The following is a 288,358-nucleotide window of genomic DNA, read 5'->3' as shown; positions in this document are numbered from 1 at the left end:
GTTGGGGTTGTCAGGGGGTTCATAATGACGTTCCTTTGATGTCAATTTCCTCTTCCCCCTCTTCTGAAATTCCTGAGTTTTTGTCAGATTTCCAGGATGTATTCGATGAGCCCAAGTCCAGTTCCCTTCCACCGCATAGGGACTGTGATTGTGCTATTGACTTGATTCCAGGCTGTAAGTTCCCTAAGGGCCGACTTTTCAACCTGTCTGTGCCAGAACATACCGCCATGCAGAGTTATGTTAAGGAGTCTTTGGAGAAAGGGCATATTTGGCCATCTTCTTCACCATTGGGAGCGGGTTTTTTTTTTTGTTGCCAAGAAGGATGGCTCCTTGAGACCCTGTATTGATTATCACCTCTTGAATAAGATCACGGTCAAATTCCAATACCCTTTGTGTTGTGAAATTGGATTCTGGGCTCCCCCGGTGGCCACTTGTGGAATTGTACTTGTGTGCATCATCCCCTCTGTTCACCTGCTCCTATCAGGATGTGGGAGTCGCTATATAACCTTGCTCCTCTGTCAGTTTCATGCCGATCAACAATGTAATCAGAAGCCTTTCTGTGCATGTTCCTGCTACTAGACAACTCCCAGCTAAGTTGGACTTTTGTCCTTGTGTGTTTTTGCATTTTGTTCCTGTTCACAGCTGCTGTTTCGTTACTGTGTCTGGAAAGCTCTTGTGAGCGGAAATTGCCACTCTGGTGTTATGAGTTAATGCTAGAGTCTTAAAGTAATTTCTGGATGGTGTTTTGATAGAGTTTTCTGCTGACCATGAAAGTGCCCTTTCTGTTTTCTTGCTATCTAGTAAGCGGACCTCGATTTTTGCTAAACCTATTTTCATACTACATTTGTCATTTCATCTAAAATCACCGCCAATATATGTGGGGGCCTCTGTCTGCCTTTTGGGAAAATTTCTCTAGAGGTGAGCCAGGACTGTCTTTTCCTCTGCTAGGATTAGGTAGTTCTCCGGCTGGCGCTGGGCATCTAGGGATAAAAAACGTAGGCATGCTACCCGGCCACTTCTAGTTGTGCGGCAGGTTTAGTTCATGGTCAGTATAGTTTCCATCTTCCAAGAGCTAGTTCTCATATATGCTGGGCTATGTTCTCTCGCCATTGAGAATCATGACAGTTTGACCGGCCAAAAAAAAAGGGTTAAATTACTGGCTGAGAAAGGAGAGAAAAAAGAAGTCTGCTACAATTTTTTTTTTTTTTTTTTTTTTTCCTCTAGTTCTGAGTGTGCTCTTAATTGAATCACTTGCTAGTCTGCCTATACTGCAGCCTTCCTCTCTTTCTCTCCTTCTACTCCTTGAATGGCTCTGTGTTCACCTGTTTCAAATGGATCTTCAGAGTGTAGCTACAGGTTTGAATAATCTCGCCACAAAGGTACAAAATTTGCAAGATTTTGTTGTTCATGCACCTATGTCTGAGCCTAGAATTCCTTTGCCTGAATTCTTCTCGGGGAATAGATCTCACTTTCAAAATTTTAAAAATAATTGCAAATTGTTTTTGTCCCTGAAGTCTCGCTCTGCCGGAGACCCTGCACAGCAGGTCAGGATTGTAATTTCCTTGCTCCGGGGCGACCCTCAAGACTGGGCTTTTGCATTGGCACCAGGGGATCCTGCGTTGCTCAATGTGGATGCGTTTTTTCTGGCCTTGGGGTTGCTTTATGAGGAACCTCATTTAGAGCTTCAGGCGGAAAAGGCCTTGATGTCCTTGTCTCAGGGGCAAGATGAAGCTGAAATATACTGCCAAAAATTCCGCAAATGGTCTGTGCTTACTCAGTGGAATGAGTGCGCCCTGGCGGCGATTTTCAGAGAAGGTCTCTCTGATGCCATTAAGGATGTTATGGTGGGGTTCCCTGTGCCTGCGAGTCTGAATGAGTCCATGACGATGGCTATTCAGATCGATAGGCGTCTGCGGGAGCGCAAACCTGTGCACCATTTGGCGGTGTCTACTGAGAAAACGCCAGAAAATATGCAATGTGATAGAATTCTGTCCAGAAGCGAGCGGCAGAATTTTAGACGAAAAAATGGGTTGTGCTTCTATTGTGGTGATTCAACTCATGTTATATCAGCATGCTTTAAGCGTACTAAGAAGCCTGACAAGTCTGTTTCAATTAGCACTTTACAGTCTAAGTTTATTCTATCTGTGACCCTGATTTGTTCTTTGTCATCTATTACCGCGGACGCCTATGTCGACTCTGGCGCTGCTTTGAGTCTTATGGATTGGTCCTTTGCCAAACGCTGTGGGTATGATTTGGAGCCATTGGAGGCTCCGATACCTCTGAAAGGGATTGACTCCACCCCATTGGCTAGTAATAAACCACAATACTGGACACAAGTGACTATGCGTGTTAATCCGGATCACCAGGAGGTTATTCGCTTTCTGGTGCTGTATAATCTACATGATGTTTTGGTGCTGGGATTGCCATGGCTGCAATCTCATAACCCAGTCCTCGACTGGAGAGCTATGTCTGTGTTAAGCTGGGGATGTAAAGGAACTCATGGGGACGTACCTTTGGTTTCCATTTCATCATCTATTCCCTCTGAGATTCCTGAATTCTTGTCTGACTTTCGTGACGTTTTTGAAGAACCCAAGGTTGGTTCACTACCTCCGCACCGGGAGTGCGATTGTGCCATAGACTTGATCCCGGGTAGTAAATACCCTAAGGGTCGTTTATTTAATCTGTCTGTGCCTGAACACGCGGCTATGCGAGAATATATAAAGGAGTCCTTGGAAAAGGGACATATTCGTCCTTCGTCATCTCCCTTAGGAGCCGGTTTTTTCTTTGTGTCTAAGAAAGACGGCTCTTTGAGGCCGTGTATTGATTATCGACTTTTGAATAAAATCACGGTTAAATATCAATATCCGTTACCACTGCTTACTGATTTGTTTGCTCGTATAAAGGGGGCCAAGTGGTTTTCTAAGATTGATCTCCGTGGGGCGTATAATTTGGTGCGAATCATGCAGGGGGATGAGTGGAAAACCGCATTTAATACGCCCGAGGGCCATTTTGAGTATTTGGTGATGCCTTTTGGTCTTTCTAATGCCCCTTCAGTCTTCCAGTCCTTTATGCATGACATTTTCCGCGATTATTTGGATAAATTTATGATTGTGTATCTGGATGATATTCTGATTTTTTCGGATGACTGGGACTCTCATGTCCAGCAGGTCAGGAGGGTTTTTCAGGTTTTGCGGTCTAATTCCTTGTGTGTGAAGGGTTCTAAGTGTGTTTTTGGGGTTCAAAAGATTTCCTTCTTGGGATACATTTTTTCCCCCTCTTCCATCGAGATGGATCCTGTCAAGGTTCAGGCTATTGGTGATTGGACGCAACCCTCTTCTCTTAAGAGTCTTCAGAAATTTTTGGGCTTTGCTAACTTTTATCGTCGATTTATTGCTGGTTTTTCTGATGTTGTAAAACCATTGACTGATTTGACTAAGAAGGGTGCTGATGTTGCTGATTGGTCCCCTGATGCTGTGGAGGCCTTTCGGGAGCTCAAGCGCCGCTTTTCTTCCGCCCCAGTGTTGCGTCAGCCTGATGTTGCTCTTCCTTTTCAGGTTGAGGTCGACGCTTCTGAAATCGGAGCTGGGGCGGTGTTGTCGCAGAGAAGTTCCGACTGCTCCGTGATGAGACCTTGTGCTTTTTTTTTCCCGTAAATTTTCGCCCGCCGAGCGGAATTATGATATTGGGAATCGGGAGCTTTTGGCCATGAAGTGGGCTTTTGAGGAGTGGCGTCACTGGCTTGAGGGGGCCAGACATCAGGTGGTGGTATTGACTGACCACAAAAATTTAATTTACCTTGAGTCTGCCAGGCGCCTGAATCCTAGACAGGCGCGCTGGTCGTTGTTTTTCTCTCGGTTTAATTTTGTGGTGTCTTACCTACCGGGTTCTAAGAATGTTAAGGCGGATGCCCTTTCTAGGAGTTTTGAGCCTGACTCCCCTGGTAATTCTGAGCCCACAGGTATCCTTAAAGATGGAGTGATATTGTCTGCCGTTTCTCCAGACCTGCGGCGAGCCTTGCAGGAGTTTCAGGCGGATAGACCTGATCGTTGCCCACCTGGTAGACTGTTTGTTCCTGATGATTGGACCAGTAGAGTCATCTCTGAGGTTCATTCTTCTGCGTTGGCAGGTCATCCTGGAATCTTTGGTACCAGGGATTTGGTGGCAAGGTCCTTCTGGTGGCCTTCCCTGTCACGGGATGTGCGAGGCTTTGTGCAGTCTTGTGACGTTTATGCTCGGGCCAAGCCTTGTTGTTCTCGGGCTAGTGGATTGTTGTTACCCTTGCCTATCCCAAAGAGGCCTTGGACGCACATCTCGATGGATTTTATTTCGGATCTGCCTGTTTCTCATAAGATGTCTGTCATCTGGGTGGTGTGTGACCGTTTCTCTAAGATGGTCCATCTGGTTCCCTTGCCTAAGTTGCCTTCTTCTTCCGAGTTGGTTCCTCTGTTTTTTCAAAATGTTGTTCGTTTGCATGGTATTCCGGAGAATATCGTTTCTGACAGAGGGACCCAATTCGTGTCTAGATTTTGGCGGGCATTCTGTGCTAGGATGGGCATAGATTTGTCTTTTTCGTCTGCTTTCCATCCTCAGACTAATGGCCAGACCGAGCGGACTAATCAGACCTTGGAGACATATTTGAGGTGTTTTGTGTCTGCGGATCAGGATGATTGGGTTGCTTTTTTGCCTTTGGCGGAGTTCGCCCTCAATAATCGGGCCAGCTCTGCCACCTTGGTGTCCCCGTTTTTCTGTAATTCGGGGTTTCATCCTCGATTTTCCTCCGGTCAAGTGGAATCTTCGGATTGTCCTGGAGTGGATGCTGTGGTGGAGAGGTTGCATCAGATTTGGGGGCAGGTGGTGGACAATTTGAAGTTGTCCCAGGAGAAGACTCAGCTTTTTGCCAACCGCCGTCGTCGTGTTGGTCCTCGGCTTTGTGTTGGGGACTTGGTGTGGTTGTCTTCTCGTTTTGTCCCTATGAGGGTTTCTTCTCCTAAGTTTAAGCCTCGGTTCATCGGCCCGTACAAGATATTGGAGATTCTTAACCCTGTGTCCTTCCGTTTGGACCTCCCTGCATCCTTTTCGATTCATAATGTTTTTCATCGGTCATTGTTGCGCAGGTATGAGGTACCGGCTGTGCCTTCCGTTGAGCCTCCTGCTCCGGTGTTGGTTGAGGGTGAGTTGGAGTACGTTGTGGAAAAAATCTTGGACTCTCGTGTTTCCAGACGGAAACTCCAGTATCTGGTCAAATGGAAGGGATACGGTCAGGAGGATAATTCTTGGGTCACTGCCTCTGATGTTCATGCCTCCGATCTTGTCCGTGCCTTTCATAGGGCTCATCCTGATCGCCCTGGTGGTTCTGGTGAGGGTTCGGTGCCCCCTCCTTGAGGGGGGGGTACTGTTGTGAAATTGGATTCTGGGCTCCCCCGGTGGCCACTTGTGGAATTGTACTTGTGTGCATCATCCCCTCTGTTCACCTGCTCCTATCAGGATGTGCGAGTCGCTATATAACCTTGCTCCTCTGTCAGTTTCATGCCGGTCAACAATGTAATCAGAAGCCTTTCTGTGCATGTTCCTGCTACTAGACAACTCCCAGCTAAGTTGGACTTTTGTCCTTGTGTGTTTTTGCATTTTGTTCCTGTTCACAGCTGCTGTTTCGTTACTGTGTCTGGAAAGCTCTTGTGAGCGGAAATTGCCACTCTGGTGTTATGAGTTAATGCTAGAGTCTTAAAGTAATTTCTGGATGGTGTTTTGATAGAGTTTTCTGCTGACCATGAAAGTGCCCTTTCTGTTTTCTTGCTATCTAGTAAGCGGACCTCGATTTTTGCTAAACCTATTTTCATACTACGTTTGTCATTTCATCTAAAATCACCGCCAATATATGTGGGGGCCTCTGTCTGCCTTTTGGGAAAATTTCTCTAGAGGTGAGCCAGGACTGTCTTTTCCTCTGCTAGGATTAGGTAGTTCTCCGGCTGGCGCTGGGCATCTAGGGATAAAAAACGTAGGCATGCTACCCGGCCACTTCTAGTTGTGCGGCAGGTTTAGTTCATGGTCAGTATAGTTTCCATCTTCCAAGAGCTAGTTCTCATATATGCTGGGCTATGTTCTCTCGCCATTGAGAATCATGACACCTTTGCCTTTGCTTTCTGATTTGTTTGCTAGGATTAAGGGGGCTAGTGTTGTGAATTAGACTTTTTGGCTCCCTCTTGTGGTTACTAGTGATATTACTCTGGGATTGTCTTTCCTCAGTTTGGCACCCACCTGGGTCGTTAGTCCAGGGGAGTTGCTATATAAGCTTCCTGGATCCTTAGTCCAGTGCCTGGCATCGTTGTAATCAGATCCTTTCTGTTTGCTCCTGTCTGCTGGTCCGGGTTCGTGCAAAATTAAGCTAAGTCCTGCTTCTTTGTTTTTTGGTTATTTGCTTGCACTCATTTTTGTCCAGCTTGTACTAAATGTTATTCCTGACCTTGCTGGAAGCTCTAGGGGGCTGGTGTTCTCCCCCCGGGCCGTTAGACGGTTCGGGGGTTCTTGAATATCCAGTGTGGATATTTTGATAGGGATTTGCTGACCATATAAGTCATCTTACTATATTCTGCTATTAGCTAGTGGGCTAAATAGCTCTCTTTGCTAAATACCTAGCTCATTCTTACATTTGTCTTTTCCTCTTACCTCACCGTTATTATTTGTTGGGGGCTTGTATCCAACTTTTGGGGTCTTTTCTCTGGAGGCAAGAAAGGTCTTTCTTTTCCCTTCTAGGGTTAGTTAGTTCTCCGGCTGGCGCGAGACGTCTAGAACCAACGTAGGCACGTTCCCCGGCTGCTGCAATTTGTGGTGCTAGGATTAGATATATGGTCAGCTCAGTTACCACTGCCCTATGAGCTGTTTTTTTGTGTTTGCAGACTTAGTAATTATTTCTGAGACCCTCTGCCATTGGGGTCATAACAGTATGCCAGGCCAACATTGAATGTTTAATGCATTGCTGAAGTGGGATTATAAGAAAGGAAATTCTAAGGTTTTTTTTTTTTTTTCTCTCTTCCTCCCCTTTACCTCTGAGTGGCTTGTGCTTGCTGCAGACATGAATGTCCAGACCTTGATTACAAGTGTAGACCAGCTTGCTGCTCGTGTGCAGGGCATACAAGATTTTGTTACCAGTAGTCCAATGTCTGAACCTAAAATACCTATTCCTGAACTGTTTTCTGGAGACCGATTTAAGTTTAAGAATTTCAGGAATAATTGTAAATTGTTTCTATCTCTGAGACCCCGTTCATCTGGAGATTCAGCTCAGCAAGTTAAAATTGTTATCTCTTTTTTACGGGGCGACCCTCAGGATTGGGCTTTCTCGCTAGCGCCAGGAGATCCGGCATTGGCAAATATTGATGCGTTTTTTCTGGCGCTCTGATTGCTTTACGAGGAACCCAATCTTGAAGTTCAGGCAGAAAAAGCCTTGCTGGCTATTTCTCAGGGCCAGGATGAAGCTGAAGTGTATTGCCAGAAATTTCGGAAATGGTCCGTGCTTACTCAGTGGAATGAGTGTGCTCTGGCCGCAAATTTCAGAAATGGCCTTTCTGAAGCCATTAAGAATGTGATGGTGGGTTTCCCCATTCCTACAAGTCTGAATGATTCCATGGCGCTGGCTATTCAAATTGACCGGCGTTTGCGGGAGCGCAAAACCGCTAATCCTCTGGTGGTGTTGTCTGAACAAACACCTGATTTAATGCAATGTGATAGAATTCAGACTAGAAATGAGCGGAAAAATCATAGACGTCAGAATGGGTTGTGTTTTTACTGTGGTGATTCTACACATGTTATATCAGCATGCTCTAAACGCCTAACAAGGGTTGTTAGTCCTGTCGCCATTGGTAATTTGCAACCTAAATTTATTTTGTCTGTGACTTTAATTTGCTCATTGTCTTCTTACCCTGTTATGGCGTTTGTGGATTCAGGTGCTGCCCTGAGTCTTATGGATCTGTCATTTGCCAAGCGCTGTGGTTTTGTTCTTGAACCGTTGGTAAATCCTATTCCTCTTAGAGGTATTGATGCTACGCCATTGGCAGAAAATAAACCGCAGTTTTGGACGCAGGTAACCATGTGCATGACTCCTGAACATCGGGAGGTGATTTGTTTTCTTGTTCTGCATAAAATGCATGATTTGGTCGTTTTGGGTCTGCCATGGTTACAGACCCACAATCCAGTCTTGGATTGGAAGGCAATGTCTGTGTCAAGTTGGGGCTGTCAGGGAATTCATGGTGATTCCCCGCCGGTGTCTATTGCTTCCTCTACTCCTTCGGAAGTTCCTGAGTATTTGTCTGATTATCAGGATGTATTCAGCGAGTCCAGGTCCAGTGCTCTGCCTCCTCATAGGGACTGTGACTGCGCCATAAATTTGATTCCAGGTAGTAAATTTCCTAAGGGAAGACTATTTAATCTGTCTGTACCTGAGCATGCCGCAATGCGTTCGTATATCAAGGAGTCTCTGGAGAAGGGGCATATCTGTCCATCCTCTTCCCCTCTTGGTGCGGGATTCTTTTTTGTGGCCAAGAAGGATGGATCTTTGAGACCTTGTATTGACTATCGGCTTCTGAATAAAATCACTGTTAAATTTCAGTATCCTTTGCCTCTGTTGTCGGACTTGTTTGCCCGGATTAAAGGTGCCAAGTGGTTCACCAAGATAGATCTTCGTGGTGCGTACAACCTTGTGCGCATTAAGCAAGGAGATGAATGGAAGACAGCATTTAATACGCCCGAAGGTCATTTTGAGTACTTGGTGATGCCTTTTGGGCTCTCTAATGCTCCCTCAGTGTTTCAGTCCTTTATGCATGATATTTTCCGGAAGTATCTGGATAAATTTATGATTGTTTATCTGGATGATATTCTGGTTTTCTCTGAAGATTGGGACTCACATGTGGAGCAGGTCAGGATGGTGTTTCAGGTTTTGCGTGAGAATGCTTTGTTTGTTAAGGGCTCAAAGTGTCTCTTTGGAGTACAGAAGGTTCCCTTTTTGGGGTTTATTTTTTCCCCTTCTGCTGTGGAGATGGACCCAGTCAAGGTCCGAGCTATTCATGATTGGACTCAACCCACGTCAGTTAAGAGTCTTCAGAAGTTCTTGGGTTTTGCTAACTTCTACCGTCGTTTTATCGCTAATTTTTCTAGCGTTGTTAAACCTTTGACGGATATGACCAAGAAAGGTTCTGATGTTGCTAACTGGGCTCCTGCAGCCGTGGAGGCGTTCCAAGAGTTGAAGCGCCGGTTTACTTCGGCGCCTGTTTTGTGCCAGCCTGATGTCTCACTTCCCTTTCAGGTCGAAGTGGATGCTTCTGAGATTGGGGCAGGGGCCGTTTTGTCGCAGAGAGGCCCTGGTTGCTCGGTAATGAGACCATGTGCTTTCTTCTCTAGGAAGTTTTCGCCTGCTGAGCGGAATTATGATGTTGGCAATCGGGAGTTGCTGGCCATGAAGTGGGCATTTGAGGAGTGGCGTCATTGGCTCGAGGGTGCTAAGCATCGTGTGGTGGTCTTGACTGATCACAAAAATTTGATGTATCTCGAGTCTGCTAAACGCCTGAATCCTATACAGGCCCACTGGTCATTGTTTTTCTCCCGTTTTGACTTTGTGGTCTCGTATTTACCAGGTTCAAAGAATGTGAAGGCTGATGCTCTTTCAAGGAGCTTTGTGCCTGACTCTCCTGGAGTCACAGAACCAGTTGGTATTCTTAAAGAGGGAGTTATCTTGTCAGCCATTTCTCCTGATTTGCGACGTGTGTTGCAGAGATTTCAGGCTGGTAGACCTGACTCTTGTCCACCTGACAGACTGTTTGTTCCTGATAAGTGGACCAGCAGAGTCATTTCCGAGGTTCATTCCTCGGTGTTGGCAGGGCATCCGGGAATTTTTGGCACCAGAGATCTGGTGGCTAGGTCCTTTTGGTGGCCTTCCTTGTCACGGGATGTGTGGTCATTTGTGCAGTCCTGTGGGACTTGTGCTCGAGCTAAGCCTTGCTGTTCTAGTGCCAGCGGGTTGCTCTTGCCCTTGCCTGTCCCGAAGAGGCCTTGGACACACATTTCCATGGATTTCATTTCTGATCTCCCGGTGTCTCAGGGCATGTCTGTCATCTGGGTGGTGTGTGATCGCTTTTCTAAAATGGTCCATTTGGTGCCTTTGCCTAAGCTGCCTTCCTCTTCCGATCTGGTTCCTGTGTTCTTTCAGAATGTGGTTCGTTTACATGGCATTCCTGAGAATATTGTGTCTGACAGAGGATCCCAGTTTGTTTCCAGGTTCTGGCGATCCTTTTGTGCTAGGATGGGCATTGATTTGTCGTTTTCGTCTGCCTTTCATCCTCAGACTAATGGACAGACGGAGCGAACTAATCAGACTCTGGAGGCTTATTTGAGGTGTTTTGTTTCGGCAGATCAGGATGATTGGGTGACCTTCTTGCCGTTGGCTGAGTTTGCCCTTAATAATCGGGCTAGTTCCGCTACTTTGGTTTCGCCATTTTTCTGCAACTCTGGTTTCCACCCTCGTTTTTCCTCAGGACATGTGGAGCCTTCTGACTGTCCTGGGGTAGATTCTGTGGTGGATAGGTTGCAGCAGATCTGGAATCATGTGGTGGACAACTTAAAGTTGTCACAGGAGAAGGCTCAGCGTTTTGCCAACCGCCGCCGCGGTGTGGGTCCCCGACTTCGTGTTGGGGATTTGGTATGGCTGTCTTCTCGATTTGTTCCGATGAAGGTCTCCTCTCCTAAATTTAAGCCTCGCTTCATCGGTCCTTACAAGATATTGGAAATCCTTAATCCTGTGTCCTTTCGCTTGGATCTTCCGGTGTCGTTTGCCATTCACAACGTGTTCCATAGGTCTTTGTTGCGGCAGTACGTTGTACCTGTAGTTCCTTCTGTTGAGCCTCCTGCTCCGGTGTTGGTTGAGGGCGAGTTGGAGTACGTGGTGGAGAAGATCTTGGATTCTCATCTCTCCAGACGGAGGCTTCAGTATCTGGTCAAGTGGAAGGGCTATGGTCAGGAGGATAATTCCTGGGTAGTTGCCTCTGATGTGCATGCGGCCGATTTAGTTCGTGCCTTTCACGCTGCTCATCCTGATCGCCCTGGTGGTCTTGGTGAGGGTTCGGTGACCCCTCCTTAAGGGGGGGGTACTGTTGTGAATTAGACTTTTTGGCTCCCTCTTGTGGTTACTAGTGATATTACTCTGGGATTGTCTTTCCTCAGTTTGGCACCCACCTGGGTCGTTAGTCCAGGGGAGTTGCTATATAAGCTTCCTGGATCCTTAGTCCAGTGCCTGGCATCGTTGTAATCAGATCCTTTCTGTTTGCTCCTGTCTGCTGGTCCGGGTTCGTGCAAAATTAAGCTAAGTCCTGCTTCTTTGTATTTTGGTTATTTGCTTGCTCTCATTTTTGTCCAGCTTGTACTAAATGTTATTCTGACCTTGCTGGAAGCTCTAGGGGGCTGGTGTTCTCCCCCCGGGCCGTTAGACGGTTCGGGGGTTCTTGAATATCCAGTGTGGATATTTTGATAGGGTTTTTGCTGACCATATAAGTCATCTTACTATATTCTGCTATTAGCTAGTGGGCCTCTCTTTGCTAAATACCTAGCTCATTCTTACATTTGTCTTTTCCTCTTACCTCACCGTTATTATTTGTTGGGGGCTTGTATCCAACTTTTGGGGTCTTTTCTCTGGAGGCAAGAAAGGTCTTTCTTTTCCCTTCTAGGGTTAGTTAGTTCTCCGGCTGGCACGAGACGTCTAGAACCAACGTAGGCACGTTCCCCGGCTGCTGCTATTTGTGGTGCTAGGATTAGATATATGGTCAGCTCAGTTACCACTGCCCTATGAGCTGGTTTTTTGTGTTTGCAGACTTAGTAATTATTTCTGAGACCCTCTGCCATTGGGGTCTAAACAGCTAGTTGGTTTACTAAGATTGACCTTCGAGGGGCATATAATCCTGTTCGTATTAAGCAGGGTGACGAATGGAAAACTGCGTTTAATACACCCGAAGGCCATTTTGAATACCTTGTGATGCCATTAGGGCTCTCTAATGCTCCATCTGTGTTACAGTCCTTCATGCATGATATCTTCCGGAATTATCTTGATAAATTCATGATTGTATATTTGGATGATATTTTGATTTTTTCCGATGATTGGGAGTCTCATGTGAAACAGGTCAGGATGGTATTTCAGATCCTTCGTGATAATGCTTTATTTGTGAAGGGGTCTAAGTGCCTCTTTGGATAGCAGAAGGTTTCTTTTTTGGGTTTCATTTTTTCTCCCTCATCTATAGAAATGGATCCGGTTAAGGTTCAGGCCATTCATGATTGGATTCAGCCCACATCCGTGAAGAGCCTGCAGAAATTTTTGGGCTTTGCTAATTTTTATCGCCGTTTCATAGCCAACTTCTCCAGTGTGGTTAAACCCCTGACCGATTTGAGGAAGAAAGGCGCTGATGTGACGAATTGGCCCTCTGTGGCTGTTTCTGCCTTTCAGGAGCTTAAACGCCGGTTTACTTCTGCCCCTGTGTTGCATCAGCCGGATGTTTCTCTTCCATTTCAGGTTGAGGTTGACGCTTCTGAGATTGGGGCAGGGGCCGTTTTGTCTCAGAGGAATTCTGATGGTTTCTTGATGAAACCGTGTGCCTTCTTTTCTCGAAAGTTTTCACCTGTGGAACGCAATTATGATGTCGGCAATTGGGAGTTGTTGGCTATGAAGTGGGCATTTGAGGAGTGGCGACATTGGCTTGAGGGGAACAAGCACCGTATTGTGGTCTTGACCGATCATAAGAATCTGATTTATCTCGAGTCTGCCAAACGGCTGAATCCTAGACAGGCTCGATGGTCCCTGCTTTTCTCCCGTTTTGATTTTGTGGTCTCGTATCTTCCCGGTTCAAAGAATGTTAACCCCTTCACCCCCGGAGCTTTTTCCGTTTTTCCGTTTTCGTTTTTCGCTCCCCTCCTTCCCAGAGCCATAACTTTTTTATTTTTCTGTCAATTTGGCCATGTGAGGGCTTATTTTTTGCGGGACGAGTTGTACTTTTGAACGACATCATTGGTTTTACCATGTCATGTACTAGAAAACGGGAAAAAAATTCCAAGTGCAGTGAAATTGCAAAAAAAGTGCAATCCCACACTTGTTTTTTGCTTGCCTATTTTGCTAGGTTCACTAAATGCTAAAACTGACCTGCCATTATGATTCTCCAGGTCAGTACGAGTTCATACACACCTAACATGACTAGGTTATTTTTCACCTAAGTGGTGAAACAAAATTCCAAACTTTGCAAAAAACAAAACAAAACAAAATTGCGCCATTTTCCGATACTCGTAGCGTCTCCATTTTTCGTGATCTGGGGTCATGTGAGGGCTTATTTTTTGCATGCCGAGCTGGCATTTTTAATGATAGCATTTTGGTGCAGATATGTTCTTTTGATCGCCCGTTATTGCATTTTAATGCAATGTCGTGGCGACCAAAAAAACGTAAATCTGGCGTTTCAATTTTTTTTCTCATTACGCCGTTTAGCGATCAGGTTAATGCTTTTTTTTATTGATAGATCAGGCGATTCTGAACGCGGCGATACCAAATATGTGTAGGTTGGGGTTTTTTTTTATTGATTTATTTTGATTGGGGCGAAAGGGGGGTGATTTAAACTTTTATATTTTTTTTATTTTTTTCACATTTTTTTTTACTTTTTTTTTTACTTTTGCCATGCTTCTATAGCCTCCATGGGAGGCTAGAAGCAGGCACAACGCGATAGGCTCTGCTATGCAGCAGCGATCATAAGATCGCTGCTACACAGCAGAAATGCCGGTGTGCTGTGAGCGCCGACCACAGGGTGGCGCTCACAGCCACCGGCGATCAGTAACCATAGAGGTCTCCAGGACCTCTATGGTTACAATGTACAAGCATCGCCGACCCCCGATCATGTGACGGGGGTCGGCGATGCGCTCATATCCGGCCGCACGGCCGGATGCGGTAGTTAAATGCCGCTGTCTGCGTTTGACAGCGGCATTTAACTAGTTAATAGCGGCGGGTGATCGCGATTTCACCCGCCGCTATTGCGCGCACATGTCAGCTGTAAAAAACAGCTGACATGTCGCGACTTTGATGTGCGCTCACCGCCGGAGCGCACATCAAAGCAGGGGACCCGACATCTGACGTACTATAACGTCAGATGTCGGGAAGGGGTTAAGGCTGATACCCTCTCTAGGAGCTTTTTGCCTGATTCTCCTGGGGTCCTTGAGCCGGTCGGCATTCTGAAGGAAGGGGTGATTCTTTCTGCCATCTCCCCTGATTTACGACGGGTTCTTCAGGAATTTCAGGCTCATAAACCTGACCGCTGTCCAGTGGGGAAACTGTTTGTTCCTGATAGATGGACTAGTAAGGTGATTTCTGAGGTTCATTGTTCTGTGTTGGCTGGCCATCCTGGGATTTTTGGTACCAGAGATTTGGTTGGTAGGTCCTTTTGGTGGCCTTCTTTGTCACGGGATGTGCATTCTTTTGTGCAGTCCTGTGGGACTTGTGCGCGGGCCAAGCCTTGCTAGTGGGTTGCTTTTGCCTTTGCCGGTCCCGGAGAGGCCTTGGACGCATATTTCTATGGATTTTATTTCAGATCTTCCGGTTTCCCAGAGGATGTCGGTTATCTGGGTGGTTTGTGATCGGTATTCTAAGATGGTTCATTTGGTACCTCTTCTGATTTGGTTTCGTTGTTTTTTCAGCATGTGGTTCGTTTGCATGGCATTCCGGAGAATGTTGTGTCCGACAGAGGTTCCCAGTTTGTTTCTAGGTTTTGGCGGGCCTTTTGTGCTAGGCTGGGCATTGATTTATCTTTTTCTTCCGCATTTCATCTTCAGACAAATGGCCAAACCGAGCGAACTAATCAGACTTTGGAAACTTATTTGAGATGCTTTGTGTCTGCTGATCAGGATGATTGGGTGGCTTTCTTGCCATTGGCCGAGTTTGCCCTTAATAATCGGGCTAGTTCTGCTACCTTGGTTTCGCCCTTCTTTTGTAATTTTGGTTTTCATCCTCGTTTTTCTTCGGGGCAGGTTGAGCCTTCTGACTGTCCTGGTGTGGATTCTGTGGTTGACAGGTTGCAGCAAATTTGGGCTCATGTGGTGGCCAATTTGGTGTTGTCTCAGGAGGAGGCTCAGTGTTTTGCTAACCGTCGTCGGTGTGTTGGTTCCCGGCTTCGGGTTCGGGATTTGGTCTGGTTGTCTTCCCGTCATGTTCCTATGAAGGTTTCTTCCCCTAAGTTCAAGCCTCGGTTTATTGGTCCTTATAGGATTTCTGAGATTATCAATCCAGTGTCTTTTCGTTTGGCCCTTCCAGCCCCTTTTTCCATCCATAATGTTTTCCATAGATCTTTGTTGTGGAAATATGTGGTGCCCGTTGTTCCCTCTGTTGATCCTCCTGCCCCGGTGTTGGTTGAGGGGGAGTTGGAGTATGTGGTTGAGAAGATTTTGGATTCTCGTTTTTCGAGGCGGAAGCTTCAGTATCTTGTCAAGTGGAAGGGTTATGGCCAGGAGGATAATTCTTGGGTTGTTGCCTCCGATGTTCATGCTGACGATTTGGTTCGTGCTTTTCATTTGGCTCGTCCTGGTTGGCCTGGGGGCTCTGGTGAGGGTTCGGTGACCCCTCCTCAAGGGGGGGTACTGTTGTGAATTCTGCTCTTGGGCTCCCTCCGGTGGTTATAAGTGGTACTGCTGCTGTCTTTGGATCGCAGCATTCATCAGGTGTGTCCACTTAATGCAATTCTGACTGGGCTATTTAGTCTGGCTGGATCCTTTAGTTAGTGACAGTTGTCCATTGTTTTTGGAGGATTCACATCTCTGCCTGGTTTCTCCTGCTATGCTGTCCAAATCAACAAAGATAAGTTCTGGCTTTGTTTTTGCAGTCCACATGCTGTGGGCCTTATAGTTCAGTGCATTTCTATGTTTTTTCTTGTCCAGCTTTGTCTGTGTAAGGATTTATTCAGCCAAGCTGGAATCTCTGGAGATGCAGGAATACCCTCCATATCTTTAGTTAGAGGTGGAGATTTTGTATTTTCTGTGGTGGATATTTTCTAGTGTTTTAATACTGACCGCATAGTACTCTGTCCTGTCCTTTCTATTTAGCTAGAGTGGCCTCCTTTGCTAAATCCTGTTTTCAGTCTGCATATGTTATTTCCCTCTCCTCTCACAGTCAATATTCGTGGGGGGCTGTCTATCCTTTGGGGATTTTCTCTGAGGCAAGATAGTTTTCCCGTTTCTATCTTTAGGGGTATTTAGTCCTCCGGCTGTGTCGAGGTGTCTAGGCCATGTTAGGTACATCCCACGGCTACTTCTAGTTGCGGTGTTAAGTTCAGGGTCTGCGGTCAGTACAGGTACCACCTTCTCCAGAGTATGTCTCATGCTGCTCCTAGGCCACCAGTTCATAACAGAAGCCTAAATAGCAAACATAAAACCACATTTCATTAATGTTCAATATGTTGCTGCTAAGGATGAGCGAATCTCTGCGTATGTGGCTGTGTACCTTCCCCTTCGACATGAGCAACCTATGCTAGAGACTGGGGGAGGGGTTACAGCCACAAAGTTTGTTGATTGGCTGCCCTGCACTGAGTCTTTCAACAAACTTTATTGTCCAAGACACAAGCTGGGACAGTGACTGGAGCATGCGCAGTAGCACATACTCGCCCTCTACTCCATTCACTTCCAGTGCGGGTTGGACAGCGACCAAAACTGAATACACAGTGATTCGCTCATCCATAGTTGCTGCAAATAACCCTAATATTGCTAATCAATACTTGCAAATTACTATTATACTTTAAAGTAAGTGAATTTCAGGAAAATTTTTTATTAGACATTAAAAGACACATTAGTGGTATAGGCTGCTGCACAAATATTTAGAGATTAGACTTACCTAAAACAGTGAATAATACTGAATGTTGTTTGTATTCTGTCAAGTTCACTTTGAAACAGGAAATATAAACTAATAATAATATTAAATATTATTTACAAATTACAAATAAGTAAATTGGATAGAGTTTTTCTAGGAGAGCTGGAGCCCTTATTGCTGCTCTATATTAAAACTACTCAAACTCTATTTTAACTGCTATTAAGTTTTCAAGGGCTGGCATTGAGACACCTTTTAAAAACAACCAAAAGAAACAATTTTTAAAAAGATATTACAGATCATTATGTGTAACAATTATAGGGGGTGAGATTTGAATAAAATTAATCTTTATTTTTCTATAGAATGCATTGTCACCCTATTGTATATATATCACATAACAGTTACAGAGACTGCTGTGTATACATCACATAGACTGAGACTGTTGTATACATCACATTTGAGACACAAAAATTGTGCTGTATACAGTGCCTTGCGAAAGTATTCGGCCCCCTGGAACCTTTCAACCTTTTCCCACATTTCATTCTTCAAACATAAAGATACCAAATGTAAATTTTTGGTGAAGAATCAACAACAAGTGGAACACAATTGTGAAGTTGAATTAAATTTATTGGTTATTTTAAATTTTTGTGGCAATTCGAAAACTGAATAGTTGGGCGTGCAATATTATTTGGTCCCTTTAACTTAATACTTTTTTGCGCCACCTTTCGCTGCGATTACAGCTGCAAGTCACTTGGGGTATGTCTCTATCAGTTTTGTACATCGAGAGACTGAAATTCTTGCCTATTCTTCCTTGGCAAACAGCTTGTGCTCAGTGAGGTTTGATGGAGATCGTTTGTGAACAGCAGGTTTCAGCTCTTTCCACAGATTCTCGATTGGATTGAGGTCTGGACTTTGACTTGGCCATTCTAACACCTGCATATGTTTATTTGTGAACCATTCCATTGTAGATTTTGCTTTATGTTTGGGATCATTGTCTTGTTGGAAGACAAATCGCCATCCCAGTCTCAGGTCTTTTGCAGAATCCAACAGGTTTTCTTCAAGAATGGTCCTGTATTTGGCTCCATCCATCTTCCCATCAATTTTAACCATCTTCCCTGTCCCTGCTGAAGAAAAGCAGGCCCAAACCATGATGCTGCCACCACCATGTTTGACAGTGGGGATGGTGTGTTCAGGGTGATGAGCTGTGTTGCCTTTACGCCAAACATATCGTTTGGTATTGTTGCCAAAAAGTTCGATTTTGGTTTCATCTGACCAAAGCACCTTCTTCCACATGTTTGGTGTGTCTCCCTGGTGGCTTGTTGCAAACTTTAAATGACACTTTTTATGGATATCTTTGAGAAATGGCTTTCTTCTTGCCACTCTTCTATAAAGGCCAGATTTGTGCAGTGTACGACTGATTTTTGTCCTATAGACAGACTGTCCCACCTCAGCTGTAGATCTCTGCACTTCATCCAGAGTGATCATGGGCCTCTTGGCTGCATCTCTGACCAGTCTTCTCCTTGTTTGAGATGAAAGTTTAGAGGGACGGCCGGGTCTTGGTAGATTTGCAGTGGTATGATACTTCTTCCATTTCAATATGATCGCTTGCACAGTGCTCCTTGGGATGTTGAAAGTTTTGGAAATCATTTTGTATCCAAATCCGGCTTTAAACTTCTCTACAACAGTATCACCGACCTGCCTGTTGTGTTCCTTGGTCTTCATGATGTTCTATGTGCTTCAAACAGAACCCTGAGACTATCACAGAGCAGGTGCATTTATACGGAGACTTGATTACACACAGGTGGATTATATTTATCATCATTAGGCATTTAGGACAACATTGGATCATTCAGAGATCCACAATGAACTTCTGGAGTGAGTTTGCTGCACTGAAAGTAAAGGGGCCGAATAATATTGCATGCCCCACTTTTCAGTTTTTCAATTTCCACAAAAATTTAAAATAACCAATAAATTTAATTCAACTTCACAATTGTGTTCCACTTGTTGTTGATTCTTCACCAAAAATTTACATCTGGTATCTTTATGTTTGAAGCATGATATGTGGGAAAAGGTTGAAAAGTTCCAGGGGGCTGAATACTTTTGCAAAGTAACACACAAAATACATTTGAACTGCTATATACATTACATACTTACTGTGATTGCTGCTGCCCATACAGTACATCAAACAGGAGATACTGTGACTGCCATATATAAATCTTGTAGGAGACATTGCAACTGCGGTATAATCATCACATAGGTGACACTGCGACTACTGTCTATACATCATGTAGGAGATACTGTGGCTGATGCATTGGTGGCAGGAGTTTGAAAGGAGCACAGCACTAACTCTGCAAACCAGTGAATGTCCGGACATTGTAATCTTGCTTTGCATACAGCACAGCAGCATTCATTATGGAATGGTGCATGTGAATGCGCTTAACAGAAAAGTTAAAGATCACCATCTAGAAAAACAGGCCCAGTGGCCTAAGCACTAAAGCCCACAAGGGACCTGGCTGAGGTCCAGACCAGATGATATCATAAGCTGTAAGCTCTAAAGAGCCAGCAGGTCAAAGTTCCTCCATCCCTGCTGTAGTTAAATGGAACAGCAGTCTTAATTTGCATAGCAGTAAGAACTGATAAACAGAAAAGGGACTCAACCAACAGTAACAGTAATGATCTAAAAATCAATTGCTTGGTGTAAACAGATCATTATTCTAATATTCCTTGATAAAAATGTATACTCAGCAGTGTAGATGGGCACCTTGTACCAATTTTGTGCAGTTAACGACCGCAGATATGCCTTTTTAATGGCGGCAGTGAAGGGTATTTATTCATCAGTGCCACTTTTTAACAGTGCTGAGAAGTAAGTGTATAGCGCCCCCCCCCCCAGCATAGGAATTTCTCTGGGGTCTCAGCTACCGGGGGAGAAATTACCCAACAAATTTTGTGGTCCATTTTCTCCTGATACCCTTATGAAAATATTGAAAAAATTTGGTTCCAAATTGAATTTTTTGTGAAAAAAGTTAAATGTTAATTTTTTCATTCCACATTACTTTACTTCTTGTGAAGCACCTGAAGAATTAATAAGCTTCTTGAATGTGGTATGGTAAACCTTGAGGGGTGCAGTTTTTAGAATGTTGTCACTTTTGGATATTTTCTGTTATATTGATCCCCAAAACTCACTTCAAATGTGAGGTGGTCCCTAAAAATATGGTTTTATAAATTTTGTTGGAAAAATGAGAAATCGCTGGTCAACTTTTAACCCATATTACGTCCTAGCAAAAAAAAGTATGCTGATGTAAAGTTGACATGTGGGAAATGCTATTTATTAACTATTTTGTGTGACACCACTCTCTAATTTAAGGGTACAAAAATTAAAATTTTGAACATTGAAAAATGTTCAAAATTTTGGACAAATTTCCATTTTTTCATAAATAAACGCAACTTATATCAAAGAAATTTTACCACTAACATAAATTACAATATGTCATGAAAAAACATTCTCAGAATCAGTGGGATACATTGAAGCATTCCAGAGCTATAACCACATAAATTGACAGTGGTCTGAATTGTAAAAATTGGCTTGGTCATTAAGTACCAAATTGGCTCTGTCACGAAGGGGTTAATCAATCAAGTGAATGAGTACAGATTTTTCGGCAAGACACAATGCTCTGCTTTTCATCGCTGAACCTGTATAAAATAACTTCCACAATTAGTTCTGTATAAGATGCATGTTACACAAGAAGGAGTGTGGTTTTTTGCATATTGCATTTTAGAAGCAAGATAGCAAATTTTTGTATAGTTTTTACTTCATTTTTTTCAGGAAAAAAAGTTTATTTCAATCCTTTTGATGTGCCTTTTTTGTTTGTTTTTTATTCCTAGATGCAGAATGCCCTAGTTGCGACCTTTTACAAAAAAAGAGCAATTGTGATGTAAGCCTTAATTCATTGTTCAATGATTAAATATAATTATTTTTGCAAAGCAGAGTCAGTTTTTCCAACCTGTTATATTCCAAGTTTCCAGCTGAGGAACTATTTTTCCCCACTGTAAGTAAAGGAAACAGTGCGCTCATTTTACATTTTACAAAGCATGACTGGTTAACTGTACTCATCAATTGCATGAGGAGCTGGACAAAAATAGGACACATCTTCACAGCAGGGGAATGTTCATAGTGTGTAATGCTAAAAATATCATTACAAATGTGGTAGCAAATTTTTCAGAATCAAGTCAAGCTATTTAACCCTTTCCCGCTGAAAAGAGTTTTCACCTCCATAAACAGGCTAATTTTTTAAAAAATCTTACATATGTCACTTCATGAGGCAATAACACTAGAATTCCTTCACATTTCCCAGTGATTTTGTGACTTTTTTTCATGACACGTAGTACTTTATGTTTGTGGTAAATTTAGGTTGAACACCCACAAATGTGAATAATCGTGAAGTGTTCAAAACTGCATTTTAAAACTTTTTTTTAACTCTTTAGGTGCTTCAAAGGAATTAACACAAAGTGAAATGAAAAAAATGAAAAAAATTACATTTTTTTTCCACAAAAATGTTACTGTTATGACAAATTTTTCAATTTCGCAAAGGTAATACAAGAAAATGGATACTACAATATTTTCTGCAATTTTTCCTAAATACATTGATACCCCATATGTGGTTGGAAAGTAATGCATGTGTAACAAGGTGGCACGGGGTGGTAGTCCCAGCCGAGTTACTTAAAGCTACAGTCCACAAACAGAGTCCATTGAGCATACAGTCAGCGAGCACCCCGGCCCGTTGCACATGAAACAGACAGGACGGATATAACCCAGATGAATTACCTCCTCTCCACAGTCGTTACAGCACAGGCAAACAGAATTCAGGGACTCAGTTAAAATCCAGCAGGGATAATTTTTTATTGAATACATAGAGGAGGTAGTAATAAGTAGAAGAAGGAAGAAAAATGTAGTTGCAGCAAATCAATCAACCTTCCTGCTCTCTCCCTAACGACGTTCACGACCGTACCCACAGCAGCCACGGCGGCCGAAAGAGGAGTTACTCTGTTGTGAATTCTGCTCTTGGGCTCCCTCCGGTGGTTGTAGGTGGTAATGCAGTTGTCCCTGAGTTGCAGTCCTGGTCAGGTGTATCTGCTGATTGCAGTTCTGACTGGGGTATTTAGGCGTGCAGGATTCATTAGTCCTTGCCAGTTGTCCATGGTTGTTGGGAGGTTTTGGTCCTGGTTTGTGTTGTGATCCGCTTTTTGGGCTCCCCTAGTGGTGGCTGGTGGTACTGGAGACTTGTGTGTTCTTTTCTGCCTCAGCTCACCTGCTTCCATCAGTTTTGGGAGTTCCCTATTTAGCCTTGCTCTCCAGTCACTTCCTTGCCAGTCATCATTGTAACCTGAGTCTTTCAGTTGCATGTTCCTGCTACCAGTCTGCTGATCAGCTAAGTGGACTCTTGTCCTTTTTGTTTTGTATTTTTTGTCCAGTTTACAGTTTGTCATTTCCTGTTACTGGAAGCTCTTGTGGACTGAAATTGCCACTCCTGTGTCATGAGTTGACACAGGAGTCTTAAAGTAATTTCAGGATGGGTTTTTGAAAGGGTTTTTCAGCTGACCGTGAAGTCCTCTTTTGTATCCTTCCTCTATCTAGTAAGTGGACCTCGCTTTGCTAAATCTACCTTCATACTGTGTATGTCTTTTCCTCTGAACTCACCGTTAATATATGTGGGGGCTACTATCATCTTTGGGGAATTTCACTAGAGGTAAGCCAGGTCTGTTCCTTCCTCTTCCAGGCGTAGTTAGTTCTCCGGCTGGCGCATGGCATCTAGGCAGCCGTAGGAATGCTTCCTGGCTACTGTTAGTTGTGTGGTAGATTTAGGTCACGGTCAGCTTGAGTTTCCATCACCCGTGGGCCGTGTTGGGGATATTTTTGAAGAGCCTAAAATTGGTTCTCTCCCTCCCCACAGAGAGTGTGATTGCGCCATAGATCTGATTCCAGGCAGTAAATTTCCAAAGGGTCGTTTGTTTAACCTATCTGTACCTGAGCATGCTGCCATGCGAGAGTATGTTAAGGAGTCCCTGGAAAAGGGACATATTCGTCCTTCTTCATCACCTTTAGGAGCTGGGTTTTTCTTTGTCTCTAAAAAGGATGGCTCGCTGAGGCCTTGTATTGATTATCGACTCCTGAATAAAATTACTGTCAAATATCAGTATCCGTTGCCGCTGCTTACTGATTTGTTTGCTCGCATAAGGGGGGCTAAGTGGTTCTCCAAGATTTATCTCCGTGGGGCGTATAATTTGGTGCGAATTAAGCAAGGGGATGAGTGGAAAACCGCATTTAATACGCCTGAGGGCCACTTTGAGTATTTAGTAATGCCTTTCGGCCTTTCTAATGCACCTTCAGTTTTTCAGTCCTTTATGCATGATATTTTCCGTGAATATCTGGATAAATTTATGATTGTGTATTTGGACGATATTTTGATTTTTTCTGAGGACTGGGAGTCTCATGTTCAGCAGGTCAGGAGGGTTTTTCAGGTCTTGCGGGAGAATTCTCTGTGTGTAAAGGGTTCTAAGTGTGTTTTTGGGGTTCAAAAGATTTCCTTTTTGGGGTACATTTTTTTCCCCTTCTTCTGTTGAGATGGACCCTGTCAAGGTTAGGGCTATTTGTGACTGGACGCAGCCTACTTCTCTAAAGGGTCTTCAGAAGTTCTTGGGCTTTGCTAATTTTTATCGTCGATTTATAACTGGTTTTTCTGGTGTTGCTAAGCCTCTTACGGATTTGACTAAGAAGGGTGCTGATGTTGCCAATTGGTCCTCTGCCGCTGTGGAGGCCTTTCGGGAACTTAAGCGCCGCTTTTCGTCTGCCCCTGTGTTGCGCCAGCCTGATGTCTCTCTCCCCTTTCAGGTTGAGGTCGGTGCTTCCGAGATCGGAGCGGGGGCGGTTTTGTCGCAGAAAAGTTCCGATTGCTCAGTGATGAGACCTTGTGCGTTCTTTTCTCGAAAATTTTCTGCCGCCGAAAGAAATTATGATGTCGGTAATCGGGAGCTTTTGGCCATGAAGTGGGCATTTGAGGAGTGGCGTCATTGGCTTGAGGGTGCTAGACATCAGGTGGTGGTTTTGACTGATCACAAGAATCTGATTTATCTTGAGTCTGCCAGGCGCCTGAATCCTAGACAGGCGCGCTGGTCGTTGTTTTTCTCTCGGTTTAATTTTGTGGTCTCATATCTACCAGGTTCTAAGAATGTGAAGGCAGATGCCCTTTCTAGGAGTTTTGAGCCTGATTCCCCTGGTGATTCGGAACCTACAGGTATCCTTAAGGATGGGGTGATATTATCCGCTATTTCCCCAGATCTGCGACGTGCTTTGCAAGAGTTTCAGGCGGATAGACCTGATCGCTGTCCACCTGGTAGACTGTTTGTTCCTGATGATTGGACCAGTAGAGTCATCTCGGAGGTTCATTCTTCTACGCTGGCGGGTCATCCTGGAATTTTTGGTACCAGGGATTTGGTGGCTAGATCCTTCTGGTGGCCATCTCTGTCTCGAGATGTGCGTGTTTTTGTGCAGTCTTGTGATGTGTGTGCTCGGGCCAAGCCTTGTTGTTCTAGGGCTAGCGGGTTGTTGTTGCCCTTGCCTATTCCGAAGAGGCCTTGGACGCACATCTCGATGGACTTTATTTCTGATCTTATTGTCTCTCAGAGGATATCTGGGTGGTGTGTGACCGTTTTTCTAAGATGGTTCATTTGGTGCCATTGCCGAAGTTGCCTTCCTCGTCTGAGTTGGTTCCTTTGTTTTTTCAAAATGTGGTTCGCTTGCATGGTATTCCTGAAAATATCGTTTCTGATAGGGGTACCCAGTTCGTTTCTAGATTTTGGCGGGCATTCTGTGCCAGGTTGGGCATTGATTTGTCTTTTTCGTCTGCCTTCCATCCTCAGACTAATGGCCAGACGGAGCGAACTAATCAGACTTTGGAGACGTATTTGAGGTGTTTTGTGTCTGCGGATCAGGATGATTGGGTTGCCTTTTTGCCGTTGGCGGAGTTTGCTCTTAATAATCGGGCTAGTTCGGCCACTTTGGTTTCCCCTTTCTTTTGCAATTCGGGGTTTCATCCCCGTTTTTCTTCTGGTCAGGCGGAGTCTTCGGATTGTCCTGGAGTAGATGCTGTGGTGGATCGGTTGTATCGGATTTGGGAACAAGTGGTGGACAATTTGAATTTGTCCCAGGAGAGGACTCAGCGGTTTGCTAACCGCCAGCGTCACAGTTTGTCATTTCCTGTTACTGGAAGCTCTTGTGGACTGAAATTGCCACTCCTGTGTCATGAGTTGACACAGGAGTCTTAAAGTAATTTCAGGATGGGTTTTTGAAAGGGTTTTTCAGCTGACCGTGAAGTCCTCTTTTGTATCCTTCCTCTATCTAGTAAGTGGACCTCGCTTTGCTAAATCTACCTTCATACTGTGTATGTCTTTTCCTCTGAACTCACCGTTAATATATGTGGGGGCTACTATCATCTTTGGGGAATTTCACTAGAGGTAAGCCAGGTCTGTTCCTTCCTCTTCCAGGCGTAGTTAGTTCTCCGGCTGGCGCATGGCATCTAGGCAGCCGTAGGAATGCTTCCTGGCTAGTGTTGAGCGATACTTTCCGATATCGGAAAGTATCGGTATCGGAAAGTATCGGCCGATACCGTCACAGTATCGGAATCCAATCCGATACCGATACCCGATCCCAATGCAAGTCAATGGGACGAAAATATCGGAATTAAAATAAACCCTTTCTTTCCTTGTAGGTTAATTCTACATGAAGGAAAACAACTAAGAATAATGTAGGATGTATTGGGGGAGGTGGCGGAGACATTAAAGGCACAGGGGTTTATCCCAATCAAATAGAATAGCAGTATTTTTAATTTTTTTATGACGTTCGGCGTTAGAAAGAATTTGACTATGTTAATTTTTTATTTATTTTGTCAGATATTGATGTTTCACTACTTCCACGCCCTTCACCCTATTTTTTACTTCTCCCACACTTTCTTCTTCATTATCCTCATCATCAGCTTCTGTGACATCAACTTCTTCACCTTATTCATCTTCTTCTTTTCTACGTATATATATTTTTTTTTTTTACATTGTTCATATTCTTTTTATTTAACTATTATCTTTTTTATATTCAACTTCTTCATCATATTCTTATTTGTGACAGGCATTCCCGTAGTTGTTATCTATAAAAGTTTGAAGATTACACCTTCCGTTCTGCCTGTCACAAAACAGTTACATTTGTCCGCGTTCAGTTTGGCCTGCAGCATCAGGCTTTATCCAGGGGCACCACGAGGAGGAACGGACTCACCCCCATACACTGCTTAGTCTTCTTCTGCTTATAATTTAGATAATATCTTTTGCTCTGATATTTAGTCTTATGCTTAATGTTCTTCTGCTCTTTGTTCTGCAGCCTCTTGTTCTTCTGCTTCTCGGTCTTCCAGGTTGTCGTCGTCATCTCCAGGGTCGTCATCTCCAGGGTCGTCGTCATCGGGGTCGTCGTCATCGGGGTCGTCATCATCGGGGTCGTCTTCAGGGTCATCGTCTCCAGGGTCGTCGTCATCTCGGTGGTTGTCGTCTCTGGTGTCGTCATCATCTTAGGGGTGGTCTTCCGGGTCATCGTCTTTCGGGTCTTGAACTTGGAAATGTAGCAGAAGGTACAAGAAGGCTGAGAAAATGCCGAGAAACAGCTGATGGAACTGGAACTCGGATGGCTACCCGAAGGTCCAAGAGCCAATGGAACTACCGAGGACCAGCTGACGTTACTGGAACCCGGTTACTAAGCAGGAGGTACCCGTGCCTGAAAGCACTACCAAGGACCACCTGACGTTGGTGGAACTCGGATACCCAGAGGGAGGCACCTAAGCCAAAGGCTCTGCCCGGAACCAGCTGACGGTACTGGAACCAGGATGGGGAGCAGAAGGTACAAGAGCAAAAGACACTGCTGAGAACCAGCTGACGGTACTGGAACCCGGATGGGTAGCCGAAGGTAAAAGAGCCAATGGAACTACCGAGGACCAGCTGACGTTACTGGAACCCGGTTACTAAGCAGGAGGTACCCGTGCCTGAAAGCACTACCAAGGACCACCTGACGTTGGTGGAACTCGGATACCCAGAGGGAGGCACCTAAGCCAAAGGCTCTGCCCGGAACCAGCTGACGGTACTGGAACCAGGATGGGGAGCAGAAGGTACAAGAGCAAAAGACACTGCCGAGAACCAGCTGACGGTACTGGAACCCGGATGGGGACCTATTCAAGCTTGTCTTCCTAGGGCCCCAACTGGCGGTGTGTTAGAGCCCAGGGACAGCAGGAGGAGGAGCAGGGGGAGGGGAGTGTAGGCCGAAGCCTGCACTGGCGGCAGCTTTGGGTGTGTTGTGTCTGCGTGGCTTTTGCAGGACACGTTGCCGGCTACACAGCAGGGGAACAGCTGGCGGTGCTGGACCCCACTGACACATTGGCGAGGTGTTTGGCTCTGTGCAGCCAGCACTTCCGGACACCAACTAGCGTTGTTGGAGCCCGGGCTCTGCAGGTGGAGCAGAGTGTAGGCCGAAGCCTAATTGAACCGATTTCAAAAGTCACCTTTAACCCCCCCTCAGGGGTTACAAAGTAGAAGAGCCACAGCTTATGCAGCAGCAGTGCTGCGCAAGTCAAAGGTTGCTCTTGTAATTTTTCTCCTTGCACACGCTGAATGGAACACGTATAACATTTAGCCCTTTATACAGTCAAACTGTGTAATGGAGGCGAGAGTTCCCTTTGTAATGAGACGCAGCACAGGTGTCAAGAATCCCACCTTGGTGCTGGGTGCAGCCTCCCGAGCGTTGTTATTTGCTGTACAGGAGTCTGCGCTGTCGTGTTATCCCCTGGCCTAGCGCCGTTAGCGCTGCCCATCTTCTGGCATCATGTAATGTCGGCCGGTGCGGTTCGCGATGCCCATGAATCCCAGCCCCGCAGTGTCTTAACATTGTTAAAACACTGCGGGGCTGGGATTCAGGGCCTGGCGCAGCACATATGTTCGCCTCTCACACTCGGGTCCTTACACCCGCTTCAGACTGTGCGGCGTCATCTGATCCCTTATCGCATGCCACGGCCATGAAGCCGCACAGTCCGAAGAAGGCGGAAGGAGAGGAGGGACAGGCGAACTGATGCACTGATCCTGCCCATGAATCACACCCTCGCAGTCCAAATAAATAAGACACCGAGGGGCGTTGTGTGGGTCAGGGCGGCCGCAGAGGCGCAGCCAGCCAAACAATGATGCCAGAAGACGGGCAGCGCTACCAAGGGGGTTGCAGCGTGTCATTACAAAGGAAAGTCACACCACCGGGACGGTTAAATGGTCACACAGAGGACACATTTCAGACGTGTTTTCAGTTCCACATGTGCGAGGAGAATACGTTTCTGAGCCACCTTGCACACATGCAGCATTACCGCTGTACAAGGTGGCTGGATAACGTAAAAACGCCTGGGGGAGGGGGGACAGGTTCCCTTCAATTTCAGTTCTTGTGTCTGCGTGGCTTTTGCAGGACACGTTGCCGGCTGCACAGCAGGGGAACAGCTGGCGGTGCTGGACCCCACTGACACATTGGCTGGTGTTTTTCTCTGTGCAGCTAGCACATCTGGGCCCCAACTGGCGGTGTGTTAGAGCCCAGGGACAGCAGGAGGAGGAGCAGGAGGAGGAGGAGCAGGGGGAGGGGAGTGTAGGCCGAAGCCTGCACAGGCGGCAGCTTTGGGTGTGTTGTGTCTGCGTGGCTTTTGCAGGACACGTTGCCGGCTACACAGCAGGGGAACAGCTGGCGGTGCTGGACCCCACTGACACATTGGCGAGGTGTTTGGCTCTGTGCAGCCAGCACTTCCGGACAGCAACTAGCGTTGTTGGAGCCCGGGCTCTGCAGGTGGAGCAGAGTGTAGGCCGAAGCCTAATTGAACCGATTTCAAAAGTCACCTTTAACCCCCCCTCAGGGGTTACAAAGTAGAAGAGCCACAGCTTATGCAGCAGCAGTGCTGCGCAAGTCAAAGGTTGCTCTTGTAATTTTTCTCCTTGCACACGCTGAATGGAACACGTATAACATTTAGCCCTTTATACAGTCAAACTGTGTAATGGAGGCGAGAGTTCCCTTTGTAATGAGACGCAGCACAGGTGTCAAGAATCCCACCTTGGTGCTGGGTGCAGCCTCCCGAGCGTTGTTATTTGCTGTACAGGAGTCTGCGCTGTCGTGTTATCCCCTGGCCTAGCGCCGTTAGCGCTGCCCATCTTCTGGCATCATGTAATGTCGGCCGGTGCGGTTCGCGATGCCCATGAATCCCAGCCCCGCAGTGTCTTAACATTGTTAAAACACTGCGGGGCTGGGATTCAGGGCCTGGCGCAGCACATATGTTCGCCTCTCACACTCGGGTCCTTACACCCGCTTCAGACTGTGCGGCGTCATCTGATCCCTTATCGCATGCCACGGCCATGAAGCCGCACAGTCCGAAGAAGGCGGAAGGAGAGGAGGGACAGGCGAACTGATGCACTGATCCTGCCCATGAATCACACCCTCGCAGTCCAAATAAATAAGACACCGAGGGGCGTTGTGTGGGTCAGGGCGGCCGCAGAGGCGCAGCCAGCCAAACAATGATGCCAGAAGACGGGCAGCGCTACCAAGGGGGTTGCAGCGTGTCATTACAAAGGAAAGTCACACCACCGGGACGGTTAAATGGTCACACAGAGGACACATTTCAGACGTGTTTTCAGTTCCACATGTGCGAGGAGAATACGTTTCTGAGCCACCTTGCACACATGCAGCATTACCGCTGTACAAGGTGGCTGGATAACGTAAAAACGCCTGGGGGAGGGGGGACAGGTTCCCTTCAATTTCAGTTCTTGTGTCTGCGTGGCTTTTGCAGGACACGTTGCCGGCTGCACAGCAGGGGAACAGCTGGCGGTGCTGGACCCCACTGACACATTGGCTGGTGTTTTTCTCTGTGCAGCTAGCACATCTGGGCCCCAACTGGCGGTGTGTTAGAGCCCAGGGACAGCAGGAGGAGGAGCAGGAGGAGGAGGAGCAGGGGGAGGGGAGTGTAGGCCGAAGCCTGCACAGGCGGCAGCTTTGGGTGTGTTGTGTCTGCGTGGCTTTTGCAGGACACGTTGCCGGCTACACAGCAGGGGAACAGCTGGCGGTGCTGGACCCCACTGACACATTGGCGAGGTGTTTGGCTCTGTGCAGCCAGCACTTCCGGACAGCAACTAGCGTTGTTGGAGCCCGGGCTCTGCAGGTGGAGCAGAGTGTAGGCCGAAGCCTAATTGAACCGATTTCAAAAGTCACCTTTAACCCCCCCTCAGGGGTTACAAAGTAGAAGAGCCACAGCTTATGCAGCAGCAGTGCTGCGCAAGTCAAAGGTTGCTCTTGTAATTTTTCTCCTTGCACACGCTGAATGGAACACGTATAACATTTAGCCCTTTATACAGTCAAACTGTGTAATGGAGGCGAGAGTTCCCTTTGTAATGAGACGCAGCACAGGTGTCAAGAATCCCACCTTGGTGCTGGGTGCAGCCTCCCGAGCGTTGTTATTTGCTGTACAGGAGTCTGCGCTGTCGTGTTATCCCCTGGCCTAGCGCCGTTAGCGCTGCCCATCTTCTGGCATCATGTAATGTCGGCCGGTGCGGTTCGCGATGCCCATGAATCCCAGCCCCGCAGTGTCTTAACATTGTTAAAACACTGCGGGGCTGGGATTCAGGGCCTGGCGCAGCACATATGTTCGCCTCTCACACTCGGGTCCTTACACCCGCTTCAGACTGTGCGGCGTCATCTGATCCCTTATCGCATGCCACGGCCATGAAGCCGCACAGTCCGAAGAAGGCGGAAGGAGAGGAGGGACAGGCGAACTGATGCACTGATCCTGCCCATGAATCACACCCTCGCAGTCCAAATAAATAAGACACCGAGGGGCGTTGTGTGGGTCAGGGCGGCCGCAGAGGCGCAGCCAGCCAAACAATGATGCCAGAAGACGGGCAGCGCTACCAAGGGGGTTGCAGCGTGTCATTACAAAGGAAAGTCACACCACCGGGACGGTTAAATGGTCACACAGAGGACACATTTCAGACGTGTTTTCAGTTCCACATGTGCGAGGAGAATACGTTTCTGAGCCACCTTGCACACATGCAGCATTACCGCTGTACAAGGTGGCTGGATAACGTAAAAACGCCTGGGGGAGGGGGGACAGGTTCCCTTCAATTTCAGTTCTTGTGTCTGCGTGGCTTTTGCAGGACACGTTGCCGGCTGCACAGCAGGGGAACAGCTGGCGGTGCTGGACCCCACTGACACATTGGCTGGTGTTTTTCTCTGTGCAGCTAGCACATCTGGGCCCCAACTGGCGGTGTGTTAGAGCCCAGGGACAGCAGGAGGAGGAGCAGGAGGAGGAGGAGCAGGGGGAGGGGAGTGTAGGCCGAAGCCTGCACAGGCGGCAGCTTTGGGTGTGTTGTGTCTGCGTGGCTTTTGCAGGACACGTTGCCGGCTACACAGCAGGGGAACAGCTGGCGGTGCTGGACCCCACTGACACATTGGCGAGGTGTTTGGCTCTGTGCAGCCAGCACTTCCGGACAGCAACTAGCGTTGTTGGAGCCCGGGCTCTGCAGGTGGAGCAGAGTGTAGGCCGAAGCCTAATTGAACCGATTTCAAAAGTCACCTTTAACCCCCCCTCAGGGGTTACAAAGTAGAAGAGCCACAGCTTATGCAGCAGCAGTGCTGCGCAAGTCAAAGGTTGCTCTTGTAATTTTTCTCCTTGCACACGCTGAATGGAACACGTATAACATTTAGCCCTTTATACAGTCAAACTGTGTAATGGAGGCGAGAGTTCCCTTTGTAATGAGACGCAGCACAGGTGTCAAGAATCCCACCTTGGTGCTGGGTGCAGCCTCCCGAGCGTTGTTATTTGCTGTACAGGAGTCTGCGCTGTCGTGTTATCCCCTGGCCTAGCGCCGTTAGCGCTGCCCATCTTCTGGCATCATGTAATGTCGGCCGGTGCGGTTCGCGATGCCCATGAATCCCAGCCCCGCAGTGTCTTAACATTGTTAAAACACTGCGGGGCTGGGATTCAGGGCCTGGCGCAGCACATATGTTCGCCTCTCACACTCGGGTCCTTACACCCGCTTCAGACTGTGCGGCGTCATCTGATCCCTTATCGCATGCCACGGCCATGAAGCCGCACAGTCCGAAGAAGGCGGAAGGAGAGGAGGGACAGGCGAACTGATGCACTGATCCTGCCCATGAATCACACCCTCGCAGTCCAAATAAATAAGACACCGAGGGGCGTTGTGTGGGTCAGGGCGGCCGCAGAGGCGCAGCCAGCCAAACAATGATGCCAGAAGACGGGCAGCGCTACCAAGGGGGTTGCAGCGTGTCATTACAAAGGAAAGTCACACCACCGGGACGGTTAAATGGTCACACAGAGGACACATTTCAGACGTGTTTTCAGTTCCACATGTGCGAGGAGAATACGTTTCTGAGCCACCTTGCACACATGCAGCATTACCGCTGTACAAGGTGGCTGGATAACGTAAAAACGCCTGGGGGAGGGGGGACAGGTTCCCTTCAATTTCAGTTCTTGTGTCTGCGTGGCTTTTGCAGGACACGTTGCCGGCTGCACAGCAGGGGAACAGCTGGCGGTGCTGGACCCCACTGACACATTGGCTGGTGTTTTTCTCTGTGCAGCTAGCACATCTGGGCCCCAACTGGCGGTGTGTTAGAGCCCAGGGACAGCAGGAGGAGGAGCAGGAGGAGGAGGAGCAGGGGGAGGGGAGTGTAGGCCGAAGCCTGCACAGGCGGCAGCTTTGGGTGTGTTGTGTCTGCGTGGCTTTTGCAGGACATGTTGCCGGCTACACAGCAGGGGAACAGCTGGCGGTGCTGGACCCCACTGACACATTGGCGAGGTGTTTGGCTCTGTGCAGCCAGCACTTCCGGACAGCAACTAGCGTTGTTGGAGCCCGGGCTCTGCAGGTGGAGCAGAGTGTAGGCCGAAGCCTAATTGAACCGATTTCAAAAGTCACCTTTAACCCCCCCTCAGGGGTTACAAAGTAGAAGAGCCACAGCTTATGCAGCAGCAGTGCTGCGCAAGTCAAAGGTTGCTCTTGTAATTTTTCTCCTTGCACACGCTGAATGGAACACGTATAACATTTAGCCCTTTATACAGTCAAACTGTGTAATGGAGGCGAGAGTTCCCTTTGTAATGAGACGCAGCACAGGTGTCAAGAATCCCACCTTGGTGCTGGGTGCAGCCTCCCGCGCGTTGTTATTTGCTGTACAGGAGTCTGCGCTGTCGTGTTATCCCCTGGCCTAGCGCCGTTAGCGCTGCCCATCTTCTGGCATCATGTAATGTCGGCCGGTGCGGTTCGCGATGCCCATGAATCCCAGCCCCGCAGTGTCTTAACATTGTTAAAACACTGCGGGGCTGGGATTCAGGGCCTGGCGCAGCACATATGTTCGCCTCTCACACTCGGGTCCTTACACCCGCTTCAGACTGTGCGGCGTCATCTGATCCCTTATCGCATGCCACGGCCATGAAGCCGCACAGTCCGAAGAAGGCGGAAGGAGAGGAGGGACAGGCGAACTGATGCACTGATCCTGCCCATCAATCACACCCTCGCAGTCCCATTAAATAAGACAACGAGGGCTGTTGTGTGGGTCAGGGCGGCCGCAGAGGCGCAGCCAGCCAAACAATGATGCCAGAAGACGGGCAGCGTTACCAAGGAGCTTGTTGCGTGTGTCAATACAAAGTCAAATCACACCTGAGGGACGTTTTAATGGTCACAGAGGACACATTTTAGACGTGTTCACTTCAACATGGGCAAGGAGAATAAGTTTCTGAGCCACCTTGAACACATGCAGCATTACTGCTGTTCAAGGTAGCTGTAAAACATAGAAACACCTGGGGGAGGGGGGACAGGTTCCCTTCAATTTCAGTTCTTGTGTCTGCGTGGCGGTCGCAGGACACGTTGCCGGCTACACAGCAGGGGAACAGCTGGCGGTGCTGAACCCCACTGACACATTGGCTGGTGTTTTTCTCTGTGCAGCTAGCACATCTGGGCAAAAACTGGCGGTGTTAGAGCCCAGGGTCAGCAGGAGGAGCAGGGGGAGCGGAGTGTAGGCCGAAGCCTGCACTCGAGCAAGTTGAAAGGAAACCTTTAACCCCCCCCCCCCCCCAGGCGTTTGTAGCTGAAAGAGCCATTGTGTACAGCACTAATGCTGGAAAAGGTAAACTTAGCTCTTTTAATTATGGTCCTTGTACATGCGGAACCTAACATTTATGAAATGTGTCTCCTCACAGCGTTAAACCGTCCGGTAGGTGGAACTTTCCTTTGTCGTGTGACGCAGCACAGCCATCATTTTTACCCCCTTGGCGCCGTGCGCCGCCTCCTCAGCGTTGTTTGAATCTGTCCCGGAGCCTGCGCTGTTAGGTTAGCCCTTGGCCATGCACACATGTTGCGCTGCCCGTCTTCTGACCTCATTTGGTGTCAGGCTGGCTGCGCCTGTGCGGGTGCGCTGGCCGAGATCCCGCCTCGCAGTGTCGTCTAATGTAATCCCACCGCGGGCCTGTGATCCGTGCCCGTGCGCAGTGCATATCCTCTCCTCTCACTCCCCTCCCTACGGCTTTTTCAGACTGTGCGGTGTCACGGCCGTGGCATGCTATTAGGGACCAGCTGACATCGCACAGTCTGAAGAAGCCGTAGGGAGGGGAGTGAGAGGAGAGGATATGCACTGCGCACGGGCACGGATCACAGGCCCGCGGTGGGATTACATTAGACGACACTGCGAGGCGGGATCTCGGCCAGCGCACCCGCACAGGCGCAGCCAGCCTGACACCAAATGAGGTCAGAAGACGGGCAGCGCAACATGTGTGCATGGCCAAGGGCTAACCTAACAGCGCAGGCTCCGGGACAGATTCAAACAACGCTGAGGAGGGGGCGCACGGCGCCAAGGGGGTAAAAATGATGGCTGTGCTGCGTCACACGACAAAGGAAAGTTCCACCTACCGGACGGTTTAACGCTGTGTGGGGACACATTTCATAAGTGTTTGGTTCAGCATGTGCAAGGAGCATCACGAAAAGAGGCACTTTTTCCCTTTGCATCATTACTGCTGCACAAGGTGGCTCCTTCAGTAACAAACGCCTGGGGGGGGGGGGGTCAGGTTCCCTTACATTTAACTTGTTGTGCCTGCGTGGCGGTCGCAGTACACGTTGCCGTATACACAGCAGGGGAACAGCTGGCGGTGCTGAACCCCAATAACAGAGGAGGGACTGTTGACTGTGCGTACAGCACTTCTGGACGGCAACTGGCGGTGTTGGAGCCCAGGGACAGGTGGAGGAGGAGGAGGTTGGAGGAGGTTGGAGGAGGTAGGAGGGATTGCCACACACACAGCAGGGGAACAGCTGACGTTACTGAACCCCAATAACAGAGGAGGGACTGTTGACTGTGCGTACAGCACTTCTGGACGGCAACTGGCGGTGTTGGAGCCCAGGGACAGGTGGAGGAGGAGGAGGTTGGAGGAGGTAGGAGGGATTGCCACACACACAGCAGGGGAACAGCTGACGTTACTGAACCCCAATAACAGAGGAGGGACTGTTGACTGTGCGTACAGCACTTCTGGACGGCAACTGGCGGTGTTGGAGCCCAGGGACAGGTGGAGGAGGAGGAGGTTGGAGGAGGTTGGAGGAGGTAGGAGGGATTGCCACACACACAGCAGGGGAACAGCTGACGTTACTGAACCCCAATAACAGAGGAGGGACTGTTGACTGTGCGTACAGCACTTCTGGACGGCAACTGGCGGTGTTGGAGCCCAGGGACAGGTGGAGGAGGAGGAGGTTGGAGGAGGTAGGAGGGATTGCCACACACACAGCAGGGGAACAGCTGACGTTACTGAACCCCAATAACAGAGGAGGGACTGTTGACTGTGCGTACAGCACTTCTGGATGGCAACTGGCGGTGTTGGAGCCCAGGGACAGGTGGAGGAGGAGGAGGTTGGAGGAGGTTGGAGGAGGTAGGAGGGATTGCCACACACACAGCAGGGGAACAGCTGACGTTACTGAACCCCAATAACAGAGGAGGGACTGTTGACTGTGCGTACAGCACTTCTGGACGGCAACTGGCGGTGTTGGAGCCCAGGGACAGGTGGAGGAGGAGGAGGTTGGAGGAGGTAGGAGGGATTGCCACACACACAGCAGGGGAACAGCTGACGTTACTGAACCCCAATAACAGAGGAGGGACTGTTGACTGTGCGTACAGCACTTCTGGACGGCAACTGGCGGTGTTGGAGCCCAGGGACAGGTGGAGGAGGAGGAGGTTGGAGGAGGTTGGAGGAGGTAGGAGGGATTGCCACACACACAGCAGGGGAACAGCTGACGTTACTGAACCCCAATAACAGAGGAGGGACTGTTGACTGTGCGTACAGCACTTCTGGACGGCAACTGGCGGTGTTGGAGCCCAGGGACAGGTGGAGGAGGAGGAGGTTGGAGGAGGTAGGAGGGATTGCCACACACACAGCAGGGGAACAGCTGACGTTACTGAACCCCAATAACAGAGGAGGGACTGTTGACTGTGCGTACAGCACTTCTGGACGGCAACTGGCGGTGTTGGAGCCCAGGGACAGGTGGAGGAGGAGGAGGTTGGAGGAGGTAGGAGGGATTGCCACACACACAGCAGGGGAACAGCTGACGTTACTGAACCCCAATAACAGAGGAGGGACTGTTGACTGTGCGTACAGCACTTCTGGACGGCAACTGGCGGTGTTGGAGCCCAGGGACAGGTGGAGGAGGAGGAGGTTGGAGGAGGTAGGAGGGATTGCCACACACACAGCAGGGGAACAGCTGACGTTACTGAACCCCAATAACAGAGGAGGGACTGTTGACTGTGCGTACAGCACTTCTGGACGGCAACTGGCGGTGTTGGAGCCCAGGGACAGGTGGAGGAGGAGGAGGTTGGAGGAGGTTGGAGGAGGTAGGAGGGATTGCCACACACACAGCAGGGGAACAGCTGACGTTACTGAACCCCAATAACAGAGGAGGGACTGTTGACTGTGCGTACAGCACTTCTGGACGGCAACTGGCGGTGTTGGAGCCCAGGGACAGGTGGAGGAGGAGGAGGTTGGAGGAGGTAGGAGGGATTGCCACACACACAGCAGGGGAACAGCTGACGTTACTGAACCCCAATAACAGAGGAGGGACTGTTGACTGTGCGTACAGCACTTCTGGACGGCAACTGGCGGTGTTGGAGCCCAGGGACAGGTGGAGGAGGAGGAGGTTGGAGGAGGTAGGAGGGATTGCCACACACACAGCAGGGGAACAGCTGACGTTACTGAACCCCAATAACAGAGCAGGGACTGTTGACTGTGCGTACAGCACTTCTGGACGGCAACTGGCGGTGTTGGAGCCCAGGGACAGGTGGAGGAGGAGGAGGTTGGAGGAGGTAGGAGGGATTGCCACACACACAGCAGGGGAACAGCTAACGTTACTGAACCCCAATAACAGAGGAGGGACTGTTGACTGTGCGTACAGCACTTCTGGACGGCAACTGGCGGTGTTGGAGCCCAGGGACAGGTGGAGGAGGAGGAGGTTGGAGGAGGTTGGAGGAGGTAGGAGGGATTGCCACACACACAGCAGGGGAACAGCTGACGTTACTGAACCCCAATAACAGAGGAGGGACTGTTGACTGTGCGTACAGCACTTCTGGACGGCAACTGGCGGTGTTGGAGCCCAGGGACAGGTGGAGGAGGAGGAGGTTGGAGGAGGTAGGAGGGATTGCCACACACACAGCAGGGGAACAGCTGACGTTACTGAACCCCAATAACAGAGGAGGGACTGTTGACTGTGCGTACAGCACTTCTGGACGGCAACTGGCGGTGTTGGAGCCCAGGGACAGGTGGAGGAGGAGGAGGTTGGAGGAGGTAGGAGGGATTGCCACACACACAGCAGGGGAACAGCTGACGTTACTGAACCCCAATAACAGAGCAGGGACTGTTGACTGTGCGTACAGCACTTCTGGACGGCAACTGGCGGTGTTGGAGCCCAGGGACAGGTGGAGGAGGAGGAGGTTGGAGGAGGTAGGAGGGATTGCCACACACACAGCAGGGGAACAGCTGACGTTACTGAACCCCAATAACAGAGGAGGGACTGTTGACTGTGCGTACAGCACTTCTGGACGGCAACTGGCGGTGTTGGAGCCCAGGGACAGGTGGAGGAGGAGGAGGTTGGAGGAGGTAGGAGGGATTGCCACACACACAGCAGGGGAACAGCTGACGTTACTGAACCCCAATAACAGAGGAGGGACTGTTGACTGTGCGTACAGCACTTCTGGACGGCAACTGGCGGTGTTGGAGCCCAGGGACAGGTGGAGGAGGAGGAGGTTGGAGGAGGTTGGAGGAGGTAGGAGGGATTGCCACACACACAGCAGGGGAACAGCTGACGTTACTGAACCCCAATAACAGAGGAGGGACTGTTGACTGTGCGTACAGCACTTCTGGATGGCAACTGGCGGTGTTGGAGCCCAGGGACAGGTGGAGGAGGAGGAGGTTGGAAGAGGTAGGAGGGATTGCCACACACACAGCAGGGGAACAGCTGACGTTACTGAACCCCAATAACAGAGGAGGGACTGTTGACTGTGCGTACAGCACTTCTGGACGGCAACTGGCGGTGTTGGAGCCCAGGGACAGGTGGAGGAGGAGGAGGTTGGAGGAGGTAGGAGGGATTGCCACACACACAGCAGGGGAACAGCTGACGTTACTGAACCCCAATAACAGAGGAGGGACTGTTGACTGTGCGTACAGCACTTCTGGACGGCAACTGGCGGTGTTGGAGCCCAGGGACAGGTGGAGGAGGAGGAGGTTGGAGGAGGTAGGAGGGATTGCCACACACACAGCAGGGGAACAGCTGACGTTACTGAACCCCAATAACAGAGGAGGGACTGTTGACTGTGCGTACAGCACTTCTGGACGGCAACTGGCGGTGTTGGAGCCCAGGGACAGGTGGAGGAGGAGGAGGTTGGAGGAGGTTGGAGGAGGTAGGAGGGATTGCCACACACACAGCAGGGGAACAGCTGATGTTACTGAACCCCAATAACAGAGGAGGGACTGTTGACTGTGCGTACAGCACTTCTGGACGGCAACTGGCGGTGTTGGAGCCCAGGGACAGGTGGAGGAGGAGGAGGTTGGAGGAGGTAGGAGGGATTGCCACACACACAGCAGGGGAACAGCTGACGTTACTGAACCCCAATAACAGAGGAGGGGCTGTTGACTGTGCGTACAGCACTTCTGGACGGCAACTGGCGGTGTTGGAGCCCAGGGACAGGTGGAGGAGGAGGAGGTTGGAGGAGGTTGGAGGAGGTAGGAGGGATTGCCACACACACAGCAGGGGAACAGCTGACGTTACTGAACCCCAATAACAGAGGAGGGACTGTTGACTGTGCGTACAGCACTTCTGGACGGCAACTGGCGGTGTTGGAGCCCAGGGACAGGTGGAGGAGGAGGAGGTTGGAGGAGGTAGGAGGGATTGCCACACACACAGCAGGGGAACAGCTGACGTTACTGAACCCCAATAACAGAGGAGGGACTGTTGACTGTGCGTACAGCACTTCTGGACGGCAACTGGCGGTGTTGGAGCCCAGGGACAGGTGGAGGAGGAGGAGGTTGGAGGAGGTAGGAGGGATTGCCACACACACAGCAGGGGAACAGCTGACGTTACTGAACCCCAATAACAGAGGAGGGACTGTTGACTGTGCGTACAGCACTTCTGGACGGCAACTGGCGGTGTTGGAGCCCAGGGACAGGTGGAGGAGGAGGAGGTTGGAGGAGGTAGGAGGGATTGCCATACACACAGCAGGGGAACAGCTGACGTTACTGAACCCCAATAACAGAGGAGGGACTGTTGACTGTGCGTACAGCACTTCTGGACGGCAACTGGCGGTGTTGGAGCCCAGGGACAGGTGGAGGAGGAGGAGGTTGGAGGAGGTAGGAGGGATTGCCACACACACAGCAGGGGAACAGCTGACGTTACTGAACCCCAATAACAGAGGAGGGACTGTTGACTGTGCGTACAGCACTTCTGGACGGCAACTGGCGGTGTTGGAGCCCAGGGACAGGTGGAGGAGGAGGAGGTTGGAGGAGGTAGGAGGGATTGCCACACACACAGCAGGGGAACAGCTGACGTTACTGAACCCCAATAACAGAGGAGGGACTGTTGACTGTGCGTACAGCACTTCTGGACGGCAACTGGCGGTGTTGGAGCCCAGGGACAGGTGGAGGAGGAGGAGGTTGGAGGAGGTAGGAGGGATTGCCACACACACAGCAGGGGAACAGCTGACGTTACTGAACCCCAATAACAGAGGAGGGACTGTTGACTGTGCGTACAGCACTTCTGGACGGCAACTGGCGGTGTTGGAGCCCAGGGACAGGTGGAGGAGGAGGAGGTTGGAGGAGGTTGGAGGAGGTAGGAGGGATTGCCACACACACAGCAGGGGAACAGCTGACGTTACTGAACCCCAATAACAGAGGAGGGACTGTTGACTGTGCGTACAGCACTTCTGGACGGCAACTGGCGGTGTTGGAGCCCAGGGACAGGTGGAGGAGGAGGAGGTTGGAGGAGGTAGGAGGGATTGCCACACACACAGCAGGGGAACAGCTGACGTTACTGAACCCCAATAACAGAGGAGGGACTGTTGACTGTGCGTACAGCACTTCTGGACGGCAACTGGCGGTGTTGGAGCCCAGGGACAGGTGGAGGAGGAGGAGGTTGGAGGAGGTAGGAGGGATTGCCACACACACAGCAGGGGAACAGCTGACGTTACTGAACCCCAATAACAGAGGAGGGACTGTTGACTGTGCGTACAGCACTTCTGGACGGCAACTGGCGGTGTTGGAGCCCAGGGACAGGTGGAGGAGGAGGAGGTTGGAGGAGGTAGGAGGGATTGCCATACACACAGCAGGGGAACAGCTGACGTTACTGAACCCCAATAACAGAGGAGGGACTGTTGACTGTGCGTACAGCACTTCTGGACGGCAACTGGCGGTGTTGGAGCCCAGGGACAGGTGGAGGAGGAGGAGGTTGGAGGAGGTAGGAGGGATTGCCACACACACAGCAGGGGAACAGCTGACGTTACTGAACCCCAATAACAGAGGAGGGACTGTTGACTGTGCGTACAGCACTTCTGGATGGCAACTGGCGGTGTTGGAGCCCAGGGACAGGTGGAGGAGGAGGAGGTTGGAGGAGGTAGGAGGGATTGCCACACACACAGCAGGGGAACAGCTGACGTTACTGAACCCCAATAACAGAGGAGGGACTGTTGACTGTGCGTACAGCACTTCTGGACGGCAACTGGCGGTGTTGGAGCCCAGGGACAGGTGGAGGAGGAGGAGGTTGGAGGAGGTTGGAGGAGGTAGGAGGGATTGCCACACACACAGCAGGGGAACAGCTGACGTTACTGAACCCCAATAACAGAGGAGGGACTGTTGACTGTGCGTACAGCACTTCTGGACGGCAACTGGCGGTGTTGGAGCCCAGGGACAGGTGGAGGAGGAGGAGGTTGGAGGAGGTAGGAGGGATTGCCACACACACAGCAGGGGAACAGCTGACGTTACTGAACCCCAATAACAGAGGAGGGACTGTTGACTGTGCGTACAGCACTTCTGGACGGCAACTGGCGGTGTTGGAGCCCAGGGACAGGTGGAGGAGGAGGAGGTTGGAGGAGGTTGGAGGAGGTAGGAGGGATTGCCACACACACAGCAGGGGAACAGCTGACGTTACTGAACCCCAATAACAGAGGAGGGACTGTTGACTGTGCGTACAGCACTTCTGGACGGCAACTGGCGGTGTTGGAGCCCAGGGACAGGTGGAGGAGGAGGAGGTTGGAGGAGGTAGGAGGGATTGCCACACACACAGCAGGGGAACAGCTGACGTTACTGAACCCCAATAACAGAGGAGGGACTGTTGACTGTGCGTACAGCACTTCTGGACGGCAACTGGCGGTGTTGGAGCCCAGGGACAGGTGGAGGAGGAGGAGGTTGGAGGAGGTTGGAGGAGGTAGGAGGGATTGCCACACACACAGCAGGGGAACAGCTGACGTTACTGAACCCCAATAACAGAGGAGGGACTGTTGACTGTGCGTACAGCACTTCTGGACGGCAACTGGCGGTGTTGGAGCCCAGGGACAGGTGGAGGAGGAGGAGGTTGGAGGAGGTTGGAGGAGGTAGGAGGGATTGCCACACACACAGCAGGGGAACAGCTGACGTTACTGAACCCCAATAACAGAGGAGGGACTGTTGACTGTGCGTACAGCACTTCTGGACGGCAACTGGCGGTGTTGGAGCCCAGGGACAGGTGGAGGAGGAGGAGGTTGGAGGAGGTAGGAGGGATTGCCACACACACAGCAGGGGAACAGCTGACGTTACTGAACCCCAATAACAGAGGAGGGACTGTTGACTGTGCGTACAGCACTTCTGGACGGCAACTGGCGGTGTTGGAGCCCAGGGACAGGTGGAGGAGGAGGAGGTTGGAGGAGGTTGGAGGAGGTAGGAGGGATTGCCACACACACAGCAGGGGAACAGCTGACGTTACTGAACCCCAATAACAGAGGAGGGACTGTTGACTGTGCGTACAGCACTTCTGGACGGCAACTAGCGGTGTTGGAGCCCAGGGGCAGGTGGAAAAGCAGAGGAACACAATGTAGGCCGAAGCCTGAGAAAGTCGAAAGGGAACCTTTAACCCCCCCCCCAAGGCGTTTGTAGCTGAAAGAGCCAGCTTGTGCAGCACAAAAGATGCAAAAGGAAAAGGTGGCTCTTTTCATCATGCTCCTTGCAAACACAGAACTAAACACTTTTAAAATGTGTCCCCTGAAGCCGTGAAACCGTCCCGGAGGTGGGACTTTCCTTCGTAATATGACGCAGCACAGCCATCATTACTACCCCCCCGCCGCCGTGCCCCGGCTCCTCAGCGTTGTTTGATTCCGTCCCGGAGCCTGCGCTGTTATGTTATCCCGTGGCCAGGCACACTTAGCGCTGCCCATCTTCTGACATCATTTGGTGTCAGGCTGGCTGCGCCTGTGCGGCCGCGCTGGCCGAGAGCCCGCCTCGCAGTGTCTTCTGATGTAATCCCACTGGGGGCCTGGGATCCATGGCCATGCGCAGTGCATATCCTCGCCTCTCACTCCCCTCCCTACGGCTTCTTTTTCAGACTGTGCGGTGTCACGGCCGTGGCATGCTATTAGGGACCAGCTGACACCGAACAGTCTGAAGAAGCCATAGGGAGATGAGTGAGAGGTGGAGGTTCAGATATGCACTGCGCATGTCCATAGATCCCAGGCCCCCAGTGGGATTAAATCAGAAGACACTGCGAGGCGGGCTCTCGGCCAGCGTGGCCGCACAGGCGCAGCCAGCCTGACACCAAATGATGCCAGAAGACGGGCAGCGCTAAGTGTGCCTGGCCACGGGATAACATAACAGCGCAGGCTCCGGGACGGAATCAAACAACGCTGAGGAGCCGGGGCGCGGCGCCGGGGGGGTAGGAATGACGGCTGTGCTGCGTCATATTACGAAGGAAAGTCCCACCTCCGGGACGGTTTTACGGTATCAGTGGACACATTTTATAAGTGTTAAGTTTTGCGTGTGCAAGGAGCAAAACCAAAATAGCTACCTTTTTCCTTGTGCAGCATTACTGCTGCACAAGGTGGCTCTTTCAGTAACAAACGCCTTGGGGGGGGGGACAGATTCCCTTACATTTCAGTTGTTGTGTCAGCGTGGCGGTCGCATGACACATTGCCGGCTACACAGCTGGGGATCAGCTGACATTACTGAAACCCAATAACACTGGGTCGTATGTTTTGACTGTGCAGACGGCACATCTGAGCCTCAACTGGCGGTGTTGGAGCCCAGGAATTTAAGTTCAGGTGGTAGAAAGATGAACACAACAGGAGACCTGGATAACGTATACAGTGACCTAATTATTTAATCAGGAGGAGGAGTGGCAAATTCCTGCGAGATCCAGGCCTTGTTCATTTTCAGGAAAGTAAGCCGGTCAACGTTATCGGAGGATAGTCGCATGCGACGGTCAGTTAGTACACCACCTGCAGCACTAAAGACACGTTCCGATAATACACTGGCCGCAGGGCAAGACAGCACCTCCAATGCATACTGGCTTAGCTCTGGCCATGTATCCAGCTTTGAGACCCAAAACTTGAAAGGGGAAGAGCCGTCTGGGAGTACAGCAAGAGGGCAAGACATGTAGTCTGTCACCATCTGACGGAACCGTTGCCTCCTGCTGACTGGAGCCGTCTGTGATGGTGTAGACTTTTGTGGCGGGCACAGAAAACTGTGCCACAGTTCGGCCATACTGGTCTTGCCTTGGGCAGAGGCACTGCTTCTGCTCCCTCTTTGTGCAGAGCCTCCACCACTGCCTGGACGCACTGAGCTGCTTTGGAATGCACTAGCAGCACTTCTCTCAGTTGGAATGGAGAAGATGATGGAACTGACCAGTGTGTCTTGGTACTCCCGCATTTTTCGCTCCCGGTTCAACGGTGTGATGAGGCTTTCTACGTTGTCCCGGTAGCGAGGATCGAGGAGGGTGAACACCCAATAATCAGACATGTTGAGAATGTGGTCGATGCGGCGGTCGTTTCTCAGGCACTGCAGCATGTAATCCACCATGTGCTGCAGACTGCCAACTGCCCAAGAAACGCTGTCCCCAGCTGGAGGCGTGATCTCTGCCCGCTCGTTATCACCCCACCCTCGCTGTACACACTGAGTACTGGACAATTCGGGAACTCCCTCCTCTGGACGGATGTCTTCCTCCTCCATTGACTCCTCCTCATCCTCCTCACAAACTGTCCCCTGCCTACGCGTTTGTGAGGAACCACGTGGCGCTGACTGTCCAGAAGATGATGGAAGTGGTGAATCCTCATCCTCCACCTCTTCCACAACATCATCCCTTAGCGCTTGCAGTGATTTTTCAAGCAGGCAGATAAGGGGGACAGTCATGCTGACTAGTGCATCATCTGCACTCGCCATCCGCGTGGAATAATCAAAGGGACGCAAAACCTGGCAGACATCCTTCATAGTGGCCCACTCTGTGGTTGTGAAGTCTGTACGGCGCTGACTGCGACTTTTTTGCGCCTGATACAGCTGGTACTCCATTACAGCTTGCTGCTGCTCACACAACCGCTCCAACATATGTAACGTGGAATTCCACCTGGTAGGTAGGTCACATATGATGCGATGTTCCGGCAGGCGGTGTCGGCGCTGCAGAGCCGCAATGCGCGCTTTTGCCGTGCTGGAACGCCGCAAGTGAGCACACTCTAGGCGGACCTTGTGCAGCAGTGCATCAAGATCCGGATAGTCCCTCAAAAAACTCTGCACGACCAAATTGAGCACATGTGCCAGACATGGGATGTGAGTGAGGTTGCCGAGGCCCAGGGCTGCCACCAGATTTCGGCCATTATCACACACTACCATGCCTGGCTGGAGATTCGCTGGCTCAAACCACACATCGCTCTCCTGCTTGATGGCATTCCAGAGCTCCTGCGCTGTGTGGCTACGATTCCCCAAAAAAATTAATTTCAAGACGGCCTGTTGACGTTTGGCCACGGCTGTGCTCATGTCGGTCGTAACAGGTACACGTTCATCACGGGTTCATGTGGAGGTGGACTGTGACGGCTCCTGCAGCGATGATTCTGAGGAACTGGTGTAAGAGGAGGAGTCAATGCGTACAGAATGGATTCCTGCAATCCTTGGAGTGGGCAGGACACGTCCTGCGCCACTCGCACGGTCTGTACCCGGCTCAACGACATTAACCCAATGGGCAGTGAGGGAAAGGTATCGCCCCTGTCCATGTTGACTGGTCCACGCATCGGTGGTGAGGTGGACCTTGCTACTGACGGCGTTCAGTAGCGCGTGTTTTATGTGTCCCTCCACATGCTTGTGCAGGGCAGGGACGGCTTGCCTGCTGAAGTAAAAGCGGCTGGGCACACTGTACTGTGGGACTGCCAATGACATCAAGTCACGGAAGCTGTCAGTCTCCACCAGCCTGAATGACAGCATTTCCAGTGACAGAAGTTTGGCAATGCCTGCAGTCAGAGCCTGTGCTCGTGGGTGGTTTGACAAGAAAGGCCGCCTTTTCTCCCATGCCTGTACTACCGATGGCTGTAGACTGGGCTGGGAGTGTGTGGTTGACTGGGAAAGTGGTGCTGCGGGTGGAATGACAGCGGGTCTCTGGACAACAGGGCCAGAGGTTCTTCCACGGCGATCCTGGGAGGAAGCCGAACCAGCTGCGTGTGAGCTAGAGGAAGAGGCAACACGAGCTGAAGAGGTGGTAGCTGCCGCTGTTGGTTGGCCTAGCTCTTCAGTGTGTTTGTCTAACTCCGCCGGGTGCCTGTTGCGCACATGTTTCCACATGTTGGAGGTATTGAGGTTGGCGACTTTTTGACCTCTTTTGATTTTTTGATGACACACCTTGCATCTGACATAGCAAATGTCATCTGCAACTGTGTCAAAAAAGGACCAGGCACTGCAAGTCTTGGGAGCCCCCCTTTTGACTTTTGGAAGAGACATGCTCCTTACGGGTGCCAAAGCGGAGGCTGCAGGATCCGCAGTCTTCCCCCTCCCTCTCCCTCTTTGGGCCGTACGGGGAATCTCTTCCTCAGAGCTGCTCCCACCACCTTCCTGTCCCTGACGCCAAGATGGGACAAGGACCTCATCATCTACACTACCCTATGCCCCCAACTGCTCCTCCTGGGTAGTCTCAGCAGCAGAGCACGCACCAGTAAGTGGCACCTGAGTGTCATCATCAGCTGATGCGGCCTGCGAGGTGGTGACCGGAGCCACTGGCCTACCCGCCTCTTCAGAGGAAGACAGAAAAAGCTGTTGGGCATCACTGCACCCTGCCTCTTCTTCCATTTCTCCAATGCTGCTTGGCTGGCCCCCTGTTTCCAAGCCAAGAGATGATTCAGAGAACAGAAGTAGAGACTGCTCCTGTCCTGGGATCTCTGTCTGCCTGGGCAATTTTGCAGGTGGTGAAGAGACAGATGGCTGCTCTCCAGTGCTCTGTGTCTGAGAGGATGTGGCACTAATGGAAGTTGATGCATTAGCTGCCATCCATCCCACAACGGCTTCAATTTGGTCTTCACGCAGCAGCGGTGTACGGCGCTCGGCGACAAAGCTGCGCATGAACGACTGTTCCCTTGTGAAAGTGGGTGCTGATGACTCACCGGTGCCCGCAGCAGGCACAGAATCCCCACGTCCCCTCCCTGCTCCGCGCCCACGCCCACGCCCACGTGCCTTACTCACTGCCTTCTTCATCTTGGTTGACTGATAAAGATAAGCAGAAAAGTACTAACGGCTTTGTGTGCTTATTCCTGAGCAACTCCTCCTAACAGGTATAAGACACACTAATTTTCTAAAGTGTGGACTAGACTTGAATATGAGCTAATGTGGCCTACACAAATGTAAAGTGGTGTAACTGGTGTGTTTGGTGAACTTTATTATTTATTTATTTTTTTGGGGCTGAACTGACAACGGATAGAGCTGCAATCACACGGAGACCGTGCAGACAGCCGTAAACGGCGCTGCAAGGCCCAAAAACCCTCCTCTACTTTATCCTATCTAGTGTTTTTCCACAAATTAGCTGGAGACGGGTGGAAAGACACTAATAGGATTTTTTAAAATAAATTAGCAGCAGACTACACTACTTTGAAAAAAAAGAAAATTGATTTGGCGGTATGACGCAGTGAAAAACCCTGAGCTGCAGACAACCAGGCTACGGCTGCTCACAGACTACAGGGCGAGCTGCAGTCACACGGAGACCGTGCAGACAGCCGTAAACGGCGCTGCAAGGCCCAAAAACCCTCCTCTACTTTATCCTATGTAGTGTTTTTCCACAAATTAGCTGGAGACGGGTGGAAAGACACTAATAGGATTTTTTAAAATAAATTAGCAGCAGACTACACTACTTTGAAAAAAAAGAAAATTGATTTGGCGGTATGACGCAGTGAAAAACCCTGAGCTGGAGACAACCAGGCTATAGCTGCTCACAGATTACAGGGCGAGCTGCAGTCACACGGAGACCGTGCAGACAGCCGTAAACGGCGCTGCAAGGCCCAAAAACCCTCCTCTACTTTATCCTATGTAGTGTTTTTCCACAAATTAGCTGGAGACGGGTGGAAAGACACTAATAGGAATTTTTGGAAAAAATGTGCAGCAGCCTGCACTACTTCAAAAAAAAAAAAAAAAAGGACAGTATGAGGCAATGAACCACCCTCCCTGAACTGAATACAACCAGCTATGGATGGCCTATGTGGCTGCACTCAGACTAGAGAGTGGGCTGCACTCACACACACACACAGAGAGACCTTGCAGATCGCTGTGAAAACAGCGCTACAAGGCAAAAGGAAGGTGAATAGTAGGTGAACACAGCGGTTGCTAAATTAGCCTTTGGAAAGCACAAAGAAGCAAATCGCTATCTCTAAACTGTCCCTCAGTCAGCAAACAGCGTCCTGTCACTAACTGAATTCACAGCAGAGTGATCGCAAAATGGCGCCAGCGACTTTTAAACTGCATCATGACATCATTTCAGCAGCCAATCACAGCCTTGCCAGTAGTTTCATGCCCTCCATGCTAAACAGGATGTGCCCACACTTGGAATCTTTCTCATTGGCTGAATTTCTGAATTTTGAATCATTGAACTTCCGATTCCGGTATCCGATACGCGCCAAGTATCGGAATCCCGGTATCGGAATTCCGATACCGCTAGTATCGGCCGATACCCGATACTTGCGGTATCGGAATGCTCAACACTATTCCTGGCTACTGTTAGTTGTGTGGTAGATTTAGGTCACGGTCAGCTTGAGTTTCCATCACCCGAGGGCTAGTCTGTTATTTTGTGTTTCTGATGTTCCCATGCCATTGGGGAATCATGACAGGTTTGGTTCCATCTGCCTTCTGCCAAATCAGCAAAGATAAGTGTCTGGTTTTGTTTCTGTGGCACACATGCTGTGTGCTTAATAATTCTGTGCTATTCAGTGCTATTTTTTGTCCAGCTTAGATTGTCAGTATTTTCTCAGTCTTGTTGGATTCTCTGGAGTGGCAGATATACATTCCATGTCTTTAGTTAGATTGTGGAACTTTTTGTATTATCTGCTGTGGATATTTTTGGAAGGGTTTTAATACTGACCGCTTAGTATTCTGTCCTATCTTTCCCTATTTAGCTAGAGTGGCCTCTTTTGCTGAATCCTGTTTTCTGCCTGCGTGTGTCTTTCCTCTCCTACTCACAGTCAATATTCGTGGGGGGCTGCCTATCCTTTGGGGTTCTGCTCTGAGGCAAGGTAGTATTCCTATTTCCATCTATAGGGGTATTTAGTCCTCCGGCTGTGTCGAGGTGTCTAGGGTTTGTTAGGCACAACCCACGGCTACTTCTAGTTGTGGTGTTAGTTTAGGTTTTGCGGTCAGTACAGTTTCCACCTTCTCCAGAGAAAGTTCATGCGGCTCCAAAGTCACCGGATCATAACAGTACAACTGGCCCACTATGAGTTAAATGCATCTCAGAAGAAGGGAAGAAAGGTGTTGAGTCATTTTTTTCTTTCTCTCTGTAGTTTGCTTTGCCTTTTCTTCCCTCTTTTTCTCTGGGTGGCTAAGGAGTCTTGTGTTAGCATGGATGTTCAGGAATTAGCTTCTCATGTAGACCAGCTTGCTGCTAGGGTACAGGGAATTTCTGATTATATTGTTCAGACTCCTGTTTTAGAGCCGAAGATTCCTACTCCTGATTTGTTTTTTGGTGACAGGTCCAAATTTTTGAGTTTTAAAAACAACTGTAAACTGTTTTTTGCTTTGAGACCTCGATCCTCTGGGGATTCTATTCAGCAGGTTAAAATCGTCATTTCCCTGCTGCGTGGTGATCCACAGGATTGGGCATTTTCCCTGGAATCTGGGAACCCAGCTTTGCTTAATGTAGATTCCTTTTTTCAGGCTTTAGGACTATTATATGATGAACCTAATTCTGTCGATCAAGCGGAGAAGACCTTGTTGACCCTATCTCAGGGTCAAGAGGCGGCAGAATTGTATTGTCAGAAATTTAGAAAATGGTCTGTGTTGACTAAATGGAATGATGATGCTTTGGCTGCAATTTTCAGAAAGGGTCTTTCTGAATCCATTAAAGATGTTATGGTGGGGTTTCCCACGCCTGTCGGTCTGAGTGATTCTATGTCTTTGGCCATTCAGATTGATCGGCGCTTGCGGGAGCGCAGAACTGTGCGCGCTGTGGCGTTGTCCTCAGAGCAGAGTCCTGAGCTAATGCAGTGTGATAGGATTCTGTCTAGGACAGAACGACAAGGACTCAGACGTCAGAATAGGTTGTGTTATTATTGTGGCGACGCTTCTCATGTCATTTCAGTCTGCCCTAAACGGACAAAGAGGATCGCTAGTTCATTTACCATCAGTACTGTACAACCTAAATTTCTGTTATCGGTGTGCTTGATCTGCTCATTGTCATCATTTTCTGTCTTGGCGTTTGTGGATTCAGGCACCGCTTTAAACTTAATGGACCTTGAGTTTGCCAGGCATTGTGGTTTCCCCTTGCAGCCTTTGCAGAACCTTATTCCTTTAAGGGGCATTGATGCTACACCTTTGTTGTGAATTTGCTTTTTGCTCCCTCTAGTGGTTACTAGTTTTTTGACTCTGGTTTTTCTGTCATTCCTTTTATCCGCACCTGGGTCGTTAGTTAGGGGTGTTGCTATATAAGCTCCCTGGACCTTCAGTTCTATGCCTGGCAACGTAGTTATCAGAGCTAGTCTGCTGTGCTCTTGTCTACTTATCCTGGTTCCAGTTATATCAGCTAAGTCTGCCTTTTGCTTTTTGCTATTTGTTTTGGTTTTGTATTTTTGTCCAGCTTGTTACAAATCCATATCCTGACCTTTGCTGGAAGCTCTAGGGGGGCTGGTGTTCTCCCCCCGGACCGTTAGACGGTTCGGGGGTTCTTGAATTTCCAGTGTGGATTTTGATAGGGTTTTTGTTGACCATATAAGTTACCTTTCTTTATTCTGCTATCAGTAAGCGGGCCTCTCTGTGCTAAACCTGGTTCATTTCTGTGTTTGTCATTTCCTCTTACCTCACCGTCATTATTTGTGGGTGGCTTCTATCCAGCTTTGGGGTCCCCTTCTCTGGAGGCAAGAAAGGTCTTTGTTTTCCTCTACTAGGGGTAGCTAGATTCTCCGGCTGGCGCGTGTCATCTAGAATCAACGTAGGAATGATTCCCGGCTACTTCTAGTGTTGGCGTTAGGAGTAGATATATGGTCAACCCAGTTACCACTACCCTATGAGCTGGATTTTTGTATTCTGCAGACTTCCACGTTCCTCTGAGACCCTCGCCATTGGGGTCATAACAGTTTGCCAGGCCAATATTAAATGTTTAATGCATTGCAGAAGAGGGATTATAAGAAAGAAGATTCTGAGTTTTTTTTTTCTTTTTCCCCTTTACCTCAGAGTGGCTATGCTTGCTGCAGACATGAATGTCCAGACCTTGATTACAAGTGTGGACCAGCTGGCTACTCGTGTGCAGGGCATACAAGACTATGTTATCAGAAATCCTAGGTCAGAACCTAAACTACCGATTCCTGAACTGTTTTCCGGAGACAGGTTTAAGTTTAGGAATTTCGTGAATAATTGTAAATTGTTTTTGTCCCTGAGACCCTGTTCATCTGGAGATTCTGCTCAGCAAGTAAAAATTGTTATTTCGTTCTTACGGGGCGACCCTCAGGATTGGGCTTTTTCGCTGGCGCCAGGAGATCCGGCATTGGCTGATCTTGATGCGTTTTTTCTGGCGCTCGGTTTACTTTATGAGGAACCCAATCTTGAGATTCAGGCAGAAAAGGCCTTGCTGGCTATGTCTCAGGGGCAGGACGAGGCTGAAGTGTATTGCCAAAAATTTCGGAAATGGTCCGTGCTGACACATTGGAACGAGTGTGCACTGGCCGCTAATTTTAGAAATGGCCTTTCTGAAGCCATTAAGAATGTTATGGTGGGTTTTCCCATTCCCACAGGTCTGAATGATACTATGGCACTGGCTATTCAAATTGACCGGCGGTTGCGGGAGCGCAAAACCGCAAATTCCCTCATGGTGTTGTCTGAACAGACACCTGATTTAATTCAATGTGATAGAATCCTGACTAGAAATGAGCGGAAAATTCATAGACGCCGGAATGGCTTGTGCTACTACTGTGGTGATTCTACACATGTTATCTCAGCATGCTCTAAACGTATAGCTAAGGTTGTTAGTCCTGTCACCGTTGGTAATTTGCAACCTAAATTTATTCTGTCTGTAACTTTGATTTGCTCACTGTCATCTTATCCTGTCATGGCGTTTGTAGATTCAGGTGCTGCCCTGAGTCTCATGGATCTCTCATTTGCTAAGCGCTGTGGTTTTACTCTTGAACCATTAGAAAATCCTATACCTCTTAGGGGTATTGATGCTACACCATTGGCAGCTAATAAACCGCAGTATTGGACACAGGTTACCATGTGCATGACTCCTGAACACCGCGAGGTGATACGTTTCCTGGTTTTACATAAAATGCATGATTTGGTTGTTTTAGGGCTGCCATGGTTACAGACCCATAATCCAGTCCTGGACTGGAAGGCTATGTCAGTCTCAAGTTGGGGCTGTCGTGGTATTCATGGGGATTCCCTGCCTGTGTCTATTGCTTCTTCTACGCCTTCGGAAGTTCCGGAGTATTTTTCTGATTATCAGGATGTCTTCAGTGAGTCTGAGTCCAGTGCACTGCCTCCTCATAGGGACTGTGACTGTGCTATAGATTTGATCCCAGGCAGTAAATTTCCTAAGGGAAGACTGTTTAATCTGTCGGTACCTGAACATACCGCTATGCGTTCATATATCAAGGAGTCTCTGGAGAAAGGACATATTCGTCCGTCTTCTTCCCCTCTTGGTGCGGGATTCTTTTTTGTGGCAAAAAAGGACGGATCTTTGAGACCTTGTATTGATTATCGGCTTTTAAATAAGATCACTGTCAAATTTCAGTATCCTTTACCGCTGTTGTCTGACTTGTTTGCCCGGATTAAGGGTGCCAAGTGGTTCACCAAGATAGACCTTCGTGGTGCGTACAACCTTGTGCGCATTAAGCAGGGTGATGAATGGAAAACCGCATTCAATACGCCCGAAGGTCATTTTGAGTACTTGGTGATGCCTTTTGGGCTCTCCAATGCGCCTTCAGTTTTTCAGTCCTTTATGCATGACATTTTCCGGAAGTATCTGGATAAATTTTTGATTGTTTATCTGGATGATATTTTGGTTTTTTCTGATAATTGGGATTCGCATGTGGAGCAGGTCAGGTTGGTCTTTAAAATTTTGCGTGAAAATTCTTTGTTTGTCAAGGGCTCAAAGTGTCTCTTTGGTGTACAGAAGGTTCCCTTTTTGGGATTCATTTTTTCCCCTTCTGCTGTGGAGATGGACCCAGTCAAGGTCCGAGCTATTCTTGATTGGACTCAGCCCTCGTCAGTTAAGAGTCTTCAGAAGTTCTTGGGCTTCGCTAACTTCTACCGTCGTTTTATCGCTAACTTTTCTAGCATTGTGAAACCTTTGACGGATATGACCAAGAAGGGCTCCGATGTAGCTAACTGGGCTCCTGCTGCCGTGGAGGCTTTCCAGGAGTTGAAACGCCGGTTTACTTCGGCGCCTGTTTTGTGCCAGCCTGACGTCTCACTTCCCTTTCAGGTTGAGGTGGATGCTTCGGAGATTGGGGCAGGGGCCGTTTTGTCGCAGAGAGGCCCTGGTTGCTCTGTTATGAAGCCTTGTGCCTTTTTCTCTAGGAAGTTTTCGCCTGCCGAGCGAAATTATGATGTGGGCAATCGGGAGTTGTTGGCCATGAAATGGGCATTTGAGGAGTGGCGTCATTGGCTCGAGGGTGCTAAGCATCGTGTGGTGGTCTTGACTGATCACAAAAATCTGATGTATCTCGAGTCTGCTAAACGCCTTAATCCGAGACAGGCCCGCTGGTCATTGTTTTTCTCCCGCTTTGATTTTGTTGTCTCGTATTTACCAGGTTCAAAGAATGTGAAGGCCGATGCTCTTTCTAGGAGCTTTGTGCCTGATGCTCCTGGAGTCACTGATCCTGTTGGTATTCTTAAAGATGGAGTTATCTTGTCAGCTATTTCTCCGGATCTGCGACGTGTGTTGCAGAGATTTCAGGCTGATAGGCCTGAGTCTTGTCCACCTGACAGACTTTTTGTCCCGGATAAGTGGACCAGCAGAGTCATTTCCGAGGTTCATTCCTCGGTGTTGGCAGGTCACCCGGGAATTTTTGGCACCAGAGATCTGGTGGCCAGGTCCTTTTGGTGGCCTTCCTTGTCAAGGGATGTGCGGTCATTTGTGCAGTCCTGTGGGACTTGTGCTCGAGCTAAGCCTTGCTGTTCTCGTGCCAGCGGTTTGCTCTTGCCCTTGCCTGTCCCGAAGAGACCTTGGACACATATCTCCATGGATTTCATTTCTGATCTTCCGCTATCTCAGGGCATGTCCGTTATCTGGGTGATATGTGATCGCTTCTCCAAGATGGTCCATTTGGTTCCTTTGCCTAAGCTGCCTTCCCCTTCCGATCTGGTTCCTGTGTTTTTCCAGAACGTGGTTCGTTTGCACGGCATCCCTGAGAATATTGTGTCAGACAGAGGATCCCAGTTCGTTTCCAGGTTCTGGCGATCCTTTTGTAGTAGGATGGGCATTGATTTGTCGTTTTCGTCTGCTTTCCATCCTCAGACTAATGGACAGACGGAGCGAACCAATCAGACTTTGGAGGCTTATTTGAGGTGTTTTGTCTCTGCTGATCAGGACGATTGGGTGACATTCTTGCCGTTGGCTGAGTTTGCCCTTAATAATCGGGCTAGTTCCGCCACCTTGGTTTCGCCTTTTTTCTGCAACTCTGGTTTCCATCCTCGCTTTTCTTCGGGTCATGTGGAGCCTTCTGACTGTCCTGGGGTGGATTCTGTGGTGGATAGGTTGCAGCAGATCTGGAATCATGTGGTGGACAACTTGAAGTTGTCACAGGAGAAGGCTCAGCGCTTTGCCAACCGCCGCCGCGGTGTGGGTCCCCGACTACGCGTTGGGGATTTGGTATGGCTTTCTTCCCGCTTTGTTCCTATGAAGGTCTCCTCTCCCAAATTTAAACCTCGTTTTATTGGGCCTTACAAGATATTGGAAATCCTTAATCCTGTATCTTTTCGTCTGGATCTTCCTGTGTCGTTTGCTATTCACAATGTATTTCATAGGTCCTTGTTGCGGCGGTACATTGTGCCTGTAGTTCCTTCTGCTGAGCCTCCTGCTCCGGTGTTGGTTGAGGGCGAGTTGGAGTACGTGGTGGAGAAGATCTTGGATTCTCGCCTCTCCAGGCGGAGGCTTCAGTACCTGGTCAAGTGGAAGGGCTATGGTCAGGAGGATAATTCCTGGGTGGTCGCCTCTGATGTTCATGCGGCCGATTTAGTTCGTGCCTTTCATGCCGCTCATCCTGATCGCCCTGGTGGTCGTGGTGAGGGTTCGGTGACCCCTCACTAAGGGGGGGGTACTGTTGTGAATTTGCTTTTTGCTCCCTCTAGTGGTTACTAGTTTTTTGACTCTGGTTTTTCTGTCATTCCTTTTATCCGCACCTGGGTCGTTAGTTAGGGGTGTTGCTATATAAGCTCCCTGGACCTTCAGTTCTATGCCTGGCAACGTAGTTATCAGAGCTAGTCTGCTGTGCTCTTGTCTACTTATCCTGGTTCCAGTTATATCAGCTAAGTCTGCCTTTTGCTTTTTGCTATTTGTTTTGGTTTTGTATTTTTGTCCAGCTTGTTACAAATCCATATCCTGACCTTTGCTGGAAGCTCTAGGGGGGCTGGTGTTCTCCCCCCGGACCGTTAGACGGTTCGGGGGTTCTTGAATTTCCAGTGTGGATTTTGATAGGGTTTTTGTTGACCATATAAGTTACCTTTCTTTATTCTGCTATCAGTAAGCGGGCCTCTCTGTGCTAAACCTGGTTCATTTCTGTGTTTGTCATTTCCTCTTACCTCACCGTCATTATTTGTGGGTGGCTTCTATCCAGCTTTGGGGTCCCCTTCTCTGGAGGCAAGAAAGGTCTTTGTTTTCCTCTACTAGGGGTAGCTAGATTCTCCGGCTGGCGCGTGTCATCTAGAATCAACGTAGGAATGATCCCCGGCTACTTCTAGTGTTGGCATTAGGAGTAGATATATGGTCAACCCAGTTACCACTACCCTATGAGCTGGATTTTTGTATTCTGCAGACTTCCACGTTCCTCTGAGACCCTCGCCATTGGGGTCATAACACACCTTTGACTAAAAATAAGACCCAGTTTTGGACACAGGTGACCATGCGCATGGCGCCAGCCCATCAGGAAGATTGTCGATTTCTGGTATTGCATAATTTACATGATGCTATCGTGTTGGGTTTTCCGTGGTTACAGGTACATAATCCTGTGTTGGATTGGAAGTCTATGTCTGTGACTAGTTGGGGTTGTCAGGGGGTTCATAATGATGTTCCTTTAATGTCCATCTCCTCTTCTTCCTCTTCTGAAATTCCAGAGTTTTTGTCTGATTTTCAGGATGTATTCGATGAGCCCAAGTCCAGTTCTCTTCCACCGCACAGGGACTGTGATTGTGCTATTGATTTGATTCCAGGCTGTAAGTTTCCTAAGGGCCGACTCTTCAACCTGCCTGTGCCTGAACATACCGCTATGTGGAGTTATGTTAAGGAGTCTTTGGAGAAAGGGCATATTCGGCCATCTTCTTCACCGATGGGAGCGGGATTTTTTTTTGTTGCTAAGAAGGATGGCTCCTTGAGACCCTGTGTGGATTATCGCCTCTTGAATAAGATCACGGTCAAGTTTCAATACCCTTTACCTTTGCTTTCCGATTTGTTTGCTAGGATTAAGGGGGCTAGTTGGTTTATGAAGATTGACCTTCGGGGGGCGTATAATCTTGTTTGTATTAAGCAGGGTGATGAATGGAAAACTGCGTTCAATACGCCCGAAGGCCATTTTGAATACCTTGTGATGCCGTTCGGGCTCACTAATGCTCCATCTGTTTTTCAATCTTTCATGCATGATATCTTCCGGACTTATATTGATAAATTCTTGATTGTATATTTGGACGATACTTTGATTTTTTCTGATGATTGGGAGTCTCATGTGGAACAGGTCAGGATGGTATTTCAGATCCTTCGTGACAATGCTTTGTTTGTGAAGGGGTCTAAGTGTCTCTTTGGGGTGCAGAAGGTTTCTTTTTTGGGTTTTATTTTTTCTCCTTCATCTATTGAAATGGATCCGGTTAAGGTTCAGGCCATTCATGATTGGATTCAACCCACGTCCGTAAAGAGCCTTCAGAAATTTTTGGGTTTTGCAAATTTTTATCACCGTTTCATTGCTAACTTTTCCAGCGTGGTTAAACCCTTGACCGATTTGACGAAGAAAGGCGCTGATGTGGCGAATTGGTCCTCTGCGGCTGTTTCTGCCTTTCTGGAGCTTAAATGTCGATTTACTTCTGCTCTGGTGTTGCGCCAACCGGATGTTTCTCTTCCGTTTCAGGTTGAGATTGACGCTTCTGAGATTGGCGCAGGGGGCGTTTTGTCCCAGAGGGATCATGTTGGTTCCTTGATGAAACCGTGTGCATTCTTTTCCCGTAAATTTTTGCCTGCTGAACGCAATTATGATGTCGGCAATCGGGAGTTGTTGGCTATGAAGTGGGCATTTGAGGAGTGGCGACATTGGCTTGAGGGAGCTAAGCACCGTATTGTGGTCTTGACCGATCATAAGAATTTGATTTACCTCGAGTCTGCCAAGCGGCTGAATCCTAGACAGGCTCGATGGTCCTTGTTTTTTTCCCGTTTTGATTTTGTGGTCTCGTATCTTCCGGGTTCCAAGAATATTAAGGCTGATGCCCTTTCTAGGAGTTTTTTGCCTGATTCTCCTGAGGTCCTTGAACCGGTCGGCATTTTGAAAGAAGGGGTGGTTCTTTCTGCTATTTCCCCTGATTTACGACGGGTTCTTCAGGAATTTCAGGCTGACAGACCTGATCGTTGTCCAGTGGGGAAACTGTTTGTTCCTGACAGATGGACTAGTAGAGTGATTTCTGAGGTTCACTGTTCTGTGTTGGCTGGTCATCCTGGTATTTTTGGTACCAGAGACTTGGTTGGTAGTTCCTTTTGGTGGCCTTCTTTATCACGTGATGTGCGTTCTTTTGTGCAGTCCTGTGGGACTTGTGCGCGGGCCAAGCCTTGTTGTTCCCGTGCTAGTGGGTTGCTTTTGCCATTGCCGGTCCCTGAGAGGCCCTGGACGCATATTTCTATGGATTTTATTTCTGATCTTCCTGTTTCCCAGAGGATGTCGGTTATCTGGGTTGTTTGTGACCGGTTTTCTCAGATGGTTCATTTGGTGCCTTTGCCTAAATTGCCTTCCTCTTCAGATTTAGTTTCGTTGTTTTTTCAGCATGTGGTTCGTTTGCATGGTATTCCGGAGAATATTGTGTCTGACAGAGGTTCCCAGTTTGTTTCTAGGTTTTGGCGGGCCTTTTGTGCTAGGCTGGGCATTGATTTATCTTTTTCCTCGGCATTTCATCCTCAGACAAATGGCCAAACCGAGCTAACTAATCAGACCTTGGAGACTTATTTGAGATGCTTTGTGTCTGCTGATCAGGATGATTGGGTGGCCTTTTTGCCATTGGCCGAATTTGCCCTTAATAATCGGGCTAGTTCGGCTACTTTGGTTTCGCCTTTTTTTTGTAATTTTGGTTTTCATCCTCGTTTTTCTTCTGGGCAGGTTGAGCCTTCTGACTGTCCTGGTGTGGATTCGGTGGTCGACAGGTTGCAGCAGATTTGGGCTCATGTGGTGGACAATTTAGTGTTGTCTCAGGAGGAGGCTCAACGTTTTGCTAACCGTCGTCGGTGTGTTGGTTCCCGGCTTCAGGTTGGGGATCTGGTCTGGTTGTCTTCCCGTCATGTTCCTATGAAGGTTTCTTCTCCTAAGTTTAAGCCTCGGTTTATTGGTCCTTATAGGATTTCTGGGATGATTAATCCGGTGTCTTTTCGATTGGCGCTTCCGGCCTCTTTTGCTATCCATAATGTCTTCCATAGATCTTTATTGCGGAAATATGTGGTACCCGTTGTTCCCTCTGTTGATCCTCCGGCCCCTGTGTTGGTTGATGGGGAGTTGGAGTATGTGGTTGAGAAGATTTTGGATTCTCGTTTTTCGAGGCGGAGGCTTCAGTATCTTGTCAAATGGAAGGGTTATGGCCAGGAGGATAATTCTTGGGTTTTTGCCTCTGATGTCCATGCTGCTGATTTGGTTCATGCTTTTCATCTGGCTCGTCCTGATCGGCCTGGGGGCTCTGGTGAGGGTTCGGTGACCCCTATTCAAGGGGGGGGTACTGTTGTGAATTCTGCTTTTGGGCTCCCTCCGGTGGTTGTAGGTGGTAAGTGGTAGGTGAGTTGCAGTCCTGGTCAGGTGCATCTGCTGATTGCAGTTCTGACTGGGGTATTTAGGCGTGCAGGATTCATTAGTCCTTGCCAGTTGTCCATGTTTGTTGGGAGGTTTTGGTCCTGGTTTGGTTCCATCTGCCTTCTGCCAAATCCGCAAAGATAAGCGTCTGGTTTTGTTTCTGTGGCACACATGCTGTGTGCTTAATAATTCTGTGCTATTCAGTGTTTTTTTGTCCAGCTTAGATTGTCAGTATTTTCTCAGTCTTGTTGGATTCTCTGGAGTGGCAGATATACATTCCATGTCTTTAGTAAGATTGTGGAACTTTTTGTATTATCTGCTGTGGATATTTTTGGAAGGGTTTTAATACTGACCTCTTAGTATTCTGTCCTATCTTTCCCTATTTAGCTAGAGTGGCCTCTTTTGCTGAATCCTGTTTTCTGCCTGTGTGTGTCTTTCCTCTCCTACTCACAGTCAATATTCGTGGGGGGCTGCCTATCCTTTGGGGTTCTGCTCTGAGGCAAGGTAGTATTCCTATTTCCATCTATAGGGGTATTTAGTCCTCTGGCTGTGTCGAGGTGTCTAGGGTTTGTTAGGCACACCCCACGGCTACTTCTAGTTGCGGTGTTAGTTTAGGTTTTGCGGTCAGTACAGTTTCCACCTTCTCCAGAGAAAGTTCATGCGGCTCCAAAGTCACCGGATCATAACATTACTCCATATGCCAGAATCTGGTCTCTTAAAGTTCCTCAGCGGAGCACCACACGGTCCCGATGCCTGTTTCACTGCCCATGGTCCTGGGCAGCAGTTTCTACCCCCTCCTGGGGTTTTGCCAGCTCCCAGCAGGGGAGCTCATCCTGCCATCAGCCAGCCTGTCTTGGCTCCATCTGAGAAGCAGGAACTTCCTGCTGTTAACCCAACCCCCTGGGCTAACCCCTTCTGCATCCTGTAGTGATCACTGTCATGATCTCAATGGCAAGAGAACATAGCATAAGCATATATAGGAACTAGCTCTTGGAAGATGGGAACTGAGCTGACCATGAACTAAACCTAACGCACAACTAGCAGTGGCCGGGTAGCATGCCTACGTTGATTCTAGATGCCCAGCCCAGCCGGAGGACTAAATAAAGCTAGCAGAGGAAAATATTAGTCCTAGCTCACCTCTAGAGAAATACCCCGAAAGGAGACAGAGGCCCCCCACATGTATTGGCGGTGAGTTGAGATGAAATAACAAACGTAGTATGAAAATAGGTTTAGCAAATTTGAGGTCCACTTACTACATAGCAGAAGACAGAAAGGACACTTTCATGGTCAGCTGAAAACCCTATCAAAAACACCATCCAGAAATTACTTTAAAACTCTGGCATTAACTCATAACACCAGAGTGGCAATTCCCGTTCACAAGAGCTTTCCAGACACAGTAACGAAACTACAGCTGTGAACTGGAACAAAATGCAAAAACAAACATGGACAAGAGTCCAACTTATCTAGTAGTTGTCTAGGAGCAGGAACAAGCACAGAGAGGCTTCTGATAACATTGTTGACCGGCAAGCAACTAACAGAGCAGCAAGGTTATATAGCGACTCCCACAACTTGATGGGAACAGGTGAACAGAGAAGATGAAGACACCAGTTCAATTCCACCAGTAGCCACCGGGGGAGCCCAGAATCCAAATTCACAACAGTACCCCCCCCTCAAGGAGGGGACACCGAACCCTCACCAGAACCACCAGGGCGATCAGGATGGGCCCCATGAAAGGCACGAACCAGATCGGAGGCATGAACATCAGATGCATTCACCCAAGAATTATCCTCCTGGCCGTATCCCTTCCACTTGACCAGATACTGGAGTCTCCGTCTGGAAACACGAGAGTCCAAGATTTTCTCCACAACGTACTCCAACTCACCCTCAACCAACACCGGAGCAGGAGGCTCAACGGAAGGCACAACCGGTACCTCATACCTGCGCAATAATGACCGATGAAAAACGTTATGAATAGAAAAGGATGCAGGGAGGTCCAAACGGAAGGAAACAGGGTTAAGAATCTCCAATATCTTATACGGGCCGATAAACCGAGGCTTAAACTTAGGAGAAGAGACCCTCATAGGGACAAAACGAGAAGACAACCACACCAAATCCCCAACAGAAAGCCGAGGACCAACACGACGGTGGCGGTTGGCAAAAAGCTGAGTCTTCTCCTGGGACAACCTCAAATTGTCCACCACCTGCCCCCAGATCTGATGCAATCTCTCCACCACAGCATCCACTCCAGGACAATCCGAAGATTCCACCTGACCAGAGGAAAATCGAGGATGAAACCCCGAATTACAGAAAAACGGGGACACCAAAGTGGCAGAGCTGGCCCGATTATTGAGAGCGAACTCCGCCAATGGCAAAAAAGCAACCCAATCATCCTGGTCAGCAGACACAAAACACCTCAGATATGTCTCCAGGGTCTGATTAATCCGCTCGGTCTGGCCATTCGTCTGAGGATGGAAAGCGGACGAAAAAGATAAATCTATGCCCATCCTAGCACAGAATGCCCGCCAAAATCTAGACACGAATTGGGTCCCTCTGTCAGAAACGATATTCTCAGGAATACCATGCAAACGAACAACATTTTGAAAAAACAGAGGAACCAACTCGGAAGAAGAAGGCAACTTGGGCAGAGGAACCAAATGGACCATCTTAGAAAAACGGTCACACACCACCCAGATGACAGACATCTTCTGAGAAACAGGCAGATCTGAAATAAAATCCATCGAGATGTGCGTCCAAGGCCTCTTAGGAATAGGCAAGGGCAACAATAATCCACTAGCCCGAGAACAACAAGGCTTGGCCCGAGCACAAACGTCACAAGACTGCACAAAGCCTCGCACATCTCGTGACAGGGAAGGCCACCAGAAGGACCTTGCCACCAAATCCCTGGTACCAAAAATGCCAGGATGACCTGCCAACGCAGAAGAATGAACCTCAGAGATGACTCTACTGGTCCAATCATCAGGAACAAACAGTTTATCAGGTGGGCAACGATCAGGTCTCTCCGCCTGAAACTCCTGCAAGGCCCGCCGCAGGTCTGGAGAAACGGCTGACAATACCACTCCATCCTTAAGGATACCTGTGGGCTCAGAGTTACCAGGCGAGTCAGGCTCAAAACTCCTAGAAAGGGCATCCGCCTTAACATTCTTAGAACCCGGTAGGTATGACACCACAAAATTAAACCGAGAGAAAAATAATGACCAGCGCGCCTGTCTAGGATTCAGGCGCCTGGCAGTCTCAAGATAAATCAAATTTTTGTGGTCAGTCAATACCACCACCTGATGTCTGGCCCCCTCAAGCCAATGGCGCCACCCCTCAAAAGCCCACTTCATGGCCAAAAGCTCCCGATTCCCAACATCATAATTCCGCTCAGCGGGCGAAAATTTACGGGAAAAGAAGGCACAAGGCCTCATCACGGAGCAGTCAGAACTTTTCTGCGACAACACTGCCCCAGCTCCGATCTCAGAAGCGTCGACCTCAACCTGAAAAGGTAGAGCAACATCAGGCTGACGCAACACAGGGGCAGAGGAAAAACGGCGCTTAAGCTCCCGAAAGGCCTCCACAGCATCAGGGGACCAATCAGCAACATCAGCACCCTTCTTAGTCAAATCGGTCAATGGCTTAGCAATATCCGAAAAACCAGCAATAAATCGACGATAAAAGTTAGCAAAGCCCAAAAATTTCTGAAGACTCTTAAGAGAAGAGGGCTGCGTCCAATCACAAATAGCTTGAACCTTGACAGGATCCATTTCAATGGAAGAGGGGGAAAAAATATATCCCAAAAAGGAAATCCTCTGTACCCCAAAAACACACTTAGAACCCTTCACACACAAAGAATTAGACCGCAAAACCTGAAAAACCCTCCTGACTTGCTGGACATGAGAGTCCCAGTCATCCGAAAAAATCAGAATATCATCCAGATACACAATCATAAATTTATCCAAATAATCGCGAAAAATATCATGCATAAAGGACTGGAAAACTGACGGAGCATTAGAAAGACCAAAAGGCATCACTAAATACTCAAAGTGGCCCTCGGGCGTATTAAATGCGGTTTTCCACTCATCCCCCTGCCTGATTCGCACCAAATTATACGCCCCACGAAGGTCAATCTTAGAGAACCACTTGGCCCCCTTTATGCGAGCAAACAAATCAGTCAGCAACGGCAATGGGTATTGATATTTAACAGTGATTTTATTCAAAAGCCGATAATCAATACATGGTCTCAAAGAGCCGTCTTTTTTTGACACAAAGAAAAAACCGGCTCCTAAGGGAGATGACGATGGACGAATATGTCCCTTTTCCAAGGACTCCTTTATATATTCTCGCATAGCAGCATGTTCAGGCACAGACAGATTAAATAAACGACCCTTTGGGTATTTACTACCCGGGATTAAATCTATGGCACAATCGCACTCTCGGTGCGGAGGTAACGAACCAAGCTTGGATTCTTCAAAGACGTCACGATAGTCAGACAGGAACTCAGGAATTTCAGAGGGAATGGATGATGAAATGGAAACCACAGGTACATCCCCATGAGCCCCCTTACATCCCCAGCTCAACACAGACATAGCTCTCCAGTCGAGGACTGGGTTGTGAGATTGCAGCCAAGGCAATCCTAGCACCAAATCATCATGTAGATTATACAGCACCAGAAAGCGAATAATCTCCTGGTGATCCGGATTAATACGCATAGTTACTTGTGTCCAGTATTGTGGTTTATTATTAGCCAATGGGGTGGAGTCAATCCCCTTCAGAGGAATAGGAGTCTCCAAAGGCTCTAAATCATACCCACAGCGTTTGGCAAAGGACCAATCCATAAGACTCAAAGCGGCGCCAGAGTCGACATAGGCGTCCGTGGTAATAGATGACAAAGAGCAAATCAGGGTCACAGATAGAATAAATTTAGACGGTAAGGTGCAAATGGAAACAGATTTACCAAGCTTTTTAGTGCGCTTAGAGCATGCTGATATAACATGAGTAGAATCACCACAATAGAAACACAACCCATTTTTCCGTCTAAAATTCTGCCGCTCGCTTCGGGACAGAATTCTATCACACTGCATACTCTCTGGCGACTTCTCAGTGGACACCGCCAGATGGTGCACTGGTTTGCGCTCCCGCAAACGCCTATCGATCTGAATAGCCATTGTCATGGACTCATTCAGACCCGCAGGCACAGGGAACCCCACCATAACATCCCTAATGGCATCAGAGAGACCCTCTCTGAAAGTCGCCGCCAGGGCGCACTCATTCCACTGAGTAAGCACAGACCATTTACGGAATCTTTGGCAGTAAATTTCCGCTTCATCTTGCCCCTGAGATAGGGACATCAAAGTTTTTTCTGCCTGAAGCTCCAAATGAGGTTCGTCATAAAGCAACCCCAAGGCCAGAAAAAACGCATCCACATTGAGCAACGCAGGATCCCCTGGTGTCAATGAAAAAGCCCAGTCTTGAGGGTCGCCCCGGAGCAAGGAAATCACAATCCTGACCTGCTGTGCAGGGTCTCCGGCAGAGCGAGATTTCAGAGACAAAAATAATTTGCAATTATTTCGAAAATTCTGAAACCCGGATCTATTTCCCGAGAAAAATTCCGGCAAAGGAATTCTCGGCTCAGATACAGGTGCATGACAAACAAAATCTTGCAAATTTTGTACCTTCGTGGCGAGATTATTCAAACCTGCAGTTACACTCTGAAGATCCATTACAAACAGGTGGACACAGAGCCATTCAAGGGTTAAGAGGAGGTAAGAAGCAGCTAGACAGCAATTAAGGGCTAGGCAGCAAAACTCTGAGGGGAAAAAAAAAAAAAATTTCCCTTCAACACTTCTTTTTCTCCTGCTTCAGCCCAAACAATTAACACTTTGCGGGCCGGTCAAACTGTCATGATCTCAATGGCAAGAGAACATAGCATAAGCATATATAGGAACTAGCTCTTGGAAGATGGGAACTGAGCTGACCATGAACTAAACCTAACGCACAACTAGCAGTGGCCGGGTAGCATGCCTACGTTGATTCTAGATGCCCAGCCCAGCCGGAGGACTAAATAAAGCTAGCAGAGGAAAATATTAGTCCTAGCTCACCTCTAGAGAAATACCCCGAAAGGAGACAGAGGCCCCCCACATGTATTGGCGGTGAGTTGAGATGAAATAACAAACGTAGTATGAAAATAGGTTTAGCAAATTTGAGGTCCACTTACTACATAGCAGAAGACAGAAAGGACACTTTCATGGTCAGCTGAAAACCCTATCAAAAACACCATCCAGAAATTACTTTAAAACTCTGGCATTAACTCATAACACCAGAGTGGCAATTCCCGTTCACAAGAGCTTTCCAGACACAGTAACGAAACTACAGCTGTGAACTGGAACAAAATGCAAAAACAAACATGGACAAGAGTCCAACTTATCTAGTAGTTGTCTAGGAGCAGGAACAAGCACAGAGAGGCTTCTGATAACATTGTTGACCGGCAAGCAACTAACAGAGCAGCAAGGTTATATAGCGACTCCCACAACTTGATGGGAACAGGTGAACAGAGAAGATGAAGACACCAGTTCAATTCCACCAGTAGCCACCGGGGGAGCCCAGAATCCAAATTCACAACAGATCTCTAAGGCCTGGTTGCAGCCAGAATTCCCAGCCTAGAGTGAACAGGCTGGGAGATATGGATCATCAAAGGTGAAAGAAGAGGCAGTTATTTGCTGCACTCAGGCCCATAAAAAATTGATGCAGCGGAGATCAGACATCCGACCTGTTGCTCTATTTTGTAATCTGGATAAAAGTGCCCCATTGGACATAAAAATTTCCCATTTTGATAACCAGTGCAAATCGATTCACACAAAGTCTATTTCTAATAGATAAACAGATAACATTATAATAACATTATAATAATCAAAAATGCTGACAATATTAAAACTTCTGCTGCATCGGTTGAGTAATGGGGTGAAATGGCAGAGACATGAGCTGAGTGTCTAGTACAACGAATATCTTTTTACATGAGTTTAATCCCTTCTTGACAGAGCCATTTTTCATTTTTGCCATTTTTGCTGGTTCCTCCCCTTCTTTGATGAGACATACCTTTTTCATTTTTACAGCTACAAAGCCTTAAGAGGGTTTGCTGTAATTTTGAAAGACACCATTCATTTATCATTTTATAAAATGAAAAAGCAAAAATATTTAATATGAGATTAAATGGCAAAAAATTGCAATTTTGACATTGTGTATTGGGGTTTTGTTTCCACAATGTTAATTGTGCAGCTAAAATAACTATTCATGTCAATTTGATTACAGCAATACCAGACTTGCATAGTTTTTTAGTATTTTAATTTTTTTTATTATACTTATTTAAGAAAGGTGAGAAGGTGGAGTCAGGCAACTACCATCGGGTAAGTCTGACATCAGTGTTGTGCATACTTTTTGAAGACATTATAAGAGATGACCTGCGAAAATATATTGCAGAGGATAATGTAATAACTGACAACCAGCATAGATTCATGAAAGATAAGTCATGTCTGACCAACATGTTGGATTTCTATAAGGTTTTAAGGGCAAATCTGGATGTTGATTGTTAGAACAGCGCTGGCATCCCAGCACGAGTCCCCTTCATCCTCTCAGGAGTGACACCGGTGTGTTCACTTAGTCACTCTGCTCCCATGGCATCTGTTTCCTCCTAGGACCTGCTCATGGCAGGCAGGTCTCCTGGGAGTTGGCTTAGGGAGCACGCGTGTGCACTCCCTGCCTCTCAAAAAGGCAGAGTACGTGATTCTGAAAACATCCTCAGCCAATAGCTGGAAGATGCCTGATATTTAAGGCACCCTCCCCTATTGGGAGGTGCCTTAGAAACCTTAATATCAGTGTGTATACTGTTACCTAGCTGTAAGGTCCCTGTACCTGCAATCCCTGAATTTCATCCTGTCCGTCCTGTCTACATGATTCTGTTCACACGGACTGATCTTGATACTGCCCATTCTGCTGTAACCTGCTCCTGTGCCATTCTGCTTATACTTTGTTCTAAGTCTGATCTGTCTTATAAGCACCAATACTGCTACCATCAACAGTCCAGTCTGAACCTGCAAATGGTGTGAAGGGGCAGTGGTGTGTCATCTTGGTTGGTATTGAGCTATTATAATGTACTTTTCTGACTGGATTTTATAATTTTATAATGTTGTACTGCTGCCTACATAGGTGGTAACGGTATTATTGTACTATGCACTTTTTTGGCGATCAATATGAATTTCTATTATAAATTTACTTTTCTGACCATCAAATATTTAAGTTGTATATCTGCCTTATATTTATGTACATTTTCATATATTTATCATATACTCTTTACATTATTTCAGCCACATTGGTATTGACATCAATTATAAAGTAAACCAGTGACTGGAGGTAAACTTTATACCTCCAATCACAGCTGTGCGCTCACGCTGTCAGCGTAGGAACCACGGCTCTCTGCCCATTGGGGATGATTTCACCGCTGATCTGAAGCGGTGTTTGCCGCGCTGTCATACCCAAACTTTTTGTAACTGTTCGGCCGAACCCGCCGGACCTGAACATCCAGGTGTCTGCCCATCTCCAGTCAGCACAATAGCTGTACTATGCCTAAAGAGAGAAACTCCAGCACATATATGTGCACATAAACCAGCGGGATAAAGAGGGTAAAGAGAGGGGGTAGAGAAACAGATGTATAGTAAATACTTAGCACAAATCAAGCAGTAAAGTTGCCCCACATGCAAGCAGACAAGCTATGTAAGGTATATGGACCCACGCATATTGACACTTAACGTGTCTTCCTCAAGGTAACTGTTACGCCCACAGGGCATGGGGAAGTATAGTGGACTCACTAGACCACTGATGGAGCAGTGGTAGCTGTATACCCGGTACACAAGAGACAGGAGAATGAGCTTCCAAAAAGCAAAGGTATTTATCTAAAAGAAGCTTTAACAAACAGAACGAGATGCCTGAGAGAAGAACCCTCTGGACCACAACACTGAACCACGTAGTGGAGCACCGGGCAAGGTGTACCCCTATAGAGGGATTCCCCCGTCACAACACCAGATGGCCTAAATGCCGCAGTACCTGGACCAGAGGGACGACCCGTACAGACCGTATTAACAAGACGATGGAATTCAGGCTCTGTCAGTGGAGAGAATCCTGGGGCATGCCTCCTAAGAGCATTTCCAGGAGACCTGCCAAGAGGATGCAGGTTCTTAGCAGAGAAAGGAGCCACTGATTGTCTGGAGCCACGGACAGGGTGAGTAGTACCAGTGGAGCTGCATGCAAGGTGTCAGTCTCCCTTCACTGCGGAGACCGGGCCTGCAGCTGAGGGCATTACAGTACCCTCCCCCTTATGCCCCCCCCTTTCCTCAAACCTGCCAGGAACTTTCTAAGAAGGATCGGGGCATTAATGTTTTCCTCAGGCTCCCAGGATCTCTCCTCAGGACCATATCCCTTCCAATCAACCAGAAAGAGTGACCTGCCCCCTCTTTTCTTCATGGCCAATATGTCCTTCACCTCATAGACATCGTTGGAACAGACAGGAGGAGAAAAATTACCTGGATCCTGTGTAAAGCGACTGAGAACAACTGGCTTCAGCAGGGAGACATAGGAGTTATGGATCCGTAAGGAAGCAGGCAACTTCAAACGATTGCACACATCATTGATCCGGTGGAGCACTTCAAAGGGACCGATGAAACGAGGGGCCAGCTTATAAGAAGGGACCTTAAGACGGATGTGCCTGGAAGACAGCCATACCTTATCTCCGGGTTGAAAAGGTGGTGGATCCAGATGTCTTTTATCCGCATGCTCCTTGGTTTGAACCGATGCCTGCTCCAGTGAGGTCCTGGTCCCTGTCCTGACCTTTGTGAAGTCCTTGGCCTGGGAGTCAGCCACAGGATTGCTGGAGGCAAGAAGCAATGGAGTCGGGATCCTAGGATGCTGTCCATAAACAATGAAAAATGGGGGATCAGAGGAAGACTCAACAACATGATTGTTGTTGGAAAACTCCGCCCACGGAAGCAGGTCGACCCAGTCGCTATGGTGACCATTCACAAAGTGTCGCAAATAGTGGGTGAGGACTAGATTCAGTCTCTCCACTTGGCTGTTAGATTGTGGGTGATAGGCCGAGGAGAAGTCTAGGTTGACATCCAACAGCTTACAGAGGGACCACCAGAATCAGGGGACGAATTGTACTCCTCTGTCACAGACTATGTGGAGTAGAAGTCCGTGAAGCCAAAGGACATGCAGAATGAAGAGCCCTGCAAGTTTAGGAGCAGAAGGGAGACCAGATAGCGGAGTGAAGTGTCCCATTTTGGAGAACCGGTCCACAACAACCCATATTACTGTACAACCGGATGATACTGGCAGATCTGTGATGAAGTCCATGGCAATGTGTTGCCAGGAAGCAGACAGAATCGGTAGCGGGAGGAGGCAACCAGCTGGCAGTTTCTTGGGTGTTTTATTATGAGCACAGGTGGGACAGGCTGCAACGAAATCCAAAACATCTTGGCGCAAGGTAGGCCACCAGTAGTGTCGAGATATTAGTTGTAAGGTCTTCTTTTGACCGGCGTGTCCGGCAAGCTTAGAAGAATGACTCCAGTGTAGAACGTTCTTCTTATCTCTTTCAGTTACAAGGGTCTTGCCAGGAGGGAGCTGCGACAGCCTGACTGGAGCTACAGTGATCAATTTGGATGGATCAATGATAGGCTAAGGCTCCTCTTCAAGGTCGTCTGACAGGAAGGATCTGGAAAGCGCATCAGCTTTGATATTCTTCTCTGCAGGATGGAAATGGAGAGAGAAATTGAACCGAGCAAAGAATAAAGACCAACGAGCCTGGCGAGAGTTGAGTCTTAGGCCATGTGCACACGTTCAGTATTTTTCGCGGTTTTTTCGCTATAAAAACGTGATAAAAACGCGAAAAAAACGCTAACATATGCCTCCCATTATTTTCAGTGTATTCCGCATTTTTTGTGCAAATGTAGCCTTTTTTTCCGCGAAAAAATCGCATCGCGGAAAAAAAAGCAACATGTTCATTAAAATGCGGAATTGCAGGGGATTCCGCACACCTAGGAGTGCATTGATCTGCTTACTTCCCACACGGGGCTGTGCACACCATGCGGGAAGTAAGCAGATTATGTGCGGTTGGTACCCAGGGTGGAGGAGAGGAGACTCTCCTCCACGGACTGGGCACCATATAATTGGTCAAAAAAAAAGAATTTAAATAAAAAATAGTCATATACTCACCTTCGATGTCTTCCCGCCTCTCAGCTACATACTGCCGCTTCGGTTTCTATAGCTGGTGTGCGGTGAAGGACCTGCGATGATATCACGGTCTTGTGATTGGTCGAGACCGGTCATGTGACCGCTCACGTGACCGCGACATCATGGAAGGTCCTGAACCACACCGGCATTTATAGGAACGGACGCCTGCAGGTGAGTATAACCATTTTTTTTATCTTTTTTATTATTTTTAAACATTCTATCTTTTACTATAGAAGCTGCATAGGCAGCATCTATAGTAAAAAGATGGTCACACTTGTCAAACGCTATGTTTGACAAGTGTGACCAACCTGTCAGTCAGTTTTCCAAGCGATGCTACAGATCGCTTGGAAAACTTTAGCATTCTGCAAGCTAATTACGCTTGCAGAATGCTAAAAAAACGCGAAAAAAACGGAAAAAAAACGCAAAAAAAAAAATGCGGATTTGTTGCAGAAAATTTCCGGTTTTCTTCAGGAAATTTCTGCAAGAAATCCGGATGTGTGCACATACCCTTATAGCAGACTGAAGATAGGACAGATTTTTATGATCAGTGTAGATGATGACTGGATGAACTGCGCCTTCAAGCAGATATCGCCATTCCTCTAAGGCGAGCTTAATTGCCAGCAACTCTCTATCCCCAATTGAGTAGTTACATTCACAGGGCGAGAATGCCTTAGATAAGAAACCACAGGTCACCATCTTACCGGTAGGCAGTTTTTGTGTGAGGACCGCTCCGGCACCAGATGACGAAGCGTCCACTTCAAGGAAAAAATGTTTGTTGATCATTGGTCTGTGCAGGGCCAGTGCGGTTGAGAAAGCTTGTTTGAGGGAGGTGAAAGCTGATTCGGCCTCAGGAGTCCAATCTTTCGGTTTGGCACTTTTACAAGTCAAGGCAGTGAGTGGACTTACCAAAGAGGAGAAGTGGGGCATGAATTGCCGATAATAGTTGGCGAATCCCAGGAACCGCTGAATGGCCTTGATTCCCTCAGGTCAGGGCCACTTAAGCACGGCGGAGATCTTCTCTGGATCCAGCTCAAGACCTGTATCGAAAATTATGTAGCCAAGAAAGGGTAAAGACCTCTGTTCAAACAGACATTTCTCAAACTTCAATCAAGTAGAGGAAGACGATAAATGCAAATGTATATTAAAACATAATAAGTTTTATTCAATATATTAAAAACTATTATATTAATAAAAATGCAGAATCAAGCTGCTAGGACCACAAAAAACAAGAACACACTGAAATTAAATTCCAGGTATGATACAAAAAAGGGTTTCAGAAATTACATAAATTTATGTAATTTCTGAAACCCTTTTTTGTATCATACCTGGAATTTAATATGTGATTGGCACTGACCATGTGTCCTCTCTTCAGTGTGTACTTGTTTTTTGTGGTCCTAGCAGCTTGATTCTGCATTTTTATTAATATAATAGTTTTTAATATATTGAATAAAACTTATCATGTTTTAATATACATTTGCATTTATCGTCTTCCTCCACTTGATTGAAGTGGGAGTGTGTAGTAAAGTGTTGTTTTGACTCCTTTTGCAAAAAAAATCTTTTTTGAGACTGTGTTCAATATTTCTCAAACAAACTTCACATAGAGACGATTCTCCCTCAATCGTTGAAGAACAAGGCGAACATTCCTCCTGTGACTTGGTAAGTTGGGAGAAAACACCAGGATGTCGTCCAGATACACCACCACACAAACATAGAGCAGGTCGCGGAATGCATCATTGACAAACTCTTGGAAGACGGCGGGAGCATTGCTTAACCCGAAGGGCATCACCTGAAATTCATAGTGACCATCTTGCGTGTTGAAGGTGGTTTTCCACTCATCCCCAGATCGTATCCTGATGAGGTTGTAAGCCCCACGGAGATCCAACTTGGTGAAAATCCGGGAACCTCGATGGCGATCAAAAAGCTCTGGAATTAAGGGAAGAGGGTATCTGTTCTTTACAGTTATTAGGTTGAGACCACAATAGTCAATGCACTGGGCGAAGAGATCCATCTTTCTTTTTGATGAAGAAGAACCCAGCTCCAGCCGGAGAGGAGGACTTCTGGATAAACCCTCGAGCCAAATTCTCCTTGATGTAATCAGTCATGGCTTGAGTCTCAGTGGGAGAAAGAGGGTAGATCCTACCTTGAGGCGGAGTAGATCCAGGAATAAGATCGATGGGACAATCGTAAAATACCTGCAGATCAGACACAATGGGATCATTCTGCTCCATTAGGGGGTTAAATCAGGCTAAAGCCTCTCCCTCCAGGTGAGAGGCAAGGAAAGCCACTTTGGCCATGTCAGTTGTGTAATGCAGAGGCAATAAACGAAAATGCAACAAGCATTGGTTGAGAAATCCTCTGCAGAACTTGGGGTCACCATTGTAACGAGGAGACATGCAGTGACGAGGACAGGGTCCCGTAGTAGGCACAATCATTGGATATTGTATCTTACTTAACCGGTCATCCACGGAGGTCAAGTAGTCCAACAAGCGGGTCTGCGTCTCACATTGGCAAAAAAATTCCTTATGAAGCTCGGCTAGCTAGGTCGCATCGGTGGGTTCGACAGCCTGTAGAGTAGATAGGCGGGTATCCAAGGTTTGCATGAAGGACACTAACCGATCTTGGCTCTGACAAAACATAGCCAGCTCTCTATGGACAGTGTATCAGGTATCAGCAGAGTCCATGGCCTGGGCAAACTTTTACACCCACAGGGCGTGGGGAAGTATAGTGGACTCACTAGACCACTGATGGAGCAGTGGTAGCTGTATACCTGGTACACAAGAGAAAGGAGAATGAGCTTCCAAAAAGCAAAGTTATTTATTTAAAAGAAGCTTTAACAAACAGAAAGAAATGTCTGAGAGAAGTACCTGGACCAGAGGGACGACCCATACAGACAATATTAACAAGACGATGGAATTCAGGCTCTGTCAGTGGAGAGAATCCTGGAAGCTCTGTGTAGTCCCGGAAAGGCTGATCCAGCCAGCAGCAATATCTGGTTGGTTCTGAGAGGAGCAGCTTAGTCAGCCTGGAGTGGAAACCAGAGAGTCCAGAAGGATCCAGAATAGGGAACTGCCAGCAGAGGATTCTGAGGAGACAGAGGAATTAGAAAACCGAAAGTAATAAACTTCAGTTTGCAGAGCACAGCCGAGTGTGGCCTGAGCAGAAGGCCATGAACAACAGAATGAACACATTGCCCAGGCACCTCCCACAAGGGGAGGATGCCTTTTATGCACAGAGCATCAAAGCTCAGAGAGCCCTAATAGAGAACAGGTGCTCTGCTGTTTTAAGTATGTGCAGGAAGCAGGGCGCGCCTCCTAAGAGCATTTCCAGGAGACCTGCCAAGAGGATGCATTTTCTTAGCAGAGAAAGGAGCCGCTGATTGTCTGGAGCCACAGACAGGGTGAGTAGTACCAGTGGAGCTGCGTGAAAGGTGCCAGTCTCCCTTCGCAGTGGAGACCAGGCCTGCAGCTGAGGGCATGACAGTAACTTACCAAACAAATTTAACACAAGTAAACAAAAAATACAGGTTCCAGTATGAAAAAGTGATTGCTACTGTCATGCCCTCAGCCGCAGGTCCAGTCTCCGCTGTGCAGGGAGACCGGCACCTATCACACAGCCTTACTCACCCTGTCCGTGGCTCCAGACGATCAGCAGCTTCTTTCTCTGCTAGGAACCTGCATCCTCTTGGCAGGTCTCCTGGAAATGCTCTTAGGAGCCGCGCCCTGCTTCCTGCACATACTTGAAACAGCAGGACACCTGTTCGTTATTAGGGCTGTCTGTGTTGTGATGCTCTGTGTATAAAAAGCACCCTCCCCTTAAGGGAGGTGCTTGGGTAATGTGTTCATTCCATTGTTTGTGGCCTTCTGCTCAGGCCACACTCTGCTGTGCTCTGCTCTGCTAAGTATAGCTTTAATTTTGGTTGCTAATCCCTCTGTCTCCTCAGTATCCTCCGCTGGCAGTTCTCTATTCTGGATCCTCCTGGACTCTCCGGTTTCCACTCCAGGCTGGCTAAGCTGCTCCTCACTGAACCATCCTGATTTGGCTGCCAGCTGGATCAGCCTTTCCAAAAACTTCACAGAGCTTCCAGGATCCTCTTCATTGACTGAGCCTGAGTTCCACCATCTTGTTTATACGGTCTGTACGGGTCGTCCCTCTGGTCCGGGTACTGCGGCATTTTGGCCATCTGGTGTTGTGACGGAGGAATCCCTGTATAGGGGTACACCTTGCCCGGTGCTCCACTACATGGTTCTGTGTTGTGGTCCAGAGGGTTCTTCTCTCAGGCAGCTCTTTCTGTTTGTTTTTCATTTAAATAAATACCTTTGCTTTTTGGAAGCACATTCTCCTGTCTCTTGTGTACCGGGTATACAGCTACCACTGCTCCATCAGTGGTCTAGTGAGTCCACTATATTTCCCCACGCCCTGTGGGCGTTACAGTTTGCCCAAGCCATGGACTCCGCTGATACCCGATACTCAGTCCAGAGAGAGCTGGCTACGCTTTGTCAGAGTCAGGATCAGCTAATTGCATTCATGCAAACTCTGGATACCCGCTTATCTACCCTACAGGCTGCCGAGTCCACCAATGTGACCCAGCTAGCAGAGCTTTGTCTGGAAGTCAATCGCCAACATGAGATGCACACCCGCTTGTTGGACTTCATGACCTCTGTGGATGACCGGTTAACTAAGGTACAGCATCCGACGGTTGAGCCCACCATGAGACCCTGTCCTCGTCTCTGCAAGCCTCCTCGTTACTATGGTGACCCCAAGTTGTGCAGAGGATTTCTCAACTTATGCTTGCTGCATTTTCATTTTTTGCCTCAGCATTTTCAGACAGACATGGCCAAGGTGGCTTTCCTTGCCTCTCATCTGGAGGGAGAGGCTTTAGCTTGGTTCAACCCCCTAATGGAGCGGAATGATCCCATCGTGTCTAATCTGCAGGTATTCTTGGTCACGTTCCGCAAGATATTCAATGAGCCTGGTCGTGCCACATCTGCCATGGAGTCTCTCTTCGATTTGCAACAGGGCTCTCTCTCTGTCGGTCAGTATGCCATCCGTTTCCGCACCTTGGCTTCGGAGCTCCAGTGGACCAATGAGCCCCTGGTCGGAGTCTTCCGGCGAGGGTTATCTGGAAGAATCAGGGATGAATTGGCAGGCAGGGACCTACCCGAAACCCTGAATGATCTCATATCCCTTGCCATTCGGATTGACCTGCGTCTTCAGCAGCGCTCCAGAGAGAGGCTTCTCGAGAAGCAATTTCCTCATCCAGCATCTTCTTCACCGAAACCTCGGTTTCTGCCTTGTCCTGCTCCGGTCTTTAAGGATGAGCCCGTGGAGCTTGACCGCGTAAAGGTGAAGAGGAATCAGCAGGAGGAGATTCCCTCCAGGAATCCATGTCGTTACAGTGGACGCTCCACTGCCGGTCAATGCAGTGGAACTGAGAGGTCAGAAAAACTCGTCCGCCTAGGACAGGTAAGGGAGACCTCCCTAGATGAGAATGACTCTTCTCTCCCGCTAACCATATCCATACAGGTGGTCTTCGGGAAGGTGCGTTTCTCCGAGACGGCCTATCTGGACTCTGAATCTGGTGGAAATTTCATCCAGCAAGCTGTGGCCAGGCAGTTCAGGATTCCAATTGTTCCACTGCAGCGGTCCTGGCGCATCGCCTCCGTAGATGGTAGACCCCTGAAAGATGCCATTATCGGTATCACCGAAGAAGTGGAGCTTCTAATCGGGGCACTCCACAGGGAGAAAATTACCTTCTATGTGTTACCGAATCTTTCTCCACCATTCCTTCTAGCTCTTTCGTGGCTGCGCCTCCATGAACCTGTCCTGGATTGGCGGTCTGGAGATATCCTTCGATGGGGTCAGTCTTGTCACGAACACTGCCTCAAATCAGTACGGCCTGGTTCTACCCCACGGCCTCCGGCAGCTTTACCCGGGTTACCGTCTGCCTACTGGTCCTTCGCAGATGTATTCAACAAGAGGGAAGCCGAGACACTTCCACCGCACAGGCCTTACGATTGCCCCATCGATCTAATCCCTGGATCTACTCCGCCTCGAGGTAGGATCTACCCTCTTTCTCCTACTGAGACTCAAGCCATGTCCGATTACATCAAGGAGAATTTGGCTCGAGGGTTTATCCAGAAATCCTCCTCCCCAGCTGGAGCTGGGTTCTTCTTCGTCAAGAAGAAAGATGGGTCTCTTCGCCCATGCATCGACTACCGTGGTCTCAACCTAATTACGGTAAAAAAAAGATACCCTCTTCCCTTAATTCCAGAGCTCTTTGATCGGCTTCGAGGTTCCAGGATCTTCACCAAGTTGGATCTCCGTGGGGCTTACAATCTCATCAGGATACGATCCGGGGATGAGTGGAAAACCGCCTTCAACACACGTGATGGTCACTACGAATATCTGGTCATGCCTTTCGGGTTAAGCAATGCACCCGCCGTCTTCCAGGAGTTTGTCAATGATGTATTCCGTGACCTGCTCTATGTTTGTGTGGTGGTCTACCTGGATGACATCCTGGTGTTTTCTCCTGACTTACCAACTCACAGGAGGAATGTTCGTCTCGTTCTTCAAAGATTGAGGGAGAATCGTCTCTACGCAAAGTTTGAGAAATGTCTGTTTGAATGGAGGTCTTTACCCTTTCTTGGCTATATTATTTCCAATACAGGTCTCGAGATGGATCCAGAGAAGGTCTCTGCCGTTTTAAAGTGGCCAAAACCTGAGGGAATCAAGGCCATTCAGCGGTTCCTTGGATTCGCCAACTACTATCGGCAATTCATTCCCCAATTCTCCTCTCTGGTAAGACCACTCACTGCCCTGACTTGTAAAGGTGCCAAACCTAAGGATTGGCCTCCTGAGGCCGAATCAGCTTTCGCCTCTCTCAAAGAAGCCTTCTCAACCGCACCAGCTCTTCATCGGCCTATGGTCAACAAACAGTTTTTTCTTGAAGTGGACGCCTCGGCATCTGGAGCCGGAGCAGTCCTCACACAAAAACTGCCTACCGGTAAGATGGTGACCTGTAGTTTCTTCTCCAAGGCATTTTCACCCTGTGAGCGTAACTACTCAATTGGCGATAGAGAGTTACTGGCAATTAAGCTAGCTTTAGAGGAATGGCGATATCTGCTTGAAGGCGCAGTTCATCCAGTCATCATTTGCACTGATCATAAGAATCTGTCCTATCTTCAGTCTGCTCAAAGGCTCAATCCTCGCCAGGCTCGTTGGTCATTATTCTTTGCTCGGTTCAATTTCTCTCTCCATTTCCGTCCTGCAGAGAAGAATATCAAAGCAGATGCGCTTTCCAGGTCCTTCAAGGACGACCTTGAAGAGGAGCTTCAACATATCATTGAACCGTCCAAGATGATCACGGTGGCTCCAGTCAGGCTGTTTCAGCTCCCTCCCGGTAAGACCCTTGTAACTGAAAGAGACAAGAAGCGAGTTCTACGCTGGGGTCATTCTTCTAAGCTTGCCGGACACGCTGGTCAAAAGAAGACGTTACAACTAATTTCTCGACACTACTGGTGGTCCATCTTGCGCCAAGATGTTCTGAACTTTGTTGCAGCCTGTCCCTCCTGTGCTCGTAATAAAACACCCAAGAAACTGCCAGCCGGTCACCTCCTTCCGCTCCCGATTCCATCTGCTCCCTGGCAACACATTGCCATGGATTTCATCACAGATCTGCCAGCATCATCTGGTTGTACAGTAATCTGGTTGTTATAGACCGGTTCTCCAAGATGGGACATTTCACTCCACTGTCTGGTCTTCCTTCCGCTCCTAAACTCGCAGAGCTCTTCATTCAGCATGTCCTTCGTCTTCACGGACTTCCACTTCACATTGTTTCCGATAGAGGAGTCCAATTCATTTCCCGATTCTGGCGATCCCTCTGTAAACTGTTGGATGTCACCCTGGACTTCTCCTCGGCCTATCACCCACAATCTAATGGCCAAGTGGAGAGAGTGAATCAAGTCCTCACCAACTATCTGCGACACTTCGTGAATGGTCACCACAGCGACTGGGCCGACCTGCTGCCATGGGCTGAGTTTTCCTACAATAATCATGTCGGTGAGTCCTCCTCTAACTCCCCATTTTTCATTGTTTATGGACAGCATCCTAAGATCCCGACTCCACTGCCTTTTGCTTCCGGCAATCCTGCAGCTGAGTCCCTGGCCAAGGACTTCACAAAAGTCTGGACTGAGACGAGGACCTCGCTGGAGCAGGCATCGGTTCGAACCAAGGAACATGCGGATAAGAGACGTCTGGATCCTCCACCTTTCCATCCCGGAGATAAGGTATGGCTGTCTTCCAGGCACATCCGACTTAAAGTCCCTTCTTATAAGCTGGCTCCTCGTTTCATTGGTCCTTTTGAAGTACTCCACCAAATCAACGATGTGTGCTATAGTTTGAAATTGCCTGCCTCCTTACGGATCCATAACTCTTTCCATGTTTCCCTGCTAAAACCAGTTGTTCTCAGCTGCTTCACCCAGGATCCAGGTAATTTTCCTTCTCCTGTCAGTTCCGAGGATGTTTATGAAGTGAAGGACATCCTGGCCATGAAGAAAAGAGGGGGCAGGTCACTCTTTCTGGTTGACTGGAAGGGATACGGTCCTGAGGAGAGATCCTGGGAGCCTGAGGAGAACATTAATGCCCCAGTTCTTCTTAGAAGGTTCCTGACAGGTTTGAAGAAGGGGGGGCATAAGAGGGGGGTGTACTGTCAAGCCCTCAGCCGCAGGTCCAGTCTCCGCTGTGCAGGGAGACCGGCGCCTATCACACAGCCTTACTCACCCTGTCCGTGGCTCCAGACGATCAGCGGCTTCTTTCTCTGCTAGGAACCTGCATCCTCTTGGCAGGTCTCCTGGAAATGCTCTTAGGAGCCGCGCCCTGCTTCCTGCACATTCTTGAAACAGCAGGACACCTGTTCATTATTAGGGCTGTCTGTGTTGTGATGCTCTGTGTATAAAAAGAACCCTCCCCTTAAGGGAGGTGCTTGGGCAATGTGTTCATTCCATTGTTTGTGGCCTTCTGCTCAGGCCACACTCTGCTGTGCTCTGCTCTGCTAAGTATAGTTTTAATTTTGGTTGCTAATCCCTCTGTCTCCTCAGTATCCTCCGCTGGCAGTTCTCTATTCTGGATCCTCCTGGACTCTCCGGTTTCCACTCCAGGCTGGCTAAGCTGCTCCTCACTGAACCATCCTGATTTGGCTGCAGGCTGGATCAGCCTTTCCAAAAACTTCACAGAGCTTCCAGGATCCTCTTCATTGACTGAGCCTGAGTTCCACCATCTTGTTTATACGGTCTGTACGGGTCGTCCCTCTGGTCCGGGTACTGCGGCATTTTGGCCATCTGGTGTTGTGACGGGGGAATCCCTGTATAGGGGTACACCTTGCCCGGTGCTCCACTACATGGTTCTGTGTTGTGGTCCAGAGGGTTCTTCTCTCAGGCAGCTCTTTCTGTTTGTTTTTTATTTAAATAAATACCTTTGCTTTTTGGAAGCACATTCTCCTGTCTCTTGTGTGCCGGGTATACAGCTACCACTGCTCCATCAGTGGTCTAGTGAGTCCACTATATTTCCCCACGCCCTGTGGGCGTTACAGCTACTAAGGGTGGCCAAACCAGTTATTAGATTTGGGCTAAGTGCACACGTGTCAGAATTGCTGCGGAAATTTCCATGGCAATTCCGCATCTCATGCTGTGGGTATATCACATGCAGAATTGGCATGCGTATTCCCACTAAACACTAGAGTTTTGCAAGTGTTTTTAGCTTGCAGAATGCTAGTGTTTTCCAAGCGATCTGTAGCATCGCTTGGAAAACTGATTGACAGGTTGGTCACACTTGTCAAACATAGTGTTTGACAAGTGTGACCAACTTTTTACTATTGATGCTGCCTATGAACATGCTGCGTTTTTTCCGGAATGCGATTCCGCCGCAGAAAAAAACGCAACATGTGCACAAAAATTGCAGATGGCATTCTAATAATAGGATGCTTAATGTATGCGTTTTTATAGCAAACAAACCGTGAAAAAAACGCGAAAAATCACTTTTTCACACAGGGCCCTGTAAGTTTGGATTTCTTTTTCCCTTAATATTAAGGACCTTCAATTAAGAACTGTATTTTGTGTTTACTTGTGTTATCCTTGTCTAATATTTACTGTATATGCTCTTGTATAAGCCGAGTTTTTCAGCACCTTTTTTTGCTGAAAAGACCCTCTTCGGCTTATCCACGAGTCACGGTCCCACTTACCTGTTCTCCGATGCAGTGCGGAAGTCCCCGTTGTCTCCGGATCATCTGCGCACTCCCCTGCAGCCTCGGTAAGTATTCCAGTGGCTGCTGACAGGGCTGGCGGTCGGCGTTGGCACCAGGACAAGTGCTGGGGTCCTGAGCAGGTGGGGACACCAGCACACTATGGGGGCCAGGTGTCTGACCCGCCGCTTGCTCAGGCCCCCAGCACTTGCAATATTTACTTGTTCCTGTTCCATCATCGCGCTGTGTCTTCCGCGTCCTCTGGCTGTGACGTTCAGGTCAGAGGGCACGATGACATAACTAGTGTGCACTCCCTGCCTGAACAGTCACTGCAGAGAGCCGGCGATGCTGAGGAGCACCGGCCAGCGACGAGAGGTGAGTATGTCATTATTTTTATTGCAGCAGCAGCAGCAATATAGGTTTTTTTTTCCCAGAAAAAAAGGCCGTATAATTATAGCTCAACCATAAATCTAACAGTATCAACCAAAAAACAAATATGGACTGCAGAGCAATAAATTAAAACTTTTATTGAAAGATATTAATAACATGAGTTAAAAAGCTGAAAAATAGTATAAAAGGTAAGTAAGTATAAAGGGTAGTGACACCTTAGTGCCACATCCAAGGGCGGTTGGTTATGTGTATCAGAAAGGCACAGTCAGGTTTACAAAGCAATGCACACATAATGTTGTCTCCATCATTGATAAAACAATAGAAAACAGCATGTCAAATACTGAAAATAGCAATGATAAGGCAGTAAAAGGTGTAGATACTCATAAAGACTCTAATTGAGATATATAAAGTGACAAGTGCAAGTGCAATACAAAGTTATACATAAAATTAAAGCTAATCTCAAAGAAATCCAAAAAAACACTGCCATTACAAAAAAGCCTGACATATCATGGCTGCTGTAAGGTCATAATCAATGGGGGACACACAGGTTGGTCCTTTTTTGAGGTTGGTTTATTAACGGTGTTCTGACTTCACCATCTTTATCGGTAATACCTGTGTGTCCCTGAACCTGTTCTCTTTACAGCGTCAAGGTAGGCTTCTGGGGGAAAGCAGCAGGCTGATTATAATTTATTGAAGGCTTGGTTGCTTTTCTGAGTCATTTTCAAGCCACTCACAGAATGAAAGTTCCACATCTCTCCTTAGTCATCTCTACCTCTTGATATATTCCCATACAGAAGTGCTGTTTTTTCAGATCCTTTTTTTCTTGTGAGTACATAAGCATAAACATGTTCCTTATCATTGAGAGAGAGACAGACTGTATGTGCTTCAGGACAGGCCTATGGGCAGGTCTCTTCTTGGTTTCTCTGGCTTAGGGTATGTGCACACGTTCAGGATTTCTTGCAGAAATTTCCTGAAGAAAACGTTTTTTTTCCGTTTTTTTCGCGTTTTTTTAGCATTCTGCAAGCGTAATTAGCTTGCAGAATGCTAAAGTTTTCCAAGCGATCTGTAGCATCGCTTGGAAAACTGACTGACAGGTTGGTCACACTTGTCAAACATAGCGTTTGACAAGTGTGACCAACTTTTTACTATAGATGCAGCTTATGCCGCATCTATAGTAAAAGATAGAATGTTTAAAAATAATAAAAAAAATAAAAAAATGCTTATACTCACCCAGACATCTCCTCACCGGCGTCCGGCTCCTCTTCCTATAGCTGGTCTGTGCGCACAGGACCTTCCGTGACGTCACGGTCATGTGAGCGGTCACATGACCGCTCACGACCAATCACAGGACAGTGACGTCATCGGCAGGTCTTTCGCCGCACACCAGCTACAGGAACCGAACGGCAGCGTGCAGTGGAGGCGGGAAGACATCGAGGGTGAGTATAGGACTGTTTTTTATTTTAATTCTTATTTTTTGACCACTTATATGGTGCCCAGTGCGTGGAGGAGAGTCTCCTCTCCTCCACCCTGGGTACCAACCGCACATAATCTGCTTACTTCCCGCATCGTGGGCACAGCCCCGTGCGGGAAGTAAGCAGATCAATGGACCCCTAGGTGTGCGGAATCCCCTGCAATTCCGCATTTTAATGAACATGTTGCTTTTTTTTCCGCGATGCGATTTTTTCGCGGAAAAAAAGGCTACATTTGCACAAAAAATGCGGAATACACTTAAAATAATAGGAGGCATATGTAAGCGTTTTTTCGCGTTTTTATCACGTTTTTATAGCGAAAAAACGCGAAAAAAACACGAAAAATACTGAACGTGTGCACATGGCCTTAGAGCAGGAAGATAAGACTCTGCCTTCAGTCCCACCCCAGAGAACAGGCATATCATTAACTGAAAACTTCTAACACTGATTACATAAGAACTACAAGACAGACTTCTATACCCCAGTTATCATTTTAATCAGTGAAACAGTGTCAACATGACAATACCTGTAGTTTACTTAGCAAGATTCTACTGACAGGTTTGCTTTAATAATTCCACAGCTGACATTGTATGAGAACAACAGGTAAATACAAACAAATTGTTTTCAGGAACATGCAAAAAATTCTGCAGGCTGAGAAACCCTGGGCAAGTTTATCTTTTGTTCACTATTGTCATTTATTTGTAGAATTAGTTTGCCTATAAATATAAGCCAAGAGTGCTGTAACTGTATGGACCATGTTATATTATCCTTCATGTATTTTCCTACAATATTCATGCCTATGGCAAAAATAATAGCACAAAATTCTGAACTTGACCCTATCCCTGGTATATCATATAGCTTCTCTTTAACTTTACTCTGCTTCATATTCAATAACAAATGCTGAAAATAACTCATGATGAAAGTGAAGCATGTGGGATTGTGAAGTCCATTGACATACTGATTTATTAGGTCTGAGCGTCCACAGTATCTCAGTCAACATGTGTGATGCAGTTATATATGCAAGTTTTGCATATCCAACAAATTGCTTTTAATAGTTGCTGGCCAAGACAGACAAATATAAATATTTCAGTTCACCTATGATGATAAGTGTATGTAGTGGCCAAGTGGGGTTTTTTGTAGGCAATATATAGTTTATGTTTTTTCTTCCATATGTTTGCCAAATTGTTCCCAACTGTATACTGGCATGACATGAAGTTACTATGGAAATGCTATAGTCTAGGCTATATATATATTAGATTGCCAGCAGCATTGGTGCAGTTTTTATTGGTTATTGGGCAATATTAGGTCACTGAGCAATGATGTGGTACAGAGTTTGCCAGTTGCACTAGTCTTGTGGTAGCACGGAGCTTGATAGTTACACTAAATTGCAGAGCCACATAGGTTTTCGGTTATGGCAATTAACAAGAACAATCTCTTACATGTAAGATGTATTTAACCGCTTGGACAGAGGGCAAATATCAAGGCACACCTGGCAGTGTTTCACACGCTCTCAGGAACAGTCAGGGTGCATACAGGGAAGGGCACTAGAAAAGGTGCTATTACATTACCTAATCATATGCTTTCAGCATTACACAAAAATGTTATTCAGTGACTAAAACTCTTTTTATTGACCCCCTTGAAATTAGATAAAAACTGTAATTTGGACACATAGGTCCTGATTCATTAAGACTGGTGTATCTTCTTCTCAATATTAATGAAGGCATCTCTGAATTAAGATGCACCTATTTGAGAGTGCCCTCACAGTTTCATATGCATCTTTTCAGAGCAAGGTTTTATTTGGAAGTTTTTCAGTAATGCGATTCACGGGAAATTGATTTGCTGTGAAACAAATTTTTGGAAACATTAGGTGAACCTGGCATCTCTAATGGAAACATTTAAATGCAGCTATTGCTGCATATGGGGGTCCCACCGGATACTGAAAACAAAGGTTGGCATATGTTTGCTACTCACAGACATGTGATATAGGAGCACGTTTCTCATTACAAAAAAAATTACAAAGTATAAAAAAATTAAGTACCTTTGTAGTTTAAAAATTCAAGCAAAAGGAGTGAAGACCCTAATCAAACTCTTACGATCTATTAGGAAGTAGTGATACCACAAAACTGTATAAAGTGAGATAACAAAATGGGCCAGATTCTGACGTAACTGTAGGAAGGAGAACTGAGAACAATTAGATTGCCGAAGTGATGTTATAAACCAGCCTAAAAAGATGTGTTTTTAGGACATGCTTAAAATGTGGACACTGGTTAATAACTGGATTGTCTGGGGTATGCATTCCAGAGAACTAAAGTGAGATTGGACTTGAAGATGATAGTGGAGACTCAGGACCTGGGAAATGTTAGGCTTAGCTTATTATGAGAACAGAGAGCACAGGTTTGGTAGCAGACAGTGATGATGAAAGAGATGTAGGGTTGCGCAGCACTGTGGAGAGTAGCATGCATGAGTGTGATATGTTTATGTTGTATTCAGTAGCTGATGGCAACCAGTTCAATGATTGGCTTATGGTGATGACGTCCGTGTAATGGATGGACAGAAATATGAGACAATCTGCTACATTTAGCATAGATTGGAGAAGAGAGATTTTACTTAGAGGAAGACAGATTAGTAGAGAGTTGCAGTAGTCAAAATTAAAAAATTTTGAAGCAAAATTAACAGTTTTTGTATTCTCAAAGACAAGAAAAGGTCAGGCTCTCAAGAAGTTTTTGAGGTGTAGGTGACATGAGCGAGTAAGTGATTGGATATAGAGAGTGAAGGAAAGAGCTAAGTCAAATATAACTCCAAGACAGCAGGCGTGCTGCTGGGGAGTAATGGTAGAACTATACACTGAAATGGCACTACTGGGTATAGATAGATTAGTAGAAGGAGGAAACACAAGAAGATCATTTTTAGAATGATTCAGTTCCAGATAAAGGGAGAACATGATGTTAGAGACAGCAGGCAGTTAGTCTTTTTGGTCAATTGTAGTAGAGAAGGAATGATGTCAGGAGAATACAAGTATCGTGTCTTCAGCAAAGAAAATTTTTTGAGAGCCAATTCTGCTGAGTTTGTTCCACTCAACTGTGTATAGAGAAAATAGGAGGAGGCCTAGGAATGAACTCTAGGGAACCTAGTAATTAAGCGAAGAGATGAGGAAGAAGAGCCAGTAAGTGAAACACTGAAAGAGCTGTCCAAGAAATAAGTAGAAAACCTAGAGAGTGATATCCTTGAGGCCAATAGACCAAACCATAGTGCAGAGGAATTGGTGAAACATGGTGTCAAAAGCTACTGAGTAGTTACCTTAAATGTAGCTGTTAGTAAATAGCTAAATGCTTTAGTAAGGATGTATTGACTTTAAGAACTTATGAATTGGAAACCAGATTTAAAATTGTCGAGAAGATAATGGATTAGATGAGAATAGGCCATGTGGCTGCCGGATATACAGAGTGTCTAAAGCACAGTTACCACAGCTCATTACACTATGTAGTGGTCATTCTCGGGTACTGCAGCTCAGGTCCCATATATTTATGTTCTTTAAAAGAAAAACTATTTAATCTGCTCATATAATAATGTTTATGATTATACATCATGAAAAAGTCCAATTTTAGTGTAACCTTTCATTTTATATCTGAGATTATATGTGTTTATCAAGACATTGCCTTAAATGTGTAGAAACCATACAACAAAGGATATAAAAATCCTTAATGCAAATACACTTAGACACACATGCTATGACATTGAAAATGCCGCTACGAAGATTGCACGTTATCTGTTTGCATTAATGTGCTGTACACTCATATAAATTATGCATTCAATTCCTTCTGTCTTTAGGCAGTGCAAGCAAAACACATAATGAATTTGTTTGTTTGTTTTCCCATTTAAGTCTCCTAGCTGAATGTCTCAATATGCAAACATATGACTTTTTTTTTTTTTACCGTCAGCATTTCATCAGTATAAAACACACATCTGAGCCGTGTTCTCTTACTTCGTTCTAATTAATTAGAACTACACTGATCAAAGTGTCCTCCCTACTCAAATATCACAATGAATGAGATCCGAACATGGAAGTCACTTTAAATCTCAATCTCAATATTGAGAAAAAACATTAACTTTCTAACTTTTTTTCTTTTAAGATATGCAATTACTTTAAAGGAAGAAAGGAAATAAAGAAATTCCCCTTGGATGTCATCTGGTTGTAGTCTGCCTGCATTATTATTCTCACCACAGCAGAATTGCCCTAATTAATTGCACGCCCGGTGTCTCAGCGGCACCATCTGTAAATAAAATAAAGGATTTTATCTGCCTTCAAATCTCACAACAGATTTCCTTATTGTGGGTAACCGCAAAGCAGCATGCCTTCAGAGGGTGAAGCAGGGATTAAGTTCACACCCTAGAGTAGCTCAGTCCTATAACCTCTCTACTGCCCCAAACTGGGAGTTACAAATATGGGGGGTGGGGATTGTACCGTCTTCAGAATTTTCTTCTACAATATACACACAAAAAGCAATCGCTTACCATGAATACCCTCCTATGTCACTTGTAACTATTGTCTGGATTATATCAGAGAATAATGCAACAAAATATGAAAATCCGCACAGACATTACTGTGACAGCTAAGTTGTATACTAGCAATGGAAAATAAGAATTGCTCGTATCTTACTGACATCTTATGCTGTATTTAGCAAATTACTAATTGCTGGCCTGGGATTCTTTAAAATGTGTGTGCCACCATTTGAGTATATAATGTATACTTGTAGATTGTGAGCCCTCGTGGGCAGGGTCATCTCTCCTCCTGTACCAGTCGTGACTTGCATTGTTAAGATTACTGGACGCATTTTTATTATGTATACCCCTCCTCACATGTAAAGCGCCATGGAATAAATGGCACTGTAATAATAAATAATATAATTTCGAAGCTAATTACAGTTATACCACAGGGTTCTGAATCTTGTGACCGTAATTACTTATAATGATGACATGGGGCAATATCATGGCTGTCTGAAAACAGTGCAAGGCTCTGTTCACATAATAGTTTCCATTTTAATTTGCCCTATTTGCTGAAAAGCTTTTTGGGTACATACCAAACAAAAAGACCTGACATATGCAATTATATGCTACACACTGGTATTTGTTACTATTAGGTCCCCATATTAATATTATGCCCGTTGAGTGATATAAATTTATTTCAGTTTGCCCAATGTGTACTAAGAAAGTGATGCAGGCTATCATTTTTTTTTCGAGTAAAAAAAATACACCCACATACAAACCAAGCCCTACAAAAATTCTAACATATACATGTTCTTGCTATATGAAGGATTTGTTTTTCTATTAAACAACATTAGTGTATTAATCTGTTAAATTGAAACCAATTGTGATTGGCCAAACCTTCTTTGTTAAACAAAGATGACCTAGATGGAAGGTATTTGTTCAGATCTATTCCTGTCTCTCACTATTCATCCTTGTCAAATTACTGCACTCTCTAAAGAAAGTATCATCACATGGTAATGCAACTTTTTTGTAATATAAAGAACAAAGGGGTGCTCACTGTGTTAGGGCTAGCGGAATGCACCAAATAAAGGGATAGATACGAGGTGCGTTTGCAGCCCGGAGTCCACCGTGCAGAGATGGTACATGCTGCTATGTAATGGCGGATGGACGCTGAACTGAATAGTAGCAAGCTCTGTTGCTTCACAGAATTGTGACCCAACAAAGCCCTAGGCGCACTACAACAATAAGGAAAAATAAGGAAAAAATAGTATGGGGTGCAAGCGAGTGATAAATCAAATGGACAATAAGGAGAAAAGCATCACTCCAAGTATGCACACCACATACATAAAAATTAAAGACATGATACTATATCATATATGAAAAAACAAGATTTTTATTGACACACCACACAAAATAAAACATAATTAAAAACAGCAAAAAAGCCTTGTCCATAAACAATCATATATACATAAATACAGGTATGTAAACACAATAATAATAATATAGATTACCTAAATGCCAACCCGTGCACCTATAAACAAATGGGGCTAGTTCAAGCCAGCCAAGCACAATATATCAGGCTAGCAATGTAAAGCCCCTTTTACTGGCAACCATTAGTGTAGCACACTGAGTAATATATCAAAACAATGCCTAGGCAACAATACTCTACCTATTTGGCTCATGGGAACTGGGGCAGCCCTGGCCTTTGTCCTCTCCACCTGCCCGTCTGTGGACCTTTCTTTGGTTGCTAACTCACACTGGGTAATTCAGCCTCAGTATTTTCTGGGGCTTTTTCACGTCATATTACTGGTTCTCTTTACCATATTTATGGTGGCCTTGGGACCTATGGAGTAGTCCATATGGTCACTGTGACAAGCCAGTTAGTTTGTGTACATAGTTTCCATGAGCCAAATAGGTAGAGTATTGTTGCCTAGGCATTGTTTTGTTATATTACTCAGTGTGCTACACTAATGGTTGCCAGTAAAAGGGGCTTTACTTTGCTAGCCTGATATATTGTGTTTGGCTGGCTTGAATTAGCCCCATTTGTTTATAGGTGCACGGGTTGACATTTAGGTAATCTATATTATTATTATTGTGTTTACATACCTGTATTCATGTATATATGATTGTTTATGGACAAGGCTTTTTTGCTGTTTTTAATTATGTTTTATTTTGTGTGGTGTGTCAATAAAAATCTTGTTTTTTCATATATGATATAGTATCATGTCTTTAATTTTTATGTACAGTTAGGTCCATATATATTTGGACAGAGACAACATTTTTCTAATTTTGGTTATAGACTTTACCACAATGAATTTTAACCAAAACAATTCAGAAGCAGTTGAAGTTCAGACTTTCAGCTTTCATTTGAGGGTATCCACATTAAAATTGGATGAAGGGTTAAGGAGTTTCAGCTACTTAACATGTGCCACCCTGTTTTTAAAGGGACCAAAAGTAATTGGACAGATTCAATCATTTTTAATGAAATGTTCATTTTTAATACTTGGTTGAAAATCCTTTGTTGGCAATGACTGCCTGAAGTCTTGAACTCATGGACATCACCAGACGCTGTGTTTCCTCCTTTTTCATGGTCTGCCAGGCCTTCACTGTGGTGGTTTTCAGTTGCTGTTTGTTTGTGGGCCTTTCTGTCTGAAGTTTAGTCTTTAACAAGTGAAATGCATGCTCAATTGGGTTGAGATCAGGTGACTGACTTGGCCATTCAAGAATATTCCACTTCTTTTCTTTAATGAACTCCTGGGTTGCTTTGGCTTTATGTTTTGGGTCATTGTCCATCTGTAGTATGAAACGACGACCAATCAGTTTGGCTGCATTTGGCTGGATCTGAGCACACAGTATGGCTCTGAATACCTCAGAATTCATTCGGCTGCTTCTGTCCTGTGTCACATCATCAATAAACACTAGTGACCCAGTGCCACTGGCAGCCATGCATGCCCAAGCCATCACACTGCCTCCGCCGTGTTTTACAGATGATGCGGTATGCTTTGGATCATGAGCTGTACCACGCCTTCGCCATACTTTTCTCTTGCCATCATTCTGGTAGAGGTTGATCTTTGTTTCATCTGTCCAAAGAATGTTCTTCCAGAACAGTGCTGGCTTTTTTAGATGTTTTTTAGCAAAGTCCAGTCTAGCCTTTTTATTCTTGATGCCTGTGAGTGGCTTGCACCGTGCAGTGAACCCTCTGTAATTACTTTCATGCAGTCTTCTCATTATGGTAGATTTGGATATTGATACGCCGACATCCTGCAGAGTGTTGGTCACTTGGTTGGCTGTTGTGAAGGGGATTCTCTTCACCATGGAGATTATTCTGCGATCACCCACCACTGTTGTCTTCCGTGGGCGCCCAGGTCTTTTTGCATTGTTGAGTTCACCAGTGCTTTCTTTCTTTCTCAGGATGTACCAAACTGTAGATTTTGCCACTCCTAATATTGTAGCAATTTCTCGGATGGTTTTTTTTCTGTTTTCGCAGCTTAAGGATGGCTTGCTTCACCTGCATGGAGAGCTCCTTTGACCGCATGTTTACTTCACAGCAAAACCTTCCAAATGCAAGCACCACACCTCAAATCAGCTCCAGGCCTTTTATCTGCTTAATTGAGAATGACATAACGAAGGGACTGCCCACACCTGTCCATGAAATAGCCTTGGAGTCAATTGTCCAATTACTTTTGGTCCCTTTAAAAACAGGGTGGCACATGTTAAGTAGCTGAAACTCCTTAAACCTTCATCCAATTTTAATGTGGATACCCTCAAATGAAAGCTGAAAGTCTGAACTTCCACTGCATCTGAATTGTTTTGTTTAAAATTTATTGTGGTAATGTCCATAACCAAAATTAGAAAAATGTTGTCTCTGTCCAAATATATATGGACCTAACTGTATGTGGTGTGCATACTTGGAGTGATGCTTTTCTCCTTATTGCCCTGTTGCTTCACAGAGTCGCAAGATACTCAAAGAGTAATACCCTAAATAGGGTTGTGCTTGCTCTGGAACTCTTCTGTGCTAACCGCACACATGAAGGAACCAGATGCTAAGCCAAGCGGCTAATTGCCCCCACTGATGCTAGCTGCCTGCCTGAGTGTACAGTCCAGATCTAGACACACCACATGAAACCAGAGTGGTAGAGCATCCACTGGCATTAGCCATAAACAAATGATACTAGCGCATGACCGTGTGGCCATGCGAACCTTTTATAGTTGCAGCTTCTTCAAAACCTTCCTAGCTGAACAAAAGGAGCTGCTACAGGACCTGAGCATGTGACCCCCGACCTCCAATGAGAGGTCTTCCCTTGGGCATGCTCAGAAGGAGAAAAGCAGGACTTACTCCCGGAAGCGTCTGCTCGCCGCTGACCAGTACTGGTTACAATGGCTGAGCCTGGAAGGGCAGCAGGAACCAAGCTCAGATTATCTGCCTGAGCCAGATGCTGGGACCAACGTCTCCGCTGAGTAGGCTCCACTGCGGCTGGAGAAGAGTGGGAGACCGCAGGTGGTTCGAAATTCCCCCTGTGCAGTGGCGGGAACTCGACACCTAGCACACTGTGAACAAATGTTGGTGTTCAGAGGAAAGTCTTATATAAAAAATACAAAAAACTTCGGCACTCAAAACAAGCATTTATTTGTTTGACATTATATAGGAGGAGGTGCCTCCTATATAATGTCAAACAAATAAATGCTTGTCTTGAGTGCTGAAGTTTTTTGTATTATTTATGTGCAACTTTTTTACAAGATTTGCTCTGATGAATGAATTTCTGTAGTGTTATATAATAGTTCCACCTCTAGTATAAAAAACTGGTTCCTGTTGACAAGACATATCACAAGTCTAGTTATCAGAGGTGACAACAAATGTCTTGAGTCTGTACATGTCAGCAGACATACACCAGCTGTCCAGGCGTCTCCAATATGCCAATGTTTATAAAGTGACACAATTGCCAACCAATTGTAAAGAATTTTACTAAAGGAGATATTTTATTAAAGTATATCAAAGAATTATTTTAGTTGAATTGAAGTTAAACTCTTTTGACCATCCCAAAATGCAGCTGTCACGGCCATCTTTGTTTCTTACTACCAATCAATTTTTACATGCCATTAAATAAAATGTGTCTAGATTAAGAATATAGATTACTAGATGGTAGCCCGATTCTAATGCATCGGGTGTTCTAGAATATGTATGTAGTTTATTTATGAAGATTTTAGAATAATACATTGAATACACAGGATTCGTCCGGCCGCGACCAATTAGCGAAGCGTGGTTCAAATCCCGCTCCAATTCGTGGCCGGACTGCGCCTGTCGCTGATTGTTTGCGGCCGGCCATGTAGTATATAACAGCCCATGTAGTAAATAGCACAGCCACGTAGTACATTGCACAGCCACGTAGTATATTGCACAGCCACGTATTATATAGCGCAGCCACATAGTATATAGCACAGCCACGTAGTATATAGCACAGCCCATGGAGTATATAGCACAGCCCATCGGAGTATATAGCACAGCCACGTAGTATATAACACAGCCCACGGAGTATATAGCACAGCCATGTAGTATATAGCACAGCCCACGGAGTGTATAACAGCCCACATAGCATATAACACAGCCACATAGTTTATAACAGCCTACGCAGCATATAACACAGCTCACGGAGTATATAGCACAGCCATGTAGTATATAGCACAGCCCACGGAGTGTATAACAGCCCACATAGCATATAACACAGCCACATAGTTTATAACAGCCTACGCAGCATATAACACAGCTCACGTAGTATATAACAGCCCAAGCACGCAGTATATAACACAGCCGACGTAGTTTATAACACAGCCGCGTAGTGTATAACACAGCCCACGTAGTGTATAACACAGGCCACGTAGTGTATAACACAGCCCACGTAGTGTATAACACAGGCCACGTAGTGTATAACACAGGCCATATAGTGTATAACACAGCCCACGTAGTATATTGCACAGCCCACGTAGTATATAGCACAGCCCATGCAGTATATTGCACAGCCCGCATAGTATATTGCACAGCCCACGTAGTATATAGCACAGCCCACACAGTATATTGCACAGCCCACGTAGTATATAGCACAGCCCACACAGTATATTGCACAGCCCACGTAGTACATTGCACAGCCAATGTAGTATATTGCACAGCCCACGTAGTATATTGCACAGCCCACATAGTATATTGCACAGCCCACATGGTATATTGCACAGCCCATGTAGTATATTGCACAGCCCACGCAGTACATTGCACAGCCCACGTAGTACATTGCACAGCCCACGTAGTATATTGCACAGCCCACGCAGTACATTGCACAGCCCACGTAGTACATTGCACAGCCCACATAGTATATTGCACAGCCCACATATTGTATTGCACAGCCCACATATTATATTGCACAGTCCACGTAGTATATTGCACAGCGCACGTATTATATTGCACAGCCCACGTATTATATTGCACAGCCCATGTAGTACATTGCACAGCCCACATATTATATTGCACAGCCCACGTAGTATATTGCACAGCCCATGTAGTATATTTCACAGCCCACATAGTACATTGCACAGCCCACATATTATATTGCACAGCCCACGTATTATATTGCACAGCCCAAGTATTATATTGCACAGCCCATGTAGTATATTGCACAGCCCACACAGTATATAGCAATGTGGGCATCATATCCCTGTTAAAAAAAAGAATTAAAATAAAAAATAGTTATATACTCACCTACCGTTGGCCCCGGATCCAGGCGAAGCACTTACCGACGCTCCTCGCGCACTCCGGTCTCAAGAGTGCATTGCGGTCTCGTTAGATGATGACGTAGCGGTCTCGCGAGACCGCTACGTCATCATCTCGCGAGACCGCAATGCATGGAGCTGTCACCGGAGCATCGCGAGGAGCGGGGAAGGCCGGTTCTGGATCCGAGGGGCCGACGGACGGTGAGTATATAACGATTTTTTATTTTTTTTTATTATTTTTAACATTAGATCTTTTAACTATTGATGCCACATAGGCAGCATCAATAGTAAAAATTTGGTCACACAGGGCTAATAGCAGCGGTAACGGAGTGCGTTACCCACGGTATAACGCGGTCTGTTACCGCTGCCATTAACCCTGTGTGAGCGGGGAGGAAGGAGCGGCCATTTGCCCATCGCTAATTGGTCGTGGCCGTTTCGCTGCAACCAATCAGCGACTTGGATTTCAATGACAGACAGAGGCCACGACCAATGAATATCTGTGACAGACAGACAGACAGACAGAAGGACAGACAGAAAGACGGAAGTGACCCTTAGACAATTATATAGTAGATAACATGGTATGTAAATGTTTGGGCACCACTCGTCAAAATTACTGTTATTGTGAACAGTTAAGGAAGTTGAAGAAAAAATTATCTCTGAAAAGCTTAAAGTTAAAGATGACACATTTAATTTGTATTCTAGGGGAAAAAAATCTGTTGTCAATTTTTAAATTTTAAAAAATACAAAAAACAAAATAGACCTATGCAAAAGTTTGGGCACCCTCCATAGTTAGTACCTACTAGCACCCCCTTTTTGCAAGCATCACAGCTTGTAAGCACTTTTTACAGCCAGCTAAGAGTCTTTCAATTCTATTTCGAAGGATTTTCATCTGGAGCGTCCGCTAGGACCATGGGGTACTCGATACCGGGTTCAGTGGTCATTAAAGGGGTGGTCACAGTGGCAGTGACCTGGTCCCTGGCCCTGGGCATCTAAGTTAAAGGGAAGGTCTTTAAAGGGGTTGTTGTGAATAAGGAATAAAGTTTTTCGTGACGCCACCTGTGGTATTCGGCAGGGGTGTCAAACTGCATTCCTCAAGGGCCTCAAACCATGCGTGTTTTCAAGATTTCCTTCTCATTGCACAAGGTGCTGGAATCATTCTGTGCAGGTGATTAAATGATCACCTGTGCAATACAAGGAAATCCTGAAAACATGACCTGTTTGCAGCCTTTGAGGAATGCAGTTTGACACCCCTGGTATTCGGTCAGGGATGACCGACGCTGCTTAATGGGGTCCACTGGGGATGATGTTATTGCAGCAGGGATGGTATAGCTACCCACAGGCGAAGCCTAGTCCCCAGGGCTTCCGGTGTAATAGGACATGATGGTAGATAGTGTGGTGCCAGAAAGAATTAGAGGACACAAGATTGCAGTCTCTTTATCTTTTACTGGTTTTATGCAGTCACAGTTCAGGGTACGGATCACAGGTGATGGTGAGGTTCGGCCAGCCTGGAAGCAGTTCGGAATCCCCCTAGCCAGGTAGGGTTGGAAGCCTTCCTTACTGGCTGTGTTGTAGTCTCTTGCTGTCTAAGGCCTCACACAAGGTCCTCACTTTCTCTCTGTCCCTTTAAGTAGGACACTACCCACATGGCATGCAACTTGAGCCTTTTTACAGGTGTCTCTGGTTGCGACTCTCAGCTCTCTATGCTGCTGTGCCTTCGGGTGTTAATGGTGTACAGATGACTTTAAATCTCCTGCCCGCTGGTTTCTGCTGTGGGGCATACAGTTACCCCCACAACTGCCGAATTCCGGCCTCTGGTATTCTGCGCTTCAGCATGGAGGAAGCTCAGTCACAGTTCCCCTCCAGCTCTTCACTACTCCTGTGCTCCTTCCTCCTTCACACTTTCCTACAGATTGCTCTGTCTTTCTCTTTCCTTCCCAGGTGCTGCAGGACCTCATGTCTGTATGGCCTCAGCTTTCCACTCCTCTCAGACAGACTCACTCGGTCCCTGTCTCTGACACACTGCACTGCTAACTCCTCCAGCCAGAATATATAGGGAAGCCATTTACAAACTGGATTAGAGCTCCCCCTTCTGGCCTTTAGTCAGAACAGTGTTGTGCATACTTGTTACCTGTAAAAGGGATCTTCCTCGCTTCCAGGCACCCTCCCCGTGAGGAAGGCAATACCACTGTAACAACAGGCCTCCTGGGGTGTTACACATCCATTCCTCCTTAGAAAATTCTTCCAGTTCTGTGAGATTCCTGGGTCATCTTGAAGTTATTTTGAAGTCTAGCCACAGATTTTCAATTATTCACATATGGGGAATGTGGGGGCCATTGTAAAACCAACAGCTTGCACCTTTTGAGATAGTCTATTGTGGATTTTGACATGTGTTTAGTATCATTATCCATTTGTTGAATCCATCCTCTTTTCAATTTCACCTTTTTTACAGATTGCGTTATGCTTGCATCAAGAATTTGTTGAAATTTCACTGAATGCATTCTTCTCTCTACCCATGAAATGTTCCTCTTACAATTGGCTGGAACTCAAACCAAAGTACAATTGATACACCCCATGCTCAGTTTCTTTTCCTGAAATTCTGTGCCTTTTATTCTCCACACATGCCTTTGATCATTGTGGCTAAAGAGTTCTATTTTAACCTCATTGGTCCACAGGACTTGTTTCCAAAATACATCAGGCTTGTTTTGATATTCCTTTGCACACTTATGACATTTAATTTTATGGTGAGGACACAGTAGAGGTTTTCTTCTGATGATTCTTCCATAAAGGCCATATTTGTGCAGGTGTCTCTGAACAGTAGAACAATGTACTATACTCTAGAGTCTGCTAAATATTTCCTTTTGCAGTCAAGCAGTGGTTCTGACTTGCCTCTCTAGCAACCCTATGAGCAACTTGCACTGAAATTTTGAATGGTCTTCCATTCCTTATCTTGACCTCCACTGTTTCTGTTAACTGCCATTTCTTAATTACATTTTGAACTGATTTGAACTGAGGAAAGGGCAACTTGAAAACACTTTGCTATTTTCTTGTAGCCGTCTCATGCTTTATGGACCTTCACCATTTTTATTTTCAGAGTACTAGGCAGCTGCTTAGTAGAACCCATTGCTGCTGTTTTTTGGCACAAAGTTAGAAGAGGCTGTGTTTTTATGCAGCTGTGAAAGCTGCATCACCTGGCCTTTCCTAAAGATTATAGTGAACAAGCCATAACTCTAACAGGCAAACTAAGGTCTGAAAACTTCGTCAAAGTTATTTTTTGTGCTTAAAATACATAGGAAATACATAGGAAATGTGTCAGCTTCAACTTCAGGCCTTTTATAGATCATTTAATTTTCAACTTGCTTAACTGTTCACAAATACAGTCATTTTGACCAGGGGTGCAAAAACTTTTATTTGCCACTGTATATCTATTTTTAATGGCCAAAATTGATGTTGCTTTCAGAGCAGTGATTGACTACGATTCACCAACAAATTGTAATATTTCAGTAATTATAACATCTCCATTCAGTATTCATATATATTATTTTCTCTTTACGACTCTGTGTGCCCATATCCAATATGGTGTCTATATACTTTCATGCTTACTGAGCGTGCTTGGTGCTTGCTCCGCCCCCCCTGTCGGCGTTTGTGCTTGCTGCACGCTCGGCATCAGACTACACGGGCCCCGTGTTTGTGTGTTGTTCGGCAGTGCGTGGCACGCTCGCTGGGAGGTGGGAGGGAGGACACGCCACCCATATATGTATTTTTGTTTTTTGGGTTTTTTTGTGGTGGTCAAAGTGTGTTGGCATGGCAACCTACATACATTTCCGGGGTCAGACCTCATTTTACTTCCGGCATCCATTAGTATAAAAATCCACTTTTGACACTAAGTGCCATGCACCCTGAAGAAGGAGAAGCATTGGGGTGGGTGCTCAGACCCCGGGAACCTGGACGGCTGCTTTCTATCTAAAGGTAATAACATTCATTCCCATGTGGTTAGAATTTCTGCCTTTGGTGGCATTGAGTTTCTTATACTATAAGCAATTTGTTTGTCTAATTTGGAATTTTGTTTGATTCCATATGCCATACAGGTGCAGATATAATCATTTATTACAGTAAGTAATTTACTATTTTTCTATACCCCCTTATTAGGGAGGGAATGGTTTTGATAACTTTATTGAAATATAGGCAGCCATGGTCCCCTTGCTCTGTGCGCCCCTTGTGCAGTCATGCGTTTATGCGGTGGTTTGTACTTAATGTGGCACTGTGTCCTCACCTGTTTTCTATACTGTATCTAATAAAGATTATTTATATTTCAAGTTGTGGACTTCATGGTCGTTATTTTGGGGGGGGGGGTTTACCCATTTCCCCCTTCTGTCTCCTTGTTTATCAGCGACTAGTCCGTATCCAATATCGTTATCAGTGGATATTTATTCTCCTTTCTACCTGTAGTAATACCTTTGTAGTTGGTAGCTACTGGATGCTGATTAAAGTCGTGATTTTGCTTAATCACAGGATTAGGGTAGAAGGGGGAACAGTTGATCCTGTACTAGGACTAGACTGAAACCCTACAATGGAGTGGGCGACCTATTCCTTGTGAATAGACCCACTGACATTTCCTAGGCTAGACTCAAACGAAGACCTACAGGTGTAGGGGGAAGGGGGTCCCTGAACGATCTAGGGAATGGGAACAAAAACAGGTAACCTCCCAGTAGGAAAATAGAGGCAGCCGCAGAAACGAAAGGAAAACCAAAAACAAAACTGGCAGAACTAGAGATCCCAGAACTGCACAATATCAAACACAGAAAGCTAGCTAGGCACTAAGCCAGAACTCTAGCGGATTAACACTGTTGTCCAGCAAGGACTGGGAGGCAGGTGCTGGGTCATAAAGGGTGATGCAATCACCTGACCTAGGACAATCCCAGCACCAGAGGAAAAAGACCAGCAGCCTGAAAACCACAACAAGATGGTGGATGGTCAAAACAAAATAGATTCTAACAATAAGGTGCTTTCCGTCTTTCGATCAAAGAGCGCAAAAGATGTCAAACCACGTCATGATGTACCTAAAGATGGATGTACCCCATCACTAATGTCATCCCTCTCCATGTGCCAAACCAGGCCACATTTAAATGGGGAAATGAAAGAAAACCATGTGCTTCCTGCAATTAAAGCTTTGTCTAGGAAGGATGCTTAGTTAAAGCTGCTGAGCCCTGGAGGGGCTACAAACTCCCCAATGTATACTATAAAAAAACAAACAAATAGAGTCCGTACACCTTTTGTATAAAATTTATGTACAGGTGCACCAATATGCTATGTGGCCAATATACAAACATATACTGCATATACATGATGCGTCCACACACTGCTACTAATGAATACTTGTACTCCAATATTGCGGTTTGCATATTTACGTATTTGTGCACCTGTATAGTAATTTAAAGTCTAAGGTGTGTGGGCCCTGTTTTTTTAGTAGCATACATTGGAAGATGTGACCCACTATAAGGCTCAGCACCCTTATCAACACATACTTCCCAGACAAGGTTTTAATTGCTGTCTGTGTTAAGTGAGCTGTGTGTCTGGACATTAGTTTTACGGACCATCAATATTTTCACATGATTGAATGGCTTTTGTGTTCTTTGATTAAAAATCCCTAATTACTGTAAATACATTACATTTTTGATGTTTGCAGCAATAGTGGAGACCAAGTATTTATTAATCACAGTGTGCTGACACATAGTGTAAGTGGCACGCCCTACCAGGGTCGTAGGATACTCGGCACCGGGTCCGGTCTCTCTTAAAGGGGAAGTTACGGTGGCTGCAACCCAGTCTGTGGCCCTGGGCATCAAATTAAAGGGGAAAGGTCTTTTAAGGGGAATTGTGCTAAAGTCTGTCATGATGCCACCTGTGGTGTTCGGTCAATAGCGGGACCGACGCTGCATTAAAGGGTTCCTCTGGGGAATGTTGTGGCAGCAATGATGGTAACGCTTCCCACAGGTGAAGCGGGGGGTCCCCAGGGGTCCTGAAGTGTATGGCGATGATGGTGTAGGCCAGTAAAATGAGTAAAGGACACAAGTTGTAAGTCTTTACCTGGTTTACTGTAGTTAGCAGGTCCCAGTCCAGGGTACCAGGCACGGGTGATGGTATGGCCCGGCCGGCTCGGCGGCAATGGAAGATTCCCTTTTTCCAGTCGAGATCTGTGAGCCTTTCCAACTAGTGCTTGCTGTATATGAAGTCCCTGCTGTCTGAAGCTTTCTGCAGAGTCCTCTATTCCCCCTGTCCTGAGACAGGTAACAGCATGACGGGCAGCTTGAGCCTTTTTATAGGGACTCTATCATGCCCCGGTCTCCTCAGGTGCTGCTGCATCTCAGGTGTGGTGTGGGCCAATCCCATAAAGTTCTCAGCCCTCTGGTTCTGCCAAGTGTCCTACAGTTCCACTAAGGCCTCGGGCTCCCGGTACCCAGAACTGCGCTTCGGCTCTGAGGGTGCCCGGTCACAGTTCCCCTCTGAGCCCTGTTCCTCTCCTTTGCTCCTTTCCTCTAAAGCTCCACCACATACAACCCCTCGGGTTACCTGTCCTTTCGGAGGCTGCAGCTCCCTCATGGCTGCCAGGCCTCTCTGTCTGCTCTCTCAGACTTCCTTCTCCTCCAGTGTCTCTATCACACTGGCTTACTCCTCCTTCAGACCAGGACATATATCCATATTTGAGGGAAGCTCCCCTGAATCCGGGTCTTCAGCTCCCCCTCCTGGCCTGGATTCAGAATGTGTTGCATGCGGGTGCCTTACCTGGTGAAGAGAACTCCATTGCCTATGAGCATGATATTACCCTCTCCGAAGTGAAAGCAACATCACTGTAATAACCAGTTACCTGTGGTGTTACATAAGTACAGTGTATGTTTGTATATTGGCCCTATAGCATATTTGTGTACCTGCAAATTAGTTTAATGCTAAACCTGTGTAGGAAGGTTTTACTGCTATGTCACGTCATTTATATAACACCTGAGTTCAAGACTAGATTTGCACTCAGGGTTGCCAACTAAACTTTTTATTTTTTCTGAGCAACTTATCAAAAAATCACGGGCAGACAATATTTTTTACGAACATTGGAAAACTATAATACATCCTTATGCTTATAAGTGACAGCAACATTTTTAGAGACAAGGGAAAACAGTCCCCTATATTAACGGACTGTCCTGGAATATCTGCGTGGTTGGCAACTCAGGTTGCACTTTGGTGTTGACCTGCTGACCTGCAGCTTTTTCAGGGCTGTGATTTCAGCATTACTGACTGCTATAAAATAGATGCAGAAGTAGAGAATTGTGCCTTCTTCCAAAGGGTGAAAATAGAGTAAGGGAGGTTGCACTTGTTGGTAAAAAGAGGTACCATGGCAAAAAAGATCTTTTATTTTTCCTGTGTTTTTTTTTTTCTTAGCTTCCTTAGTGTTCACTCATAGATATCTGTATAGATATATGTATAGATATTTGTAAGTTTCTTGAGATACCCACCAGTGAAATATATTTTTAACCTAGAGCCCTCTTTACAAGAATTAAAATACAAAGTGGTAATATTTATATGTATTCCTTGGACCAAGATTGAACTTTATAGCAGTCCAATACCCATGGTAAAAAATCCAGATCACCACAAGATAAGATAAGAAGGCCTGAGAAGATAGAGTGAATGACAGCAGGTTAGGCAAAAGGTTAACAATGAAACTCAATATGAAAGTTCAGATATTTGTCAAGGTCTGGGCTAAAGGTTGGCAAAATGGAAAATTAACTTGGTCAAAATCGGGTTACACAGGTCATTATCTAGGTAAACAAAAGCAGGGAGTTATTTTGAACCTAAGACAACTTTCTATACTGAGATTTGATTGATCATGCTGAAGTCGTAAAGCATGTTGAGATATATTTCTTATAGATTTGATAAATTAGCCTTTTTGTTTAAATAATAACTTTTTGCTTTTAAATTTCCATATTTTGCTCTGCATAAATAAAATAAAACATTTATAAAATATTGTAATTTTAATTTATACTGTCATGAGAAACACTAACAACACCCTTTGAATGCTATGGTTTTGCATATTTGAGTATAATAAAAAAAAATGATCCTTAGAAGATTTTAAAATTAGTTAAATACAACCTCTGTTGAACAACAGCACATGACAAATTAAAATGCAGAATCAGTATGTGAAAGATTAAATATACCCTTACTGCCTCCATATGAATTAACAGGTTAAGTATGAGCCAAGTGTGGGTAATCAAATGCCATTGACTCATTTTTCAACAGGCAAATGTGACCACGTCTGTAAAAGCAGAAGTTTGCCAGTTTGCTGGTCAGGAGCATTCAAGTGTATGTTAACAGAATGCCATGAAGGAAGTCCCTGTCAATCTTAGAGTAGTTGTTGATGATCATCGATCTAAGAAAGATTTAAGCAAAGTTGTTCCCAAGCAATTTTGAGTTCAACATTCTACAGTGAGTACAATTATTCACAAATAGAGATGGATGGACACCTTGAAGTACAAATTCACCTCAGTGAAATTCTCCTTGCGAACTGCGGTGAACTCGCCTCTGCGCCGTGAGACTTTCTCAAGGTGCTAGCGAGGATCTCATCGAGGTCACCGCAGTTCAGGAAACACAGCCTCAGTGACCGGCAGTAACTTCAATGATGTCACCACTAGTCTCTGAGGATGCGCTTGCAGCATCTCATTTACCAGCGACTCTCAGCCTGGACGGTTGCATTTAGGTACCATCCAGGTTGAAAACTGTTTATCCCCCAGACATGAATTACATGGCACAGAACGACGGATAGGTGAGGGATATTGTTTTTTATTTTTGTTTTCTTGCAGGAGACGAGGGCTTTGGTGGAATTAGGCGTTAGGTGAGTATAACTGTGTTTGTTATTTTCAAAATATAAAAGTAAAAGTGTGTTTTGTTTTATTTTAAATAAAGGACTTTATTCTGGCTCTGTCTTTATTTGCCATATAACTATAAGATTACTAATGGATAGATGTATTATTCACGACTCTCCATTACTAATCCATGGGCTTGATGTCACCGGACAATACAAACGTGACATCAACCCCACAAATGTGAACCCCACTTGCCACCACTATAGGGCAAATGGGAAGAGCCAGACAAAGTGCCAGAATTTGCTCATGTAATAGATATGCCTTTTCTGGGTGGCTGCGAGTTGCTATTTTTAGGCTGGGTAGAGCAATATCCATGGCCCCTTACCAGCCTGAGAATACTAGCCCCCAGCTGTCTGCTTTAGTAACACTGGCTGTCAAAAATGGGGGGGACACCACACCATTTTTTATAACTTTTTATTTAAATAATTAAAAAATAATTAAATAATTTTGGGGTCCCCTCTATTCTTGATAACCAGCCTTGCTGAAGCTGACAACTGAGGGTTGTAGCCTGCAGCTGTTGGTTTACCTGGCTACTTATAAAAAGTATGGGGGAGCCCACACCGTTTTTTTTTAAATTATTTATTTACAGCACAGGAGCCAGCTGATAAATACTCCCATCAGCCGCTCCTGCTCTCACTGTTATTATCGGCAGCAGGTGTAAGAGTAGTAGTCCCATCAGCTGACACCAGTGACCCTCGGAGGTATGCTTTATACCGGCGATCACAGCTGTGCACTCACGCTGTCTTTTGACAGCTTGGGAACTACAGCTCTCTGACCAGTGAGGATAATTTCATCGCCGATCAGAAGTTGAGTTTTCCGCGCTGTTATGCACATGACCGCATGACAAACACCCAATGGTCGAGCAGCCGAACCTGAACAGTAACATGGACTTCTTGGTGAAGTTTGTATTCAGTATCCGTGCCCGAACAGTAGGTGTTCAGTATGGACACCGAACTTTACTGTTCGGATTCGCCCATCTCTATTCACAAATGGAAAATATTAAATGGAAATAAAATAAATATTAACAAAATGAGGTCTGCACATCCCAGAAAATGAAACTTTATTAAGAAACAAACATACTACAGAGATTAAAAACAAATAAATATGCAAATTGCCTCTTCATAGAGGAAGAGGACTAAAACTCTAGTGCCACCTATTGGAAGTAGCAATTCTAAAAGTCAATATCGACCCTTTAACGAGTCTTGCCATATGACTTAGGATAAAAGCCAAACCAGAATCTCAATATGTAGACATGGTGTTGCCCCTCATTAGTGAAAGATATGAGATCTGACTCACTACGTAAGAAACTTAAGACTGGAATCTAATGGGTAACTTTCTAATTGTGAGTGACAAGCCAGGTATGGCATGTCAGAGTGAGGAGACATACGCCATGCATGCTCCTCAGGGAAATTATATGAATGTCAGGCTTGAAGAGGCAATTTGCATATTTAATTTCCCAGAGGAGCATGCATGACATATAAGTCTCCTCTCTCTGACATGCCAGGCCTGGCTTGTCACTCTCCACAAGGAGAAATGTTACCCCTTAAAAACAGTTAAAAACACCAGAGGTATATATGATAACATATCTCAGCCAAACATATTGAGCAAGAATAGACCACATCCTCAAATTAAAATAATGGGTACAGATATGTAGTTGGAACACATAAAAATAAAAAAACAATCCCCCAATAATAATAATACAGTACAATTCAAAAAATATTTGAAGAATGGATGTGCAATATATATGATGTTTCAGAGACTGAAAGGGATGATGAGTGAATAAGGAAAGCAAAAAAAACCACTAGAGATGTGTCACAGCAACAGCAATATTGGTCAATATAGAAAAACCATGCACAGTATAGAAATATAGTAACTGAACACTTGTAAATAATAGTGACATCAACCAATAGGTTTAAAAGAAAATAAAGAAGCAAATTTAGCTAACCATATTTGGAGACAAAGAGGAGGTACACAGAGAGGCCCAAGTGGAAAATATTCAAGACCATTGACAATCTCAGACAACAAATAATATCTGCCAGCAAATATACCACTAAGTCAGACTGTACAATTTGTAAGGAACTTGCAATTAAAAAAATGCTTGAACTCAGACTCTAAATGGCTCAGGTAGCATGTTAAATATTCAAGCTCATGATAGCACAATTGGAAAAAACTGAGTATGGTGTGTTTGGAAAAGTTGCCAGCATAATTCCTCTGCTTTCTAAAAAGAATATGGCAGCATGACTGAAGTTGCATCTGGAAAAAATGAACAGACTTGTGGAAGAATGTCCTTTCAACAAGTGAGACCAAAGTAGAGATGACCAAACACAACATACCAGCATAAATATCTCTTGCTAGCTGTCAGCTACAATTCTGGAGTGCTGATTATTTCAGTTTCTTTTGCAGCCACAGGACCTGTGCACCTTGCAGCCATCACGTTGACCATGAAGTCTTCTGCATAACAAAAGATTTGAGAGTCTAATGTAATACTGACTATCCAAAAGTTAACATTTGGGTGAAACTGGGTCATACAGCAGGATAATGCGCACAAGCACATTTACAATAGACTGGCTGAAAAAGAAAAGAATAAGAGTGTTGCTATGGTTCAGTTAAAAATATCACAGACAAAAATATTCTAAGTGCCCAGAAAACCAAATAATTCACCGAAACCCAGCACTAAATAGTCAGATAAATCTAATATAATAAAACATAACATTTATTGTAAATAGATATAATAACGCCAATCACGACCTAAAAAACTGTCCACTGTTTGGCTGTAGAAAAGATACAGGGTGCATGGAGTCCCTAATGTCAGACTGTCTATACCCTACCTTGCTGCGGAGGTTGGCACCCTATAAGACCTGCGCAGTGGCGCCCCCGCTCAACGTAGGCTCCCCTAACTCACCCTGAGAAACCCTAAAGTGAGAGAAGATAGACAAACAGCAGACCATTCAAACAGACAAACAAATAAATACTCTATAATAGGGGCACTAAATGATGATAAAGTGCAAAAAGTGCTATAATAGTTTTCAATGACACGCACTATAATTGCACATACTCAACAATAGGGACACTAAATAATAATAAAGATAGATATCCTAGATATCCTGCGCAAATGGCGCCCCCGCTCCCGTCGTCTGGCCCTAGTAGACCCTAAGACCACCAATTGGCCAGAAACAAATATATACAAAGAGGCAGGCCGAGCGTACAGCACTTAGTGTAAATACACCATAGCCCCTAGATATAAACATATACAAATAAAGCAACCTGCATCAAATCCCCAGTGTCTTAAATAATGCATAAACACAGCACAATAAATATGCTCATCTCAGTATGCTTATCTCAATAAGATAAGATAAGGCGCAGGATATCTAGGGTGCCAACCCCCGCAGGCAGGTAGTGAGCATCTAGGTACAGTATATTAGGCTATAGGCCGTATAGGGATATGTGCAATTATAGTGCATGTCATTGTAAATCATTACAGCACTTTTGCACTTTATTATTATTTAGTGTCCCTATTGTTGAGTATGTGCAACTATAGTGCGTGTCATTGAAAACTATTATAGTACTTTTTGCACTTTATCATCATTTAGTGCCCCTATTATAGAGTATTTATTTGTTTGTCTGTTTGAATGGTCTGCTGTTTGTCTATCTTCTCTCACTTTAGGGTTTCTCAGGGTGAGTTAGGGGAGCCTACGTTGAGCGGGGGCGCCACTGCGCAGGTCTTATAGGGTGCCAACCTCCGCAGCAAGGTAGGGTATAGACAGTCTGACATTAGGGACTCCATGCACCCTGTATCTTTTCTACAGCCAAACAGTGGACAGTTTTTTAGGTCGTGATTGGTGTTTTTATCTCTATTTACAATAAATGTTATGTTTTATTATATTAGATTTATCTGACTATTTAGTGCTGGATTATGGTTCAGTTAAAGTCCAGACTAGAGATGGGCAAATTTATTTGAGTGGAATTGAATTCTACTCAAAGTTAACAAATCCCTATCCTCCCAAATATAGATTTAATTTAGCAAAATGGCAGCCAGCAAAAGGTTATAAAAATAATAATACTCACCTCAGCGCTCATCTCTCTAGAAATCTTAGCTGCTCACTGTTTCCCCTACAGTCCTTGACACCGCTTCTTAACACCATGGGTAGAAACCCCAGTCTTTTTCGAGCTAGGCCGAAATTTCCAGCCACGACCATGCTTTGGAAATCTCTGCACATGTGCCTCATAAGGTTGCAACATCATGACGTGCATCGTGACCTTAACCCCTCTGTGACCTTAGACGTACTATCCCATCGAGGTGACCTGGGCCTATCTGACCCTCGACGGGATAGTACGTAATACGCGATCGGCCGCGCTCACGGGGGGAGCGCGGCCGATCGCGGCCGGGTGTCAGCTGACTATCGCAGCTGACATCCGGCACTATGTGCCAGGAGCGGTCACGGACCGCCCCCGGCACATTAACCCCCGGCACACCGCGATCAAACATGATCGCGGTGTACCGGCGTTATAGGGAAGCATCGCGCAGGGAGGGGGCTCCCTGCGGGCTTCCCTGAGACCCCCGGAGCAACGCGATGTGATCGCGTTGCTCCGAGGGTCTCCTACCTCCCTCCTCGCCGCAGGTCCCGGATCCAAGATGGCCGCGGCATCCGGGTCCTGCAGGGAGGGAGGTGGCTTACCGAGTGCCTGCTCAGAGCAGGCGCTGGTAAGCCTGCAGCCCTGCACAGCAGATCGTCGATCTGACAGAGTGCTGTGCACACTGCCAGATTAATGATCTGTGATGTCCCCCCCTGGGACAAAGTAAAAAAGTTTAAAAAAAATTCCCCACATGTGTGTAAAAAAAATAAAAAAAAAAAAAATATCCTAAATAAAGAAAAAAAAAATATTATTCCCATAAATACATTTCTTTAGCTAAATAAAATAAAAAAAACAATAAAAGTACACATATTTAGTATCGCCGCGTCCGTAACGACCCAACCTATAAAACTGCCCCACTAGTTAACCCCTTCAGTAAACACCGTAAGAAAAAAAAAAAAAAAAACGAGGCAAAAAACAACGCTTTATTATCATACCGCCGAACAAAAAGTAAAATAACAAGCGATCAAAAAGACTGATATAAATAACCATGGTACCTCTGAAAACATCATCTTGTCCCGCAAAAAACGAGCTGCCATACAGCATCATCAGCAAAAAAATAAAAAAGTTATAGTCCTGAGAATAAAGCGATACCAAAATAATTATTTTTTCTATAAAATAGTTTTTATCGTATAAAAGCGCCAAAACATAAAAAAAATGATATAAATGAGATATCGTTGTAATCGTACTGACCCGACGAATAAAACTGCTTTATCAATTTTACCAAACGCGGAACGGTATAAACGCCTCCCCCAAAAGAAATTCATGAATAGCTGGTTTTTGATCACTCTACCTCACAAAAATCGGAATAAAAAGCGATCAAAAAATGTCACGTGTCCGAAAATGTAACCAGTAAATACGTCAACTCGTCCCGCAAAAAACAAGATCTCACATGACTCTGTGGACTCAAATATGGAAAAATTACAGCTCTCAAAATGTGATAACGCAAAAAATATTTTTTGCAATGAAAAGCGTCTTTCAGTGTGTGACAGCTGCCAATCATAAAAATCCGCTAAAAAACCCGCTATAAAAGTAAATCAAACCCCCCTTCATCACCCCCTTAGTTAGGGAAAAATAAAAAAATTAAAAAATGTATTTATTTCCATTTTCCCATTAGGGTTAGGGTTAGGGTTAGGGCTAGAGTTAGGACTAGAGTTAGGGCTAGGGTTAGGGTTAGGGTTAGGGCAAGGGTTAGGGCTAGGGTTAGGGTTAGGGCTAGGGTTAGGGCTAGGGTTAGGGCTAGGGTTGGGGCTAGGGTTAGGGTTGGGGCTAGAGTTAGGGCTAGGGTTAGGGCTAGGGTTGGGGCTAGGGTTAGGGCTAGGGTTAGGGTAAGGGCTAGGGTTAGGGCTAGTGTTACGGCTAGTGTTAGGGCTAGTGATAGGGCTAGGGTTATTGCTAGGGTTAGGGCTAGGGTTGGGGCTAGGGTTGGGGCTACAGTTAGGGTTGGGGCTAAAGATAGGGTTAGGGTTTGGATTACATTTATGGTTGGGAATAGGGTTGGTGTGTCTGGGTTAGAGGAGTGGTTAGGGTTACTGTTGGGATTAGGGTAAGGGGTGTGTTTGGATTAGGGTTTCAGTTATAATTGGGGGGTTTCCACTGTTTAGGCACATCAGGGGCTCTCCAAACGGGACATGGCATCCGATCTGAATTCCAGCCAATTCTGCGTTGAAAAAGGAAAACAGTGCTCCTTCCCTTCAGAGCTCTCCCGTGTGCCCAAACAGGGGTTTACCCCAACATATGGGGTATCAGCGTACTCAGGACAAATTGGACATCATCTTTTGGGGTCCAATTTCTCCTGCTACTGGGAAAATACAAAACTGGGGGCCAAAAAATACGTTTTGTGGGAAAAAAAAGGATTTTTTATTTTCACGGCTCTGCGTTGTAAACTGTAGTGAAACACTTGGGGGTTCAAAGTTCTCACAACACATCTAGATAAGTTCCTTGGGGGGTCTAGTTTCCAATATGGGGTCAATTATGGGGGGTTTGTACTGTTTGGGTACATCAGGGGCTCTGCAAATGCAACGTGACGCCTTGAGACCAATCCATTTAAGTCTGCATTCCAAATGGCGCTCCTTCCTTCTGAGCTCTGTCATGCGCCCAAACAGTGGTTCCCCCCCACATATGGGGTATCAGCGTACTCAGGACAAATTGGACAACAACTTTTGGGGTCCAATTTATCCTGATACCCTTGTGAAAATACAAAACTGGGGGCTAAAAAATCATTTTTGTGAAAAAAAAAATAATTTTTATTTTCACGGCTCTGCGTTATAAACTGTAGTGAAACACTTGGGGGTTCAAAGTTCTCACAACACATCTAGATAAGCTCTTTGGGGGTATAGTTTCCAATATGGGGTCACTTGTGGGGGGTTTGTACTGTTTGGGTACATCAGGGGCTCTGCAAATGCAACGTGACGCCTGCAGACCAATCCATTTAAGTCTGCATTCCAAATGGAGCTCCTTCCCTTCCGAGCTCTGTCATGCGCCCAAACAGTGGTTCCCCCCCACATATGGGGTATCAGCGTACTCAGGACAAATTGGACAACAACTTTTTGGGTCCTATTTATCCTGATACCCTTGTGAAAATACAAAACTGGGGGCTAAAAAATCATTTTTGTGAAAAAAAAAAAGAATTTTTATTTTCACGGCTCTGCGTTATAAACTGTAGTGAAACACTTGGGGGTTCAAAGTTCTCACAATACATCTAGATAAGTTCCTTGGGGGGTCTAGTTTCCAAAATGGGGTCACTTGTGGGGGGTTTGTACTGTTTGGGTACATCAGGGGCTCTGCAAATGCAACGTGATGCCTGCAGACCAATCCATTTAAGTCTGCATTCCAAATGGCGCTCCTTCACTTCCGAGCTCTGTCATGCGCCCAAACAGTGTTTCCCCCCCACATATGGGGTATCAGCGTACTCAGGACAAATTGGACAACAACGTTTGAGGTCCAATTTATCCTGATACCCTTGTGAAAATACAAAACTGGGGGCTAAAAAATCATTTTTGTGAACAAAAAAAGAATTTTTATTTTCACGGCTCTGCGTTATAAACTGTAGTGAAACACTTGGGGGTTCAAAGCTCTCAAAACACATCTAGATAAGTTCCTTAGGGGGTCTACTTTCCAAAATGGTGTTTGGAAGTGGAAATGGTCCACTTGTGGGGGAATTTAATGTTTAGGCACATCAGGGGCTCTCCAAACGCAACATGGCATCCCATCTTAATTCCAGTCAATTTTGCATTGAAAAGTAAAATAGCGCTCCTTCCCTTCTGAGCTCTGCTATGCGCCCAAACAGTGGTTTACCCCCACATATGGGGTATCAGCGTACTCAGGACAAATTGCACAACAATATTTGGTGTCCAATTTCTTCTCTTACCCTTGGGAAAATAAAAAATTGTGGGCGAAAAGATCATTTTTGTGAAAAAATATGATTTTTTATTTTTACGGCTCTGCATTATAAACTTCTGTGAAGCACTTGTTTGGTCAAAGTGCTCAACACACATCTAGATAAGTTCCTTAAGGGGTCTACTTTCCAAAATGGTGTCACTTGTGGGGGGTTTCAATGTTTAGGCACATCAGGGGCTCTCCAAATGCAACATGGCGTCCCATCTCAATTCCAGTCAATTTTGCATTGAAAAGTCAAATGGCGTTCCTTCCCTTCCGAGCTCTGCCCTGCGCCCAAACAATGGTTTACACCCACATATGGGGTATCAGCGTACTCAGGATAAATTGCACAATAATTTTTGGGGTCCAATTTCTTCTCTTACCCTTGGGAAAATAAAAAATTGTGGGCAAAAAGATCATTTTTGTGAAAAAATATGATTTTTTATTTTTACGGCTCTGCATTATAAACTTCTGTGAAGCACTTGTTTGGTCAAAGTGCTCACCACACATCTAGATAAGATCCTTAGGGGGTCTACTTTCCAAAATGGTGTCACTTGTGGGGTGTTTCAATGTTTAGGCACATCAGGGGCTCTCCAAATGCAACATGGCTTCCCATCTCAATTCCGGTCAATTTTGCATTGAAAAGTCAAATGGCGCTCCTTTCCTTCCGAGCTCTGCCATGCGCCCAAACAGTGGTTTACCCCCACATATGGGGTATCAGCGTACTCAGGACAAATTGTACAACAAATTTTGGGGTCTATTTTCTCCTGTTACCCTTGGTAAAATAAAACAAATTGGAGCTGAAATAATTTTTTTGTGAAAAAAAGTTAAATGTTCATTTTTATTTAAACATTCCAAAAATTTCTGTGAAACACCTGAAGGGTTAATAAACTTCTTGAAAGTGGTTTTGAGTACCTTGAGGGGTGCAGTTTTTAGAATGGTGTCACACTTGGGTATTTTCTATCATATAGACCCCTCAAAATGACTTCAAATGAGATGTGGTCCCTAAAAAAAAATGGTGTTGTAAAAATGAGAAATTGCTGGTCAAATTTTAACCCTTATAACTCCGTCACAAAAAAAAATTTTGGTTCCAAAATTGTGCTGATGTAAAGTAGACATGTGGGAAATGTTACTTATTAAGTATTTTGCGTGACATATGTCTGTGATTTAAGGGCATAAAAATTCAAAGTTGGAAAATTGCGAAATTTTCAAAATTTTCGCCAAATATTCGTTTTTTTCACAAATAAACGCAAATTATATCGAATAAATTTTATCACTATCATGAAGTACAATATGTCACGAGAAAACAGTGTCAGAATCGCCAAGATCCGTTGAAGTATTCCAGAGTTATAACCTCATAAAGGGACAGTGGTCAGAATTGTAAAAATTGGCCTGGTCATTAACGTGCAAACCACCCTTGGGGGTGAAGGGGTTAAAAAGCTTGGATGAGACATCAGGCCATGACCAGGAAGAGGTCCAGAATTTCAGCATGTTGTGGTGATAAAAAGAGGTGACAAGGACCATTGGTTGTTTTTTTTTCTACAGCTTAAATTTAATGCATTTCTACATTTAATTTGCTGAGAATAAATGTGCTGCAAAATGAATTTCTCAATAATTTCTGCTCTATTCTGCACTATTTGGCTAAGTTGAAAGTCATCAGATCCACTGATCTGTATTATACATACTAGCCATTATCACCATCTGGTGACTGCAATTAGTGACTGGCCAGAAGTCAGAGCTAATGGTTACAAGCTCACAATCTAAGTCTATGAGAACTTTTTTCTGGCTCTTATAGGCATACATTGAGAAGTGACCTTCTGCAATCACTGGAGTGATCCAGCAGAAGACGATCGGAGAAGCGCCAAGAACTGAAGATGGCTGGTAAGTATTTTACTATGGGCAGAAAACTTACATTAGTGATACCATTAATTAGTGATTTTTTTAATGCACAAAAAAATGCTGTAGTGGTGCTTTAACCCCTTCCCGACAAGTGCCGTACTAGTACTGCTCTGCGGGAACTGAGTTCCCACAAACCGCAGTACTAGTACAGCGGCACGATCGCGCGGTCTCACAGTGAGCACCGCGGTGATCATGTGCGCATGTCAGCTGTATGTGACAGCTAACACCTGGCAGCAATGCCCACGATCGGCGCTAGCACTGATCGTGGGCATTTAACTCCTCTGATCCCGCTGTCAGTAGTGACAGCGACATAGAGGGGCATCGCGCAGGGACAGGGTCTCCCTGCGCTCTCCCACCGGAACAACGAGATGCGATCGAGTTGTTCCGGTGTTCTGGAAGGAGTCCCCGGATCCAAAATGGCCATGGGGCTCCTTCTGGGTCCTGAAGTGAGGTGGCTTGCCCGCGCCTGCTCAGAGCAGGCGCCGGAAAGCCTCCTGCACTGCCTGTCAGATCGCTGATCTGACACAGTGCTATGCAAAGTGTAAGATCAGCGATCTGATCTAATATAGTGATGTCCCACCCTGGGACAATGTTAGAAAGTAAAAAAAAAAAATCCCCAAATTAAGAAAAAAAAATTCCCAATAAATCCATTTATTTATGTAAATTTAAAAAAGCAATAAAAGTACACACATTTGGTATCACCGCATCTGTAACAACCCGCTCTATAACACTATCCCACTAGTTAACCCCTTCAGTGAACACCGCAAAAAAAATAAATAAAAAACAAGGCAAAAAACAACGCTTTATTATCAAACAGGCAAACATAAAGTGGAATAACACGCGATCAAAAAGACAGATATAAATAAACATGGTACTGCTGAAAAGTCATCTTGTCCCGCAAAAAAAAGCCGCCATACAGCATCATCAGCAGAAAAAAAAATGTTATAGCTCTCAGTATAAAGCGATGAAAAAACAATTATTTTTTATATAATATAGTTTTTATTGTGTAAAAGCGCCAAAACATAAAAAAATATAAATGAGGTATCACTGAAATCATACTGACCTGAAGAATAAAGCTGTTTTATCAATTTTACCACACGTGGAACGGTATAAACGCCCCCCCTAAAAGAAATTCAGGAATTGCTGGTTTTTGCTCATTCTGTCTCCCAAAAATCAGAAGAAAAAGCGATCAAAAAATGTCATGTGCCCGAAAATGGTACCAATAAAAATATCAACTCGTCCCGCAAAAAACAAGACCTCACATGACTCTGTGGGCCAAAATATGAATAAATTATATCTCTCAAAATGTGGTAATGCAAAAACTATTTTTTGCAATAAAAAGCGTCTTTTAGTCTGTGAGGCTGCCAATCATAAAAATACACCAAAAAAAGCTATAAAAGTAAATCAAACCCCTCTTCATCACCCCCTTAGTTAGGGAAAAATAATAAAATTTAAAAAAATGTATTTATTTCTATTTTCCCATTAGGGTTAGGGTTAGGGTTGGGGCTAACGTTAGGTTTGGGGCTAAAGTTAGAGTTGGGGTTAGGGTTGGGGCTAAAGTTAGGGTTCAGGTTAGGGTTGGGGTTAGGGTTAGGGTTAGGTTTGGGGTTAGGGTTTGGGTTAGGGTTGGGGTTAGGGTTGGGGTTAGGTTTGGGGTTAGGGCTAAAGTTAGGGTTGGGGTTAGGGTTAGGGTTGGGGTTAGGGATAGAGATAGGGTTTGGATTACATTTATGGTTGGGATTAGGGTTGGGATTAGGGTTAGGGTTGTGGTTAGGGGGTTAGGGGTGTGTTTGGGTTAGGGTTTTAGTTAGAATTGGGGGTTTCCACTGTTTAGGCACATCAGGGGCTCTCCAAATGCGACATGGCATCTGATCTCAATTCCAGCCAATTCTGCATTGAAATACTAAAATAGTGCTCCTTCCCTTCCGAGCTCTCCCGTGTGCCCAAAAAGGGGTTTACCCCAACATATGGAGTGTCAGCGTGCTCAGGACAAATTGGACAATAAATTTTGGGGTCCAATTTCTCCTGTTACCATTGGGAAAATACAAAACCGGGGGCTAAAAAATAATTTTTGCGGAAAAAAAGAGAGCTTTTTTTCACAGCTCTGTGTTATAAACTGTAGTGAAACACTTGGGCATTCAAAGTTCTCACAACACATCTAGATAAGTTCCCTGGGGGGGTCTAGTTTCCAATATGGGGTCACTTGTGGTAGGTTTCTACTGTTTAGGCACATCATGGGCTCTGGAAATGCATTGTGACTCCTGCAGACCAATCCATCTAAGTTTGCATTCCAAACGGCACTCCTTCCCTTCCGAGCTCTGCCGTGCTCCCAAACAGCAGTTCCCCCCACATATAGGGTATCAGCGTACTCAGGACAAATTGGACAACAACTTTTGGGGTCCAATTTCTCCTGTTACCCTTGGGAAAAAAATTGCGGGCTAAAAGATCATTTTGTGGAAAAAAATATATTTTTTAATTTTCACGGCTCTACATTCTAAACTTTAGTGAAACAATTGGGGGTTAAAAGTGCTCACCACACATCTAGAAAAGTTCCTTAGGGGGTCTACTTTCCAAAATGGTGTCACTTGTGATGGGTTTCCACTGTTTAGGTACATCAGGGGCTCTCCAAACGCGACATGGTGTCCGATCTCAATTCCAGCCAATTTTCCATTGAAAAAGTCAAACGGCGCTCCTTCCCTTCCGAGCTCTGCCATGCGCCCAAAAAGTGGTTTACCCCCACACACGGGGTATCAGCGTACTCAGAACAAATTGCAAAACAATTTTTGGGGTTCAATTTGCCTGTTACCCTTGAGAAAATAAAAATTTGGGGCAAAAAGTTCATTTTTTGTGAAAAAAATATGACTTTTTTACAGCTTTACATTATATACTTCTGTGAAGCACTTGGAGGTTCAAAGTGCTCACCACACATCTAGATTAGTTCCTTATGAGGTCTACTTTCCAAAATGGTGTCACTTGAGGGGGGTTTCCACTGTTTAGGCACATCAGAGGCTCTCCAAATGCAACATGGTGTCCGATCTCAATTCCAGCAAATTTTACATTGAAAAGTCAAATGGCACTCCTTCCCTTCCGAGCTCTGCCATGCGCCCAAACAATGGTTTACCCCCACATATTGGGTATCGGCGTACTCAGGACAAATTGTACAACGACTTTTGTGGTCCAATTTCTCCAGTTACCCTTGGTAAAATAAAATAAATTGGATCTGAAGTAAAAATTTTGTGAAAAAAGTTAAATGTTCAATTTTTTTAAACATTCCAAAAATTCCTGTGAAGCACCTGAAGGGTTAATAAACTTTTTGAATGTGGTTTTGAGCACCTTGAGGGGTGCAGTTTTTAGATTTGTGTCACTTTTGGGCATTTTATGTCATATAGACCCCTCAAAGTCACTTCAAGTGTGAGGTGGTCCCTAAAAAAAATTGTTTTGCAAATTTTGTTGTAAAAATGAGAAATCGCTGGTCAATTTTTAACCCTTATAACTTCCTAACAAAAAAATTATGTTTCCAAAATTGTGCTAATGTAAAGCAGACATGTGGGTAATGTTATTTATTAACTATTTTGAATGATATGACTCTCTAATTTAAAGGCATAAAAACTAAAAGTTTAAAAATTGCAAAATTTTCAAAATTTTCGCCAAATTTCCATTTTCTTCACAAATAAACGCAAGTCAAATCAAAGAAATTTTACCACTATCATAAAGTACAATATGTCATGAGAAAACCACCTCAGAATCACCAGGATCCGCTGAAGCGTTTCAGAGTTATGACCTTATAAAGTGACAGTGGTCAGACAGGCTTCGGGGTGAAGGGGTTAATAGCCATCCACACATTCAAAGTACACAAAATTATCGATAAAAAGGTAATTCTATGTGCATAAACTGACATTGCAAGCATAAATATTATTTCAATAGGCAAACAAGCATTTTGCTCATTAGTCGGGTTGTTGGCAGCCTGTTTATGCTGACCAATTTTCTAAAAACTATCATTCCTAAGAATGCTTATTCACAATAATCAGTCAGTGTAAATGTACCCTATGCACCCTCAGACAATTATTTCCAATCTCTCGTAGCTCAAGGTTGTCTTATTTTGATTACATTTTCAGTATTAACTCTAAAAGTTAAAGATTAAAGTCAAACAGAATGATGACTGGCTTCATAGTTTAATTAAACCTGTATATACATTTAGTCAATAGACTCCATGATTTATGATTTGAGAATTCAGATGGATGTTCATGGTTGAAGGAGAAAAAAAAATTATTTATGTCTCCAAACATTTGTTTAAGAAATCTCTACCGTGTCACACTCAAGACATATCCAGACTTTTGGTACCACTAGTAAATCTTATACTTTAGCTTGTGAGTGATCGATAAAGACAACTGTTCAGGTATTATTCAATGTCACTAAGGAAAAAGTCAGTGTAAGCAAAATTAAGACCTAAGGATATAATTGACCAGAAAACACGAGAGGCAGAACGATAACCTGGCACAACTGTGTATTAAAAGATCATGTCAAAGACTTGCACTTTGCTAGGAAAATCCCTCTCCTTCATTTGAAAAACTCCCAGTAAAGCCTTTAAAACACTTAAGAAGTTACTTGTCTGGAACATTAAAGAACTGTAAAACTAATAGGTATTATACCATTTTGCCCAATAACCAGTAATATTTTATTTACAACCGCAAAATCCTGAGCAATATTTAATAAATCAATTTACCACACACCACAAAAGCCCTCCATAGTAATTTATTTTATCCTGTAAAACATTTAGTATTTCCACCAAATAGAGCATATTGTGCTGCAAAATAAAACATATTGTGTCCCTATACCTAAATGCGGAGCGTGAGCTCCACATCAAGACAATCTTACTAAGAACACCAGTAATAAACAATGGCCTATCTAAAAAAAAGAAAAATATTTGAGGTGATTTTCAAAAGGAAGATATTATTAAGAAAGTATGTATATAAAGAAAAATGAATATATAGAAATGCCCCAGGATTATTTAGCTAGCTGTACAAGCAGGTTCACCGGGCAGAAGCAAGAGAGTAATTGTACCATCAAGAATATTCAGGAGAATGCGAACACTCAGATTTCACCCTTTGACTACATTAACCTCTGGACTCCCAAAAAAACATTTTTTGCAAAACACCACTGTTTTATGTCACCACCTTTTTAAGACAACCAGACTCTAAAGAGTAAAAATATTTTTTTCTTTATTTCTGCCTTCTTGTTACCTCCAGTTTCTGTATTTGTCCAAGTAGCCCTATGTTCACTAAGAGGCAATCGTGTAACAAAAGTGACCGGGCTAGCCTGCATTTTAGATACCTGTCAGCTACATCCGTTGACCGCCATTCCTCCTAACTTCTCCAAATGTGTATGTTTTCTTTGAATGAGAGAAATAAACTAATACAGAACTTTATTTTAAAAGTAGGATAGAAGGATATCTAAAAAAGATAACTGGTCATCAGATTAGCATTATTAGATCTGATGAGGCTAATGTACTTAATTCTGTTCTGAATGGCTATAAAATCTTTTTTGAAAGTTTTTCTGTTTAATAAAATGAACATTTTATGAGTACAGCTCCAGATGCACTGATAAAATGCTCATCTATATCAGGATTTCATTATAAAGTACAGACATTTTTATGTGGATTTTAAAAGTAAGTACACCTTTTCAGTTTTAAAATATCTTATTAATATTTCACAAGATTTTAAATTAAAAAGGGAATTATCTGCTTAATGATGAATCTGAAAAGTTGCAGAAAAAATTGTCATTGCAGACTAAACAGTAAATGTTTGAATAATAAAAAGTATGTGGTCTCAGTACGTACTGTAAACCACACGCATTAACAAATAGTCACAGTATTCCATAGAAAATGACATGATTAGCAAGAAGTTGAGCACTTTAGTATAAAAAGCTAAATGAATTGCTCTTTTGATCTGTTTTAAACACTTTGTTGATAATTGTATTAAGTATAATTTTACAATTTAGAAAGATACAATCTAATAACTTGATAACTGTTGCAAAGATATTGTTACTTGAATAAAATATTAGGAGATATAAGGAAAAATATCATGGTATTATCGAAAAAAGTTAAGATAAATCTATATACCCATGCTGACATCCAGGGAATAATACTTCTCTGCTATCCATATAATTTCTTTTCACTGGGACCCCATGCACAAAGCCTTATTTGTGCATCCATACTATTACCAATTTTACAGATTTTTTTGTGACTCCATGGGAGAAAAACTGTGATGCTGTCATGCTCTGGTCAGAAGACCTGCGACCAATCTGTGTATTGCGGTCCATTATTGGACCCAGATCCACGGACTCCTGCATGAGTCCTAAATGGTCTTTTCGAACACAAACTATATTCTATAAAAGAAAGTACTTTGCAAGCCATTCCAATATTTCTAACAAGATAACCTATCAATAAAGACCCCTTTTTACTGCTGTATTATAGCTCCGAACAATTTTCAAATTGCACGGAGTTGTATTTTATTGCCTAAATGAATACATTGCCTTAATAGAACATTTAGGGCGGGATATTTTTTAAATACAATTGTATAAAAAATAATTATATTTTCATAAAGAGAGTGCCAGAACAGACCAGCAAGTGCCCACATTAAGACTTTATTATTAGAACTTATTCAAACTATATAAAATAAATCACTTCTCATATTATGATTCCAATATCAATTACTTAATTAGTAAATCATTATTAGTGGTTCATTAAAATTGATATATATGTATTTTGATAACAGTTAGATTTCAGTTGTGATTTTTATCTTAAATTTACATTGAAAACTACATTGCTATATCTTCACAGTATTTTATTTTCACTTGGCTTCTTTGCTGATGTTATATTTTTACTTTATTGTTAGGCATTTTACTTATTTGGTGTGTGTGGTCCCATTAACATGAGCATAACACTCTTTTGTGATTATATAAAAGAAAAATCATCCAATTTGTAATGTTCATGTTACCAACATTTAACAAAATTTAAACCATGCAAGATTTTCATGGACAAATGTTTATGTATCTGAATAAAGATTTTGTATTTCCCATCGTTTTAGATCAATGTATTCTTCAGGGAACAACTCAACTAGGTCTTCTAACAGAAAATCTGGAGATCTCTTTGCAAAGTCAGTCTAGAGAAAAGAGCCTCCAAAGGGGATCAAAGCTTTTTTCAGTTCGAATTATTCCATTAAAACCGAGTGTGACATAATTAGAAAAGATGTGGCTGTAGAATCTCATCGGGATTATCTAACACTCATCTTTGTTGAAGAAAGTCTCCCCAGCTGTTGCTGAAGCACACAAATGTGATGCAAGTATAAAACACAAAAAAGTACTTGTCGTCAACCACAGTTTTCTATGATTCCCTTATTGAAACACATGTACCACAATTTGCTTTTGTTTAAGCCTTAACATAAATCTAATAAATGACAAATTGCAAAATGTAAGTTTTGCTAATAAAATGCGACTTAAAAAAAAGAACAAAGCACTAATATATTTAGTAATATAAAAATTACTCTTACAGTTAAAAACAAAAATAAAGACCAAAAAGATTAGTGTAAGGCTGTGAAATGTAGCTTTGAAAATACAACATCAGATGTTATCTAATCATCCATTGTAAAGAATTGGTAACCATAAAATACTTTTTCTTCTTCCCTGCCATGGATTAAAATTCCCTCATACATTATTAATGAAGTTAAACTACTTGTAACATGCCAATTGTGCCGCGTAGGAGATTTGTGCCTAATCCAGCAAAAAACAGGCCCAGTCACATAATGATAAAAAAAGTACAAATGTCAACAGTTTTACACAGGCACTGGATTAAGCAGACCATACTTACTGATTTCTTACACAAGGATTATCTCACTTTTGGTGTTTCATCAAGCAAGGCCACACTTCTTAGTAAGGAACATATATTTTACCTGAAAAAAATGCTTGGACAAATAATACAAGTTCAACTGAGGGACAGCAATGGAATCTTCACTTAATTAAGATCCCAGTCCTAAACTACTACATGAGTGATGGCCACCAGTTCGACAATGCTATGTGGTGTACAAGTTATTACTGCATAAAGAACAAATGTGAGATTACTTTCAATTCAACTTCAATTAAGTTGACTTAAAATAAATCTGATGCTGCTTTGCTTTGTAGTTGCAGAACAAACATAGAGGCCTAGAATTTCAATAAAACAAAAATAGAACATATGTCTGTTACAGCACAATTCGATGATAACCCTAGTGGTGCTAACACAGGAAATTCTTTGTTTCTATTCAAAGATTCAGTTTAATAGATGTGAAACTTAATTAATACAATAATATTTAGAATTTGAATCTAATTATTCCATTAAAATAGGTTGTCCAGCCATGGGGAAAATTTTAGCAAGTAGTGAAACTTAACTGAAATCATGTGCCAGGATACCTGTTAGTATGAGCTCAATGTGTAGGTACCACTCACACTACAGCGTTTAACAGACAAAACTGAGAATAAAAGCTGAACTGAGAATACATGCCCTGAAGTAAGTAAATAAGTGGTAGTAGTAATACATATAAAAAAAACACAGGGTACTTAGTTGACTCCATCTTGAGCCAAAGAGAGTAAAATCCATCCCACCTCACTATGTGCCAGCATCCTTAAAATAGACAAGATGCAGAGCAAAACCTGGACCCGATCAGGTGGCAGAGCTGGACAAGTCAAGGCCATTCTCTTCCCCCCACCCATCTATATTGAGGGCTGCTGGCACATAGCGAGGTGAGTCACCAAAGTTAGGAACTAAGCACCTATTTTTGTACGTGTATTAATGCTGCTTACTTACTTAGTTCAGGGTACCTATTAATTGTTTTTATACTAAGTAGTGAAGCTTGCTGAACATATACACTTTTTTAGAATTGAACTTTTCTTGCCAGTTTCAGGGGTCACCACGTGACAATAAGTAGACATTTTGCATACCCGCTATCAAATGTGGACCTAATGGTCCTCTTCCTGCTCTATGAAGTTGTAGTAGCTCCAGTTAATGTATTATTTTACTAAAAATGTAATTTAAATGCCCACTTTCATCATATTCTAATTTGTTCCACATAGTCAAGGATGTGGAGAAAAGACTCAATAATATCAATATATCTACAACAAAGGGTTTATAATGATTTTCTCTGTCTTCAGAAATATAAATCAAGCCATACAAGGCAAGGACATCTTGACTTGACTCTGCAGCATCTACACCTCCTTGACAGGAAAGGCCTAATTAGCATAGATCACATGTGCGCATTTAACTTTATTTTTAGCAATGAACAGCACTAGTAATAACACCTTTGGAAACTGCATTAAGAGAAAAAATAGGCAATTGCGCTATTGGAATGACTGTAATTTGCAATCTTTCTTTAGAGTATTATCAATTACCAGTGAGGTCTGTGCTTCGTTCTTTTATATTCTTTGAAAATACTTTACGGGTTAAATAACTATTGTGTTAAGGTACCTTCACATTAAGCGACGCTGCAGCGATAGCGACAACGATGCCGATCGCTGCAGCGTCGCTGTTTGATCGCTGGAGAGCTGTCACACAGACCGCTCTCCAGCGACCAACGATGCCGAGGTCCCCGGGTAACCAGGGTAAACATCGGGTTACTAAGCGCAGGGCCGCGCTTAGTAACCCGATGTTTACCCTGGTTACCAGCGTAAAATGTAAAAAAACCAAACAGTACATACTTACATTCGCGTCCCGCCCCCGGCGTCCGCTTCCTGCACTGACTGAGCGCCGGCCCTAACAGCAGAGCGGTGACGTCACCACTGTGCTGTACTTTCACTTTCACTTTACGGCGCTCAGTCAGTGTGGGAAGCGGACGCCGGGGGACGCGAAGGTGAGCATGTACTGTTTGTTTTTTTACATTTTACACTGGTAACCAGGGTAAACATCGGGTTACTAAGCGCGGCCCTGCGCTTAGTAACCCGATGTTTATCCTGGTTACCAGTGTAAAACATCGCTGGTATCGTTGCTTTTGGTGTCAAACACGACGATACACGCCGGTCTGACGACCAAATAAAGTTCTGAACTTTATTCAACGACCAGCGATATCACAGCAGGATCCTGATCGCTGCTGCGTGTCAAACTAAACGATATCGCTAGCCAGGACGCTGCAACGTCACGGATCTCTAGCGATATCGTTTAGTGTGAAGGTACCTTAACTTACCTTATATTTAAGTAACTGGATGAGCACTTATCAGTGATCTACAAAAAAAACCAGTTAAACAGTTACTTTTTTGTAATAAAAATGTACATTTTACATAGGGTAGAAGTTACATTTGTGTGGTCCTCTAAAATCACATGAATAGGAGCTCTAGTTTTTGTGAAAAGACCTTGACATCTGCAAATCATTCGTTTTCTGATCCAGCCTCACATCTGGCTGGACATGGCATTGTCTGACCCATTCCTATCATATAAAGTTTCTAGTCTGACATATGGTCAAAAAACTCCTTATTAATGTCTGTTATTAATATTTCAACCAGACTTTTCCTTTTTTGAACCTGAACATCGTGACCTCCAGACAATCTAGGGAGGCATCTGTAACTTCACAAGTGAAACCTTCTGAATTGATTCCAAGTGTAAATGTGTCTCTATGTATGCAACCGGAGTCACTTATATTAATAAAGGAAAGATGCATTATGTCTAGAAAGATCCGCATCTGTAGGTTATATTTAGTGTTTCCACAAAATTCCCAGGTCAGTACTGTAGTCCTGTAAAATATGAAGCTATATAAAACTAAAAAATAAATAAATGACAGCACACAATGTTATATATATCATCAAAGCTGTGAGGTGGGGAGTGGTAAAGAGGTACATGTGCTTCTAGTATTTTCTAAACTGTGCTTGACAGCAGGAGGTGCCAGTAAGAAACATTGCAAGTCTTATAGCCACAGAGAAATGCATGTTGCAGCCTCGGAAGTGTGCTGAGAAGGGCTGGAAGTAGCACCTGATGTTTGTAGTAGTGGCTGAAATGCTACAAGACCAAGGGTGCAAAGCAAAACCAGATGTAAACTCTAACAAGGTATAAAACAAGCACCAGATGTGTCTGATTTTTTTTTTTGGAAACATATACATTGACAATTTCATGTAGCCCATCACCTCACTCTGTCTTATGAAGGTCCAAATTTACATTATTTACAAATGTATATTATTATTATTATTATTATTATTATTATTATTATCATAATAATTAGTTTTGTTATTTAATATAAAATAATTTTATGTGTTTCTATTAAACCACAGGTCACTTTAACACATTATGGATAGCTATTGACTCCAAACAAGGGGTGCAATAGAGAATTAATGTTTTATGTGACCCTTTTGTACTGATTTAGGCAGCAGTGTTTCACATGCTCTATTTGCAAAAGAAGAATATGAGACTTTTTTCAAGGGTAGGCGTTTTGAACACTAAGATCTGAGGATGACCAATTTTATTACATGCACAGTGCAAATATATGTATAATAGTTCTGACAAAGGGAAAGTACAGTATTATTATTATTATTTATTATTATAGGGCCATTTATTCCATGGCACTTTACATGTGAGGAGGGGTATACATAATAAAAAACAAGTACAATAATCTTAACCCCTTCACCCCGAAGCCTGTTTTCACCTAAGTGACAGGGCCAATTTTTACAATTCTGACCACTGTCACTTTATGAGGTCATAACTCTGAAACGCTTCAACGGATCCTGGTGATTCTGACTTTGTTTTCTCGTGACATATTGTACTTTATGACAGTGGTAAAACGTCTTCGATATGACTTGCATTTATTTGTGAAAAAAACAGAAATTTGTTGAAAATTATGAAAATTTAGCAATTTTCAAATTTTTTGTTTTTATGCCCTTAAATTAGAGAGTTATATCACATAATATAGTTAATAAACAACATTTCCCACATGTCTGCTTTACATCAGCACAATTTTGGAAAGATAATTTTTTTGTTAGGGAGTTATAAGGGTTAAAAGTTGACCAGCGATTTCTCATTTTTTGCAACAAAATTTGCAAAACCATTTTTTTTACGGACCACCTCACACTTGAAGTAACTTTGAGGGGTCTATATGACAGAAAATACCCAAAAGTGACACCATTCTAAAAACTGCACCCCTCAAGGTACTCAAAACCACGTTCACAAATTTTATTAACCCTTCAGGTGCTTCACAGGAATTTTTGGAATGTTTAAAAAAAATTGAACATTTAACTTTTTTTTCACAAAATTTTTACTTCAGATCCAATTTGTTTTATCTTACCAAGGGTAACAGGAGAAATTGGACCACAAAAGTCGTTGTACAATTTGTCCTGAGTACGCCGATACCCCACATGTTGGGGTAAACCATTGTTTGGGCACATGGCAGAGCTCGGAAGGGAAGGAGCGCCATTTGACTTTTCAATGCAAGATTTGCTGGAATTGAGATCGGAACCCATGTCGCGATTGGAGAGCCCCTGACGTGCCTAAACAGTGGAAACCCTCACAAGTTACACCATTTCGGAAAGTAGACCCCCTAAGGAACTTATCTAGATGTGTGGTGAGCACTTTGAACCTCCAAGTGCTTCATAGAAGTTTATAATGTAGAGCCTAAAAAAGTCATATTAATTTTCACAAAAAATGATCTTTTCCCCCCAAATTTTTTATTTTCCCAAGGGTAACAGGATAAGTTGGACCCCAAAAGTTGTTGTGAATTTGTCCTGAGTACGCTGATACTTCATACATGGGGATAAACCACTGTTTGAGCGCATGGCACAGCTCGGAAGGGAAGGAGCGCCGTTTGACTTTTCAATGTAAAATTGGCTGGAATTGAGATCGGAACCCATGTCGCGTTTGGAGAGCCCCTGACGTGCCAAAACAGTAGAAACCCCCCACATGTGACCCCATTTTGGAAAGAAGACCCCATAAGGAACTTATCTAGATGTGTGGTAAGCACTTTTAACCCCCAATTGTTTCACTAATGTTTAGAATGTAGCGCCGTGAAAATTAAAAAATATTTTTTTCTTTCCACAAAATGATGTTTAGCCCGCAATTTTTTTTTACCAAGGGTAACAGGAGAAATTGGACCACAAAAGTTATTGTACAATTTGTCCTGAGTACGCTGATACCCCATACATGGGGGGAAACCACTGTTTGGGTGCACGGCAGAGCTCGGAAGGGAAGGAGCGCCGTTTGAAATGCAGACTTAGATGGATTGGTCTGCAGGCGTCATGTTGCATTTGCAGAGTCCCTGATGTACCTAAACAGTAGAAACCCTCACAAGTGACCCCATATTGGAAACTAGACCCCCCAAGGAACTTATCTAGATGTGTTGTGAGAACTTTGAACCATCAAGTGTTTCACTACAGTTTATAACGCAGAGCCGTGAAAATAAAAAATATTTTTTTTCCACGAAAATGATATTTTAGCCCCCACATTTTTATTGTTGTCCAATTTGTGCTGAGTACGCTGATACCCCGTATATGGGGGGGAACCAGTGTTTAGGTGCACAGCAGAGCTCGGAAGGGAAGGAGCACTGTTTTACTTGTTCAAAGCAGAATTGGCTGGAATTGAGATCGGACGCCATGTCGCATTTGGAGAGCCCCTGATGTGCCTAAACAGTGAAAAACCCCCAATTCTAACTGAAACCCTAACCCCAGCCCTAACCCTAGCCCTAACCCTAGCCCTAACCCCAGCCCTAACCCCAACCCTAACCCTAGCCCTAACCCTAGCCCTAACCCTTTTTTTGGCAGATTTTTATGATTGGCAGCCGTCACACACTAAAAGATGCTTTTTATTGGAAAAAATAGTTTTTGCATCACCACATTTTGAGAGCTATAATTTATCCATATTTTTGCCCACAGAGTCATGTGAGATCTTGTTTTTTGCGGGACGGGTTGACGTTTTTATTGGTACCATTTTCGGGCACATGACATTTTTTGATTGCTTTTTATTCCGATTTTTGGGAGGCGGAATGAACAAAAACCAGCAATTCCTGAAATTCTTTTAGGGGGAGCGTTTATAGCATTCCACGTGTGGTAAAATTGATAAAGCAGCTTTATTCTTCAGGTCAGTATGATTACAGCGATACCTCATTTATATAATTTTTTTATGTTTTGGCGCTTTTACACAATAAAAACTATTTTATATAAAAAAATAATTGTTTTTGCATCGTTTATTCTGAGAGCTATAACTTTTTTATTTTTCTGCTGATGATGCTGTATGGTGGCCTTTTTTTGGCAGGACAAGATGACGTTTTCAGCGGTACCATGGTTATTTATATCCGTCTTTTTGATCGCGTGTTATTCCACTTTTTGTTCGCCTGTATGATAATAAAGCGTTGTTTTTTGCCTTGTTTTTTTTTTTTTTTTTTTGCGGTGTTCACTGAAGGGGTTAACTAGTGGGATAGTTTTATAGAGCAGGTCGTTATGGACGCGGCGATACCAAATATGTGTACTTTTATTGTTTTTTTTTATTTACATAAATAAAAGGATTTACTGGGAAATGTTTTTTTTTTCCTTTATTTGGGGATTTTTTCTGTCAGATCAACGATCTGGCAGAGAAGTTTAGGTGGCTTTCCAGCGCCTGCTCTCAGCAGCTCTCAGCAGGCGCCGGCTAGCCAGGTCATTTCATGATCTGGAAGGAGTCCCGTGGTCATCTTGGATCCGAGGACTCCTTCCGGATGACCGGAGCAACGCGATCTCATCGCGTTGCTCCGGTGGGAGTGCGCAGGGAGCCCCCGTCCCTGCGCGATCCCCCTCTATGCCGCTGTCACTACTGACAGCGGCATCAGAGGGGTTAAATGCCCGGTGACGTCACCGCTGTGATCTGCTTTCACTTTACGGCCGGGAGTCAGTCAGAGCGGGAAGCAGACTGCAAGGGACCTGACGGACACCGGAATGTGAGTATGTGCTGTTTGTTTTTTTTTACTTTTATGATGGTAACCAGGGTAAACATCGGGTTACTAAGCGCGGCCCTGCGCTTAGTAACCCGATGTTTACCCTGGTTACCCGGGGCCTTGGGCATCGTTGGTCGCTGGAGAGCGGTCTGTGTGACAGCTCTCCAGCGACCACACAACGACTTTCCAATGATCACGGCCAGGTCGTATCGCTGGTCGTGATCGTTGGAAAGTTGCAGAGTGTGACAGTACCCTTAGGGACAGTAAAAATATACTGTAGTGATCTGTGTCTACTACAGTATTTTTTACTGAATTTAGTCAGTGTTAGTGTCGGATAGTAAAGGGGAAATAAAGAAGCAAAAAAATACTTTATATTAGTTGATAGTAATAGATTAGGGACACAAAAAATATACCGTTGTAATCAGAGTCTACTTCAATATTTTTACATTTATTCAGGGTTAATGTCAGATAGTAAAGAGTAAAAATAAATAAATAATTAGATTAGATGACTAGATTAGGGGCAGTAAAAATGTACTGTAGTAATTTGTGTCTACTACAGTATTTTTTACTGAATTTAGTCAGGGTTAGTGTCAGATAGTAAAGCGGAAAAAAGAAGCAAAAAAAATTTAGATTAGTTGATAGGACTAGATTAGGGGCAGTAAAAATGTACCGCAGTAATCAGCGTGCACTACAGTATTTTTTACTTAATTTACTCAGGGTTAGTGTCAAATAGTAAAAAGTAAAAAAACTGAAAAAATTATTTTGTTTAGTTGATAGGACTAGATTAGGGACAGTAAAATATACTGTAGTAATGAGCATCTACTGCAGTATCTTTTACTGAATATAGTCTGGGTTAGTGTCAGATTATTATTGTTATTATTATACATTTTTATAGTGCCATTTATTCCATGGTGCTTTACATGCGAACGGGGCAAATATAGACAAGTACAATAAACATGAGTAAAACAAGGCACACACAAGTACAGGAGGAGAGAGGACCCTGCCCGCGAGGACTCACAGTCTACAGTGGATGGGTGAGGATACACTAGGAGAGGGTAGAGCTGGTCATGCGGCGGTTCAGTAGACTGGGGATCACTGCAGGTTATAGGCTTGTCGGAAGAGGTGGGTCTTCAGGTTCCTTTTTCAAGATTTTCGTGGTAGGCGAAAGCCTGATGTGTTGGAGTAGAGAGTTCCAAAGTATAGGGGAAGCACAGGAGAAGTCTTGGATACGGTTGTGGGAGGAAGAGATGAGAGAGGAGTAGAGGAGGAGATCATGACACGATCGAAGATTGCGTGTAGGTATTTACCGGGAGACCATGTCATAGATGTATGGAAGAGTCAGGTTGTGAATGGCTTTGTATGTCATTGTTAGTGTTTTGAACTGTAGCCTCTGGGCAATAGGAAGCCACTGAAGGGCCTGGCAGAGAGGAGAGGCTGGGGAAAGATAGCATGGAAAAAAGAATCATATCCATGTGTATCCCACACTTGTAGAGCACTTATCAGCAACACATTACTGATCAAACTCCGGTTGTTTTTTTGTGTGAAAAAATAATTTAAAAAAATTAAGACTACATACTAGAACTAGATTAGGGACAGTAAAAATATACTGTAGTAATCGGTGACTACTACAGTATTTTAAACTGAATTTTAGGAATTGCAAAATGCATGAATAAAAGAGCACGCAGTTAGAAGCACTACTGACGGCATTCCAACCTAACAGTGTGGGTTCAGTAGAAGAACAAGGCAGAGGAGGAGGAGGAAGTCACCAATGCAGCTGTGGCACCACCACAACCTCGTAAGGCAGGGTTAGCATGGTGGAAATGTGGAAACACCTCCTCTGAATGCCACAACATCCACCATTGTATATATATACAGTTGAGTTTCTCTTCATTCCTTTAGACCTTCGTTATCTCTGGATTAAGGATCATATTTTTAATTGTGATTTTAACTGCCTTTTTCTTATCTTTCTTCTTTTTTATATTTAGTGCTATGACTTTCAAGTATTTATGAGTGACATTTCCATCCAGAAACTATACTGATGATACATCTAAAGACTACATATAATGATATATATGCTACCATGGATGTAACCCTGGAATATCATTTGGGCTTCAATTATGTTGTCCAGTTTTTTTCACTTGTTGCTATTTTCATTATTTTTGTACCACTTTATGTCATATTGTTGTATTTATTGGGTTTATATGTATGTATTTATGACGGTATATATATGCATGTACACATATGTATTGATGTTTATTTATCACGCTGAGATTAAGTTGCAGCGTTTATATAGTAGTGCACTTATGTTATATATTTTATATAACTGTGTATGTACAATTATCTTCACTTTATTATGTTTTGTTATCACATTATACTAATATTATTATATTGATGCACATTGTATATTTACACTAGGTTCCAGGGGATAGGATCCATGGGTATAGTATCAAGGGATATGGCTCTAATTATATGATGGTTTTTTGTCTACCTGCAATATTCTCAGGACTTTTTTGGACCGGTATACTTTTTATATGTTCTCCCTTACCATATCATTTGGTCATAGGGACGCTGTATTATCTTGCCGTGAAAGTACTTTCCATGCTGCAGGTACAGCTCCCGAATTAAAGATGGTGGCCGATATATTCGGCATGTCCGCGACCCAGGCATCACCGCGCATTGCATTGGGCGTCTTCTGGCAAGGATTGTGGGTAATTGACGTCACTGGGGATTTCCCCTTGCCCCCAGTCCTATGCCGACGCCGGATGTGATGTACTAGCGGCGCCTGGAATGTCGCACGCATGCGCCGCAATTTAACATGGCGGTGTGGAGGATATAAAAACCGGGTAGAGGGACAGTTAGATCACGTCGCCCCCCGAGGAAGCCGAGGGCGAAACGCACGTTGGGGCGCGGGTGCGTGCACGTGGACTCAAGCATGGGTAAGGACTCTTGATGGGAACATTGTTTCTTTATGGGGTATTGATAGACTCACCTTATAATGAGGTAGCTTCAATCTTGTTGGCACTTTATGCACTAAGCACTTTAGCAGATTACTGATTGATGATGATTCTTTTGATACCCTCCATCCAAAGACCCATGCTGCTTCCATGGTGCAGCACATTTTAGTGGGTGCACCCTTTTTCTCCTCATTATATGTACTCTGGTTTTGTTAAAAATTATTGTTAGTCAACAAATGACTTGGCACTGTTCTTGTGTACTTTTTAATTAATAATAATAAAGGTATATATTTTTTATCATTACTCTGTGTGGTTATATGCTTCAAGGCTGTGTTTAAATATATATATATATATATATATATATATATATATATATATATATATATATATATATATATATACACTGCTCAAAAAAATAAGGGGAACACTAAAATCCCACATCCTGGATATCACTGAATGAAAGAATCCAGTTGTAAATCTTTATTCATTACAGTGGAATGTGTTGAAAACAATAAAAATTATCAGCGTAAATCACATCTAATATTCCACGGAGGTCTGGGGTTGGAATGATGCTCAAAATCAAAGTGGAAAATGAAGTTACAGGCGGATCCAACTTCAGTGGAAATGCCTCAAGACAAGGAAATGATGCTCAGTAGTGTGTGGCCTCCACGTGCCTGTGTGACAAGGCCTGGGTATGCTCCTGATGAGGAAGCAGATGGTCTGCTGAAGGATCTCCTCCCAGACCTGGACTAAAGCATCCGTCAACTCCTGGACAGTCTGTGGTGCAAAGTGACGTTGGTGGGTGGTGCGAGACATGATGTCCCAGATGTGTTCAATCGGATTCAGGTCTGGGGAATGGGCGGGCCAGTCCATAGCTTCAGTGCCTTCATCTTGCAGGAACTGCTGACACACTCCAGCCACATGAGGTCTGGAATTGTCCTGCATTAGGAGGAACCCAGGGCCAACCGCACCAGCATATGGTCTTACAAAGGGTCTGAGGATCTCATCTCGGTACCTAATGGCAGTCAGACTACCTCTGCCAAGCACATGGAGGGCTGTGCGGCCCTCCAAAGAAATGCCACCCCACACCATTACTGACCTACTGCCAAACTGGTCATGTTGAAGGATGTTGCAGGCAGCTGATCACTCTCCACGGCGTCTCCAGGCTCTGTCACGTCTGTCACATGTGCTCAGTGTGAACCTGCTTTCATCTGTGAAGAGCACAGGGCGCCAGTGGTGAATTTGCCAATCCTGGTGTTTTGTGACAAATGCCAAGCATCCTGCATGGTGTAGGGCTGTGAGCACAACCCCCATCTGTGGACGTCGGGCACTCAGACCATCCTTATCGAGTCGGTTTCTAACTGTTTGTGCAGACACATGCACATTTGTGGCCTGCTGGAGGTCATTTTCCAGGGCTCTGGCAGTGCTCCTCCTGTTCCTCCTTGCACAAAGACTGAGGTAGCGGTCCTGTTGCTGGGTTGTTGCCCTCCTACGGCCCCCTCCACGTCTTATGGTATACTGACCTGTCTCCTGGTAGTGCCTCCAGCCTCTGGACACTACACTGACATACACAGCAAACCTTCTTGCCACAGCTCACATTGAAGTGCCATCCTGGATGAGCTGCACTACCTGAGCCACTTGTGTGGGTTGTAGAGTCCATCTCATGCTACCATGAGTGTGAAAGCACAACCAGCATTCAAAAGTGCCCAAAACATCAGCTAGAAAGCATTCGTACTGAGATGTGGTCTGTGGTCCCCACCTGCAGAACCACTTCTTTTATTGAGTGTGTCTTGATAATTGCCAATAATTTCCGACTGTTGTCTATTCCATTTGCACAATGTTAGGGCTAGCGGAACGCACCTAAGAATAATATGAAAGGTATCAGATGCGTTTGCTGCCCGGGGTCTACCGTGCAGAGAAACTCCTGCTGCTCAGTAATGGTGGACACTATATGACGGTATAATGTGATAACACACGGGTTAGCTTCATCCGGTATGAAAAAGGAGACGAACCCTGTTGCTTCACAGAGTCGCCGAACCGCAAAGTGAGCACTAGGACATTCACAGAACTCTGCCCCAAGGAGTGGGGGAAGAGTCTCTCTAGACTACTAGTGTTCAGCGCTGCTACTGCAGTGCCAGGGGAAAACTAAATAAACATTTACCGCACAAGAGTGTGTGCACGTTCAGCGGTAGAGATTGTTGGGACTCTTAGATTCTTATCATATGCAGACGCAAAAAGAAAAGAAGCCAGCACTGCTGAAGGTCAAAACGCAATATCCAAAGTGCACATGCACATAATAAATTCTGACTGTATTTCAAATATGAGATATTTAGCAAATAATTGATCAATTCTTTGAGCTACCCCGCCACTTCACGGCAATCTCATAATGGGGCAGTCCTAACGCTACGTTTTTTATTACATTGTGCCATTACGGCCTCCTAAATGTATTGAGAGTGAGAAAAAAAAAAAGGGACAGACCACATTAAATAACATTACATGACAAACTGTACCTGGAGCATTGACAGAATCACTCCCTTAGTGCCAGGAAGGCGAGCGCGGATAGAGGCCGATCAGGTCCTGTGCGGACATATCAGATCTGGCCCCCACACTGCCAAACCAACACCAAAGTTAAAGCATGAAACTGGCTGAGGCACAGCTGCCTAATTAACTAGAGCCTGAGGCAGGGCAGGGCTGCTGTGTGTGTGTGCACAGCAGCCTATCAATCATAGTGAACCCAGACAGAATGGCGCATATGACCCAGCATGCGCGGCAACAGTGGTGGTCAGCCACATACCAATACAGACGCAAAAAGAAAAGAAGCCAGCACTGCTGAAGGTCAAAACGCAATATCCAAAGTGCACATGCACATAATAAATTCTGACTGTATTTCAAATATGAGATATTTAGCAAATAATTGATCAATTCTTTGAGCTACCCCGCCACTTCACGGCAATCTCATAATGGGGCAGTCCTAACTCTACATTTTTTATTACATTGTGCCATTACGGCCTCCTAAATGTATTGAGAGTGAGAAAAAAAAAAAAAAAAAAGGGACAGACCACATTAAATAACATTACATGACAAACTGTACCTGGAGCATTGACAGAATCACTCCCTTAGTGCCAGGAAGGCGAGCGCGGATAGAGGCCGATCAGGTCCTGTGCGGACATATCAGATCTGGCCCCCACACTGCCAAACCAACACCAAAGTTAAAGCATGAAACTGGCTGAGGCACAGCTGCCTAATTAACTAGAGCCTGAGGCAGGGCAGGGCTGCTGTGTGTGTATGCACAGCAGCCTATCAATCATAGTGAACCCAGACAGAATGGCGCATATGACCCAGCGTGCGCGGCAACAGTGGTGGTCAGCCACATACCAATACAGACGCAAAAAGAAAAGAAGCCAGCACTGCTGAAGGTCAAAACGCAATATCCAAAGTGCACATGCACATAATAAATTCTGACTGTATTTCAAATATGAGATATTTAGCAAATAATTGATCAATTCTTTGAGCTACCCCGCCACTTCACGGCAATCTCATAATGGGGCAGTCCTAACTCTACATTTTTTATTACATTGTGCCATTACGGCCTCCTAAATGTATTGAGAGTGAGAAAAAAAAAAAAGGGACAGACCACATTAAATAACATTACATGACAAACTGTACCTGGAGCATTGACAGAATCACTCCCTTAGTGCCAGGAAGGCGAGCGCGGATAGAGGCCGATCAGGTCCTGTGCGGACATATCAGATCTGGCCCCCACACTGCCAAACCAACACCAAAGTTAAAGCATGAAATTGGCTGAGGCACAGCTGCCTAATTAACTAGAGCCTGAGGCAGGGCAGGGCTGCTGTGTGTGTGTGCACAGCAGCCTATCAATCATAGTGAACCCAGACAGAATGGCGCATATGACCCAGCGTGCGCGGCAACAGTGGTGGTCAGCCACATACCAATACAGACGCAAAAAGAAAAGAAGCCAGCACTGCTGAAGGTCAAAACGCAATATCCAAAGTGCACATGCACATAATAAATTCTGACTGTATTTCAAATATGAGATATTTAGCAAATAATTGATCAATTCTTTGAGCTACCCTGCCACTTCACGGCAATCTCATAATGGGGCAGTCCTAACTCTACGTTTTTTATTACATTGTGCCATTACGGCCTCCTAAATGTATTGAGAGTGAGAAAAAAAAAAAAAAAGGGACAGACCACATTAAATAACATTACATGACAAACTGTACCTGGAGCATTGACAGAATCACTCCCTTAGTGCCAGGAAGGCGAGCGCGGATAGAGGCCGATCAGGTCCTGTGCGGACATATCAGATCTGGCCTCCACACTGCCAAACCAACACCAAAGTTAAAGCATGAAACTGGCTGAGGCACAGCTGCCTAATTAACTAGAGCCTGAGGCAGGGCAGGGCTGCTGTGTGTGTGTGCACAGCAGCCTATCAATCATAGTGAACCCAGACAGAATGGCGCATATGACCCAGCGTGCGCGGCAACAGTGGTGGTCAGCCACATACCAATACAGACGCAAAAAGAAGCCAGCACTGCTGAAGGTCAAAACGCAATATCCAAAGTGCACATGCACATAATAAATTCTGACTGTATTTCAAATATGAGATATTTAGCAAATAATTGATCAATTCTTTGAGCTACCCCGCCACTTCACGGCAATCTCATAATGGGGCAGTCCTAACTCTACGTTTTTTATTACATTGTGCCATTACGGCCTCCTAAATGTATTGAGAGTGAGAAAAAAAAAAAAAAAAAGGGACAGACCACATTAAATAACATTACATGACAAACTGTACCTGGAGCATTGACAGAATCACTCCCTTAGTGCCAGGAAGGCGAGCGCGGATAGAGGCCGATCAGGTCCTGTGCGGACATATCAGATCTGGCCCCCACACTGCCAAACCAACACCAAAGTTAAGGCATGAAACTGGCTGAGGCACAGCTGCCTAATTAACTAGAGCCTGAGGCAGGGCAGGGCTGCTGTGTGTGTGTGCACAGCAGCCTATGAAGGTATGAGGGTAGGCGCCGGAAAGGTCAGAGAGGCCCGGCGCCTGCGCACTGCAGTACTTTGCTCTGCCCTCAACAGGGCAGGCAAAGTACGCCTGCGCCGGAGCGCGGCGTAAAGACCCGAAGAGGACGTCATGGAACGAAGATGGGAGGCGCCGGAGCGGACCGGAGACACCCATCCGACCGGACCGCAGCGGGACCGCCCCTGGGTGAGTATAATCTAACGTCTTTTTCTCCTCTTTCAGGTAACATCGGCAGCTTATCTACAGCATTACAGAATGCTGTAGATAAGCCCCTGATGCCGGTGAGCTTACCTCACCAGCGATTTTGGGGGTGACAGGTTCCCTTTAAGTAATTTCCCTATTCATATTTGTTTGCAGGGCAATGGTCTTGCTCTTACCCTTAGTTTGCTTCCTTTTGCAGCACCATACCCCTTACTACCACCATTTTACAGCACAAAATTTTGGGCACTCATTGCCTCTTGAAGTGAAATTTGAATCAGCGTCTGTAGGGGTATCGATCACCATGCTCTGAGGCTGAAATTTGTTAAAATCTTCTCTGTGGGTATTGTTCCCCATGCTCTCAGGCTAAACTTTAAAAAAAATCTTCTTTGAGGGTATTATTCCCCATGCTCTGAGGCTGAAATTTGCAATAATCTTATGTTGGAGTATTGTTCCCCATGCTCTGTGGGTGAAATTTGAATCAGCTTCTGTGGAGGTAATGTGTCCCATGGTCTGGGGGTGAAATTGAGGCTGAAATGTGTTTAAAATCTTCTGTGCGGGTATTGTTAGCCATACTCTGTGGTTGAAATTTTTAATAATCTTATGTGGGGATATTGTTTTCCATACTCTGTGAGTGAGGTTTGTAAGCTGCTCCTGTGGGGATACGGTGCCCCATGCTCTCTGGGTGGAATTTTTAACTGGACTGGCGGTAGTAAATCTCAAACTCTGTGGGGGTGCTGTTAAAAATGTAATGTTATTTATTTACTTCCTATTTTACCATGATTGTTATAGGGAAATCATTTTCCTATCCACATTTATTTGCAGGCCAATTGTCCTGCTCATATCCCAATTTTGCTTACTTTAGCAGCCCTATATCCCTTTCTCGGACCACTTTACAGCCATTTTACAGCTCTGAAGTTCAGGTACCCATTGACTCATATAGGATATACACTCACCGGCCACTTTATTAGGTACACCATGCTAGTAACGGGTTGGACCCCCTTTTGCCTTCAGAACTGCCTCAATTCTTCGTGGCATAGATTCAACAAGGTGCTGGAAGCATTCCTCAGAGATTTTGGTCCATATTGACATGATGGCATCACACAGTTGCCGCAGATTTGTCGGCTGCACATCCCAAAGATGCTCCATACAAGGCAGGATGGATCCATGCTTTCATGTTGTTTACGCCAAATTCTGACCCTACCATCCGAATGTCGCAGCAGAAATCGAGACTCATCAGACCAAGCAACGTTTTTCCAATCTTCTACTGTCCAATTTCGATGAGCTTGTACAAATTGTAGCCTCAGTTTCCTGTTCTTAGCTGAAAGGAGTGGTACCCGGTGTGGTCTTCTGCTGCTGTAGCCCATCTGCCTCAAAGTTCGACGCACTGTGCGTTCAGAGATGCTCTTAGGCCTACCTTGGTTGTAACGGGTGGCGATTTGAGTCACTGTTGCCTTTCTATCAGCTCGAACCAGTCTGCCCATTCTCCTCTGACCTCTGGCATCAACAAGGCATTTCCGCCCACAGAACTGCCGCTCACTGGATTTTTTTTCTTTTTCGGACCATTCTCTGTAAACCCTAGAGATGGTTGTGCTTGAAAATCCCAGTAGATCAGCAGTTTCTGAAATACTCAGACCAGCCCTTCTGGCACCAACAACCATGCCACGTTCAAAGGCACTCAAATCACCTTTCTTCCCCATACTGATGCTCGGTTTGAACTGCAGGAGATTGTCTTGACCATGTCTACATGCCTAAATGCACTGAGTTGCCGCCATGTGATTGGCTGATTAGAAATTAAGTGTTAACAAGAAGTTGGACAGGTGTACCTAATAAAGTGGCCAGTGAGTGTATATCCTGGGTCAAGTTCAGGACAAGTTCACCCACAGAACCGGACTTTTAAAAAAATTCCGCCCGATCCAGCCGAACATGGACATCCAAATTGCAATACATTTGGAACCTCATTACTTTTTATTATATTTGTTACTTTTGCACATTATAATGTTAATTTAAATTGATAAAGAAAAAGAAATAAATAATACATGAACAAAAAAAGTAATATTAAAATAAAAATAAAGGCTGAGTTTATTATTTTTATTTTTTATGTGATTTTCAATGATATTTGGCCAACATATAAGGTATTTATGTGAAAACTGCCAGTTGGTTTCCTTCTGTGTTCAAATAGGGCAGCACGATGGCTCAGTGGCTAGCATTGCACCGCTGGAGTACTGGATTCAAATCCCAAGGACAACATCTGCAAGGATACACCTATATGCACAAGGCTTAAACAGTGGCGCTTCCCATACCAATATTCAATCCAAGCAGAAAAAAAGGAAGCATATGCCTGTAGTAAAATTTAGATCACATTATTTACGATTAACCAAATAATAAAAGAATTTTTAATATAAAAAATAAAGTTACAAATGCAAAAATACAACCGCCCGATTAGGTTGTGTACCCCAATGTATTACATCAATGTCTCCATAAATAACCTATCATATCACTCAGATACCATATACACAATAGTTACATGTGTGAGCCTTATTGTGTGGGAATAAGTAACCTCTCCCTGTCCAACAAGTGGTCCATAACAGCCTACACTCCTCCCATAAACATATTCCCAAAGGGTCACATAAGTATGTCACCCAAATATCACAGATGTTTAAAGTTTTGTACAATCATTGTAATACACATATGTAACCATATAAGGGTGTATATATCTCATTGAAGCAAAAACAAAAACAAACAGCTTCCCTACACCAGGGGTTATTGCCATATACAGGTTAAAGCAATGTGCAAATATATTAAATCAAGAAGGTTTTTGTAAATACAATAATCAAATAAAGTGCATAGTGCATTGTGCTCATACGGGGGCTACCATAATGTACATATTGTACATTTATTCCAGAAAAAACACATTTATAGGTTAGAACACCTCTAATATAACATTAATAGTGGCCTCCACAGGCAAAGGCAGGAGATCAGTTTAAATTATGAAAAGGGTATACGAACTAGTCAGGCAGTGTGGGTCCCCGACGCGCGTTTCATATACAGCTTCTTCCTGGGGTTTTCCATCTAAATTTTACTACAGGCATATGCTTCCTTTTTTTCTGTTTGGATTGAACATCTGCAAGGAGTTTGAATGTTCTCCCTGTGTTTGCGTGGGTTTCCTCCGGGTTCTCCGGTTTCCTCCCACATTCCAAAGACGTACTGATAGGGAATTTAGATTGTGAGCCCCATGAGGGACAGCGATGATAATGTGTGCAACCTGTAAAGCGCGGCGGAATATGTTAGGGCTATATAAAAATAAAGATTATTATTTATTATTATTAATTTACATTGTATAAATATTAAAACAGTGGTTTCCAAAAAGGATGTTTCTATCCAATCTTGTGAGGACGGTAGCATATACTGTATGTTCGCAATAATACTTTCAGGCAATTGCTTCGATTGTTGCTTTCTACAAGGAGATAACTAATAAAGTACTGATATATTCAAGAGAGTATCTTGATTAGGAATATCTGATCAAGGATATGTCGAGGACCTATTAATATTATACTCAATTGCAGAAAGCTTCTTTCTTGCAGGAGTAATATCTGCCTGCTAAGTGGAGGGCAATATTCCTAGAAAAGGGCTAATGTACTTTCGTTTAATACAGCTCTGTTTTGTAGTTGAAGTTACATAAGCAATCTATACTGTATCTTTGTACTGTACAGAGTCTCTTTAAGCATAATCCTAACAATAAAAAAAAAAGTTTTACATGTTCAATCAGGCTTCAAATGTGATTCAGCATTCACATAGAACCTACAGGAAAATTTTGTAACAAGGGCCATGTGGCCTCCGTTCACTGCCATTTAGCCTTCAACCCCTTAAGGGAACCTATTAACCTGCAGATATGGGCTTAATCTGCAGGTTATTAACTTTACTAACCTGCCCGGCGCAATCATGTAGCTGAACACTGCGGGGAGCAAACCAACTTTATTCCCCCCGGCAGCATTCAGTTTCAGTTACGGAGGAGGCACCGGCATGGGTTCAGTCATCACTCTGAGTTTACAGAGAGGCCGCAAGGTTAGAAGATCCGGGAAGGTTAGAAGTTCTATTAACCTGCAGATTAAGCCCATACCTGGAGGTTAATAGCATTTTTGCTGGTGACAGATTTCCTTTAAACATAATGGAGAATTACCATGCATACAGGCATCGTGTTCAATAGTATATGTGTTAACATATCATAATGTTTATACAGAGCAGAGCAAATGATCTGACCCTAAGCCTTTTATGCACCTTAATTATAAGCACAATAGGCTCAATGGGCTTTTATCAGACACTTTAATGGTAAATATATTAAATTATATGCTTCTAAATTCCTGAAACTGCTTGTCATGTCAGTAGAGGGTAAATTTACCGTACACGTAAATTTGTCAGCATGGGAAATGTGCAGGCAGCATTTCAGTTCTTTCTGACCTTTTCTGAAATTTACATACTTTAAGTAAAGTAACTGTGTTACTGCCATGGGAATATGAATGATCAATGAATATCTTACTCAGTAATTCACCTAGACAGTAAACTTGTGTAATGTTGTTTATATTGCAGTCAATTTTTTTTTCATAACATATGAGTATGATTTTCAACGCACAAACAATTGGATGAAGTGGATTTATCTTATTTATATTATAAACAAAATGGGTTTAAGACAGAAAACAAAAAATGGGTTCTGTGTGTTTTAGGATACATGGAGAATTACCACGGCACTATAATTGCATTTAAAATGTACTAATCCACAAGAGGATAAGTCCAAATTCACTATCATTTTTATATACTAGGGTGCCAACCATAAATAATAAATATGTCAGAACTGTAGAAAAATAATGCATTGACCGCACATCCAAAAATCATATGTTGATCTAATGCCCCTAGATAAAAATGACAAAGCTGAACATTAGGCTCTCGGTTCACAGTCTGAGAGCTTGTGGAAGGTGAGTTTTTTGCTCCTTTCACTTGGTGTTTGTGCTGTCATTGTTGTTGTGATTTTGTGCATGTGGGGTTGTGTGGCCTGGAGTCATGGGGACTCTGCTTTACCTCATGGGTGCCATGAGGCAAGAGGTTGCATGACCTGCTGTTGCATTGTCGCCGTGGTGGTGGTTGGCGCACGACGCAGCACCTTTAAGGTTACAAAAAGTTAGGGACCCACTGAGAAGTTTGCCGTGACACGGCAATGGGCTTCATACAGTCTGATGAGAATGGTAAATGAATTTTTGACGGGTGGCATTGGATAAACGTATCATTTTTGGATGTGCAGTCCATGTCTTTTTTCTACAGTTCACCATAAATAATAATTGTGTTTTAGGATACATTCACACATTAGCATCTGTAGGCTGTCCTTTTATTAAATGGACAACATAATGTTTTATAAAATGTCATTGATTCATAGACATATCCTTTTTATAAACAGATCTGCGTGGATGATCCGTGAGACTCAAAGCATGTACTCTTTTCAATAAATTTGCAGATCTGGCAGTGTTTTCTCCATGATTTATTATTTTTTAATAATTGCTAAAGAGTACACATGAAAATAAGAAACTCTGTAATAAATCTTATCAGCAAAATCTGCTTCTTTCTCTGCCAGGACTGGTAATTAATTTACATATCTCTCAATTCATGAGACAAATCTGTATTCGGTGAAGACGGATTGTTACACCACTCAGATAGGCGATGTCAGTTGTTATTGATAAGATTCTAAGTAGTGAGGAGCTAGAGATCTGATACTTTGCACTGACAAGGGCCAATACCTCGAATCACTGTGTCTGCAAATTGAGATTCTGGTTTGGCTTTTAACCCAAAGTCAAATTGCAAGGCTTGTTAAAGGGTCAATATTGACTTGTGTAGCGCCTGCATCTCTGCCTGCAGTCCCTCTCTCCCTGCAGAGACTTCAGCATATTCACCGCCAAGACTCCTGTCCTGACCCTTCCAGGTCTGCTGCTGCCCGGGGTGCACTCCTAGCAGGTCTCCAGGCACTGTGCTTAGACGCGTGCGCACCCTTCCTCTTTCTTAGAGGGTCCATGTGCGTTCCTCTAAAGTGTTCCCAGCCAATAGCTGGAGGACTCTTTCTATTTAAACTGCCTCCTCCAACATGGAGGTGCCTGTGCAGTGTTGTGAGTTTGTTCCTAACACGCTTGTCAGTTTCTCAGGTCCCTTTACTTGTATCCAAGTCTGCTGCACTCGCCAGTGCTCACCTCCACGGCAGCAGAGCCAGCTACACCCACCAGTGCTCACCTCAACGGCAGCAGAGCCAACTGCACCCGCCAGTGCTCACCCCCTCAGCAGCTGAGCCGGCTGCACCCGCCAGTAGTCACCTCAACGGCAGCAGGGCCAGCTGCATCCACCAGTGGTCATCTCTCTGTCAGACTGTCATGTCTGTACCTGCAGTTCCTGTTCCCTTCTCCACCTGCCTGCATCTGTCGGACATTCCCCCGGGCCATTCCAGCTATCCGCTCCTAGGGGTCAGCTGCCATCTACCCAAGGTCAGTCCTGGAGTAGCACCTGGATCACTTCCCTTGTCTCTCCACAGACTCTGATGTCATTAGCTGCTTCGTGCCCTTGGTCGGATTGGGTGAGGCTCCTAGTCACACCCTTCCAGGTTTTCCTTGGACTTTGGCACAGTGGAACCACCATCCAGCCCGTTACAAGTTGTAGGATCACTGCTTCCAATAGGTGGCACTAGAGTCCTTTTCCTCTCAGAAGAGAGAATTTGCATATTTAATTTCCAAGAGGAGCGTGCAAGGCGTTTACGCAGACAGCGGCATTTAACTACCGCATCCGGCCGGGCGGCCGGATATGACGTCATCGCCGACCCCCGTCACATGATCGGGGGTCGGCGATGTGTCAGGAAGGTAACCATAGAGGAGCAGTGCACAGGGGGAGTGATTCGCTGCACCACAGCACCACAACACCACCACAACCAATCTCCAGAGCACCAACAAGGATAAAGTTGCCAAGCCAAGGGTTAGATGTTTCATGAGTCTGGTGCTTTGTTTAGACACAGTCTAGTTATCCCAAAAAAGGCCATTTGCAACATATGTTATGCCAGCATCAGGAGGGGCAACACAACTGCCAGCCTGACCACCACCAGCATGTTCAGAGACATGCATGCAAAGCACCCAACTACCTGGGCTGAATGCCAGGGTCTAGAAACAGTGTCAGCGGGTGACACGACTGCCTCTTACCCTGTTCTACAGACACACTAGTCCCCTGTCATAGGCGAAGATGCCTCCCATCCTGCCCCTATTGTCGCACACTTGCAAACACCATCAGCAACCACATCCTTGTCCCTGCGCATCATTCAGTTGTCTCTACCAAAGTCTTTAGAACGAAAGCGTAAATATGCAGCCACTCACAGGCTAAAATGCTAAAAGGCCATATTCCCAGAATGCTTACCCTGAAAATGTTGCCATTTAGGCATGTGGAGAAGGAACCTTTCCTCAACCTCATGACAGCAGCCTTCCCTCGATACTCGGTCTCCAGCCACTACTATTTCTCCCAATGTGCCGTCCATGCCTTACACAAGCACATGTCCCATAACATCACCCGTGCCCTAACAAATGATGTGGCTGGGAAGGTCCACTTAACCACGGACACCAGGACAAGTGCTTGTGGCCAGGGACATTACATTTCCCTGACTGCACATTAGGTAAACACTATGGAAGACGGGGCCCAGCAGGACCCTGAGATGCAAGATGTGCTACTGACACTGAAAATTACAGGCCCTGGTTTAATCAGGGTTGCCCCCACCTTCTACAGCAGTTCCCGCAACTCCTCCTCATCTTCCATCTCACAAGCGTCAACATCAATCGCAAGCTGGAAACACTGCATCACTGCCTCGGCCAAGCGGCAACAAGCTGTGCTGAAGCTAATCCACTTAGGTGACAAACCGCAAACAGCCACGGAGTTGTTCAAAGGTCTAACACAACAACTGATCTATGGATATTGTTCCTGAACCTGCAACCAGGCATGGTCATGTGTGACAATGGTCATAACCTGGTAGCAGCTCTGAAGCTTGGTAACCTGGCACACCTACTGTGCCTGACCCACATGCTCAACTTATTAGTTCAGTGATATTTCTAAACATACCCAGATCTGCCTGAGCTTCTTGTGAAAATAAGCCATGTGTGCCCATTTCTGCAAGTCGGCTACAACTTCTGCTGTCCTGGGTGTCCTGCAGCAGCAACTTCCAACTCACTGATTGGTGTGAGATGTCACCACGCATTGGAACTCAACATTACATATGTTGGCAAGACTTTATGAGCAGCAGAGGGCAGTAGTTGAATACCAGCTGCACCGTGCATGTTGGTATTCCAGTCAGCCTCCACACACAAGAGCTGATGAGTGGGCATGAATGTCTGACATCTCTGTGGTTCTTCAAAACTTTGAGGACTCAACCAGGATGGTAAGCAGTGATGATGCCATAATCAGTGTCACCATCCCGCTTCTCTGTCTACTGAACTTCATCAAATTAGGCAAAATTAACTGACAGTTTTTCTGCAGCATCTGTATGTAAGAGGAAGTGCTCCAGTGCTTTTTTCCACATATTTCTGGCTGCTTCTTAAAGTATGTTTTGGGCCATAGTCCCACTGGAAGACCCGCCATGACCTATGATGCAAATCCAGCTTTATGACCCCAGGCACTACATTGCAACCAAAAATCCTTTGGGAATCTTCACAGTTCATGATGCCTTTCACACCGTCAAGGCACCCAGGGCCAAAGGCAGCACAATAACCCAAAAAATTATTTGAACTTTCACCATATTTAACTGTAAATACTGTATTCTTTTATATGTAGAGCTCATTCCATTTACAGTATATAGTAGAATTATGCGCTCTATCAAAAAACTCTAACTTGGTCTCATCTGTCCACAAGACACCTGCTAGCCCTCTAATAATATAAAGGGCCACTTGATGGCCCTCTACAAAGAGTGATGGCCGGCTGACGATCCTGAAAAAAAAATAGTGTCTTTCAATATGTCTTATCTCACACGCCACATGGCCATATAAGGTAGTAAAATGATAAAATTACATTTCCTGTTGAATAGTGTTGAGCATTCCGATACCGCAAGTATCGGGTATCGGCCGATACTTGCGGTATCGGAATTCCGATACCGAGATCCGATACTTTTGTGGTATCGGGAATCGGAATCGGAAGTTCCCAGTGTATGGTTCCCAGGGTCTGAAGGAGAGGAAACTCTCCTTCAGGCCCTGGGATCCATATCCATGTAAAAAATAAAGAATTAAAATAAAAAATATTGATATACTCACCTCTCCGGAGGCCCCTGGACATCACCGCTGGTAACCGGCAGCCTGCTTTGCTTAAAATGAGCGCGTTCAGCACCTTCCATGACGTCACGGCTTCTGATTGGTCGCGTGCCGCTCATGTGACCGCCACGCGACCAATCACAAGTCGTGACGTAATTCTCAGGTCCTAAATTCCTAGAATTCGGAATTTAGGACCTGAGAATGACGTCACAGCTTGTGATTGGTCGCGTGGCGGTCACATGGGCGGCAGGCAACCAATCAGAAGCCGTGATGTCATGGAAGGCCCTAAACACGCTCATTTTAAGCAAAGAAGGCTGCCGGTTACCAGTGGTGATGTCCAGGGGCCTCCGGAGAGGTGAGTATATCAATATTTTTTATTTTAATTCTTTATTTTACACAGTAATATGGATCCCAGGGCCTGAAGGAGAGTTTCCTCTCCTTCAGACCCTGGGAACCATCAGGATACCTTCCAATATTTGGTGTCCCATTGACTTGTATTGGTATCGGGTATCGGTATCGGTGATATCCGATACTTTTCGGGTATCGGCCGATACTATCCGATACCGATACTTTCAAGTATCGGACGGTATCGCTCAACACTACTGTTGAATGTTCTTATCACGATTGAAAGCATTGCATTGCAAACATGCAAAAACACTGAGTGTGAATATAGCGCAAGATGTGGAGGAGCATCTTTTTCTCTTATTTATTTTGCCTTATACACAAGTAATTATCCTGGAAAGAATGTTTTTTAACATTTTTTCCGGCAAAATCCAGTTTAAATGTGGTTTTGTATGTTTTATTGTCAGTCAGTAAAAGTGGCGTAATACTCTGACAACATTGTCCTCAGCACCGACCTGGTATTCAGAGAATCTTCCAGGTGTCTTCTTCATGCTGTTCCCATGTCATTTCAGTGCTGTTCCATAATTTTCAGTTTTAGATCCCCTCCAGACTTCTGGGGTGGGCAGCCGGAAAAATGCCCATTGAATTCCATTTTAGTGCTAGCTTATCACTAATAAAAAATTATTTTAATTAGGACTTTTGAGCCACTGACAGCAGCAAGGTGTTAAATGGCCAGAACTTGATGTATTATATATACACTCACTGGCCACTTTATTAGGTACACCTGTCCAACTTCTTGTTAACACTTAATTTCTAATCAGCCAATCACATGGCGGCAACTCAGTGCATTTAGGCATGTAGACATGGTCAAGACAATCTCCTGCAGTTCAAACCGAGCATCAGTATGGGGAAGAAAGGTGATTTGAGTGCCTTTGAACGTGGCATGGTTGTTGGTGCCAGAAGGGCTGGTCTGAGTATTTCAGAAACTGCTGATCTACTGGGATTTTCACGCACAACCATCTCTAAGGTTTACAGAGAATGGTCCGAAAAAGAAAAAAAATCCAGTGAGCGGCAGTTCTGTGGGCGGAAATGCCTTGTTGATGCCAGAGGTCAGAGGAGAATGGGCAGACTGGTTCGAGCTGATAGAAAGGCAACAGTGACTCAAATCGCCACCCGTTACAACCAAGGTAGGCCTAAGAGCAACTCTGAACGCACAGTGCGTCGAACTTTGAGGCAGATGGGCTACAGCAGCAGAAGACCACACCGGGTACCACTCCTTTCAGCTAAGAACAGGAAACTGAGGCTACAATTTGTACAAGCTCATCGAAATTGGACAGTAGAAGATTGGAAAAACGTTGCTTGGTCTGATGAGTCTCGATTTCTGCTGCGACATTCGGATGGTAGGGTCAGAATTTGGCGTAAACAACATGAAAGCATGGATCCATCCTGCCTTGTATGGAGCAGCTTTGGGATGTGCAGCCGACAAATCTGCGGCAACTGTGTGATGCCATCATGTCAATATGGACCAAAATCTCTGAGGAATGCTTCCAGCACCTTGTTGAATCTATGCCACGAAGAATTGAGGCAGTTCTGAAGGCAAAAGGGGTCCAACCCGTTACTAGCATGGTGTACCTAATAAAGTGGCCGGTGAGTGTATATATATATATATACATATATATATATATATATATATATATATATATATCTACAGTGGTTATGGAAAGTATTCATATCCCTTTACATTTTTCACTCTTTGTTTCATTGCAGCCATTTAGTAAATTCAAATAAGCTCATTTTTTCTCATTAATGTACACTTTGCACACAAACTTGACTGAAAAAAAGAAAAATGTAGTAATTTTTGCAAATTTATTAAAAAAACAAAAACTGAAATATCACATGGTCATAAGTATTCAGACCCTTTGCTCAGTATGGAGTAGAAGCACCCTTTTGAGCTTGTACAGCTATCTGTCTTCTTGGGAATGATGCAACAAGTTTTTCACACCTGGATTTGGGGATCCTCTGCCATTCTTCCTTGCAGATCCTCTCCAGTTCCGTCAGGTTGGATGGTGAACGTTGGTGGACAGCCATTTTCAGGTCTCCCCAGAGATGCTTAATTGGGTTTAAGTCAGGGCTCTGGCTGGGCCAGTCAAGAATGGTCACAGAGTGGATCTGAAGCCACTCCTTTGTTATTTTAGCTGTGTGCTTAGAGTCATTGTCTTGTTGGAAGGTGAACCTTCGGCCAAGTCTGAGGTCCAGAGCACTCTGGAAGAGATTTTGATCCAGGATATCTCTATACTTGGCCGCATTCATGTTTCCTTAAATTACAACCAGTCATCCTGTCCCTGCAGCTGAAAAACACCCCCATAGCATGATGCTGCCATCACCATGTTTCACCGTTGTGATTGTATTGGGCAGGTGATGAGCAGTGCCTGGTTTTCTCCACACATACCACTTAGAATTATCACCAAAAAGGTCTCTCATCAGACCATAAAATCTTATTTCTCACAGTCTGGGAGTCCTTCATGTGTTTTTTTAGCAAATTCTATGCGGGTTTTGTATGTCTTGCACTGAGGAGAGGCTTCCGTCGGGTCACTCTGCCATAAAGGTCTGACTGGTGTAAGGCTTCAGTGATAGTTGACTTTGTGGAACTTTCTCCCATCTCCCTACTGCATCTCTAGAGCTCAGCCACAGTGATCTTGGGGTTCTTCTTTACCTCTTTCACCAAGGCTCTTCTCTCACGATTGCTCAGTTTGGCTGGATGGCCAGGACTAGGAAGACTTCTGGTGGTCCAAACTACTTCCATTAAAGGATTATGGAGGCCTCTGTGCTTTTAGGAACCTTGAGTACTGCAGAAATTCTTTTGTAACCTTGGCCAGATATGTGCCTTGCCACAATTCTGTCTCTGAGCTCCTTCGCCAATTCCTTTGACCTCATGATTCTCATTTGGTTTAACATGCACTGTGAGCTGTAAGGTCTTATATAGACAGGTGTGTGCCTTTCCAAATCAAGTCCTATCACTTTAATTAAACACAGCTGGACTCCAATGAAGGAGTAGAACCATCTTAAGGAGGATCACAAGGAAATGGCAGCATCTGACTTAAATATGAGTGTCTGAACGAAGGGTCTGACTACTTTTGGAAGAAGAACCAAACCAAATAAATTCGGAGCATATAACTATTTTACAACCAGAAAAGACAAAAAATGCCCCTAAAATATAACTTTTATTTAATCAGGTAAAAATGACCTGTTAGGGTCAGGAGACAGTATAACTTAACCATATAACTAATACTATAAAGGATAGAGGTAAATAGGTGAGGGGGTGCTCTCTCCCTGACTCACCCTACCTTACCGCGGAGGTTGGCACCCTAAATTCGACATGGCGCCCCCACTCGACGACAGCTCTCCCTTAAGACCCTAGCGGGGACTTACCAAAGGAACACCACCACCAACACCAATAATAATTAAATTAATATATCTTAATATATCGGTTTTCTCATATACCAGATACTTTTGTTTCAGGATTCATTAATAAGAGTCCTGATGCTTAATAACTCGGGTGCAATTTGTGAGCAGAGATCGATGGCATTAAAGTATGTGCCTGATATTAAGATAAATATTAAGATATGGACTGGTACATCTTATCTCAATACATGATCACACTGCCCAGTATCATAAGTCAGAATATAGTCACAACTATAAAGGCACAAAACCGCTCACAAATGCTCAATCAGAAGTAATAATAGATACCCGGTTATATAGCACACTGCAGGGATTTAGGTGATCCATAGTTAGATCATGGTCATAGAAAAATAGTACAAGTAGTACTTATCGGTTTGTTGCCCATCCCGACGTGTTTCCCCCCGGGATATAAACCAGGGTTCATCAGGGGACCAGAAAAGGGCTTGTTTCCCGAACCGGGGGCTGCTACAATGTGCTGCACCTCGTCCTGACCGCTCACTATGAAGGCTTCATCTGATTGAGCATTTGTGAGCAGTTTTGTGCCTTTATAGTTGTGACTATATTCTAACTTATGATACTGGGCAGTGTGATCATGTATTGAATCACTAGCTGGCTATTATATATTCTCATTTTGGTATACTAACTATTGTGGTGTATAAGAATATTTTATAAGCATCCAGGAATAAGATGGTGTTTTGACATTTATGGATATATATTTATATTTTTTGAGAATTCATTAGTGCTACTGCCCTACATCGGTAATTCCTTGTATGCCGTTTAACATTTATATCTAATAAGACCTATTAGCCTATATTTGGTTTGAGATAAGATGTACCAGTCCATATCTTAATATTTATCTTAATATCAGGCACATACTTTAATGCCATCGATCTCTGCTCACAAATTGCACCCGAGTTATTAAGCATCAGGACTCTTATTAATGAATCCTGAAACAAAAGTATCTGGTATATGAGAAAACCGATATATACCTTGCAGGTGTTATTTAAGCACTTTTTTAGCACATTAGCACTTTAATTAATTTAATTATTATTGGTGTTGGTGGTGGTGTTTCTTTGGTAAGTCCCCGCTAGGGTCTTAAGGGAGAGCCGTCGTCGAGTGGGGGCGCCATGTCAAATTTAGGGTGCCAACCTCCGCGGTAAGGTAGGGTGAGTCAGGGAGAGAGCCCCCCCTCACCTATTTACCTCTATCCTTTATAGTATTAGTTATATGTTAAGTTATACTGTCTATTTACCAAATAGCTGCAATGAAACAAAGAGTGAAAAATTTAAAGGGGTATGAATACTTTTCGTACCCACTATATATATATATATATATATATATATATATATATATATATATATATATATATATATATATATACAATCCAGAAAAATGAAGGGAGCACTCCGATAGAAAAAATAAAAGTGGTTTATTGGCCCATGTGCGACATTTCAGTCCAGGATGTGGACCTTTCTCAAGCCACATCCTGGACTGAAACGTCGCACATGGGCCAATAAACCACTTTTATTTTTTCTATTGGAGTGCTGCCTTCATTTTTCTGGATAACAGCATGAGGATTGGTATATACCTGGAAGGATTTTTTGCACCCTTTGTTTTCTTTTGGTGCTGCTTTTTGTTTTATATATATATATATATATATATATATATATATATATATATATATATATATATATATATATATATATATATACACGGCTCTGCCAAAAATTGAGAGAATTGAGAGACCACCACCACATCAAAACCCTGTCATGGGCAGCTCAATCTCCAGACCTGGACCCCATTGAAAAAGTCTGGAATGTAATCAAGAGGATAATAGATAGTCACAAGCCATCAAACAAAGAAGAACTGCTTAATTTTTTGCACCAGAAGCAGTGTGAAAGACTGATGGAAAGCATGCCAAGACGCATAAAAGCTGTAATTAAAAATCATGGTTATTCCACAAAATATTGATTTCTGAACTTTTCCTGAGTTAAAACATTAGTATTGTTGTTTCTAAATGATTATGAACTTGTTTTCTTTTCATTATTTGAGGTCTGAAAGCCCTGTTTTTTAAATAAAATTTGACCATTTTTCTTTGTCAAAAAAAAAACAAAATTATTGCTTGGAAATTCGGAGAAATTATGTCAGAAGTTTATAGAATAAAATAACAATTTACATTTTACTCAAAAATATACCTGTAAAAAGAAAAATCAGACAAATGGAACATTTTGCAGTGGTCTCTTAATTTTTGCCAGAGCAAAAATACAGTACAGACCAAAAGTTTGGACACACCTTCTCATTTAAAGATTTTTCTGTATTTTCATGACCAAGAAAATTGTACATTCACACTGAAGTCATCAAAACTATGAATTAACTATGAATTATATACTTAACAAAAAAGTGTGAAACAACTGAAAATGTCTTATATTCTAGGTTCTTCAAAGTAGCCACCTTTTGCTTTGATGACTGCTTTGCACACTCTTGGCATTCTCTTGATGAGCTTCAAGAGGTAGTCACAGGGAATAGTTTTCACTTCACAGATGTGCCCTGTCAGGTTTAATAAGTGGGATTTTTTGCCTTATAAATGGGGATGGGACCATCAGTTGTGTTGTGCAGAAGTCTGGTGGATACTCAGCTGATAGTCCTACTGAATAGACTGTTAGAATTTGTTTTATGGCAAGAAAAAAGCAGCTAAGTAAAGAAAAACGAGTGGCCATCATTACTTTAAGAAATGAAGGTCAGTCAGTCCAAAAAATTGGGAAAACTTTGAAAGTGTCCCCAAGTGCAGTGGCAAAAACCATCAAGTGCTACAAACAAACTGGCTCACATGAGGACTGCCCCAGGAAAGGAAGACCAAGAGTCACCTTTGCTTCTGAGGATAAGTTTATCAGAGTCATCAGCCTCAGAAATCGCAGGTTAACAGCAGCTCAGATTAGAGACCAGGTCAATGCCACACAGAGTTCTAGCAGCAGACACATCTCTACAACAACTGTTAAGAGGGGATTTTGTGCAGCAGGCCTTCATGGTAAAATAGCTGCTAGGAAACCACTGCTAAGGACAGGCAACAAGCAGAAGAGACTTGGACATTAGACCAGTGGAAATCTGTCCTTTGGTCTGATGAGTCCAAATTTAAGATCTTTGGTTCGAACCACCGTGTCTTTGTGTGACGCAGAAAAGGTGAACGGATGGACTCTACATGCCTGGTTCCCACCGTGAAGTATGGAGGAAGAGGTGTGATGGTGTTGGGGTGCTTTGCTGGTGACACTGCTGGGGATTTATTCAAAATTGAAAAATATTTAGAATTGAGAGTCCTCAGTGGTTGATACCTTTTAATGGCTAGCAACTGAACCAGCATGGCTACCACAGCATCTTGCAGCGGCATGCTATTCCATTCGGTTTGCGTTTAGTTGAACCATCATTTATTTTTCAACAGGACAATGACCCCAAACACACCTCCTGGCTGTGTAAGGGCTATTTGACGAAGAAGGAGAGTGATAGGGTGTTACGCCAGATGACCTGGCCTCCACAGTCACCAGACCTGAACCCAATCGAGATGGTTTGGGGTGAGCTGGACTGCAGAGTGAAGGCAAAAGGGCCAACAAGTGCTAAGCATCTCTGGGAACTTCTTCAAGATTCTTGGAAGACCATTCACTACCACTTGAAGCTCATCAAGAGAATGCCAAGAGTGTGCAAAGCAGTCATCAAAGCAAAAGGTGGCTACTTTGAAGAACCTAGAATATAAGACGTATTTTCAGTTGTTTCACACTTTTTTGTTAAGTATATAATTCCACATGTGTTAATTCATAGTTTTGATGCCTTCAGTGTGAATGTACAATTTTCATATTCATGAAAATACAGAAAAATCTTTAAATGAAAAGGTGTGGCCAAACTTTTGATCTGTACTGTGTATATATATATATATATATATATATATATATATATATATATATATATATATATATATATACAGCTCTGGCAAAAGTTAAGAGACCACCACATCAAAACCCTGTCACGGGCAGCCCAATCTCCAGACCTGAGCTCCATTGAAAACCTCTGGAATGTAATCAAGAGGATGATGTATAGTCACGAGCCATCAAACAAGAAGAATTGCTTAAATTTTGCTCCAGAAGCAGTGTGAAAGACTGATGGAAAGCATGCCAAGACGCATGAAAGTTGTGATTAACCCCTTCATGACCCAGCCTATTTTGGCCTTAATGACCTTGCCATTTTTTGCAATTCTGACCAGTGTCCCTTTATGAGGTAATAACTCAGGAACGCTTCAACGGATCCTTGCGGTTCTGAGAATGTTTTTTCGTGACATATTGGGCTTCATGTTAGTGGTAAATTTAGGTCGATAATTTCTGAGTTTATTTGTGAAAAAAACGGAAATTTGGTGAAAATTTTGAAAATTTTGCAATTTTCACATTTTGAATTTTTATTCTGTTAAACCAGAGAGTTATGTGACACAAAATAGTTAATAAATAACATTTCCCACATGTCTACTTTACATCAGCACAATTTTGGAAACAAATTTTTTTTTTGCTAGGAAGTTATAAGGGTTAAAATTTGACCAGTGATTTCTCATTTTTACAACAAAATTTACAAAACCATTTTTTTTAGGGACCACCTCACATTTGAAGTCAGTTTGAGGGGTCTATATGGCTGAAAATACCCAAAAGTGACACCATTCTAAAAACTGCACCCCTCAAGGTGCTCAAAACCACATTCAAGAAGTTTATTAACCCTTCAGGTGTTTCAGAGCAGCAGAAGCAACAAATAGGGGAAAAATTAACATTTAACTTTTTAGTCACAAAAATGATCTTTTCGCAACAATTTTTTTATTTTCCCAAGGGTAAAAGGAGAAACTGGACCACGGATGTTGTTGTCCAATTTGTCCTGAGTACGCTGATGCCTCATATGTGGGGGTAAACCACTGTTTGGGCACACGGCAGGGCTCGGAAGGGAAGGAGCGCCATTTGACTTTTTGAATTAAAAATTGGCTCCAATCTTTAGCGGACACCATGTCGCGTTTGGAGAGCCCCCGTGTGCCTAAACATTGGAGCTCCCCCACAAGTGACCCCATTTTGGAAACTAGACCCCCCCAAGGAACGTATCTAGAAGCATAGTGAGCACTTTAAACCCCCAGGTGCTTCACAAATTAATCCGTAAAAATGAAAAAGTACTTTTTTTTCACACAAATTTTCTTTTAGCCTCAATTTTTTCATTTTCACATGGGCAACAGAATAAAATGGATCCTAAAATTTGTTGGGCAATTTCTCCTGAGTACGCCAATACCTCATATGTGGGGGTAAACTACTGTTTGGGCACATGGTAAGGCTCGGAAGGGAAGGAGCGCCATTTGACTTTTTGAATGAAAAATTATCTCCATCGTTAGCGGACACCATGTCAGGTTTGGAGAGCCCCTGTGTGCCTAAACATTGGAGCTCCCCCACAAGTGACCCCATTTTGGAAACTAGACCCCCCAAGGAACTTATCTAGATGCATAGTGAGCACTTCAAACCCTCAGGTGCTTCACAAATTGATCCGTAAAAATGAAAAAGTACTTTTTTTTCACACAAAATTTTTTTTAGCCTCATTTTTTTCATTTTCACATGGGCAACAGGATAAAATGGATCCTAAAATTTGTTGGGCAATTTCTCCTGAGTACGCCGATACCTCATATGTGGGGGTAAACCACTGTTTGGGTGCACGGCAAGGCTTGGAAGGGAAGGCGCGCCATTTGACTTTTTCAATGGAAAATTAGCTCCAATCGTTAGTGGACACCATGTTGCGTTTGGAGAGCCCCTGTGTGCCTAAACATTGGAGCTCCCCTACAAGTGTCCCCATTTTGGAAACTAGACCCCCCAAGGAACTAATCTAGATGTATAGTGAGCACTTAAAACCCCCAGGTGCTTCACAGAAGTTTATAACGCAGAGCCATGAAAATAAAAAAATATTTTTCTTTCCTCAAAAATTATTTTTAGCCCGGAGTTTTTTATTTTCCCAAGGATAATAGGAGAAATTGGACCCCAAATGTTGTTGTCCAGTTTGTCCTGACTACGATGATACCCCATATGTGGGGGTAAACCACTGTTTGGGCGCACGGCAGGGCTCGGAAGGGAAGGCACGCCATTTGGCTTTTTGAATGGAAAATTAGCTTCAATCATTAGCGGACACCATGTCGCGTTTGGAGAGCCCCTGTGTGCCTAAACATTGGAGCTCCCCTACAAGTGACCCCATTTTGGAAACTAGACCCCCCAAGGAACTAATCTAGATGTATAGTGAGCACTTAAAACCCCCAGGTGCTTCACAGAAGTTTATAACGCAGAGCCATGAAAATAAAAAAATATTTTTCTTTCCTCAAAAATGATTTTTAGCCCGGAGTTTTTTATTTTCCCAAGGATAATAGGAGAAATTGGACCCCAAATGTTGTTGTCCAGTTTGTCCTGAGTACGATGATACCCCATATGTGGGGGTAAACCACTGTTTGGGCGCACGGCAGGGCTCGGAAGGGAAGGCACGCCATTTGGCTTTTTGAATGGAAAATTAGCTTCAATCATTAGCGGACACCATGTCGCGTTTGGAGAGCCCCTGTGTGCCTAAACATTGGAGCTCCCGCACAAGTGACCCCATATTGGAAACTAGACCTCCCAAGGAACTAATCTAGATGTGTGGTGAGCACTTTGATCCCTCAAGTGCTTCACAGAAGTTTATAACGCAGAGCCATGAAAATAAAAAATTATTTTTCTTTCCTCAAAAATGATTTTTTAACCCACAATTTTTTATTTTCCCAAGGGTAACAGGAGAAATTGGACCCCAAAAGTTGTTGTGCAGTTTCTCCTGAGTACGCTGATACCCCATATGTGGGGGTAAACCACTGTTTTGGCACACGTCGGGGAGCGGAAGGGAAGTAGTGACGTTTTGAAATGCAGACTTTAATGGAATGCTCTGCGGGCGTCACGTTGCATTTGCAGAGCCCCTGATGTGCCTAAACAGTAGGAACTCCCCACAATTGACCCCACTTTGGAAACTAGACCCACAAGGGAACTAATCTAGATGTGTGGTGAGCACTTTGATCCCTCAAGTGCTTCACAGAAGTTTATAACGCAGAGCCGTGAAAATAAAAAATGTGTTTTCTTTCCTCAAAAATATTTTTTTAGCCCAGAATTTTTTAATTTTCCCAAGGGTAACAGGAAAAATTTGATCCCAAAAGTTGTTGTCCAGTTTCTCCTGAGTACGCTGATACCCCATATGTGGGGGTAAACCACTGTTTGGGCACATGGCGGGGCTCGGAATGGAAGTAGTGACGATTTGGAATGCAGACTTTGATGGAATGGTCTGCGGGAATCATGTTACGTTTGCAGAGCCCCTGATGTGCCTAAACAGTAGAAACCCCCCACAAGTGACCCCATTTTGGAAACTAGACCCCCCAAGGAACTTATCTAGATGTGTGGTGAGCACGTTCAACCCCCAAGTGCTTCACAGAAGTTTACAACACAGAGCCGTGAAAATAAAAAATAATTTTTCTTTCCTCAAAAAAGATGTTTTAGCAAGCAATTGTTTATTTTCACAAGGGTAACAGGAGAAATTGGACCCCAATATTTGTTGCTCAGTTTGTTGTGAGTACGCTGATACCTCATATGTGGGGGTAAACCACTGTTTGGGCGCACGTCAGGGATCGGAAGGGAAGTAGTGACATTTGAAATGCAGACTTTGATGGAATGGTCTGCGGGCGTCACGTTGCATTTGCAGAGCCCCTGATGTGCCTAAACAGTAGAAACCCCCCCACAAGTGACCCCATTTTGGAAACTAGACCCCAAAAGGATCTTATCTAGATGTGTGGTGAGCACTTTCAACCCCCAAGTGTTTCACATAAGTTTATAACGTAGAGCCGTGAAAATAAAAAATAATTGTTCTTTCCTCAAAATTATGTTTTAGCAAGTAATTTTTTTTTTTTGCAAGGGTAACAGGAGAAATTGGACCCCAATAGTTGTTGCCCAGTTTGTCCTGAGTACGCTGGTATCCCATATGTGGGGGTAAACCACTGTTTGGGCGCACGTCGGGGCTTGGAAGGGAGGGCGCACCATTTGACTTTTTGAACGCAAGATTGGCCATTGATGGTGGCGCCATGTTGCATTTGGAGACCCCTGATGTGCCTAAACAGTGGAAACCCCTCAATTCTAACTTCAACACTAACCCCAACACACCCCTAACCCTAATCCCAACTGTAGCCATAACCATAATTACAACCCTAACCCCAACACACCCCTAACCACAACCCTAACCCCAACACACCCGTAACCCTAAATCCAACCCTAATCCTAACCCTAATCCCAACCCTACCCACAACTGTAACCCCAACACAACCCTAACCCTATCCTTAACCCTAACCACAAGCCTAATCTTAACCCTATTTCCAGCCCTAGCCCTAATTCCAACCCTAAGGGTACCGTCTCACATAACGATTTACCAAAGATCACGACCAGCGATACGACCTGGCCGTGATCGTTGGAAAGTCATTGTGTGGTCGCTGGGGAGCTGTCACACAGACCGCTCTCCAGCGACCAACGATGCCAAGGTCCCAGGTAACCAGGGTAAACATCGGGTTACTAAGCACAGGGCCGTGCTTAGTAACCCGATGTTTACCGTGGTTACCAGCGTAAAAGTAAAAAAAAAAAACGTACATACTCACATTTCGGTGTCCTTCAGGTCCCTTGCCGTCTGCTTCCCGCTCTGACTGAGTGCCGCCATACAGTGAGAGCAGAGCGCAGCGGTGATGTCACTGCTGTGCTGTGCTCTCACTTTCCGGCCGGCAGACAGTCAGAGCGGGAAGCAGACGGCAAGGGACCTGAAGGACACCGAAATGTGAGTATGTACGTTTTTTTTTTTTTTTTTACTTTTACGCTGGTAACCACGGTAAACATCAGGTTACTAAGCGCGGCCCTGCGCTTAGTAACCCGATGTTTACCCTGGTTACAAGTGAACGCATCGCTGGATCGCTGTCACACACACCGATCCAGCGATGACAGCGGGAGATCCAGCGACGAAAGAAAGTTCCAAACGATCTGCTACGACGTACGATTCTCAGCAGGGTCCCTGATCGCTGCTGCGTGTCAGACACAGCGATATCGTATGGATATCCCTGGAACGTCACAGATCGTACCGTCGTAGCGACCAAAGTGCCACTGTGAGACGGTACCCTAACTCTAATTCCAACCCTAACCCTAAGGCTATGTGCCCACTTTGCGGATTCGTGTGAGATTTTTCCGCACCATTTTTGAAAAATCCGCAGGTAAAAGGCACTGCGTTTTACCTACGGATTTACAGCGGATTTCCAGTGTTTTTTTGTGCGGATTTCACCTGCGGATTCCTATTGAGGAACAGGTGTAAAACGCTGCGGAATCCGCACAAAGAATTGACATGCTGCGGAAAATACAACGCAGCGTTTCTGCATGGAATTTTCCGCACCATGGGCACAGCGGATTTGGTTTTCCTTAGGTGTACATGGTACTGTAAACCTGATGGAAAACTGCTTCGAATTCGCAGCGGCCAATCCGCTGCGGATCCGCGGCCAATCCGCTGCGAATCCGCGGCCAATCCGCTGCGTATCCGCGGCCGATCCGCTGCGTATCTGCTGCGTATCCGCTGCGTATCCGCTGCGGATCCGCTGCGGATCCGCTGCCGATCCGCTGCGGATCCGCTGCCGATCCGCGGCCGATCCGCTGCGTATCCGCTGCCGATCCGCTGCGGATCTGCGGCCGATCCGCTGCGTATCCGCGGCCGATCCGCTGCGGATCCGCTGCCGATCCGCTGCGGATCCGCTGCCGATCCGCGGCCGATCCGCTGCGTATCCGCTGCCGATCCGCTGCGGATCTGTGGCCGATCCGCTGCGTATCCGCGGCCGATCCGCTGCGTATCCGCTGCCGATCCGCGGCCGATCCGCTGCGGATCCGCTGCGTATCCGCTGCGTATCCGCTGCGGATCCGCTGCCGATCCGCTGCGGATCCGCGGCCGATCCGCTCTGTGTGCACATGCCATAACCCTACCCCTAACCCTACCCGTAACCCTAACCCTACCCCTAACCCTACCCCTAGTTCTAACCCTAGTTCTAACCCTAACCCTAGTGGAAAAAGAAAAAAAAAAATTCTTTATTTTATTATTGTCCCTATGGGGGTGATAAAGGGGGGGGTTATTTATTATTTTTTTTATTTTGATCGCTGTGATAGAACCTACCACAGCGATCAAAATGTACCTGTAAGGAATCTGCCGACTGGCAGATTCGGCGGGCGCACTGAGCATGCGCCGGCCATTTTCCAAGATGGCGGCGCCCAGCGAGGAGACGGCCGGACACCGGGAGGATCGGTAAGTATGAAGGGGTGGTGGGGGGTGGGTGTCGGAGCACAGGGGGGGTGATCGGACCACAGGGGGGCTTTATTCACACAAGGAGGGAGCGGACAGGAGGACGGGGGAGCCGGCAGGCGGACGGAGGGGACCGGAGGACTAACGGAGGACTGGGGGGGCGATCGGTGGGGTGGGGGGGGTCCACTTAAGTATTTCCAGCCATGGCCGATGATATTGCAGCATCGGCCATGGCTGGATTGTAATATTTCACCAGTTTTTTAGGTGAAATATTACAAATCGCTCTGATTGGCAGTTTCACTTTCAACAGCCAATCAGAGCGATCGTAGCCACGGGGGGGTGAAGCCACCCCCCCTGGGCTGAAGCACCACTCCCCCTGTCTCTGCAGATCGGGTAAAATCGGAGTTAACCCCTTCACCCGATCTGCAGGGACGCGATCATTCCATGACGCATACGCTGCGTCATAGGTCGGGAAGGCACAGACTTTCATGACGCAGCGTATGCGTCAAAGGTCGGGAAGGGGTTAAAAATCATGGTTATTCCACAAAATATTGATTTCTGAACCCTTCCTGAGTTAAAACATTAGTATTGTTGTTTCTAAATTATTATGAACTTATTTTCTTTGCATTATTTGAGGTCTGAAAGCACTTTTTTTTTAATGTTGACCATTTCTCCTTTTCAGAAAAAAATACAAAATTTATTGCTTGGAAATTCGGAGACGTTGTCAGAAGTTTATAGACTTAAAGAATAACTTACATTTTACACAAAAATATACCTATAAAGACAAAAAGCTGAGAAACTGAAAATCTTGCAGTGGTCTCTTAATTTTTGCCAGAGCTGTACATTATCTTCTGATACCGCACAATGAAAGAGCACTACGCTATGCACCAACTACAGTGTGCATTTACAGCTTATGTTCGAAATCAGATAAAAATCAGAGCTCATGATTTTCCTTAGTCTGCATGCTTTATTTAAAATGCCTGCCTGCCTAAAGGCCTACTGAAGGTAAGCAAAAATTGAGTAAGAAATTTCAACCTGGAAGCCCACAAATTTCAAACAATGAATTCTAGAGATGTGGAAATCTTTTATTGTTCACAATTGGCAACTTCGTCCAATTTTTCTCAAAAATTTGATCTGCAGAGAATTGATTTGCTATTACTCACAAGGATTGCACAAGAAATGCAAATACTAGTCTGAACACTCGCTTATTGTTTGTCAAAAGCAAGTAAATTTTCTTTCATTAGCGTTGATTTCATTTTTTTTTCTACAGCAGAAACAATTTTGCTTCAGTCCTTGAACTGGCTTTCTGCTTTTTATTGCTTAAAAATGAATAAGTAATGTAACACCTTCCTTGAGTATATCACTGATCAATCTCAATGGGTCTTCTGCTATTGGCACAACTACTCTCTCTTTATCTCCTTTCATTGGAATCTATATATTATTCACAGACTACTACTAATCAGCACTGAAGTTGTGCACCACATTCTGTCTGTACTAGTAGCCCAATGTATTAGCTGAGCTGTGCGCTCTGAAGTTCTCTCTAATGCTCAGCTGTGTGTTCTGAAGTCCTCTCTAGTGCCTGTACAAAACTAAAATGGCTGCTGCATTCCATGCTTCAGGTTTAATAATGGCTCTGATATTCTTTTGCTGATTGGCTGCAGCATACCATGCAATGTGATAGTTTTAAGTCACTATGGGGAGGCCTGCACGGCCACGCCTGATGTCATATGGGCCCTCTGTGCCTGATGCAGTCTTCAGTAATGTTAGAATGACGTTGGGCATTCTTTTTTTGACAATTCGTGCAAATCAACCTGCAAATTGTTTGAATTTGCTGGGACCTGGAATTCAATATGAAGTTGATTTGAATCGATTCAATTCTTTCTTCTATAGTGAGTTCTAAAATATAGTTTCACAAAATTAAAGCACTGCTTGCTAAAAAGCCACTATCGCTGCATACTCAATGAAGTTTGTTGCTGAAAAGAGTGAATCACTGTAGAATTCTTGCTTACAGATGTATTCTGGTTGAGATGTGTGCACTGTTTGTAGAGCCCCAAGTCTTGCTGATCTGTTTTTATGTAGTCTTGTTGGGGAAAAAAGTGTTACAAAGTTCTATGGTCTGAGAGATTATTGCCTTTCTGAGGGTATCAACAAGGAAAATGCTTATTTAATGCAGGAAAAAAATTACAGGTTGTTTATTGCCACCCATCACATTCATTCAAGCACTCACTCTTCTAGTCCAGCATGTCCTAATAGAGAATTAAATAATGGGTTATCTAAAGCAGATGACTCAATGGAAATAAGTCTGTGTGACTAGAAGATTTTACACAGTACCATTTTATTCATTGGAATACAACATTCTAAATAAATATATTTTTATGTCATGAGGCCATACTTAATTTAGGTCACTAAAAAGACACAAAGTGAAATAAATGATCTGTATACTTTACTAATGTATTCATATTAGTCTCTGGTCTATTGCAATTTACTGTCTAAAGTAGATATATGAGACACACAGACTATGGGTGACCTAGTATCTGTGATGACTGGTTGTCTGGCATAAACCCATCGAAACATGGGGAGGACATCCACACTCCATGTATACTGCACATAATCCGGCTTAGAAATTAAACCCATAAGTGATACAAAGCTGTAACCACCATGCTAACAGATAAAATTCTTACATCCGATATAGAAAAAAGAAACAGAACTCACCATTGCCTCTTAAAAAAGGTTAAAGAAGTTGTCCACTACTATAACCTTTTTTTTTTTTTTTCATAAATCTTGCTATTATGTGCCACTGAAAACATCTACTGTGTTTATTTTAGCAATATTACCTTTTATCATGCTGTAGCAGCATATTTTAGTGCTGGATTCAGCTCTCATGGGGTTAATCGACAACTTCCTTTCTCCTGAGTCATTGTGCTCTAATACTACAAGTTCCATGATGCATTGCACTGCTACTAAGCCTGAACCTAGCACACCCTCTCCAAAACACACCCAAACCCCTCCCTCCTCTCCCTCCTCTAGCTTCAAAAAGATTTGTGATGTCATTTCTGTCCAACCTCCTCTTTACATTTGTCCAACCCACACTCCATTACAGATAGATAGAGGGAAAGATAGATAGATAGATAGATAGATAGATAGATAGATAGATAGATAGATAGTAGATAGTTAGATACATACAGATATATCTATGTCTATTTCCATAGATATGTCCATATCCATGTTTCTAAACCCCTTCACCCCCTGGAGCTTTTTTGTTTTCGTTTATCGCTCCCCTTCTTTCCAGAGCCATAATTTTTCCGTCAATATGGCCATGTGGGGGCTTATCTTTTGCAGAACAAGTTCTACTTTTGAACGCCATCATTGGTTTTAGCATGTCGTGTAGCAGAAAATGTGAAAAAAATTCAAAGTGCAATGAAATGGCAAAAAAAGTGCAATCCCACGCTTGTTTTTTGCTTGGCTTTTTGGCTAGGTTCACTAAATGCTAAGGCTGTGTGCACATGTTGTGGATCTGATTGCAGATCCGCAGCGTTTTTTGCTGCACTGAATTGCATCAAATCCGCAGTGTAGTGTACAACCAATGTAAGTCTATGGGAGCCGCAGACTTGTGCACATGCTGCGGAAAAAGCCGCACCGAAACCGCACCAAGAACTGCATCAAAACCGCACCAAAAACTGTATCAAAACCGCACCAAAACTGCGAAACTGCACCAGGTTTTGATGCAGTTTTTGGTGCAGTTTTGATGCAGTTTTTGGTGCAGTTTTTATGCTTTTTTGGGTGCGGTTTATGCGCGGTTTTAATGCCGTTTTTGGAAATAAGTAAATAAACGGAAAATGTGCATGATTTGAATGGAAACATGCATGAAAAAACGGATTCCAAGGCCGGATTCATCATTTCACAGCTCAGTTTCATACTTTTTTTGCCGGATCCGTCGCTGTGCGTTTTTTCGCCGGACAGAAAAAACGTTCCTCTGTATGTGTTTTCCATCTGGCGGAAACAGCTTTTTTGACGGATCCGGCAAAAAACGGATGAAACTCTATGAGAAAAAGACGGATCCGTCGGAAAAAAATGGATCCGTTTTTTTCAAAACTCGCCGGATTGTGCCTCACGGCAAAAACCTGATGTGTGAAAGCAGCCAAATACATGGATAGATACATCTATGTATCTATAGATATATCTATAGATAAATATATCTATAGATAGATATATCCATAGATATATAATAGAAAGGCCGATGTTTCTATAAGGCTACTTTCACACTTGCGTTTTTTGCAATCCGTCTTTTTGGGAAAAAAACGGATCCTGCAAATGTGCTCGCAGGATGTGTTTTTTACCCATAGACTTGTATTAGTGAGGGATCGCGATGGATTGCCACACGTCGCGTCCATCGTGCAACGGATGCGTCGTGTTTTGGCGGACCGTTGGCACATCCGTCACGTCTGCCATTTTCTACCGCGCATGCGCGGCCAAAACTCCGTCCCCTCCTCCCCGGACTTCAGAATGGGCAGCGGATGCGTTGAAAAACTGCATCCGCTGCCCACGACGTGCACAAATTTCACAACGTGCGTCGGTACGTCGGCCCAACGCATAGCGACGGACCCGTACCGACGTAAGTGTGAAACAGGGCTTAATGAGCGTTTAATTTTATAAAAAACTGAAAAAAATGGCGTGGGCTCCCGCGCAATTTTCTGCGCCAGAGGGGGAAAGCCGACGGCCGAGGCCAATATTTGTAGCCTGCTATGAATATCAGCCCGCAGCTGTCTGCGTAGCCTTTACTGGCTATTAAAATAGAGGGACCCCCCCAAAAAAATGACGTGGGGTCCCCCTATATTTTATAGCCAGAAAGGCTACGCAGACAGCTGCGGGCTGATATTAATAGCCTAGAGAGGGGCCATGGATATTGCCCCCCCCCCCCGGCTACAAATACCAGTCCGCAGCCACCCCAGAAATGGCGCATCTGTAAGTCTACGTTCACATTAGCGTTCGGCGCCGCAGCGTCGCCGCATGCGTCATGCGCCCCTATATTTAACATGGGGGCGCATGGACATGCATTGTGCTGCGTTTTGCGACGCATGGGTTTTTTTGGCCGCAAGCGTTGGGCGCAGAGGACGCAGCAAGTTGCATTTTTTTTGCGTCCAACTTTCGGCCAAAAAGGACGCATGTGTCGCAAAACGCAGCGTTTTAGCGTGCGTTTTGTTGCGTTTTTGTTTGCGTTGTGCGTTGTGTCTCCGACGCTGCGGCGCACAATGCAAATGTGAACGTAGCCTTAGATGCGCCAATTCCGGCACTGAGGCTGGTTTCACACTTGCGTTTTTGGACGCTGCGTTTTAGCGCTAAAAAACGCATGCATTTTTTTCCTATACTTAACATTAAAAACACATGCGTTTTTTCGCATGCGTTTTGACGCGTTTTTGGCAACGCATGCGTTTTTGAACGCGCGCGTTTGTTTGCGTTAAAAACGCATGCGTTTTTATAGAAAAAAAAACAGAAAAAAACACTGAAAAACCACCCACCACCATCAGGGTGATAAAGGGATCCAAACCCTAACCCTACCCCTAACCTCACCCCTAACCGTTTAATGAACATTTTATGACATAGTGCCACGATATTTCAGTGCCACGTATGTAAGTGCCACGTATGTAAGTGCCACGTATGTAAGTGCCACGTATGTAAGTGCCACGTATGTAAGTGTCACGTAAGTGCCACGTATGTAAGTGCCACGTATGTAAGTGCCACGTGCCACGTATATAAGTGCCACGTATGTAAGTGCCACGTGCCACGTATTTCAGTGCCACGTATATAAGTGCCACGTATGTAAGTGCCACGTGCCACGTATGTAAGTGCCACGTATGTAAGTGCCACCTATGTAAGTGCCACGTATTTCAGTGCCACGGATTTAAGTGCCACGTATGCAAGTGCCACGTATTTAAGTGCCACGGATTTAAGTGCCACGTGCCACGTATTTCAGTGTCACGTATTAAAGTGCCACGTATTTCTGTCACGTTTACGGTTAGGGTTAGGGTTGATGTCACTGCTCTATAGGACCCTCAGTGACACACTGACAGGAGACAATGGCTCCTGCAGTGCATCACTGAGGTTACTATAGTTCACTGGTCTCACTTTATGGCAAAAAGCTGCGTGGGAACTTTCTCATACAGCATACCATAAAGTGAGACTAGGGACTATTTTCTCACAGGGGCGTAGGAATACATTGTGGGGAATACATTGTGGAAGGATACCTTCCTCCCCTCATTGTGTTCCTGGAGCCCCTGGAGAGTGGTTGCATCAGCAGATGCTCCTGTTCTCCACGGGAGATCGTCGTGGGACACTCGTTTTAATTGGATTTCTGCGGATCAGGGAGTATATTGGTTGTTTATTATTTTAATATTTTTTATGACACTGGCTTCAGGGATCAAAGTGACAAGTGATGGTGAGTATGTAATCTATGTTATATGTACTGTATGTCTGTATGTATGTACTGTATGCGCATGTCGTCGCATGGCGCATGTCGTCGCATGGCGCATGCAGTCGCATGGCGCATGTCGTTGCATGCCGTCGCATGGCGCATGCAGTCGCATGGCGCATGCTGTCGCATGGCGCATGTCGTCGCATGGCGCATGTCGTCACATGCAGCATGTCGTCGCATGGCGAATGCAGTCACATGGCGCATGTCGTTGCATGCCATCGCATGGCGCATGCTGTCGCATGGCGCATGTCGTCGCATGGCGCATGTCGTTGCATGCCGTAGCATGGCGCATGCAGTCGCATGGCGCATGTCGTCGCATGGCGCATGCTGTCGCATGGCGCATGTCGTCGCATGGCACATGTCGTCGCATGGCGCATGTCGTTGCATGCCGTCGCATGGCACATGCAGTCGCATGGCGCATGTCGTCGCATGGCGCATGCTGTCACATGGCGCATGCTGTCGCATGGCGCATGTCGTCGCATGCCGCATGTCGGCGCATGCAGCATGTCGTCGCATGGCGCATGTTCTGTATGTGTGTATGTACTGTATATGTGTTTTTTTGTTTGTTTGTTTTTTTTTTTACATTCAACACATTAGCCGGATGATGGGACTACTACTGTCCCATCATTGGCTAATGTGTCACTGACTGTCACTGTAGCAGGCAGAGCACGATGGGACTTGTAGTCCCATCAGACAATGCCTGCACACAGAGACACACACACACACACCAAAGACCACCCCACCCCCGCAGCAGACCCAGCACATACCGGCAGCAGAGCCCCGGCGCCGGCCCCCACCCCCACCCCCACATGCCGGCGCAGAGCCCCGGCGCCGGTGCTCTGCGTGCCAGCGCCGGAATGTGGATACGGCGCCGGGGCTCTGCGCCGGCATGTGGGGGTGGGGGTGGGGGCCGGCGCCGGGGCTCTGCTGCCGGTATGTGCTGGGTCTGCTGCGGGGGTGGGGTGGTCTTTGGTGTGTGTGTGTGTGTCTCTGTGTGCAGGCATTGTCTGATGGGACTACAAGTCCCATCGTGCTCTGCCTGCCCCGGCGCCGTACCTACATACCGGCGCTGGCACGCAGAGCACCGGCGCCGGCACGTACATACAGACCTCAGCGCCCGCACCTTCATCATCACTGCCTAGCCCCGCCCGCCCCCAGCACAGCCCTGCAGGCAGCCACCAGCCCCGCCCACAGCCCAGTCACTCTTGATGAGTGACTGCTCTGACTGTGCGGCTGGGACACACCTGCTGCTGACGTCACGTCAATTTCCAGAGCCTGGAAATTGACGTGACGTCGGCGGAAATAAGCGGCGGCTGCAGCCTGGGGGTCATGTGACCCGGACTCAGCCGCCGCTACAGCGCCGCTCACAGGCAAAAACGGCAACAAAAGGTATTTGCACAATTCATCAGGGGCCCCGGGGGGATACATTGGGGGGTTAATTTTAAGTAGTGGACAACCCCTTTAATGTCCTTCATTCCATGTGGAGCGACAATCCTTTAACATGTAGGGTGAGCGGGGAAGTGAAGGAGGACGTCCTTCTTCACTTCCCCGCTCCCCCTGCATGTTAAAGGATTGTCCGGCCACAGGGAATAAAGGACTGTCCGGCCACAGGGAATAAAGGACATGAACCTTTGTTTAAGAAGCAATGGTGAGTTCTGTTTCTTTTTTCAATATTGAATATACTTGGTCTTCAACATATTTTTCATGCATCACCTATCACTATCATGTGGGATGCTTTATATTAAGGACTGATTCAGACTGCAGGCAAGGCAACAGTTTGGCGCCATTTTTTCTGCTTTTTCACTTTTTATTATTAAATTCTTACATCTCCTTCTGTATTCCATATTCAAAAGGAAACTGTCAGCAGTTTGACCCTATAAGCTGCTATCATTACTACATCAGTTACTGGGCAATAAGTTCAAACATCTTCATGCTGCAGATGATAGAACAAGAATAACTGAAAAATCAAGTTGTAGCCTCATGTAAACAGGCAAAAAATATTTTTAAGTATGTAGTAGAAAAAGAGCAATTCCCCTATTGTTTTTTTGTTTATCTTTATACAGTATTCACTTTGTTGGATAAGTATAGCTTTTAAATGCTAATATTTCCATTTTAAGGCTAAATACAAAATACATTTATTTATGTATTTGTTTATTTATTATGTATTTATTTTGGGTTTCATTTTTATGTGATAAATGTGAAAAAGAAAGTGATTACATTTTTGTGTAATTGCATTGTATTATATTTTTACGAATATCCTGTTTTTCCGCGAAGAGGGTTCATCAACCAGAAGTGTATTGGGGTCACAGCTTTATATGTTCTTCTACCCTTCACTTCTGCTCTTGATTAATGTCTCTTGCAGGGTTCAGAGTCATACCAAATCCTACAGAGTCATACCAAGTCCTATCCTCTCCCTACTGTATGACACGTGCTATATTTAAAAAAGATATCATATTATCCAATAGGACATCATGGATTACTAGAAATATCAATCAACAGCAGAAGTATGGGTTTGGGGAGGGTTTACAGCCAAAATTCCAAAAGACACTTTTTTAGGTTGATAAAAGCCAGGTAGACCTTTGACTCCTCATTACAAAGTAGCATGTGAGTCATTAAAACTTGATATTATCTGTTATGAAAGCAGTATGATAGTCATCAAGAGGATACTTAAGCATGGTGGAGAAAGGTTGAACTTGATGGACCTTGGTCTTTTTTCAACCTATGTGACCATATATTTAACTATATGGTTCCTGTCGCCAATGTAGCAAAGTTGATGTTTATAAAAATCAAAATTGCTGACAAACTCCCTTTTAATTCCCTTAACAAAAATTAATGTTCTCTAGTGTGAAACAGGACGGTGTTAAAAGAACAAGGTTTCAGTATGTTTAAATCACCATCAATAGGATTCTTCTAATTGGCATTAATTGGTGAACATGACTTCCTAGGGAATAGTTCCGTATCTGATTCCATAAATGCATGTGAGATACAATGTTTTCATGCCAATACAATGATTTAAATCCTGCCTGATTTCCCCAATGGCATACAACTGACAGCTAGTCATTGATTATTCATTCGTACAATCGATTAATGGCTACCAGGCCAATTTATTATTCTCTTTGAACACACTTAAAATATCAGCTCTTAATGGGTAAACATTGATATGATATGGAATCATTGCACATATTTATGGTCCTAGCTATAAAGCTGAATGATATAGGAAGTCATCTTGTATGATTAATGTACCTTTGCCTTAGGTTAATAAGCTTTATGATGGTGTTTCTGTGAATGGGAACCCTTACATAATCAAACCCTTTATGCTTTTATTCGTTTATAGATGTCTGCTCATTTATACCTCTTGGTGACAGATTGTTTAAATTGTGTTGAGCCTGAGATAAAATGGTTAGAGGATGGAAGAATAACATCGAGGAGTGGTTTAATAGCCTTGCTTATGTCTGTATTTATGAATTTCATCTGTGTTTTAAACACCCTCCTCCCATCTCCGAACATCCTCATGTAACAGGAAGAGTAGGACACAGATGATAGGCATTTCATTATTAACTTCTGCAGTAAGCGCTATCAGCATATTCATGTAGCCATCTCGAATTAATTAGGAATGCTCTGGTCTTCAGCTTAGCATTGCTTCTAAATATTTATACCCTAAGACAAACAAGAAAAGAAGTGTGCATATGTTGGCATAAAAGAATATGTAAACCAAATTTATTGAGAATGTGATTACATCAGCACATTATTATGGGACAAAGACATTGCAAACAGGTTCTCAACACAACATGTTTTCCTCACATGCTGCTACAGTGGTGAATTACTCATATAAAATGCACTGATTGACAAATGTAGGAATGTATATTTTGGATTATAATGGAACACAACATGTCATACTTATTAAATAATATACATATTAAATATATGTATTTTATGTGTATTTTATGTTATAGATTTTATTTTTTTAAGTTTTATAATTTGAAATGTATAATATAAAAATGATAATCCCTGAGTTTATTTATTATAGACAGTCCCAAACTTACAAACATCTGACTTACATATGACCCCTAGTTAAAAGAGTCAGATGTTCAAAAATAAAAAAATAAAATAATACTCACCTCACCGCTGACCTCTCCGGATGCCGTCGAGTCCTCTTCATTCCACAGCCACCAGCCACATCTCTGACTTCTTCACTATAGGCCAGAGATCACTATACATCACAAAGGCACACTGTCATCACAACCTTATAATGTGCAGTGATCTCCGGCCTGTATTGGTTAAAAAATATACTCACCTCTCCGGCTGCGCTTACCGTCCGATCCTCATCTTTTCGACTTTCGGCTGCAATCAGACATTGATGTTGTGACCAAATAAATTGCAGTAAAAGATGAGGCTTGAACGTGGTGAGGACGTCATGGCTTGTAGTGAAGGGAAGTGAATGGAAAGAAGAGAATTGGATGGCAGATGGCAAGCAGCGGGTCAGCTGGAGTGGTCTTTTTTCCCATCCTTTTTGCAAGTTACATACATATTTAGGTTATCAACAAACCTACAAAATGCATTTAGCTCATAACCCGTTGACTGCCTGTAATTCATGGTGTATTTAAGATAAAAGAAAATTACAGAACTTTTTTTAAATTTGTTAATGAGTTTGGTCATTAGGGAGACTTTACACTCAACAAGGGTTTCTTTCATTTGAAAGCTACAATACGAAGAAAATGTAAAAATCATTCCCTGTGTTCATTTTTTTATCAACCTGTAATCATTTCCCTACTTGTTTTTTTATTTTGCTTTACTCTGTGTGTCTATTTTTCTGGGCAAGTTATATTACAGCCTAAGACCCAAATTTAGCAAAATGCATGTAAGGCTTGTTTCAAGGCGTTGTAAGGCTGAAAAAGTTATTGCACTGTAGCACTTGAATTAGTCAGTTTAGATAAGATAGTCTAAGATTTACGTTTAAGCTCTCAACTGATCATACACAGTCCAGGATACATATCTACAATATACAATGATGCAAAGGTGGTGTGCTTTTTGAATTTGTGTTTTATGAATGCTTAATTTCCTTTGATTTTCTGTACAGCCCAGACTGATATGGAATGTATGATATATACTGCAAAGACATCTTTAGCTTCTCACTTCAGTAACCTACCTCTATCCTCTTTAGCAACCAACTTTTAATACTGCCATTACACTGCTTCCATCGACCCTCTGCCTCCTGCTGTCCAAATTGCCTCTATAAGGGTATGTGCACATGTTTAGCATTTGCAGCCGAAAATTCAGCTGCAAATCCTGCTGTGCTGGCAGGAAAAATGTGTAAAATACGTATGTTTTTGCAATTTTTTTTTTGCATTTTGTTGCATTTTTACATGAGTTTTTGTTGTGGATTTTCCCCCACTTATTTGTATGAGTAAAATCTGCAGCAAAAACGCTGAAACAATTCAAATCTGATGCCAATCTGCAAGGAGAGAATAAGCATCAAGTGCATAACACTTCAGGAATCTCAACCACTTTGTTTGCTCTAGGAGATGCTTCAGGTTTTATGACAAAACTACAAGAAAAAAGTGCCAAAAACCCAACGTTTGTACATTCCCTTAATGTATTGACACTACAGCCTGATTCCCCCCAATCCACTCCCAATGTAAAATTGCTTAATTAATGATGTAGATCTAAACTATTAAACAAGTCAAATTGAAAAACTAATTGAGACTGCTGATCAGACGTAAACATTAATTCAGATATCTGACCAGACCCCTTAATTAACCCATATCTACCAATGTCCTTTTTTTGGGACGCCTAATCTTTAGCTTCTAGCAACTAAGATTTTATAATTGTTATAATTAGGTCCAATTTTTTGTGTTGTGTTTGTAAAATGAATATTTACAAAATAGGAAATCATGTCATTACATAGTTACATAGTTACACAGTTATTAAGGTTGAAGGAAGACTTTAAGTCCATCTAGTTCAACCCATAGCCTAACCTAACATGCCCTAACATGTTGATCCAGGGGAAGGCAAAAAACCCCATGTGGTAAAAGTAAGCTCCACCATGGGGAAAAAAATTCCTTCCCGACCCCACATACGGCAATCAGACTAGTTCCCTGGATCAACGCCTTATCAAGGAATCTAATATATATACCCTGTAATATTATACTTTTCCAGAAAGGCATCCAGTCCCCTCTTAAATTTAAAAATTGTCATTTTTAATTGAATATTGGGACGCTCTCTTCTGAAAAATCCGTACTTGAAAAATGTTTGCAAATTATGTTTCTGATTCATTAGGACCCAAATCATTAAAAATCTGTCATAAAAAAAAAAATTGCTAATTTGGCAAGTAATGGGTTAATAAGATCTCAGACCAAACACCTACATTAAATCATACTCCAAGTAAGACCCCAAACTAAGTCCCCATACTGATTCTCATAGATTACCCTCTTTTACTGCTTCCCATACCCCTCTCCTTTGCACAGATTGCTCTCTATACCCATACTTTATTTTGCATTTCCCATTCCTTATGAGTTAATTTCAGACTGTTTAAAACTGACACAAAATCTACATGTGTAATTGCAGTTTAAATATACTTTTCATTGTGCTCATTCAGCTAGCGCTGGGTAATAACTATCCCATCCCATAATCAATTTTCCATCACAGAGCCAGAAAAATTTCCATAATATACTATGCAGAGGAAAAGTTGGTTATACTTCCCAGGCCAGACATTCCAGCTCTGAGGTTTTTTAATTCTTTGCTGGTCTGGTTCTGGTCACATGCAAAAGAGGAAATGGCTATAGTATCACACAAGAACGATTTATACGCTGTTTATTTAAAGAAAATCAAATAACTCTTCTGATACAAAAAAGTTCTGTTTCTGAATCTCCATTAGCAGTCATCTGGATATACTACCATTATATAGCAACATGCTTCATGTTCTACATGTTGTCTATGCATATACAGGGTGTTCTTTTATTTGTTACTTTTTACTTTTTGTAAAGCAAACATTACTCATTTATAACATATTGGCAGATTCTCTGGAAATATAAGTTATGGGAAAATGGTTGCAATTTAAGAAGATAAGGACAAGGAGCATGCTTTTTGTAAAACAGGAAACCGACTAATAGTAATTCATGTAGGATAATAATGTTTGGAATGTGCCTTGTAAACATTAATATTATACATATATCTTCTTTTCATGTGTAGGCTACTTGAGTGGAAAACACGAATGTTGTTAAATAATGTAGAACTACAGTTTGCTAAAAAAAATGTATTTTTGCCAATAAATATGAACACTTTAAAGAATATTCTTAACCCCTTAGTGACGGAGCCAAATTTTGGAAATCTGACCAGTGTCACTTTATGTGGTAATAACTCTGCAACGCTTTAACAAATCCCAGTGATTTTGAGACTGTTTTTTCGTGACACATTATACTTTATGATAATGGTAAATTTAAGTCAATATGTTTTTTGTTTATTTATAAAAAATATAACAAATTTGAGAAAAATGTTAAAAAATTAGCAATTTTCTAAATTTGAATGATTATCCCTTTAATCCAGATGGTCCTACCACAGCCAACCATTAATAAATAACATTTCCCACATGTCGGCTTTACATCAGCACTATTTGTAAAATGTTATTTTATTTTGTTAGCATTTTAGGAGGTTTAAAAATGTAGTAGCAATTTTTCATTTTTTCAAGGAAATTTACAAAATTTATTTTTTAGGGACTTATCCATGCTGGAAGTGACTTTAGGGGTCCCATGTGTTGGGAAACCCCCAAACGTGATACCATTTTAAAAACAGCACCCCCTGACATGCTGAAAACTGCTGTCAGGTAGTTTATTAACCCTTCAGGTGCTTTACAGGAATTAATGCAAAGTGGTATGACAGAAATGAAAATATGTATTTTTACCACCTAAATGCCTCTAACTTCTGAACAGGTTCCACCAGCTGTCAGACTATAAGGCCGCTATTTGGTCATTAATTGCCATGGCAAACATCAGGACCACACAATCATGATCTGAGGGCACCAGTTTGGATAAAGAGGAAGCGCCCACACTCTGTTAACCATTTATAATGATGTAGTCACTATTGACAGCAGCATCTAAGGGGCTAAACAGATATGGACGGTGCAAACACTGATTGTGGCTGATACAGCAAGTTGTCAGCGATAGTGTACAGCCGACAGCTGCTGGATTGTTGCCTGTATGGGGAGGCTATTCTCTTATATCTCAGGTCAGTTAAAAGACCTTAATGACACTTTAAAGTTTATTTAGCAACTATTTATTATCAAATTGTTTACCCAATGTGCTTCAACCCACCTTTAAACCTTCTAGGCCTTGCAGCTGGGCATAACCAATGATTCTTGTCATCCATAATAAAACCACTTACTGGTTTGCATTTTTGTGAACCCAATTCTGCAATGTCTTAGCCTTATGTTTTAATATTTATATTTTTAATGTAGAATTATGTGATGAGAAGGCTACTACTATTTTTTTGTTTTTTTTCGCTTGACTTCATATTGTTAGAAATTGACATTTAAATGTTTTTGCAGCACGTGTCAAATTGCCTACAATTTGCTGCTTGATATTCTATTTCTGAATTTGGTTTTTATATAATAATAACTGGACTTTCATTCATCCACGGAAAAAAGATTTAGTTAGCTACACTAAATCCTCTGGCCAAGGTTATGGGCATGTTGGTGCCCCCTACCCTGACACTCAATGGTCAAGGTAGATGACCTGCTATCCCATAGTTATTCTCCTGGTTTATTTACTAAACTGCCTGTCAAATGAAAACATGTTTTGAGATCACAAAACAGACAGTTCCTATTTAAGTAAGAATCTGTCCTCGGATCGCTTCTCTTCTCCAGCCACAGAAGAATTGAAGCATGGAGGTTCTTCTGCAGACCGCCAGCTGTCATTGCATGCCATTGACGCTTCTCAATCATGTCAGGGAGTCAGGGACACAACATTAATGTAAATGTATATCATATGTCATGAAGACAGAATTAGAAAGAAATCAGCTAAACCTGCTGATTTTGTTGGCTTGGATGACCATCTATAGCATATTGGGGCCTCCAAGCTCTTCCCCAAAAGATGAAGTCAAAGAGAGAAGGATTTAGGCTGTTGAATTTCAAGACTGCTCCTTTTGTTTTCTGTGAGATAAACTGCTGCCAGAGATGTCCGGTAGCTGATCTCTCATAGAGATAAAGATTTCTTTACAAGAGCAAATAGTTTCAACAATGTATGATGCGATCGTAACTCATGGCTAGGAAACGATATCAGGACAAATCATGAATAAAATGGTTGAATAGTGATCATTAGATCGTAACATCAAGCATAATGCACTTTTCTCACACAGACAGATAACCCTATTTAGAACTTGAATTTCCACTCCTTCAAATTGTTGAACAAGCAAATAATCTCCATCGCTATTACACACTTTTTGAATGTTTTTGGCTTCCTACTCTATTAAATGTACGATGAACAAGCTTTTTTCATTCAGTTGCTCATCTCATTCACATTAAACAATTATGATTAACGATGAGTCGTTAGCATTAGAATCAGACTTTATCATCCAGTGTAAATGGCTAATAAAGGCTGAGCCAGGCATTGCTAAGTATGAGGAGTCAGGAGAGATAGCTATTGACCAAATTATGATTTGGCCAGCATTTGTCCAATATGTATGTGGGCTTTGAATGTGCTTTAACCTCTTCACGACATATGATGTATATTTACGTCATATGTCATTTTACTGACTTTGACGCTGGCTCTGATGCTGAGCCCACATCTTTCCCCACATGTGACAGCTGATTTACCGTATATACTCGAGTATAAGCCAACCCGAGTATAAGCCGACCCCCCTAATTTTGCCACAAAAAACTGGGAAAACTTATTGACTCGAGTATAAGCCTAGGGTGGAAAATACAGCAGCTACCGGTGAATTTCAAAAATAAAAATAGATGCTCCATACCGTTCGTTATTGCCCCAAAGGAGGTTCCATATAAAGCTGTGCCATATATAATGCTCCATACCGTTGATTATTGCCCCATAGATGCTCCTTATAAAGCTGTGCCATATATAATGCTCTGCACCATTCATTATGGCCCCATAGATGCCCCATATACAATGCTCTGCACTGTTCATTATTGCCCCATAGATGCTCCTTATAAAGCAGTGCCATATATGCTCTGCACTGTTCATTATTGCCCCATAGATGCTCCTTATTAAGCTGTGCCATATATGCTCTGCACTGTTCATTGTTGTCCCATAGATGTGCCATATAAATCTGTGCCATATATAATGCTCTGCACCGTTGCCCCATAGATGTGTCATGTAAATCTGTGCCATATATAGTGCTCTGCACCGTTGCCCCATAGATGTGCCATATAAAGCAGTGCCATATATAGTGCTCTGCACCGTTGCCCCATAGATGTGCCATATAAATCTGTGCCATATATAGTGCTCTGCACCGTTGCCCCATAGATACTCCACATAAATCTGTGCCATATATAACGCTGCTGCTGCAATAAAAAAAAAAACACATACTCACCTCTCTTGCTTGCAGCTCCTCAGCGTCCCGTCCCGGCGTCTCTCCGCACTGACTGATCAGGCAGAGGGCGGCACGCACACTATATGTGTCATTGCGCCCTCTGACCTGCACAGTCAGAGCCAGAGGACAGGAAGACAGCGGCGCCCGGCGTGTGGATCGTGGACAGGTGAATATAAAATACTCACCTAGTCCCGGCGATCCTGACGCTCCCCCTGCCTGTCACACTGTCTTCGGGTGCCGCAGCTCTTCCTCTGTCAGCGGTCACCGGCACCACTGATTAGAGAAATGAATAGGCGGCTCTGCCCCTATGGGAGTGGAGTCCATAATCATTTCTCTAATGAGCGGTCCCATGTGACCGCTGTACAGGGGAAGAGCTGCGGCCCCCGAAGACAGTGTGATGGGCAGGGGGAGCGCCAGGAGCGCCGGGACTAGGTGAGTATGCCTCAGCCCCCGCTCCCCCTCACCCGCCGACCCCACCGCCGACCGTGACTCGAGTATAAGCCGAGAGGGGCACTTTCAGCCCAAAAATTTGGGCTGAAAATCTCGGCTTATACTCGAGTATATACAGTAATCAGCCATTATGTGCCTTTAAAAGCGACAGCTTATAATCTGTCAAATCCCACTGTCAATTTCTGACACCAATATTCAACACACATCAGCGGGTAGCATTATTCCATGCGCCCACTGGCGTGCCCGTGACATGATCATGGGGCTCCGATGGGTTGCCATAACAGCCAAGGTTCTCCTAAAGACCCCCATGCCTGTCAATACGATATTCCTGTGAACTCTTTGAGGTCGGCATTCATAGGAGATCGTGCTATGTATAGCACAGATGATTATATGATTGCAGTTTCAGTTCTCCTAAAGGGACTATTAAATAAACTGAAAAAGAAGTTTTTTTAAAATATGAAAAAATAATAAAAACACAAAAGCTCAAATCACACTCCTTTTGCCCCACTGAAAATAAAACAATTTTAATAAATACACATATCTGGTATTGCTAAGTTCAGAAATGTCTGATCTATCAAAATCTAAAATAAATGAATCCAATTGTAATCTAGTGTAACAAGAAAAAAATCTAAATGCCTGAATTACATTTTTTGGTTGCCACAACCTTGCAATAAGAGGCAATCAAAACATCACATCTACCCCAAAATAGTATCAATAAAAACGTCAGCACAAGATGCAAAAAAAAGCCATCGCACAGCCCCAGATACCAAAAAATGAAAAGATTACAGGTCTCGGAAAATGGCAACAAAAGCAAAAACTTCTTTTTTGTACAAATTTCAGAATTTTTTTCATCACTTACGGTAAATAAAAAATAAACTATACAATGTTTGATATCTGCATACTCATGCTTACCTAGGGAATCATATAGCCAGATTAGTTTTACCATACAGTGAATATGTTAAATAAAAAGCTCAAACAACAATTTTGGAATTGCACTTTTTTTTGCAATTTCACTACACTTGGAATTTTTTGTCCTATTTTCCAGTGCTCTATATGGACAAAGGTCTAACTCGTCCCCCCAAAAAACGAACTCTCATATGACTATATTATGGCTCTTGGAAGAAGGGGAGGAAAAAACAAAAATGGAAAATTGCCTTGAGATGAAGGAGTTAAAATAATATTATAACAATAAAACAGCCGCACGATATAATTACTTTGGTTCCACATTGCAGTAAGTATACCTTGGTTAGATTTATGTAACTCAATATTTATTCCTTTATATATTTCATAAAACAGACCCTGTTCCATTAAAATATTTGACTTATTTTGTGCTCAATGTTAGATTACAATCCATTTCTGAAACAAAAAGAATTCCCCAAAGTCTTGTTACAGCACTAAGATGCTTCTGTCAGTAACTTTCCATTTAATTACATATCCCAATGATTGTGAATATAGATGGGTGCGTCATAGTGTCCAGACACAGTTTATTTCAGAGACCCTAACTCTAATTCCTCCAAGGCAATGTCCACTAATAAACTTCTACCTTTCTTGCCACAGTACCATATGTGTCCCTGTTACATGTCATCTTGAGTTTCTAATTATCCTTGTCAATCTCCTTGTTCTCGGCAAATTCTGCCAGCATTGTTTGCAATAATATTGGTTGCCTGCAGGGGAAGCTTTTAATTTGCATTAAAATGAGATCAATAAACAGTGTCAGTTCCACTTTGCAATAGATCTGACCCTACAAAGCTGCCATTGCTTTAATTAATGTATATGTTCACTTTAACCAGCTCCAACCTCATTACATTTTACTGCTCTCTATATTTTACACACATCTTATTGGAAATGTTGATAGGTAGTTGTGATTTACACAAAATGTAGAGGGAGTACTATACTTTCTACACAGGCAAAGTTATCAATCCCAAAACCCAAAAATTCATTATCAGAAAATGGCACCGTCTTGGTGCTAGCATAGAACATTGATGTGCATAATTTGGCCTGACTACCAGGTCAAAATTTTTTAGCCAACCGTTACTGGTTAGGGTGACACAAACGTGTAAAGACTGCAGTTGAATGAGGGAGGTCAAATATAACACTACCACTTAAATTAACACCAGTATTATACAAGTGAGATCAAAATAATTTAACCCAGATTGGAAATTGGGTTTCTTAGCAAAATGTATAAACTTTCTGATGTTTACAGTAAACCAATCAGACAAAAACAATTGAAATAGCTCGACACAACTAATATAACATGTAGATCCTCCACATTTTAAAAAAATGATTATTTTAAAGACTACTGCAGTCACAGAATAATTCAATTCTTTCATGACATTCAGCAAATTTGATGCACAGCCAGTAACCAATTTCCTTCTGCGTTCCTGGAGAATCATAGCCCATTTCTCATCAGCAATGGCTTTCAGTTTACTATTTTTCTAGGGCTTGTGTGCTGTAACCACCATCTTCAAAGCCCATTAAAGATTTTTATGGGGTTCAAGTTAAGTGTATATAACAGCCACTAAACACAACTAATACAAGGGCAAAAACTCAGACTTGTGCCTGATGAAGCATAGTCATCCAAAACATTAGACTGAGCATATTGTAAATTGTGTCACTATTACCATTTCTTGTGGTATTTTATAGTTCTTGATTTTCACAGTTGAAAAATTAACATCCAACTTTGAAGCGTGACCATCTAACAATGGAGTGGTCTTTCTTTCTTGCAGGATTGAAAGTCTTTGAACCAGTAAGTTGTCAGTTCCCCTGGAACATGCACCCTGGTGAACCCACCCTGGTACCCCAGGGTGTCATGGTACCCTCAACTTTTACATATGCTCCTGAATCTAAGCATAAGTGGACAATGAACTATGATTGGGATCATTGTTCTCTTGGAAGATTCATTGATGTCTGAGCTTCAGCTTCCTCACAAAATTAATTACATTTTCCCCTAGAATTATTTTAATATATTATACTTTTTTTTGGAATTTTGGATATCATTGTCAGCTACAGAAAAAAAAACACAAGGTTAGACTGTAACTATTCAATAATATGTCATCGCCAATTTGGGGAGTCTGTAGGGACATTGTATTCCTACTGCATGAGAGATAATATGGTACTACAAGAGAAATGGCTAAGACTAAACTAACTGTTGCATTTTAATATTATTTTAATTACAGAATTGAAGTTAACACAAAGGTCAGACTTTCTTCCACATAGAAAATGATTACCTCTGCTATCCATCAGCAATATAATGTCTAAGAGGACATCAAACAGTTCCATGTTTCCTATTGGTGGAGGAGAATGGATGAAACTGACTGGATTTTATATGTTCTATCCTGTTACTTAAGTCAAAGTTAAGACGCCTCAGATCTGCCTTGTATATTCATAATTTTTAAGAGGACATCAAACAGTTACATGTTTCCTATTGAGTGAAGGAGCATGGATCAATCTGGTTGGATTTTTGTTTTTCCATCCTGTTGCTTTACCCAAAGTAAAGAAAGTTGATGCCAATCATTTTTACTGTATTTTTGTTACTTGTAATCATTTTTGCTGTAAGTGGAGTCAGGAAAGAATATGAAGCTATTACCATTTGCTCCATTAGTTTTTTGCCTTCCACTGGATCAACATGTTTGGGTTAAGGGTTGAAGTCGATGGACTTAAGTCTACTTTCATCCTTAACCCCTTTCCGACATCGGGCGTACATTTACGCCGATGTCGGCCTCCCTCCCTTTGATGTGGGCTCCAGCGGTGAGCCCTCATCTTTCCGGGGACATGTCAGCTGTTTTGAACAGCTGACATGTGCCCGCAATATCTGTGGGTGGAATTGTGATCCATCCATGGCTATTAACCAGTTAAATGCCGCTGTAAAACTCTGCCAGTGGCATTTAAATCGCGCTTCCGGCAATCGTGCCAGAAATACCCACACCGGTGACCCCCGTCAAGTGATCGCGGGTCATCGATGTGTTGGGATGGCAACCGGAGGTCGCCTGGAGACATTTATGGTTGTCAGTGCCGGCTTGATGTGAGTACCACCCAGTGGTCGGCGCTCATAGCAAGTGAGTAAATCCGCTATATAGAGGCAATCTGATCATCGCCTCTATGTAGCAGAGCCGATCGGGTTGTGGCATCTTCTAGTCTACTATGGAGACTATTGAAGCATGCCAAAAGTAAAAAATAAGTTTTTAAAAATATTTTAAAAATAAAAGTTCAAATCACCCCCCTTTCACCCCATTCAAAATATAAATAAAATCAAACACACATATTTGGTATTGCCATGTTCAGATTCACCCAATCTATTAATAAAAAAAGATTAACCTGATTGCTAAACGGCGTAGCTATAAAAAAGTCAAAACGTTTTTTTGGTCGCTGCAACATTGCATTAAAATGCAATAACGGGTGATCAAAAAATCATATCTGCACCAAAATGGTATCATTAAAAACATCAGCTCAGTCAGCAAAAAATATGGCCTCACCCAACCCAAAATCATGAAAAGTTGAGACTCTACGGGTATCGGAAAATGACGCAATTTATTTTTTTAACAAAGTTTGGAATTTCTTTTTCACCACTTATGTAAAAAGAACCTAGACATGTTTGGTGTTTATGAACTTGTAATGACCTGGAGAATCATAATGGCAGGTCAGTTTTAGCATTTAGTGAGCCTAGTAAAAAAAAAAAAAAAAAACAAGTGTGGGATTGCACTTTATTTGCAATTTCACTGCACTTGGAATTTTTTTCCTGTTTACTAGTACATGACATGGTAAAACCAAAGATACAACTCGTCCTGCAAAAAACAAGCCCTCATATGGCCATATTGATGGAAAAATAAAAAAGTTATGGCTCTGGGAAGAAGGGGAGCGAAAAAAGAAAATGCAAAACCGAAAAAAGCTCAGGGGGTTAAAGGGTTAAAAACTATTAATCTAATACTTGATTGAAGTTATATTGCCCTCCACAGACTACAGGTTTCCAGTGCCACATGAAGCAAAGCAACCCTATAACATAACCAGCCATCACCACGCTTCATTCTTCCAGACATACCACTATTCCATAGGCAGGAAAAATTCCAGTTATTTTTCACTACTCCATAAAACGGAATCTCAAAAACTTCTGGGGTTTACTTATATTGTTTTGAGCATACTTGTTAGGGCTGGTGAAACGCACCAAATAATAAACCAATGTGCTGCCTAGATATGGCGTAGACGGTTTGCTCCACTCACCCTAATACCCAAACAACAACCAAAGGGATGGGGATGATTGAGGAGCTTTCACCAGTCTCAAACACACAGCGCTCACACACCTAGTCAGGTTTATACTAGCGCGTGGCCGAGAGGCCATGCAAGCCTTTTATAGATGTAGCCTTATGGAGCCTTCCTAGTGGTCCAATCGGAGCCGCTACAGAACCTGAGCATGTGACCTCCGACCTCCAATGAGAGGTCGTCCCACGGGCATGCTCAGTAGATGAAAAGCAGGACTTAGTCCCTGGAACGTCTGCTCGCCGCTGTTCAATGCTGGTTACAAAGGCTGAATCTGGCATGGCAGCTGTAACCAGATGCACAGTATCAGCTTGAGGGAACTTGACACCTAACAATACTGGTGCTAACATTTCTTCTGCCTTTGGATTAAATAGGTGCACATTGTGGAGTTCAGACATAGAGACCTTCAGAAATGCTGCTGAAGGTCGATGGCAGCTAATCAAGGTTTTTGACGGCTTGCCTCCTCAGGAACCTGATGGTAGCTGAAGCTAGCTTCCTCTTTCTACTATGACCTGGTAGTAGTCAGTGTGCATTTAACATGCCAGCACCTGAAGTGCATCATTAACTCCTCCATGAACGTCCCTATCACATGATTGCGAGGCGCTGATGGGTTGGTATGAATACCGGGAATCTGCAGGAGACCCCTGTTGTCATCATTGCTGATCTGCTATGAATGCCGCCCAGTGTTCATAGTAGATTAATATTTCTGCTAGATGTGGCAGGACTGAAGCCCTGCTATGTGTAGCACTGGCGATCATGCAGCTTCAAATCTCCTAAGAAGAATATTGAAAAAAGTGAAAAGTAACAAACAAATGTTTTTTAAGGGTTCTGTTTGAAGCACAGAGAGCATCATGAAGACCAAGGAACACAACAGGCAGGTCCGTGATACTGTTGTGGAGAAGTATAAAGCCGGATTTAGATACAAAAAATTTTTCAAAACTTTAAACATCCCAAAGAGCACTGTGCAAGTGATCATATTGAAATGGAAGGAGTATCATACCACTGAAAATCTACCAAGACCCAGCCGTCCCTCTAAACTTTCATCTAAAACAAGGAGAAGACTGATCAGAGATGCAGCCAAGAGGCCCATGATCACTCTGGATGAACTGCAGAGATCTACAGCTGAGGTGGGACAGTCTGTCCATAGGACAACAATCAGTCGTACACTGCACAAATCTGGCCTTTATGGAAGAGTGGCAAAAAGAAACCATTTCTCAAAGATATCAATAAAAAGTGTCATTTAAAGTTTGCAACATGCCACCAGGGAGACACACCAAACATGTGGAAGAAGGTGCTCTAGTCAGATGAAACCAAAATCGAACTTTTTGGCAGCAATGCCAAATGATATGTTTGGCCTAAAGGCAATACAGCTCATCACCCTGAACACACCATCCCCACTGTCAAACATGGTGGTGGAAGCATCAAGGTTTGGGCCTGCTTTTCTTCAGCAGGGACAGGGAAGATGGTTAAAATTGATGGGAAGATGGATGGAGCCAAATACAGGACCATTCTTGAAGAAAACCTGTTGGAGTCTGCAAAAGACTTGAGACTGTTACAGAGATTTGTCTTCCAACAAGACAATGATCCCAAACATAAAGCAAAATCTACAATGGAATGGTTCACAAATAAATTTATCCAGGTGTTAGAATGGCCAAGTCAAAGTCCAGACCTCAATCCAATCGGGAATCTGTGGAAAGAGCTGAAAACTGCTGTTCACAAACGATCTCCATCAAACCTCACTGAGCTCAAGCTGTTTGCCAAGGAAGAATGGGCAAGAGTTTCAGTCTCTCGATGTACAAAACTGATAAAAAATACCCCAAGCAACTTGCAGCTGTAATCGCAGCAAAAGGTGGTGCAACAAAGTATTAAGTTAAAGGGGCTGAATAATATTGCATGCCCTACTTTTCAGTTTTTGATTTTCCACAAAAATTTAAAGTAACCGATAAATTTTGTTCAACTTCACAATTGTGTTCCACTTGTTGTTGATACTTCACCAAAAGTTTACGTTTGGTGAACTACAGGAAACATCGGACCTCTGTAATTGCAAACAAAGTTTCTGTACCAATATTAAGTTCTGTTTTTCTATTGTATCAAATACTTATTTCACGCAAGAAGATACAAATTAATTATGTAAAAATCATACAATGAGATTTTCTGGATTTGTTTAAGATTCTGTCTCTTACAGTTGAAAATTGAAGTGTACCTATGACAAAAAATACAGACTTCTCCATTCTTTTTAGGTGGGAAAACTTGCAAAATTGTCAATGTATAAAATACTTATTTCCCCACTGTAGCTAGAGCTTCAAAATAAAAATACCTTTGTAAATTAATAAGAAATTAAAAAAGCTTTACCAACTGTAAATGCATCATGAGAAGTATGTTGATTTTTCCTTACATGTCCTATTTCTAATTCCATATTGACAATTCCTGTTGCAATGGTATAACTTGAAGCTTCTGACCCCAATACAAGATCTCCAAAAGGACCTCCAGCCATCATATATTTTTTTGTAGAATTGGTCTTCTCATATGGGCAAAATGTACTTTTTAGACACCCTTAAACTCCTGGATTGATCCAGGTGCAGCTGTTGCGCCTGCACCCACTATATTCATGTCTCTGTGTGAGAATTGAAACTGTTCTAAAAGTTCCAAATCATGAGTGAAAGCTGCGGGGAATAAAAGTGTGTTTTGTAAAGCGCCTGTAAGAGGGTACTATTTTAGGAGGTGTCTGAGGGATTTTTTAGTATTTATTGAATTTGTTGTTTGAAGTGGCGGTCAGCGGAATAGTGTATGAGGTTTAAATGCAATGTGCTAATATTTATTTCCATGCCAAGGACGTCTTTGTTTTCCGTAAATCTGGCTTTCAGTGGAGAGTTGGCAGATTATGTCTTCTTAATAGACTTCACCTCTCTCATTTAAATGGATGTATGTGTGTTCCTAACTGCTCAGTTCGCCCACTTAAGATCAGCTTGGGTTTTTTTTGGCAGTGTTTGAGGTGGAAAGTTGTGAGGCTTTTTTCAGCTTATGTCAGAATGTCTCCAGAGATGAACATTAAACAGCATTATATGAAGGGGTTAGATGCTAAAAGAACACTAAGTAAAAAATGATTGGTGTCATAATCATGTCTATAAATTGATTGGAGGATAGACAGTCGTTTAGTATGTAAAGCAGTTATATTTCCAAAAATATTGGCATTCATACAATTGAAACACATATCATGAGCTGTCACACACAGACACATTCTCAGAGAGACTGCAAAGTGCTGAGATATCCAGGAGTTATCTAACCTGCATTCCATCATGTGCGCCTGAAACGGAAACCTCAGCATGGTACATTAACAAATTTCATGCAGCTCACTTATGAAACTGAAGGTAACCACCTTTAAATTTGTTTTTGAAGTTATGATGAGGATCACTGATGTAGTATTAGGGTATGATTTAATAAAATCCAAAGATCTAACAAACTGCATCAATATTTTTGAATAATAACAAACTTAGCATTTATTTGTAAAGTGGACTTCTCATTAGAGATGAGTGAACTTGTTCGGAAAAAGTTTGCCAATCTTAAATTCGTCACGAACCTTGCATATCTGGATTCATGTTTGGATTCCCGAATATTTTCCTGAAATTGGGCTAGGATATTGGTGCTGTATGATGATCATGGCGGACATGTTTGATGAGGGGAGGATGTGGGGTCAGAGAATCGGCTGACTGTTATTCTTTTTTTTTTGCAACTTAACGTGTGGAGATTCCGGCAGCCAATCAGGGCGCAGAAACCATCCACAACATCCAAACACAAGGGCTTGTGTCATTGGCTGCCGAAGTCACATGTCCCTCTCCATTATAAAAAGCGGATATGTGGCTTCAGCGCCCTTTTGTGAGTGTAACAGTGTAGTGAGGCTGTTGCTGCTGCAGTTAGCTAGGTTGTTTATTCTCAGATAATTTAGATAGATAGGATCCTGTATCAAATCAGCCTTCCAGGATATAAATCATTTGTGCTAATTCTGTGGTCCAGCCATCAGTCCACATTTCAGCATATAAATCCTTTGTGCTAATTGTGTGGTGCAGCCACTAGTCCACATTTCAGCATATCAATCCTTTCAATCATTTGTGCTAATTGTGAGGTCCAGCCACCAGTGCACATTTTTGCGTATAAATCCTTTTGTGCTAATTGTGTGGTCCAACGACCAGTCCACATTTCAGCATATAAATCTTTTGTGCTAATTCTGTGGTCCAGCCACACTATCTCAGCAAATAAATACTGATTGTTAATTTAATGGCAGGTGACTGACAGGTCTGAGCCTAGGGTTGTGAAACAGCTGGTTAAGAGAGGGGATGGGTACATTCAACATGACTCCGAAAAAGTGAGGTCATGGTGGAACAGGGAATAAGCATGGTGTTCAAAGTGTATGTGGGGTAGGCAGTAATGTTACTAAAAGCTGTACTGAAAAAACACCGGCTCATCCTATCAAAAGACAATTGACTACTTCTGTTACTGGATGAGCTACTTGACACTTGACTCCCTTTCTTTGGCAACCGCACAGTGGCTTGTAGATGAGCACCGGAAAGAGCATGTGCTCCAATGGATAGCAAGCACTGCATCAAGTGGCCTCTCCAAAACATCACATACAGTATATTACTCAGAGGTGGCACCTCAATTACCCTTGTTTTTTCCCTCATCACAACTCTCCAACCGCCAAACTGACTGCAGGGAACCACAGATGGGTGAGTCTGCAGAGCTGTTTACACATTCTACTCCATATGCATCAGAGGTCTGTTTCAAAAATTCACAGAGTCAATAGGAGGAAAGCATCTGCAACGATACTCCAAATTTTTATCAGTTGGATTCGAGATCACACAAAGTAGGGTCCAAGAAAAAACAGAAAAATTGAGTTTGGTTTGAGTTGCTATACATGAAGCACATACAGTGCCTTGCAAAAGTATTCAGCTCCCTGGAACATTTCAACCTTTTCCCACATATCATGCTTCAAACATAAAGATACCAAATGTAAATTTTTGGTGAAGAATCAACAACAAGTGGAACACAATTGTGAAGTTGAATGAAATTTATTGGTTATTTAAAATTTTTGTGGAAAATCAAAAGCTGAAAAGTGGGGCGGGCAATATTATTGGGCCCCTTTACTTTCAGTGCAGCAAACTCACTCCATAAGTTCATTGTGGATCTCTGAATGATCCAATGTTGTCCTAAATACCTAATTATTATAAATATAATCCACCTGAGTGTAATCAAGTCTCCGTATAAATGCACCTGCTCTGTGATAGCCTCAGGGTTCTGTTTGAAGCACAGAGAGCATCATGAAGACCAAGGAACACAACAGGAAGGTCCGTGATACTGTTGTGCAGAAGTTTAACCCTAACCCCAACACACCCCTAACTCTAATCCCAACACTAAACATAACCCTAACCACACCCTTAACCCGAACACGCCCCTAACCCTAATCCCAACCCTAACCACGCCCCCAACTTCAACACACCCCTAACCCTAATCCCAACCATAACCCTAACCACATCCCTAACCCTGACACACCCCTAACCCTAATCCCAACCCTAATCCCAACCATAAATGTAATCCAAACCCTAGCTCTAACTTTAGACCCCAACCCTAACCCTAACTTCAGCCCTAACCCTAACTGTAGCCCTAACCCTAACCCTAATGGAAAAATAGAAATAAATACTTTTTTTATTATTATTTTTCCCTAACTAAGGCGGTGATAAAGGGGGGTTTGATTTACTATTTATAGCGGGTTTTTATAGCGGGTTTTTAAACTTGGCAGCTATCAAACACTAAAAGACGCTTTTTATTGCAAAAAATTGTTTTTGTGTTACCACATTTTGAGAGCTATAATTTTTCCATATTTTGGTCCACAGAGTCATGTGAGGTCTTGTTTTTGTGGGACGAGTTGACGTTTTCATTGGTACTATTTTTGGGCACATGACATTTTTTGATCACTTTTTATTCTCATTTTTGTGAGGCACAATGAACAGAAACCTGCAATTCATGAATTTCTTTGGGGGGGCATTTATACTATTACGAGTTTGGTAAAATTGATAAAGCAGTTTTATTCTTCGGGTCAGTACAATTACAGCGATACCTCATTTATATCATTTTTTATGTTTTGGCCCTTTTATACAATAAAAACTATTTTATAGAAAAAATAATTATTTTTGCATCGCTTTATTCTGAGGGCTGTAACTTTTTTATATTTTTGCTGATGACACTGTATGGTGGCTTGTTTTTTTCGGGACAAGATGATGTTTTCAGCAGTACCATGTTTATTTATATCCGTCTTTTTGATCGCATGTTATTCTACTTTTTGTTCGGCAGTATGATGATAAAGCATTGTTTTTTGCCTCGTTTTTTTCTACGGTGTTCACTGAAGGGGTTAACTAGTGGGACAGTTTTATAGGTCGGGTAGTTACGGATGTGGCGATACTAAATATGTGTACTTTTATTGTTTTTTTATTTACATAGAGAAATGTATTTATTGGAACAATATTTTTTTTCTTTATTTAGAAATTTTTATTTTTTTTTATATGTTAATATTTTTTTAACTTTTTTACTTTGTCCCAGGGTGGGACACCATTGTATAGTGTCACATCGCTGATCTGACACTTTGCAAAGCACTGTGTCAGATCAGCGATCTGACAGGCAGTGCAGGAGGCTTGTCGGTGCCTGCTCTCAGCAGGAGCTTGCAAGCCACCTCCCTGCAGGACCCGGAAGGAACCCCGCAGCCATCTTAGATCCGGGACCTGCAGGGAGGAGGATGGAGGAGACGCTCGGAACAATGCGATCACATCGCATTGTTCCGAGTGTCTCAGGGAAGCACACAGGGAGCCCCCTCCTTGCGCAATGCTTCCCTATGCGCCGGAACACTGCGATCATGTTTGATTGCAGTGTTCCGGGGGATAATGTTCCGGGAGTGGTTCGTGACCACTCCTGGCACATAGTGCCAGATGTCAGCTGTAATAATCAGCTGACACCCGGCCGCAATCGGCCGCGCTCCCTCCGTGAGCATAGCTGATCGCACATGACATTCTATCCCATCCCTGGGAATTAAGTCCCAGGTTACCTCGACAGGATAGTACATCAAATGGCAGAGAGCAGTTAAAAACCTTTCCATGTGTCAGTGTTGACCTCAGTGTGTGAATAAGAGCAGAAAAAAGGACCAAGTCTCAACCAGTGGACACCAGTCTAGGGAAGCCTTTAAATGTAATTTCCATCTCAGGAGAGGGAGGCCACACCCTGGCTTGCACAGAATGCAGAAATACAAAGAAAAAATAGAACAATTGAGCTTGGTTTGAGTTGGTATACATGCAGCACATAAATGCATGTTCACATTGGCCATAAAACATACAAGACCTACAAGAAACACAATGAGCAAAAACCCTGCTGTAACTAAATAAGCAAAAAAGCAAGTGAATTTAAATAGCACAGAGTTCTTAGTAACACTATTTTGATCAAAAATAGCATAAAAGCCATCCCACCGTCGACAATGTGACTCTGATCGGGACGCTCCTACACTGTCTAATATTAAAAAACTTACCATGTGTCAGTGTTGACCTCAGTGACAACTCAAACCAAGCTCAATGTTTCTGGGTTTTTTCTGTAGAGATTAAAAATAAAGCTTCATGTGAATAAAAAAGTCAAATTTCACTGTGAATAATAAAGGACAATATATGGTTCTACACCACAACTCTAAAATCATATAAACTAAAAGGTGTACAATGAACACAAATACTAAAAATTCATGATAAAAAAGTAGAATTTTATTAATAACAAAAAGAATGTAATTCTTAAAAAATAATACGTCAAATACCAAAGTTACACCTTTTAGTTTATATGATTTTTTCTTTTTTTTCTTTATATTTTTGCATTCTGTGCAAGCCGGGGTGTGGCAGGTGTTCTTCCACAGGTCTTTGGCTGTAGAACCTCCATATGTTTACCCGCTACAGTCAGGGTGAGTGAGGGGCCCATCAGCTGTTACGGAAGTGGACATGCCTCATGTTTTTGACTGATCTCTGATACCAACACATCTTTCTCAATCCACAATAACATCTCTGGATGCATGTCACTCACAGTCCAGCAGCTTGTCGTGTTCACCGTACTCCACCCTTTTGCAGCACAGCAGCCAGCCCTCGGTCCCGCAGCTGTAGTCACATAAAGGAATTTTTCCTCCTAGACATGCCAATGCTAAGAGCTTGAACTTCACCATTTCAAATCTGTTGGCCACGGAAATGCTGCTTTTGATGGCCATCACAGTCCCCCAGCATCAGTTGCGCAATTGCCATTGCTTCTCTAAGAAAGCTGTGCCTGCACTACACCAAAATTTCACAGACATCACCAGTTCCTTGAAAAAAATCTATGTCTGACATGATGCATTTCAGCACTAACACCTGGATCACAAGCATGGCCAGCGGCATTACATTTCACTGATTGAGCACTGGGTGACTCTGGTGGCTGCGGGAGCAGGCAGGGAAGGGGCTGCTCCACCAGTCTTGAAATCCCCAAGGCTTGCAGGACAAACCTCTATATCTAACACTTCCTCCATTACTTCTGCCTCCTCCACCTCCTCTAGGCCTACACCTGTGTCCTCAGCCTCTCCCTTAATAAGACAAGCGTTTCAACAGTGCAGAAAGACTCCCCCCTGCTTCCATACTGAGCAGCCAAGGTTCACTGCAATCAGGCATTGTTTAAATTAATATGTCTTGTAGATCGCAGTCATACAGCTCAAGAGTTGTGGACAGCTATCCAGAACAAGTTTGAGCAATGGCTGTCTCCATTAAACCTGGAGCCAGGGAAGGCTGTGTGCGATAACGGTGTGAACCTGGTGGTGGCCCTACACCAGGGAAATCTTACACAGGTGCCTTGCATGGATCATGCCTTCAACCTGGTGGTACAACAATTTCTCCACCACTTTCCTGGCTGTTAAAGAAAGCACTGTCGCTGTATGCTCACTTCTGCTTTTTGCACCCCGCGGGTCATCAATTTGCATTGCTACAGAGATCTTTCGGCCTACCGGTTAACCGGACAATATATGATCTGCTGACATGGTGGAATTCCACTCTACACATGTTGCAGCAACTGTATCAGCAGTGATGAGCCCTGGTGCAGTATGTCCTTTTACATAGCCTTGGCCAACGCAGTAGGGACATGGTGCAAGGACCTCTTCACCCTTCTGTACAGTTTCGAAATGGCTACTAAGATGGTTAGTACTGACGATGCCATCATCAGCATCACTATTCCAGTCATCTACATGCTGGGGCAAACTTTGAATAGTCTGCGGAAGTAAGTGGTGGTAACAGAGGAAGAGGAGGAAGCAGAGAAGAATGCACAAGGGATAACATTATCTCTAAGTTTTGCATTGGATTGTCATCGTGCTGGCGGGTGCCATGGGTGGGAGGATTACAGCGATCGAGGGGGGTCATGGTACCAGACAAACTGTTAGTGAAGGTGCAGGAGCCGAGGACAAATGGAGGAGGAAGAGGTGATGGGCACGCAATAGTCAGGAGATGAAGAGGATAATGATCCCCTCTCTATTATCTGTGGTTGGTGGGAGAGGACAGAAGAAAAAAGCTTGAGTGTTACCCCACCATTAACACACCATAGACTTGGACCTCATGGAAGCACCCAACACATAAGTGTTTTCTTGCTGCACTATCTGCAACATGATGCCCATTTTGTTGGAATTAGAAATAGTGCTGACTACTGGGTTGCCACTCTGTTAGATCCACTGTACAAGAGTAAATGTTGCCAAGTGCTTCCCCCCCCCCCCCGGAAAGGGATGTGCGCATGCTGTAGTGTCAAAACATTCTTGTAAACAATCTTAATAGTGTTTTTCCCCCACAGTGTGCATCACAGTTCTGGACTTCCAACCCCAGGAAAATCGATACATCAACGCAAAAACATTAACAACAGTGTAAGTGGTAGAAGCTATTTCTGTGAGTCATTTCACACATTTTTAAACCATCCCATGCACCAGCAGAACAGAGTACAAGTATGATGCACAGGGAACAACTGGCAAGGATGCTGCAGGAGTATCTCAAGCTCATTATCACTGCTATCAAGTGGTTTGTACCCTTTTGTAATTTGGTCCTCAAAAATAAAAGTGGCCTGAGCTCGACTGTCACTCCTTGGATGTTTTGTCATACCTGGCAACCAACATTCTCTCAGAACATGTTTTCAGCGCTACTGGTGGTGTCCTGATGGAAAAGCGCATCCAGCTGTTCTATGAAAGTGTAGACCACCTAACTTTCATTAAGATGAACAAGTCATGGATCTCCTATGACTTTTGCACTCCAGATGCAGACTGGGCAGACTAGGCAATGATGTAGTTTTCAGTGTGCTACATTGATCTCGCATCACTGCAGTCTGTGACACATTTGTCATAGCTTATGTGGCTTCTGTTGCTACTGCTGTTTATGTTACTAAGAAGTACCTTGGTGGTGCAACAGTCAGAAGGTGTGTCCACCACTGTTACGTTTACAATCTTCCTTCCTTTTTTTTTCAAAGCACCTAATATTTCTTTTATTCCTCCTACTTTTGCTTCCTCCTGAGTCACGACAAGCCAAATTTTTGGTAAATGGAGACTATTATTCAGGTCTCCTTGTTGTGTGTTGCCTGTATTGGAAGGGGTCTCAAAGCACCATTATACTATTTCTACTCTGGGGAAATTGATGCCACTTTAGTGACGTGTGCCAATAATTCTTTTTAAAAGTGGAAACTCCAAGTTGGGTGTCCATCTGGTGGGTTGCCTGTAGTGGAAGGGGTGTCAGAGCCCAATTATACTATTTCTACTCTGGGGAAATTGATGCCACTTTATTGGTATGTGCCAATAATTTTTTGAAATGTGGAGGCTCGAACTTTGGTCTCCATCTGGTGGGTTGCCTGCAGTGGAAGGGGTCTCAGAACACTAGGCCTACACCTATAACTCATCCACCTCTTACTGATCAATTTATAAGCTAAAAATGCTGGGACAAGTCCTTTCGCATCTATCCATGCTGCACCATTAGGCCTACGCCTTTCCTTCACCCACCTCTTAACTTTATCTTAAATTCAAAGCTGTAAATGTTGGCCAAGACCCTGTCTCATGCCTGGCCCATGCCTGACTGCTGTGCCATTATAAAATTTCTTCTGTGGGTCAATTGATGCCACTTTTCATGTTATCCACCCCTAATTTCTTGAAATGTTTGGACTTCAATTTGGGTCTCCATGTGTTTTGCCTGTAGCAGTAGGGCTCCCAGACCAGCAGGCCTCACTTACTTTCAGTCAACTACCTGTGTTACTATTCTTAAATGTTTCTAACATTAGTTGTCTACAAAGGTTATATTTGTGCCACTTGAGTGTGGCTGAGCATAAAAGCAGTTTGAGCTGTTGCATGAGGTATCAGGACTACCAGTACAGCAGGTCTACACCAGTCCTTCACCCAGCTCTTTATTTTAACTTAAATTCAAAGCTGTAAATGCTGGCCCAGACCTGTCTCATGCATGGCCCATGCCTGACTTCTACACCATTATACAATTTCTACTGTGGGTCAATTGATGCAAATTTTCCTGGTGTCTGCCACTATTTTTGGGATATATTTGGACTCCATGTTGGGTCTCCTTCATGTGTGTTGCTTGAATTTGGCAGGGCTCTAAGAGCACCAGGCCCACACCTGTCATTCTTCCACCTGTTACTGATCAATGTTTAAGCTAGAAATGCGGGTCCAAGCCTTGTCCCATGCCCGGTCCCATGCATCCATGGTGTGCAATTATATTATTCGTACTTTGGGTCAATTGATGCCACTTTTCCTGGTGTCTGCCTCTAATTTGAGATGTTTTGGCACCCTTTGGATCCCCTGAAGGTGTTGTCTATGCATTTGATTTTGCCTCCCATTGAATTCAATGTGGTTTGTATAAGTACGGCAAACTATTTGGCTAACATTGGATAGTTCACCAATCCGACCTGAACCGAACCTTAAAATGATTGCGTATCTCTACTTCTGACACCCTTTCAGGGAATTCTTAATGGAGGTGATCTACTGTTTAGGGCACTTATCTTTTAGCCAGAGCAGAGAGTGTATGCAAACAGCATGTTAAGGGCTGGCGGAACGCACCGAGTCAATAGTTAGATGATATTTGGTGCATTCGCAGCCCGGGGTTCACCGTGCAGGAGAGAAACCTGCTGCTTGCAAATGGTGGCACTATATGGCAGTAGAAGCGAACTCTGTTACTTCACAGAGTCGCCCATAAAGAAAGCACTGTGTCCTGTTTAGCTCACAGGAGTACACAGCAACTGCTGAGCTGATAGCAGTCTGTGGTCACGCAGTCAAAGAGGCACACATACAATCTCCTCACCGGAGGTGCCGGTATTCTAGTGGCTTATTTCAGCCAGTGCTCTGAATGCACACACACAATCTCCTCACCGGAGGTGCCGGTATTCTAGTGGCTTATTTCAGCCGAGCCCTGAATACACACATGAATGACCACATTGGCGCAAAACTCATGACATGAATTGATCCTAGCGCATGGCCGTGGGGTCATGCAAACCTTTTATAGCTGCAGCAACTTCAGGACCTTCCCAGAAGGAACAATGGAAAGCTGCCACAGAACTTGAACAGGTTCAGGACCTTCTCCATCTCTCCATCTGGAGGACTCTGCACATTCTTTTATTTAATGAAAAAAGTTAAATGCTTCATATAACCTGCAGTCATACTACAAGGGAATTGAAAATCTATTGCTGGGTTTCACCACAGATTACGACAGATTACTGGAAATCCAAAAAATTTGAATGCCTGTGATTAATACATTTTCATTAATCACTTCCAGCAGCTTAAACAAACCTTTTAAAGAGAACCTGACAGCTGACACATACTACCGGATCCATGGTCAGCAAGTATCAGGTACTGGCTGTATGATTTTAGCTATATTTAGTTCTGAAACGTTGTGGCATTTCAGAGAAAAACACAGTTTAATAGCCGTGAGGGACCAAGCAATGTGGGAAACTAGTTGGGTAGATCCCCAGCAGCTTGTACCTGTCCACTGCCGTGGAGTGACAGGCCTCTCCCTATTAACACACACAGAGAGAGAACTGTCACTTGAGAGGAGTGGGCAGGAAGAAGTCGCCGAGGACCTGCCTGTCCAATGAGTCTCTCATGCAGCTATAGCCGCAGAATTTCAGAGTTAAAAATATATGGCTGAAATCATGCATCCAGTGTCTGATTCATACTACTTGTGGATTGGGCAGCATGCATCTCCTGTCAGGTTCCCTTTAAGTCTTTTTGAGACAAGATAATTTATCTTTGTTTACCATCCTTTTTCCATAATGTAAGAAATAGCTGTCTAACAATTAATTTCTAAATAGACCTGTGCAGTGCATTAAAATTCTAAAGTTCAATTTACAGTGGCTGATAATGTAAATGATCGTTTCTAGGAATAATCGTTACTCAATATTTGGGCAGTTATCAGTCTGCAAATATGCCTAGTTGGGGACATATAAAGGTTCAGTTTGGTCCTAATTGCTGTTGGTGACCGCATAATTTGGAGCTGTTGTTATACCCTGAGTAGTCTATTCTACAAGTGACCATACACAGAGAATAACATTTTGCTTCATTGTTTTGCAATAGTGATCAAACACAATGACCACTATCATTTCTTGCACTTTTTTTTGGCTGAAAACTATAAATATGCTCATCAAAGGTATAAAAGTGACGTGTCTGAAATAAGCGATTTTAGAGTAAATGAAAAGAGGGTTAGAAAAAAGATCTAACATATTGTATATTCTGATAACATGAACAGCCAGAGGTGTCAAATAGAACATATAACCATCTAAAATTTTCATATTTAATTATTTAACTGATCACAAAGTTGTGCACATTATATATCCAATATCTATAGCAAGAAAGGAAAATTCTGCACACAATGCTTCTGACTTGGCTCCTTAGCGATTGATGTGCCAGATGCTGGGAACAATCCCGTAGAATATTATAGGATCAGTTGTGGCATTGATTTCTCTTTGGCCTTTCACTTCCAATCCACAGAAAAAATACAGGAAGTGGTAAGATATATGGAAAAAAATACAGAAAAAACTTGCAAAAGTTGTGATTAATATGCTAAAACATGCATTTACAACCTTAAAATCGATCGTGTTTTTGAAAAAAAATAAAAAATTTCAAATGTGGTCAAGGCCTTATGGATGGCCCACATTGAAGACTTGGAAAGAATATAAATGTGTTTGGGTCAAACTGGGACGCATGGGAATGTAAATAATTGTTACACCATATAAAATACGGCTCAGTATCAAATCGACATCCAGAGATACTCTGGAATATCCCCAAGAGCCAGCTTACTCCTCACAAGGAGAAACTTTTAAGTGTGAGCAGTATAATTTAATTTCCTTTGCTCAGGGAAGATGATTTATGTGACAGTGACCATGTCAAGATGGAAAGCTTATAAATAACTTTTAAAATGTGGCAATAATAAGCTGAGAGGAAAGGAAAGCTAAGTTTGAAGTTAGAAGTGATTATTCTGAGATCCAGAGCCAAAACCTACTCACAAAAGCTGCAATCGGAATAGCAGGGTGACAAGAACATATTCAGTCTCAGCAAATGTAAGAAGATTTTCCAGCAAAGCTCCATTAATTTCATTACAAAAAAGTACTTCTGATACTGCTGGCCATGAAATCTCTTGGCAAAGCAGCTGACAGAGTAAGTACAGCAGGCAAAGTGATTAGTGATCTGTTTGAGAATCGGCCAGACAATAGATACCGCCCTCTGGAACTATCCAAATGTTAAGATCAAGCCTCCTTCAGCATATCATTTGGAAACACTACGTCCCTTCCAAATGCACTTACAGATATTTAACTGATTTATTGGACTTTGCATTTCTTAAATGCCAATCTGCTTACCATTAAATAAGAAAATCAATACACATCTGGTTCATGGTCTAGCAGTCCATGAATGGTCTAGGATTCATCCCAGATGACATAATTATATAATCATGATTTACAAACTACAAATAACATTTCCTGCTATAGGCTTCAGTAGCCAAGCCAAACCTTTAGTGACACCCTACTGCACGTCTGATTACTACCGCTAGTCTAACAGCCTATAAATGCTGATCAACACCTACACGGTCAAAGACACACACGGCAGAAATATAGAACACTTGCACTATACACTTTTCCTGTGTTTTATGGAACTACCTACTCAACTGTTAAGGACATCAGGCTAATGTTCTGCTGGCTGCACTCCAGTATTTTATTTAAAGCAGAAACACAGCAAATAAGAGCTCATGGAAGGGGGAGCAGCACAAAGTTTCAGTTCTGGCCCATTAATTTTTTTCCGTCAGATTTAACTATCGTTTAATTGGAACCTGATGCTAACAGTTGAATGCCACGTGAATGGTTTAAAAGTGGACTTTGCAGGATAATTTGTTACCGTGCTGTGTTTTGGTCACATTGTTACAGATACATAGATGCAGCGGTTTGTCTGTTCAATGTAGTCAGTTTACTGGGGAAGCCTTACAGACTGTATGAATATGCTGTATGCTTGGTACTTTGTAAAAAAAACGCTTTAATAAAGCTGCAATGGTTTGTCATATTTACAATATGAGGCTTAGAATGACAATTAAAGAAAGCAGAATAACATAAAATAATAATATGTTATTACTAAAAATTAGTGAATTGTTTCAAGATAAATCGAATTTGCCTTCAATTTAGAAGAAAATTCTCATTCGCCTGAATCTGAATTTTCTGTGAATCCAGCAAAATAGCAGCTGGCCAACCTCTATTTTGCAAAATTATTTACGTCTGTGAAATAAAATTTTTCTAAAATGTACAAAAATGCTAAACTGATCCGCACCTCATCTGTCCCACCATGCAGCCTCACTCCAGTCCTGCGGCCTTTTTTGTTCCTGCTTTTGCTTTGTGGTGTCTTTCTCCAGCCTCTAGTATCTTTGATGCTGACCAGGCCCCTCATCGTCATGACGTTGAAATCCACATCATGAAGTCAAATGAAGCTCATGCGATATCATGATGTGCATAACAAAGTCGTGATGTGAACTGTAATGTCATGATTATGCAGGACACTATCAGTGCTAAAGATGCCAGGAGCCAGAAGAAGACATCACACCGGACAGAAGAGGTCACACCAAACCGAGGAGACCACTGAACTAGAAAAGGGCTGCACAGCAGGACAGGTAAAAGCTGAGTATCATTTTTTATCCTGCTTTACCTATATTTATCATTTTCTTGAGATTGAAGAAACCGCAGAGCACAGTGAACAAATTTAATGTGAATCGCATTTCCCAGCTTAATTTCAGCTAATCTGCCAAATTCGAATTTCATCTCAGTCTCTCATTTTTAGTTATTTTTAAAAGTTTTTAAGACCAAAATATCATATTGTTTATTTTATTTTTTATCACACAGATTATTTATATTTTTCTCCTGCAAAAATATCTAATTTAGAATTTATCTTGAAAAACATTCCCCATTTTAACTTTTAAAAAAATATTACAGACTGGGGATAGAACAGCTTTAAATATGTCATAGACAACCTCTGGGAATAAGCTATACAATGGTTTCTAACTGCAGATACTATTTAATAACTAAACTGGTCACAGCTCACACTTGGCGATACTATTAGAGACATTGGTGTTTCATATCTTTATAGCTACCATATTTTCAGTAAAAAAAACCAGGCCATGTTGGAAATTATTTACACCATGCACATACTGTAAATATTTCCTGATAATAAAGGGTTTGAAATGCAAGCAACACCCAGTTTATGTGCACACATTACAGATTTCCTGCGGATCCGCAGCATTTTTTTTCCGCGCAGAAATGCTGCAGATCTGCAAGTGATTTACAGTACAATGTAAATCAATGGGGGAGGGAATGCTGTGCTAATGGTGTGGAAAAATCCGCACTGAAAATGCAGCAGATTCAAAAAAGGACCATGTCAATTCTTTTTGCGGATCTGCAGCGTTTCTGCACCCATTGACTTCCATTGATTCAGTCAAATCTGCAGCAAAACCGCAGGATCTGCGGTTTTGCTGCGGAGTTGGGTGTGAGAAACGCTGCAGATCGGGAGGGGGAAGAGTGTGTGGGCGGAGTGTAGGCGGGACTATGTGTGTGGGTGCAGACTGTCTGTGTGCGGAGAAGATGTGTGTGTCTGTGTGCGGGTGTTTGTTTGTGTCTGTGGTGGTCTGCAGGGCTGTGTGTGTGTGTCTGTGTGCGGGGGTCGGTGGGACTGTGCGGGGATCACAGGGCTGTGCGGGAATCGCAGGCTGTGCGGGGATCGCTAGCTGTGCAGGGGTCTGCGGGGCTGTGCGGGGATTGCGGGGATCGTGAGGCTGTGCAGGGATTGCATGCTGTGTTGGGATGGTGGGGCTGTGCAGGGATCGCGGGGTTGTGCAGGGATGTGCGGAGATCGCAGGCTGTGTGGGGATTGTGGGCCTGTGCGGGGGTCTGTGGGGCTGTTTCGTGTCTGTGTGGGTGTGTGTGGGTGTGTGCGAGGCTGTGTGTGTGTGTGTGTGGGTCTGTATGTAGGCAGGCATCGTACAATGGGACTACTTGTCCCATCCGGCTATGCCTGCTACAGTGACAGGTAGCTGGATGATGGGACAGTACAGTATAGTACCATCATCCAGCTACTGTGTTCAAGGGTAAAAAAAATAACACATACATATACAGAACATACAGTACATACAACATACAGTACACACATATAGACATACAACATACAACATAGAGTACATAATCACCAATCACCTAGCCCCAAAGCCCTCAATCACCTGTAAAAAAAATATTAAAATAATAAACCAACAGTATACTCCTTGATCCGCAGTAATCCATATAAAAACAAGTGTCCCACAATGATCTCCCGTGGAGAGCTGTCACATCAGCAGATGTGACCGCTTTATAGGGGCTCTGGCGATACAATGACGGAAGGTATCCTTCCGCACTGTATCCCTCCACCGCTGTAAGTACAGTATAGTTCATTCTGTCACTTGAGGCACAGCTGCGTGGGAAAATTCTCACGCAGCAGTGCCTTAAAGTGAGAGCAATGAACTCATTGAACCCTCAGTGATGACACTGCAGGAGCCATTGTCTCCTGTCTGTGTGTCACTGAAGGACTATAGAGCTGTCACATCTCCTGATGTGACAGCTCTATAGGGGAGATCGTAGTGAGACACTCGTTATTAATCTGACTACGTCAGACAGGGAGTATACAGTTGGCTTATTATTTTTTATTTTTTGCAGGTGATCAATGGCTTCGGGGAATTAGGCATGGTTGTAAGTATGGTGAAATTAAGAATATTAAAATACTTTTTTCTGGTTGTATCTTTCTTTCAACTCTTTTACTACTATAGGATTAGTAATGTCTTATTGACACCTCTCCATTACTAATCGGGCTTGATGTCACCTTACAATACAAAGGTGACATTAACTCCTTATTACCCCATATGCCACCTCTACAGAGCATTGGGAAGAGAGTTGGTATTTGTAGCCAGGGGGGGCAATATCCATGGCCCCTTCCTATGCTATGAATATCAGCCTGCAGCTGTCTGTGTAGCCTTTCTGGCTATAAATTATAGGGGGACCCCACGTCATTTTTTGGGGGTCCCCCTATTTTAATAGCCAGTAAAGGCTAAATATACAGCTGCAGGCTGAGATTCATAGCCTGGGAAGCTCCATGGGTATTAACCTCTTCCCAGGCTACAAATATTGGCCCCCAGTCACCGGGTCACACTTGAGAGAAACTCGCACGAGTCTTGCACCTCAGTACCCGGCTGCTGCCAGCACTCGGATCTGAGTGTGGGGCTGCATATATTTCTATGCAGCTGAACGCTACGGTCCCAAATGCTGGCAGCAGTGCCGAGTACTGAGGTGCGAGACTCGTGCGAGTTTTTTGCAAATGTTACCCTGGCCTAATGCTGATTTTTTTGTGTGTGCCTTTATTTAACTCTTTATGTACCATTTTACTATATTTATTACTAAACATTGGGCTTGGTATTATCTATCTATCTAGCTGTCTATCTATTTTCTATCTATCTATTATCTATTTATCTATCTAACTATCTATTATCTAGCTATCTATTATCTATTGTACAGTATCTATCTATTATCTATGTATCTATCTATTATCTAGCAATCTATCTATTATCTATCTTTCTATCTATTATCTATCTCTATCTATCTATCTATCTGTGTAAACAGTATTCTTTAATGGAGTATGTAAATGAAGAGGTTGGACAAGAAATTACATCACAATTTTTTTTTTTAAGTATGAAAGCTTTATTTAGGTTACAAAAACACAGACAAATCTGCATGAAAAAACACATGAAAAAATGCACAAAAAACGCAGCACAAACGCAGCAAAAATGCAGCAAATCCACACCTGCATTTTCTAGCAAAAGAGGGAAGAATCTGCACAGAAAATTTCACAGGCAAATCTGCAACGTGTCACCTAATTTATGGTGCCCAAACTATGGGCAGAAAAAAATCAGAGCCTGGCTACATAATTGTAACCAGTTGCATTTTTTTGTGAAACACTCAGAGAATATTTGGTTTCAAGATCCGGTCGGGACCATAGGCAGAGACCAGACTGGTCCAGCACTGTTTTGCTCCAGGTAAATGGTAGGTCTCTCCCATGAGTGTAGATAGTGAACGACTTGTCAATCATTTGGATTGGTGCAGGAAAAGTCAGCAGGGGATGGTCAAGGACCAAAACTGTCTTGCCTATAGGCGGTGGCTGGAAATTCAAACTATATTTTCTCTGAAAAATTGGAGCATTTCAAAGAAAAATATAAATGATTGCAATCACAGGCAGCATGATTCTGATGACATGCTCTCTGATGTGGTTAACTAACTGAATTTAAGATTTGTCAAAAGTATCTTTAGACTATTTTTTTAAGTGAAATTAAATCTATTTGGAAATTTTATTGTTCAATATCATAGTTTCATTAGATGCAGTTAGATGCAAGACACCTTATGACTCATTCAGACCAAGCAACATATTTAGTATCAGTTAACATGGAAAATAATGGAACATTAAACTGACCATATATGACATTTGGTCAATTAATTAATTTATTTTACTCACTTATATAGCGCCACTAATTCCACAGCGCTTTACAGACGTTATCGTCACTGTCCCCATTGGAGCTCACTGTCTAATTTCTCTATCAGTATGTCTTTGGAATGTGGGAAGAAACTAGAGAACACAGAGGAAACCCACGCACACATGAGAACATACAAACTCCTTGCAGATGTTGTCCTTGGTGGGACTTGAACCCAGGACCCCAGTGCTGCAAGGCTGCAGTGCTAACCATTGAGCCACCATGCTACCCATATTAATTGGTTAATTGTCTTTTTTAGTAATTGTTACACATGTTAAACATAACATTTTAACTCTGGACAAAAATTGGAGGTTCATTCAACACTCATTCATTTTTTCTATAAATTACGTGAAAGTGACCATTCAGTGGCTGACAATCACAATATTTCAGCTGGCAATTAACACATCTATGTCCAGTTTTACTGCTTTTAAGCTTATTTTGACCGATTTATACTGTGTGTTCTGTCATCTTTTCTTATTATTTTATAGGAACAGCTCAGGTACTTGTGATAGACTGGTTCCCAATGATACACTACCTAATGGTATAACATTCCACATGATAGTTACATAGTTACATAGTTATTAAGGTTGAAGGAAGACTTTAAGTCCATCTAGTTCAACCCATAGCCTAACCTAACATGCCATAACATGTTGATCCAGAGGAAGGCAAAAAAAAACCATGTGGCAAAGAGTAAGCTCCACCTTGGGGAAAAAATTCCTTCCCGACTCCACATACGGCAATCAGACTAGTTCCCTGGATCAACGCCCTATCAAGGAATCTAGTGTATATACCCTGTAACATTATACTTTTCCAGAAAGGTATCCAGTCCCCTCTTAAATTTAATTAATGAATCACTCATTACAGCATCATACAGCAGAGAGTTCCATAGTCTCACTGCTCTTACAGTAAAGAATCCGCGTCTGTTATTATGCTTAAACCTTCTTTCCTCCAGACGTAGAGGATGCCCCCTTGTCCCTGTCTCAGGTCTATGATTAAAAAGATCATCAGAAAGGTCTTTGTACTGTCCCCTCATATATTTATACATTAAAATATGATCACCCCTTAGTCTTCGTTTTTCCAAACTAAATAGCCCCAAGTGTAATAACCTATCTTGGTATGGCAGACCCCCCAGTCCTCTAATAACCTTGGTCGCTCTTCTCTGCACCCGCTCTAGTTCAGCTATGTCTTTCTTATACACCGGAGACCAGAACTGTGCACAGTATTCTAAGTGTGGTCGAACTAGTGACTTGTATAGAGGTAAAATTACGTTCTCCTCATGAGCATTTATGCCTCTTTTAATGCATCCCATTATTTTATTTGCCTTTGTAGCAGCTGCCTGACACTGGCCACTGAATATGAGTTTGTCATCCACCCATACACCCAGGTCTTTTTCATTGACGGTTTTGCCCAGAGTTTTAGAATTAAGCACATAGTTATACATCTTATTACTTCTACCCAAGTGCATGATGTTGTAATGCACCATTTCCCTAACAACTAGTCTGTTCAGAATTATCTGTGTCTTTATTTTTGGAAACAGTTGTCAATTAAATGAGAACAGAGACCATTAAAAAGAACTCAAACCACTTTTTAATAATGCATTTAAAGGAGCACTCCAATTATATTTTTAATCCCTGAACCACAAATTACCATCTTCCCTCGTTTCCAGTACTGTTTCCTACCTATTTTGAATCAAGTGGCAGTTCTTCTAAATGGTCAATTCAGGTGTTATTTTCACAATGTACAGTAAGTCTATGGAGTGTCAGAACAAGGTCCATGACTTATTGTAAAAATGACACATATGAAGTATAGTGTGATCTAGCTGGTCACCACTAATAACAAGATCAATCTAACGCATACTTAGTAATAAAAAATTTAACACAGAAAGAAAAATAAGTATGCAAGTCTGTTACACAAATGAACAAAAAAGACCAAGATAATAAGGCAATAGTCAGCAATCATGGATACATGGAGTGCGCTGGCTGATCTGCTGTCCAGTGCCGCAGCTGCATGTGTCACGGCTGTGTCGTTGTCACAGCACATCCATGGAAAGCCGATGTGTAGGACATGCAGCTACGGCGCCAATCAGCTGATCAGCCAGAAAGCCGACATGCACCCATTCATTCCTCATTTGTTTTGTTGTGCATTTCCTGTTTTGGAGACATATTGCTTTAAGTTTCCGGTCTTGACGCTTTGATGTCTTCCTTGGTCTACCAGTATGTTTGCCTTTAACAACCTTCCAATGTTGTTTGTATTTGGTCCAGATTTTAGACACAACTGACTGTGAACAACCAACATCTTTTGCAACATTGCGTGATGATTTACCCTATTTTAAGAGTTTGATAATCCTCTCCTTTGCTTCAATTGACATCTCTCGTGTTGGAGCCATGATTCATGTCAGTCCGCTTGGTGCAGCAGCTCTCCAAGGTGTAATCACTCCTTTTTAGATGCAGACTAAAGAGCAGATCTAATTTGATGCAGCTGTTATTTTGGGGTATTAAAATTTACAGGGTGATTCCATAATTTTTTCCTCAGAATTGAGTGATTCCATAATTTTTCCCCTATGCTTGGTTAAGAAAAGTAACCATTACTGACTACCACATTTTTTGCTCTTGATTTCTTTTAGTGTTTCTTAAAGCCATAAAGTTGCCATTTGAAATGACTTTAGTTTTGTGCCATGTCTGTGATCTGCTTTTTTTCTACAAAATTAAACAACTGAATGAACATCCTCCAAGGCCGGTGATTCCATAATTTTTGCCAGGGGTTGTAGTTATTGTATGGGCCATCCTGTGATCTTATGCACATGCTAGACATGCGCTCTGGTGTTTGTGCATGCATTATTGTAATGTTATATGAGTTCTAATTTCATCCACCTGTCTACTATGCCATACCGTAGAATAGTTTGCATGTACTCAACATCAATGTGCCTTGTTTAGATATTGAATGTCTTCTGATGTTTTTCTTATAGGCCTTGCTATACTTATTTGAAGATATTATTCATCATTATTTTTCGATACACTGTAAAGAATCTTCCATACATGTTTATATATCAAAATACTTTCTCAGGTCTACATCTGATGTTCATCACCAATTAAGAGCACAGTTCTAGGGGACTTTTTGCATCTTTTTTTAAGGATTATATACTATATTTTTAGCTGTACTTCTCTCTTATTCCATTTTGTATAATATTGCTGTTTTTATTATTTTGATGTAATAATCTTTATTATTTTATTTAATTGCCCTATTATCTGTTTTTTACACTTACCCCAGAAATTAGATCTCTGCATTAATTCTTGCTTTATTTCTCTGGGGAGGCATTGAAGAGACCCTTTTTGGTTCTACAAAAGACTTCCTGTTTCTACATATTGCAGATAAAATAGATGAATTAGATAGGCAGAAAAGCAAAATGAGCAATTGTAACTACACAGTGCCATATAATATGATGATTGTAATATATTAAGATGATAAAAACTGTGATGTCAGTGCTTCTGTAAAGCATACAGTGATGGTTCTTCTTAAATAGCCTAACCTTGAGGGTTGAGGAAGCTCTTACATTGTTTCCTTAAAGTATTTCCAAATAGATATTAAAGTTCTGTTCACACTTGCATTTTCCAATTTCCATCAAGGATTTCAGTGGTCTACAGTATTTTTGACAGGAGATTTTACCATACATGGAACTTACATATGAAGGTTTACAATTTTGGATTCTCTGATCAAGACACTATCATTTTAAGATCAAATTGACAATAAGAACCTTACATTGGATTTTTATGTCTTTTATTGAAGCAAAACAGGATTAACATAAAATAAAAATGTGTTTGCTTTTATCTAGAAACAGCGCCACACCTGTCCATGGGTTCTGTCTATTATTGCAGCTAAGCTCAATTAAAGTAAGAGAGCTGACCTGCAATTCAGCATGTAAAGTGTAGACAGGCATGGTGCAATTTTTAGAAAAAAAACAACCATGTATTTTTAATCCTGAACAACCTATTAGTTCACGTGCCTATTATTATTATTATTTATTTATATAGCACCGTTAATTCCATGGTGCTGTACATGAGAAAGGGGTTACATACAGAATTATGGATAATGTTTACAGTAAACATATTTACAATTACAGACTGGTACAGAGGGGAGGGGACCCTGTCCTTGCAGACAGGTGAGGCAGCAGAATGGTTATTGCGGGCTGTAGACTTTCTTGAAGAGATGGGTTTTCAGGTTCCATCTGAAGGATCCAAGGGTGGTGGATAGTTGGACGTGTTGGACTATGGGGTTCCAACATAGCCCACCAGTTAATATATGGGGACCCAACATAGTCCTCCATTTAATATACGGGGGCTTCACATAGCCCTATTTTAATATAATGGGCCCCACATAGCCCTACATTCAATATATGGGGCACCACATAGCCCTCTAATATATGGGGGCTCCACATAGCTAAATTTCAATATAATGGGCCCCACACAGCACTCCATTCAATATATGGGGGCCCCACATAGTCATCCATTCAATATTCAGTACATATTGGAGATGAGCCGATCAGGCAAAATTCAAATTCGCCTTTGTGCGCAGATTTCCCCAGAAAATTCAACTTGCAGAGATGTTTTCATTTCCCTTACAACTCAATGAGGTCAGGAGGTCACGTGGTCATGGTGTCTGTTAGTAGGCCATAACCTTTGCAAGTGCATGCGCAGAATCCTACCAGGCCTATCAATTCTGAAAGCCCTAGTCTAGCTTGAGAAGCTATCGTGATCCAAAGATTCAATGAGGACCAGATGGGTGGCGAGGATCGCAGGGATCAGAAAGGTAGAGGTGAGTATAAAGATTTTGTTTTAATTTTTTTATGTCCCTTTACAGTAAAACAAAAGTTGCTGACATTAATTACAAAAAATCCACATTTTGTTAAATGCAGATTTTTGTACAATTCAAGTACAACTATATTCCACTCAAATGTATTCATTATCTCTAGTATATATACAGTTATTGCAAAAAGTGTTGGCACCCTTGAAATTGTTCCAGTAAATTAAATATTTCTCCCAGAAAATTACTGTAATTACATATAATAATAATAATAATAATAATAATCTTTATTTATATAGCGCCAACATATTTTGCAGCGCTTTACAGTTTAACAGTTTCAAACACAACAGTCATAGGTAACAACGTTAACAATACAGTAATAAAGCAAAATAAGACAAAATAAGACGACCCTGCCCGTGAGAGCTTACAATCTACAATGAGGTGGGGAGATACAAAGTACAGATGTGTATTTACAATGATGTATTTACAATGATGGTCCAGCCATCTTCAGGGGGTGGGGGGTAGATGGAGATAGTGAATGGGCTACACACACACAAACATAAAATGACTTTGATTAGGGAACATGATAGGCCGCTCTGAACAAATGTGTTTTGAGCGAGCGCCTAAAACTATGCAAGTTGTGGATGGTCCTAATATCTTGGGGTAGAGCATTCCAGAGGATGGGCGCAGCACGGGAGAAGTCTTGGAGTCGGGAGTGGGAGGTACGGATTAGTGCAGAGGTTAGTCAAAAGTCATTTGCAGAGAGCAGTGGTCAGCTAGGCCGATAGACAGAAATGAGGGAGGAGATGTAAAAGGGTGCCGCAATGTGGAGAGCTTTGTGGGTGAGAACAAGTACTTTGAATTGTATCCTGTAATGAATGGGCAGCCAGTGTAATGACTGGCGAAGAGCGGACACGTCCAAATAACGATTAGCCAGATGGAGGACCCTAGCTGCCGCATTAAGGATAGACTTTAGAGGGGAAAGTCGCGTGAGGGGGAGGCCAATTAATAGAGCATTGCAGTAGTCCAGGCAGGAGTGGATTAGGGCGACAGTGAGAGTTTTTGTTGTCTCCATGGTGAGAAAAGGGCGGATTCTAGAGATGTTCTTTAGGTGTAAGCGGCACGAGCGGGCAAGAGATTGTATGTGGGAGGTGAAGGAGAGATCGGAGTCAAACATAACACCCAGACAGCGTGCCTGCTGCCGGGGTGTTATTATGGTGCCACCCACGGAGAGGGAAATGTCAGATTTAGGGAGGGTAGTAGATGGCTGGAGCAGAAGAAGTTCAGTTTTGGAGAGGTTGAGTTTCAGATAGAGAGCGGACATGATGTTGGAGACTGCAGACAGACAGTCAGTGGCGTTCTGTAGTACAGCAGGGGTAAGGTCAGGGGATGACGTGTATACACTATGTTCCAAATTATTATGCAAATAATATTTCCTCATATTTTCTCTAAATTACCTATCTGAATTGCAGTCATTGTTATTTTCCAGTCATCTACTATTCTAGTATAATTGCAATGTTTTGGAACAAACTGCCTATGAAAGCAGTATATTTAAAAAAAAAAATAAACACTCAAAATGCATGTTCCAAATTATTATGCACAGCAGAGTTTTCAACCTTTTTTTTTATTTTGAACAAAAAATGGTCAATTGTGAAGTTATAAGCATTATCAGCTTATTACAAAATGAAATCAAACAGTTTTCAAGTGAAAACTTTATTCTAGGTGATGTTACATTTGCACATAGGACCCCTTGTTCGAAAGAAGCTTCTGAACTCTCTCGTCCATTGAATTTGTCAGTTTTTGGATGGTTTCTGCTTCAATTGTTTTGCATGTGGACAGAATACCCTCCCAGAGCTGTTGCTTAGATGTGAACTGCCTCCCGCCATCATAGACACTCCTTTTGATGATGCTCCAGAGGTTCTCAATGGGGTTGAGGTCAGGGGAAGATGGTGGCCACACCATAAGTTTGTCCTCTTTTATGCCCATAGCAGCCAGAGATGCAGATGTGTTTTTTGCACCATGAGACGGTGCATTATCATGCATGAAAATGATCTTGCTGCGGAAAACACGGTTCTTCCTCTTGAACCATGGCAGGAAGAGTTGTTTTAGAAACTCCACATAGATTATGGAGTTCATCTTTACCCCTTCAGGGATCATAAAGGGGCCGACAATCTCTCTCCCCATGATTCCAGCCCAAAACATTACTCCACCTCCTCCTTGTTGGTGCCTTAGCCGTGTTTTCATGGGGTGTCCATCAACCAGCCATTCTCCACTCCATCCATCTGGACCATCGAGCATTGCACGGCACTCACTGGTGAACAAAACAGTTTTGAAGTCAGTCTTCATGTATCGTTTGGCCCACTGGAGCCGTTTCTGCTTGTGTGCAGTGGATAGAGTGGTCGACAGGATGGCTTAGGCACCTCTGAAGGACCCTGCATCTTGTTGTTCTGGGGACATTGGAGGCACCAGCAGCTTCAAAAACTTGTCTGCTGCTATGACAAGGCATTTTTGCAGCTGCTCTTATAACCTTACGCAATTGCCTGTTGGAAAGAGTCCTCAATTTTTCCTTATCAGCACGCACACGTGTGTGCTGGGAATCAGCTACATACTTCTTGATTGTGCGATGATCACGATGAAGTGTCTTGGCAATGTTGATTGTAGTCATGCCTTGACCTAAATACTCCACAATTTGTTACTTCTCAGCAGCCGACACATCCTTTTTCTTTCCCATTTTGGCAAAAAATGTAGGCTGCTTAATAATGTGGAACAGCCTTCTTAAGTAGTCTTGCCTATATTTGGACACACCTGCCAAACTAATTTGCACAGGTATCTGCAATTGCTTTCAGTGATATAAAGAGCCCTGACACACATCACCATCAATGAGTTTAAATGGCAAACAAAAAAATTCTAACCTTATCACTCCTAAACTCTTTGTGCATAATAATTTGGAACACAGTGTAGTTGTGTGTCATCAGCGTAAAGATGGTACTGAAAGCAAAATCTGCTAATGGTCTGTCCAATTGGGGCTGTGTAGAGGGAGAAGAGAAGGGGGGCAAGGTCTGAGCCCTGAGGTACCCCAACAGTGAGAGGAAGAGGAGATGAAGTGGAGACAGAGAACAGAACACTGAAGGAGCGTTCAGAAAGGTAGGAGGAGAACCAGGAGAGAGCAGTGTCCTTAATGCCTAGTGACTGGAGCCTAGAGAGTAGGAGAGGGTGGTCAACAGTGTCAAAAGCTGCAGAGAGGTCAAGGAGAATGAGCAGAGAGTGGTCACCATTATATTTTGCTGTCAGAAGGTCATTGGTCACCTTGATGAGTGCAGTTTCTGTCGAATGTAGGGGGCGGAAACCGGACTGTGAAGGGTCTAGGAGGGAATGAGTGGAGAGGTAACGGGTAAGGCGGGAGTAGATCAGGCGCTCCAGGAGTTTTGAGATGAAGGGGAGATTGGAGACCGGTCTGTAGTTGTTTGTGCATGATGGGTCAAGGGTGGGTTTTTTTAGTAATGGAGTAATGATAGAGTGTTTGAAGGAGGAGGGGAAAATGCCAGAGGAGAGGGAGAGATTAAAAATTGTAGTTTGGTGAGTTGTGACGACTGGAGAGCGAGACTGGAGGAGGTGTGAGGGAATGGGGTCGGTGGTGCATGTAGTCGGACGAGAAGAAAAGAGGATCTTGGAGACTTCTTCTTCTGTGATGGGATCTAATGTGGAGAGTGAGCCAGGGGAGATGCAGGGAGGGATGGGAGTCATTGCACTTGGTGTCTGGGAGCGAATTTCCTGATGGATATTGTCTATTTTCTCTATAAAGTGGAAGGCCAGGTCATCAGCACAAATGTCTGTTATAGTGTCTTGGGCTTTTGGCCTGAGGAGGGAGTGAAAGGTGTTAAAAAGTTTTTTTACATATGTTTTGTCATACACGTTTTTATTTTTTTCTGTGTTTTGGAGCAACAGAAAAAACCTGAGAAATCCCCAAAATGGGCTTGGCAAGATTGTTGGCACCTTTAACTTTTAATACAGAAGCAGAACAAAGACTGTAGGGTGTATCAAATGCAGATACCCCAAAGACTCCTCTAACATGAACAATCAAAATAGCCAAGAGGATCTCCTATATATAATGTAAAACATAACCTTTAATAATAATAATGTAAAACCGTTTTATGGACGATAAGAGTGATAAAGTGCAAACAGTGCTCAAAATACCAGTGCCGAATAAAAAAATGGTTTTATCTCACCAAATTAGTCGCTTTTTTCATAGCAGGAGCTTTCCATTGTATGCAGGGGGGGAAATGTTTACTGTCCTACCCCGGTCGTGCCCCTGTGTTGCTCCTGCCCTGACAAGGGCAGTCCCCAAGTCAGGCTAAATAATTGTACCCACCACAAACTAGGTAAACTTCCCTACGCGTTTCTTCTCCCATAGGGGAGATTCCTCAGGGGAACATATAGATACAAATTGTGGGATATTCTATTTTGAAGCAAGAGCCCCTCCGTCGGGAGGTGGTTCCTATGTGTCCAGTGCACCTGATTTTGGGTATGGACTATGGTAAGGCACCTTACCATAGTCCATACCCAAAATCAGGTGCACTGGACACATAGGATTCACCTCCCGACGGAGGGGCTCTAGCTTCAAAATCGAATATCCCACAATTTGTATCTATATGTTCCCCTGAGGAATCTCCCCTATGGGAGAAGAAACACATAGGGAAGTTTACCTAGTTTGTGGTGGGTACAATTATTTAGCCTGACTTGGGGACTGCCCTTGTCAGGGCAGGAGCAACACAGGGGCATGACCGGGGTAGGACAGTAAACATTTCCCCCCTCCTGCATACAATGGAAAGCTCCTGCTATGAAAAAAGCGACTAATTTGGTAAGATAAAACCATTTTTTTATTCGGCACTGGTATTTTGAGCACTGTTTGCACTTTATCACTCTTATCGTCCATAAAACGGTTTTACATTATTATTATTAAAGGTTATGTTTTACATTATATATAGGAGATCCTCTTGGCTATTTTGATCACCTTTAACTTTTGAATAAATAACTGCAATCAATCTCTTACTATAACTATCAACACGTTTCTTACACCTCTCAACTGGAATTTTGGACCTCTTTTCTTCGCAAACTGTTCAAGGTTTCTCATATTTGAAGGGTGCCTTCTCCCAGCAGCAACATTGAGATCTCTTCACAGGTGTTCAATGCGATTTAGATCCAGACTCATTGCTGGTCACTTAAGAACTCTCCAGTACTTTGTTTCCATCCATTCCTGGGTGCTTCTTGAAGTATGTTTGGGGTCATTGTTCTACTGGAAGACCTATGATATATGATGCAAACTCAGCTTTCTGACATTGGGCACTACATTGCAACCAAAAATCCTTTGGTAATCTTCAGATTTCATGATGCCTTTCTCACAGTCAAGGCACACAGTGCCCGAGGCAGCAAAACAACCCCAAAACATCTTTTAACCTGGACCATATTCGACTGTAGGTACTATGTTCTTTTCTGTGTAGGTCTCCTTCTGTTTTCAGTGAACAGTTGAATGATGTGCTTCACCAAAAAACTCTATCTTGGTCTCATCAGTCAACAAGATGCTTTCCCAGAAGAATTTTGACTTACATACAGTTTGGCAACCTGCAGTCTAGCTTTTTTATGTCTCTGTGTCAGTAGTGGTGTCCTCTTGGGTCTCCTACCATAACCTTTCATTTAATTCAAATGTCCACATATAGCTCGCACTGATACTGATGCACCCTGAGCCTGCAGGACAGCTTGAATTTCTTTGGCAATTGATTGGGGCTGCTTATCCACCATTCGGACTGTCCTGTGATGCATCTTTTCATCATTTTTTCTCTGCAATCCACATCCAGGCAGATTATCTACAGTACCATGGGTTGTAAACTTCTTGAATATTTTGGTTCTCAAGTTCTCAGATAGTTCTCTACTCTGCTTTATGTTCTCCATTCTTAGTGTGGCACTCACAGACACACAATGCAAAGATTGAGTCTTCATCTCCCCTTTTTATCTGGTTTCAGGTGTGATTTTCACATTGTCCATACCTGTTACTTGCCATAGGTGAATTTAAATGAGCATCACATGCTTGAAACAAAGTTGTTTACCCACAATTTTGGAAATATTCCAACAATTTTGTCCAGCCTTTTTGGGGGGAGTTGTGTAAAATTATGTCCAATTGTGCCTTTTCCTCTCTGTTTTTTTGTGTTATGTCAATACAAACAAAGGAAATAAACTAGTCTATAACAAATATGTGTAACTGTAAGTGCAGTAATTTTCTGGGAGAAATACTTCATTTTCTGGAACAATTTCAGGGGTGCCAACACTTTCGGCCATGACAGTCTGTCTGTATATATATATATATATATATATATATATATATATATATATATATATACTAGATGGTGGCACGATTCTAACGTATCGGGTATTCTAGAATATGTAGGTAGTATATAGCACAGGCTACGTACTATATTGCACAGTGACGTAATATATAACACAACCGACATAGTATATAACATAGCTACATAGCATATAACAGAGCTACGTAGTATGTAACACAGCGCACGTAGTATATAGCAGAGCTACGTAGCATATAACACAGCCTTTTTTTATTATTATTATTATTATTTGTAACATTAGATCTTTTTACTATTGATGCTGCATATGCAGCATCAATAGTAAAAAGTTGGTCACACAGGGTTAATAGCTGCGTTAATGGAGTGCGTTACACCGCGGTCCGTTAACACTGGCATTAACCCTGTGTGAGCGCTCAGCGCTGACTGCTGGGCAGTAAAGCAGCGGCCATTTCGCTGCCAGACTATGGCCGTCACTGATTGGTCGTGGCAATGGTCGTGGGCGTTTTGCCACGACCAATCAGCGACTTGGATTTCCATGACAGACAGAGGCTGCGACCAATGAATATCCGTGACAGACAGAAGGACAGACAGAAAGACGGAAGTGACCCTTAGACAATGATAGATATATATATATATAAAGTAAATAAAACATTTATATGTATCAATGATATTCAAAAGTGAGGATATCTATCTGCATTAGAAGGTTCAATTTAAAGATATATTTGGTGAATTAGAACACATTTGTTTTATAGAAAGAGGTGATCTTTTTATCTTTTGGCATTTAATGTTGGGAATATGTGGTTTGTAAATGGCATGACTTAAATGTGACTATAATTAAATTGTAAAGGATAGTAAAAAGTGTCAGAATTTCTGTTCCATATAATATTATGTTATTTTAGTATTTGGACACAGCGTTATCCCCAATTCACATCTCTGTCATTCTTTTTTGTTTGTTTCATTTTTAACATTTTACCCTGCCATGTTTAAAATAGCTTTTTATTATTTGCATGACTGAGCCATTGAAGAGAGCAAACATGCATTAAACTTCCTAATCTAGTTGATTTGTACCATGAAAAGCCTGTCAAACAGAAGACAAGAATTCAGCATGCAATCATGTTCTGCTGTCACAATTCAATATTGAATATGCTTTGTACTCTAAAAAGACATTTCTAAGTCATATAAATTAATCCATTTTATTGCAAAGTTTAAATCTGGAGACATAAACCAAGATATTTTTGTAGAATGTGAGCCTCAGAAAGGGATTTTCTTTTTTATTTGTCAGAGTAAAATGTCAATAGCACCATTAATAAGAATTATGCTTGAAAAAAAATCATGTGAAAAATGAAATTCTGTATCCCACATTTGTAATGACTCTACTGTCAATAAATGTTCTGGCACCTACTTGGACCACCCATTAACTGAGTCTGTCTTACATACCACTGTATGCCAATTGTTCAACTTTTTGTAATTATATCTGAACATACCAAATGCTGGAAAAATTAAAATGTGTTACCAAATACCACAGGCTTGTTAGGAGAATATTATGTTTAACTCGAAAATTTGCCTTCAAGGTTTTTTTTTTCTGCTAAAATAAAACAACCTTTTGAATTGTGTTACACTAGATTTAGTTACTCTGCCCATTATAGGTCTAATCAGATTGCCCAGCAGGCACCATCTGACTTCACTAATTGAGCCCACTTGCATAGTATATGTGCATCACTTGTACTATAAAATTTGTTATGTCCTTATTTAAAAATTATTTAATGATGGTCACCTCTTAGTTTTGTGCCCAGTTTGAACTTCACAGGTATTTTGCTACAATATGTTTAAAGGGCAATAAATCTTAAAACGTATTGTGGAGACTTGTCAATAGTGTCATCTGAAGGTATGAATCCTTGAACATTTTGCAAATTCTAAATAACTTATCAATCAACATTGCACATATAAAATAATATCTTGTTCCAATTCACTAAGCATGTTAAACACATTTCTTATTTCTATGCCACATCAAAGAGTTGTAATAAAATAAATTTAATAGATAACATGTACTTTCCTCTTCCATATATTTTCTTATATATTTTAGAAAACCTCCTTCTAGTCCAGCTGTTTTTATGTGGATATACTAACTTTATCATGTCATTGGTTAGATCACAAGTTTTGGGAACCTACAAGTTTTAGAGAAGAAAAAAACTAGAATATCAGTATGTCTTGCCACTTACAAAATGCATTAAAAGGAACCTGTCATGTCACATAAGGCTCTTAACATGCAGATATTGAGTTATCATTCTGACTTCATAACTAGGCTCCAAAAGTAAGGTGCTTGAGACTCCGCTTCTATAGATGTTTCTACGTACTAGTACTCACACAAATTGACTTCATCAGATTGCTTGAACTCAACTCATAGTCACGAATGAAGAATCCAAAAGAAGATTTATTTTGAAGCAGAATTATTGTAGTATGCACAATTACAGTAGCAGTAGCTGTGAAAGCCGCATTAGGTAAAAAAAACTATTCTGAACCAGAGCTGCAAAACGTGTCTTTATAAGATGGCTGCCATATTCACAGTGAGGAAAAGGAAGTGGAGATGCTGACATGGGACATGGTTATTCTGCAAGTTAATAGTGCTAAGAAGATGCCCGGTAGCTGTACTAAACCCAGGAGAAAATGAACTTTTTTCCACCTGAGAGCAGCTGGCTGTCAGTTATGCAGGCTTGCCGACATGGCTTCAGTTAATGCTCACTATACTGTGAGGGACAGTTGTAATCACACCCTGCACTTTGACTGACAGCTCACTCAGCAGTGCATCAGTGCAGAGCCGACTGTCAGTCAAAGTGTCTGAGTATGCTTAATCAGTCACTCATAATACTGTGAGTGATGACTGTCTAGCTGCACTGCTATGCCTGCATGACTGAAATAACAGGAAGGAACTAATTACATTTCTGCACCTTCATTAATCCTATATCTGAAGAGAAGTACCACAATAATTTTAAGTTGGGTTTGTAATCCCAAGCTATTTCCATTACATCGCTCATTTTAGAAGGTTGTGTATAGAGCATGCAAAAGGGTTAGTGTATTGTGTAAGTCTGGGCACAAGAGGACCAGCTACTGTAGCCTCCACTTGCGTGATTTATGAACATCTATGCAAATAATTAACAGAAAGTCGGAGGACAATACTGAGCCTTGGGCGCTGCTGGAGTCCATAGGGAATACAAAATTAATGTAAATTCAATTGGTATTTTATTATGAAAATGTTACTCAAAAAATAAAAGAAAAATGCAATAGGCAGAAAAGTATAGATATAAAGTACATGCAACATTTTTCAACACCAGACCAGTGTCTTCATGCTTGCCCAGGAGTACAAAATATGGATGCTTATTCCAAAAACACATATTGCCACCATTTACTTTCACTGTCCCTAATGGGGCTGACATATTAATGGATTGCTGCAAAAAGCCCTTTGATAACATGTTAATCACATTAAAGGATATCTTACTGCACGCAAGAATCATCCTGAATTATGCTAACACGAGAAATCCTTTGGCGTTTCCTAACTGAGAGAACATTGCATTACAAGCAGCAGAAAAGAATAAGGCTCTATCATGACTTTTGGTCACTCAACCATCACAATAGAATTGTGGGGAAAAAGTCACATGATGTTAGGATTTTTGCTTTGCATTATGCTTATCGTGTAATCTTGAGGCCATAGGTCAGTAATCACTGTGATCTGTGAGTTAGCTGTAATATTTGCATGATGAAAGTTTCCAAAGATTTATCAGAATGTTCGGAGGAACCATCAATGTCACTTTTTGGGTTTAAAATGAGGTTACTCCATCTATGAATATCAGTTATTCTTTTAAAGATGTCTAGATTTGTTTTTCCAAATGAAGTCAGATATCAATGAGAAGATCCATGTTTCTAAGGTTGAGATCACTAGGATCAGAACCTTTACAATGTGACAGTAACTTGAGTGAAATAAAATGCCTGATAATGGAAAACTTTTCTATACATGCCAACATTAAATTGCTATGTGCTATTTCTGAGGTAAATGACTAAAAGTAGGTTCCATTAACCATACCACTTATTCACATATATTGCCCTTAGTGGTTTAATGATGTACAATGTAACCACAGTAAGCCAAATAACCAACTCACATTTAGCACATAGATAAATATGGAGCCTTGTCCATGGTCACATCAGATCTAATCCAACATCTCAGATTTCATATGCATTTATTTTAATTGATATTACAAAGTTTATGAGAGTGGATAAGCAGTAGTGTTCAATTTCACCTAAGTGCTTCGTGCTTTTTTGCAGTTTTAACTTTACTGCTAATCAAAATTCTTGGTCTGCCTTGAAGGAAATACTGCAGTTAGGCCTGCAAGTCCTTCATAGGCTAAAGAATCATCATGGCTCCCGTACGGACATTTACCGCAGTTGAGAAATGTTTGATAAAGCAAATGTAGGCAACATTATGTAAGTCCTTCTATTAATGCAGTAAATGAAAGTGAATGACCTTTCAGTATGTTTGGACTTCAGGACTTGGATTATTAGCAACATTCTCATCAAATTGAAGGATCTAAAATAGAAAGTCCTCTGTTTGAGACCCTTATTCAAAACCACAGCTAGACTTTCATTTACCCGTTGCAAATAATAATTTCACTAATCAAGGCCTGTAACTGACATCTAACCAAATCAGAAATGCAACCAGGATACAATACCCAACTAAATCCATGCCCCTTCATTTTAGCTAAAACAGAAATTCATGGAAAGAGCCTATTGGCTTGTGTTTTAATCAACCATACTACTCATTCCTTAGCTACTATTGGTGTAGAAACCTGTGGAAATTTCGGTTTACAATAAAAATTCTAATTACATTATTTCTTGTCATATAACCAGTGACATTTTAAGAAGTGTGTTGGCATATACTATATCGGAATGCTAGCTTCCCCTGAACCTCTTATATCTGCAGCCAAATTTCATTTTTGAATTTGAATTTTTCCTCCCCTACTTCTCAGAGTCATAATTTATTTATATTTCCATCAACTTAGCCATGTGAGGATTCTTTTTTGCTTGATGAATTGTATTTCTATCCTTTTACCATACAGTATACTGAAATATAGGAAAACAAATTCCAAGTAAAATGGTGAAAAATGCAATTCCGCCATTGTTTTTTGAGTTTTATTTTTACTACATTCATGGTATGGTAAAAATAACCTGGAAACTTGGCTCTCGAGGTCAGTTAAATTTAAAAAGTTGGATATGCATCACCATTTTCCGAGACCTATATTGTTTTTATTCTTTCATCTTTTTCATTTTGTTAGGGCTTGTTTTTTGCAAAGTGAGATACTGGTTTTCGAAAACCAAATTGGGGTGCATGTGGAGCGCCCCCAGACACAGGGCCGCGGGGTACTCGGTACTGGGCCTCTCTGTCTCAGTTCTGGGGTCGTCACGGTGGCTAGACCCGGTCCGTGACCATGCTAAGGGGCGTCCAATGAAAGATGAGATAATGGTGGTGCGTGGTGCAGGTCGCGATGAATAACAAGGACACAGGGTTGCAGTCTCTTTACCTCTTTACTGAAGGCTTCGAGATCCTCAATCCAGAGTACGGTTAACAGGGCTGTCTGAGACCGGCCAGTCCGGTGGCACCTCCAGAGTTCCCTTTGCAGGTGGAAATCTGTGCCTTCCTTCTAGCGCCTGTGTGTTGTAGTACTTCCCTGCTGAGCACCACGGGATAGTCCTCACAACTGTTGTGTCTGTTTCTGATGTTCTTTCCCACAACTTATGTCTGTTCTGATGTTCTTCTCCGTCCCCCAGATGATATGGCTAGGACGCACCCGTATGACGGGTAGGCCTGGAGTTCTTCCGGGACCTTAGTGACACCCCTCTCCCACAGTTGCCGGCTATGTCTGCTTAGGTGATTTAGGTGAGACAGCCAACCTATAATTAACTGTCCTGCCGTTGGTTTGAAGTAATGCTTGGAGCCCAATACTTCCTCGGCGTTCCGGCCACCGGCTACGCGCCTCAGTAGGATGTTGCCTCGATCTTACAGCACGACTCCTACTGGTGTTATCTCTTTTTTGCTTTGATCTCGTTTCTCACTCTCCACAATAAACCTCGCTTCTTGTCCTTTCTTGAGATACCGCCGCCATGTAGTGCAGGCGTGGTTCCTTAACGTTCTGTCCTTTTCGCTAGGCCTCTGTCAGGATCCCAACCCTGACAGGGACCCCCCTGAATCTTCCCCTGCAACACCCTCTGCCACAGGATGTTGCCTGGTTCCAACCCAGTCAGCTTCTCCCTAACTTTCTATCCAACCCCCAGTTTTACCAGATTGTGAGGAGTGGCCTAATACATAGCACCCTTAGCTCCCCCTGGAGGCCAGACTATGAAGTGTATTGGTGTCTGTGATACCTGGTCAGGTGAATTCCTTCAGTGCCATTAGACATACCATCACTCTCCTTAGCGGCGGAGCAACAGTACTGCAACGACCAGGACTCTGGGGCACTGCACATGCCATGTTTTGAGAGTTTTTTAGTGCATTTTTTAAGGAGGTGTGGTGACAGAAATTACTTCAAATTATATTTATCTCATGACCATGTCACGAGGAACCAATGGACAGCAGCATCAAAATGATTAAAGGCAGCAATCAGAGCGCATCTCCAGCTGTTGCTTTTAGAGACAGATACCTTCTCCACCACATGTTAAGAGAGCTCAGTGACCCTAGTGTTGATGCCAAACCAAATCTCACACTTTGCACTGATGAGAGGCAGTACCCTGAAACACAGTGTCTGCAAATTGAGATGTTGTTTTTGGCTTTTATCCTAAGTCATGTGGCAAGGCTCCTTACTTAGAGGGTTGATATTGATGCGGCGCGCCCACACCACCGCAGGGCCGAGGGGTACCCGGAGCCGGGCCTCTGAGATCTCAGTCCTGGGGTTGTCACGGTGGCTAGACCCGGTCCGTGGCCCTGTCTGTCAGTGGGGGACGTCCGGTGCAATAAGTGGTGTTGTAACGGTGCAGGTCGCGGTAAATAATGAGGACACCAGGTTGCAGTCTCTTTACCTCTTTACTGAAGATGTTGGAGACCTCAGTCCAGAGCGCTGTTAACTGGGTTTTCAGAGACCGGCCGGTCCAACGACACATCAGGAGTTCCTCCTTACAGGTGGGAATCAGTATCTACCTTCTAGCGCTGTGTGTTGTAGTTCTTCCCTGCTGAGCTCCCGGGATAGTCCTCACAACTGTTTCTTTCTGTCTCTACTGTTCTTTCTCCGTCCTCCAGATGATATGGTAGGATGCACCCGTATGACGGGGTAGGCCTGGAGTTCTTCCGGGACCCTAGAGTCGCCCCTCTCCCACAGCTGCCTCCGTTGTCTGCTTAGGTGTTAAGTGAGACAGCCAACCTGTAATTAGCTGTCCTGCCGTGGTTTGCAATGTACTTAAAGTCTCTTACTTGCTCGGCGTTCCGGCCACCAACTATTTGCGCCTCAGAAGGATGTTGCCTCGGTCTAGCAGCAGGACCCCTTCTGGTATTTCTCCTTTTCTGTATTCCCGTTGTTTACTGGTTAGTTCTGCTCTGAGGAGTCTGCCAGGATCCCATCCCTGACAGGTCCTCTCACTAGCTCTTCCCAGCTACTTCTCCCTGTCTTCCTGTCCAACCCCCAGTTTTACCAGAGTTGTGAGGAGTGGCCTACTAGATAGGACCACCCCCCCTGGTGGCCGGAGTGTGAAGTGTGGTGTGAGTGTACCTGGTCAGAGAAACTCCTTTAGTGCAATCAGACGTACCACAGCTCCCCATAGTGGCGGAGCCACAGTACTGCAACAACCAGGACTCTGGGGTGCTGCACTCCCCCCCGGTTAAATCCAGTACTCCGGGACTGGGAAAACAAGAACAATAATACATGTTAACAGGAAACACACAAACTTTTGAAATAGCATAACAATTGAACATAACAAGGCTTCCCTTTACGGGAGGTGAGGATTCTTGAACGTTGCAAAAGTTAGGTCATGCACAGTTTATGACTCTCAGTTCAGTGATTGAAACAGCGGGGACCCCGGGTAAACAAAGGGGCCCCCCTTTTTGAAAGTTTTTGAGCAATTCACCGTCCATTACTCTATTGTCCATTTAAAAACCTGTAACAAAAAGATATATATACAACATTTTCAATTAAATAGCAGCCCTTATTAATACCTCCAAAGTTTGTAGCGGAGGGGAGTTTGATTTTGAGTGCTGCGTGTGGACCTTCGCAGCGCAGGGGTTGCTATTGGCCTAACAGGGCCCGCTATGCTTGCTACCGCTGGTGTAGTGCGCTGTCTTCTAACTACACTTCTAGTGAGTCTGGGTAGCACTGGCAGGTTGGGGCTCTCAGAGCTGCTGCTATCAACAGTGGGTACGGCAGGCTCACTGATAGCAGAGGGAGGATTTGCCGGTTCAACGGTTGGCATGGCTTCTTCAGGCAAGGCTTGTTGAGGTTGCGGGGCCGGATGATCTGGTACCACCGTTGTTTCTGGTGGGTCCGGCTGTGGAAACGTTAGAACAGGTACCGCGATGGCCTGATTTATCTGAGTCCAGGACTGGGGAAAGTCACCAAGGACAGTATGGAACATCTTCTCCTTTTCTACCGGCGGGGAGATTTCTGGGGCCGTGCCCCTCTCTTTCAACTTATCGGGGCAGACCTTAAGGTGATCCCTGGATACCGCTGTCGAGGTCTCCCCTCTGTCCTTGCTGATGAGACAGACCTTAGTGTTGTCGAAGTCGGATGGCAAGATGGTATACGGTTCCGCTTCCCATTGGTCATCAAGCTTGTGTAACCTCCTCTTTCGTTTAAGCACTTGCTCACCAGGTGACAGGGGAATCGCAGGAGCGTGTTGATTGTAGTCCCTTTCTTGTTTCTGCCTAGCCTGGGCGAGACTTCTCTCCACACACTCCTGTACTTCGCGGTATCTTCGCTGCCTTTCTGTATCCCAATCTGCCTCCGGCGAGGTATCTTCGGGTACTAGGACCCCCATGTCCAGATCAACGGGTAACCGACTAGACCTTCCTCGCATCAGGTACGCTGGAGTACAGTTGGTGGAACTTACTGGGATGTGGTTGTACATATCCACCAAGTCAGGCAACTTTGTCGGCCACAGGTTCCGTTCCTCCACAGGCAAGGTCTTCAATAAATCGATTACTACCTGGTTCATCTTCTCGCACATCCCGTTGGTTTGGGGGTGGTACGGTGTAGTTCTGATCTTCTTACACCCGTACAACTGGCAGAATTCTTGGAACACTTCCGCTTCGAATGCAGGCCCCTGATCGGTCAGTACTTTCTCTGGGTAGCCATGGGGTCTACAAAAGTGCTGCTGGAAGGCCCTGGCGGCAGTCCTAGCTGTTAGATCCTTGACAGGCACAACCACCAAAAACCTGGAGTAGTGGTCCACGATGGTAAGGGCGTAGATATAGCCCGACCGGCTAGGCGTCAGCTTCACATGATCCAGCGCGACCAGTTCGAGCGGCCGTTTGGTGATGATAGGCCGCAGGGGAGCCCGTTGACTGTCACGGTCCTTCCTTCGCAGACTACACGGACCACACTCTCGACACCACTTCTCAATGGTTCTCTTCATGCCAATCCAATAGAACCTCCCTCGGAGCAGCTTCTCCAGCTTCCTCCATCCGAAGTGTCCGGCTCCATCATGGTAGGCTCCCAGAACCATGGGCGCATCTCGCCTTGGCACCACTATCTGCCACACCAATTCATGAGTACGTGGGTCGATGCTCCTCCTGCACAACTTGCCATCATGGATAAACAGTTTGCTTCTCCCCTTCCACAGCTGTTGAGTTTCTTGTGGATCATCTGGGCCAGGGTGCAACCCAGCCTGCGTCAAGAGTTCCTTCACCTGACGGACCGCGGGGTCACTATCCTGGGTTTCTGCCCATCCGTGGTGGGGCAGGGGATTCAGCGTGGCATCCGGTTGGTTCTTGTGCCTGTTCTTCACATGGTGAGAGTTCTGAGTGGCTTTGGGGCGATGGAAGGCAGGCAGCTCCACCTCTTCAAGTGCCTCCGGGTCTTCTCCCACTTCTGGTAGATTGGGCATTCGGGACAGAGCATCGGCATTGGCATTCTGGTGTCCTGCCCGATATTTGATGGTGAAATCATAGTTGGACAGCCGGGCCATCCACCGCTGTTCCAAAGCCCCGAGTTTGGCAGTATCCAGATGCGTTAGCGGATTGTTGTCTGTGAAGACGGTGAATTTCGCAGAGGCCAGGTAGTGCTTAAATCTCTCTGTCACTGCCCAGACAAGGGCAAGGAATTCCAGTTTGAAGGAACTGTAGTTGTCAGGGTTCCTTTCCGTGGGACGGAGTTTCCTGCTGGCGTAAGCGATCACCCTTTCTTTGCCGTTCTGAACCTGGGACAGCACGGCTCCTAATCCCACATTACTGGCATCTGTGTACAGCACAAACGGTTGATCGTATTCGGGGTAAGCCAGTATCTCTTCTCCCGTCAGTGCCGACTTCAAACAGGTGAAGGATTCCTCCAGCTCTTCGTTCCAATCAAAGGGGGTTTTCGTCCCCTTGGTCTTCTTTGGTTGGCCCACCAGCAGATTTTGCAAGGGTGCGGCCTTCTTGGTGAAATCCTTAATGAATCTCCGATAGTAACCTACCAACCCGAGGAACTGCCGGACTTCGTGGAGGTCACTGGGCTTTGGCCAGTCCTTGATCACTGTGACCTTGTCGGAGTCTGGGGCCACTCCTTCAGCGCTCACCACATGGCCCAGGTACTGCACTTTAGGTTTCAGCAGATGACACTTGGACGGTTTCACTTTTAGGCCGAAGTTGGACAAGGCTTCGAACACCTCGGCCAGGTGCTTCAGATGGTCTTCGTAGGTTTTAGAGAAGACTATGACGTCATCCAGATATAGCAGTACGGTTTCAAAGTTCAGGTGTCCCAGGCAGCTCTCCATCATCCTCTGGAACGTTCCGGGAGCATTGCACAATCCGAAGGGCATGTAGTTGAACTCACAGAGGCCCATTGGCGTCGTGAAGGCCGTCTTCTCTTTGTCCGCCTCCGCCACAGGAACCTGCCAGTACCCACTGGTGAGATCTAAGGTAGAGAAGTAGTTAGCAGATTTTAAAGCAGCCAGAGATTCCTCTATCCTGGGCAGTGGGTATGCGTCCTTATGTGTAATGCGATTCAACTGCCTGTAATCAACACACATCCTCATTGTACCATCTTTTTTTTTAACGAGGACTAACGGAGCTGCCCAGGGGCTACAGCTGTCTCTCACCACCCCAGCCTCCTTCATTTCCCGCAACATGTCCTTGGCACACTGGTAATGAGCTGGGGGTACAGGGCGATATCTCTCTTTTATGGGTCGGTGATCTCCCGTGGGGATGTGATGTTGGATCCCTTTCACCTGCCCAAAATCTGAGGGGTGTTTGCTGAATACCTGCTCGTACTCGTGTACTACCCTGTAAGCCCCCTGTATTTGATGAGATGGGGTAGAGTCAGTGCCCACATGCAATTCCCGACACCAGTCTTTCGAGTGCTCTGCAGAACCTTTGTTCTCCGCCACGTTTGACGGGACCAAGGGTCCAGGTGTCTGTATTACACTATTATTGACAGTGAACAGTTTGGCGAGCGTGGTATACTTGGTTAGGTGGACCTCTTCCTCCCCACAATTGAGGACACGTACGGGCACTCTCCCCTGTCGGACGTCGACCACCCCCCGGGCTGTCAGAACAGTAGGCCTATTGTCTGAATATACAGGTTCTACCAAGGCCTGGTAGTCCCTACCCCTGAGGCCTATGGCTGCTCGACACCATATTAACATTTCACTCTTGGGAGGTATCGCGATGGGGTTTGAATCACTTACAGTGACACGACCAATCTCACCACCAGTCAGCTCTACCTGCTGTCTCTGCATCAGAGCTCTGATTTCCTTCTGCAGGGCACGTTGCTCACTGTGGCCAGCGTTTTCTGCCACCTGTTGCAACAAAACAATCACTTCTGCAAGACAATTTTCTATAACATTAGTACCAAGAGTCATCATGGGATTACATTCTCGACGATCAATATCTACAATCACAATCCCTTGGGCTTTCAATTCCACCCGCCCCACTTTGATGGTGACCTCCTTATACCCCACTTGTGGCAACGGCTGACCATTACTGGCGATTATGGTGAAATCATCGTCAGGGCCACGAGTAATATCAGCGTCCTCCCAATACCGTTTGTAGAGCACGTAAGGTATAGTCGTCACCTGAGAACCGGTGTCCAGCAAAGCATTCAAGGGGATTCCATCAATCACTACAGGGAGAACTGGTCGTCCTCCAATATACTTGGTTCTCCAATGCTGCGGGCCTGACCGTCCTACTCCTGGGGGTTGGCCCTTTGCCCCAGGGGTTGCTCGTTTAAAGGACAGTACCTTGCAAGATGGCCCACCTGGTGACAGCGGCGGCAGATGGGTCGTCCATCCTGGTGGAAGCGGTCGTCGGGCCGGCTCCTGGTCGGCGGAGTCCTCCTCTGTCGCATCCAAGGGACATCCTCCGGGCTGGGAGCCAACTGGATCTTCTCTTTGGGGGCCTCCTGTAGGGACTGCACCGTCCGGGCCAGGGCAGCGACGCTCTTAGTTAGCTCTTGCATCTGGAGCCGAAGTCCTGCGGGGGAGTCGTCCTCGAAGCTCTGGGCGTCGGCCTCCGCGGCCACTGGGGTATCCGATGCCACCTCCTGGTGGTAGGTGAGAGCGGGGCGCCTGGGTGTTACTGCGCGGCTGGGCTGTCGCTCCTGCAATGCCTGGATAGCTTTATCTTTAAACTGCACAAAAGTCAAGTCTGGATTTTGCATAGCCAGGAAGTGCAATTGGCCCCGCTGGTGACTGCACAGGAGCCCCTCAATGAACCGCTCCTTCAGGATTTTATCTTCATCCTGCATGCTGCCGGGGTCACTCTGCTTAATGGCCCGCATCGCTTCCTGGAGATTAAGGGCATAGTCCCGCAAGCTATCCTGTGACCTTTGTTTGCATCCATAAAAAATCAGTTTAATTTCTGTAGCAGTGCGAGTATCAAAGGTGGCTTTAAGCTTGGCAAAAATCTGTTGTGCAGTTCCTTTATCCTCAGCGGGCCAGGATTTCAATTCTCTAAGAGCCGCCCCAAAGAGTTGGCCGGTTATCATATGGACTTTCTGGGGCTCGGTTAGGGGATAGAACTCGAGCAGGCTGCAGAGCCCTTCTTTAAAGTCAGTGAATGTATGCGCCTCCCCAGAGTATCGTGGGAGCCAGGTCGCTCCGGGCAGGTAGGGCATGGAGAAGGGCATTATGGCTTTTGCGTTAGCGGCGGTGTCCGACTGGCTGATGGGGGCAGCGGGCCCTGCGGCAGCCAGTGGCGGTATTAGGGCTGCGGCTTCGCCCGCTGCGGGGACCGGAGCTGCCCCTGCGTCCGCGGCTGCGACCGCCACCTCCTCTCCTCCCGACTCAGACATGGCTGTCCCTTCCTCCCACTAACCTGCTGGGGGTCAGAGTTCCTCTTCCGGGATTGGCGCCTTACCGCGCTTTCCGTTCCGCGCTTCTTTTGGCTGATCCCGCCCACGTAGCTAAGGCGCCTCCCTCCGCGCGCGGCAATGGCGAATTTTGGCGGTAACTCTCCGCGGCAAGCAGTAGCACACAGTTCTCTCAATAAAGTACAGTCCAAGCACGATAAATCACAGTTCCAAGGCACACATGACCTGATTCTTCAGGCTTAAGTAGATCCTGTTCGTGACGCCAAGTCTGCGGCGCGCCCACACCACCGCAGGGCCGAGGGGTACCCGGAGCCGGGCCTCTGAGATCTCAGTCCTGGGGTTGTCACGGTGGCTAGACCCGGTCCGTGGCCCTGTCTGTCAGTGGGGGACGTCCGGTGCAATAAGTGGTGTTGTAACGGTGCAGGTCGCGGTAAATAATGAGGACACCAGGTTGCAGTCTCTTTACCTCTTTACTGAAGATGTTGGAGACCTCAGTCCAGAGCGCTGTTAACTGGGTTTTCAGAGACCGGCCGGTCCAACGACACATCAGGAGTTCCTCCTTACAGGTGGGAATCAGTATCTACCTTCTAGCGCTGTGTGTTGTAGTTCTTCCCTGCTGAGCTCCCGGGATAGTCCTCACAACTGTTTCTTTCTGTCTCTACTGTTCTTTCTCCGTCCTCCAGATGATATGGTAGGACGCACCCGTATGACGGGGTAGGCCTGGAGTTCTTCCGGGACCCTAGAGTCGCCCCTCTCCCACAGCTGCCTCCGTTGTCTGCTTAGGTGTTAAGTGAGACAGCCAACCTGTAATTAGCTGTCCTGCCGTGGTTTGCAATGTACTTAAAGTCTCTTACTTGCTCGGCGTTCCGGCCACCAACTATTTGCGCCTCAGAAGGATGTTGCCTCGGTCTAGCAGCAGGACCCCTTCTGGTATTTCTCCTTTTCTGTATTCCCGTTGTTTACTGGTTAGTTCTGCTCTGAGGAGTCTGCCAGGATCCCATCCCTGACAGGTCCTCTCACTAGCTCTTCCCAGCTACTTCTCCCTGTCTTCCTGTCCAACCCCCAGTTTTACCAGAGTTGTGAGGAGTGGCCTACTAGATAGGACCACCCCCCCTGGTGGCCGGAGTGTGAAGTGTGGTGTGAGTGTACCTGGTCAGAGAAACTCCTTTAGTGCAATCAGACGTACCACAGCTCCCCATAGTGGCGGAGCCACAGTACTGCAACAACCAGGACTCTGGGGTGCTGCACTGACTTTTAGGATTGCTACTTCCAATTGGTGGCACTAAAGTTCTAATCCTCTTCCTCACTGAAGAAAAAATTTGCCTAGTGTTGGTGAACATGTATCACATTCTGAACTAAGAAATTATTAATTACTCCATAATGTAACAGATATGCTTTATAAAATATATTTCTATATCTTCCAGTGGCTTAAACTGCTGCATTCTCTGCTCTTTATATCAAAATTGGTTGTTGTGCATGAGAACGAGCCCAGCACAAGCTCACCAGAAAATCAGGGCATGCTAGGATATTTTACTTATAGCAGAGAAATAATGATTGAAAATAATGTAACTAAACCATCCATGATGTGTAACCCCTGAAGGGGAAGCATTGTCCCCGGCTGATGTTATGCCCGAACTTACAAGTGCAGGCTTCTTTTACTGGACTGTCTTGAAATACTACTATTCCCAGAAGCCTTTGGTTCTTTCTTCTACCTTAAGGAGGTGGCAGAGAAGTAGAGACAAAGACTGATTAACTGAGCAAGCATGAAGAGAAGGGGGTAGGCACATGGTCACCAGAGAGAGTGAAGGTACCTTCACACGAAGCGACGCTGCAGCGATAGCGACAACGATGCCGATCGCTGCAGCGTCGCTGTTTGATCGCTGGGGAGCTGTCACACAGACCGCTCTCCAGCGACCAACGATGCCGAGGTCCCCGGGTAACCAGGGTAAACATCGGGTTGCTAAGCGCAGGGCCGCGCTTAGTAACCCGATGTTTACCCTGGTTACCAGCGTAAAAGTAAAAAAAACAAACAGTACATGCTCACCTGCGCGTCCCCCAGCATCTGCTTCCTGACACTGACTTAGCTCCAGCCCTAACAGCACAGCGGTGACGTCACCGCTGTGCTTTCACTTTCACTTTAGGGCCGGCGCTCAGTAAGTGTCAGGAAGCAGACGCTGGGGGACGCGCAGGTGAGTATGTACTGTTTGGTTTTTTTACTTTTACGCTGGTAACCAGGGTAAACATCGGGTTACTAAGCGCGGCCCTGCGCTTGGTAACCCGATGTTTACCCTGGTTACCAGTGTAAAACATCGCTGGTATCGTTGCTTTTGCTTTCAAACACAACGATACACAGCGATCGGACGACCAAATAAAGTTCTGGACTTTATTCAGCGACCAGCGACATCACAGCAGGATCCTGATCGCTGCTGCGTGTCAAACTAAACGTTATCGCTAGCGAGGACGCTGCAACGTCACGGATCGCTAGCGATGTCGTTACAAAGTCGTTTCGTGTGAAGGTACCTTGAGTCTCTTACAGACTTCAGAGATCTGACAGCCCATCAACTCACTGTTAGAGGAGACGAGGTGTGAGGAGGGAAGATCCTGGAGAAGCATCACTTTTTCAGAATTACGTTTTCAAGAGTTGACCACAGTATCCTCAATGGAGGATCCTGCCTCACTCCAGCCAAGGTGGGCTCCCAGCGTATATTACCAGACTTTACAAAATGGAGCAAGTACATAATGCATTGAACTGTTTTACTACATTACTGCAAATGTTGTGTATTTTCTGCTGATAGTTGAGAAGAGTCTTCTGGGTGGCACTTGCAGTGAACAAGTGTGTCATCATCTGTGTGACACAAATATATGTGTTTGAGCATAAGAGCTGTTTCACAATCCTATCACATAGTTTAATACACCAATAATCAATGTTGTCACCACAGCCAAGCCTGATGTACCGCACATTCCTTACCAATAGGGATATAATTGAAACAGTTGCACTTGTGTTGTATTACATGATTTGTTACTTTTTGTTACATTCATGTGTTCTTTCAACACACCGTTCTGTCTCCTTACAATAAGAGATCACTAAGATGTTTACTTTTTTCTCGCATTAAAGAAATTGACTGATTATTTTGATCAGACTCTGATTAGACTTTGATCAAAGTGTGGTCCAGTTTTCCTAATACCTGGAGAAAAAAATGCTTCTACATAGTCTCCTTTCTGACAATTCATGAAAAACAGACTGCACTCTGATGTGATCCAAGTGCAGTCTGTTTTTTTCCGGACCCACATTGACAATTTTGGTTCAACCATTGGATCAAAATCGGACATATCTTATGACACGATTTTCCAAGGACCGCTTGGTCTATAAAACATAATGGACATTTGAATGGCTCCATAGACTATCACAGACACGAGTGCAATCTGTGAAAACCACGTATAGCACTTGCACGTGAAAAGTGGACACCTGAATGTCACGTTTTCATGGTTTTGCCTCCTTTGAGTGCATCCTAAGCACAGTGGTTTATTGAATTGACTTCTTGTGGAAGAGGAAGATCCTTTTGCATTCCTACAGAGCTCTTAGCAAGATTAAGGCACTGGGATAGATAGTGAGAAAAAAAGTACAAGACACCCTGCCTACAGAGACAGGATTAAAGGGGCATTACAGAGGAAAAAAGGAGGATGATCTAATTGTCACACCTATGCTGAGCCAAATAATCCTTTTTAAAGGAGAGCCTAGAGTCATACCTTACATAACTATATTACTTATTCAAAAACTGCATGTATGTAGCTGAGGCTCCCATTGTCCATAATTTTTCTCAACCCCTTTATGACCTTGAATGTTTAGGAACGTCCAAGGTCGCCTCGCCCTGTTTGCTGCGAGCTCCGGCGATGATCCGCAACTTTACCAGCACATGTCAGCTGATTTCATCAGTTGGCATGTGCCCCCAATAGTCAGGGGTGGAATCGCTATCCACTTGCGGCTTTTAACATGTTAAATGCCGTTGTCAATTTTTGACAGTGGCATTTAACATGACCACGCCGGAAGCACATCACAAACCCCACCCATTGGCGCTTGTGTCACATGACCGCGGTTCACCGATGGGTTGGCATGACAACCCGGAATCTGCAGGAGACCCCTGTAGTTGTCATTGCTGGATAGCTATGAGTGCCACCTGGTGGCCAGCGCTTATAGCTGATGAGCTTTTCTGCTATACATAAAAGGGCTGCAGCCCTGCTATGTGTAGCACAGGCAATCGGATGATCGCAGCTTCTAGTTTCTCATGGAGACTATTTAAGCCAGTAAAAAGTACAAAAAAAGTTTTGAAAAATATTTGAAAAATCAAAGTGTAAATTACCAATCAAAATAAAACAATAAAAAAATACACATATTTGAAACCGCCGCATTCATAAACGCCCAATCTATCAATATATAAAAAGAATTAATCCAATCGGTAAATGTCGTAATGAGAAAAAAAATCAAAATGCAGAATTACATTTTTTGAGAATGCAATAACAGGCGATCAAAAGATCATATCTACAAATAGTATCAATAAAAACATCAGCTCAGCATGCAAAAAATAAGCCCTCACCCAGCCTCAGAACCAATAAAATGGCGACGCTAAGGGTCTCAGAAAACAAGTTTTTCTTTACAAACTTTCGAATTTTTATTCATCACCTAAATAAAAAACAATACAAAAACAAGTGTGGGATTGCACTTTTTTAGCAATTTCACCGCACTTTGAATTTTTTCCCATTTTCCAGTACACTATATGGTAAAACCAATGGTGTTGTTCAAAAGTACAACATATCCCTCAAAAAACAATCCATCACATGGCCATACTGACAGAAAAATAAAAACGTTATGGCTCTGGGAAGGAGGGGAGCGAAAAACGAAAACGCAAAAATGGAAAAACCCAAGGTGGTGAAATGGTTAAAATTCTGAAGCAATTCAATGGATAACCAGGCAAAAAGGGAAAATCTGTAAAGGGAAAATACTATTCCGCAACACTTCATATCTCCAAAGTATCTAAACACTAAGAATAATATTAGGACATTTTATGAACATAATAATAAATAAATCATATACCTCAAATTTTGATGACTTATCACGTGCTTCACTAGCAATGATCTCTGCTTTGCAAGCAGATAAACTTTTGATACCAGAATTTGAATGTGAGGCTTTTATAGTCACATAATATAATGATTTATCCTAAACATGATGGATGTTTCTGTTTAAAAGATATTTGAATGGAAACATATTGTTTGCCTAGATGTACACTCAACACTGCTGTTCAATTCCTAGAAGGAAAAGATGATTAGCTAAATGTAAACATCAAAAGTCATAGCTAGAGAAATGCTAATATGACAGATCATTTCACTTACATTTCTGGACATACAGAGGTCAATTTAAAACTTCTCCACATCAATTTCCAAATATGTTCATAAATGCTGAGACATCACTGAAATCTGATGACAGATGTTCAGCACAAATGAATGATCTAGAGTTCAGTTTACATGCAATGCTTTCAACATTCAAACTGCAGATGCTCAGTGTGGGATCTGGGGTAATAAAATTTTGCTTCCTGTTTAGCCAACTTTTTGATTTTTTTTTACTTTTAAGCCACAAAAATACATTTACAACATGTGGAGAAGTTGACATCCTATGTATATTATATATAGTGTGATATTCTGATGGACTGAAGGGTGGCAGAACTTTTTTGAGAAGTATTACAGGCTATCCAATTGCCCTTAAAATATATACAGTGGTTGAATTGTCATACCTCTTCAGACATGTTTATTCACATAGGTGTGCACCACCAAAGAGGTTATACAGTAGTGGGTAGGGAAAGGATGAGGAGTGTGAATAAATAAAATTTAAGCTTTGTGGAGACATGGGGGTCGGCGGGCGCCTCGATCCACTAGCCAAAACCGCATGCACCAAGGTTCTTCTCACCAAACACCCGCTCTCCTTTTAACATGGGCGTAATGCTACTCAGACAACACAGGATGAGGATAAAACAGTGTGGCAATAGTTTATTGAACCACAAAACAGGCAGATCATACATAAAACAGTCCCAGCACAGTAACCAAGATGGTACACATTACATCTCACCCTTCTGCTGACTCGTCGGGATAAAAGCAGCTGTTACTTCAGATCTTTCAGGGCTGATTACCCCACCTGTGGCATGCGCAGAGAGAAAGTAACAACAAACTTATGAAGATGACAGTCCATTCAGGTTCAAGGCCAGTTGACCTAAGGGTCACAATCTGGCTTCTCCGAACATCTGCATGGAACCAGGCAACTAACGGGTCTCAATTCTGGCTTTCTCCAAATGTATCCATAGGTTCCAGGTGACCAGCAGGTCCCAACCTGGTTTTCACAAACATATCCATGGTTCAGCGATGGTCAATGGAGCAGATCTGTATTCTTACAGCTGGGGCCAAGGTCCCCTAAGCTGGCATCCGGTAGAATGTCAAATCAGTGTCCATCATTATGGAGCCATGATGTCTTGGCTGCAGTCCTGTAAAGTCTCTGGCTTTTGGGATGTCTTGGCTGAATCTATGGCTGTCTCTGTCTCTCTATACAGAGGCATATAACTTCTTTTTATTATGGGTCCTTGATTCAGTATTTACAGGTAATGCTGATAAGATCAACTTGCAAGGTTTGATTATGTAATCTATTTGCATAGATTTTTCTCCTCTGCTTTGAATGCCAACAAACTGGCTTGCATTGACAATGTATAATTAGTAGTGATGAGCGAATATACTCGTTACTCAAGATTTCCCGAGCATGCTCAGGTATCCTCCAAGTATTTTTTAGTGCTCAGAGATTTAGTTTTTATTGCCGCAGCTGAATGATTTACATCTGTTAACCAGCATAAGTACATGTGGGGGTTGTCTAGCAACCAGGCAATCCCCACATGTACTTATGCTGGCTAACAGATGTAAATCATTCAGCTGTAGCAATAAAAACTAAATTTCCAAGCACTAAAAAATACCTGGAGGACCCCCGAGCGTGCTCGGGAAATCTCGAGTAAAGAGTATATTCGCTCATCACTAATAATTAGCATATCAGCAAACATCACTAGTCAGATAAGATAAGAGTACAGTATTTTACATAAAATGTCAACTTACAAAGCAATGTTACAGGCTTATACAAGCAAAAATCTGTTTTCTTTACCAACCATAAAGAAACACATAAATTCAAAAGTCATCATATACCGTATATACTCGAGTATAAGCCGAGATTTTCAGCCCAAATTTTTGGGCTGAAAGTGCCCCTCTCGGCTTATACTCGAGTCACGGTCGGCGGTGGGGTCGGCGGGTGAGGGGGAGAGAGCGTGTCGCATACTCACCTAGTCCCGGCGCTCCTGGCCCTTCCCCTGCCCATCCCAGGTCTTCGGTGCCGCAGCTCGTCCCCTGTTCAGCGGTCACATGGTACCGCTCATTGGAGAAATGAACATGGACTCCACTCCCATAGGGGTGGAGCCGCAAATTCATTCCTCTAATCAGCGGTAACGGTGACCGCTGACAGAGGAAGAGGCTGCGGCACCCGGAGACCATCTGTCCGGGATAAGGAGCCAGGGACGCCGGGAGCAGGTAAGTATGTCATAGTTACCTGTCCGCGTTCCACACGCCGAGCGCCGCTCTGTCTTCGCGTCCTCTTGTTCTGACTGTTCAGGTCAGAGGGCGCGATGACGCATATAGTGTGCGCGCCGCCCTCTGCCTGAACAGTCAGTGCAGAGAGACGCTGGGACGGGACGCTGAGGAGCTGCAAGCAAGAGAGGTGAGTATGTCATTTTTTTTTTTTGCAGCAGCAGCATTGTATAAAGCACAGATTTATGTGGAGTATCTATGGGGCAACGGTGCAGAGCATTATATATATGGCACAGCTTTATGTGGAGCATCTATGGGGCCATAATCGAAGGTGCGGAGCATTATATATGGCACAGCTATCTATGGGGCCATAATCAAAGGTGCAGGGCATTATATATGGCACAGCTATCTATGGGGCCATAATCAAAGGTGCAGAGCATTGTATATGGCACAGCTATCTATGGGGCCATAATCAAAGGTGCAGAGCATTGTATATGGCACAGCTATCTATGGGGCCATAATCAAAGGTGCAGAGCATTGTATATGGCACAGCTATCTATGGGGCTATAATCAAAGGTGCAGAACATTGTATATGGCACAGCTATCTAGGGGGCCATAATCAAAGGTGCAGAGCATTTTATATGGCACAGCTTTCTATGGAGCATCTATGGGGCCATAATCAAAGGTGCAGAGCATTGTATATGGCACAGCTTTCTATGGAGCATCTATGGGGCCATAATCAAAGGTGCAGAGCATTGTATATGGCACAGCTTTCTATGGGGCCATAATCAAAGGTGCAGAGCATTTTATATGGCACAGCTTTCTATGGAGCATCTATGGGGCCATAATCAAAGGTGCAGAGCATTGTATATGGCACAGCTTTCTATGGAGCATCTATGGGGCCATAATCAAAGGTGCAGAGCATTGTATATGGCACAGCTTTCTATGGGGCCATAATCAAAGGTGCAGAGCATTTTATATGACACAGCTTTCTATGGAGCATCTATGGGGCCATAATCAAATGTGCAGAGCATTGTATATGGCACAGCTTTCTATGGAGAATCTATGGGGCCATAATGAACTGTGCAGAGCATTATATATGGGGCAGCTTTATGTGGAGCATCTATGGGGCCATAATGAACAGTATGGAGCATCTATTTTTAATTTTGAAATTCACCGGTAGCTGCTGCATTTTCCACCCTAGGCTTATACTCGAGTCAATAAGTTTTCCCAGTTTTTTGTGGCAAAATTAGGGGGGTCGGCTTATACTCGGGTCGGCTTATACTCGAGTATATACGGTAGATAACTATTCCTCCTGGCTTGCTAAAAATAGACATCTGATTAATTAAGATACAATGCTGTGTCTTCACAACCTTTATTGATTAAAGTAAAATAATGTAATTTAATAAATTCTTTAAAATTATTGCATACATCATTTAGATGTATAAAGGGTCACAGCTATAGGTGTAGTCACAGCCGTGGCCCACTAGATCCCAAAGATATGCTTGGTATGAAAGAATGTTGTATAATCAATTTGGAAACCTGACCATTGTCCCTTATAGTATGGGACAGGTTGTTAAATTCCATTAAACTCAGTTGCAGGGCACATAATGGATAAATATCCCATATGTTGTGTGGGTAAACTACCTATCCCAAATTACACATCACAATTAGATGTTAATTTTTATGTATGTGTTAATTGTTATTATACTATGCTGTTTGACATTGTTAGTATCATCCCCATTTCATGGCTTATAAACATATTACATAAATATGAACCATGATAAATGGATCATATTGAGTATATAAAGTCCAGATCCGCCAATGTGGCAGCTTATATTACAGCATGCACACCGCATTAAATCTATGCGGCTAGCAGAAGTAGCGATCAGCTTATTTGTGATCCCTGTTAGCAGATCTCAAGTGTTTTGCCACCGCACATGCAGTCTAATTGCAGTGTAGCCGCTCTAGTGGGCCACGACTGTGACTACCACCCATAGCTGTGTCCCTCTATACATCTAAATGATGTATGTAATAATTTTAAAGAAATTATGAAATCAATTTACTTTATTCAACAAAGGTTAAATTTTATTTCTTCACACTCCTCATCCTTCCCTTCCCACTACTCTATAGTCCCTTAAAATATGTATATGATACTGTGATGTCTCCTAAGTCTGTACCCAACCTCTTTCAATCTGTTTAACACAAATACAGTTTTACTACTATCATACTAGCATAGTGACATAGTAACATACTTAGCAAGGCCAAAAAAGACATTTGTCCACCCAGTTCAGCCTATATTCCATCAGAATAAATCCCCAGATCTACGTCCTTCTAAAGAACCTAATAACTGTAAGATACAAGATTGTTACGCTCCAGGAAGACATCCAGGCCTCTCTTGAACCTCTCGACTGAGTTCGCCATCACCACCTTCTCAGGCAAGGAATTCCAGATTCTCACTGCCCTAACAGCGATCTCGCCATAGAAATGGATGTAACCAACAGCCTATTTAATAACACAGTGCACTGACAGACTTTTCATTAAAAACTGTCCAAAAACTATCCCTCTTACTTATTTGTGATCAGAAACAAAAACCTAAAGAGATTAACTGGAATATAAGTTGGTGCGCATGCAGCGTGTAGGTGTATGTTCACACTGGCCACAAAACAGATAAAAACCTAAGATAAAAATAAAATAAGCAAATACCCTGCAGTAAATATACAGTAATAGTGCATGTAAATTATATAGGTTGCATAGCTATCCCACCACGTCAAGGTGACCCTATTCGGGATGGTCCTTACCTCTAGTATTAAAACCTTACCATATGTCAAGTGACGTAATATGAATAAGGGCTGAGAAGGACTGAGGCCTGACAAATGAACGCCCAGCCATGGGGAACTATGTGAATGTAATGTCCTGCTCAAGGTAAAGGGATTCCACACACTTATTTGCACAGATTAAAAAAAAAAACTTTTTTCTAATCAGGTAGACCGTTCTTTGCAGAACAGTGACATTGGCACTATCTGAAGTAACATCATCCTGCTGTGACTGAGATGATTGATGTGCCATTTAAGTTTTAATACCCTTTGCTTGAAGACAAAGGAGGCCAGTTGAGGCCTGTGTTTGGTAGTACTATTGCCCATATGACTGGTATCAGTGGTGGTAGTTCTTCTGCTGCTTCTAGCGGCTCCCAGATTCTTAGCTGCTGTGTGATTTTTTGTGTGTGTTTTTCTTTCCCACTTCACTGTACATTGTAATTGTCACTTTTTTTTACCATATATTTTGTACAATATTATAATTATCTTTTGACATTCTTATCAATCCCAATTATTCCACCCTTTATTTTGCATTTTTTCAACTAAGTTCAATCCCTCCCCAAAAAAATGACAAAATAAGAAATGCTAGGTAGGTACACAACCAAAAATCCAGCACCTGCTTCAGGGTACTCTATTGCTGTTGCATGTACGGATAGAATATTTGACTAGTGAAACAGCCATGCAAAAATAATTGCAGTCATTGTTAAATATCTTTATTTTAGGGAATATTCTTTTGATAATTATTTGCCCCTTCACAAAAACAATTGAACAAGAAATGTAAAAACTCAGTACAGTACAGTGACTATGAAGCAAGCTGCCTGATATTGATTTCAGATTTTTTTTTCTGCATAAACTATTGTGCTATCTAACTTCTGCTTCCTGCTGCATTAAAGTGAATCTGTCAGCAGAATTTTACCTCTACATTTATTTATATGTGCACGTAGCTCTTTTAATCAGCAATACTTTTAGATGACCAGTCCATTCCTTGGTTCCTGACAAATCAGCCTTTGAATTGATATGCAATTGAGGCTGTAGATCTGAAGTCTCTGTCACTCCAGCTCTATTCCCAGCCCAGTGCCACCTCCTCCTTCTTGACAGACAGCCTCTATGATTTGTGACTTCATGCAAAGGAGCCATAAATCTCACCTATTATTGTTAAATGTCAATTAACCTTGAAAACATATGAGCGCCAAAATGGAAAACTAATAGATAAATATACAAGACCTGTATTATTACAAAACAATGTATTTTTATAAAGCTTGTCAAATTCTTAGACACTGCAAACTTAGACTAAATAGTCTTAAAATAAGTCAAATTTATCATAGCGGATCAGATTATTTGATACATCTTGGCTAATTTTTTGATTATATAGTCTATGTTTACACATCTGATTAGCTGGCATATTTTGTGTTAATGTGCACCATAAATTTGTCACAATTGTTGTCACACTTGATAATTTAGATTGCTAAATCTCCCTCGATAGGTTTGGATTCCATCAGACAAAATAGTGTGGAGTATTCTGGGTGTGATTCATTGCCAGAGAGGGCAGAAAGAGGTGTTTCTAATCCTCATGGTCATTGTGGCCTCTATCACAGCTTGCTAGAAAGAAGACCTTTGTATAAGCTACTTTATTTTTCTAGATGTCAATCACAGTGCTGTGCTCTGTATATAGGTAAATGACTGCTTAGCCAATAAGGACCACGTGATGGCATTCGCAGCAGTCTACAGTAGTTATAACTAAATGTGGCCCCAAATATAAATCAGAGTACAGCCAAGTCTCAGTGCAAGATAAGAATCAGATAAGCAAAAAGAGGTGTGGATAATCATATCTTGTCAAATAAAACAAACTTTATTAATACATAATAAAATGAATAATCACACAACTAGCCAAAGTAGTGGTTCACAAACCGGTAAATCACAATGAATACTACAGTATGATCAGTCTGGAAACATGATTCTATCATAGTAGAACATATAGAGGGTTAATGGACCAATGAATAACATAATAAATAGTAAAAAAGAAATAATACATGTATAACATCATGGTGCAGAGATCATATATAGTCCCTGTAAAGACCTCTCATAGACAAACAGTTAGCCAGACCGAAGAGTATAATAAGTAGGCATAAGTACAATTGATTTACCTATATAGGATTGTGGAGACTCGCCCCGGAAGAAGGCTAATGTGCTGAAACGTGCGTAGGGGTACATGGCTCCACAATCATATATAGGTAAATCAATTGTACTTATGTCTACTTATTATACTCTTCGGTATTCATTGTGATTTACTGGTTTGTGGACCACTACTTTGGCTAGTTGTATGATTATTCATTTTATTAGGTACCAATAAAGTTTGTTTTTAGTTCACTAGATATGATTGTCCACACCTCTTTTTTCTTATCTGATTCTTAGTAATTAGGTGCTAAAGAATTTTTGTTGGTCCTTTACACTCAGTATCATACCATACTACTTGATATGTGCATGGATATATTATTCATTACCATTAATTGATTCTTGTATTGTGTTGCCAACTCTTTGGTGTTCAGTGCAAGATAAGCTACGTAATGTACAGCATTTAGTCAGTTACTTTTTTAACGTTTCATCTGTAAAAATTGCACAGCTAAGGACCATACAGTCTAGTACAATTCACAGTAAACCATGTGGAACACTGTGTGAAATACTAGTGTGCGAACCCAGCCCCAGGGTGCCCATGAGAGATAGGCAGATCAGGCAAAATTTAAATTCACCTGTTCACACAGATTTTCCCAGAAAATTCTATTTGCATAGGAGTTATTCTCCGTGTATTTAATGTCCCTTTTTATGCTTTGCAGTCTCTCACCGCCATCTTCTCATCATCATCCCAAGCCCAGAAACCCCCAGATTTTCTAGCTCTGATGGGGAGGAAAGGTCGCTACTCGCTACATCACAACAACACGACGTGCGTCGTATTTCAGTACTCGCAGCTGCCATTTTGCTAATGTGGATTGTGTAAAATTCTAACTCAACCTTACTCAAATGTATTCGCTCATCTTTAGTGCCAATAAAAGAGGCAGGCATGGTGCAGTAGCAAAACAACACAACTAAAAGAACTGCTCTGAAAAAAAGGATGCTGTCATACTACTGTCATTACTGTAATTTTGCAATGCGGTTTTCGACTGTGCAATTTTGTACTAGTGAAACATCTATACAAGGTACATAGGCAAAAAAATGCCTATCAAAAAAATAATTTGCTTTAAAAATGCCTGGGGTTTTGCTGCATGGCTCTTCGCTGCATGTTCCCTACAATTCTGATGCCACATCATTCATTAGTGCCCTTATGTTTGCAACATATTTATTATAATTATGAAGCAATCATCCAGTTAGCATCAAATATCAGGGTAACAAATTTCAAAGTGTAAAATAAAATAAATCTGGATATCGGTGAGTTTCCCAAGTATTTAGACATTTTTTTTTACTAGTTTCCATTACTGAAAAGCCTAAGGGATTCCCACACATAAACCTTATTTCCATATCTGCACAGGCAAGCAGTGTGTTATTGTACCAAGTATTCCCTCACGTCTAAAAAATGAAATGTTTAGTCCATTTCACAGCTTAACTATCCAGCAAACACGTGTTTGTGAAACGTATCCTGTAAAATATGCACTTCACACAATATCAGGTTGCATATAAAATTCTTTAGGGAAAAATCTGCAGTTTAGGAGTCTGTCGTATGCACTCATCCCTCCAAAATATCCTATCAGTGGAGTTTCTTCTCTTTTCGCCTGGTAGTTTGCTGGAAAAATTTTTTTACATGCTTTTATGTGTCAAGACATTTGATTTCACTTTCATATGTCAGAATGAGCGATAGACAGACAGACAGACAGACAGAAAGATAGATAGATAGATAGATAGATAGATAGATAGATAGATAGATAGATAGATAGATAGATAGAAAGTTGAAAGCAGCACTAGCAAACAATGCTGCTATATGGGTGCCAAGCCTTCCAGGCATAGATCAATCCTCCAAACAATTCAAAAAAATTAAGGCAGCACACCATTTAGGAAAAAATGGAAATGTGATTTAATAGCCCATTGGGACATATGGCGATATTTCGGTTCTCATTTGAACATAAATGTGGGTGAGCCCCAATGGGCTATTAAATCACATTTCCATTTTTTTGCCTAAAAGGTGTGCTGCCTTCATTTTTTTAATGGATAGATAGATAGATAGATAGATAGATAGATAGATAGATAGATAGATAGATAGATAGATAGACAGACAATGGAGACCACACATCAATATAAACATTTGCAAAAAGGTTGATTTTTAATTGTCTATTATGACGACATTTCAGTTCCAGGTGTGAACCTTTCTCAAGCACTATGACAAGTATGTGTGCAACATTTAAATATTTCAATATAATATATTGAAATATTTAACATTTAATGAGAACCCAATAGAGGGAAAATAGTGAGGAAAAAAAAATCAGTTCATCATCTGTTGCAGCACCATGCCGGATAAAGTAGCATCGCTCGCAGCTGTCCAGGTCTTGGACGTTGGTGAAATAGAAAAAAGTGGGGGAATAAACCTCCAGCGTTGAAATCAAGAAGGAAAGTTATCTTTTTTGTAAAAAAAAATGAAAAAAAACTTTTATTCTGTACAGTAGTACATTAAAAAAGACTTGGATCCTGGTCACCAAAACCTGGGATGAGCAACCAACATGTTTCAGATAAGAGCCTTAATCATTGAATCATTGCATGTATAGTATGTACAGTACAGACCAAAAGTTTGGACACACCTTCTCATTTAAAGATTTTTCTGTATTTTCATGACGATGAAAATTGTACATTCACACTGAACGCATCAAAACTATGAATTAACACATGTGGAATTATATACTTAACAAAAAAGTGTGAAACAACTGAAATTATGTCTTATATTCTAGGTTCTTCAAAGTAGCTACCTTTTGCTTTGATGATTGCATTGCACACTCTTGGCCTTCTCTTGATGAGCTTCAAGAGGTAGTCACCGGGAATGGTCTTCCAACAATCTTGAAGGAGTTCCCAGAGATGCTTAGCACTTGTTGGCCCGTTTGCCTTCACTCTGCGGTCCAGCTCACCCCAAACCATCTCGATTGGGTTCAGGTCTGGTGACTGTGGAGGCCAGGTCATCTGGCGTAACACCCTATCACTCTCCGTCTTCGTCAAATAGCCCTTACACAACCTGGAGGTGTGTTTAGGATCATTATCCTGTTGAAAAATAAATGATGGTCCAACTAAATGCAAACTGGATGGAATAGCATGCCGCTGCAAGATGCTGTGGTAGCCATGCTGGTTCAGTATGCCTTCAATTTTGAATAAATCCCCAACAGTGTCACCAGCAAAGCACCCCCACACCATCACACCTCCTCCTCCATGCTTCACGGTGAGAACCAGGCATGTAGAGTCAATCCGTTCACCTTTTCTGCGTCGCACAAAGACACGGTGATTGGAACCAAAGATCTCAAATTTGGACTCATCAGACCAAAGCACAGATTTCCACTGGTCAAATGTCCATTCCTTGTGTTCTTTAGCCCAAACAAGTCTCTTCTGCTTGTTGCCTGTCCTTAGCAGTGGTTTCCTAGCAGCTATTTTATCATGAAGGCCTGCTGCACAAAGTCTCCTCTTAACTGTTGTTGTAGAGATGTGTCTGCTGCTAGAACTCTGTGTGGCATTGACCTGGTCTCTAATCTGAGCTGCTGTTAACCTGCGATTTCTGAGGCTGGTGACTCAGATAATCTTATCCTCAGAAGCAGAGGTGACTCTTGGTCTTCCTTTCCTGGGGCGACCCTCATGTGAGCCAGTTTCTTTGTAGCGCTTGATGGTTTTTGCCACTGCACTTGGGGACATTTTCAAAGTTTTCCCAATTTTTCGGACTGACTGACCTTCATTTCTTAAAGTAATGATGGCCACTCGTTTTTCTTTACTTAGCTGCTTTTTTCTTGCCATAATACAAATTCTAACAGTCTATTCAGTAGGACTATCAGCTGTGTATCCACCAGACTTCTGCACAACACAACTGATGGTCCCAACCCCATTTATAAGGCAAGAAATCCCACTTATTAAACCTGACAGGGCACACCTGTGAATTGAAAACCATTTCCGGTGACTACCTCTTGAATCTCATCAAAAGAATTCCAAGAGTGTGCAAAGCAGTCATCAAAGCAAAGGTGGCTACTTTGAAGAACCTAGAATATAAGACATAATTTCAGTTGTTTCATACTTTTTTGTTAAGTATATAATTCCACATGTGTTAATTCATAGTTTTGATGCCTTCAGTGTGAATGTACAATTTTCATAGTCATGAAAATACAGAAAAATCTTTAAATGAGAAGGTGTGTCCAAACTTTTGGTCTGTACTGTATGTATACCATGATTAAGGCTCTTAGCTGAAAGACTATAGACACTGTATTCTTTTGTATACAGTGGCATATTGTGATGTATTCATTTTTCACATTTAGACCATTTGGTCTCAAGGTATTAAGTTTATGTATCCATTCTAGTTCCTTAATTTTTAATAGTATTTTCCTGTCTCCACCTTTTCTCTTTTTCTCAGAGGGAAAACCTGGTGAATAATACGAAATTTGAGATTTGTGTGTCCATGTTCCACTAAATGTTTCTATACAGGTAAGTCAAGTCTCAATTTCTTCATTGTACATCAGTGATGATGATGATGATTGATATAGGTTTTATAAAAAAACCTGTCTAAAAATGTATCAGTATTATATTGCTCATCCATAGACTTTAACACGTTCTTGGGTAGATTTCGTTGCTATATAAGCCTCAAAAAACTTTTGTTGGTGTGGATTTGTGGCAAAACTTGGTGACAGCAAAGTGAATGGAAAACCTAAAGCCTCATGCAGCATGAGCATCTGCAGCATGTCAATTCTTTGTGCGAATTTGCTCTGCATTCTTCACCATTGACGTCACTCAAATCAACCAAAAACACAGGGCAAGAAAACACCAAAAACATGACAAAAACACACCAAAAACTCGATTTTTTTTGTAGCTGTGTTTTTCCTTCCAAGAGATGTAGAAATAGAGCAGAAATTTTACTCAATTAGTGCACATACCGTTATTAGTATAATATTGCTCACCCATAGACTATTCCATGGTCTGAAGCAGAGGTGTCAAACTGCATTCCTCGAGGGCCGCCAACAGGTCATGTTTTCAGGATTTCCTTGTATTGCACAGGTGATAATTTAATCACCTACACAGAATGATTCCAGCACCTTGTGGAATGCTAAGGAAATCCTGAAAAAATGACCTGTTGGCGGCTCTCGAGGAATGCAGTTTGACACCTCTGGTCTGGAGTACATTTGCTTGGTATATAACCCTCAAAAGTAAATAGCCTTTTGAGTCTATGAGTACCAATACGTTACAATTTGATCAGAATGTGTATGAGGCCCTCCTTTGTCTAATACAGGGTGTATCTCAGTCCCTCATTTTTGGCAGTTCTTGCTTCCTTCATAAATTGCACTGAGAGTTCCTATTTAATAAAAAAAATCTATTTTGGTTTACTTAACCCCTTCATGACCCAGCCTATTTTGACCTTAATGACCTGGCCATTTTTTGCAATTCTGACCAGTGTCCATTTATGAGGTAATAACTCAGGAACGCTTCAACAGATCCTAGCGGTTCTGAGACTTTTTTTTTGTGACATATTGGGCTTCATGTTAGTGGTAAATTTAGGTTGATAATTTCTGAGTTTATTTGTGAAAAAAACTGAAATTTGGCGAAAATTTTGAAAATTTCGCCATTTTCACATTTTTAATTTTTATTCTGTTAAACCAGAGAGTTATGTGACACAAAATAGTTAATAAATAACATTTCCCACATGTCTACTTTACATCAGCACAATTTTGGAAACAAAATTTTTTTTGCTAGGAAGTTATAAGGGTTAAAATTTGACCAGTGATTTCTCATTTTTACAACAAAATTTACAAAACCATTTTTTTTAGGGACCACCTCACATTTGAAGTCAGTTTGAGGGGTCTATATGGCAGAAAATACCCAAAAGTGTCACCATTCTAAAAACTACACCCCTCAAGGTGCTCAAAACCACATTCAAGAAGTTTATTAACCCTTCAGGTGTTTCCCAGCAGCAGAAGCAACGTGGAAGGAAAAAATGAACATTTAACTTTTTAGTCACAAAAATGATCTTTTAGCAACAGTTTTTTATTTTCCCAAGGGTAAAAGGAGAAACTGGACCATGAACGTTGTTGTCCAATTTGTCCTGAGTATGCTGATACCTCAAATGTGGCGGTAAACCACTGTTTGGGCCCACGGCAGGGCTCGGAAGGGAAGGAGCGCCATTTGACTTTTTGAATGAAAAATTGGCTCCAATCTTTAGCGGACACCATGTCGCGTTTGGAGAGCCCCCGTGTGCCTAAACATTGGAGCTCCCCCACAAGTGACCCGATTTTGGAAACTAGATGCCCCAAGGAACTTATCTAGATGCATAGTGAGCACTTTAAACCCCCAGGTGCTTCACAAATTGATCCGTAAAAATGAAAAAGTACTTTTTTTCACAGAAAAAAATTTTTGCCTCAATTTTTTCATTTTCTCATGGGCAACAGGATAAAATGGATCCTAAAATTTGTTGGGCAAATTCTCCTGAGAACACAGATACCTCACATGTGGGGGTAAACCACTGTTTGGGCACACGGTAAGGCTCGGAAGGGAAGGAGCACCATTTGACTTTTTGAATGAAAAATTATCTCCATCGTTAGCAGACACCATGTCGCCTTTTGAGAGCCCCTGTGTGCCTAAACATTGGAGCTCCCCCACAAGTGACCCCATTTTGGAAACTAGACCCCCCAAGGAACTTATCTAGATGCATAGTGAGCACTTTAAACCCTCAGGTGCTTCACAAATTGATCCGTAAAAATGAAAAAGTACTTTTTTTTTACAAAAAATTTATTTTAGCCTCAATTTTTTCATTTTCACATGGGCAACAGGATAAAATGGATCATAAAATTTGTTGGGCAATTTCTCCTGAGTACGTTGATACCTCACATGTGGTGGTAAACCACTGTTTGGGCGCACGGCAAGGCTCGGAAGGGAAGGCGCGCCATTTGACTTTTTGAATGGAAAATTAGCTCCAATCATTAACGGACACCATGTCGCCTTTGGAGAGCCCGTGTGTGCCTAAACATTGGAGCTCCCCCACAAGTGACCCCATTTTGGAAACTAGACCTCCCAAGGAACTAATCTAGATGTGTGGTGAGCACTTTGAACCCCCAAGTGCTTCACAGAAGTTTATAACGCAGAGACATGAAAATAAAAAATAATTTTTATTTTCTCAAAAATGATTTTTTAGCCCGCAATTTTTTATTTTCCCAAGAGTAACAGGAGAAATTTGACCCCAAAAGTTGTTGTCCAGTTTCTCCTGAGTACGCTGATACCCCATATGTGGGGGTAAACCACTGTTTGGGCACACGTCGGGGTTCGGAAGGGAAGTAGTGACGTTTTGAAATGCAGACTTTGATGGAATGCTCTGCGGGTGTCATGTTGCGTTTGCAGAGCCCCTGATGTGCCTAAACAGTAGAAACCCCCCACAAGTGACCCCATTTTGGAAACTAGGCCCCCAAAGGAACTTATCTAGATATGTGGTGAGCACTTTGAACCCCCAAGTGCTTCACAGAAGTTTTTAACGCAGAGCCATGAAAATAAATAATTTTTCTTTCCTCAAAAATAATTTTTAGCCCGCAATTTTTTATTTTCCCAAGGGTTACTGGAGAAATTTGACCCCAAGAGTTGTTGTCCAGTTGCTCCTGAGTTCACTGATACCCCATATGTGGGCGTAAACCACTGTTTGGGCACATGCCGGGGCTCGGAAGTGAAGTAGTGACGTTTTGAAATGCAGACTTTGATGGAATGCACTGCGGGCGTCACGTTGCGTTTGCAGAGCCCCTGATGTGCCTAAACAGTAGAAACCCCCCACAAGTGACCCCATTTTGGAAACTAGACCCCCAAAGGAACTTTTCTAGATGTGTGGTGAGCACTTTGAACCCCCAAATGCTTCACAGAAGTTTATAACGCAGAGCCGTGAAAATAAAAAATAATTTTTCTTTTCTCGAAAATAATTTTTTAGCCCGCAATTTTTTATTTTCCCAAGGGTTACAGGAGAAATTGGACCCCAAAAGTTATTGTCCAGTTTCTCCGGAGTACGCTGGTACCCCATATGTGGGGGTAAACCACTGTTTTGGCACACGTCGGGACTCGGAAGGGAGAGAGCAACATTTGACTTTTTCAACGCAAGATTGGCTCGAATTAATGGTGGCGCCATGTCGCGATTGGAGACCCCCTGATGTGCCTAAACAGTGGAAACCCCTCAATTCTAACTCCAACACTAACCCCAACACACCCCTAACCCTAATCCCAACCCTAACCACAACCCTAACCCCAACACACCCCTAACCCTAGTATTAACCCTAATTCCAACCCTAACCCTAAGGCTATGTGGCCACGTTGCGAATTTGTGTGCGGGTTTTTCGCACCGTTTTTGAAAAATCTGCAGGTAAAACGTACTATGCTTTACCTGTGGATTTACCGTGGATTTACAGTGTATTTTGTGTGGATTTCACCTGCGGATTCCTATTATGGAGCAGGTGTAAAACGCTGCGGAATCCGCACAAAGATTTGACATGCTGCGGAAAATACAATGCAGCGTTTCCGCGCTGTATTTTCCGCACCTTGGGCCCAGCGGATTTAGTTTTCCATAGGTTTACGTGGTACTGTAAACGTGATGGAAAACTGCTACGAATCTGCAGCGACCAATCCGCTGTGGATCCGCAGCCAAATCCGCACCATGTGCACATAGCCTAATTCTAACCCTAATCCTAATTGCAACCCTAACCCTAATTCTAACCCTAATTCTAACCCTAGCCCTAAGTGCAACCCTAGCCCTAAGTGCAACCCTAGCCCTAAGTGCAACCCTAGCCCTAAGTGCAACCTTAGCCCTAAGTGCAACCCTAAGTGCAACCCTAGCCCTAAGTGCAACCCTAACCCTAAGTGCAACCCTAAGTGCAACCCTAACCCTAAGTGCAACCCTAAGTGCAACCCTAACCCTAAGTGCAACCCTAACCCTAAGTGCAACCCTAAGTGCAACCCTATCCCTAAGTGCAACCCTAAGTGCAACCCTATCCCTAAGTGCAACCCTAACCCTAAGTGCAACCCTAGCCCTAAGTGCAACCCTAACCCTAAGTGCAACCCTAAGTGCAACCCTAACTCTAAGTGCAACCCTAAGTGCAACCCTAACTCTAAGTGCAACCCTAACCCTAAGTGCAACCCTACCCCTAACCCTACCCCTAACCCTAACCCTACCCCTAACCCTAATGAAAAAACAAAAATGAATATAATTTCTGTATTTTATTATTGTCCCTACCTATGGGGGTGATAAAGGGGGGGTATTTACTATTTTTTTTATTTTGATCGCTGTGATAGAACATGCACAGCGATCAAAATGTACCTGGAAAGAATCTGCCGGGTGGCAGATTCGGCGGGCGCACTGTGCATGCGCCCGCCATTTTGGAAGATGGCGGCGCCCATGGAGAAGACCGAGGACACCGGGAGGGACATCGGAGCTTGGTAAGTATGGGGGGGGTGCGATCGGAGCACGGGGGGATCGGAGCACGGGGGCAGCAGACAGGAGGACGGGGGAGCGGACAGGAGGACGGAGGGGAGCATGGGACATGACAGGATGGAGAGGAGGAGATCGGTGGTGGTGGTGGGGGGGGCAGATTGGGGTCTCCAGCCGTGGCAGATGCTATTGCAGCAACGGCCATGGCTGGATTGTAATATTTCACCAATTTTCGTAAGTGAAATATTACAGATTGCTCTGATTGGCTGTTTCACTTTCAACAGCCAATCAGAGCGATCGTAGCCACGGGGGGGGGGGGCGAAGCCACCCCCCCTGGGCTGAAGTACCACTCCCCCTGTCCCTGTAGGTCAGGTGAAATTGGAGTTAACCCTTTCACCCGGCCTGCAGGGACGCGATCATTCTGTGACACAGCATATGCGTCACAGGTCGGATTGGCACCGACTTTCATGACGCATACGCTGTGTCACAGGTCGGGAAGGGGTTAAATTTTTTTATTTTTTTTTAATCCTTTTTTAAATTTTGCCTTATACACAAGTCATTATACAGAAAAAAAAGTTTAGCATTTTTTTTCCAGTAAAATGAAATTTCTCGCTGGTTTTGAATGTTTTTTTGTCATTGCTTGAAGTGGAGTAAAAGTGTGACACCATTGTTCTCAGCAGCGATCTGGGAGTCAGAGATGATTCCCCATGCTGTTCTCCTTCCATTCAGCACTTTTCCCATTGTGAGGCAGTGTCCGGCGTTATATGCGAGGGTCGATATGTGTCCCCCAGGATGCATACAGAAGTGTACTGAGGCCGCGGGAGTGCATTGCAGTCACAGGCATAGCTGTGATTGCAATGCAAAATACAAGTAAGTATTGGTCTTGGGCAAGCTATTTGTCCAAGGCAGATTTAAGAAAACCTGCCATGGGCTTTTATTTTTTAAGCGGACAACAGAATGGTAGTGGTGTGGTCCGTTTCATCCCGACCAGGTCTTCCATATGGCCTATGGCCACAGGTTCCTTGTAAAAACCCTGCAGCAGTGGGTTGGGTGTGTCAGTCTTGTTTTGAAAACCTGCAGAGCAGAATGCTCTGTCAAAGCTTCAGCCTGTGTGAAGCAACACAGAGTCCAGAGTAGCCAACAGGCCTAGCACCACTTAGTGTTCAAGGTGGTGTAATCACTTACAGATACGGACTGTCTGGTTTTCCCAGCTGTGATCCGGAGGATACCATGTGCTGTTTGTGTTGCGAGTTTTGGACATTAATCTATGTTTACTTTGAACGTTTCCTGTATCACTGCCTCATCACTGCACAGTGTGGATGCCGCTGCACTACATCATCTATTTGAACATTTTCACTGCCCCCAGACCTCTTTGTAGGGTATCCCGTAAAAAATATCGGCTTTCCCGTTAACAACCATTACACTCGTTACTCAAAACAAACATGCTAATATTAGGAATTAGATGTTTGAATATTAGTTTTTAAAGATCCAATGTCAGAATGAACAAGTATATCCGCTATGTTCTTTGCTAGTTTGAATAAAAATAGATGAGGAACTTTGTGTTCCTCAATACCAAGTGAGCATCTGCCTAACTTTGAGCAATGTCACATTACAATCCTAGCAATCTCAATACTTTCCTCACAGTAAGTGGAGACCAATGGGATTCTGTTTATTGCTACCATATTACATTTACTACTAAGAGAAGTGGTACATTTTGTCTCAGTGGCCTTTTTCTCCCACTTACACTAATGAGCAAAAGGGTAACAATGTTTTGAACTTTTGACTTTCAGGCTCCATATCTCACCATCCACTACATCTTTGAGCGTGAGACTAACATCATTTTATAGCCAATCTGGGCTTTCTCATACATTCTTTTCATGTCATTATTGTCATGGCACTGCATTGTTACTGTTTTGCTCCTAAAAATCAAAGTTTACATTTTTATTATTTTGCTAATTTTTTGTAAATCCACCTTGGCTTTAAATACTGCCTGAATCCTTCTAGGCATGCTCTCAATCAGATTCAAGCATGTCTTGACTGAAATCTGATCCTAGGTCTCTTCTACACTGTCGCAAAGTTAGTGCATCCTAGTCGACTCACTTGGGTATGTATACAGCTTTTTCTTCATCTCTACCCACAAGTAGTTGAAGTCTGGGAACTGTGGGGGCCAATCCAGCACCTCTACTTCATTGTCATTGAACCATTTCTTCGCCAAGTTTAGTGAATGATTTGGGTCATTGTCCTGCTGAAACACTATGTCGTCCATTTCATACCCATAGTACTGAAGTCTAAGAAGTAATTTGTCTTATGGGATACTTACATATATCTCAACATTGAGACTACCGTCAATTATGCTCAATTATCCAATGACTTTGACAGTGAAACAAACTTATATCATCAGGCTTCCTTCCCCAAACTTGACATTTCCTTCAATTTCTCAGTTAGCCCCTTTTTCCTTTTTTTCTTTCAGACTTATTTGCTCCCATCAAAGCCTAGTCTATTGACTTTCATCCTATTGCTCCAAATCCCCTGTTTCCAATCTTCTACTGTCCACTGTTCATACTTTTTTGTAAACTCGAGTCGACGCTTCTCATGACAATATTAAAGTCGAGGCTTCTTCACCTTTTTTCAGGCTACCATTCCAGACTTGTGTGGATGTCTGTGATCTCACTATTAGGAAGCATATGAGACATCTCTACTTCCGTTTTTGAAGGACCAGCACTGATAGACCTTGTGACGAGCCGACTTATTGACTCCAATGTTTTGCCTGGACGTCCACCTCTTGGATTTTGAATGGATGGATGGACTTCATTTCGTACTCTTCAAACCGTCAGGGGACTCAGATGATGCAGTTCGGCAATTTTCATGGAGGATAAGAACTATAATAGGATTGTGGTCTCACTTTCAAAGCTGTAGTGGATGGTGAGATATGGAGCTTGAAAGTCAAACGTTCAAAACATTGTTACCCTTTTGTTCATCACTATATTTAGTAGCTTTTTAGGATAATTCCAATGCCTAAATGTGCCATTCATGTCTATGAGAGATGTTTGTAACGCATCATCATCACTCACTACCCTCTGAACTCATAAATATTGGCTATATAGTAGTGATTCAATCATTTTCTTGGATGATGGCTCTTGTATTTTAGCATGTTATTTCTATCAGTAGGCTTCGCATATGGCCCAGTAGATAATTTCCCATCTGTGAAATTAAATGTTTAGATACTGGATCTCAGAACTGGCCAATGTGGGTTTATTTTCTATGTTAAGCTGGTTCAAAAAATCATGAAATTAGCATACTCTGGCGCTATATTAGCATGAATGCATATATACAGTAGATAGATGGATGAATGGATAGATAGGTAGATAGATAGATAGATAAATAGATAGATAGATAGATAGATAGATATCGTTTAAATTTAACCCAATAGTTTGTCTTGCATTACATTTCTCCTTCATTACATATCATTGATTTCCTCAAAAATTGAATTTTCCCTTAGAATCGTCAAATCATAGGAGCACATAGCCTCTTGATTATTTTGACATCTCTTTTGAAGTTGTCACTACAGTGCCACAAATGGATGTCTCACAGCTTTCCTGATGTGTTGTGAAATTGGATTTTGGGCTCCCCCGGTGGCCACTGGTGGAATTGAACTGGTGTGCATCATCCCCTCTGTTCACCTGTTTCCATCAGGATGTGGGAGTCGCTATTTAACCTTGCTCCTCTGTCACTTCCATGCCGGTCAACATTGTAATCAGAAGCCTTTCTGTGCATGTTCCTGCTGCTAGACAACTCCCAGCTAAGTTGGACTTTAGTCCTCGTTTGTTTTTGCATTTTGTTCCAGTTCACTGCTGTAGTTTCGTTTCTGTGTCTGGAAAGCTCTTGTGATCTGAAATTGCCACTCTGATGTTATGAGTTAATACTAGAGTCTTAAAGTAATTTCAGGATGGTATTTTGATAGGGTTTTCAGCTGACCATGAAAGTGCCCTTTCTGTCTTCCTGCTATCTAGTAAGCGGACCTCAATTTTGCTAAACCTATTTTCATACTACGTTTGTCATTTCATCTAAAATCACCGCCAATATATGTGGGGGCCTCTGTCTGCCTATCGGGGAAACTTCTCTAGAGGTGAGCCAGGACTATATTTTCCTCTGCCAGGATTAGTTAGTCCTCCGGCCGGCGCTGGGCGTCTAGGGATAAAAAACGTAGGCAACGCTACCCGGCTACTGTTAGTTGTGCAGCAGGTTTAGTTCATGGTCAGTTTAGTTTCCATCCTTCCAAGAGCTAGTACTTATGTTTGCTGGGCTATGTTCTCTTGCCATTGAGAACCATAACAGTTTGACCGGCCCAAAAAAGGGTTAAATTAATTGACAGAGAAAGGAGAGAAAAGAGAAGTCTGCTGAAGATTTTTTTTTTTTTTTTTTTTTTCCCCCTTCCCTTCAGTTCTGAGTGTGCTTGTAATTGAATCTCTTGCAAGTCTGCCTATATTGCAGCCTTTCTCTCTCTCTCTCTCCTTCTAATCCTGGAATGGCTCTGTGTTCACCTGTTTAAAATGGATATTCAGAGTTTAGCTGCAGGTTTGAATAATCTCACCACGAAAGTTCAAAATTTACAAGATTTTGTTGTTCATGTTCCTATATCTGAACCTAGAATTCCTTTGCCTGAATTTTTCTCGGGGAATAGATCTTGCTTTCAAAATTTCAAAAATAATTGCAAGTTGTTTTTGTCCCTGAAATCTCGCTCTGCTGGAGATCCTGCTCAGCAGGTCAGGATTGTGATTTCCTTGCTCCGGGGCGACCCTCAGGATTGGGCTTTTGCATTGGCTCCAGGGGATCCTGCGTTGCTCAATGTGGATGCGTTTTTTCTGGCCTTGGGGTTGCTTTATGAGGAACCTCAGTTAGAGCTTCAGGCGGAAAAGGCCTTGATGTCCCTATCTCAGGGGCAAGACGAAGCTGAAATATACTGCCAGAAATTCCGTAAATGGGCTGTGCTTACTCAGTGGAATGAGTGCGCCCTGGCGGCGAATTTCAGAGAGGGTCTCTCTGATGCCATTAAGGATGTTATGGTGGGGTTCCCTGTGCCTGCGGGTCTGAATGAGTCCATGACAATGGCTATCCAGATCGATAGGCGTCTGCGGGAGCGCAAACCTGTGCACCATTTGGCGGTGTCTACTGAGAAGACGCCAGAGAATATGCAATGTGATAGAATTCTGTCCAGAAGTGAACGGCAGAATTTAAGACGAAAAAATGGGTTGTGCTTCTATTGCGGTGATTCAACTCATGTTATATCAGCATGCTCTAAGCGTACTAAGAAGCTTGATAAGTCTGTTTCAATTGGCACTTTACAGTCTAAGTTTATTCTATCTGTGACCCTGATTTGTTCTTTATCATCTATTACCGCGGATGCCTATGTCGACTCTGGCGCCGCTTTGAGTCTTATGGATTGGTCCTTTGCCAAACGCTGTGGGTATGATTTGGAGCCTCTTGAAACTCCTATACCCCTGAAGGGGATTGACTCCACCCCATTGGCTAGTAATAAACCACAATACTGGACACAAGTAACTATGCGGATTAATCCGGATCATCAGGAGATTATTCGCTTTCTTGTGCTGTATAACCTACATGATGTGTTGGTGCTTGGATTGCCATGGCTGCAATCTCATAACCCAGTCCTTGACTGGAAAGCTGTGTCTGTGTTAAGCTGGGGATGTAAGGGGAAGCATGGGGACGTACCTGTGGTTTCCATTTCATCATCTATTCCCTCTGAGATTCCTGAATTCTTGACTGAATATCGTGACGTTTTTGAAGAACCTAAGCTTGGTTCATTACCTCCGCACCGGGAGTGCGATTGTGCCATAGATTTGATTCCGGGTAGTAAATACCCTAAGGGTCGTTTATTTAATCTGTCTGTGCCTGAACATGCTGCTATGCGAGAATATATAAAGGAGTCCTTGGAAAAGGGACATATTCGTCCTTCGTCATCTCCCTTAGGAGCCGGTTTTTTCTTTGTGGCTAAGAAAGATGGCTCTTTGAGACCGTGTATTGATTATCGGCTTTTGAATAAAATCACGGTTAAATATCAATATCCGTTGCCACTGCTGACTGATTTGTTTGCTCGCATAAAGGGGGCCAAGTGGTTCTCTAAGATAGATCTCCGTGGGGCGTATAATTTGGTGCGAATTAAGCAGGGGGATGAGTGGAAGACCGCATTTAATACGCCCGAGGGCCACTTTGAGTATTTGGTGATGCCTTTTGGTCTTTCAAATGCCCCTTCAGTCTTTCAGTCCTTTATGCATGACATTTTCCGTGATTATTTGGATAAATTTATGATTGTGTATCTGGATGATATTTTGATTTTTTCGGATGACTGGGACTCTCATATCCAGCAGGTCAGGAGGGTTTTTCAGGTTTTGCGGTCTAATTCCTTGTGTGTGAAGGGTTCTAAGTGCGTTTTTGGGGTTCAAAAGATTTCCTTTTTGGGATATATTTTTTCCCCCTCTTCCATCGAGATGGATCCTGTCAAGGTTCAGGCTATTTGTGATTGGACGCAACCCTCTTCTCTTAAGAGTCTTCAGAAATTTTTGGGCTTTGCTAACTTTTATCGTCGATTTATTGCTGGTTTTTCTGATGTTGTTAAACCATTGACTGATTTGACTAAGAAGGGTGCTGATGTTGCTGATTGGTCCCCTGCTGCTGTGGAGACCTTTCGGGAGCTTAAGCGCCGCTTTTCTTCCGCCCCTGTGTTGCGTCAGCCTGATGTTGCTCTTCCTTTTCAGGTTGAGGTCGACGCTTCTGAAATCGGAGCTGGGGCAGTTTTGTCGCAGAGAAGTTCCGATTGTTCCGTGATGAGACCTTGTGCCTTTTTCTCGCGTAAATTTTCGCCCGCCGAGCGGAATTATGATGTTGGGAATCGGGAGCTTTTGGCCATGAAGTGGGCTTTTGAGGAGTGGCGTCATTGGCTTGAGGGGGCTAGACATCAGGTGGTGGTATTGACTGACCACAAAAATCTAATTTATCTTGAGTCCGCCAGACGCCTGAATCCTAGACAGGCGCGCTGGTCGTTGTTTTTCTCTCGGTTTAATTTTGTGGTGTCCTACCTGCCGGGTTCTAAGAATGTTAAGGCGGATGCCCTTTCTAGGAGTTTTGAGCCTGACTCCCCTGGTAACTCTGAACCTACAGGTATCCTTAAGGATGGAGTGATATTGTCTGCCGTTTCTCCAGACCTGCGGCGGGCCTTGCAGGAGTTTCAGGCGGATAGACCTGATCGTTGCCCACCTGGTAGACTGTTTGTTCCTGATGATTGGACCAGTAAAGTCATTTCTGAGGTTCATTCTTCTGCGTTGACAGGTCATCCTGGAATCTTTGGTACCAGGGATTTGGTGGCAAGGTCCTTCTGGTGGCCTTCCCTGTCTCGAGATGTGCGAGGCTTTGTGCAGTCTTGTGACGTTTGTGCTCGGGCCAAGCCTTGTTGTTCTCGGGCTAGTGGATTGTTGTTGCCCTTGCCTATCCCGAAGAGGCCCTGGACGCACATCTCGATGGATTTTATTTCGGATCTTCCTGTTTCTCAGAAGATGTCTGTCATCTGGGTGGTGTGTGACCGTTTCTCTAAGATGGTCCATTTGGTTCCCCTGCCTAAGTTGCCTTCTTCTTCCGAGTTGGTTCCTCTGTTTTTTCAAAATGTGGTCCGTTTGCATGGTATTCCGGAGAATATCGTTTCTGACAGAGGAACCCAATTCGTGTCTAGATTTTGGCGAGCATTCTGTGCTAGGATGGGCATAGATTTGTCATTCTCGTCTGCTTTCCATCCTCAGACTAATGGCCAGACCGAGCGGACGAATCAGACCTTGGAGACATATTTGAGGTGTTTTGTGTCTGCAGATCAGGATGATTGGGTTGCTTTTTTGCCTTTAGCGGAGTTTGCCCTCAATAATCGGGCCAGCTCTGCCACCTTGGTGTCTCCTTTTTTCTGTAATTCGGGGTTTCATCCTCGATTTTCTTCTGGTCAGGTGGAATCTTCGGATTGTCCTGGAGTGGATGCTGTGGTGGAGAGGTTGCATCAGATTTGGGGGCAGGTAGTGGACAATTTGAAGTTGTCCCAGGAGAAGACTCAGCTTTTTGCCAACCGCCGGCGTCGGGTTGGTCCTCGGCTTTGTGTTGGGGACTTGGTGTGGTTGTCTTCTCGTTTTGTCCCTATGAGGGTTTCTTCTCCTAAGTTTAAGCCTCGGTTCATCGGCCCGTACAAGATATTGGAGATTCTTAACCCTGTGTCCTTCCGTTTGGACCTCCCTGCATCTTTTTCTATTCATAATGTTTTTCATCGGTCATTGTTGCGCAGGTATGAGGTACCGGTTGTGCCTTCCGTTGAGCCTCCTGCTCCGGTGTTGGTTGAGGGCGAGTTGGAGTACGTTGTGGAAAAAATCTTGGACTCCCGTGTTTCCAGACGGAAACTCCAGTATCTGGTCAAATGGAAGGGATACGGTCAGGAGGATAATTCTTGGGTGACTGCCTCTGATGTTCATGCCTCCGATCTGGTCCGTGCCTTTCATAGGGCTCATCCTGATCGCCCTGGTGGTTCTGGTGAGGGTTCGGTGCCCCCTCCTTGAGGAGGGGGTACTGTTGTGAAATTGGATTTTGGGCTCCCCCGGTGGCCACTGGTGGAATTGAACTGGTGTGCATCATCCCCTCTGTTCACCTGTTTCCATCAGGATGTGGGAGTCGCCATTTAACCTTGCTCCTCTGTCACTTCCATGCCGGTCAACATTGTAATCAGAAGCCTTTCTGTGCATGTTCCTGCTGCTAGACAACTCCCAGCTAAGTTGGACTTTAGTCCTCGTTTGTTTTTGCATTTTGTTCCAGTTCACTGCTGTAGTTTCGTTTCTGTGTCTGGAAAGCTCTTGTGATCTGAAATTGCCACTCTGATGTTATGAGTTAATACTAGAGTCTTAAAGTAATTTCAGGATGGTATTTTGATAGGGTTTTCAGCTGACCATGAAAGTGCCCTTTCTGTCTTCCTGCTATCTAGTAAGCGGACCTCAATTTTGCTAAACCTATTTTCATACTACGTTTGTCATTTCATCTAAAATCACCGCCAATATATGTGGGGGCCTCTGTCTGCCTATCGGGGAAACTTCTCTAGAGGTGAGCCAGGACTATATTTTCCTCTGCCAGGATTAGTTAGTCCTCCGGCCGGCGCTGGGCGTCTAGGGATAAAAAACGTAGGCAACGCTACCCGGCTACTGTTAGTTGTGCGGCAGGTTTAGTTCATGGTCAGTTTAGTTTCCATCCTTCCAAGAGCTAGTACTTATGTTTGCTGGGCTATGTTCTCTTGCCATTGAGAACCATAACACTGATGCTCCTGGTTTCGATCCCTTGAGCTTGTGTTCTGTGGTCAGCTTCGCTTTCTGCAAAACCACAGGAGACACACCTTTTCTCTGGATGTTACTGTTCTTCTTAACCCAAGCAGTCTGTCTAGCTTAACACAGGTTTTTTCATTTGTCTGCCTATCACCTTTTGGGTACAGCTTTATATTTGGTTCTCCTGCTGGCGTTGCCTGCTGGTGATAGATTCATTAGGATGTTCTAATATTCTATTGATGTTTGGAGCCAGTCTGTGAGATTCCAGCTTAGTTTTTTCACTTTTCTATTTCTTTTGCTATACTTTGCACCTATCTTCTGTTTATCATTAGAAAGTACGCAGTATACTTGTTAACAGTACATGCTTTATTCTTTGTTTGGTATTTATTTATTTACTTTACTCAAGCTGGAATCTTTCCTTTATTCAGCACACATCTCCTCTTGTAGGTAATTCTCACGCTGCTCTGCCCTTCGATTCTTCAGGAGGAAAGTGAAGCAACTTGTCGGCCTTTTAGGAAGTTTAAATCAGAGTTGCCATCTCCTAGTCTGTGGTTAGGTCTATCTCTGCACCTGCAGACACCACTAGTGACTTCAGAATCAGGATATCTTGTTTGCAGGGTCAGTTGCAGTTTTTAGTGTATAATCTATTTTCCCGAGTCAGTTGATTCCAGGCATAGCTATACTAGGAGCTAAGGACATTCAGGATGACACACTGTCGAGTGGGGGCACCATTGAGTTATCTTTGGGTGCCAACCTCCATGGTCAGAAGGGATAACCCAGGAAACTAGGGTCAGAATAGGGCTTTTATCAGTCTGAACAGGGATTTGTCTAATTTAATAATTATAGTAAAGCGAAGAAAACTGGAAAGAATAAAAAGCGCAAATAGGGTCTTATCTGGGTTAAAATTGTTAAGAGAACATGCACAGTGGTTTGTCGCGATGGAGAAGTTGTAAAACTTTGAAATGCATTGACAAATATACCTGTTATATTTGGATTCTGCATCTCTTTATACTTCTTCAACAGTAGTGCAGAATAACCCATTTGTTTCCAGGTTTAGGTATTAGGCTACGTTCACATTTGCGGTGTGCGCCGCAGCGTCGGGCGCCGCAGCGTCGCCGCATGCGTCATGCGCCCCTAATTTAACATGGGGGCGCATGGACATGCGTCGCACTTGCGTTTTGCGCCGCATGCGTCCCTGCGGCGCCCGCGTCTGGGCGCAGAGGATGCAGCAAGTTGCATTTTTGCTGCGTCAAAAATCAATGAAAAAAAGGACGCATGCGGCGCAAAACGCAGCGTTGTGCATGCGTTTTGCTGCGTTTTTGTTTGCGTTGTGCGTTGCGGCGCCGACGCTGCGGCGCACAAGGCAAATGTGAACGTAGCCTTAGTCTCCCTGTGTCATTCGTTACCTGCAAGTGCTTGTGCAGTCATAAGGTCATACACCTGAACTAGATAGGTAAATCTGTTGCAATCTGTTTAGGAATATAACTAAATACTTGGGGATATTTTTCATTTAAAAATTACAACTTATGTAAGAGCTCTAAAATTAGTTGTCTCCTACTCGTAAGTTAGGATGGGTTCACTTGATAAAGTGATGTTACAACAAAAAAATGGAGTTTGAAAGAAAAACTCAACCCAGCATAGCAACTCTGTAGCTATATGCCTTATTGGGTTCAAGATTTTGGGGTCATGTGCTAAGTCAGCTGTTTCATCAGAGCTATACATCATTCTCTTCAAGCAGCCTATTGTACCCTTCTTTCCTGCTTTTCATATCTGACAAACCCTTCCCCACTACTGACAAAGTTAAACTATTGGGGGACCTTAACGAGTATGATGGTTGTGTTTTAAACCCCTTCATGACCCAGGGGTTTTCTTTTTTTTTTTGTTTTGTTTTTTTTTTTTTTCATTTTCTTTTTTCCTCTCCTTCCAAGAGTCATACATTATTTTTCAGTCCACATTACCTTTTTAGGGTTTCTTTTTTCTGAACCTGTTGTACTTTTAAATTACACCATTCATTTTATCAATTATGCAGATACCAAACATGTATAGGTTTTTTATTTAAGTTGTAAAAAAAAATCGGAAATTTGTAACTACATTTTTTTTCTTGTGTCACCATTTTCACAGACATTTAATACTTTCAAGTTTCGGGATGTGGAGCTGTGTGAGGGCTTTTTTTCTGCACCTTGAGTAGATGTTTTTACTGATATCATTTTGGGGTAGATACAATGTTTTGATCGCTATGTGTTGCATTTTATTGCAGCAAACAATTGGCGTAGTGAGAAAAAAAATCAAAACGCCAAAATTACGTTTTTTTGGTCGCCACGACATTGCATTAAAATGTAATAACGGGCGATCAAAAAAACGTATCTGCACCAAAATGGTATCAATAAAAATGCCAGCTTGGGATGCAAAAAATAAGCCATCAGTCGACCCCAGATCACAAAATTTGGAGACGCTACGGGTATCGGAATATCGCACAATTTTATTTATTTTTTTAGCAAAGTTTGGAATTGTTTTTCACCACTTAGATAACAAATAACCTAGACATGTTAGGTGTCTATGAACTCGTAATGACCTGGAGAATCATAATGGCTGGTTAGTTTTAGCATTTGGTGAACCTAGCAAAAAAGCCAAACAAAAAACAAGTGTGAGATTGCACTTTTTTTGCAATTTCATCACACTTGGAATTTTTTTCCTGTTTTCTGTTACACGGCATGGTAAAACCAATGGTATCGTTCAAAAGTAAAACTTGTCCCACAAAAAATAAGCCCTCACATGGCCATATTGACGGAAAAATAAAAAAGTTATGGCTCTGGGAAGGAGGGGAGCAAAAACCGAAAACGAAAAAACGGAAACAGCTCCGGGGGTGAAGGGGTTAAACATACCTCTATTCTTAAGCACAGAGGGATTCTTAATTGTATAGTTTATAGCTTGTTGCAAAGATGTGGTTTGTTTCCTTTGCTCAAAGAGCGTTCTTACATGTTTGCTATACAGCTTGCTAGCACTGCTCTTATGTTTAAATTATTACTATGTTGAGCCAATATCAGTGTCTCTGTGCTCCTCTGATGCTTCAGAGGCAAAGCTGCATACGCTAATAGCATTGGACAGGGCACAGTTCGGGTCAGTGGTTCAGCCAGTCCGCCAATCCCAACTGTGAATAATCAGGAGCAAATCCCCCCACCCCCACCCCGCCTTAAACAAGAGGATGGTAGGCTTTGGGGCAGCATCTTCTTGAAGCTAGTAGGATCTATAGACCACCCCTTTAAGTCTTATTCAGACAAGAGGTGTAAACTAATAAGGTTATCATTATACAAGTCAACTTGACTTTATTTTACTTTATTTTTTCTGGACAATTTATGAAAAAATCCCAGGCAGATAATATTTTTACAGACACATTGGAAAACCATAAAAAAATCATTATGAGTATAAGTGATATATGTCTATAACCCATAATTGCGATATGAAGACATCAGCTGCATTCACTGTAAATTGCAAAGTTATGAAAACTTCATTCTTAAAAATGTGTATAAATTTCTTCAGCTTCAAAAAATTCACAGATGCCTCAAAAAAAATTTACGGACAGAGCAAAAAAGTGCTCAATTTTTTTACGAACTGTCCTATGATTTCTAGACAGTTGGCAACCCTCTCCTCTTAGCAAAATACAAATGGATCACATCCTCTTGGCACTGGTTCACACCATTCTCCTTTTGCTTTTAAAAAGAAAAGTTACAAGAGAAAGGACCAAAGTAAACCGTCCTCTCACCAAACTGCTGATTTTGCAATTAGAAACCATCAAGTGGTGGCTGAGAAGTTCACGGCTGTTTGACTTCCCATTCTTTTATAGCAGGTAACTTTCACTAGCAATTATAATAGACTGAACTCATATTCAAACTACAGTATATATACAACACCAAAAGATCAAAAAAGCCAAAACATTTGTTGAGCTTTAATAGCAACTTAATTGTAAACCGTTTCATTGTACATAGCTACTACAGTATATTGTGCTCAAATCATCTATAGTCATTAATTTCAATTAATACATTTCCAAATTTTACATTTGGATACTATCATTACTCATGATCTACTGTAGTTGAAAATTCTAGAGCAATTTTGTAAAAGTGGCACAAAAATGTAGGCTCATAAATTATTCAGGATTAGTTTCTGCGCTCAGGTACAAATCATGTATAGAGGACATGTTTGAAATGATGTATAGCATTTCTTATTTTACATTATGAAAAAGTACAACCACAGACCACAAACTCAATGTATTTGATACCACAAAGAGCTTGCACAATCCTGAAAGAAGCCTGTTCTGTGTGCACATTGTAGCTATGCGGCCCATAAACCAGTTATAAAAACACGTTTTAGAGCCCCTTTGTTTGTATAACTGAAGATGTCATATTTCAATTCATTAATAATCAGTAATGTGATGTTATTTAATAGAGCATAGCAAAATGTTAGTCTGTGGTAGTCGTGCTGCAATGATTTGATCCTTGAACTGCTTCAAAATAATGAACATAACAGCATTTATTGTTTATTATTATTATTATTGCTTATTGGTACATTTTTATAGACAATCATGAGTAAAACTAAGTACACCCTGTTTTAACTCTATGGTTTTACAAATCAGGACAGAATATAAAAAAATATATCTGGTCTTTAGAAGGCTTTAAAATTAGGTAAGTACAACCGTAGAAGAACAACTACATATGACAAACTACACTGAGTTGCTATATGTTTAACAAAAACTAGGCCAAAATGCAGAAGTATGTAAAATGTTCAGTACAGCCTTACTGCAGGGATTAAGAGGGTATGCAGTAACCAGTGCTTACTAATCAAATGCCATTGACTAATAATTGTTCAACAGCAAGTGTGGTCACCTCTATATAAACAGAAATTTGGCAGTTTGCTGCTAGAATAAGTAGAAAAATGTTATGCCAGCTCACCAATTGTCATAGTCCAGTGTGCAGGAAAGTCACGAATTTCCGAGTATTCGTGTGATGTTGAGAAAAACTAGAAAAAAAGATATTTCTAGCTCCTGGTAAAATTTCTTTAAACTTTATTCCATCATAGATTAAAAAATATCATTCTGATACAAAGCAGAAAGGCAGAAAGCAACGTGTTTCGAATGGATGCAAGCATTCTTTGACAAATATCTGGAAATATCTTTTTTCTAGTTTGCTGCTATAGAATTCATATGTGTGTTAACACAATGTCAATGAAGAAAGACATCAGTAAGGATTTTAGTGAAGCAATTTTTTTCTGCCTATCAAATGAGGAGGTTTATAAATCAATTTCCAAGCAATTTGAAGTCCATACTTTTACAGTCTAAAATATTCTTACCATTATTATTTAGATGTCCCAGTCAAAACAGCGCAAGTCCAGAATTGGCAATGCTCAGAGGAATTGCAAAAACCCATGAGCTACAGGTCAGAATACAAAGGCCTCAGTAAAGTGTGAAATGTTCAAGTCCATGACAGTACAATTAGACAAGAATGGCATATTTGGAAGGGTTGCCTGAAGAAAGCCTCTTCTTTCTAAAATAAGCATGGCAGCATGGCTAAAGTTTGGAAAAAGCATCTGAACACACAGCAAGATTCATGGAACAATTTCCATTGAACAGAAGAGCACAAGGTAGAGAACACAGCATATCAGTACAAACATGATACAAACTGTCATGCACAATTCTGGAAGGTTGATGATTTGGGCTTGTTTTGCAGCCACAGTATCTCACATCTTGCAGGTATTGAGTCCACCATGAGCTCATCCATAATCTTAATACCAAAGTAGTCTAGATTCAAATATGATGCCATCTCTCAGAAAAAGCTAAAATTGACCCTTTTCAACCTGGTTTGCGATTCTTACACTCCACTGAAGCTGTCCTTACTAAAGTCTCTAATGATTTACTAATATCTAAATCTAACTGTCACTGCTCCCTGCTGATTCTTCTGGATCTCTCTGCAGCATCAGTGGTACCTGAACCCTGAAGCCACACCGGAGGTACCTGAACCCTGAAGTTGCGCCAGAGGTACCTGAACCCCGAAGCTATTATGTCAGTACTAGATCCTGCACCTTTATAAGTTCTGGTTAGTATTTCAGAGACTGTACTGTTGGAGCCTGTTCCAGAATTCGAATCCAGCCCCGTCTGTGACTTCGTGTTAGTATCTATTTTAGCTGAAGATCTAGAACCTGTGTAGTCTGAATAGAGTCCGAATCCTGTCAATATCTCCAGAATCCGGTGAGGGTGTTATTTGGCAAAGGAAAAGCCCTATCCGAAAACAGTCAGGTCATTTCTGAGCAAGTAGAGCTCCAGATAAGAGCATTACATATGGAGAAGATTGCCTTCCAGATGCTGTCTGATTTATTTCATCCACTTCTCTTAGTCGTCCATGGCTGAGAACTCAAGGGCACATCCTTGTCTGGAGGTCCAGTGAAGTGCTTCATTGAGGACAGTGAAGTCACGAGAGGTGTCTGCTCCCTGTACATTCAGTTCACCTGTCAGTGTAGCCATCTTCTCCACAAGGTCTGCTACTCATTGTCCACATTGGTGTGGACATCTCTAAAAGAAGAAAGTGGAGTCGAAATCCCAACACATTTCCAATGATTTTTCCAATGACCTGTTCCAAGGAACCTCCCTGCCTCGAGGATGTACAGTATATTCTTGAACACCAACTTGAAGATGGACCCATAGAAGGTATTTTCGGTTTTCAGGTGATTGGTTGATGAGAACATCAAGGCTGTGGCATCTTCCAAGTCTCTACTATCCACCAACATGGAGGAAGAACTCCAGTTTGTCTTTGAATCTTCCAATGTGGTAGCTGGTCTTGCTGGACTTAGAGAGACATCGTAACTTAAGGATTCGATACGATACGATACGATACACTTTATTGATCCCGTGGGAAATTATGGTATCACAGCAGCACAATTTACATCATAAGAATCATAAAATTAATTACTTAATTGACATGACAGTTTGTTGACAGAAGGACATTATACATTAGAATAGGACATACACAGCGGGTGAACTGAAAAGTAGAAGAAATAAAGTAGACAATCCCCTTTATGATTTAACCCTAATGTTATTGTTGTACATCCCCATAGCAGTTGGCACAAACGATTTCCTAAATTTTTCCTTCTTACACCTCAGAAGTATTAACCGGTTACTGAAGGTGCTCTTCTGTCTCATGAATAGCGCATATAGTGGATGTGCATTATTGTTCATAACTATGTGCAAAAAGAAAAAAAAAAAAAGAGCATGAACCGCACATCCCAAAATTATACGTTGATCTAAAGCCGCTAGGCAAAAATTTAAATACTGAACATGAGGTTTTCAGTTTAACATTCTGATCAGACTGTATGAAGCCCACTGCCCCTTCACGGCAAACCTCGTAGTGGGTCCTAATGCCCTAACGGAGCGGAGCCGTGTGGCGACCACCGCCGCAGCGGCCATGCACCAGCAGGGCGGACGGCCTGTTGCCCCACAGCACCCATGCTGCGAGACTGAGTCCCCAAGACTCCAGACCGCGCCGCCCCACCAGCACAAAGCCACAGCAACAATGGCCGCCACACAGCACCAGCACCAAAATGAAGGGAGCATTTAAACTCACCTTCCTCCAGCTCTTCAGTGAGAGCCAAAATGGGCTAGACCCCTTACTTTGCAGTCTCCTGCTAATTAAAATCACCTGAGCCAAATGGGAGGAGTGCTGGTCCAAAAAAAGAGACAAGTACATGCTATGTGCAAAAAGAAAAAAAAAAAAGTCTTGCTGGACTTAGAGAGACATCGTAACTTAAGGATTCGATACGATACGATACGATACGATACACTTTATTGATCCCGTGGGAAATTATGGTATCACAGCAGCACAATTTACATCATAAGAATCATAAAATGAATTACTTAATTGACATGACAGTTTGTTGACAGAAGGACATTATACATTAGAATAGGACATACACAGCGGGTGAACTGAAAAGTAGAAGAAATAAAGTAGACAATCCCCTTTATGATTTAACCCTAATGTTATTGTTGTACATCCCCATAGCAGTTGGCACAAACGATTTCCTAAATTTTTCCTTCTTACACCTCAGAAGTATTAGCCGGTTACTGAAGGTGCTCTTCTGTCTCATGAATAGCTCATATAGTGGATGTGCATTATTGTTCATAACTGCCCTACACTTTCTCAGAGTTCTTCTCTCCACTACCTCCTCAAGAGAGTCCACATTGCAGCCGACAGCAGAACTTGCCTTCTTGATAATCTTATTCAGCCTATTAGCATCAGAGGCCCGCACACTACTACCCCAGCATATGATTGCAAAAAAGATGGCACTTGCCACCACAGACTGGTAGAACATTTCTAACATTTTGCTGCACACATTAAAAGACCTCAGTTTCCTTAGGAAATACAATCTGCTCATCCCCTTCTTGTAGACAGTCTCTGAGTGGCATCTCCAGTCCAGTTTGCTATCCAAATGGACCCCCAAATATTTATAACTCTCCACCTGCTCTACCTCCTGACCAGCAATAGTGATCGGTAAGCATTCCAACTTAATCCTGCTATAGATGGCCACCAACTCCTTGGTTTTCTTAACATTTAGTTGTAGATAGTTACCATTGCACCAATCCACGAAATTCGACACCACCCTTCTATATTCCTCATCCCCCCGATCTCCCCTAATACATCCCACAACCACGGAGTCATCCGAAAATTTTTGAAGGTGGCAAAGATCAGATTTATACTGAAAGTCCGATGTATACAGTGTGAATAGAAAGGGTGCAAGCACCGTTCCCTGGGGGGCACCTACACTGCTCAATAATCTGCTTGACACAACTCATGATACTATGCCTGCTTTGTCCTGCTCTAAAGATGTCTTTATGGTGAAAAGCATCCAAATCATGAAGAAGGTGAGAGAGGTAATCTTTCTTCTAGTGGTACCAATGTCTGCGGGTGTGTTAGGGTTGAAATTAGACTTGGGGGGTTTTCAAAAGTAAAAAAGAAATGACGATTTGATGGCTAGTGTTTGCATCAGGTGCTTGGGTATGCACAGAGTATCACAGATCCCCACATTGTTTTTTTGGGGGGTGTCAAACAACCATAAAACTTGCAGGGCTGGGACTCGTGCATGTCACTCGAGCACCCGTGTATTCGATACATATCCGAGCACCTGATTCAAACTGTAGTAGTGAGCACTTGAAATGTTATCAAATTCTTTGCTGTACTAGTGGGTTCAAAATGCTCACTATACCACTGGATAAAATCCTTGAAGGGTGTGGTTTGCAAAATAGGGTCACTTGCTTCCACAATTTGGGAACGTGAGAGGCTCTCCAAACGTGACATGGTGTCCTCTAATTATTCCAGCAAATTTTACATAGAAAAATCAAATGGCGCTCCTTCCCTCCCAAGTCCTGTCGTGTGCCAAAACAGTAAATTTCCCCCACAAGTAAAATATTAGCACATTCGGGAGAAATTGTACAACAAATTTTTGGATCCACTTTCTCCTGTTACCCTTGTGGAAATATAAAAAATGTAAGTCTGAACTTAATTTTTTGTGAAAAATTTATTAATTTTTTTCCTTCCACATTGCTGGAATTCCTGTGAAGCACCTGAAAGGATAATAAACTTCTTGAATGTGGTTTTGAGCACCTTGAGGGGTGCAGTTTTTAGAATGGTGTTACTTTTGGGCACTTTCTGTCATACAAGCCCTCAAAATCATTTCATATATGACATGGTCCCTAAAAAAAATGGTTTTGTAAATTTTGTTAGAAAGTTGCTGGTCAACTTTCAACCTTTCTAACTTCCTAACAAAGGGCATAAGAATTAAAAGTTTGAAAATGTGAAATTTTCAAAATTTTCACCAAATTTGCAAGTCATATCGAAGAAATGTTACCACTATTATGAAGGAAAATATGTCATGAAAAAAGAATCTCATAATCAGTGAGATCCATTGAAGCTTTACAGAGTTATAACCTCATAAAGTGACACTGGTTACAATTGTAAAATTTGGCTTGGTCATTAAGGTCAAAATTGGCACGGTTATTAAGGAGTTAATGGCACTCTATATTTGTTCTATACAAATATTGGCTGGTGACTGGTTCATGTGACGTTATATGAATAATTTATTTATTATATTGATGGTTGGACCATACAATGCAAGCACTTTTTATCATATACCTTTTGTGTCTCCGCTATTCCCTCATAGATTGTAAGTTTACGAGAAGTGCCCTCACTCCTCTTGGTATCAGTTGAATTACTGTATATATACACAGTCATAGCCAATAGTGTTGGCACCCTTGAAGTTGTTTCATAAAATAAATTTTTCAAATATTTACAGATGTTTTGTTATACACACGTTTATTTATTTTGTCAGTATTGGAATAACACAAAAAAAAAAGAGAATAAAAAGCAAATTAGACACAATTTCACACAAAACCGTAAAAATGGACATGACAATATTGATGGCATCCTTCCAAAATTGTGGGTAGACAATTTTGTTTCAAGCATATGATGCTGATTCACCTATGGCAAGTAACAGGGGTGGGCAATATGAAAATCACACCTGAAACCAGATAAAAAGGGGAAAAGGTGACTCATTCTTTTGCATTGTGTGTCTGTATGTGCCACATTAAGCATGGAGATCAGAAAGAGGAAGAAAGAACTGTTTGAGAAATTTATAACCAAAATTGTTGAACAATATTAACAATCTCAAGGTTACAAGTCCATCTCCAGAGATCTTGATGTTCGTTTGTCCATGGTGTGCAACATAATCAAGAATTTTACAACCCATGGCACTGAAGCAAATGTCCCTGGACATGGACGGCAGAGAAAAATTGAAGAACACTTGCCACATAGGATAGTCCGGATGCTGGATAAGCAGACTGAATCAAGTTCCAAAGAAATTCAAGCAGTCCGCAGGCTCAGGGCGCATCAGTGTCAGTACAAACTATCCATTTACATTTTAAATAAATTAAACGCTATGGCAGAAGACCCAAGAGGAACCCACCGAAGACAGAGACATAAAAAAGGTAAACTGCAGTATGCTAAAATATACATGAGTAAGCTTTCTAGGAAAATGTCTTGTAGACAAATGAGATGAAGACAGAGATTTTTGGTAAAGCATATCATTCTACTATTTACTGACAACTAAATGAGTCCTACAAAAAAAAGAGAACACAGTACCTATGGTCAAATATGGTGGAGGTTCAAAGATGTTTCTGGGTTGTTCAGCTGCCTCTGTCATTGGGTGCAGTTATTTATTCCAAAGGGTATACAGCCAAATATTAGGTTGAGGATGCCAACAGCTTTGTAAAGCCTATTTTGGGGGTTTTGTGTGAATTTATGTCCAATTTACCTTTTTTCTGTTTTTTTTGTGTGGTTTCATTACACACAAAGGAAACAAACATGTGTATAACAAAACATGTGTAATTGCAATAATTCTCTGGGAGAAATACTTCATTTTCTGGAAAAAATTCAAGGGTGTCACACATAGTGTACTGCATTTAGCCCAAAAAGTTCTAATTTGATCTCATCTGACCAGTGAGCCTTCTTCCACATGCTAGCTATGTCAACTACATGGCATATGGAAGGAGGTGATCTTATCAGATGAGACCAAAGCAGTACTTTTTTGGCTAAATGATTATTCCAGGAAGAGTTTGTATTTATCAGTGGCATTTTACAATTCATGCAATTGAATACTTAACTATTAGTTACTCTTTATGCTAAGAAATGGAATACATATTTTAATTTTTAAAATTTTATGCTATTCACATTCTGCAAAATAAAGTTTTATCTTTATTCTGTTGAACAGCACAATTATGACTGTAATCATGCTACTCCCTTGGGAGCCAGATGAGGAACTGTTTCTATTTAAAGCCACAGGAGGCGGAATAAAATGTGATTTTTTTTTTTCACCAACATTTGAGGCGCTGTCTTTTCTACTACTTGTTTCTATTTAAAGTCTGGCTCATTTATTTCAGTCCTTGAAAAGGCATAAAGTGGAGCATTAGAAAAGTCCATGCAATAGTGCTGGTTTGCCCGCCTTGGTTAGAGTTCAGCTTCTTAGTCCATTAGCAAAGCCACACAATCCAAGAGATCTGCACACCTCCATACACACAGGCATGTGTGAGACAAACAGGACTTATTTTACTAAGTGAATAGCACCCAGGGGTGGAGATATGGTGAGCAGCCATCACTCCCAACCAGAGGCGTAGCTAGGGTTTTGGTTCAGGTGGGCGAAACTTCTCAGTGGGCCCCTAACCAGGTAACCTTGATTACAACTCGGTGAGACACCCTTATAGTGGAGGATGACCTCAGCAGATGACAGCGATGTGGCTGAAAATAATCTCTATAGAATGACCAACACGGATATTACTGACAAATATGTTCAGTGGTATATAACAGTGCTACAGAACATATAAGTCCCAAGTCTCCCCCTGTAGAGCTCCTCTATACACAGTATGTTCTCTTATACACAGTATAATGCCCCTTCACTGTATAGTACCACCCACACAGTATACTGACCCCTTAGTAGACCCCAAACTGTTTGATGGCTCCAAAACTGTATGATGGCCCCCTCACTGTAATCTCCACACTGCATGATGGCCCCCTAGATAGCCTCCATATAGTATAATGCACCAGATAGTCCTCAATATAGTATAATGCACTCCCCATAGGCCTACTCTATATTGTATAATGCACCCCCATAGGCAGATTCTATAGCATAAGGCAGCCCCCATAGGCAGACTCTATAGCATAAGGCAGCCCCCATAGGCAAACTCTATAGCACAAGGCAGCACCCATAGGCAGACTCTGTAGTATAAGGAAGCCCACATAGGCATACTCTGTAGTATAAGGCAGCCCTCATAGGCAGACCCTCTAGTATAATGCAGCACCCCATAGACAGACCCTCTAGTATAAGGCAGCACCCCATAGGCAGACCCTCTAGTATAACACAGCACCCCCATAGGCAGACCCTCTAGTATAAGACAGCACCCCATAGGCAGACCCTGTAGTATAAGGCAGCACCCCATAGGCAGACTCTGTATTAAGGCAGACCACCATAGGCAGACTCTGTAATAAGGCAGCCCCCATAGGCAGACTCTGCAGTGTAAGGAAGCCCACATAGGCTTACTCTGTAGTATAAGGCAGCCCCCCATAGGCAGACTCTGTACTATAAGGCAGCCCTCATAGGCAGACCCTGTTGTATAAGACAGCACCCCCTAGGCAGACTCTGTAGTATAAGGAAGCCCCCCATAGGCAGACACTCTAGGATAATGCAGCACCCCATAGACAGACCCTCTAGTAGAAGGCAGTACCCCAAAGGCAGACCCTCTAGTATAAGACAGCACCCCATAGGCAGACCCTGTAGTATAAGGCAGCACCCCATAGGCAGACTCTGTAATAAGGCAGACCCCCATAGGCAGACTCTGTAATAAGGTAGCCCCCATAGGCAGACCCAGTAGCATAAGTAAGCCCCATATGCAGACCCTGTAGTATAAGGAAGCCCCCATAGGCAGACCATGTAGTATAAGACAGCACCCCATAGGCAGACCCTGTAGTATAAGGCAGCACCCCATAGGCAGACTCTGTAGTATAAAGAAGCCCCCCATAGGCAGACTCTGTAGTATAAGGAAGCCCCCATAGGCAGACTCTGTAGTATAAGGAAGCCCCCATAGGCAGACTCTGTAGTGTAAAGAAGACGCCATAGGCAGACTCTGTGGTATAAGGAAGCCCCCATAGGCAGATTCTGTAATAAGGCAGCCCCAATAGGCAGACTCTGTAATAAGGCAGCCCACCATAGGCAGACTCAGTAATAAGGCAGCCCCCCATAGGCAAACTCTGTAGTATAAGGAAGCCCCCATAGCCAGACTCTGTAATAAGGCAGCCCCCATAGGCAGACTCTGTAAAAAGGCAGCCCCAATAGGCAGACTCTGTAATAAGGCAGCCCTCCATAGGCAGACTCTGTAGTATAAAGCAGCCCCCATAAAAATAAATAAATACTCACCTCTTGTCTTCCTGGTTCCTCCGATGCTCTGAGTGTCTGCACATCACCGGACTGCGGGCGCCGGGTAGTGACATCATCCAGCCTGCTGTTAGTGTCGGCATTGTGACATCAGATGCTGACGCAGGGATGATGGGAGAGGGAGCATAACGCTCCTTCTCTCATCAATGAAGTCAGCTGTATCAGCATCTAGCCAATACAGCTGACCCTGTGATGACAGGTGGGGGCCCATTGAGGGCCCTGGGTCCCCTTGCCTGCTAAGGGGCCCCATAGGCAGAGCAGTGAGATCGATTCTTCCTGGTCTGCTGCAGAATGTAACTGTATTGGCGCAATGTGCACACGCTGATACAGTTACAGTAGCGTAGCTCCAGGTGGGCCCCCTCAGAGAGTGGGGCCCAGGGCAATGGCCCCCTTTGCGCCCTGGTACTATGCTACTGCTCCCAACTCTTCAGCTGTTCACAGTAAACCTGTCATGGCTGATTAAGCACTTTTAGTCCTATATATACACTAGAGCATTACTTAAGGTTTATATCACAGAGTACAACCACCTCTATGATACATATCTCCCATCCACTATGTGTCTGGTAGAAACCTTATATGACAAAAGCAAATTAATTTACTGCTGTTTTAACCCCTTCACGACCATTGATGTAAGTTTATGTCATGGTCAGATAGGAGTTCACAACTTTTGATGTAAACTTACATCATGCCGGTCGTGCGGGCACAGGAACAGCGTAAGTTATAGCTGATATTGATCTCAAAACTTTGGAGGCTGTGAGGTGGCTCCCTCTCCTTTCTGAAAAGCATGCCTTCACAAGAGACTGGTAATTGCCAATAGCAACCCGAGGTCTTAATGATGACGTCCAGGTCTGCCAGCTATGTCAAGCCTGTATACCATGCTGAAAACATCATTCTATCAGTGCAGTACTGATAGGTGTAATGCATTGCAACTCAATGCATTATACCAACAATCAGAGCCATGAAAGTCCCATAAAGGGACTAAGTAAAATAAATTTTTAAAAATTTGAAAAAATATTTTTTAAACAATCACAAAATAAAAAATAAAAATGAAAAAATATGAATCCAATAAATACATATATTTATGTAAAAACAAAAATAAACAAGTAAAAGTACTCATATTTCGTATGGTCGCATCTGGAACGACCTCAACTATAAAACTGTCAAACTAGTTCACACTTCGGTGAACAAAAACTGTGGTAAAAAAAAACATACTGCCCAAGCAAAATGTATAATAAATTTGATCAAAAAGTCTAAAAAAAATTGGTATCTCTAAAAACTTCATCTTGTACTGCAAAAAACAAGCCACCATACAGCTCTGTTAGCTGAAAAATAAAAAATATAATGATGCAAAAACAATTATTTTTTCTAAAAAATATTTTTTTAAGCATAAAAAAATTATATGAATGTGGTATCGCTGTAATCATACTGACCCAAAGAATTAAGCTGTCTTATTATTTTTACCACATGGAGAATGGCATAAAATAAAATAAAAAAAATAGAAAGCAATCAAAAAATGTTATGTGCCTGAAACTCGACCTGTAAAAAAACAAACCCTCACATTGCTGTGTCATTAGAAATACAGAAAATTATAGCTCTTAGGCTATAGCAATGCAAAAACTTTTTTTGTTTAAAAAAAAACATCTTCTAGTGCGTGATAGCAGCTAAACATATAAAAACAATATAAATCTGGTATCGCTGTAATCGCAACGACCCAAAGAATAAATCCATCTAATACTTATACCACACAGTGAATAGCATAAAAAATAAATAAAACCAATTCTTCAATTGCTGTTGATTTGTTCTTTCTGCCTCCCAAAGATAAGAGTAAGGTTCGGTGCAAATTTATTCTGAAATCTGTGATGAGCACTTACATCGGGATGTCCATGTAAATCTCTGAAATATATGATTCAGACAGAATTTCAAATAGAAGATTCTCTATAATGAAGCAGATAAAGACACTGTCTGGCCTTTGTTCCACTGGTGTCCATCTTTTTAAGCGTGCACAAAAGCGTGGTCGACCACAGTTTTGTGTACATTTAAAAAGAAGGAATGCATTGAACAGAGGACAGATGGAGTTCAGAGTAACGCTGCTGCCTCAATATAGTGAATGTATCCCTCAGGGGTTTCATCTGTACCACCTCATTTGAAGATCTTGATGGAAACCCTGATGAAAGTACTCAGTGTGGAGCACAGGATAAATGTGATTCAAAATTTTATGTAAAATGCTCCCAATAAAAGCTTCAACTCAATCCACAAAAAAACAAGTCCCCACTCAGGTTTGTCATCTGTCAATGGAAATATAGGGGGCTTCCACATTACTGGTAGCACAAAGGCTCTGGAAAAGCAAAATGGCTCCTCAACTCCCAAAAGAAATTCAGCAAATTCTGCACTCCCAAATCCTAATGCCCACCCTTCCTTCAGAGCCCCAGAGTGTGCCTAAACCGCAGTTCACATCCACAAGTTTGGCATTTCTGTAGCGATGTGATCCTGCTTAATTTTTGGGGTCTATGTCTACAATGCCTTTAAGGGTTGATTTGCAGTTTTCACTAATCAACATCCATTGCTGCTTATTTCTGGAAAATACCCATGAAGTTAAAATTATCACTGCACCTGTAGATAAATTACCAGAGTGGTGTAATTTCCAAAATGTGGTCATTTGAGGGTGGGATTCTGCTATTCTGGCACATAAGGACTCTGTATATGGAGTCCACAAACTATTCTACAATTATTTTTTCTCCAAGAGTCAAGTAGTGCTCCTTCCCTTCCAAGTCTCGCCATGTGGCTAAGCAGTACTCTACAGTCTCATATGGGTGATTGCCACTTTCAGCTGAAATTGAGAGACAAATTAAGGTGCCATTTTTAGTCATTTCTCCATGTGAAAATGTAAAATCTGGAGCTAAAAGAAAAATTTGGTGGTGCAAAAAGCAATTATTTTTTCTTCACCGCCCAATGATATAAAATACTGTGACACACCTGTGGTGTTAATATGATTGCTGCATCTTTAGATGAGTTCATTGAGAGGTGTAGATTGAAAAATTGGGTCGCTTAATGGGGGGCTCTGCTGCACCCTCAAACTATTTCAGCAAAATCTGCACTCCAATAGATCGCTTTTTCCCTTCTAAGCTTTGCATTGTATCTCAAAAGTAGTTTTCCACCACATATGGGGTATTGGCATACCCCAATGCCAATACCCCAGTATGCAGGTGCCGGGATTCTTTGACCTTTTCTGGCACCTTCACATTGCAGTACTTTGCTCTGCCCTCAACAGGGCAGAGAAGTACGCCTACACAGGAGCACAATGCCTGGGAGCGTGTGTGGATGATGCAGGGTCGCGTAATCCACAAGAAGCAAGCAGGAGGGCGGCGATCATAAGAAAAAGGGAGGCACCAGGCCAAAACCAGCGACACCCATCAGACTGCCCCGCAAGTGAGTATAAAACTTATTTTTCAGTTCTTCCAGGTGGTCGGGTTGACGGCTTACATACAGCATTATAGAATGCTGTACTTAAGCCCTGAAAGGTGATGGCCGTATCTTATATTGGCCAAAATTGCTGACAGGTTCCCTTTAAAAAAGGGAAACATTTTGGAAGATTTGATAAAAAGTGTGTGGTTGTCTAATCATTTTGGGATTATAAAAGCAGTTTTAGGGATAATTTTTCAATCCTAGTTGAAAAGCAATATCTTTTTCTCCTTTCTGTTTTGTTTCTCTCATTAAAGGGATAATTTTGGGGCTGGCTTATGAAAAAGTTATCGCTTCTTTGCTTATGAAAATGCTACTTTCCAAACAGGGATGATTTTTTCATGAAACTTAAACTTATAAAAATGCCTTGGCTTCTTCTGTTTGTACTGACAGCGTATAAACAAAAGCAAAGTAAACATCTGTCCCAAAAACATCAGTCCCAAAAATTGAGAATGATGGCCTTTCTTTTTGCAGAATAAATAGCATGCAAAGCCTGAAACTGCTATGTTTGGTACCATCTTTTTTCCCGAAGGCAGACTGGCTGAAGACACTTGGACATTTAAAAGGCTATGCTTGCATTACAGCGCTCCAAATGGGTTCAATAGACTACAAGTGGAACTTTTAATGTTATGCACATGTTTTCCAGGCAATTAGAGGCTTTTTCGTTATGCAATTTGCAATTCTAAGTTATTTTTTTAAATCTAATTTTTGTGGAAAAATGAAGCTAGCGAATTTCAATTTCAAAAGATATATTCATCTGTACTAGCTATATTATGGAATGTACATGTTTAATTTTAATATTGTGACAACAAAATAAAATAGATGTATATGATACCCAGCATAAGATAGGAGAACGATTGGTTTTCAAAAGTTTGCCTGAATACAGACAGTAAAACAATTATTTTGCAAATTCATCTCTCAAAGCATAAAGCTTTGGATCAGGCACTCTGATACCTTTTTTGATTTATCTACCTTATTATTAAAATTATTATCACATCAGGAGAATACTGAATTTTTCAAGAAAATCCAACACAGCATGAAAACTGCATTACAATATGCAATTTGTGAATTTCTGCCCAAAGCTGCACCAAAACCACAGAACAGTTATTGCAATTTTGTCTCTTGTCCTGTCTGTTATAGACTGGACCTCAATTCATCATCACTGGTGTGTTGTACACCGGTCTACATAGACAGATCACTGAAGTAAGAAGCACCAAAGGTGTGTGCCTCTTAATGAATTTGCCACATCTTACAACTGCATTGCACCACCATCGGAAAGGTACATTTATGTCATAATCTATGGCACTTTTGGGGCATAAATCATGATTTATTTGTCTGGCTTGTTTAGTCATGACTCTTCCTACCCAAGTTCCGCTGACTTTTTCAAAAGGTAGATAGAACTGTCTGTGTGTATAAAGTAAAAAATCACAATAATCTTGTACCATCTCAAGCAGCTGAACACCCGAAAACTGATAAAAACTGCTTGATGAATCAGAACCGTATTTTTAGGCAAAGTTACAAGAGCTGCTCCTATGGAAAACCACATCGTTCTATTAAAGGGAACCTGTCACCACGTTTTTGGAAGATGGGATAAAAATAGCGTTAAATAGGGGCAGAGGTGGGCGTTACATTAGTGTGTGTGTTATGCGTTTATTACCCACCTAAGTTGCCGAAATAACTTTGCAAAGTCTCCGTTTTCGCCTGTCAATCAGGCTGGTCAGGTCACATGGGCGTGGTGTCTTCACCCAGATTTGGCGTAGTTTTCCGTTGGTGGCGTAGTGGTGTGCGCATGCCCAAAGTCCGGAATCCTCTTCCAGGGGATTTAAAATAGCGCGGTGTTCGTTATTGCATTGGTGATCGGTGGGCGCGGCCATCTTCCTTTGGCCGCGCGTGCGCAGAAGCGGCGCTCTGCTGGCCGCGGCTTCAGGAAAATGGCCGCGGGATGCCGCGCGTGCGCAGATGGTTATCGCGGCGGCCATTTTCCTGAAGCCGCGGCCAGCAGAGCGCCGCTTCTGCGCACGCGCGGCCAAAGGAAGATGGCCGCGCCCACCGATCACCAATGCAATAACGAACACCGCGCTATTTTAAATCCCCTGGAAGAGGATTCCGGACTTTGGGCATGCGCACACCACTACGCCACCAACGGAAAACTACGCCAAATCTGGGTGAAGACACCACGCCCATGTGACCTGACCAGCCTGATTGACAGGCGAAAACGGAGACTTTGCAAAGTTATTTCGGCAACTTAGGTGGGTAATAAACGCATAACACACACACTAATGTAACGCCCACCTCTGCCCCTATTTAACGCTATTTTTATCCCATCTTCCAAAAACGTGGTGACAGGTTCCCTTTAAGTTAGATACAGTTTTGCTCCAATAAAAGTATCTAAAAGTTGATCAGATCTGGTGTTGTTTTCCTCTACTGATATGTGGCAGAACAAGTTATAATTCAACTTTGGCATATCTCTGAAACTGCAGTACATTCACTTTTTCAATATAGTTGGCATTTAGACAAAATGCCACATTTTTCAATGTCTATATTTGTTAGAACCAAAGTTACCCCTTTAGCAAATTACCTTTACAAATATCTGAAATAATGATGAAAGAGTTAATTTAGTTCTTCAACCACATGTGCTAAGTAAGAGACACCAGGGGAGGGTGTTAAATGGCTTCTCAGCCTCCAGAGTGTAAAGCCCAACCAACGTCAAGATAATAGCATTTTACAGCTCTCCAACTTTAGGAGATTTGAAAGGCAGATCAAGATGCATTTATAGAAGGCAACACCTGTTTGGAGGGAAACCATGATTACTCTACCCTACCCACATGCCAAATGTATCTTCAAAGCAATCAGCATTTTAAAGTGAACTTGTCATTACTATTTCCAAAAGAAATAAACATGCAGGCTCGCAATTCCTTAAAATCATGTGGTATTTTTATATATATTTTTAATATATATTTCACCTTATTATAAATAGGAGAAGAATCTTCCTTTTTGGAAAGTACTTAAAGGGGTTGTCCAGTCTAAAATGACCAGTCTGCAGTCACTGTATGTGATAGCGTGACTGCAGACTTGAGAATCCTCCCAGCACCAGCGACAGTCATGTGACCATGTATGCGATATTCATACTTCTGGCCAGAACATAACTAGCTAGCCACAAATGCCTGCAGGCTTGTCTTGACTTGACTTTTTATATAACATATTAAATTATGGTTAGCAAGAATTATCAGGAATTAAATAGAAAGGTGTCTGGCTGCAGGGTAACACTACACCAAGCTTGATTGTAGTCTGCAACCATAGCGACACATATGTCAGCAGCATAGGAGCTTTAAAGATAGATCATCAATGTCAGATTGGTAATGGGGTTCTAACTCTCATTTATCTATATCATGTGACCGGAAAACCCTTTTAAGGTTATTGGCAACATCATCTAAATACTCAAGCTTGTTTGCTTCTATTAGCAATTGTTCAGGAAAAAGAGTCTGGTTAGGTAGTAATTAGTGATGAGCGAATATACTCGTTACTCGAGATTTCCCGAGCATGCTCAGGGGTCCTCCGAGTATTTTTTAGTGCTCGGAGATTTAGTTTTCATCGCTGCAGCTGAATGATTTACATCTGTTAGTCAGCATAAGTACATGTGGGGGTTGCCTGGGTGCTAGAGATTCCCCACATGTACTTATGCTGGCTAACAGATGTAAATCATTCAGCTGAGGTGAGGAAAGCTAAATCTCCGAGCACTAAAAAATACTCAGAAGACCCCCCGAGCGTGCTAGGAAAATCTCGAGTAACGAGTATATTCGCTCATCACTAGTAGTAATAAGTATTATAATCAATTTTTTTGGCAGCAATCATACACCCTGATATGTCCCTACACTAGTACACTGATATTAACGACCACCATAGAAGATAAAATTCATGTAACTTTGTCCGTAAAGCAAGAAAAAATAGCAAATTTACACTATTAGGGCTCGCTCACACTGTCGAGGAGTGCAATGCGAGAAAATTACACATTGCACGCTGACCAGAGTTATTTATTGAGGCAGAGCAGATCTGCAATTTTTTTTCTTATGCCCATTTGACATGAAAAGAAAAAATCACAGTATGCTGTGACTGGCAGCCTATATCGTGTGGAGAAGTTGGAGAGATTAATCTCTCCTTCTTTTCCTCACCTGTGATCCGATTCTCGCATGTGAGAGAATCATATCACAATAAGATGACACTCGGCTCACGCTTGCAGCAGAGTTTGAGCCGAGTGTAATTAGCGTATCGCATCCGATGCTCTCACATCAGATGCTATATACTACTGTGACCACGGCCTTGTTTTGCTAAAAAAAGCTGATTGAAATGTATTCATATTAGGGATGAGCGAGTACACTCGTTGCTTGGATTTTCCGAGTATTTGTTAGTGCTCGGAGATTTAGTTTTCGTCGCCGCAGCTGCATGATTTACGGCTGCTAGACTGAATGCATGTGAGGAATGCCTGTTTGTTAGGGAATTCTCACATGTATTCAGGCTGTCCAGCAGCCGTAAATCATGCAGCTGAGGTGATGAAAACTAAATTTCCGATCACTAAAAAATACTGGGAGATCACTCGAGCTTGCTCGGGAAAACCTAAGCAACGAGTGTACTCGCTCATCACTAATTCATATATGTAGCATGTAAACACTTAACCCCTTTCCGACATCGGGCATAATAGTACGCTAATGTTGGACTCCTTCCCTTTGATATGGGCTCCAGCGCTGAATCCACATCTTTTCCGGCACGTCAGCTGTGTTGAACAGCTGACATGTGCCTTTAATAGCCGTGGGTGGAATCACGATCCACTCGTGGCTGTTAACTAGTTACATGCCGCTGTCAATCTCTGTCAAGCTCCAGAAATCCCGCCCATCGGTGACCCCATCAAGTTATCGTGAAAGGGTTGGCATGAAGACCAGAGGTCTCGAGCAGACCTCTATGGTTGTCACTGCTGGATTGCTATCACCCAGTGGTCGGCACTCATAGCAAGTGAGCAATTTTGCTACATACAGGCTATGTGATCATCATCTATATGTAGCAGAGCCTATTGGATTGTGGCAGCTATTAGTCTCCCATGGATACTGTTGAAGAATACCAAAAGTAAAAAAAGTTTTTAAAAATATTTAAAAAATAAAAAAATATAAAAGTTCAAATCACCCCCTTTCGCCCCATTCAAAATAAAACAATAAAAACAAATCAAACATACATATATTTGGTATGTCCACATTCAGAATCACCCGATCTATCAATATAAGAAAAGAATTAACCCAATCGATAAACGTTGTAATGTGGAAAAAAGTCAAAACTCCAGAATTACGTTTTTTTGGTTGCCGCAACATTGCATTAAAATGCAATAACGGGCAATCAAAAGACTATATCTGCACCAAAATGGTATCACTAAAGATGTCAGCTGGGCACTCAGAAAATAAGCCCTCACCCAACCCGAGATCTCAAAAAGTGGAGACGGATATCGGAAAATGGCACAATTCTTTTTTTTCACCACTTAAATAAAAAGAACTATACATATTTGGTGTCTATGAACTCGTAATGGCTTGGAGAATCATAATGGCAGGTCAGTTTTAGCATTTAGTGAACATAGTTTAAAAAACTGTGGGAATGCACTTTTTTGCAATTTCACCGTACTTGGAATTTTTTTCCCGTTTTCAAGTACATGATATGTTAAAACCAATGGTGTCATTCAAAAGTACAACTCGTCCTGCAAAAAAACAAACCCTCACATGGCCATTTTGACGAAAACATATAAAAGTTATGGCTTTGGGAAGTAGGTGAGCAAAAAATGAAAATGCAAAACCAAAAATACCTTTGGTTGTTAAGAGGTTAATAAACAGGGGAATCACTTTCCTCCATCTGAAAAAGTCTGCTAAATAAATACAAGCAAATCCCCGCAAATATAAAAAGTCTATGCACCCCTGTAGAAATGTCAGGTTTTTGTCATATAAAAAAGTCATAGCAAGACGAATCATACAGGCAGCATGGTGGCTCAATGGTTAGTATTGCAGCTTTGCAGCACTGGTGTCATAGGTTCAAATCCCACCAAGAACAACATCTGCAAGGAGTTTGTATGTTTGTTTGCGTGGACTTCCTCTGGGAACTCCAGTTTCCTCCCACATTCCAAAGACATACTGATAGGGAACTTAGATAGTGAGTCCCCTTGGGGAGATACAGTACAATTATATAAAAATAAAAGGGGTAAAACAAAAGAAAATTACTACACCGATTGGCCGTTCAGTGAGCAGGATTTCTGCATACACTATATGTATCTCTATACACGAACGCAGATCATAATTCGGCTTAATCTTAAATCAGGTCCTGAGTCACACCCACACACCCTCCCCGTGATCCCGTGATGACCTCACATGGGCAGAGTTGTGGGCTGTTCTCAGCTCTTCAGGACTTTATGAAATCCCATCTTATGTGATAACGCCACACCCAACGATTATAGAGGTTCGAGATTGATGCCACATTTTTTATCAGGATTTTATCTTTACTTAGAGATCAAACATGGCATAGCTGTTGGCAGTTATCTAGCTCCTATGGATTTGCAGCCCATTAGCAGAGTTATAGTTACGAAAAAATATGTTTATTTTTCCCTGGTTAGCCCCGGCGAGGAAAATGTATGTCTCATTAATATCAGATTTATACAAATTCCCATATTCTATATTTCCTTTCGGAGACATACTGTCTGAGCTGGCTTATTGTCACATTTACCCCTGCAGGAATCCAGTGTCACTTAAATCCCATATGAACTTCTTTAGACAAAATGGCTTCAACTATCCTGTTTATATGTAGGCTGGGTGACCATGGCTGTTTCCAAAGGGTGTGAGATATTGCCTTTAATCCTCTCAAAACTTAAAAAGCCTTTTACTGCCTAAACTATTTGTCCAGTCTGTACTATTTGTCTATGCACAATATACATCCTCATTCAGTGACCTGGGCATAAAGTGCATTTTACTTAAGTTGGTTCACATCTCTTTGTACACTGCCATTTTACATAAAGGCAGCTTTAGATTGCTAGCTCCTGTTTCCTTACTACAAGTGGGAGCTTGGAGGAGCAACAGGGGTTTGGTATCAAGTCCTCTGTTACTGTTAGGGTACTGTCACACAGTCACACTTTGATCGCTACGACGGTACGATTCGTGACGTTCTAGCGATATCCATATGATATCGCAGTGTCTGACACGCAGCAGCGATCAGGGACCCTGCTGAGAATCGTACGTCGTAGCAGATCGTATGGAACTTTCTTTCGTCGCTTGATCACCCGCTGACATCGCTGGATCGTTGTGTGTGACAGCGATCCAGCGATGTGTTCGCTTGTAACCAGGGTAAACATCGGGTAACTAAGCGCAGGGCCGCGCTTAGTAACCCGATGTTTACCCTGATTACGAGCGTAAACGTAAAAAAAACAAACAGTACATACTCACATTCCGGTGTCTGTCCTCCGGCGTCTCAGCTTCTCTGCACTGTGAGCGCCTGCCGGCCGGAAAGCGAGCACAGCGGTGACGCGGTGACGTCACCGCTGTGCTTTCCGGCTATGGCGCTTACACAGTGGAGAAAAGCAGAACGCCGGGGGACAGACACCGGAATGTAAGTATGTACTGTTTGTTTTTTTTACGTTTACGCTGGTAACCAGGGTAAACATCAGGTTACTAAGCACGGCCCTGCGCTTAGTAACCCGATGTTTACCCTGGTTACCCGGGGACTTCGGCATCGCTCCAGCGCCGTGATTGCAAAGTGTGACCGCAGTCTACGACGCTGGAGCGATAATCATACGACGCTGCGACGTCACGAATCGTGCCGTCGTAGCGATCAAAATTGCACTGTGTGAAAGTACCCTTACTGTAAATTTGTCTGAGAGAAAAAGGAGGGAGGGGAGATGAGAGTGACTTCAGAGATTTTTAATATTTTCTATGACACAAAGCCTGACGCAAGTTCAATGCAGTTCACCAAAAGAATTTCACTGCGGTGAATTTGAACTGCGGTAAACTCGCCTCTGCAACGTGAGACTTTTTCTCACTGTGATAGCGGGGATCTCACCGAGGTCACCACAGTTCATTGGCCCGGTTGGGAATGTGGAGCGCCCCCACACCGCCGCAGGGCCGAGGGGTACCCGGAGCCGGGCCTCTGGGTTCTCAGTCCTGGGGTTGTCACGGTGGCTAGACCCGGTCCGTGGCCCTGTCTGTCAGTGGGGGACGTCCGGTGCAATAAGTGGTGTTGTAACGGTGCAGTTGTGGGGTGCAGGTCGCGGTAAATAACAAGGACACCAGGTTGCAGTCTCTTTACCTCTTTACTGAAGATCTCTGAGTCCTCAATCCAGAATACGGTTCACCAGGCTGCGCAAGTCTGGCCGGTCCAATGACACTTCCAGAGTTCTCTTCACAGGAGGAAATCTGTGCCTTCCCCCTAGCGCTATGTGTTGTAGTCCTTCCCTGCTGTGCTTACGGAAAGTACCCCACAACTGTTGTGTCTGTTTCTGATGTTCCCTCACAACTCGACTAGATGATGTTCTGCTAATCCTCCGTCCCTCCCTGAGGTTCGGGTAGGAACGGCACCCGTTTGACGGGTAGGCCTGGAGTTCTTCCGGGACCCTAGAGACGCCCCTCTCCCACAATTGCCTCCCAAGACTTCATAGGTGATTTGAGTTAGACAGCCCGCCTGAGACTGACTGTCCTGCCGCTGTTTGGAGTATTGCTTGAAGCTGAATGTTGTTCTACTCCCTCGGCGTTCCGGCCACCGGTATTGCGCCTCAGTAGGATGTTGCTTCGGTCTTACAGCACGACTCCTACTGGTATTTCTCCTTTGCGTGATCCCGTTTCTCACTCAGCACAATCTATCTCTCTTCTAATCCTTTCTTGGGCACCGCCGCTACCCGGAGCAGGCACGGTCCCGTTACGTTCGTTCTCGTTGCCAAGCCTCTGTCAGGATCCCACCCCTGACAGAGACCCTACTGTATCTTCCCCTACAACACCCTCTTCCACAAGGTGTTGCCTGGTTCCAACCCAGTCAGCTTTCTGATCTAACTTCCTGCCTGACCCCCAGTTTACCCACTATGGTGGGGAGTGGCCTAATGAATAGCACCCTTAGCTCCCCCCGGAGGCCCGGCTGTGAAATGTATTGGTGTCTGTGATACCTGATCAGATGAACTCCTTCAGTGCCATCGGACGCACCATAGCTCCCCATAGTGGCGGAGCCACAGTACTGCAACGACCAGGACTCTGGGGCGCTGCACTCCCCCCTGGTTAAACACAGTACTCCGGGACTGGGAAGAAAACAACAATACAAGTTTAGCAAAAAGACATACAGTTTGGTTGAGTGCAATAACAATAAGTATACTTGAACAAGCTTCCCTTTATGGGAGGTGAGGACACTTGAACGTTACAAAACATGGTTAAATATCATAGCAACAGGCTATAATTAACTTTCCTTACCCAACCGGGTATTCTACTAAGTGCAAAAATTGTTGAACAATAATTTAACCTTGCCTTTAAGGACATACACTCTTAGTCCACTAAAGACCTTCCTATAATCACATTATAAGGTATTTTAACTTTTTCATTCTCCTTCTTTAAATCTGCAGGACCGCCTGTCCTATCGGCACCAGACCTACTGCCTCTCCTTTCTGTTACAGGACCGCGCCGTTCAGCCAGGGCCTACTGCCTTTTCAACTACTATACACAGTATAGAACATAACATTACTTTCAGTTTAAGAGCACTGAGCCATCTCTACATGACTCCTATGAGGACTCAGGGTTTACCTTCTATCCTAACTATCTATCAACATTATCAAGCATTTTCTTCTGAACATTAAGCCTTCTCATTATCTTTCTTTCTATCATGCATGCTGGACTCCACGTCTATCCCTACGGGTCCACTGCATCCTTCTTCTACCTTTCACTTTTTTACTTCTCAGAGCACATCATCAGTATTTCTTCACATTTAACTAATTAAACACATATAACTTTCTCGTACAACATTATCATCACTTTTCTCTCATCAACATTATTGCTACTTGTCTTAAGCAATATTTCTATCGAAATGCGGCAAATGAACATCCCCTTTAAGAGAGGACCAAGTCTCTGTGAGGTAGCGTATTTTCTCAAGCTACCAGTCCACACTCAGCAAAGGTTCCAGTGCGGTATCTTCGCAAAGAGTCCTTCTTTAAGTAAAACCAGTAGGGAGCGCCTTTAATAAGGTGCAAACTATATACAGGAAAAAGTTTGTATCATGCACGGTCCATGATTACTGCAGTTCTTTCAATCTTGTGCAAACTTGAAGAAAAGTAAACAAATCAACAAGGATCCCGGGTCAACAAAGGGATCCATAAGGAATTAACCCTGGACGGGTTTAGCAGCAACAGTAAACAGTAACTATATACATACTCATGGTATCGAGGTTTATTCTTACTCAGGTGGTCTTGGCCCCTGGCCCCCGCCTACTGTGGCACGGATACCAGCGGCAGGCCCCGCAGGGACCACCAGGTCACCCGGTGTCTGAATTTGAAGACTGACCCTGCTGGCGAGTTCGGGAGCTACCACAAAGCGCACAGTGGAGACAGTAACGAGATCTGGCAAATCTGGATCAACCATAATTGGGGCCACAGGTGACACTCCCTCAGGCTCACATCGTTGAACATTCCGGGCACGCCATCCTTGTGCGTTCCAGTGACGGGTGTACGTCACCTGATCCCCTTCTCGCAACGGTTCGCCATCCCGATCACAGCAGGGAGTTTCCACATCATAACTAGCAACGAAGACGTCAGTCGATAGGCCTGGTTCCTGTATAGAGCCCCATCCTTTCCTTGGGTGGAAGGCTGACACCATTCCTCGCTTCACCATGTCTTTCCTGCCATGCACAGACTTCTTACGTTGCGTCTCCCGTTGTTCAACTTCATCTCGCTGTTTCCAGTGCTGGAGCACGCATTGATTGTACTGGTCCCAGGTAAGTATCGCGATGGTGAGACCATCCACCGGAACCCCATCCTGCTCAACCCAGGGGGTGTCCCACCGGAACATCACTCCGTCCGGGCCCATCTCTATGGGCTCCCCCCACCTGGTTGGTAGTGGCGGCAACAACTTCCCGATCGCGCTGGGGCCGAGGACCACCCGCTCGATGGTGAATGAAGGATTACTGCTGCGGGGAGGATCGGTCGCGGGAGCGGGATCGAGCGTGGGGGCAGGGGTATCTGTCGTACCTGCGCCTGATGTGGTTCCACTGGTGTCGATCCGGTCCGCTGACAAGAACGCTGGAGTCGGCTGCTGCTCGGACCGCGGCTCTTCCAATACGGTCCCCGGACGCGGCTCCGCTCGCTGTGGTTCCTCCTCCGCTGGCTCCGAGGTCGGGACTGGTGGACTCAACTCCGCTATCTGTTCCAGGGGTTTCGGATCCTCCGGCTGCAGGGGACACGGGTCCGCCTCCGGTGAACGAGGGCAAACCGGGACTGCTCCTTCCCCGTTCCGGCACTCGCTATTCTTCGTCATGGTCTGCTGATCGGTGGCAATGCATGCATCGGACTCCGCCATTTCTCCGGGGCCGAGCTTCTCCATATCCTGCTTCCCGCCGTTGCAAATCAGGGGGTCGTCCTCTGCTTGAGGGCAGGTCCTCACCTTGCAGCCAGAAGCGCAGGGGGCGGTAGCCATTTCTCGCGCCACTCTGGTAGTCTCCTCCCATGGCACGCCCTCCTTCTTCTCTGAAGTAGCAATGGCGGCAGCTTTTGGCGGGAACTTTTGGCGGTAAATGGCGCAGCACAGTCTTTGCAATAAAGTACAGTCCAAGCACATCAAATCACAGTTCCAAGGCACACATGACCTGATTCTTCAGGCTTAAGTAGATCCTGTTCGTGACGCCAAGTTGGAGCGCCCCCACACCGCCGCAGGGCCGAGGGGTACCCGGAGCCGGGCCTCTGGGTTCTCAGTCCTGGGGTTGTCACGGTGGCTAGACCCGGTCCGTGGCCCTGTCTGTCAGTGGGGGACGTCCGGTGCAATAAGTGGTGTTGTAACGGTGCAGTTGTGGGGTGCAGGTCGCGGTAAATAACAAGGACACCAGGTTCTCCAAAAAAAATTTTTTGTGCAAAAAAAGACAATAAATATCAATCAAAATAATTATTTATTTAATAGAATAATATTAAAATATATATATACGATAATTATAACAGCTGATAGAAGCACAATTATAAATAATTCTATAGGTATGGGACCATACAAAAAATTACAATAGTACGACACTCCAGGTATTGCAATAAAAAAATATATATATAAAAACCTGACACAAAGGACTCCTAACTGTCACACAGAATTATTGCGGCCACACAATGCATAAATAACTAATACTAGATAAGGACACCATATATGACCTAGAATACATCCAAAAAAACTTTTTAGTAAACGTGCAAATCACAAATAAAGTGCAATAATATGTGCATAGCAGCAAATTAAATTTACACAGAATTGTGGTGTGATCACAAAAAAGTGCTAAAAGTGCAGTAATAAACTAAGTTTGTGCAAAATAACTAATCATATACTCCAAGACTTTACATGTATCCTATCAGGGCTAACAAGCCCATACAAAGTGCTGCAGTGCCAAAGGCTATATGTAATCTGTGTACAACACAGCAAGGAACCAATAAAGTGTCTTAGTGCTTAAATGGACAAAAATGGACCAAATGGCAAAACCTGGCAAAGTGCATATATAAAATAAGAAATAATCAAAGTTTCCTCATACCTAATTGCTCCTGA

Source organism: Ranitomeya variabilis, chromosome 1 (genome assembly GCF_051348905.1).
Source record: "Ranitomeya variabilis isolate aRanVar5 chromosome 1, aRanVar5.hap1, whole genome shotgun sequence".
NCBI lineage: Eukaryota > Metazoa > Chordata > Amphibia > Anura > Dendrobatidae > Ranitomeya > Ranitomeya variabilis.
Note: the sequence above shows the minus strand (reverse complement) of the source record.